We start from the raw sequence: 255,560 nt of genomic DNA, 5'->3' as shown, positions 1-255,560 counted from the left end.
AGCCCCTATAAATACATTTGAAATTGCCCACCCTGTAGCCCAAGACCATCACCCCTAAAACATCATAGATACATCACAGAAGGAGGTGGTCTCCAGCAGAAATTTGAGAGTGGTTTTAGACCACAGCGCCACCTGTGTCCCTGTACCTCTCCTGCAATGCCACATTATTAACCTTAAAGGTGGGGCCTGGGTTATGCTTCACACACGCCTGGGTAAACTTGTGGTGTTTTGTGTTTGTTTTGGCTCTTAGCCCGATATGTACTGGAGAAGGTTCCCCCCCCTTTTAATGTTTTCTGGCGAAAATAATAATCACAATCCAACTCTTCATAAGAAGCGCAGTTTTTTTCGAAGGGGGGAAGCTAGTTCTCATCCTTTATGCTTAGCTGGAAGGTAAGCGGAAAGGCAGGCATTGGTTGGATTCGGGCGGGGTGTGTGTGTGAGAGAGCCTTTTGCTCTGCCATCACATCAGCTCCACCCGACGTGGTGGGCGCATGCAATAGAAGTGTGGGGCTGGCAAGGGGAAAGGGGTCTCAGGAAGGCAGGAAGATGGGCATTTTGCCTGCAGAGAATGAACAGGTTTTGCATTTTGACCTTGTTTGGTTTGTTTCCATGTATCCGGGCATGCAGGAAACCGACTTGAGAGGGCAGGAAGTGAAGCCATGACTACCCCAGATTGCTCTTGGCTGTGTACACTGACCCAGTGACCTAGACCTGCTCCCCGCCAGCCTTCCTCTTGTGAGGGAGGAAACGTGGTTCTTGGAAAGTCAGTTGAAGACTTGGCGTGAGGGGGCAGGACAGAAAATTGGTTGAAAATAAGAGGAGGTGGATTGTCTAATATGGCCAAAGATAGGAATGGTAGTGGCTTCTTTCCTGGGCCTCTAGAAACGCCCCCTTGTCAGGGGTGCCAACTTGAATAAAATATTTGGGGCGGGGCAGGTAAGCCCTGCCCCACATAATCACAAGATGCATTGAGCACAGACCATAGGAACCAATTCCTAGGGGCTGAGGAGTCTTCGACCCCCCCCAATAAAATATTTGAGCCCCCCAAGTTAATGGCCATTGCCATTCAGAGAGAGAGAGCCATGTCATGTGATCAATTATGTGGGGTGGGGTTTCCCCCCCAATATTTTATTCAAGTTGGCACCCCAGACACACACCATTTGAATGACAATGCCCATTAACTTTGGGGGGCCTGGTTCCCTCAAATATTTTATTGGGGGGGTACTGAAGAGACCACAGCCCCTAGGAGTTGGCTTCTCTGCCCAAACCTTCCAAGTGTCCCTGTTTTCCAGGGACATCCCCGATTTAGAGAAGCCGTCCCGGTTTCTGATTTTATCCCAGAATGTCCCGCTTTTAGGACATCCCTATTTTCATATATACATACACACATTTTTATTAATTTTTTAAACATATCCGTTCCAACAGTCATACAACGTAACTTCTCATCTCATACAATATTTTTGACTTCCGTCAACTCCTCTGATGATTTTCCGTTTTTATCACTTATTCTGCATTTCTTACTTTCTGTATTACATATAATTAACTAATAGTTCTCTTCATAGTCTTTTTTGCAATATTTCAGCTAATCCACCTTACAAAACTTCTTGCAGTCCTACTAGCGTAATCTGTTCATCACAGTTACTTTTCAAATAGTTCATATATTTACTCCAGTCTTCTAAGAATCTCTGATCCCGCCGGTTTAGAATCCTTCCTGTTAACTTATCTCATTCTGCGTAGTCCATCAACTTCAGCCTCCATTTTTCCCTATTTTCATGGTAGAAATGTCGGCGGGTATGGACTTCTGCTTCATTGACTATGCAAAAGCCTTTGACTGTGTCGACCACAGCAAACTATGGCAAGTTCTTAAAGAAATGGGAGTGCCTGATCACCTCATCTGTCTCCTGAGAAATCTCTATGTGGGACAAGAAGCTACAGTTAGAACTGGATATGGAACAACTGATTGGTTCAAAATTGGGAAAGGAGTACGACAAGGCTGTATATTGTCTCCCTGGTTATTTAACTTATATGCAGAATTCATCATGCGAAAGGCTGGGCTGGATGAATCCCTAGCCGGAATTAAGATTGCTGGAAGAAATATCAACAACCTCAGATATGCAGATGACACAGCCTTGATGGCAGAAAGTGAGGAGGAATTAAAGAACCTTTTATTGAGGGTGAAAGAGGAGAGTGCAAAATATGGTCTGAAGCTCAACATCAAAAAAACGAAGATCATGGCCACTGGTCCCATCACCTCCTGGCAAATAGAAGGGGAAGAAATGGAGGCAGTGAGAGATTTTACTTTCTTGGGCTCCATGATCACTGCAGATGGTGACAGCAGCCATGAAATTAAGAGACGCCTGCTTCTTGGGAGGAAAGCAATGACCAACCTAGACAGCATCTTAAAAAGTAGAGACATCACCTTGCCAACAAAGGTCCGTATAGTTAAAGCTATGGTTTTCCCAGTAGTGATTTATGGAAGTGAGAGCTGGACCATAAAGAAGGCTGATCGCCGAAGAACTGATGCTTTTGAATTATGGTGCTGGAGGAGACTCTTGAGAGTCCCATGGACTGAAAGATCAAACCTATCCATTCTGAAGGAAATCAGCCCTGAGTGCTCACTGGAAGGACAGATCCTGAAGCTGAGGCTCCAATACTTTGGCCACCTCATGAGAAGAGAAGACTCCATGGAAAAGACCCTGATGTTGGGGAAGATTGAGGGCACAAGGAGAAGGGGATGACAGAGGACGAGATGGTTGGATAGTGTTCTCGAAGTTACCAGCATGAGTTTGACCAAACTGCGGGAGGCAGTGGAAGACAGGAGTGCCTGGCGTGCTCTGGTCCATGGGGTCACGAAGAGTCGGACACGACTAAACGACTAAACAAATGGAATGGGACGTCCCCATTTTCAGGAGGAAAATGTCGGAGGGTATGGAATGGGACGTCCCCATTTCCCCACCGCCCTCTGTTATTAGCAGGGAGCGCGGAGGGAGATGGGAGCCTCCCGCCTGCCCCGACGCCGTCTCGGCAGCAGAGGGCTCCCCCGAGCCGGCCTAGGAGGCCCTCGCTGCCCGAGCCGGGATGGCGCTGCGCCGTCGAGGGCGCTCGATCGGAGGCGCTGCGAGCCCCGCGAGCGGGAGTCCGCCCTAGGCGGGCAGCGGGTGTCTGCAGGGCGCGCCTCCCTCCGGGCCCAGGGCGGCACCAGGAGGGATGGCGCTGGTACAGCTGTTCGCGGGGGCCGGGCTTCGAGGCGGAGCCGGGCGGAGGGCGCAGGAGCCCGGCTGCGCTGCCCCGCCACGGCCACCTCGGCGGGAGGGCAGCGTCGCGCCGCCCGCCCGCCCGTCCTCCCGCCCCATCGCCCGGGAGTGGGAGCCGGCTGCCCTCGGAAGGTGCTGCCCGGCTGGGATGGCCGGCTTGAAGGGGCACTGCGCGCTTGGCACGGGGAGGAGCCAGGCTTTCCTATGGGCACTAGTGGGTGGCACTGCATGAGTTAGAAGAGAAGATCCACGTGCTGGCGCAGGCTCTGGTTGGCACCAGCGGTGAGCAGCTGCATGTGTGGGCTGGTGCCAAGGCATCCCAAGGCAGCCTTGCCGTGGTGGTGATGATGCCCTCCTTGCTGGACATCGCGGACTGACGGCAGAGAGTGGAGAGCTTGGGGGGGGAGAGGGCCAGGCAGCCCTGCGGGCACCTGGCTTGCCATGGCCTGGCGCCGCCTTGCCATCTTGCTTGGGCTTTGCTTGGCCAGCTGCCTTTGGCGCCCTGCTCGGGGCTGCGGCCCAGGCAGGGGCCCGGTGGGGCGCAAGCAGTCTAGCCGCAAGAACCTGACCCCGCTGCAGTACAAGCAGTTTGTCCCCAACGTGGCGGAGCAGACCCTGGGCGCCAGCGGGAAGGCAGAGGGCAAAATCGGACGCCGCTCGGAGCGCTTCAAGGACCTGGTGCCCAATTACAACCCGGACATCATCTTCAAGGACGAAGAGAACACAGGGGCAGACCGGCTGATGACTGAGGTGGGTGCTGCTGGTTGGTTGGTCAAAGGTGGAGCCCAGATCTCTGAGGGCCTTTGACAGATCCAGGGCTTAATTTGACACAGGTCTCGGCCTAATATATTTGAAGCAATAATAAAATAAAAGCACAGTGTCTGTAAATATATGCTGACCACCTTTCCACTCTCTACTAACTAGAATAAGACTTAACACATCACTGCAATATCCACATTAGAGGATATGGTTTCTCATCAGGTTTCATTATCTCTTTCTATGAGTATTAACCACTGGTCTCTCCTATAATTCCCATGTAGGAATTGAAGCTGGGCTTAAGCTCAAATAATCAAACACCAATAGCTACCTGTAGACTAGCCTTTTTCTAGGTAACCTCTAGTTTTAAGATAAACTAGTTCTGCTGTTCTCTGTTTCATCCAGAGAGCGAGAGAGATAGAGATTTTCCTCCTGGGCAGAGGCAGGTCTGAGTTGTAACCTGCTGTTTTCAGGCTACACTACTTGGTTCAGAGGGGATCCTCAACAAACTTAATTATTTTGTGCCACCGCCAGGAACTTGGGCTTTGGGACCTTGAAAGGAGAGTGACAGAGCCTATAGGAGCAGGTGGCATTTGCTAACTCACCATGTCTGGGATCAATTGCTAGCAATGAATGTTCACTAGGGAGTTAGTTATTCTTCTTGGGCAATCCGATCTCTGGGAGATTCACCTGCCTCTACTTCCTCAGGCAGGTTTATAGCACTTGGCTAATCTGAAATCTCGCATATCCACTAGTGAAGGAAGGAGAGGAGGACCGAATCCTACCTGTCTCCTCAGCTGTGAATGGTCTCCCCTTCATTCTTTTCGCCCTTTGACAGTATCTGAGGAAAGAACCTTTGAGGCATTCAGATATCAAGCCAGAGATACATTATCACCCTCTGGACTTAGTGCACACCCATAAAACCTACAGCGGCCAGACTGAACTCTTGGTTTTTAGATGGCTTTTTCCCCATTTTCTACCCTGCTGTAAACAACATTCACATGTGTTGCAGAGTATGAGAGAGACTCAGGGGATAAGTCTCAGTGTTGTGCTTTCTTCACACAAGAGAGATGTTCCCTTAAATGCAGATAACTTTTGTGAACACCGTATTCCATGACAGCTGAAATGCGTGGTCTTTAATCTGCAGTACGGAAAACCATCTTATCTCAAGACGTTTGCTACACTTTGCAAGGAATGACGGAATAGCCCAAGGTGTTGTTGTTGTTGGTATTAATTATTACTAATAGCCGTAGCAACTTTTTCATTTCTTAACACACACAGGCTATCCTTTTCTCAGGGTACTTTATAGTTGAAGTTAAGTTTTTAATTCTGCATCTTAACTGCCATCATTTTAATTTTTTTTGGTATGCTGGAAAAGTCTGTGATCTTGAGGGACCTTGAATGATTTTAAATTGAAAAGGGGGCGGGGGGTAAAATGTATAAATTAATTTCAGTGTAGGAAAGAAAATATGGACTGCACATGTTTTCTCCATGGAGACTGACGAATGCATGAAAGAGTCATTCAGTGGTAGATTGATCAAGCGGTGGGGAAGTTAAACTTGAGTGTGTTTAAATCAGGGCATAATACTGAGCGCCTTCTCTATCTCCAGGACCTCATACAGTCCCTGAAACTGGCACAGTGTAGGTACAAAACTGCTTCCAGTTCCTGCTTTAAGTTTCCTGGGATTCAGATGAATTAGTATTGGGCAGTGTGAGTGATAAACCACCGAGACAGGCTGAGAAAAGGAGAGCCTTTTCCTCTTTCTTTCTTTCTTTCTTTCTTTCTTTCTTTCTTTTTTGCAAACCTCCCATTTCAGGCAAAACACAACTTTCAGAGAGTCTGGTCAATTTCTAACTAGGAAAAAAACAACAACCCTGGAGCTGTCTCTCCAATTTCCTAATTGTTTAATATGCCCTGACCTTTGCTTTTGTTTTTTCCCTTGGACATTTCCAACTCCCTCCTCATTGTTTTCCTCTTTGGTTTCCTGATGTCCTTGCAATAAAATAATCCAAACTCATCTCCGCATGTTAACCCGCAAAATCCAGATCAGATAGGTGACGCCACACACAAAGGACATAAGCAAACAGGAGCTGTAAAGTACATACCGTATTTTTTGCACCATAACACTCACTTTTTTCCTCCTAGAAAGTAAGGGGAAATGTCTGTGCGTGTTATGGAGGGAATGCCTACGGGTGGCATGCCTACGGATTTTCCTCCTCTAAAAACTACATGCGTGTTATGGTCGGGTGCGTGTTATAGAGCGAAAAATACGGTAACTAAAAAACTGGATTGTATCCAATGGATTGTACCCAGAGTTGACCCATAGATAGACCTATGAACCTAGTCATGTCCCATCAGTAGCCAATAGGTAGATTGGGCATTGGACAAATGTATGAAGAACAGGGAGTATGCGTCACGAGCAATCTTAGAGAACCTCCATGTTAAGAGGCAGTTAAGAGGCAGTTGGGATGCGGGTGGCACTGTGGGTTAAACCACAGAGCCTAGGACTTGCCGATCAGAAGGTTGGTGGTTTGAATCCCCACGACAGGGTGAGCTCCCGTTGCTCGGTCCCTGCTCCTGCCAACCTAGCAGTTTGAAAGCACATCAAAGTACAAGTAGATAAATAGGTACCGCTCTGGCAGGAAGGTAAACGGCATTTCCGTGCGCTGCTCTGATTCGCCAGAAGCGGCTTAGTCATGCTGGCCACATGATCCGGAAGCTGTACGCCGGCTCCCTCGGCCAATAAAGCGAGATGAGCGCCACAACCCCAGAGTCGGCCACGACTGGACCTAATGGTCAGGGGTCCCTTTACCTTTGGATATCCACTGCCAGGGAGCCAGATCAGAAGAGCATTACAGTGGTACATTAGTTCTCAAACATCATCCATTCTGGAAGTCCGTTCTAAAACCAAAGCGATCCAAATCCAAAACCAAGGCCCGCTTTCCCATAGAAAATAATGCAAAACAGGTTAATCCGTTTCAGACTTTTAAAAACAACCCCTAAAACAGCAATTTAACATGAATTTTAATATCTAACGAGACCGTTGTTTCATAAAATGAAAGCAATAATCAATGTACTATACTATAAAATAAATAAGACAGTATTGTAGGTGATGAAAATTAAAATTAATATTTTTTCTTACCTGCACTGATGATAGTCATTGTATAGATGGGGAGCTTTTATCCATTTCTGCAGTCACACAATCAGTCCGTAGCTGAACTGGGGTCCACACAGTCACAAAAACAAATTAACTGGAAAAGCCTCCAAAACAAAAATGCAAAATAAACAGCAAAAACAGAAGCACCAAATACAATGGTACCTTTTTGGTGTTTGGGAACCAAAGCGTTTGAGAACCAAGGTACCACTGTACTGTCTTTGTGCCTACCTTGTGTAATTTTCTTTGGCTATTTTGAAAAGCAAGGCAGAAGGCATTTTAGTCTGATCCACCAGGACTCTTTGTATATCCTTAGGGGGAAATACTTGTTAAGAGAAGCCACACTGGTAATCTGGTTCTAGTTAGTCTTCGGGCGTTAATGACAATGAAACCTATTGCTCCTGTCTACTCAGCTGTGCTCTGGAAAGTTCAGTAGTGTACACAATAATATTCTCTTTCACTCTGATCCTAGAGGACGTCTTAAATTGGAAAAGTAGAGGTCTGTCTCTTTGCATTTGTGTGAGGTCTCACCAACATCTGAAGTTTCCTTTGGGTCACAGTGAAAACCTTTCTCGTTCCCAGTTCTAACAAATAATCCTGCAAATGTGAACAAGGAAGACCTCCTGAAGTTTTGCACCTTGTCAGTGGCGTAGCGTGGGTTGTCAGCACCCGGGGCAAGGCAAGTAATTTGCGCCCCCTAACCTGTGGATTTGCGCCCCCTAACCCGTGGATTTGCGCCCCCTAACCCTAACCCCCAGATGTTGCGCCCGGTGCGGCCGGCCCCCCCTGCACCCCCCACGCTACGCCACTGCACCTTGTCTGATTTAGGCAGGACAGACCTGCAGAACCTGCTGCCTTTGAAGCCAAATGCAACATGCCAATTGGTGCCACAGTTTTTTGCTGCCTGCCTCGGACTCCAAAGTCTCTGAGTGATGTTTGTGCCTTGAGCATTTGACAGTCCACAGTATGCAGCTGGTGAGCTGCATTTGACTCGGTCCAAAGATGTGCAGATCTGTTGTTGTTGCTTAGTCGTTTAGTCGTGTCCGACTCTTTGTGACCCCATGGACCAGAGCATGCCAGGCACTCCTGTCTTCCACTGCCTCCCACACCTTGGTCAGACTCATGCTGGTAGCTTCGAGAACACTGTCCAACCATCTCATCCTCTGTCATCCCCTTCTCCTTGTGCCCTCCATCTTTTCCAATATCAGGGTCTTTTCCAGGGAGTCTTCTCTTCTCATGAGGTGGCCAAGGTATTGGAGTCTCAGCTTCACGATCTGTCCTTCCAGTGAGCACTCAGGGCTGATTTCCTTAAGAATGGATAGGTTTGATCTTCTTTCAGTCCATGGGACTCTCAAGAGTCTCCTCCAACACCATAATTCAAAAGCATCAATTCTTCAGCGATCAGCCTTCTTTATGGTCCAGCTCTCACTTCCATAGATCACTATTGGGAAAACCGTAGCTTTAACTATACGGACCTTTGTTGGCAAGGTGATGTCTCTGCTTTTTAAGATGCGGTCTAGGTTTGTCGTTGCTTTTCTCCCAAGAAGCAGGCGTCTTTTAATTGGTATATAACTTGTTTGACCCAATAGCTTGGAGAGCTGTGAATGGAATTGCTTTTGTTTTCATGTTTTGCAGAACTATATTCCTAGTTAAATGCCCCCACCTTAAATTGAGCATACAAAGATATGACAGAGCCTCAGATGGAAGATTGGGGCAGAGGGATAGAAACAGTGGGGATTGAAATATATATATCACATTTTCAAGTTAGGATGGGTGTTTACTACATCAGTGTAGCCTAAGACATTGGGAACTTGGGAACAGGGCAGTTGTGTGCTGCAAATTGTGTTAAGACAAATTGTGTTAAGGCACAATTGTGCAGTACCATTTCACCAGCAGACATAACCTGGCAGAAACATCATGTCTGCATCCTGCAGGTGTAAATTGCATACTGTTCCCCGTACTATTTCCCTGCAAAGGTCCTATTTATTGTCTATCAATTTTGTCAGGGCATCAGCGGAGGGAGGGGAGAATGGGACAATGACATTTCGCCTTTTTGTGAATAGAAAGCTGACTTCATTCCAGTTTCCTGCTGCTGAGTCACAACATGCCATCCAAAGGCAGGGTGGGTGAGGGTTGGCAGCCAGCATTTAACGTTTAATAGCTATGGGGGTGTTGAGAGAACAAAGGGAAGAATTGCAGGAAGGTTGGCCGGATCCTCTGGGGCACTGAGGACTGCCCTAAATGGAGACAGGAAGCTGGACAGCGTGGGCTTTAGCTCCATTGCAAATATTCCAGAGGGCGCTTCCATTATGGAGGTATTTTGTTCATGCTCAGGAGCTGACGGTCATATCTGGGGCTGACCAGGTCAGATTGGACAGAAATCCTGGTTTGTTTTGACCTTCTGAAAATATTGCATTTCTCGTCTCACTGACCCAGGTTGTCAGTAGCTCTCAGCTCTTTGAGAACCTCTCTCCCATGGTTGCCTGCTGCAATCTGGATGGGGGGAGTCACTCAGAGGAGGAGGATCCTGTAGTCCATTGGCCATGCTGCCTGGGGCTGACATAGTTCAGCAACACCTAGAGCAGGGATAGGCAACCAAAGGCCCGGGGACCGGATCCAGCCCAATCGCCTTCTAAATCCGGCCCGCGGATGGTCCGAGAATCTGCATGTTTTTCACATGAGTAGAATGTGTGCTTTTCTTTAAAATGCATCTCTGGGTTATTTGTGGGGCATAGGAATTCATTCATTATTATTTTTCAAAATATAGTCCGGCCCATTTTCTCTCTCACACACACACCCCCGCAAAATATAGTCCGGCCCACCACATGGTCTGAGGGATAGTGGACCAGCCCATGGCTGAAAAAGGTTCCTGACCCCTGACTTAGAGGGTGTTCGGGCAGCGAGCAGGGCTAAAGGGCATCACGATTCCTTTCTGATGTGATACCATGATGGTTTTACAGTTGGGACATAAAGCAGGGATCACTGATGTTATATATCAGACATGTCCAGTGCGTCGATTGTGATTGACGGCTAGATCCTGCGATGAATTCTGGTCGATCGCCACCCACCCTCCACTGGAGGTGTTAGGAGGGGATGTTTTGACGTTGCACGTCCGCCCACCCCTACCCTGCTGGCACGCGCGCGGCGCACCCTCCCTGCATCCACCCCCACCATGTCAGGGAAGCAGCCGGCGTAGGGAGAAATGGGCGACATGCACCCTCCCTCCTTGCACCCATCCATGTCACCTCGGGGGAAGCAGCCAGCGCCCACCCGCCCTGCACCCATCCCTGGGTGGTAGATCACTGCCAGTTTTTATATTGGATCATGGATCACAGTCAACTTGAAGTTGGACATGCCTGATATACAGTGGTACCTCGGGTTAAGTACTTAATTTGTTCCGGAGGTCCGTACTTAGCCTGAAACTGTTCTTAACCTGAAGCACCACTTTAGCTAATGGGGCCTGCTGCTGCTGCTGCGCCACCGGAGCATGATTTCTGTTCTCATCCTGAAGCAAAGTTATTAACCTGAAGCACTATTTCTGGGTTAGCGGAGTCTGTAACATGAAGCGTATGTAACCTGAAGCATATGTAACTCGAGGTACCACTGTATATGAATCTATAGCAGGGGTGGGAGACTTCAGACCCAGGGACCAGATGCATCTCCCCCCTGCCTTTGTTTCTGCTCCATGGGACTCTCCTCATCCCCTATCCCCAGCCACGGACCCTCGCCTCAGGCTCCACCCACCCAGCTCAGTTTTGCACCCCTTCTTGAGTGATTATGTCTGGCTGGAATGTGTCCCTGAAGTCCAATAGTGCATTTTGCTTCCCGGGATAGAGGACAGCGAAGGGTGTTTGTATCACAGAATCTTTGAATTGTAGAGACCCCAGGGGTCACCTAAATCCAACCCCCTCCAACGCAGAAATCTCAGCTAAAGCATCTGTGGCCGTCCAACCTCTGCTTAAAAACACCCAAGGAAGGAGAGCCCACAACTGGGAGACCATTCCACTGCTGAACAGCTCTTCCTGTCAGAAAGTTCTTCCTGATGTTCAGTCAGAATCTTCTCCTTTCTTGTGATTTGAAGCCATTGGATCGCGTCCTACCCTCCAGAGCAGGAGAAAATGAGCTTGTTCCATCTTGCATGTGACAGCCCTTGAGACATTTGAGACAGTCTCCTCTCAGGCTCCTCTATTCCAGGCTAAACATACCCAGCTCCTTCAACTGTTCCTCATAAGGCTTGGCTTCTAGAGCCTTGTGGAAAATGCTCTCCTGTACAAAAGGTACTTCTTACATTCCTTTTTTTTTAAAGAAGATATTTATTAAGATTTTCCATTTTATACAAACCAAGAAAAAAAAGGGAAAAAAATTAAAATTAAAAAATTAAAAACACATAAATTTCATGTCTTATTTTTCAATAACATATTTCCTTGACCTCCTCATACCTCCCCTTCTTGTATTCCAGTTCAAATTGTTCATCCAACAAATCCTTATCTTATAGCATTACAGCCTTATTTTCTATCCATCTTCTTAAATTATTGTAACTTATACTTTTACTTATATACAAAAAAACAACTATTTTTTCATATTCTTTTGTACCATTACAGCTGATAACCCCTTAATTTCAATCCAACATCACTCAGTATTCCTTAATATTACAGTATTTTTGCAAATAGTCTTTAAATTTCTTCCATTCTTCTTCTGCCGATTCTTCTCCCTGGTCACGGATTCTGCCAGTCAATTCTGCCAGTCCCATAAAGTCAATCAATTTCGTCTGCCATTCTTCCAGAGTGGGTAGATCTTGCGTCTTCCAATACTTCTTACATTCCTTACTCTGTTTTCTCTGACCTCTGCTTCCTCCCCTCAACATGTGGCCCCTGGGAGGTTGCCCAGGGGAGAATTTGGCCCTCAGGCTGAAAAAGACTCCCTGGCCCTGTGTTATAGCCTTACTACCAGTGGTATGGAGACATGCTTTCACTTGCCAGAGCAAAGCTCCAGTAAATGCATTATTAAAAAAAAAAACCCTGCTCCAATAAATAGGGACAGTGGCAAATTAAGGAAATGGTAGCAGAATCAATCTGGGGAAGAGGCAAAGCAGATTTGCAACCCTGAAACCCTCCTTCTCGATGACTTAAGAAGAGGATCAATTTTTAATCTGTTTGTACCATCCCTGGCTTCAATAATTTGATCCCAGTGAACAAATGCAAACAAGACAACTCTACCAAACATGCAAGTGAGTCTTCAGCCTCATGTTGAGACTCCCAGCCTTGCCCTTGTGATATGAAAATAATTTCAAGGCTACTTCAAACTGCTACTTACATGGGTTTTTTGTAAAAGGAGTTTCTCTTTCCACCTAGACTTGTGCTGGCTCTCATGCTTTCAAACCTGCTTTTTGAAAGTGAGAGATAAGATCTGTGGAACTATTTAAAATCCCCTCTCCCCTGCTCACTCAATTATGTGTATTCAGGGGAGTTAGGTGATCCTAAAGCAATTAGTAGGGGGGGAAATCTCACCGAAGAAAAGATCGCCAAGTAAAAGTTACAGGAAGAGAGCTTTCTGTGCTGTTGATATTCCATTTTAGGACCCTGTCCTGAACCTTTAGCTTCTTCTCTGTGTTTGTTGATCTCCAATTCTGTGAACCACCCTGAGACCCCTGGGTATAGGGTGGTATATAAATTCAATCAATCAATCCATTTAAAAATTGCTTTTATTTTCAGGAATGTAGAACATTACACCCATTTCCTGACATGTTTGCTGAAATTGTCTCTACTTTACACTATTTTGGGTAACGAATGCAAAAAGCACAGAGATGTCTTAACAAGCACTCCACAATTGTGTTTTTAATTATAGTGGTATCTCGGGTTAAGAACTTAATTCATTCTGGAGGTCCGTTCTTAACCCGAAACTGTTCTTAACCTGAAGCACCACTTTAGCTAATGGCTCCTCCTGCTGCCGCTGCGCCGCCATTTCTGTCCTCATCCTGAAGCAAAGTTCTTAACCCAAGGTAATATTTCTGGGTTAGCGGAGTCTGTAACCTGAAGCGTCTGTAACCTGAAGCGTATGTAACCCGAGGTACCACTGTATTCAGTAAGGCTCCGTGTGATCTGGGGTGTGTGTGGTACTTAATTTTGAGGAGAGTAATGAATTTGGATTCTGCATGAATTCAGTGGGGCTATTTTTACTACATATTGGGGGAGTGTATGTGACGCTTTGGAGAATCCTTTACACTGTAAGAAACGCTGGGTTTTCTTGGTTGCCCCAAAATAACTTTGGGCTGGGCCCGTCAAGGACAGCGGTGAAACCCGTTAAGGGGTTAATTATTACATTCGGGTTTATTGAACTAAGTCAGGGGCAGACCCACTGAAATGGGTGTTATGCCCATTACCGTATTTTTTGCTCTATAAGACGCACCAGACCACAAGACGCACCTAGTTTTTGGAGGAGGAAAACAAGAAAAAATATATTCTGAATCTCAGAAGCCAGAACAACAAGAGGGATCGCTGCGCAGCGAAAGCAGCAATCCCTCTTGCTGTTCTGGCTTCTGGGATAGCTGCGCAGCCTGCATTCACTCCATAAGACGCACACACATTTCCCCTTACTTTTTAGGAGGGAAAAAGTGAGTCTTATAGAGCAAAAAATACGGTAATTTTAAGGGTCCTATTCTTATTGGGCGAAGGCCCTTCTGCTCTGTACATTGAAAGCAGTCTCATACCACCTCAAACAGTCAACGTTCCTCCCGCAAAAATTCTGGGAACTGTAGTTTGATAAAGGTGCCAAGAGTTGTTAGGAAACTCCTATTCATTTCCCAGAGTAGTTTAACAATCAATCCCTTTTCCTAGGGGACTCTGAGAAGTGTAGGTTTGTTCAGGCAATAGTGTTCTCGGCACTCTTAACAAACTTACAGTGCCCAGGACTCTTTGATGGAAGTCATTACTATTTAAAGTGGCATGTTGGTGCTTTAAATTTAGGTAAAAGGTAAAGGACCCCTGGATGGTTAAGTCCTGTCAAAGGTGACTATGGGGTGGCGGCGCTCATCTTGCTTTCAGGCCAAGGGAGCCGGCGTTTGTCCACAGACAACTTTCCGGGTTACGTGGCCAGCATGGCTGAACCACTTCTGGCGCAATGGGACACTGTGACAGAAACCAAAGCGCACGGAAATGCCGTTTACCTTCCCGCCGGAGCGGTACCTATTTATCTACTTGCACTGGCGTGCTTTCGAACTGCTGGGTTGGCAGGAGCTGAGACAGAGCAACAGGAGCTCACCCCATTGCGAGGATTCGAACCATGGTCCTTCTGATCGGCAAGCCCAAGAGGCTCAGCGGTTTAGACCACAGCGCCACAGGGTGAAGCCTTAGTTGGATTCAGCTCATGATGCACATGGATTTAGTTTTTTGTAGTTCCCTCAGGTTTCCCACCACCAAGTGTCTGGCTTCCCAGAGCTGCGTGAATGGCTTGCATAAGGGAATAATAGAATTGTAAAGTTAGAAGGAATCCCTAGGGTCATTCAGTCCCAGTCCTCTGCATTGCAGGAATCTTTTACCCAACATGGGATTCGAACCCATGACCCAGAGTTTTAAGAGTCTCGTCTCTTCCAACTGAGCTGTTGTACATCCAGACCTACATTGGCTCCCAGTATGTTTCCGAGCACAATTCAAAGTGTTGGTGCTGACCTTTAAAGCCCTAAACGGCCTCGGTCCTGTATATCTGAAGGAGCGTCTCCACCTCCACCGTTCTGCCCAGACACTGAGGTCCAGTGCCGAGGGCCTTCTGGCGGTTCCCTCCCTGCGAGAAGTGAGGTTACAGGGAACCAGGCAAAGGCCTCCTCGGTGGTGGCGCCCACCCTGTGGAACGCCCTCCCACCAGGTGTCAAATAAACAACTATCTGACGACTTTTAGAAGACATCTGAAGGCAGCCCTGTTCAGGGAGGTTTTTAATTTTTGATGCATTATTGTATTTTAATATTGTGTTGGAAGCCGCCCAGAGTGGCTGGGGAAACCCAGCCAGATGTGCGGTGTATAAATAATAAATTATTATTATTAGTAGTAGTATTATTTATCCCTTGTTACGTGGATTCTGTTTGGGTTGAGATCCTGAAAACAGATTTAAAAGCCGGCTAATAGATTTTGGGGCTGAACCTTCTGTGATTTGCATTTGTATGTAAAATGTACAAGAGGGCAGGTGTCTCCGATAGCCTCCAGCGATCAAGCCAGCTTGGATAATTTTTGGCTGGGGAATGAGTCTGTTCCGTGATGAGGCCCATGAATGTGAGTGGGCAGGGAGACGATTTTTTTTTTTAATCAAATGGCCTTCCAGCATGTCTCCAAGCTTCATAGTTCCTTGCAGCTCACAGTCAGCAGAGACAAACCAGCCGCTTGGTCTGGACGCCTTCTGCTCTGTTCGCTGGGTGCTGAAGGAACCCCAGTGGGAGTAGCAGGGGGAGGATTGGTCAACCCGGCAAGGTCCCATCTATGACACGTCCTACGGTGCCCTTTCCCCCCCCCCACTGCACTGACACCAGCGCAGGGAGTGTGGAGCAGCTGAAAGAGTCCTTTGTGGCAAAGTTGATGATTTTGCTGTTATTACCCGAGGAGCTTGAATTCTCGCTGCGTTGAGTAATTCTGGGCCTGGAAAACAGCTATTGTCCTCCGGCCCAGGAGCCGATGGAAAGTGTCGCACATTCCTCTTTGGGCTTCGAGCGTGCTCCTTTCACTATAGATAAGGCTTATATTTCCCTTTCATTAAACGCCATCTCTCTCTTTTCTGCACCACCCTACTAGAACAGTGCTCACATCTCCATCGCCTGGCTCTTTCTAAGAAGAGATTGTGCCATTTGGCCAGACGTTTACCTTGTCTGTGTGTGGAAGAAATCGGTTTGCCAGCCATGGGGGTGGGGGGCAGAGAGCTTATGGGGCAGAGGCAGTGAGCTGCATACAATCTACCCATCGGTTGCCTTGAAAAGGAGTTAAAATTTCTGGCTGGCACAGCTTTTATCATCTTCCCATAGAGCTTTATCTGGCTTTCAAACCTTTGTTTCAAATTGTTGTAATTTTGCATCATGAGAAAATCAGGGAGTTGCATTTTTAACACCTTCCTTCCTTCCTTCCTTCCTTCTTTCTTCATCTGTGCCTTATAGTCTAACAACAACAACAATAAAAATTTTATTATTTGCACCCAGCCCATCTGACTGGGTTCCCCAGCCACTCTGGGCGACTTCTTATATAAAAACATAATAAAACATTACACTTTAAAAAGCTTCCCTTTGCACATTAGAAAACGTCTACCCTGTTATAGGGCTACTCCTGCTGTAACTGCATCTTAATGCTGATCACAGGATCTCTATATGAACAAGTTATTTTATATGTCGCCAAACTGCACCGCAAAAATTATCCTCATATAAGCAGATTTGGCTATTTTTTTAAGTCACAGGAATTGTGTGCGCGCGTGCATGTGTGTAACTGCATCGCACGCAACAGATGAAACCGTTCATTTTATTTGTATGCTGCTTTTCCATGCGCACAAAAAATCAGGTTCAGAGTGGCTTTCAACAAAGAAACAGGGACGTATCTCAAGGAAACGCTACGAAAGCAATCTCGTAATCATAGCAAAACAGCTGTGAATATAATTATATACCAAAAAACTATATTCCAATGCCATAAATATAACAAGATTATTTAAACAAAAGCACACAATAGGAAAAATAGGAAAGGAGCTTCGCTGTTTCACCTGAGAAACTCCCCTCCCTGAACATTGCTCACAGTGCCTGTCCTGCAACAGTTTCTTATAAAGCTTCCAAGGGCAAAGGGTGGGTTAGCTGGCAACACTCCTCCCATGATTTTGGGGCTGAATTTATGGCAGTGTGATGACAAACCTAGACAGCATCTTAAAAAGCAGAGACATCACCAACAAAGGTCCGTATAGTCAAAGCTATGGTTTTCCCAGTAGTGATGTATGGAAGTGAGAGCTGGACCATCAGGAAGGCTGATCGCTGAAGAATTGATGCTTTTGAATTATGGTGCTGGAGGAGACTCTTGAGAGTCCCATGGACTGCAAGAAGATCAAACCTCTCCATTCTGAAGGAAATCAGTCCTGAGTGCTCACTGGAAGGACAGATCCTGAAGCTGAGGCTCCAATACTTTGGCCACCTCATGAGAAGAGAAGACTCCCTGGAAAAGACCCTGATGTTGGGAAAGATGGAGGGCACAAGGAGAAGGGGACGACAGAGGATGAGATGGTTGGACAGTGTTCTCGAAGCCAGCAGCATGAGTTTGACCAAACTGCGGGAGGCGGTGGAGGACAGGGGTGCCTGGCGTGCTCTGGTCCATGGGGTCACGAGGAGTCGGACACAACTAAACAACAACAACGACCAGTTCCACCCCACTGAGCTGCGAGCATAGGGCACTGCAAGAGTGTGACCTAGTGAATTGAACAGAATGGAAAGTGAGAGGCCCGGGGGGGCAGCGCAATTTTGGCCTTGCACAGGGCGCTTCTGAAATTTGAAAGACCAAAGTCTGCCCCTGGTTGCATGATGAGCTGTGAATGGCACATGGCCCTTCTGCACATGATGCAGTGGGGAAACCCAGGAGTGCAAAACAAGTGTGCACAGAACAGGAAGCCACAGTCAGCCACAGCACCCTCACAAGTGCTTCTTGCATGTATTCCCCCCCAATGAAGATATGTACCTAAGATGTTTCAAGTATGCACACACTGGTCATTTTATAAACAATGTATGAAATTTGAGGTAGGAAAATAATTTGAAGTAGAAATGATACGCACTTGGAAAAGAAAATTAAGGAACCAGGGGACTGAGGGGGAGGGAAGTCATGGGATTCAGAGAATCCCATTTTATGGAGTTGATATTGCTTTTATGTATATTTTTCTCTGTTTGTGGTTGTTGTGGTGGTTGTTGTTTGTTTTCTATTTTTTATTTTTGTTGAAAATTTAATAAAAGTATTGTGTGTGTGTGTGTGCGCACGCGCAAAATATAACTTGTAAAATAGCCCATAAGTGTTTTATACCTGTAAAATATTTAGGGCTGTATATTAGGGTTGCCATTTTTCAAAGAATAAGAACTAGGACACCCCAAAAGTTATTGAGGGTTTTTTTTTTGTTTTTTTTTTAGAAAACCCCCCAAGTTATTGAGCTGCTTCTTTTGTTCTTTTGGAAAAAATGTGAATTTTTGGTTGATCCAAAGCGCCACCTTTTGGAAATCCCCACCCCACCCCCGGACGTCAATTCCACCTTTGAAATCCCAGTAATGTCCAGGAAAATCCAGATGTGTAGCAGCCCTACTGTATGTACTTGGCAATGGGAGGAGAGGGGAGAGACCTGGCAGAACAGTCACTTTAAAAATCTGAATCCTGTGTCCTACATTTTCAAAAGCGGCAAGGCCAACCATAAATTATGCAGATTTGCATCTGGTTGCACATTTAGCTCAATTCCAGTTTTGTAGATCACGGGTTAGTGGTACTTCAGCATCGCCCTCCTGGAAACTGCGATCTTTTTATTTTATTTTTACAGTTCACCTTCTGCCTTTGTTTTGACGATTCACTGATTTTAGAGTTCTTGTTGTTGTTGTTCGTGTTGTCTTTTAAATGCAATTAATAGTTGGGGCTCTTGCAGCTCTACAAATTCTACGATCCTATGACCTCCGCTTCCACTCTCCTGCTGTGCTGCCAACACAAAATCCATAAAATGGAAGGCTCAATCCATTTCCATTCAAAGGAAAAATGGACAAGTGCTTTTCCAGTTCCACTTCCATCACCCTGACCCTCCCCTCCCTCCCAAACTGGGAATGTTGGCACTGGTTGTTCCTGTTTCATCAAGGCTACACCCTGTCCGTGATACGATGATAGCACTCTATTTGCACTGGTAGCACAAATGAAAGCGATAAAAACGTTCTTGTTTTTGTTCCAATCCCTTGGAAAACTAACTGTTATGGCTTCACCTTAGGAACTGAGATAGGCGCTCACGCATTGTCCTTGTGTGACACAACTTATCTCCACGCATTTCCATTTTTTTCTAGTCCCAGCAGGGGGCGCTGTAATAACTGGACCAAGGATGTGGTTGGAACAACAGGGGATGCCTGTGGTTCTTTCATCGCAGGAGATAACTGTGCAAAGTGATGGCAAGAAAAAGGATGCAATCATCCAGATATCTTTTCTCTCCCAATTCCCAGAAGCAGCTTCTTCTTCTTCTTCTTTGGCGATCACTCGTAGCTGAGTAAGATTGTCTTCCATAAACACAGTTTTAACAATGAGTCCGTAAGTGACTGTGGAGGCCAATTCTGGATCCACATGTCCTTCCACAGTGGGGACATTGGTTTCCAGGCGGGAGTTGATCACGGTGTGGATTTGCCAAGCGTGCCTTCCTCTTAACATGTTTCTCCCTTTTGTCCTGAGTTCGAATGTCTTCAAGGCTCATGACACCTTTAGTAAAGGCTGTTCTCCAACTGGAGTGCTCGCAGGCCAGTGTTTCCCAGTTGTCAGTGTTTATACTACATTTTTTTTTAGATTTGCCTTGAGACTGTCTTTAAACCTCTTTTGTTGTCCACCAGCATTACGCTTTCCATTTTTAAGTTCGGAATAGAGTAGTTGCTCTGGAAGACGATCATCAGGCATCTGCACAACGCAACCAGTCCAACGAAGTTGATGTTGAAGAATCATTGCTTCAACACTGGTGATCTTTGCTTCTTCCAGTACCCTGTCTTCCTAGTTTGCCTGTCTTCCCAAGCGATGTGTAAACAAATTTGGCGACACCATTGATGGAATCTTTTGAGGAGCTGGAGATGGCGTTTATCAACACCACGCTAGTCTCTTGCGGCAAAAGCAATAGTCTTTCGGCACCTTTATTAAAGGCATTTTTAAAAAAACATGTTTATGGTATGAACTTCATGCATCCAACGAAGATGATTCTACTCTATGAAAGCCATGTTAGTTTTTAAGATGCCACAAGCGTCTTAGGGATTTCGTTTGAAACAGGCTGTTAAAGAGCAAGGTCCTGGTTCAATTTAGGCCTACAGGGGGAGCTGTTGGAAGAAGTGGCCGGAGGAACAAAGAAAAGCAAGCAGGGTTTTGCTCGGGTCCCAAAATTTCTATATCTGCCCACTCTTCACCCTGCACAGACTAAAGCAGGTTAATTAAAAACCAGAGAGCAAATCAGAATGTGTTTTTCTCAGGGCAGCTAGTAACAAACAACTGCTTTTTTCCACATGGCTGCTCCAGGAAGGAGGTAGGCTAATCTCAAAGAGTTAATGGTTAATTCTCAGTGGCCAGGATCCAGCCCACTGGCTCCCTCACCCCCTGCTTTAAAAAGCTTGCTTTCCTAGGTTGTTTTTATAAACTGACCTCGCCGCAATCGGAGGGTGGAGGGGAAAGTGTATTAAAGCTGCTTAGAAAATATTTCCAAGAAAATAAACAAATGCTTACAGAGCAGAATTGTGTTTGTTCTAAAGCAAAACCTTATTGGGCTCCTGAAAACTTTCTGCAATTGCATTTTTGATTGCAAGGTGCTTCTCTGATTATTTTGCTCTCCTCCTTGTCAGATACGGCATTTGATAATTAGATTTAGCAGAGAAAAGGCTTGAAAGGTGAGAAGGTGGCTATTCTGGAACTGGTACCTTCTTGCCTTCCTTAGTTATTTTGATTTCCAACTGCAAAAGCTTGTTGCAGCTAACAGCTTCCAGCTATCATGTGCTCCCCCTTCAGAGGGTGGATCTACACACAAGGAAAAACAACAGTGCCATAAATAAGTCATAAATTAAATGTTATAACCAAAGGAAAAAAACTCCATTTAAAATCGCATAGAAAAGTTTTTTGCTCTACAGCGCCACCTGGTGTTGCATATTTATAACGCATTTAAAATGCTGTTTTTGACTGATGTCCAGAGTCTCTCCCTTAGAGCATTTTCCCCGCCCATGTACAAAGCATGAATGTTCAGTGTTCCCTCCACCTCTGCTTCCTGCAGCGTTGCAAGGACCGGGTGAACGCCTTGGCCATTGCGGTGATGAACATGTGGCCGGGAACGAGGCTGCGAGTGACGGAGGGCTGGGACGAAGACGGGCACCACCTGCCCAACTCCTTGCACTACGAAGGCCGGGCGCTGGACATCACAACATCCGACCGCGACAGGGAGAAATACGGCATGCTGGCCCGCTTAGCAGTGGAGGCTGGTTTCGACTGGGTTTACTACGAGTCCAAGGCGCACATTCACGTGTCTGTGAGAGCAGGTAAACAGGAGGAAGGAGCTCAAGTTGGGGTTCCCAGTTCTGGAAAAAGGGTGGCGGAGGAGGATCCTATTAGTGAGATTTGCACAAGAGGCCATGAATGTGAGGGTTATGGGATGCCTCTCCCGTTTTGGGAGAGGGCAGGTATCACACGCACCGTTTAAGGAACGGGAGCAAGACCAAACTTTGGGACATTTTTGCTACCTTAGTGTTGCTTTTTTGTTTGTTTTAAAAATTTACCGTATTTTTCGCTCCATAAGATGCACCAGACCATAAGGCGCACCTAGTTTTGGGAGGAGGAAAACAAGAAAAAATTATTCTGAATCCCAGAAGCCAGAACAGCAAGAGGGATCTGGCTTCTGGGATACCGTGTGGCTGTTCTGGCTTCTGGGATAACTGCGCCAAGCCTCTTCAGGGCAGAGGGATGAAGGCTCCCCCTGCCCGAAGAGGCTGCGCAGGGCTAAGGTAGAAGCCAGGACGGTGTGTCACTGAAGGGGCGCTGCACAGTTCTCCCTCTCTGAGAGGGAGAACTGCGCAGTGCCCCTTCAGCGAAGCTGGAGAAGGAACAGAAGGAGACCCTTCTGTTCCTCCTCTGGCTTCCAGGACAGGCGTGTCACTGCGAAGGGGGAGGAGGAACAGAAGGAGTCCCTTCTGTTCCTCCTCCGGCTTCACAGGACAGGTGCTGCACAGAGAGGGAGAGCTGTGCAGCGCCCCTTCAGCGAAGTGGGAGGAGGAACAGAAGGGGCTCCGTTCCTCCTCCCGCTTCGCTGAAGGGGCGCTACACAGCTCTCCCTCTCTGCGCAGCGCCATTCGCTTCATAAGACGCTCTCACATTTCCCCTTACTTTTTAGGAGGAAAAAAGTGCGTCTTATGGAGCAAAAAATACGGTACTTACAGTGGTACCTCTGGTTGTGAACAGGATCCATTCTGGAGGCCCGTTTGCAACATGAAAAGAGCACAACCTGCAGTGGTGCGTCTGTGCATGCACGGGTTGCGATTTGGTGCTTATGCGCGTGACATCATTTTGCGCTTGTGCACATGCGCAAGCAGCAAAACCCCGAAGTAACCCTTTCTGGTACTTCCGGGTCACTGCAGGACGTAACCTGAAAAAACATATCATGAAGCAAACGTAACATGTGGTATGACTGTATTTGGTTTATCAACTTAAAATATATCAAACATAAATCATAAAGACAAGATTCCAAGGAATCTCCTGGACTTCCATCCTCCCCTATGTGGGTCCTATTATTAATCAATTCCTCCCGCATCTTTTATGATAATCTGAACCGTTTACCTCTTCCATTATGTCCAGAATTCAACCTTAAACTACAAGTGATATTCCAATCCTACTAACAATTTTAACTCTTTCCAATGGTCTTTAAAATGAGTTAAAAATTTCCCCCATTCCTTGTAAAAAAAATTGGTCTTCCTGATTTCTGACTCTTCCGGTCATTTTAGCCATTTCAGCATAGTCCATTAACTTCATCTGCCATTCTTCTCTGGTAGGAACTTTGTCTTCTTTCCATCTCTGGGCCAGTAACATCCGTGCGTGGTTATGTACGTGGTTGCGTACATAAATAGTCTTTTCTGCTCCTTTGGGTTTTCGGCACCTAGAACTCCAAAAGGAAGGCTTCAGGCTTTTTAACAAAGAAGGCTTCAAGCTTTTTAATTAAGTACTTAACCAGAGGTACCACTGTAATAATAATAATAATAATAATAATAATAATAATAATAATAATAAATAATAATAATAATAATAAATATTTTTTTTTAATTTCCTGCAACGTCATTCATGCTGCCCGCTTCACAAGCTTCCAAGGCTGTCCGATGGTAGGGCTGGCCTTGAGCAGGAGACAGAACTCCTTGCATTCCATGTATGGTCAATAAATGCCACAGGAGCATACCTTCCAACATTTCTCCGATGAAAACAGGGACGTTCTATTCAACAACAACCATAATTTTATTATTTATTCCCCGCCCATTTGACTGGGTTGCCCCAGTCACTCTGGGTGGCTCCCAACATATATAAAATCACAATAAAACTATACAAGGCTGCCTTCAGATGTCTTCTAAAGGCTGTATAGTTGCTGATCTCCTTGGCTTGGGGGTTGCATAACTCCATACCCTCCAACATTCCTCCAATGAAAATAGGGACGTCCTAAGGAAAAGCGGGATCGCTTCTGTACATGTGGGTCTGTCCCTGGAAAATAGGGACTCTTGAAGGGTCTGACGGAACCAGGGGGACACTTCCCTTCCCATCTGCAGCTAGAGAAGGGGCTGTGAGACAAAAGGCCGGGAACCCAATGCCACAGCACTTCTAATGACATCTCTACCCGCATCATTCAGCCCGGACACTGAGGTTCAGCTCCGAGGGCCTTCTGGTGGTTCCCTCACTGCGAGAAGTGAGGTTACAGGGAACCAGGCAAAGGGCCTTCTTGGTGGCTGTGCCCACCCTGTGGAACGCCCTCCCATCAGATGCCAAGGAAATAAACAACTGTCTGACTTTTAGAAGACACCTGAAGGCAGGCCTGTTTAGGGAAGTTTTAAATGTTTGATGTTTTATCACATTATTATTAAATTTTTATTTATACCCCACCTGTCCCAGTTCAAAAACCGGGCTCAGGGCGGCTAACAACAAATTTAAAACACTTAATTATAAAAGCAGCATGAAATACAGTATAAAAACATGAATAGCAATAAAATTCAAAAAGCACTTAGATAATCCCCAGGGCTAGCTGGCTGAATTGGTCCTACTTGGGCCAGCGAGGAGGCCAGGGGAGAATTAGCTGTGGGGTCTCAGAGTGGGTGATCTTCATAAAAGGGGAGGGGGAGGGAAGAGAAGGGAAGGGAAGGGATATAAAAGATCAGGCTGAATTCAAATTAAAGGCCAGGCGGAATAGCTATTATTATTATTATTATTATTATTATTATTATTATTATTCTGTTGGAAGCCACCCAGAGTGGCTGGGGAAACCCATCCAAATGGGTGGGGTATAAATAAACTATTATTACTTATTATCTCCTTCTGCTCCCTCAGATAACTCCATGGCTATCCGTGCCGGGGGCTGTTTTCCTGGCGACGCAGCGGTGACCTTGTGGAACGGCGAGAAGAGAGGCCTCTCGGATCTCCGGCGGGGCGACTACGTGCTCAGCGTCGATCAGAGTGGACAGGTGACCCCCAGCGAGGTTTTGCTGTTCCTCGACCGGGACCAGCACCGGTGGACCACCTTCGTGGCTATCGAGACGGACGGCCCCGTCCGCCGGCTCCTCCTCACGCCCTCGCACCTCGTGTTTGCCGCGCGGGACCCGGCCAACAACACGGCGGACTTCTCTCCGGTGTTTGCCAGCCGGGTGCGCGTGGGGGACTCTGTGCTGGCGCACCGGGCGGGCGGGCGCCAGCTGCACCCCGCTCGGGTGGTCCGCGTGTGGCGGCAAGAGGGCGTCGGGGTGTACGCCCCTTTGACTTTGCACGGCACCATTCTGGTGAACGGGGTGCTGGCTTCCTGCTACGCCGTCCTCGAAAGCCACCAATGGGCCCATCGGGCCTTCGCCCCACTAAGGTTGGCTCACCGCCTCCTCTCGCTGCTGCCTCTCGCAGGCGAAGCCAGGAACTGCAGCGCCCAGGAGACGGGCATGCATTGGTATTCACAGTTCCTGTACCGGCTGGCATGGGGCGCGCTGGGCCAGGACACTCTTCACCCATAGAGAGACTCCAGCCTGCTGGGCAGATTTAAGCTCATCAAGCCATAAGACAAAGGATAAGGAGTTTGTGCTCCAGCTTGGCCCCGTGCCTTATTGCCCATGATTCCTTAGATCAGTGGTTTTCAACCGGTGTGCCGTGGCACCCTGGGGTGCCTTGAACGATGGTCAGGGGTGCTGTGGGCAACACTGACCTCTGTCCCTCTTTCCTTCCCTCCCTCCTCTGATGCCCTCTTGTATCTCTGCCTCTCAAAGGCCTGCACAGCTGTTTATTGCTGCAGCAGCCCTGACTACAAGCACCGCAGGCGAGTGGTGTCTCTGGGGCTGGCCAGGGGGTGCTTTCTAGGCCCCTGTGGGGCAGTGTGAGGAGGCACCTCTCTTTGGGGTGGGGAGGGGGGTAGCTCAGAGACCAAGGGCAGTGGCGGCAGCTGCCCAGAGGACGCCCAAGGAGACGGGAGAGGAGAGGAGGCCGAGGGAAGACTTCACAAGAGAGGGTCTCAAAAATGGGTGAGAGGCTGCCAGCTCCGCAGGCCAGGGGTGACCTAACTGGGTTCCTGAGCCCCACAGAGGTGCCGCAGGAAGAATGTAGTTGCTCAAGGGAGCCGTGGACCCAAAAAGGTTGAAAACCTCCGATGCCTCCTGAAACTACTTGCAGCGAAAGAGAGGGAAAGGGTTTGTCGGCAGCGTAGGATTTGGAATGCCCGACTTGAATGCGCCTGTCGTGGGCTGCATTCAGAAGGCCCTGGGCTTTACCCAGACGCGTCTGTGGAACTTGCAAACATCGAAAGGCACTCTCCGTCCCTCCTCCTCCTCCTCCTCCTAAATTTAGCACAAAGCCAGCAAGCCCCACTATCTGGTTTTTAGTGGGTGGTGTGGATTTCCCTCGTTCCAGATGGTTGTCCCGATCTCTGCTTGACATTGGCATAAAACGAGATGTTGCTCTTCAGCCGCTCCACAAAGATGAGTGGGGCCAGGGTGGGGGGAGGCGCAAACGAGAGATCTCATGCCAAGGAGGTCTGGGAGAATGACTTGGGTCTGTGCCCTTGCCCTTACCCCCTCTCCCCCCACCTCCAGAGGTGCACTGCAGTATTCAGAAGACATACAAAATAACTGAGGGGGTTCCATTGGCTGCCCCTAATTCTAGAGGTGCGTCCGCAATGATGTAGTCTTCAGACAGCGTGGGACAATTAGCCCGAGGGTCCTATTTGTGGGTGCTTTGAAACTTGGCGTGCACAGGGTCACTTTAACCTGGCATCCTTGACTTAACCTAAGTCACAACACTGGATTCAATGGGAAGGGAGGTGGAGTGGTTCAAAATGGAAGACTCCAGTTTCTCACAGAGAAAGGGCTGCCTTCTTATTCTGTAGGCTGGGGCTACTAGCTGGTTCTGTGACGATGGGGAGCCACGGCCCCCTCATTCCCTTCCTTTCTCTGCCACCTGGACCTCATGCGAAGCTCACCCCCCCCCCCACATCACCCCCTCTCTGTGCATTTGTGGTGTGGGGGCCAATCTTAACACTTAACTGCTGAAACTTTAAAGTCCATTCCTTCACACTTACGAAGCCTGTTGTAACCCTTAGCTGCCGCTTCAGAGTTTTTATTTTTATATTTATAAAGTAGTAATTTAAGTGTGGTCTGTTGCCGCCTCTTGTCTTGTGATGCGTATTAATTTGACGTTTTGTCAGGAAGAGGGTTGCAAATGGTGGGGTTATTTTTGTAAGCTGTGTTTTAACGTCTCCTTCCCCCACCCCCCTTTTTTTACGATAGTATTTTTATGTGTGCTTTACTAAAGATAATTCCTCTGACTCCTCTCACAATATAATTTTTTTTGGGGGGGGGAGCTCCTGGCTTGGGTAGGAAGCCACTTCTGTTCCTCCATGGATTAGGGGGTGCCCCGGGCCCTGGCAACCCATGCTACGCCACTGGGATTCCATACATTGTTCCAAATCCAGTTGCTTCCTGTGGATGGGAGAGCTCAAAAGTGCATGTGCAGACAGAGCTTGCTCAGTGCAGCTGACAAGTGACTTGCACCTACACCATTTTCAGTTCACGAATCCATGGTCCTCACGGAGAAGAATGGGGCACTCTGTGTATGTAATAATAATAATAATAATAATAATAATAATAATAATAATAATAATATATTTATACCCCCACCCATTTGGCTGGGTTTCCCCAGCCACTCTGGGCGGTTCCCAACAGAATATTTAAAACATGATACAACATCAAACATTAAAAACTTCCTGATACAGGGCTGCCTATAAACACCAAGCAATTCGTGATGTGGCAACTAAGGGCTACAGGCTCCCAACCCTGGAGGAGGGGACAGGCTGAAGCAGCAACAGGGCATTGCAGTGTGATGGATGGCGCTTGCATGCACACAAGGAAACAGTACGCATTTAGACTGCAGACCAGGATCCATAGAGAAGCACATTTGTGCATGCAAATTATTATTATTATTATTATTATTATTATTATTATTATTATTATACCCCCACCATCTGACTCAGTTGCTCCAACCACTCTGAGCAGCTTCCAACATATATAAAAACAAAATAAAAATAATAATTTATTATTTCTACCCTGCCCTTCTGGCTGGATTTCCCCAGCCACTCTGGGCGGCTCCCAACAGAACACTAAAAACAGAATAAAACTTCAAACATTAAAAACTTCCCTAAACAGGGTTGCTGTCTTCTAAAAGTCAGATAGTTGTTGTTTTCCTTGACATCTGATGGGTGTTCCACAGGGCGGGCGCCACCACCAAGAAGGCCCTTTGCCTAGTTCCCTGTAGATGCACTTCTCGCAGGGAGGGAACCACCAGAAGGCCCTCGGAGCTGGACCTCAATGTCTGGGCTGAACGATGGGGGTGGAGACGCTCTTTCAGGTATACTGGGCCGAGGCCGTTTAGCGCTTAAAAGGTCAGCACTCGCCCCATGCGGTCACTGGAGCTCATGTAGGACTGCGGATCAGGGTGCCTTTGAACTGTCTGCATTTGTGTGTGATAAAGTCCCCTGTCTCTCACCGGGCCTGTCTGAAGGGCCTTCGCTCCTTAGGGTGCATCCTCTGTCCTTAACCTGGCGGCAGTAAAAGGTAAAGGGACCCCTGACCATTAGGTCCAGTCGTGGCCAACTCTGGGGTTGCGGTGATCATCTCGCTTTATTGGCCAAGGGAGCTGGCGTACAGGTCATGTGGCCAGCATGACTGAGCCGCTTCTGGCGAACCAGAGCAGCGCACGGAAACGCCGTTTACCTTCCCGCCGGAGCGGTACCTATTGATCTACTTGCACTTTGACGTGCTTTCGAACTGCTAGGTTGGCAGGAGCAGGGACCGAGCAACAGGTCGTGGGGATTCGAACCGCCGACCTTCTGATAGGCAAGTTCTAGGCTCTGTGGTTTAACCCACAGCACCACCCGCGTCCCATCTGGCGGCAGTAATGAGGCCATAACTCAGGTCCGCTCCTGAGGTCTCACGTTCAGCCCCTGCTGCTGCCAGCGGGGAGAAGACCAAGGACTGAGAGCTCTGCCTGGCATTCTGGAGAATCGCTAACTGGTCACTGTATGTGGTGGGCACTCGCCCATCTTCCTGTGTTGTAGCCACGCCATCTTGCTGAAGAGCAGCAGCCTGCCTCGTTGGCACCGCTAGTCACGCCTGGGAGGGTGCCCTGTCACCTCCCGCCGGGAGGTTTGACTTCGTGCCACCATTTCGTACCCTCCTGATCCTGTTTCGCATTCCTGCCTCTGGCATTTGTATAATGAAGGTCAAGAGCGAGCCGGGAGCTGAGAGAGGCAACTGTTTACACTGGGCTGTGTGGGCGTGAAGTCTGGCTGCCTCAATGTCCTCTATTGCTCTGTCTAGCTCCACTTTCCTCTCCTCCGCAGAACCCCCCTCGCTGCTGTACGCCTGTGTGGGGTCAGTGTGGCTTCCTTAGCAGGTGTGTTTGACCCGGCAGTGGGAGATGCAGGGCTTTCGGACGACAACGTTTGAGCCCGGGAGAATCTGATTTTCACTGTCAAACTTCATTCACCTCCCGTAGCTCAGCTGGGTAGAGCGTGATGCCCATCATGGCAAGGTTGCAAGTTTGATTCCCATATGGAGCAGCTGCATATTCCTACATCGGAGGCAGTTGGATGAAACTCAGGTTCCCTTCCAACTCTACAATTCTATGGGAATTCGGTGCATTTTTATCCTAGGGGACAATTTCCCAACACATACTAGCATCATTGCTCATCTCATGCAGGTACAGTATATGTAATACAGTGGTACCTTGGTTCTCAAACTTAATCTGCTCCGGAAGTCCGTTCCAAAACCAAAGCGTTCCAAAACCAAGGCACACTTTCCCATAGAAAGTAAAGCACAACAGATTAATCCTCTCCAGACTTTTAAAAACAACCCCTAAAACAGCAATTTATCATGAATTTTACTATCTAATGAGTCCATGGATCCATAAAACAAATGTACTGTACTGTAAAATAAAGAAGACCGTATTGTAGATGATGAAAATTAAAATTATTATTTTTTTCTTACCTGCACTGATGATAGTCATTGTTTGGATAGAGGGCTTTTATCCATTTCTGCAGTCACACAATCAATCCGTAGCTGAACTGGGGTCCACAGTCACAGAAACAAATTAACCGAAAAAGCCTCTGAAACAAAAACGCAAAATAAATAGCAAAAACAAAAGCACCAAACTTAATCTGTTCCGGAAGTCCATTCGACTTCTGAAATGTTCAAAAACCAAAGCGCAGCTTCTGATTGGTGCAGGTGCCCCAGAAACAATAGCCAGCAGCCATATCGGACCTTCGGCTTCCGAAAAAATTTGGAAACCGGAACACTTACTTCTGGGTTTTCGGCGTTTGAGAACCAAGGCGTTTGAGAACCAAGGTACCACTGTTACCATTTTTTTTAAATTGGCTACAGGTTGATCACCACCAAAAATGCAGTTGGCCTATTCATTTTATGGTTGCAACAAAAGAGCCCCCTTCATGACTTAGTCTTGCTCTTTTCCTCTCTGCCTGGAGACAGACGAGGTGCCTGAGGATGCCCAACCAGTGGCGTAGCGTGGGGGTGCAGGGGGGGCCGGCCGCACCGGGCGCAACATCTGGGGGGGGGCGCTCGCACTCGCAGCTCTCTGCCCCTACCTGGCTCGAGTGCTAAAATCCACGGGTTAGGGGGCGCAAATTACTTGCCTTGCCCCAGGTGCTGACAACCCACGCTACGCCACTGTGCCCAACTTGCCATTTCGTCAAAATCAGCACCACCTTCCATATGCCTCGGGTTGAAATGGGTTAAGGGTGAGTGGGCAAGATTCCCAGGGAAGGAAGAAAAACATTTAATTGTCATCATTTTTTTTCTATAGGACTTTCCCACAGACAGGGTGCCAAAGAGTTAATTATCCTCATTATCAATAAACCGCTGAATGTTTGTGTCACCAGCCACACCTGTGACAACTCCCAGAACAACCAGCATCTGGGAGGAAAACCCTCTTAGCAGAAATCTTTGAAATCTTTGAAAGCAATCTACGTGCAAAGCTTTGGCTAATATGCTATGTCCAGCTTCTGAGGCAGCAGCAGGCCAGGGAACAGCAGGTGCGGACATAATTCTGCAAAATTCTGTTCGGCATCACCCATTCATTGTGTGTTGGGTAACACACAGCCCAAGGGTGGGATGAAAGCGAAGTCTTGTGGCCCCTTGAAAGTTTAACAAATTGTAACACAACCTTTTGTGTTCGCTACATCAGGTGCGCCCATTGTAATCCTCAGTTATGTGCGCACACGCACAAAGTTGTAAAGGGAGGAGTTAAAATTGTGGGATGAGAGGGAAACGAAATGCAAACCGATAATTCCATTAGCCAGAAAGCATGCGTAATAAACACAGTGAGCCCTTGCATTATAATAATACATAATAAAGCTACCGTACGTTTCCGTATGTAAGACTAGGTTTTTTTTTAAAAAATTTGTGCTTAAAAGTGGGGGGTCGTCTTATACATGGATAGTGCATAGGGTGGATGTTTGATTGGTTGCTGCCCTGGCTGTCAGCGGCTATTGGGCATGTTATTGGTTGCTGCGTCAATGGCTGGTGTTGATTGGCTGATGCTGCGGCAATTGGGCGGGCGAGGGGACAGCCGAAAGGCTATTTTTGGGTGCATTGTGGTGAGCCATTTTCTTAAATTTGAGTCCCCCAAAATAGGGGGCGTCTTTTACATGGGGGGCGTCTTATAGATGGAAAAGTACGGTACTTAGTTAACTTACGTAGTGGGAAAGTAAACCATTTTTTACTCAGGCCAGAGTACCAGAGCAGTCCACCGCTGATTTTAAAATGGTCATGCTTCAATAAAGGAATTTCAAAAGGAGGTTGCAACATGAAACCGACGAATTACAATTCATCAAGAAGTTCAACTCTATTCATTTGGGTCTGAATAGAGATGATAGTTTCCTTTCCTACTACAGAAGTTTATTGAGTCAATAAAACAACCACTGTATTGTATAGGACCGCTGCTTATTTTTCATTCATTCCAGTTCTAATTGAATTATCGCCATCTTTACTTGGTGCATTTCATTTCCCTCTGACCCCGCTGCTCAAAACTCCTTCTCTTACAACTGTGTATATGTATGTATAGATTGTGTGTGTGTGTGTGTGTGTGTGTGTGTGTGTGTGTGTGCATGCATATAGCTTACGTCGTGAGATTTGTTAGCCTTTCAAGGCGCCACAAAACTCTCTATTCTTGCGACAACAGATTTAACACAGCTGCTCCTCTGGAAATCGCCACTAGTATGGATCAACATAGGGTAAGGTTACCAGATTTCTTTCAAAGAATCCGGGGACACTTTTTTAAAAAAAAAAGAGGGGGAAAATTATTTTTAAAAAACTATTTTTTATAAAGAAAGAAGTAATATCTTCTCTTCTGTGGTCTCCTCTGTTGCGCGGCCTTCCTGTGGGCCTCTTGGAGCGCTAGCCACCATGGAGTAGGCTCAGGCTAGCCACGTGTCCTTGCCCTCCCAGTGCTCTCTACCTCTCCTCAGCGGCAGTGGCGCAGCAAGGTCAGGCTCCCCTCTTTTTTCTCCTTCCTCTTTCTCTCTCTTCCTTCTCCTCCTCTCCTCCTCCTCACTGCGTCAGCTCCGGGGTTTTTACTGGCCCCGGAGTGCCTCTGGGCAGTTGGCCGGGTGGCTGGGTGCTCTCGCTCCCGGCTCAATTTGGGTTGCGGGAAGGGGGTCAGCAGTTCCCCCAGTTGACGCTGGGCGTCCCCGGTTCCCCTGCGGCAGCGGCAGCAGCAGCCTGGAGCCAGCCTGGTAGCGCAGTTGGCTCTGGCTGGCTTCAGGAGCTGCTCTCTGCTGTGGCGCCCGCCATTTTGCCTCGCCAGAACTCCCCATATGATGTGTCTTGTGCCGTTGAACCAATCACGCAACATTCATTCCCTACTAATAAATCTACAACACTTAAAATACAAACTAAATGAAATCCAGGGACAGATTTGTAAATCCAGGGACTGTCCCCGGGAAATGGGGATGTCTGGTAACCACAACATAGGGTAACGGTGACAGCATGAGATTCATGTTAAAAGTTTGATTTATTTGCACACCATTTCTGGCATGCGTTATAAGCTAAACTAAGCAAAACAAATGCTTCAACCCGGGGTCGTTGGTTTTTTTAAACTGTCATGCCATTGACAGCTTCATGGCTGCGTCTGATCCACATTATTATCCTAAGTAACATGCACGTCGCCTTTGCTTCAAAGCAAGATGAAATGCCGTAGTTAGTGTGTGTGTGCATTATCTTGAAAAATGGGTGGGCACCAGTCCTTCGGCGACCCTCTCAGCCACATCAGAACACCAAACAAAGCCATAACCCTGAAAGGAGTTTATTTATTTGGAGAATGTTGCACCCACAGCCCTGTCTGCGGAGAGAGCAGTGGGAGGGAAATGGCTTTATCCATCCCTTAAAGGCACAGTGTGGGGGGTGATATTGTGAAGCAGCTGGCTTGGCTTCCTTTGTATTGCCTTGAAGGCTTTAGGAATTGCCGGTACACAGGATGTGAGATTAGAAAAGTGGCGATAACGTGGGGTACATACGAATGCCCTCACCTGTTCCCTTAATCTCCAGTGACTCTCCCGCCTATACAACTTGCTTTTCCTCCTCCAAAATAATCACCAGATTGGATCGGAACTGCGAAACTTCCAGCCCCCATACCTTGTAGGAAAAGCCATTGGATTATTATAGATCAGGGGTCAGCAAACTTTTTCAGCCGTGGGTCGGTCCACCGTCCCTCAGACCTTTGGGGGGGGGGCGGACTATATTTTTTTTTGGGGGGGGAATAAACAAATTCGTATGTCCCACAAATAACCCAGAGATGCGTTTTAAATAAAAGCACACATTCTACTCATGTAAAAACACCAGGCAGGCCCCACAAATAACCCAGAGATGCGTTTTAAATAAAAGGACACATTCTACTCATGTAAAAACACACTGATTCCTGGACCGTCCATGGGCCGGATTGAGAAGGCGATTGGGCCACATCCGGACCCCAGGCCTTAGGTTGCCTACCCCTTTTATAGATCAATCCCTCCTGCGGAAAAGTAATGGGAGGGGAATAAAGGCTTTTATCAAACACAAATAAAATTATGAAGACTGAATGCTTTTAGGCACTTTTTGAGCACAGTGGAACGGCGATTAGGTTTCAGCTTCAATGCCCCTACGTTTTCTTTCCTCTGTGCAATCCGATTCCAAACACGCTTGCTTAGAAGTGTGATCTACTGGGTCCAGCAGAACACACTTCCTGGCTCATTGTGCTCAAGACTAGCTGGAACTCTTCAAAACATTCTCTTGGTTAGTTCTGAGGTTCTCCGTCTGCCATAATGAGCCTGCAGGAAGATATTTGGCATCTCTCAGACAGATATTTCTGCCCCCCTCCTCCTCGCAAACAATACAATCTGAAGACACTACTTGCAAAACAATCCAGGCTATTTAAGGCGATGGAAATTATTGGCCTTAAATGTGTCTGTTTTGGTCGGCGGCCCCCCCTGTAGCAACAACAAGAAAGCAAGGCCAGTACACAGCCAGCTCAAAAATGGTGCATCTCATATTTTGTGGACCTGCTGCAAGACCATGCACTGAACCAATGGGTGCCCTACTGCTTCTGGTTCGGTTGGTATGCAGATAGATGCTCACTTGGGGACAAGACCGAGGCTAAAATCCTAGATACGCGTCCTTCCTTGGCTATTCAGTTCCACTCCACACTGCAGGACCAATTGCTCAGCAATTATTCATAGGTTGGATTGCAAAATTTGAAGGGAGGGGCCAATCACATAAAAAGGGAAGCTGGCTCTTAATTTTATGGAATTGATTTGCTTTTGCTTTGTCGTTTGAACTTGCCAATACACCTGCCAAGGGAAAGGAAGGACAGAGGAGCTCATAGTTTCTGCAGGCATCTCACAGTCCTGACTGGACTACAGGAAAGAGCCAAAATGATACAAAGAGAGGAGGAGTGGATAACATATTCTGTCCGTCTCGTGCTGGGATAATCCTACAGCTTTTCTGTCCTGTTGTGACCTGAAAACCAATAAAGGTTTGATTTTTTAAAAAAAGTTTTGACAAAGAAGAGGAGGGTGTGTGTGTGTCAAGATAAGTTTATAGTTTGAGAACTTTGGATAGACGAGGCAGAGGCTGTAATATTGATGTGGAACTTGACACACTGCAAAGTGTCTCACTACTGCCACATCTTATGCACCACAATGAGCAACGGATCAAAAGAAATCGAATGTGGAAATCTGCTGGCCAAAACATAGGTAGGCCATGATATTGTACAGTTCTAAGCCCCATTGGCCTTAATGGAAGAATAAAGCACATACCTTCTTTTTCCACTGAAATCACTGCTTAACACTGATGTGATTGTGGCTACTAGATTTTGTTTGTTAGGAAAAACGGGATAAAACATGTAATCTTTAAGCTGCGTGGTTTCAGCCGCCCTCTAGTGCCCCAGCCCAAGAATGCATGGAAACAGCTTCTGGTCTTAGTTCTTCTTAACAAAAAAATCAGAATGATCAGAAATTAAACTTGCCATTACAACTTCACAGATTTTGATAAGGGCATCAATGAGTGTAACTACAGATCTGGGAAAGGCTAGGAGTGACCTAGCTTTAAAAACTTGAGCATCCCAAAAGCCATGATGAACATGTATTGTTACCCTTGTGATGAAGGGCTGTATAATTAATTAATAATTAACAAACAAACAAATTCCCACCATCCCTGACCCACTGGCAAAGCTTAGGAGGGGAGCAGGGAGCTCAGCAAACCCAATCCTGTTTTATAGGCTCGCATTCTAGATACCCAAACAACTGGAACAAGGCATCCCTAGGAGAAACAAAAGGAACACGGGTGGCGCTGTGGTCTAAACCACTGAGCCTCTTGGGCTTGCCAATCAGAAGGTCGGCGGTTCTAATCCCCGTGATGGGGTGAACTCCCGTTGCTCGGTCCCTGCTCCTTCCAACCTAGCAGTTCAAAAGCACACCAAAAAGTGCAAGTAGATAAATAGGTACAACTCCGGCGGGAAGGTAAATGGCGTTTCCGGGCGCTGCTCTGGTTCACCAGAAGTGGCTTAGTCATGCTGGCCACATGACCCGGAAAAACTGTCTGAGGACAAATACCAGCTCCCTAGGCCTGTAAAGCGAGATGAGCGCCGCAACCCCAGAGTAGTCTGCGACTGGACTTAACTGTCAGGGGTCCTTTACTTTTACCTTTTTAGGAGAAACAAGGAAGCATGCAAATAATTTGGATTGTTGGGTGAAGATAGAGAGGGGCTCTGTCTATATGACAGAGCACACACCCTATAAAGGTAAATGCGGCGCTCATCTTGCTTTATTGGCTGAGGGAGCTCAGCGCTTCTGGCGAACCAGAGCAGCACACGGAAACGCCGTTTACCTTCCCGCTGGAGCGGTACCTATTTATCTACTTGCCCTTTGACGTGCTTTCGAACTGCTAGGTTGGCAGGAGCAGGGACCGAGCAACGGGAGCTCACCCTGTTGCGGGGATTCGAACCGCTGACCTTCTGATCGGCGAGTCCTAGGCTCTGTGGTTTAACCCACAGCGCCACCTGCATCCTATCACAAACCCTATGCTTGTAAACAAAGACCCCAGGTTCAGAGTCCTGGGAGGAACGCTGCAAATCAGTGCCCACAATACTGAGCTAGACAGACTAATAATGGTTTGAATTGGTACAAAGGCAGTATCTTTTCCATAAGCATAGACTTTGGAAATGGCATCATCTGCATTGTTATAATAGCAATTGGTGTACCAAAGTCAAATGCCAGAATGCTACTTGCCACAGAAGAGCAAAGCTGTCTGTGGAGTCCAAAAGAAACGGTTTATTTCCAATGTATTGCTTAGGGGATTCCAGAGTCACTGTTTTCAGGTAGGATTCAATCACACACAGGCTGCCCAGATCTAGGGCACTTCCAGAAGACCAGTTTATGGCGCCTTCATCCCGATTTGTTTGCTGGGAAATCTGACGACTAGGTTGGCTATTTCAGGAGCGTTCTGTCAAATTTATTTGGGACGAGAGATGAAATGGCGTTGCGTCAAAACAAGCCTTCTCACACACACTTTTTGGAGTGCATTTTTGGGTCGCTTTCCTTACTGCAAAAAGGAAAGCGGGCCTGTTGAACGAGGCTTCCCAACAGACCATAAAAGCGCAAAACTTGACTTTGACTGAATCCCACCGGAAAACAGCAACAGTCTATAAGCAGGTGGCGCTGTGGTCTAAACCACACATAGGGCTTGCCGATCAGAAGGTCGGCAGTTCGAATCCCCGTGACAGGGTGAGCTCCCGTTGTTCGGTCCCAGCTTCTGCCCATCTAGCAGTTCGAAAGCACGTCAAGTGCAAGTAGATAAATAGGTACCACTCCGGTGGGAAGGTAAACGGCGTTTCCATAAGCTGCTCTGGTTCGCCAGAAGCGGCTTAGTCATGCTGGCCAAATGAACCGGAAGCTGTGGACATATGCTGGCTCCCCTGGCCTATAGAGCAAGATGAGCACTGCAACCCCAGAGTCGTCTGCGACTGGACCTAACGGTCAGGGATACCTTTACCATTACTAAGCGCCCATAGCTGTTTGTCTGTCCTGCACCACCCTACGTTAGCCTGCTTCAGCCCACAGAGGCAATGAAGGATGCTTTTTTCTCCAGTACAGTGGTACCTCGGGTTACATACGCTTCAGATTACATACGCTTCAGAGTACAGACTCCGCTAACCCAGAAATAGTGCTTCAGGTTAAGAACTTTGCTTCAGGATGAGAACAGAAATTGTGCCCCGGCAGCGCGACGGCAGCTGGAGGCCCCATTAGCTAAAGTGGTGCTTCAGGTTAAGAACAGCTTCAGGTTAAGAACGGACCTCCGGAACGAATTAAGTACTTAACCCGAGGTACCACTGCATTGGAGGGGTGAGGATTCAGTTGTCAGTTTGATAAAATCCTTTCTACAAAAACAGTTCTATTTGATGTGAGACGTTGGTGTTGCATATTATAGCATAAGGTTGGGGGGGTGGGAAGAGAGGTTGGGGGAGGGAGAGAACGGGTGTCGTTTTATGATCTGTAAACAGACGATGTATATATACTTTTGTAACCCAAGAATTTTTGTAATAAAAACATTTTTTAAAAAAGATAAAAGGCGGACAAATAAGTCCCAGCAAACGAAGAATGGATACAAAAACTTAAGGAATATGCAGAAATGGTGAAACTTACCAGGAGAATAAGAAATCAAGATGACAAACTTTTGATAAAAGAATGGAAATGGCTTATTGAATACAGTGGTACAGTGGTTAAATACTTAATTCGTCCGGAGGTCTGTTCTTAACCTGAAACTGTTCTTAACCTGAAGCACCACTTTAGCTAATGGCACCTCCTGCTGCGCCGCCGGCACTCGATTTCTGTTCTCATCCTGAAGCAAAGTTCTTAACCCGAGGTAATATTTCTGGGTTAGCGGAGTCTGTAACCTGAAGCGTATGTAACCTGAAGCGTATGTAACCTGAGGTACCACTGTATTTACAGATAAACTGTAAACAGATAAACACATTGGCACGACTATTGTAATAACCTGCAGTTTCATAAGAGTATATATTTAAAGAAGACGAATTAATGAGAAAATTAGGTTCATTTGCAGAAGATACTAAAAGGAATTCAAGGAACCACAGAAAGATGGGGGAAGGAAGCCAAGTTGTGAAATGTCAAAATGATGGTAAAATTTAATGGGTTGTATAAAATTAGTAAAATGTATAAACTTTAAAAATTAAAATTAAAAAACAAAAAGAGAGGTGAATAAGCCATGGCTCGTCCATCACAACCATTCTCAAAGGAGGAATGAATGGATGAGGGGGAGGAAAGTTCTCATTTCTCTTTTTTTTATAAAAAAAAATTTTTTTATTTGATTTTACAAGTAAAAATTTATAACAGTCCAAATACATATCCATATATAGAGATTACTCTGAATCTTGAGACTTCCCCCCATCCCCTCAATGGGTCCTATTGTGAACATTTACAACTGCATATCATTCCATAACCTATATTTTGTATCCCTCCATATTATCCAAAGTATTTGTTACCTCACAAGCAGTGCTTTTTTCTGGGGTTACGCATACCCTTAAACATTTTGTGAATCTTTGTACTTTTGTCCATTTACTGTATTTTTTCTCCACCAATTCGAACTATAAAATGGTGATTTTCTTGAGTCAAAATGAGACTACCCCTAAGCATTTTTTAATTAATTTGGGGGGGGAAGCACCGATTACAAGTAAACTTAAAATCCTGCTAATGTTTTCATCTGCTGAGGGGGAGGAAAGTTCTCTATTGCAATCCCCTCCCTCATCCCTCCTTCTCTCCAGCCCCTCGCTGCTCAGCGTTATTGAAATCCGACTGAGCTCGAGGCCATTTACTCCCAAGTAAACACGCTGAGGAACCGCGCAAAGTAAGAACATCTGAAGGCAGCCCTGTTTAGGGAAGCTTTTAATGTTTGATGTATTACGGTATTTTAATATATATATATATTTGTTTAAATAGTTTTTATTAAGTTTCTTACAAATATAACACACACTACAACAAAAAACAAAAACAAAATCACAAATATAAACAAAAAAGAAAATAAAAAAACCATAACAACAAACACCTAAACAACACAAATTAATTAGTTATTTAAACTTCTAACCTCAGAAACATGTTTTGGACTTCCTCTGAACCCTCCCATCTGAATTTCCTCGTATTTAAATGTAGCAGTTTTCTAATAGCATTATTAAAACACAATATTCCAATTAAAGTAAAATTTCTTAACTTTTCTTAAGGTTCTAGATCTCATTGATTTAACTAACCCTTAATTTAGTCCTAGGCCTATTTGGTACTTTCAAGTACTTTCTAATTTTTAATGTTACAGTATTGATTCAAATAGTCTTTAAATTTCTTCCATATTTTTTTCCATATTTTAATATTTTCTGGGAAGCCGCCCAGAGTGGCTGGGGTAGCCCAGCCAGGGTATAAATAACAAATTATTATTATTATTATTATTATTATTATTATTATTATTAGGGAAGGGTCCGCTAAGCGCCCGGCTGGTTTCCCGCCCGGCGGAGCGCCTCACTTGCGCGTCGGGAAACGCCCCCCGCATCCTCCCCCGCGCCTCGCCTCCCCCCCCTCGCCGTTTTTCATGAATGGAAGGGGAACAACTCCGCAGCGCGCACGCGCCCTCTTCCCCGGGGCCAATGAGGAGCGGCGGCTGTAGGCCAGTGTTGTGGTCACGTGGGCGTTTGTAGTTGCGGCGGCGGCGGCGCCCGCGGCTCTACTCTCCGGCGGGCTCTTTCATCGCGCGGCCCGCCCGCCTTGCGGCACCCCACGCCCTCCCTCCCCACGCCCTGCGCCGGGCCATGCCGCTGGTGCGCTATCGGAAGGTCGTGATCCTTGGATACCGCTCTGTGGGTGAGGAAGTGGTCCAGATCGAGGAAGAGATGGGTGCCACCCGGGGAGGAGAGGGGGGCACGTGGCCGGGGGGTGGGTGCTCGGGAGGTGGCAAGGATTGGGGGGGCGTCTCCTCGCGTAGCGGGGGGCGGAGAGGTGCTTGCACGAGGGTCTGGCCGCGGAGGCTTGGAACAATCGAAGGGCGCGTGGGGAAGGGCGGGCAGGATCACGGGTGGGTGCTAAGAAGGGGTCGCGCGGAGTGGGGGTCCCGGGGGGGGGCTGGTCTGGAAGCATGCCATGGGTGGGGTGTGGGGGTGGCCGGAAAGCGTGGCAGGAGGAGGAAGCGGGTCTGGTGCGTGTGGCGAGGACGCTGCACGTGGTGCGCCCGGAGCAGCCCTTGCCATCCGGAGCGCGGGTGGGGAAGGCGGCGAGGATTGGGAGCAGCTGGGATAAATGACTTTTTAAAATATATTTGGGAAGGCTTTGGTTTTAGAGGGATGCGAGAGGACCGGGGAGGGGGGGATCGGCATCTCCAGGTGAGAAAGCGGAGAGGCGCTTCTGCGCCTTTCTAGCAGGAGGTGCGCGCGTGGAAGGGAGGATTTCGGCAGGTGTGTCCGCGCCAGGAACACCTGCCCGAGATTCCCTCCTTTCTCTACAGCTCTCTCTTAAAGGGGGGGAGGGGGAGAGCCCTGCCTTGGTCTAGGACTAGTCAGGTAGGTCTGATTATATGGGCGACTTTGCTGGGGTCTTCGGAAATGTAGGTAGGGGTGATTTGGGAAATGAGAAGAATAGGAACACCACCTGCATCCTGATCTTCATGCTTAAAATATCGGGAAGGGGCAGGCACCAAAATAGTAGAACTTGAATATTGACAGGATCAGGCCAAATGGAAAACGGGGCAGTGTGGGGATTGGTGCCCTTTGATTCTCTGAGCAGCCGGTGTTTGGGGATGGGCTGCCCTGCTCTCTGTGTTGTGGGTTTCCTGTCTAAGAGCTTCCTGGGCTTGAAGTTTGTACATCCTGAGACAGAAACATTTCTCCCTTTGCTGGTTGCACAGAATATTTGTTGCAAAGTGCCATAAATCTCTGCCAAGTGTGTGTGTGAGGAGGGAATTGTGTGCATGTGTGTTTTTTTTTTCTTTTTCAGGGGAAATCACAATGCTATTACAAGCTCCCTGCCCCAAACGTCAAATCTTAGCATGTCCTATCAAATACTTGTTTAGGTATAAGTTGCTGGGAGAATTTGTGCAGATCTGCAGTGACGGAGTTACAATTCTGCATGCATTTGCATCCAAGAGTAACACCCCCCCTTTTTCCCCCTAGTCACCTATTTATAGTGAACTGGAGCCCTCCTTGCCTGTCCAGAAAAGCTTTAGCGGCTCCTGAGTCCAGAAAACTTGTAGCTTCTGAACAGCTTATTGCCTGACCTTTCCTAGTTTCTCCTTGGGGAGTTATTTGCACATGCACATTTCCCTGCTCATCTGACCTCTTCCCTGAACACAAATGCAAGAGGTCACTTGGGGTCTGTTTTCTATTAATCCACATGCAGTGGGAGGAAATGACCAGAGGTCAGAGGTCATAATGGAAGGCTGGGTGGTGAAATGGCTTGTTTTCTTATATTAAGCCTTCGGCAGCCTTTTCTTCCTTGGAGTTGGGTGGGTAATATAATCTCGATGTGCCTGTGCGTGAGAATTTGCTTTTAAGGCTAGAGGTCCTTTCTGCGACAGAAGGGGTTAATACATTTCTAGTTGGCGTGGACCCTGTGTGCGTAATGTTTGGGTTGTTGATCCTCCTACTACAACCATCTGTGCCTTGTTTGAACAGGTCAAGCTGTAGCAAGAGTTCTGCTTTGCTGGTGTGGGGCTGTTGCAAAACAAAATGTTCCATGTTTGGTATGGGTAAATGCAGCCATATTTAATTGCACACCTCTGCTCTCTTGCAGCGTTGAACATCAATTGCCTTGGGACTGTCTTGTTGCTTGTCCTTGCAAACAAATGGTATTTAGGGGAGTGTCCGGCCATGTCATTCCCCTGAATGAGGTTAAGACAATGACTTCACATTTCAATTTACTTTTGTTTCTTGGTCGTGCTGCCCCCTTTCTTCTGTGTTTAGAGCCCATATTAAAAAGAATAAAGAGCCTCTCTTTGCTTCACAGATAAATTAGAGATGTCAGAAGGCTCTAGTAAGTTGGACTGGAAGAACCCTGGGTATCAGGTTGCCCAAGCTCATAAACATTCAAGGAATTTGAAATATTTCTTTCAACACAGCAAGGAGAATTTTAAGAATCCGTATTGCCATCTTCCCAACCTAGTGCCCTCTAGATGTTTTGGGCTACAACTTTCATTAGTGGGAACCAGTAAAGCCATGTGAGCTGGGGTTGATGTGAGTTGTAGTCTGGGGACACAAGGTTGGGGGAGGCTGTTCTAGTGCATTAGACTCAGATCTAAGGCACCTGGCTAAGCTAGTCTGCAGTAGAGAATTGCAACAGAGCAGCATCTTTAAACTAGCTTGTTGTTGTTTAGTCGTTTAGTCGTGTCCGACTCTTCGTGACCCCATGGACCAGAGCACACCAGGCACTCCTGTCTTCCACTGCCTCCCGCAGTTTAGTCAAACTCATGCTGGTAGCTTCGAGAACACTGTCCAACCATCTCATCCTCTGTCCCCTTCTCCTTGTGCCCTCCATCTTTCCCAACATCAGGGTCTTTCCCAGGGAGTCTTCTCTTCTCATGAGGTGGCCCAAAGTATTGGAGCCTCAGCTTCAGGATCTGTCCTTCCAGTGAGCACTCAGGGCTGATTTCCTTAAGAATGGATAGGGTTGATCTTCTTGCAGTCCATGGGACTCTCAAGAGTCTCCTCCAACACCATAATTCAAAAGCATCAATTCTTTGGTGATCAGCCTTCTTTATGGTCCAGCTCTCACTTCCATACATCACTACTGGGAAAACCATAGCTTTAACTATACAGACCTTTGTTAAACTAGCTACATGCTGTATAAATCCCTTCCCTTGTGGCTGAACTAAAAAGGATGCTGACTCAGCTACAAGATCTTGGAGGAGTGTGGGAGGGCAAGAGTTAACAACAAGATGTACAGGCTAAACAGATTCATAAATTGTTCTGTGCACACTTATGTTCAAAGATGTGAACGTGAGCCCAGATCCTTTCATGTGGGAAGTGCGGGAGCAATATGCTAAATGCTGTTAATACACCCCGGAGCTGCATCGTGGAGACAAATCTTTGCAGATCTTCTTGTTTTCTTCTGGCGCTTCCTCCATGGTCCACCAGGTGGGATGCAACATCTCTGGCTAGTTCACTAAATCCTTATGTACTTGGGCACAGCCCTTTCTTTTGTCACCAAGAGGAAGAAAGAGCAAAGACCTCTTCCTCTTGCCCATCATTCTGCCCGGACACTTGAGGTCCAGCGCTGAGGGCCTTCTGGTGGTTCCCTCCCTGTGAGAAGTGAGGTTACAGGGAACCAGGCAGACGGCCTTCTCGGTAGTGGCACCTGCCCTGTGGAACGCCCTCCCACCAGATGTCAAAGAGAACAACTACTACCAGACTTTTAGAAGACATCTGAAGGCAGCCCTGTTTAGGGAAGCTTTTAATGTTTAATAGGTTATTGTATTTTAATATTGTGTTGGAAGCCGCCCAAAGTGACTGGGAAAACCCAGCCAGATGGGCGGGGTATAAATATATTATTATTATTATTATTATTATTATTATTATTATTACGTTTCCCCCACTTCTGCTCATCCCATCTTCTGCTCCAGATGACCTCTTGGGCTTGTGGGCTTCCCCCAAGGCATGAGATGAGGCCCACTCTGCATGTACCAGCAGATGTCTAAGCTGCTGGCTCTTCTGTTTTCCTCCAGACGACTTGGCGACACACAAACAGCCTTGGGGAACCAGCTTTGTAGCCTAATTAGGCACAACATTTCAGCCCATGAGCCAGTCTCCTTGCATTCAGAGACGTGTGTGTGTTGCCAAACTCAATTTACGCTGAGGAGGAGCCCATAGCTGATACACGGCTATCCAGATATTGATCCGCAATACTAAATGCTGTATTTGCTTGATGGCGTTAAATAAAACAACATTGCCTGAACTGACCCCAAAACAACGACTTACAAATTGGTACTGGCTAAAAGCTGCTGACATATTGATTGCTTTTCACTGTACAGGGGGTGGGGAACCCCTTTCTCATCTCAGTTGGATTAATACTGCAGGATTTGAGACACGGTACATATATCTAAGACTGTAGTCCTGTGCTCATTTATCTGAAAGTAATGGGACTTACTTCGGCAAAAGCTTATATACATTGAGCTGTAAATTTAGTAGATGAATTTGTTTAAGAGGGAATCAACAAGATGATTGATATTAAGCAAGGTAAAGGTAAAGGGACCCCTGACCATTAGGTCCAGTCGTGGCCGACTCTGGGGTTGCGGCGCTCAGCTCGCTTTATTGGCCAAGGGAGCCGGCGTACAGCTTCTGGGTCATGTGGCCAGCATGACTAAGCCGCTTCTGGCGAACCAGAGCAGCACACGGAAACGCCGTTTACCTTCCCCCCGGAGCGGTACCTATTTATCTACTTGCACTTTGATGCGCTTTCGAACTGCTAGGTTGGCAGGAGCAGGGACCGAGCATCAGGAGCTCACCCTGTCGCGGGGATTCGAACTGCCGACCTTCTGATCAGCAAGTCCTAGGCTCTGTGGTTTAACCCACAGTGCCACTTGCGTCCCAATTAAGCAATGAGTATGTTTTAAATTTCTTGACTGAATAACCGAGTGATGTAATCAATTTGTTAAAATTAAAAATTAAAAGCACGAAATACCACAACTGAGGATTAACCATCGAGAGTTTTATGGTGCCTTAAACACAAGGGTTTGTTGTATCAGGTCATTTTGTGTAAGAAAGTCCACAAGTGGACTTGTTGTATCTGTATGTACAGTTTGTAAAGGATAAGTAAAAACAGGGAAGTTTCACAACACTTTTATTGAATGTGTGAAGTTTATAATTGGCTGGCAGGTATTAAGAATATATGCGGGCATGCCCATCTATACACATGCCCCAGTATGAAGAAAATTGTAAACAGAGGGTCCCAAAAGGCATGAAATGTAAGAGCTACAATTTGTGACAAGTATATTCAAAGATAGTGTTTTCCCCTAAAAGCCCTCCACTCTGCAAATTCACATCAGATCTTCAAATCAACTGAATGTGTTAGTGTTTTCTGTATATCAAATAGTACCATGAAGACAACTTTCATTATTTACTTCCCCCCTTTGAAGATCTGTCACCAGGCTAAAAATTCACATTTGCAATTTTTTAGGTTTCCGTGAACCAATTCCCCCTGCCTCTTTTGAGTTCCTCCAGATTATTCTAGAGCTCTCAACCATTTGTCCATTGCCCACCTTGAGTTATCGCAGGGGCGATAGTGGTTTAAAACTAAATTACTTTGCTCTATCACTGTGTTTCACCTCACCCCAGTACTTAAGCATGGGAATTTCCTTGACAGGTGGGGTGATCTTAAACTGGGAATCAGTGTAATTTGGGGGGGACCTGCTGGAGGTGTTTGTTTTCTTCTGAATGCTGAGTTTATCGGCTGCTGAGATCCAAAGAGCACACCTGAGGCAAGACTTTCTTTTCTCATCTTTCCTCTTCAGGTAAAACATCCCTTGCACACCAGTTCATTGATGGGGAGTTTCTGGAGTGTTACGACCCTACCGTGGAAAGCAGTAAGTGTTTCTGGGTATATCTGGGCTCTTGTTTGTTATAGTCAAGCAGTGAGCAAGATAGAGGGAAGTTTTGATCATGTTTTCTTTGACCCATGGGCAGAGCAATAGAGCCCTATTTCTGTACCAAGCGAAGCAAAAACAGACTGTTTTGGGTTTCAGGTGATGCTAAAAGTCAAATAGCTCTTGTGCATAGCTGGGATGTTGTGTGGAAAGCTCAAGTGTTTTCTCCCCAGTGATAAACGGATTCAGTAGCACCTCTCCTCACTTCCTGCCAGGCCGCAAACCCTCCCTCATCGCAAGAGTCCTTTCCTGTTTTCGAAGGGGGCTGCCACTCACACCCACTTCATACAGCGGAACATTTTTTAGGTTATCTGAAGGCCAATTTCCCCCATAAATCTGCCTTGTCCACTTCCGGTTTGCCCTGTGTGGTGATCACTCCTGGGGAATTACTTTTTTTGGGGGGGAGGGGGGAGATTTATCTACCCAAAACATTTCCCTGAGTTGGTATGGCGTCAGATGTTTTTAGCGATAATTGTCTGTTGGGGTTTGTGCATGTATTGGAGCTTGCCACTTTTGTTCCTTTGTAACTGCCTGGGCTTGGTAGCTGACAATTATTATTTGTACAAGCCAGTGGGAAAATAGTAAATGTGCCCCTGAGCACATGCAGAATGCCTTTCCATTCCTACTGAGCAAATGCACCTCCTGCGAATTCTGGTGCTGTCCTGCAAATAATCAGGTTAATCTAACTCTGCCTGGGATCTGGATATAAGCTGTCATGACACACACGAAAAACATCTTTGCCCGTAGTATGTGGACGGGCTGTTTTGTAGAACCACTTTGCCTGCTTCTACTAAGCAGTGACTGGAGCCAAAAGTTTCAGGGGTCCTTTTGCAGCCAGCTTCTTCGGCAGCTGCTTTGGGGGAAGCTAATTTACTCCAGGCAGATGCTCCAAAAAACATAATGGCTATGATCAAAACAATCCATATCTGCACCTGGGCTTTTGTGGCTGTTCATTTCTGCTTTAGCTGTGCAACATACGCACACACTCTCTCCTTGCCAATTTACTCTTTAAATCCAGAATGCAGCAGCTAGACTGGTGATGGGAGCGGCCGCCAAGACCATTTAACACTACATTTAACCTACACTGGCTCCCAGTACGTTTCCCAGCACAGTTCAAAGTGTTGGTGTTGACTTTTAAAGCCCCAAACAGCCTTGGTCCAGTATACCTGAAGGAGCATCTCCACCCCCATCGTTCTGCCCGGACACTGAGGTCCAGCTCCGAGGGCCTTCTGGCGGTTCCCTCGCTACAAGAAGTGAGGTTACAGGGAACGATGCAGAGGGCCTTCTTAGTAGTGGCACCCACCCTGTGGAACGCCCTCCCACCAGATGTCAAAGAGAAAAATAACTACCAAACTTTTAGAAGACATCTGAAGGCAGCCCTGTTTAGGGAAGCTTTTAATGTTTGATAGGTTATTGTATTTTAGTGTTTTGTTGGAAGCCGCCCAGAGTGGCTGGGGAAACCCAGCCAGATGGGCGGGGTATAAATAATAAATTATTATTATCATCATCATCATCATCATCATCATCATCATCATCTCCCTTGTGCGTCTCTCCCACACCCAAGTTTTTTTTAAACACTTTCACGACGTGCAGAAAAGCCATAACAGACGAGCCCTGCATGTGCACATAGCAATATTTTCAAGGCCTCTGCTCCTTGAGAGTTTTCCCAATATCTGTTTTGCGAGAAGACGCCGCGAAAGCAATCACTTTGCTGTTGCTTCCTCAGCTCAGGTGAAACAGCATTGGCTTGACAGCCAGGCAGTGATGGGGACACAAGGGACAGATTATAGTGGCTGGCCGAGGACTAAACTGGCAGGGGGAGAAAGGGCGGATAAAAATAGCTTGAGCACAGAACTTTGGGGTGGAGCCAAGGATGTGGCTTAGTTTGGGGAGGGGTGCAGCAGGCACAACGTTGCTGTAAATTGCCTTCTTCCCTCGCTTCCCACTTTAGCTTACAACAAAATGTTGATGCTGGGAAAGGATGAATTCCATCTGCAACTAGTGGACACTGCCGGGCAGGTAAGAGAGGTTGTCTTTGTTTGTCTATTGATATTTCACTGCTCTCCCGCAGCACTGTGGCCTATGGGATTAATTGCTTGCTTTGACACACGGTCCCGAAAGGCCCATAGTGCAGGGAGGTATCTTGAGAAAATTCATCTGAACTTTGCCAGAGATCCATTATCTGGGCAGGAGTCACGTCCTGAAGCATGGTCCACACACATGTGCATTCATGGTCCACACACGTGTGCATTCATGGGCTTCAAAACGGGCCGATTGCTGAACTGGGTTGTCTTCAGATTCACGAAACGTATCGAAATTGAAGAGCCTCTTCCTCTCTGTTTTGTTTCTGTCCAGGATGAATACACGATCTTGCCTCACTCATTTACCATTGGCATTCATGGCTACGTGTTGGTGTATTCCGTTACATCTCTCAAGAGGTAAGAAGGCCAAGAGTTTGGTGTGTTGATGGAGGCTGCTCTGAACCTTGTTGGTTGGTTGACCTTAGGGCTGGGCGATATCTGGTTTTCAGTAGGGTGGTACCTCGGGTTACATACGCTTCAGGTTACATACGCTTCAGGTTACAGACTCCACCAACCTAGAAATAGTACCTCGGGTTAAGAACTTTGCTTCAGGATGAGAACAGAAATCGTGCTCTGGTGGCGCGGCGGCAGCAGGAGGCCCCGTTAGCTAAAGTGGTGCTTCAGGTTAAGAACAGTTTCAGCTTAAGAACAGACCTCCGGAACGAATTAAGTACTTAACCCGAGGTACCACTGTATTGCAATACAGCTAAACATCATGATACAGTGGTACCTCGGGTTTCAAACACATCAGGTTACAAACACTTTGGGTTACAAACTCCCCTAACCCAGAAGTAGTACCTCGGGTTACAAACTTTGCCCCAGGATGAGAACGGCAATCACGCACCAGCGGCAGGCCCCATTAGCGAAAGCACACCTCAGGTTAAGAACGGTTTTGGGTTAAGAATGGACCTCCGGAACGAATTAAGTTCGTAACCTGAGGTACCACTGTATACCCATATATCACAATATTGGCTGGTTTCACGGGTTTTTCCTGCATTGTGTTTTTTGCCGGCGCCTGCTCTTGTGATTCGCTGCCCCCTGCAGGAGGCAGGTGGAGAGCTGAGTCGGCAGAGTTAATGGGCTGCAGGAATTGTCTGGCTACACGGTTTTTCCCACATTGTGGTTTTTGCATAGCACATGCGCACACACACACACACACACACACACACACATCATGATTCACGATACAGTCATACCTTGGAAGTCAAACAGAATCCATTCCAGAAGTCCATTCGACTTCCAAAACGTTCGGAAGCCGAAGCGCGGCTTCTGATTGGCTGCAGGAAGCTCCTGCAACCAATCGGAAGCCACAGAAGCCCCATCAGACGTTCGGCTTCCAAAGAACGTTCACAAACCGCAACACTCGCTTCTGGGTTTGCGGCGTTCAGGAGCCAAAACGTTCGACTTGCAAGGCGTTCGGGATCCAAGGTACGACTATATTGCCTGGTCAAAAATTATGAAACCAGTTTCACGCTATGGACTTAAAACCAGTTATGGATGATATATCGATATATCACCCAGCCCTGGTTGATGGTACAGAGCCTTGCTGCCTTGCAAATCTATTCAAATGATTTGAGAGAAGGTCCTGTAATAGCCTTAATTTTTCTCTTCCCAATTCCAGTTTTCCACGTTTCCATAACCCTTTCCAAATGCTCCACAACTGAAGGCCTCTGTTCTATTTCTGTTCTAAATGGAACCATTCAGATTAATGCTATTTTTTCACATATTCCAGTCAATTGTTGGAGATAAGCACTTGAATGGGGGACAAGATCAGCCATGCTGAGCTTTCTACTTCCGTGAAAATCAGTAGGACCACATTCAGAAATACAGTTCCCAGAGTGGTTTCATCATAGTCAATCCTTCTTCACAGGCAACTCTGGGAATTGTAGCTCTGTGAAAGGAAAGGGGTACCATAGTGCTTTAAATGCCTGTCGTGAATATGGTCTGTATAGCTTAACCTGAGTGACACTGTCTTGTGATCGAGAAGTGATGTCCTATCATTCTTCCTCTTTTCTCTCTTCTCAGTTTTCAAGTGGTAAAGTCTTTACACAGCAAGTTATATGAAAGCAGAGGGAAGACAAGGTAAATATTAATTTGGTGGCGTGCGGGCAGGAAAGAGCACAATTGGAAAGAATTCTAGAATGGAAGTAAACGCTCTTGCGAGCCTTCTTGTGAGGAATCCTATTCGGAATAAGGAATTTCCCTTAAAAAAAGGGAAACGTGTGTTTTTCTATGGAATGTTTGGGAGGAAATAAGACGGTAAATAACAAACTAAATATTGATGTATGTAATTTTTATTTCTTAATTATATTTTGTGGTAGTATGGTTGTATTATTTTTTGTAACATAAAATCATTCAATAAAAAATATTTTATTTTATTTTTTAAAAAAGGGAAACGTTGACAGCTATGAGGTGTGGGCATGTGCTTGGCATGTGCCACCAAAAGTCAGTCACATATGTAGGTCTGTGAGGGTTCTCCTTTCAGCACCCTTCACAAACTACAGCTCCCAGAAATCTTTGAGGGAAGACATGGCTGTTTAAAGTGGTATCATAGCTCTTTTACTGCATAGTGTGGGTGGTGTTACAATAATATGTGCTGTTTTTCTCGAAATTATTTCTATGGTTTAATAGAGTTTATACAGTCGTACCTTGGAAGTTGAACGGAATCCGTTCCAGAAGTCCGTTCGACTTCCAAAACGTTCGGAAACCAAAGCACAGCTTCTGATTGGCTGCAGGAAGCTCCTGCAGCCAATCGGAAGCCCCGTCAGACGTTCGGGTTCCAAAGAACGTTCGCAAACCAGAACACTCATTTCCGGGTTTGCGGCATTCAGGAGCCAAAACGTCCGAGTACCAAGGTGTTTGGGATCCAAGGTACGACTGTATATGTATATAGTTTTACTTCTAACCTTCTTTAATTGTTTTTTAATGCTTGCTTTTTCTTTTAGCCACCAGTCTGATCAAAGTTCAGGGACTATGGGAGTTGAGGTCCAACCATAGCTGTCAACTTTTCCCTTTTCCTGTGAGGAATCCTATTCGGAATAAGGGAATTTCCCTTAAAAAAGGGAAAACGTTGACAGCTATGGGTCCAATGGACGGCCACAGCTTCTCCACCTCTCCTCTAAGCCCAGGCTTTCCCAAACTCGGGTCGCCAGCTGTTTTTGGACTACAGGTCCCATCAGCCTGAACGGTCATCATTGCTAGCTAGGGATGATGGGAGTTGTAGTCCAAAAACAGCTGGAGACCCAAGTTTGGGAGACCCTTCTCTTAAACGACACACAGTGACGTGGTACAAATTGTCTCATGGAACCATAGAGTTGCAAGGGACCCCAAGGGGGTCATTGGGTGCGACCCCCTGAAATACAGGAATAATTTCTGATTGAGTTCTGCAAGGAGAGGAGCAGCTCACATCAGAAATGCATGCCTGTGATGGGATGTTGAGCTGCTTGTGCGTAAAGTTCCTAGTCCCTCAGTGTTTGGCTAAGTCCACAAACCACTGTCTGTAACGGAGCTCCATAAGCATGGCTCCGTCAGTCGCTGGCAGAATCCGACAGTGGGCGTTTACGGAATTTCTTCCAGCATAACAGCTCCTTAACGGAAACACGTCTTCTGGACTCTCTACGTGACAATTTCCGGCGAGGAGTGGGTGTCCCTATAGGAGGTCCTGAAACCTCCTCGCTGTTCTCGCTGGAATTGTCTCTGAGCCATTCTTCTGACTCGCTTTCCCTTGGAGCTCTTTCTCGCCCCCTGCTGGTTCCCTCCTCCGCTGATAAGTCTCTCTCAACCTCTGGGAGGCCTTGCACCACCGGTTCTTCCGATGACAGTTCCCTGACAATGCCCTTACAAGAGAAGTGCCACAGTTCTTGTCTTGGCAGCTCCTATGCAAGAGCATCCTTTGAGGCAGGAGCTGGTAACATGCTGAACCCCTGGCTGTTGGAAGTGCGTTGGTGAGTGGCTTTGGGTTTGAGCCCTCTAATTTTCCTAAGAATGTCCCTTTCTTTTTCGGCAGGATGCCGGTAGTGCTTGTTGGCAATAAAGCTGATCTGTCTCTAGAAAGGTAAGAGCTTTGCCATCTCTCGCCTGAGAACCAGGGTGGATAAAAATCAATTATTTTTTAAAAATAAAAATAAAAAAGCAGGGTTTTGGGGTTTTTTTTAATCGGATTTTTTTTTAATTTAAAACGGATTTTTTTTTATTTAAATTGGATTTTTTAAATAAAATGCTTTTGGAGGAAAAATCTTTCTAAAGATAGTTTTCTGTTTAAGTTTACATTATAGTCCAAAGGCTATTCATCAGGAAATAAGGATTTGTTTTGAGTTTTTCATGTGTGCTAAAACACACACCAGTTAACAAACATGGATACATATGCTATAACGTTATTGTCTTAGTTAAATAAATTGTTATTAAGGAAATGATTATTTTTCTCCTTCCAGTAAAGTATAGCAGAAAAGTTGTCCAAATAGAAATAATAATTTCATAATTGCCTGTCTTTGTACAGTGGTACCTCGGGTTGCATACGCTTCAGGTTACATACGCTTCAGAGTACAGACTCCGCTAACCCAGAAATAGTGCTTCAGGTTAAGAACTTTGCTTCAGGATGAGAACAGAAATTGTGCTCCGGTGGCGCGGCAGCAGCAGGAGGCCCCATTAGCTAAAGTGGTGCTTCAGGTTAAGAACAGTTTCAGGTTAAGTACGGACCTCTGGAACGAATTAAGTACTTAACCCGAGGTACCACTGTATTTCTAATAGTATAACCAAATCAGTGATTTTTGATAGAACTGTAAAAACTACTCTGAAAATTTATTATTCCAAAAATGAAACCTTCCTCTGGTTGTAAATATTAAGATTATACCAGCAAGAATGAGTCTTTTTGTAAAAAATAATAATGATTTAAATCAAGTCTTACCGACTAGTGATTTAAATTGATTTGATTTAAATCAAATCCACCCTGCTGAGAACATACAGCCTGAGCCTTAATGATGGGATGTGGTTGCTTCCGTCTGTCTCTTTTCAAACACCGGGCATAAAAGCAGCCATATTGGGATTGGGGAGGTTAATTTTTTTGTGATTAAATTTTTGATCTCTTAGAACAAATGCTGTTCCTTTATGTCTCTCACTAGGATCACATTCAGCTTCCCTTAATTGAAGATCATTTCTATTATCATTCCTTGATGATGATAATAATGGGAGGGTTGTTTTTTTGGGGGGGTTGTTTTCATGTATTCTCTCACACTAGGTATGCTTGCGCACGCCTTGCCACAGTATAAATGGTGCATTGTGCGAGCCGACCCCTATCTCCTTGCTGGGCTCCAATCTTGCCATATTCCAAACATTCATAACATTCCAAAGTAGAATTCTGCCTTGAATAGGCCCCTGTTGTAAGCGCCAAAGGAATCTGTTGGTTCCTGATTCTAGGGATCAGGGTCATGCGTTTCTGAAATGTAAAACATTTCTACATCAAAACGGGACTCTTGAGATTGACATGGGGGAAAATTCAGCATTTTGGTTTTGTGTGTGTGTGTGTTTGTGTGTGTGTGTGTGTGTTTTAAAAGGAGGTTTCTAGTCCTTGTGGAGGCAATAAAAGTTTTCGAAACACATCAGTGTTAGTCAAAAGCATTGAATGTAGATGAGAACTTAGCAGGGATGGGAACAAGTTTATTCTTTCGCCCTCTAAAAACAAAATAAAGGTAAAGGGACCCCGACCATTAGGTCCAGTCGTGGCCGACTCTGGGGTTGCGGCTCTCATCTCGCTCTATTGGCCGAGGGAGCTGGCGTACAGCTTCCGGGTCATGTGGCCAGCATGACTAAGCTGCTTCTGGCAAACGAGAGCAGCGCACGGAAACACCGTTTACCTTCCCGCCAGAGCAGTACCTATTTATCTACTTGCACTTTGACGTGCTTTCAAACTGCTAGGTTGGCAGGAGCAGGGACAGAGCAACGGGAGCTCACCCCGTTGCGGGGATTCGAACCGCCGACCTTCTGATCGGCAAGTCCTAGGCTCTGTGGTTTAACCCACAGCGCCACCCACGTTCCTAAAACAAAATATTGCAACCCAAATAATGTCCTAAATAATTCTGTACTTGTCCAAATATTTCCTATAACGCACCCATACCTTTTTCAGGCATGCAAAGTAATAATAATAGGAATAATAATAACTTTATTATTTATACCTCACTCTTCTGGCTGTGTTTCCCCAGCCACTCTGGGCAGCATACAGCACTGTCCGATTTATTTTGATTAATTTTACCCAGCTGCTTAGCTGGTCCCAGATCTTCAGCATCAGGTGTCTCAAATGACAACCTGTAGTGGTGAACTGATGTCTCCCCTGCTTTCATCTCCTCCCCTTTGTGTGTGTGTTTTAGCCGTCAGGTGAAGACTGATGAAGGCCGGAAGCTTGCTGATTCTTGGGGCGCCGTGTTCTTGGAATCCTCGGCGAAAGAAAACCAGGTACGATACCTGTTTGTTGTACTCTTGCACTGAGAGGCAAAGAGAGGTACCGAGTGTGACTTTCTGATGTCCACAGAAACCTCTCCTTCTTCTTCCAGCGGTTTGAGCATTGCCATGACTTTGTTTTTGATGTGGAATGAGCAGGCGGCCTCTGTTTCAGCTTCCAGAATTTCAGAGCCCCTGAATCTAGGAATGGGCAGTTTCCTCGCTTATTCTTTACTGCCTGCGGGTGGCCCTGCGATCTAAACCACTGAGCCTTTTGGGCTTGCCGATCAGAAGGTCGGCGGTTCAAATCCCCACGACGATGTGAGCTCCCATTGCTCTGTCCCAGCTCCTGCCAACCTAGCAGTTCGAAAGCACGCCAGTACAAGTAGATAAATAGGTACCACTGCGGCGGGAAGGTAAATGGCGTTTCCGTACGCTCTGGTTTCCGTCATGGTGTTCTGTTGCGCCCAAAGCGTTTTAGTTATGCTGGCCACATGACCCGGAAAGCTGTCGGTGGACAAGCGCCGGTTCCCTCGGCCTGAAAGTGAGATGAGCGCCGCAACCCCATAGTCACCTTTGACTGGTCTTAACCGGAGGTCCTTTAAGTTTACTGCCTGTCATAAGATAATTGCAAAGGTAGGCGCAGGTGTAATCTCAAGTGCTTCCAGTTGCAGAAGGGAGACTTGCCCCTGGCCCAGGCACCTCACCAAAGAACAGATAAAACAGGAATAAAGACCTTGTCCAAACCCACCCACCCACCATGTTGCTGGACTCCCATAATCCATGACCGTGCCGGCTGGGGCTCATTGGAGTGGAGCAACATCCACAGGTTTGCCATCCCTGCAAACCTCAGAAGGATCCTCACCATCCTCAAAATGTCAGGGACTGGACTGAGGAGGAATGGTGGGTTTTCTGAACCTTCCCAAGGGCAGGAGGACAGTATTGATTTAGAATAGCGGCTTGCAGAAGGGCATAGTCCAGAGGGGGAAAGCTGGGAAATACTGGGTGAGGAGCAGCTAGAAGAGCACTAGGAGAGAGACAGCTGGCAGATTCAGTGTCCTTGGACTGCATTCCTGAAGCCCCCCCTTCCACTAATAATAATAATAATAATAATAAATTATTTATACCCCGCCTGTCAGGGAACTGCCATTGGAACTAGAGGAGGAGGAGGCGAGGCTCCACAGCGATGCTGGAGAGGGGCCAAGCAGGGAGAGAGGCAGGTCTCCGGCTGGGGAAGAAAATCAGCGCAACACCAGGGATAGAGGGGGGCCGATGGGGGAAGCAGAGAGCAGGCTCCAGGACTCTTCACTGGACACCAGCGGGGAGAGGACAGGTCCTCCGCTACCCACGCCCTCCCTGCGCAGAAGACTTCCGCGCAGGGAGAGTAGGAGGAGACTGGGCGTCAAACAACTTTTATGTTGGAAAAGGTTTAAGAAACGCCCACTGACGGATTCTGCCAGCGACTGAACAGCCACGGAGTGGATGGCTGTCCAGCGAGAAATGGTTTAACCAGCCAACCTAGCCCAGAGTGGCGGCTATTTACGCACAAGCAACCCCTAAGGCCATTACACCGCCCATCTGGCTGGGTTTCCCCAGCCACTGTTGGCAGCTCCCAACAGAATATTAAAAACACGATAAAACATCCCTAAACTCCCCTAAACAGGGCTGCCTTCATTTGTCTTCTGAAAGTCGGATAGTTGTTTATTTCCTTGACTTCTGAGGGAACGGCGTTCCACAGGGTGGGTGCCACCACCGAGAAGGCCCTCTGCCTGGTTCCATGTAACCTCACTTCTCGCAGGGAGGGCACCACCAGAAGGCCCTTGGAACTGGACCTCAGTGTCCGGGCTGAACAATGGGGGCGGAGACGCTCCTTCAGGTATTCTGGGATTTCCCGTCATAGGAGTGACATAGATTAATGGGGATGGAGAGGGTGAGCCTTTACTGGGAGCAACGCCGTTTTTTAGCGTGATTATTAAAGAACTTATCTGGTAAGAATGCTCCTTTTGTTTGGCCTGCTTAATTCCTGCCACCGGGGGAGGCATCTGATTCCCCGAAGCCTGACAAACGCAGCAGCGTTCCCCTTCCGCTCTTGGGTAACCCAGGTGCGTTTTGCCTTTCTGTGCCTCGCAGATGACCCAAGGTGTCTTCACCAGGATCATTGAGGAAATTGATCGTGTGGACAACTCCTACGGCGAACAGCGCGGCTGCACCCTGATGTGACGATGCTCCTTTTCCCTGCCGGAAGCTGTTCTGCTGGTGGGAGGGGGGGTGTCGAGAGAGTCAGGCCAACTCAGGGCAGGCATCGCAGCTCCTGAGAGGCCCTGAAGAGCAGGTCTGGAATAGCTTACGGGTAATCCACACACAAACACAGTATACCTCATTGCCCGTCCTCTATACAAGACGGCTACGTTTTGCACATTTGTTTGCTGGAAGCAATCTGTGTATGTATATGTGTATATGTATATATATAGATATAGATATATAGATATGTATTGCCAAATGTTTACAGAACCGGGAGGGTGTGGGAGCACAACAGGATCTATTTATGTTTTTTGACGGAGGAGCTCTTCTGTATATTTATAACCGTTTAATTAATAGGCGCACAAGTTTACACACATAGGTGTCTGGTCACTATTCAACATAAAGGAAAGGCAGCTGAATGTAAGTTTTTCTCAGTGGGATCCATTGAGAGGGGCCGGTTCTCTGGTCTGTAGTTCTCCTTCCGTGGCAGCTGTGAACTCCTGTCCCGGGAATGCAGTTGTGTTTTTCAGCCGTGCCTCTTCCAAGTCGTTGCCTTATTTTTGGCGGGGTGAGATTTCGGGCTGCAGACTGGATCCAAAAGTGGATTATTTTCCTCAGCTTCCGTTGGAGCTCTGGGAGGCGTGAAGTGGCCATTAAGTCAACAAGGCCCACGAAACTTTAATATTATTATTATAATAATATATCTATCTATATATGCAACTAAAAGCAAAGTTCTTTAGGGGCCAGATGGAAGGGGAAAACCTCTGAGCACCTATTCAGATACTATTGCATGTACTTTCAAGCAAGAGAAAGCCCCCTAGCTTAGTATAATGAACAGAGGTAAAAACACGAGAGGTTGTTCTGAACCCTTAAAATGTCCCACGCCTTGCTTGCAACTGTGTATACCTTTCAGCGGTTCTCTAAAGCAACCCAAATGCTCTTGTTGGGAAGATCTTCTGTTAACACTGATGAGTGAGATGCAATGATTTTGTGTCCTGTTACTGGACGGGAAAGCTCTCGGGCCTGACGCGTATTGTGATTCCCAAGGAGGAAATGCAAACTGAGAATGTCCCAGCTGGGGAGAAAGGATTTGGCTGGATGCACCTCCATAAAATACTGCAGGGCTTATAGGACCATGCGGACATGTTTTCTCCAAAGTTGCCCGTGTCTGCTTTCCCTGAGCAGCCTTTAGCCTGGGTTCAGGCATCACAGGGCAACCCTGAATGTAGTGAGATGTTAGTAGTTTTGTTTCTTTTAAGGAGGCTCTTAAATGAGTTCCGTTCCGTGGGATCTAAGAAATTGGCTGCCCTCCTCCTCCATCCTCTAGACCGAGCACAAACAGCGTAGCTGTGACTCTCCTCTGGTGCCTTTTGCTCTGCTTATTTGTTGACAGGATCAAGCAGGAAGCAGTTGGGCACAGAACTTGAAGTAGGCTAGGAACTGAAGGGGACACAAACCATAGCCTCTTGCCATAACCACCCAGAAACGCAAAGGCATTGCTGGGTCAGCAGAGACTCTGGGAATGACCTTTTTCTCATGGGTGGGACGTCTGTGGGGCCCTCTAGAAGCTGGACTCTGATTCCCATTGGTCTCAGCCAGTATGGCCAGTGGTCTGGGGTGAGGGAAGGGGTAAAAAGTTAGCGACCCTGTCTCTATAGTTGAAGCACAATATACTGTGGTTGAGGGGAAATGGAGGAAACTTTGCAAGTATCTCGGGCATAGTGGGGCCGGGCGCATATTCTTGGTTTATCGTAGTGTCTGCAGCAGAGAAGCTTAAACTTTTGAGGAGCTGTTCCCTGCCAATGGCCACCTCCTGATGGGATCTGAACTCGGGACCTCGAGTGTGAAGTCCAGCATTTGCAGGATTGTTTTTTGTAAAATATTATTAAATGCTGGTGCATGTTCTTCTTCCTGAGATGCGTTATTTTCAGGAGAAAATCGGATAGGGGGTTATTTCTCCATTATGGTGCTTCAGTTACCAGAAATGCGAGTGTGTGGCCTCCGATTCTGACGAAGCCACTAGAATGTTCCTCGTGGGGCAGAGTCTATGCAGGGTCTGGCTTTATGGAAGGGGACTCGGAAGGCGACAGAACATTGCTTGGCACACTGTTAACGTGATTAGCTCTCCTATAAAACAGCGTTGAATAGTTTGGCAAGTGTAACTGTTGTGTTTAGAGCCTCAATGTTGGGTACAGCGAGTTTGCATTTCATAAGTCTCCTCTTTCCACCCAGTGCTCTGATCTGGTTCCCTTGTTTCATTGCCCTCTTTGGGAAATAATTTGGGGACCTTGAATTCTTCAGCCTTTTTAGCGGGGTCTACTCAGTGGCTGCTCCCCTTCTTTCGGCACACCATTGCTGCATACAATTCCGCGCTGCCAGTCCTTTCCTTCCGGATTTTGCTATATGGACCCGAAATTCCTTCATTTCAAATACATCCCTTGAGGTCATCTCCCTAGATTAAGAGTGCCTATCACTGTTAGTCAGGAGGATGGGATGTGTACAACTTGGTACTCATCTCTCTGATCTTGCCTCTCTACCTTTTCATAAGAGCCGTAGATGGTGTGGGAATCTTGATGCATGCCATTATTCTAGGCAGAAGTCTAGAAGTCTCCCAGATGCTGCTGGACTACAATTCCCATCAGCCTTGGCTATGGACAGCAATGGCTGGGGCTGATGGGAGCTGGAGTTGCAGCATCTGAAAGGCCCCTGGTTCCCCAGCTGAAGAAGCTATTGCTGAGTTTCACCCTGTGAATGAGTCTGTGCACACTTATGCGGCTGAATGCAAAAAGCTCCAGCTGCCCATTTAGGACGAGGGTGATCTTTCAGCAGGGGAAGAGGACAGGAGATAGGAAGGGTTATTAAAAGCCCTTTCTCCCCTTCGCACCCCTGACGGCCTGAAAGGGGAGGGGGGCACAGAATCCCTTGCCTGGGACTTAAAGATGCATTCAAAGCCATTTGTAACTACGCTCCTCTGTCGCCAGAATCCGCTCCGTGGCTTTCCTTCACCTCCATGAGGACTAGAGACGGAAACTGCGTATGCCTCTGTTTGAGGGCTGTATCCCAGCAAGCTGTTTCTGCATTTGAAGCAGCCATATTCTGCGCAAAGTGGCCATGTGGCTTTAACAGCTTGCTGGACTTTCTCTCTGGGTGTTTTTGGCTTTTTTAACAAGCCATGGGGCCAAGCCATCGTCGCCACCCCCCCACCGCTTTCTAAAGCGCTCTGGTTTGCTGTACACCGGGAACAGAGGTGCCTTTCTAAGCTTCATCCATATCTCTCTCTCTCTCTCTCTCTCTCTCTCTCTCTCTCTCTCTCTCTCTCTCTTTCTCTTTCCCTCCTTTGTATTTGGCATGTTCTCTAATGCTGCCAAGCGTAGAGCTAATTTGCTTCTAATTGCATCAATTATGTTATTAGCAACACAGCAGTAATATTGAGATCCTGCCATCCTGAGTTTTGGCCTGGGTTGACGGAAAACATAAACAGCCTTAATTCCCCTTGAAACTCTTCTGGGGCCCTGCCTTCCTTCCTTCCTGGGCCCCTTAAAGCCATCAGCAGAGAGCTTCACAGAAAGCAGAGTGAAATTTCTCCAGCTGGTAGTGCCTTTAAGCTGGCATCCTCGCTGAGCTCTGCCAACCCCGCCAAGCCAGGAGGAATGGCAGGATTCCCCCTGGGTCCTATCTTCCCCTCTGCCTTCCAGGTCCTCCAGGGGCAAACCCTGGCGCTCTCTTGACTGTGTACCCAGCTGCAATCTATGGAGCCATAGCAATGGCTGTTTCCTGCCTTTGGGACTGGAGAGAGACGCCCCCAAGCCATATCGCTGCCAGTGGCTTTGAGTGTCTTCCCAACCACTGTTGCACCAAGGAATTGAACCCTGGGGGAACGGAACACGCAGAAAGAAGGTGCTTTAGTCACTAAGTGACTCCTCTGGAGATTATCCAACTATCTTGGATGCAAAAGGGGCAGGGGGTACTGGAGGCTTAGCCCTGGCTTATTAGGGGTGTTTGTGAGGTGCATCCTTTGTCTTCCTCCCGTATCAGTTGTGTCCTTGAATTCACCCAGAGGGAGAAGAGGAAAGTGTTGGCAGCAAGGGAGCGAGGGGAACCAGCCCATCACCTCTCCTAGAGACCCCATGTTGTGGGGCTGCCCTAGTCCATCTCCCTCTCCTAGAGACCCCATGTTGTGGGGCAGTTTTCCTCCGCACCATAGCCTGCCTGCCGTACAAAGAAAGTCTAATCCCATGGCTCTCAAGAAACGGAATTCAGAGAGTAGGGCTCGGTTGTAAGTAGCAAACTTGCGTCCCCATCAAAGCTGGGACAGAGATTCTGGAGGGAAAGGCCGGGTTTAAGAAAGGAAATAGTGTGTCTCCTGGGGAAACTTAAAATTATTTTGCAAGGGGCTGGCTTGGGAAAGGGGAGGTGTTTTGTAATCCAGCGAGAGAACTTGTTGTGCCTTTGTCTTACGCTAAAACATGGGGAGACAGAGGCTTAGTACCTCCACAAAGCTCTGCTGTCTGCTATGATCCCCTTGAACATCCACCACCCATGTTTCTATTGTGTATTCGAGGGATGCGGCTGTTGTGGTGATGGGTACCGGCCCTTCATAGCAAGCATCCAATAAAGGACCCGTCCACCTAACAAGGAAAACTCATGTTCCAAAGGTGATCTCCACGCTGCCCACTGCTTAACTTCATCGCCTGCCTGGCCCCCAGTTTGATCTGCCGTTCCTCTATGTAAAAGTGCTTTGTAAATAAGTGAAAATAAAATCAGGATGCGGGTGGGTGGGTGGGAGGGAGGGAGGGAGGGAGAGAGAAGGTAAACTTGCCTGGTCTTGTATATAAGCATTCAGACGGTTGCTGGAAGCCATCAGTTAAAAAAAAAAAAAAGCACAAATTGTTATTCGTCAGAGAAATCGCAGGGCAGCTGATCCTGCCTCTCCACAGACCATTTGTAAAAGCTTCAGCTAGAGAATGCATGTGTTGTTTCCCCTCCCCTCCCTGAGCATACGCACAAGCAATCTCTCTTATATGATGCACACTTTAAAATATAGGATGGGGTTCACCTAAGGAGCAGCATCAGCACAAGCCTTGTACGAGGGCGTGAGCTTGTGCAACAGGACTTTCCCCTCCCCTGGCATCTTCCAATATTGACTGGGGGGCGGTTCAGGAGAGGGCCCTCCCCCCACAAAAAATGGGGCCCCCCCTGGATAATTCCATCTGGCAAGGTTAGTGTTTGTGCTGATGAGACATTCGCCATTGTGGGGTGTTGAGTTCCACCCACGGTGTAAAACTACTTTTCAGAAATGTAAAGTAGGGGATCCATTTAGTGTTTTGCATGTGTGTGTGTTTCCCCAGCTCCGAATTTCGGTTTCCCGTGGCCTCTTGTTTTTTTATTATTTAAAAAAAGGGGGGGGGGCAACAGAATCGTAGGCCTTTCTGCTATTGGATGAAAAGCTGCCCTGAAAAGGCCCTCTGAATTTAAGTCTCCAGTCACTGTAGATTGTAAAAAGATGAAGAAAAAGATGGTCTTCTGCTGGTTAAAGATCCGGCCATTAATGCTATGCATCTCACATTGGAACGCTCTACTTAGTATGTTTCTCTCCAGTATTTATTGTTTAAACCAGTATGTCATTACAACAATTATACTATAAATAAAAGAAGACAAAAACCATGTTATCAGCAGTCTCAGTCTCTCCCTCTCCCTGTATTTGTGTTTAAACCCCTAGCATCCACAAAACAATACACATTTTTTTCTCCTGGTTTTATAAGAGGTGGACTATAATCAATAAAAAATCCGGTATAGTAACATCTTAACATCTCACTCTAAAATAAACTTAGCAAATGTTTTCTGCAACCTCTGAACAACCGCAAGCCTGACTGTAACAAATTTGTGTTGGCTAGGCAGCACGCAGCATTGCAAATACTTCTATTAGGCTTCGGAATATAAAGAACAATAAAATAACTAGTGACAGCATTTTTACCCTACAGGCGCCAGAGGTAAACAGATGCTGTTCTACCAGTATAGTTTGATATCTCAGCAGCAAGAATGCCTTGCGAAAAGGACCGTCTCTTAGAAAGTACAAACAGGGGGAGAATAATGAGTTCTGAATTGTCCCTAGATCTTTTTGAGAATATGCACATGGGTACGGGCCAAAGCAAAAGCCTACTCCTTTGCACCTTGTGGGATTCAATCTTAACACCAACATTTGCTTTTTGCGATTATGCCCTGCTGTTCTGCTGATGCACAACTTCAGCTGCTCCCAGCAATTCTTGGGAAGCCAATTTGAAGGAAGTCCTGAATTGGTTGTAATGTTTCAGGTACAGAGCCCCGGCCGCTAGCCGAAAAGGACGCAGGGCAAAGCGCTACGTATGGACACACACGCGGAGCGGTTTGCGCTTATGCGTGAAGCAACAAACCCAGAAGTAACCTGTTCCAGTACTTCCGGGTTTGCCGCAGACATTTGCTGGAATGGACGCTAGATGAGGCGGATGTTCGTGGACGTATTGCTGTAGTGATTAGGCCAAAATTTGGATCAGAGACCCACAGTAGTATATAATGCTCCTTAGGAAAACATTGGGTACTAATAAATATTTGTCCAATACAAAACATGTCCATAGTAAACTTAGTTTTTTTTTAAACTACTGGCTTGTATTCCCAGCCTTATAGGGAAAGTTTTGACACCTTCACAAACAATATTTTGCAATGCTCATCACATCCTGGCAGATCCCCATTGAACCCATTTCACAGATATGGAACTGAGGCTGCAAAGGTTGTGCAGCCTCACAAGATGCAATGGGCCCTCGTCAGAATCCGAACTTTGAATCCTGCTCTGCAAAAGATAGATTCCCATTGCAAAACCTCCAATGGTGGACCTGAGCAAAGAATTGGGACCCTGTGCATGTGTTTACTTCCAAGTATACCAACTTAAATAAAACCGGAGCACATATTTGTTACGAAAGCTCCCCCCTTCTCTGAAAAACACAACAAGACCCCACTTGTGTGGAATGTTCTTTTCCACAACTACATGACTATCATTTGTGAACTTGAAAGATAAAATGGCAGTGACATCTAAAGAACCCAACAGACTGTTTGCAGATTCATACTGTTGTCCCCGTTCTGAAAAGTGATACTTTACTGAGGGGAGTGCAGTGAGCTTAGTGTGTGAGCTGTCGGATCTCTGGTTCATGTAATCTTAGCCATGCACTCCCTTGATGACTTTGAGTGAACATTTCTTTCAGCCTCAGCCCTACCTATGTGAGAATCCCTGAGATAATTTGTAAAATGCTTTGTGCCCCCAAATGGTGTATTGACAAAAGTTAAGAAATCTGGCAATTTCCAGGCAGAATCTTATAACAGGTCATGCATGCTCTCTGCCTGCCTCATGTTGGGCAGGCAATTAAGAACATGTGAGTTCAGTCAAAGCAGTCTGAAAATAAAGGGATGCCCTCTAGTGGTTGAATTCTGTAGTTTCATGGTTTTGCATATCTTTCCTGCGAGAGCTGAGTTTAGGAATTCGGCCTTGAATGTTTTAATATACGGTACCTCCAGCTTTTCCCCAGTAGTGATGTATGGAAGTGAGAGCTGGACCATAAAGAAGGCTGATCGCCGAAGAATTGATGCTTTTGAATTATGGTGCTGGAGGAGACTCTTGAGAGTCCCATGGACTGCAAGAAGATCAAACCTCTCCATTCTGAAGGAAATCAGCCCTGAGTGCTCACTGGAAGGACAGATCCTGAAGCTGAGGCTCCAATACTTCGGCCACCTCATAAGAAGAGAAGACTCCCTGGAAAAGACCCTGATGTTGGGAAAGATGGAGGGCACAAGGAGAAGGGGACGACAGAGGACGAGATGGTTGGACAGCGTTCTCAAAGCAACCAGAATGAGTTTGACCAAGCTGCGGGAAGCAGTAGAAGACAGGAGTGCCTGGCGCGCTCTGGTCCATGGGGTTACGAAGAGTCGGACACGACTAAACAACAACAACAAACCTCCAGCTTGCCTGACCTAGTGAGTCCCCTGGATCTCTGTGTGACTTCTTCCCCAATACACATGCATTTTAATCAGACTGCAAAGCTAGAAGGACGTCATCCTTTTATCATCCTTGTTCCAAGGGCAAACAGAGAACCACCGTATCGGGTGGCTAAGAACTGTGCCCAAGGCAATGCAAGATAGGAGGTCAGACCATGGAATTGGACCTAGAACTCTGGCACATATAAACCCACTAAAAAGTGAAAGTGATGGGGGGGATGGCTTTGTGGGTGAGCCCCTGTTTGCATATACTGTGGGGTTTTGTTTTCTAGATAAATCTTAAGCTCTTGCAGATACGTAGTTTGTGGGGGTTTTCCTGTTGTATTTTGCTGCTGTGTTTAGTTTGCTAATTTGTGTTTTGATAGATGGACCCCTGTCGCTTTTGTTCTTGGTTCTATATTTGTAAGCCACTTGGAGCAACTGCCACGGGGTGGGGGAAAGCAGCATATAAATGTTAATAATAACAACACCGTATTTTCCTGTGTATAAGATGATGTTTTTTTGCTAAAAAAAAAAATTCAAGCAAAATTTTGGGGTTGTATTATATATGGATAGTGAATGTAGCAGGGGGGCAGGCGGGTGATCGGTGTCAGCGAGTGGGCGATCAGCAGCTGTGGCAAGAGGGTGATCAGTGGTGGTAATCTTCCCCCCCCCAAAAAATGTATAGGGGTCGCCTTATACATTGGGTCATCTTATACACAGAAAAATACAGTGGTGGTAATGGTAATAATAATAATAATAATAATAATAATAATAATAATAATAATAATAATAATAATAAACAACTCACCCTGTATAGACTTACCCTACACAGCTACTTTAAAACTGCACTCTTGTTTTTTTTTTATAATATATTTATTAAAGTTTAGGAATTTATATAAAACAGAAAAAACAGAACAATAAAAACAAAAACAATAAAAATACATACAATCCAAAAAAAAAAAAAAGAACACACATACAAAACAAGTATATTTTCCATCCCTTATATTCATAAAACTTACTTTCCCGACCTCCTCATGCCTCCCCTTTCTGTATTCCATTCTCTAATTAAGTCAATTCAGCAAATCCTTTCCCTAATTTCTATATACTTTTTAACCTTTCTTTTCTTAACCACATAACCATTACAGCTTTTAACTCCTTAATTTCTGAATCAACATCGTTCTAGCCTTCAATAATTTTGCAATGTTTCTTAAGATAGTCCTTAAATTTCTTCCAATCTTCTTCCGCCATCTCTTTTCCCTGGTCTCGAATTCTGCCGGTCATTTCTGCCAGTCCCATATAGTCTATCACTTTCATCTGCCATTCTTCCAAGGTGGGTAGATCTTGTGTCTTCCAATACTTTGCGATGAGTATTCTTGCTGCTGTTGTAGCATACATAAAAAATGTTCTGTCCTTCTTTGTAAAACTGCACTCTTGTACAGTGGTACCCTGGTTTAGGTACGAACTTAATTCGTTCTGGGAGTCCGTTCTTAAACCAAAACCATTCTTAAACTGAGGTGCGCTTTCCCTAATGAGGCCTCCCACCGCCGGTGCCCTTCCACTGTTTGGCTTCCGTTCTTAGACCAAGGTAAAGTTCTCAAACCGGGACACTATTTCCGGTTTTGCGGAGTTTGTAAACCGAATTGTTCTTATACTGGATCATTCTTAAACCGGACTGTTCTTAAACCGGGGTACCACTGTACACACTTACCTAGGAGTAAGCCTGTGATGGGATGTTGAGCTGCTTGTGCGTAAAGTTCCTAGTCCCTCAGTGTTTGGCTAAGTCCACAAACCACTGTCTGTAACGGAGCGCCATAAGCATGGCTCCGTCAGTCGCTGGCAGAATCCGACAGTGGGCGTTTACGGAATTTCTTCCAGCATAACAGCTCCTTAACGGAAACACGTCTTCTGGACTCTCTACGTGACAATTTCCGGCGAGGAGTGGGTGTCCCTATAGGAGGTCCTGAAACCTCCTCGCTGTTCTCGCTGGAATTGTCTCTGAGCCATTCTTCTGACTCGCTTTCCCTTGGAGCTCTTTCTCGCCCCCTGCTGGTTCCCTCCTCCGCTGATAAGTCTCTCTCAACCTCTGGGAGCCCCTCCACCACCTGTTCTTCCGATGACAGTTCCCTGACAAAGCCCCATCAGATTCTGAGGAGACACGGTCATGCAGTATGTCTTTCATCACTGGCAAAATGAGGGAAGAACATGGTAATGTCATGGTAAGACCTGCTCCTAGCATCTAGGATTGCGATCTCTGCAATTGGGACGGGTGTTAAATGGGGTTAAAGAAGAGTGAGAGTCAATTAGGGAGAGAAATTTTGGTGCGGTGCTTGGAAGAGGAGAAGAGAAGAGGCGGTGAAAAACTGGAGAGGAAGTGGTCTGGCAAAGAAGGAAAAGGAGAGAAGGGAACAAACCAATTAAGAGTAGGCAGCAGAAAGTAAAGTGAGCTCCGACCAGCCGAGAAGACGAGGCAGAAGCTGCTACCCAAACAGCAGCCATTATCAGACATCATAACCTACCTCAGGGGTTCCCAAACTGTGGCCTCAAGCTTCATTCAGCCGGTCTTTGGATTTGCGACTGAACACGGCAGATGGCACATCCATTGCATTAAATACTCTCATTGATTTTTGATTGCCTTTTGATTGTTTGTTTCTTATATATTGCCTGGCACTTATAAAATATATAAGAAATGAAAGAAGCCATCAAAACGCAATTAAAGATTGTGCAGCAGCTAGCATAGCACGTTACAATCGCTACCAGAGGCAGAGAAATCATTAAGTGGTCCACAAAGACCCTCAGCAATTTTCAAGAAGTCCGTGGGAAAAAGAGGTCTGAGAAACCACTGACTTACTTCACATCATTGACCCAATTAGCCAAGCAATTCTCTGGGCCCAGTGACCGGTAATTGATTTAGGGTTGGGACATTATTTATTAATAGTTACAGTTGCTCATTTATTGGGCGAGACTAGTTGTTCTCTAATTTTATGAGATGCTTTGATGCCCTTTGACTCTTTAAGTGATTGGTCAAGATCCGTCTTGCCTCTTTCCCGATAGCAAGAGCCTTGAACTGTTTACTTTCCCTTCCCACTTCCTATAAACCCTTCGTCTCCATCTGCTAGGGCAGGGGTCAGGAACCTTTTTTAGCCGTGGGCCGGTCCACCATCCCTCAGACCATGTGGTGGGCCAGACTATATTTTGAAAAAAATAAATGAACGAATTCCTATGCCCCACAAATAACCCAGAGGTGCATTTTAAATAAAAGCACACATTCTACTCATGTAAAAACACCAGGCAGGCCCCACAAATAACCCAGAGATGCATTTTAAATAAAAGGACACATTCTACTCATGTAAAAACACGCCGATTCCCAGACCGTCCCTGGGCCGGATTGAGAAGGCAATTGGGCCACATCTGGCCCACAGGCCTTAGGTTGCCTACCCCTGTGCTAGGGTCTCAGGACAAACCTGGGCACCTGAACCACAGAGATATTTGGGCCCCAAATCTGACCCACATCAGGCAGCCTTTTAGACAGGGACACGGTTCAGCTCAGAGACATGCCTCTAGTGCTTTTAGTGCTCTTATCTCCTTCGCATGTGGTCCCTATAATGCAGGCATAGGCAAACACAACCCTCCAGATGTTTCGAGACTACAATTCCCATCATCCCTGACCACTGGTCCTGTTAGCTAGGGATGATGGGAGTTGTAGTCCCAAAACATCTGGAGGGCTGAGTTTCCCTATGCCTGCTATAATGGATAGGATATCCAGTGTTGGTGGTTATTATTATTTTTTCTTCTTAAAAATAATTTTATTAGGATTTATAAAGAGAAAAACAAAGCTTAATATCAGTTTTTTTGTGCAAAGTGAAAACATTGATCTAAATACAGTAAGAACATAGAAAAAAAGACAGAAAAAGAAAAGCAGGAAAAATAGAATAGAATAGTTCTTTAAAAATATCTATTTCGGATTGGAGAGGTAGAATGGTAGTCACTATGTGACATTCTGAATGTGTATGTTTATGTCCTTTCCCAGTTCTAAAATTTAAATAATTGAAAATTTAAATATCTCTCTCTGTGGGGTTTTTTTGGTGTTCCTTTTGCGGTGAGCATGTCCAAACTGATTTTTTTTTATCATGACAACCAAGTACAAGATTTGTCCTAAATCCATAAAAATAAAAAAATCTTGTTAAAAATATTCAAAATTAAAAGCTTCCTATTAATATGGGGGAGATTCCCCTTTCCCCTCCTAGTATAAATACCGCAGCTGGTTCTAGCAGCTGTACCCCACCCAATGGCACTATTTGTATGTGGAATCATCCACGTCACAACTTTTCGGCTGCAGCTCTGCAGGAATGGCAGATGCAGCCTTCGCTAATCCCTTCCCTCCGAGAGCACAGGACCAAAAGAGAAAACTCATCCCATTTGTTAATCCCGCTGTCCGTCTGCTGGCTTGCTCAGGGGGGACTAGCTCTGCACATACAAATCCAAGCACGATGGGTACCCTTTTGCCTTCCTGACCTACCTGCACTTCATCCAAGTGGCAGACGACACCTGCTTGCCCTGGCTGCTCATCCCTATGGGCTGACAAACCCACATCAGATCAAGTCCCTGCCAGGTTTCTAGACGAAGCCACTGGGAGCTCCTCCACCAAAGGGATTACAACCATGTTCTCTGTACACAATTCATCATCAAATTCAGCTGCTGTAAAGTCTTGAATGACCATGCATGTGCTTCCATGTACTTGCCCCTCCCTGCCATCGCGTTTCAATCAAGCCCTACATTTTATCTGAGGCTTGGATTGGGACAGGGACAAAATGAAACTGCCTTGAACTCTTGGTGTTGTTGTAGTTTCCACGCCTGTATGTTATATGGCTTTATGGGCCTTATATATGTACTGCCAGAGCACTTCCTCTTCTTTAAATGTACAGGGGTATATCCGGCCTGCAAGTGAGTGAAGTTCCGTGAGGATAGTCTATCTGGAATGTTTCTTCACTGACGTACGATTTATTTAGCACATTTTTATGGTCCTCCCTCCCTTCTATCGTGGAATAATAATAATGATAATAATTTTTTATTTATATCCTGCCCTCCCCAGCCGAAGCTGGGCTCAGGGCAGCTAACAACAATAAAATAATACAACATTCGAAAATCATTTCATTATAAAATTAATTCAAATCAAATTGATGGCAACCATTGGGCTAGAGTTCTGTGAAGATTGCCAAAGGAGGGAGTCAGGCTGTGCCCTGGCCAAAGGCTTGGTGGAACAGCTCTGTCTTGCAGGCCCTGTGGAAAGATGTCAGGTCCCGCAGGGCCCTAGTCTCTTGTGGCAGAGCGTTCCACCAGATTGGAGCCGCGGCCGAGAAAGCCCTGGCTCTAGTTGAGGCCAGCCTAACCTCTCTGTGGCCTGGGACCTCCAAGATGTTTTTGTTTGCAGACCGTAAGGTCCTCCGTGGGGCGCACCAGGAGAGGCGGTCCCGTAGGTACGAGGGTCCTAGGCCGTATAGGGCTTTAAAGGTTAAAACCAGCACCTTAAACCGGATCCTGTACTCCACCGGGAGCCAGTGCAGCTGGAATAGCACCGGGTGAATGTGATCTCGCAGTGAGGACCCTGTAAGGAGTCTCGCTGCAGCATTCTGCACCCGTTGGAGTTTCTGGGTCAGTCTCAAGGGCAGCAGTACAGTGGAACTTTGGTTCTCGAACGGCTTAGTTGCAGAACAAATCGGCTGCCGAACGCCGCAAACCCAGAAGTAATTTTTCTGGTTTGTGAACGTTTTCCGGAAGCCGAATGTCCGACACGGCTTCCGCTTGAGTGCAGGAAGCTCCTCCAGCCAATTGGAAGCTGCGCTTTGGTTTTTGAACGGTTTCAGGAGTTGAACGGACTCCCGGAATGGATTAAGTTCGAGAACCAAGGTTCCACCGTACAAGGTGTCTTTGGCAGTCTCCCTCCAAGCACTTAGCAGGCCCAGAGCAGTTTAGCTTCAGCAAGGTTGCTGCGGCAAGTGCCTTCAGACCACAAAATATCAGGTAATGAGGACATGTCCATCTGAAACCCCTGGCTATTGCAAGGACCGTGTGCTCTTTCAGTCCCAATCAATTTCATTTCCTTCCAAGTGTGAAAAGTCACCAACCACTTGTTCCGTTTCATAACTGACTAAATTTTAGCCACTAATATAATAAAAAGGTAAAGGGACCCCGGACCATTAGGTCCAGTCGTGGCCGACCCTGGGGTTGCGGCGCTCATCTCGCTTTATTGGCCGAGGGAGCCGGCATACAGCTTCCGGGTCATGTGGGCAGCATGACTAAGCTGCTTCTGGCGAACCAGAGCAGCGCACGGAAACGCCGTTTACCTTCCCACTGGACCGGTACCTATTTATCTACTTGTACTTTTACGTGCTTTCGAACTGCTAGGTTGGCAGGACGCTAATATAATACTCGGATGCATATGCAGAGCAGGGGAAAAGAAGCTTGCTCCATCCTCAATGTAACAACCTTTTCGATATTTGAAGATGGCTATCATGTTCCCTCTAAGTCTCCTCTTCTGCAGGCTAAACATACCCAACTCCCTCACCCGTTCCTCAAAAGGCTTGGCTTCCAGACCCTTGATCATCTTGGTCGCCCTCCTCTGCACACGTTCCAGCTTGTCAACATCCTTCTAAAATTGTGGCGCTCAGAATTGGACACAGAACTCCAGGTGTGATCTGACCAAGACAGAATAGAGCCGAACTATTACTTTCCTTGATCTGGACACTATACTACTGTTGATGCAGCCTAGAATAGTATTGGCTTTTTTTGCTGCTGCGTCACACTATTGACTCATGTTAAACTTGTGGTCTACTATGACCCCTAGATCCTTTTCACGTGTTCCTCATCTTATATTTGTGCAGCTGGTTCTTCCTGCCTAAGTGTAGAACCTTACATTTGTCCCTGTTGAAATTCATTTTGTTTGGGCCCAGTTCTCGGATCTGTTAAGGTCATCTTGAACCCCAATTTGGTCTTCTGTGGCATTAGCTACTCTTCCCAGTTTTGTGTCATCTGCAAATTTGATGAGCGTTCCCTCAATTCCTTTGTTCAAGTTGTTTATAAAGACGCTGAACAACAACGGGCCCTAGACAGAACCCTGTGGCACGCCACTTGTCACTTTTTCTCAGGATGACAGGGAACCATTAATGAGTACTCTTTGGGTTCGGTCAGTCAACCAGCTACAAATCCACCTTAGAAGTACCTCATCCAGTCCACATTTCCCAACTTCTCTGCAACAATATCATGGGGGACTTTGTCAACAGCTTTACTAAACTCAAGATACACTGCATCCACAGCATTCCCCTGATCCACCAAGTTTGTAACTTTGTCAAAAAAAAAGAGAGAAATGGTTAATGGTTTTTAAAAAAAGGTATATTCCGTCTTTCCCCTCCACAAAGGAGTTGCCCAAAACAGATTGTTGGCTAAGAAGAAAACCCAAAGCAGCTTACAAAAATAATAACAAACACAACAACAACTGCAATCCAACCATTAAAACACAAACTACTGAACTAAAAATAATTGTTACTTTCAGCATCTTTCCCTTTAGCTCAGGTGTGGAGAACCTTTGCCTCTCCAGAAGTTGCTGAGCTACAACTCCCATCACTCCTGGTCATTTACTATGCTTGCTGGGACTGATGGAAGTTTTAGTTGCACACGTCTACTTTGGATCTTCCCTCAGCTAAATCTGTCTGTCTCCTTCAATCTGTCTTTCTGTGCAGACAGTAGTGTCTATAGGCCTAGTCAAACAAGTATTCCACCCTCCTCTCAGGGGATCAATAACAGGCTGCTATCTAATTCTCCCAAAGCATTATGGCAGAGGAGCTGAACCATTTGCCACTGGTGGGAAGGTGCAACCACAAATGTGAATTTTAAGATGGGCAAGTTGTTTCTACACTGTTTCTTCCATTTAAGGAAACAAGGATGTAGTCAAACCAGGCAAAAACACTTGGGCCAGTGAGGGATGTGGTCTGGGGAGAGGGTATGTGGCCTGAGCAGTGTCCCAGAGGCCAGATGAAAAAGGCCTGGTGGGTTGCATTTGGCCTGAGGTTCCTTATCCTTGCATTATGGGAACCAAGCAGATCCAAAAGTTTCCAGGGATGAACCATATGAACTGGCTATGTGTCCTGGGGGAGGGGGAGCCGTGAGTCCACAAACCCCTTAAATCAGGCAGTTAGTAGGCGATGACAATGGCTTACTAGCCATGCCACCAGCCACACAAGATCACCAGAATCCTGCCCTTTGCAGAGAGGCAAATCCAACGTGTTTCCTTTAAACGATGTGTTGGGCCCCAAACTATCTGGGACGACCCTAAGGTTGACCTAGAAACGATGAAGTCCGGAGCAAAACCAGAGGCAGGATCTGCCCAGATGCTGAGGTCCTCTAACAACACAAAGGTGGGAGTTTTGGGGAATCCACTGAGCCAGAATGGCACACAGATAGCATCCCCAGCTGGCCTGTCCCCAGAAACACACCACACAAGCCAGCCACTGTTGACACCCATTATCAATATTCTGCCTATTCTCTTTATCGGGCAGTTCCAAAAGAGAATGCCGTTTCTGTATTTTGAGAGGCGGGGGCTTTTTGTAGGAGGGCTCTTATTAACGCAAAAAAGATGGAATTTGTGGCTGTACCTTTTTAGTTGTTGAGAGTCTTGGGATATGAAATATCCTAAAGAGCTCCCTAAAAACATCTCGTGACATTGACATAAAACGCAGGAAAATGCTCAGATGTTCAGAATAGCAAGTGAAAGGAAGATCAGTACATTTTGGGGGACTTTAATAAAATATTGGGGGGCCCAGGGAAGCTCCACTTCATATAATAATTGATCACATGACACAGCACACACTTACCATTTCAATGACAATGCCCATCAACTTTGGGGGGCTGTCCCCCTCAAATATTTTACGGGCTCCTATGTTAGGGGAGATCCAGTTAACATCGAAAGCATCCCGCCTGCGCTAGCCTGCTACTTCACACCGGGAGAGTAAACCCAGACAAACTCACCTGCTTCAACAGCGGCAGCGACGAAAAAACCCGAAATGGAAACTATATACAGTACATATATATTTAGATAGAGAACACTTTCCAAATGCGAATCCAAGGGATTATATAACCAGCTGCGCCAGTTTGTCGCATCTGTGCGATCGTGCAGGGAGAAAAACGGGCAGGAAGGAATGCAAAGCGCTGCACGGGTTAGGGAGGTCGGGGAAGAAAATAAAAATTGCTTTCCTCCCGGAACAGGGAACGCGGGACGCGAGATGTTCCAGGTCAACCTGACACTTCGAATCAGCTTCACAGCCCAGGGAAGACCTTGCGGGGCAACCGGGGGTCAAAGCTGAGAAGGTGTGTATTAACCGATTCTGGTGGGTCATTTTGCAAGATTCCCAACAGGTCCGCTGGAATCGTGTTTCGGGGATCCGGGCGCGGGGTGGCGGTGGGGGAAAAGAGAGATCGGGGAGCTCGGTGCCGCTGGGGGGCGCAGCGGGACCTCACTTGAGCAAAGGTTACAGCGCGAGTCCCGGAGGCATGTGCCCGGGCGCGGGAGCGAGCGCCCCCTTCAGAGACCCACAAGAACCCTCCACCGCTCGCGCGCCCCGCTGAGAAAAGTGCTGTGCTGCCTTTTTTATTATTTTATTTTAAGGTATTTATTTTTATTATTTGCTTCCCGGTGACCCCCATGCCGTGCAACGAGCGGAATCGCGGCTTCCTCTCCCCTTGCAAGGATTGCACCTGTCCCGCGATCCCTTGCACCCTCGCGGAGGGTGGGGTAGGAAGAGCCCTCTGAACCCGTCCCACGTGCTTCTCGCAGCCACCCGGCCCGGGCACGGGAGGGTTAAAGCCGGCGAAGTGATCCGCAGCCGAGCGTGCGCTGAGGCTCCGTACGGGCGCATCTCTCACTTCCCCAAAAGCCATTGCTGCGTGCCCTTCCGCCATCGGGTTCCTAACACAAAATAAGTGCCCGCTCCCTCCTTTTTTTTCCCCTTTCCCTTCCTCCCTTCTTCCGTCCCCCCCGCCGTCTCGAGGCAAAGGCGAAGGGGGGGCTTCAGACCGGATCTCGCCCAGGATCCCCTCTGCCTTTTCCGAGGGGGAGAAGAGGCGTCCGGAGAGAAGGAAGGGGGACAAGTCCCTGACTCCGGGATCCCACCCTCCCCTCGCGCAGAAAGAGGAGGAGGGAGGGGGAGGTTAAGCAAACCCGGAGCTGGCCCAGCAGGACCTACTTTCCTCTCTGAAAATGGCTGCCTCGGTGAACACTTTCTGTTCCATTCCTTGAAGCCCTTCGTTGTGGGTGGGTGCGGGGGGGGCGGAAGCCGAGCGGGGGGGTTAGAGACCAGCCAGCGATGCTGCTTCGGAGCCCCCTCCTCCTCTGAAGCTGAGGATTAGGGTGCAAGCGGGGGGGGGAGAAGGGGAGAAGTTTAGCGGGGGGAAGAGAAAAGAAAGGAAGAGGAGAGAGCGAAACAGGAAAAGAAAGAGAGGAGGCCTGGAACAGAAGGTAGGGAGGAGGCTAACAGCGGGAGGGTTGAGGTGGTGGTGGTGGGGGGAGAGAGACGAGAAGACCCCTCCCCAGCCGAAACAAGGGTGTGTTGGTTGCAAGCCACCCTTCCGAGGGAGGCTGCGGCCGGGCGTGTTTAAGCTCTGTTCCGTGTAGCAAATAATAAGAAACGAGGATGGTGAGCTGAGGCTCCGGGTTAGTTTTAGTTGCGTGTGTCTTGCCGGGAAAGAGAATCTGCGCGGCGGGGGAGAGGCGAGGAAAAGTATGAACGTTCCATCGGGAGGGAAACTCTGAACGTTCTATTTCAGCCCCCCCCTCCACTCTCCTCCATTCGCTCTCTTTCTCCCTCCCCCCACCCCCCGGGAGCCCTCAACGTTCCATCCGGCCTAGAAGTGAGTGTTCGAAACGTTCTGTTCGGGGCGCCTGCTGCTAAGAGCAAGGGGGTAAGCGGGAGGGTGCAAGGGGCGGGCAGGCGGTGGGGGGGGGGGACGGGGGACCCCGAGAGAGAATCCCGGAGGCAGAAGTGAGCGAGGGGACGCGCCGGCAGAAAGGCCTTCTCCGTCGGATGCGGCTGCTTGAAGATCAAAGGCAAAACCGGAGCTCCCTTTGTGTGTCGTCCTAGGGATCTTGCTGCTTCGCTCTTCCCTTTGGGCTGATTTTGGAACCCTGAACTGCCGTGGTGGAAGGAAGCAAAGCTCACCCGTCCCCTACTCTCCGAAAGGGGCTGGGCGGTCTCTTTTTTCCTGAGTGGAGAGAGCCTCGGATATTGGAACTAGCATCGTTCCCAAACCTTTTTGTTTTGTTTTGTTTTGCTTGTTTTATCCCCCCTTCGCTCTCCGGGTGGCTGTAAATAAAAGTCCAGCAGAAATATATATCTATATATAGTTTTTTTTGTTTTGTTTTTTTAAAGGAAGGGAACAAATGCAAACCCTTCCTTTTCCTCCCTTCGTGATTTTTTGGATAATGATTTCTGCTATATCTTGCCGATGGATTTTGCCGGGTGAGGATTTCTGGATCGCCTTGTAGAAGAGAGGTAGGTGAGGACTCCCCATTTTCCTAGATCTAGAAAAAGGCAAGCGAAAGACAAGCTCTAATCTCCTGGCCTTTTTTGAATGTCAAATGTACTGAGGGTGCATTTATGTCGGAATTTTATGTGGCATTCTGGTGCATGAGAAATTCTGTTGTGTAAAAGCAGTTGGGGAAGGGAAGGTGGTGGAGGGCCGCTGGTAGCAAGCCTACTGAATATATCCCCCCCCCCCCCACCCAAGAGCCTAGGCCTCTGTGTTTCTTTCGCCTTTATAAATTAGCGATTGGGAAGGGGGAAATGGTTTTCACATCCTTCCTGTTGGGAAGAACAGAGCTGCCTTAATTTTGGGTCAAAGGAGGACGTATTCGTTTCTTTCCTTTGCCCTAAGAAACACAAGTATCTATTGGTATGTTTTGCACAATGATGGAATCCGCAGGGAACTGTATTTGTTTGGGACCAAATCTGACTTCTCTTCTTGTATTGTGCTAAAGGGGGATGGAGGGGGGGGAAGTGTTTGTTAACAACTCATTAGAGCTTTGTCGTTATTACCACCCTCCCTTTGCCAGCTTTCCTTCCCAAGCGTCCCCCCCCCACTTACATTCAGTTTCACTTGGGATTAAAAGGCAGCTTTAATTTGGTAGATTGCAAGGAGAGACAACGTCACATTACAAATAGGTGTTTCTCTCAACAGGACTGTTGCATTGTGAGGTTTCTCGAAAATGGAGGGCATTCTAAGGCCCCAGTCTGATTGCAAATGTTTCTTACACCAACACCCCCCTTTTAAAATGTAGGGGGCTTCTTTCTTTTGAATTAGGTTAGGGTACGGCATTCTCCCTCCTAGAGACAAAGTGGCAAGGCCTACTTTGCCCAGAACGCAGCCTGCATGGGATTATGGAGGAGTCCAGAGGGATTTGCTGAGAGATTGGGGGGGGGGGATGTTGAAGAGGAGAATCGTGTTGGCATATTCTCTCTCTCCCTGCCAGTGTTCTTCTAGGTCTAGGTGATAGCATGTTTGGAGACAAAGCTGGGATTGGGGGTGGGTGGGCATGGGTGGTGCTGGCAATGGCATCGCAAAACAACTCCTTTTTTAAGATGCTGAGATCCCTATATGCAGTTGGCTGCTGTTGAGGAGCAATTGCAGAATTTCCTGTTCTGTTATAAGGGGGCCTGGGGAGGGTGGCAGAGTCTGGCCGGTGAGTTTTGTCCCTCGGTGAAATACAGACACCTTCCTTCACCCTCTGGCTGTCAGAGAGGGGACTTTGTGGGCCACACCTGTTGCACACACTCTAAACCAGTTGCCTCTCCGAAGAAGAGCAGAACTTCTCATTTTCTTGACAGTGGGGAGAGACAGAGAGCAGCTGAACGGCAACTGGCTTTGCGGAGGGCAATGATACATGTGTGGCCCCTTTCATGCACAGGTGGGCAACCTCAGGCCCTTCAGAGGCTGCTGAGACTGCAGCTCCCGTTTCCACTCCTGACCATGGGCCTTGCTGTCTGGCTCCGATGGGTTTGGGGAGTCCAGCAACATCTGGAGGGATGCCTCTCCCCCGCTCTGGTTTAATAAGACATTCCACATCAAAGGGCAAAGCTCACCTGCAGTGTGCTGCACGATCCAGATGGTGGTTTAAAATCCTGTTACTTACATTATTTACTTACATAAATATATATATATATTCAGCGAAGACAGTGCTCCTACCCGGGATTGCTGGATCTTTGATCTTGCTGCACATATCTTGTTGCAGCAAACTCTGCAAAGGGTGTGTTTTTGCAGCTGTGGGAGATTTGCAGTTGTCACTAATGTTTGGCTACCCAAATAATTACAGTACTTTCTTATTGTGTGAGGTTGCCTCAAATGGTGATAATAGAACCAGAACTTCTTGCAACAAGAAGGACTTCTGTGTTTGCATCAGTCGCACCTGGGACTTCCGAAATGAACTCTGCACACGCTTTAACCCTTATTGCTTGAGAAGCTCTTTATATCATTTGATTTCCTTGTGTAACTGCTGAGTTGTAAGGATAATTGCAAGAAGAGATAAGAGATGGATTTGCCCCTGTTACCTCAGTGTCAGCCACCAGCTTTCATTGAGGATCAAAAACAGCCGTAACCAAAGTGTCCAGTAAGACTCCTTGCCCTAAAATAGAAATATTTTTGAATTTCTCAAGAAACCAGGAACTCCTACCTTATTTTTGTGACTACAGGCCTTGCCTCAATCCAGACCTGTTAAAGCTGTATGTATGCGTGTACACTAAAATCTAGGGTCCCCAAGGTCAGCTGTTGAGGCAGAAGGTTTGAGCTGAAGCCTAAAGATCTTGTTGGTAGATGGTCACTGTTCTGTTAACCAGGCAAGAACTGATGAGCAGGCTCCTAGTATCTCGACCTTACTGGGCCAATCCAGATGTTTCAGATTGCCTGGCAGTAGCATTTCCACCTGTGCCTGTTGAGAGCTCCGAAGGCTAAGCGTTTGCAGATCTAGGTGGCTTGCTATGCCAGGTCTTACTTTCTGGTTCAAGCCCTGGGATCCCTGATTCATAGATCCCACCATGAGGGTTTTGTCTTTGTTCCAGGCCTCATCTGCTGGGTCTTTCAAACTTGGCCACTGCAAACACCTGTTGCCCCATTATAGAATTTTGCACAGATTACACCAACCGTATATCCTCCCCCCCCCCTTTAATGGGTTTTTAATTTATTTTGCTTTCCCCATTTTGTAAGTTTTGGCGGTGAGCGAGGGTGGTTTGCTTCTTCATCTTAATTTATTTCCGTGAGCCTATGGAATGGATTGCCCTTTTCATTTTATTTATTTAATTTTTTCACAGATGAGGCGGAGGTAGATATGACAAGGGACAAGAGCTGCTTGGCAAGGCTAAATAGGAAATTTGAATCGACACCCAGTGCTTTGTCCAGTGATGTGTTTTGCCTTTTTTTGGTCGGCAAAAGTGTACCATAGAAAGGGCTAGAGAGAACAAATGGATTTGGCTTGAGATTTGAGGAGATTCTAAATTCTGTTTTAGCACTTATTTTTCGGTGTGGTGGCTAAATGGATTTGAGGGGAAGTTTTGGCCCCTCCAGTCAAAGTCCTAGCTTACATGGCCAGGGGTTGGGGATGATGCGAGTTACAGTTCAACAATTACAGTACTGGAAGGCCACAGGTTCCCCACCAATGGGCTATGTCAGTGCTAAAACCAGGTAATAGTTGTGGCTTCTCATCTCTCCCTTTCCTATGGGGAGATGTGAAGACAGGGGATTTCAGTTTTGTGTTGAAGATCTTGTCACCACGGTGTCACAGTTTCTAGTTTTCTGTAGTGATGGGGGCGAGGGGGGGGAGCTGTGAGGTTTATACTAGCTGAAGTATGGAGCGTAGACGTGTTGGTGTCTAACTTTATTTGTAAAATGCCACAAATAAATAAATAAGCCAGGCTCCAATTGGCTTCTTAAACACGGGTTACAGTTGCCAGAATGGAATACTGAGTTGCCATTTTTTGACCCCGATGGCTCGAACGTCGTATTTTTCAATAATGACTTTTTGGTTCCTGAAATTTTCTGATGGGGCAGATGAAATATAATGGACAGAATTCTACAGGGTGTGCTGCTAGTGTGTGAAAACGGTCAAGATCCAAGGACTCCCCCAGGCACGCACCTCCGGGTGAGGGAGACCTTCCTGGTGCCCAGGCATCTTTGCTTGGTCGCAAGTGGCCGATAAAGCAATTTAATTTTTTTTAAATGTATTTGTGTGGAGGCAAAAGCATAGGGCTTGGCACCTCAAGTGATGCTCGGACAAAAAGAGAGTTCCTTAAGTGGGGTGCCACCACTGTAGAGGCCATTTCTCTGATTACCACTCACCTCAAGAGGTTAGCTGTCCAGAGAAAAGCCTTTGGAGACAAATCTTGGGCAAGTTTTGTGTGGGAGTTGGCATTGTGTGTGAGCACTTTAAAAAACAACAATGTTTGCTTGTGATTTAACTCTAGATTTGATGCCCTAATCTGAACATCAAGGATCAGGAGTTGCACAGTCTTTGGTCTTCTTTAAACCACCCGGCTGGATTTCCAGACCAGTTTTTGTAGCGGAGTCTTTTGAGAAGCAGCAGGAGTATAATGCAGGAGGTTTTTGAACCTTTTTGAGTCCCTTGACCAACTACATTCTTTCTGTGGTACCCCTGTGGGGCTCAGGAGCCCCAGTCACCCCTTGCTCGCGGAGCCAGCAGCCCCTCACCCATTTTTGAACACCCTCCCATGTGGAGTGTTCCCTCAGCCTCTTCTCCTCTCTCCTGGCCAGCCCCAGAGGCACCATTCGCCTGCGGTGCTTGTAGCCAGGGCTGCTGCTGCAAAAAACAGCTGTGTAGGCCTTTGGGAGGCAGAGATACAAGAGGGCATCAGAGGAGGGAGGGGGGAAAAGAGGGACAGAGGCCAGTGTTGCCTGTGACACCCCTGACCATCATTCAAGGCACCCCAGGGTTACAGCACACTGGTTGAAAACCCCTGGTGTAATGTAAAGCAAGTGCATGGTTGAGTCTTGTGGGCTGTAGTTTGTGTATAGACTTGCGGTGCAGGGGACTCTCAGCATAGAGATTTCTGAGTACAGTGGTACCTCGGATTACATATGCTTCAGGTTACAGACGCTTCAGGTTACAGACTCCGCTAACCCAGAAATAGTACCTCGGGTTAAGAACTTTGCTTCAGGATGAGAACAGAAATTGTGTTTGGGCGGCGCAGCGGCAGCTGGAGGCCCCATTAGCTAAAGTGATGCTTCAGGTTAAGAACAGTTTCAGGTTAAGAACGGACCTCCGGAACGAATTAAGTACTTAACCCGAGGTACCACTGCACCAGAACTGAACAGAGCTCAACAGTCCTTCCACACAAAGTTCCATTTTTGCTTATCCCAAGCTTTCTTAATTTCATTGGTCTAATATAGGTGTCTGTTTGGTCATATTTTTTTTTCAATAGTTAAACAACTGGGAGTTGGAAATCGTTGGCGATCTATTGCATGTCATTCTGTAGCTATTGCATGTCATCAATCTTACTGTTTGCCCGTTCCTGACACAAAGGCGTATGTGGCTGAGGCAGAGGTTTCTTCTTTTCCTCGTAGGCCTGAAAGACGTGACTTGCTTTTTAGCACTGTAATTTTTATTATCCTCCAGTCATAGATATGAATCCTAGATGCCCTTTGACATGGTGGCTCTGAGAACCATCACTGTGCCATACCCAATATCCCCATTTTTATTCAAAGTCAATAAAAACTCCTGTCCTATTGTGAGGCTATATGAAAATACTTAATACTCTGTCCCGCTGAAAGGGACATACATAAGTCCATTAAAAGATACATTTTCAGTCACATGCAGCGTTCAAAATTTGCCAGGCGTCTTTTGCACCTGGCTATCGGTGGCACTGTGGGTTAAACCATAGAGCCTAGGACTTGCCGATCAGAAGGTCGGCGGTTCGAATCCCCGCGACGGGGTGAGCTCCCGTTGCTCGGTCCCTGCTCCTGCCAACCTAGCAGTTCGAAAGCACGTCAAAGTGCAAGTAGATAAATAGGTACCACTCCGGCGGGAAGGTAAACGGCGTTTCCGTGTGCTCGCCAGAAGCGGCTTAGTCATGCTGGCCACATGACCCGGAAGCTGTACACCGGCTCCCTCGGCCAATAAAGCGAGATGAGCACCGCAACCCCAGAGTTGGTCACGACTGGACCTAATGGTCAGGGGTCCCTTTACCTTTACTATCGGCCACATGTGACCAAGAAGATGCCCAGGTGCCAGGATGCCATCGAACGCCTCTACCATCTGGAGGTGCATGTCTGGGGATCCTTGGATCTTGACTGTTTTCACACACTAGCAGTACATTCTGTAGAATTCTATTCATTATATTGTATCTGCACAATCGGAATGAATTTCAGGAACCAAAAAGTCCTATTGAAAAATACGACTTTTGAACCGTCTGGCCCCAAAATGGCAACTAGGTAAGGCATCCCGTTTTAGCGACTGTAACCCTTGTTTAAGGAGCCATTTGGCACCTAGCTTATATACCGTATTTTTCGCTCCATAGGACGCACCGGCCCATAGGACGCATCAAGTTTTTTGGGGGGGAAATAAAGGAAAAAAATTTTATTTCCCCCCCAGGCGTTTGTGGTGCCGGCAGCGGGGAGAAGCGCTCTTCTCCCCGCAGCCCGCCTTCAGACCAGATCCGGGGACAGCGGGAAGACGCGCTGCGCCTCCCAGCTGTCCCCGGAGCTTGCGGGGCAGGCAGCGGGGAGAAGCGCTCTTCTCCCTGCCGCCCGCCCTCAGACCGGGTCCAGGGACAGCGGGGAGACGCGCTGCGCCTCCCCGCTGTCCCCGGAGCTTTTGGGCAGGCAGCGGGGAGAAGCGCTCTTCTCCCCGCAGCCCGCCTTCAGACCAGATCCGGGGACAGCGGGAAGACGCGCTGCACCTCCCAGCTGTCCCTGGAGCTTGTGGGGTAGGCAGCGGGGAGAAGCGCTCTTCTCCCTGCCGCCCGCCTTCAGACCAGGTCCGGGGACAGCAGGAAGACGCGCTGCGCCTCCCCACTGTCCCCGGAGCTTGCGGGGCAGGCAGCGGGGAGAAGCGCTCTTCTCCCTGCCGCCCGCCCTCAGACCAGGTCCAGGGACAGCGGGGAGATGCGCTGCGCCTCCCCGCTGTCCCCGGAGCTTTTGGGCAGGCAGCGGGGAGAAGCGCTCTTCTCCCCGCAGCCCGCCTTCAGACCAGATCCGGGGACAGCGGGAAGACGCGCTGCACCTCCCAGCTGTCCCTGGAGCTTGTGGGGTAGGCAGCGGGGAGAAGCGCTCTTCTCCCTGCCGCCCACCTTCAGACCAGGTCCGGGGACAGCAGGAAGACGCGCTGCGCCTCCCCACTGTCCCCGGAGCTTGCGAGGCAGGCAGCGGGGAGAAGCGCTCTTCTCCCCGCCGCCCGCCTTGAGATCAGGTCCGGGGACAGCAGGAAGACGCGCTGCGCCTCCCCGCTATCCCCGGAGCTTGTGGGGCAGGCAGCGGGGAGAAGCGCTCTTCTCCCTGCCGCCCGCCCTCAGACCAGGTCCGGAGACAGCGGGGAGACGCGCTGCGCCTCCCCGCTGTCCCCGGAGCTTGTGGGGCAGGCAGCGGGGAGAAGCGCTCTTCTCCCCGCCGCCCGCCTTGAGATCATGTCCGGGGACAGCGGGAAGACGCGCTGCACCTCCCCACTGTCCCTGGAGCTTGCGGGGCAGGCAGCAGGGAGAAGCGCTCTTCTCCCCGCCGCCCGCCTTCAGATCAGGTCCGGGGACAGCGGGGAGACGCGCTGCGCCTCCCCACTGTCCCCGGAGCTTGCGGGGCTGGCGGCGGGGTCTCCCCTCTCACTCTGCAGGCTTCAGCGAAAGCCTGCATTCGCCCTATAGGACGCACACACATTTCCCCTTCATTTTTGGAGGGGAAAAAGTGCGTCCTATAGAGCGAAAAATACGGTATCTGAGTTTCTAACACTGGTTGTGTGTTAAGATCAACCCAACATCTACGGTATGAAACAGATAAGGTGTTAAACATTGCAAATTGGCAAACTGCGTGCTTGAACAAGCCCTGTTTTAATCCTTAAAGCAAGTTGTGATCTATAAAGGCCGCTTCACATGTTGCATAAATGGTTTTCGTGTAGTTGGTCCACAACATACGTAGTTATGTTGTCACAGAAGATTGCTGAAACTCTTTGATCAGCGCCTTGATAATGCAATCCTGTGTGCTTCTGCTTGCAGGTATTTCTCATTGCATTCAGTTTACAGTTGCAGCCTGAGTGCATTTGCTACTGTGTTGGCAAAAGTTGGCATGCAGAAAGAACCAAGGCATATATAGATAGTTTTATTTGTATGCTCAAATGTTTAAATCTATGTTCAAACCTTTGCTCATGGTGGCTTGCGGCATGAGAATAAAAATCACCTAATTACAAACGTAACAAAATTATTAAAAATCAATAAATAAAACATGAAAAGTACATAGCCAAATGAAACAATTTCCACATAAATCATAATAAGATCTAAAATAAAGATACAAAGATTAGTATCAATTACAGCAGCAACAACACCCCAGCCTAAGAGTCTGTTCCGCAACCTCAGATTTTGTAGCTGGAGTCAGTCCGGGCCCCGGTTTCCCAGGCCAGGTGGGGAAAGGCCTGCAAGGCGGGGAGCAGGTCTTCCAGGACTCGCAGCCAAGATAAGTTTACTTGTTACTAGCGGTGTTGAAGCTGTTGGTCAGTTAGATTAATTTATTTAAGAGCTTCGGATCGGTCAAAAAGTTACCCCTAATTAATCATCCATCAGATGATTAGAAATGGTTTAATTATTTTTAATGCAAGGACTTCACCAAAATGTAAGGAGGGAACACTTCTTCTTTTAAAGATGGTTTGTGATGTGGTACGTCAACATGTTTGCGTCATCCATAAGATGATGGAAAAATTATTTTTTCCCCCAGGACGAGTTTATATTTATTCAAGGATACGAAGGTGTGTTTTATTAAGAAGCATCTATTTCAATCAGCTAAAGACTTCCTATAAGCTATTTTAGGCTATGGGTCAAACAGACCTGGAAGTTTTGTGCAAAAGACAGCTGCTGAATTGCAGTTTACAGTCTAAGAAGCGAGGCAGGTCCAGCCTGTGGGGGGGGGGGGCAAAACAGGCATTTTTTCTCTTTTTTCCCCTTCCACTAAACTTGGCAAGGGGAAGGCTGGATCTTTGGGGTTGAGGTTCCGAGGAGGGGCAGGCTTTGTGCATCCTTCTTCTCTTCCCTGGGCTTTGGGGAAGTTTTCCTCCGTGTCATTCCCACATGGGTCAGAGTTAAGCTTCCCCCTTTGGAAAATGTCGCTGTCTGCCTTCTTTTAATGGAAGATCTGAACCTGGATTTTGGGAACAAGTCTTAAGTAATTTTGAAAAGCATCATCCTATATAAGCCCCCTCCCCAAGGTTGCCTTACACCCGATCTGACCATCTAACCCAGCAGTGCATACTCTGACTGACAGCAGCACTTCAAGATCTCAGGCACGTGGTCCTTCGCAGTGAATGCTTTCTTTATCTTTTCAGCAAGGGATGCCCAAGGATTGACTCTGGGCAATGCAAGTCCTCTATCATTGAGTCATGATCCCTCCTCTGTTTGTTAGCAAAACACCCTGCTAGAAATTTCGTTGCTAGCTTCTGCGCCAACAATGGCCTTTGGAAGTCAGACTGTGCCCACAGGCCACATTCACACCATCTATTTAAAGTGCTGTGGTATCACCTTATAAACAGTCGCTGCTTCCCCCAAAGAATTCTGGGAGCTGTAGTTTGTTAAGGGTGCTGAGAGTCGTCGGCAGACCCCCGTTTCCCATCAAAAAGAGTTCCCATAGTTCCTTGGGAAGAGGGGATTGATGGTTAAACCACCCTGGGAATTGTAGCTCTAGGAGGAGAATAGGGGGTCTCCTAACATCTCTGAGCACCTTTAACAAACTACAGCTCCCAGAATTCTTTGGGGAAGAATTGCAATGATAAAGATGAGTGTGTTACCAAATATGTTGTTTTTGTTTCAGACAATTCCGATAATCAAAGGGGCAGCAATATTTAAAGAGTGGCAAAGAGTAATTTCAAGGTGTATCTGGCAGGGTAAGAAGCCGAGAATAAAATTCAAGTTATTGAGTGATGCGAAAGATAGAGGAGGCTTCGCCCTGCCAGACCTGAAATTATATTAGGAACATTTAAAGTGGTATCATAGCACTTTAAATGTGTAGTGCTAATGTGCTCATTGTTTTCTGGTGGTTCTAAGAGATGCTTTGATTCAAGCAATGAATGTATGGTGTAGGGCAGTCTATTATTATTATTATTATTATTATTATTATTATTATTATTATTAATGATTAATATACCACCCTATACCCAGAGGTTTCAGGGCGGTTCACAGAAAAGATCAACATAAAAACCACAATATATATAATCAAAATAAAAACAACAACCCAATAACAGCCCCCCACCAGTGGCGTAGCGTGGGTTGTCAGCACCCGGGGCAAGGCAAGTAATTTGCACCCCCTAACCCGTGGATTTGCACCCCCTACCCTGTGGATTTGCGCCCCCTAACCCTAACCCCCAGATGTTGCGCCCGGTGCGGCCGGCCCCCCCTGCACCCCCCACGCTACGCTATTGCACGCTATTGCCCCCCACTACTGTTGTCGGGTGATCGCTCCCTGCACCCTTGTGGTGTAAGCTCTCTCTAAGTCTTTTGGATGTGCTCTGCTGTTCTTGGAGATGTTAGTAGACAAGATGGCGATTCAGGTAGGTAGAGCTTTAAATTTTATAGGCTGAATTCGGTATCTTATATTCTGCCCCAAAGAATATAGTAAGGATATATAGATATAGCAAGGATGAGGAGTCTGTTGCATTCCAGGTATTGTGGACTACAAATCCCATCATCTCAGCCATGCTTGGCTGATGGGAGGTGGAATGCAGCATCTAGAAAACCACACAAGTCCTCCGTTTCTGAGCTATAGAGAGACGCTGCACTGATTTTTAAATACAGTCGTACCTTGGTTCTTGAACATAATGCGTTCTGGGAGTCCACTCAACTCCTGAAACCATTCAAAAACCAAAGTGTGTCTACCGATTGGCTGCAGGAGCATCCGGATTTTCAGTTTCTGAAAACCATTCAAAAACCGGAAACTTCACTTCTGTGTTTTGATCGTTCGGGAGCCGATTTGTTTGGGAGCCCTGGCGTTTGAGATCCAAGGTACTACCGTAAAGGAATCAAAGGTATACGTATTACATTGAGGCTGAAGTCCTCACACATTACCTGGGAGGAAGCTCCCTGGACGCAGTGGGAGTTGCTTCCAAATCAACCTGTATGGGATTGTGCTGTGTGTAGCTCAACCTTGAGAGAGTGAAGAAAACTTGAATTCAAGAAGACTTTTTGATGTTTTATGGAACCTTTGATTCCGGAACAGAACCCGGTCCTGGTTCCCGTTAACTTCCTCTGCTCCAGCTTTCCGTGTCCTTGAACGGGTTGTGATCCCAAAGAGAATCCGGTTTTCTGCCATCCGATGGAAGGACGGACATTGCTAGCGGAGGAGTTTCTGGGCAGAAGTGAGCAATAGTCTTTCGTTCTTCAGGCAAAGCAATGAGATGTCTTAGCAGCAGGGTTGCCATATTTTGAAGAGCGAAAAAAAGAGGATGTTGCGATGACTCTCATTTTAAATCCCCCTACTATATGTAGGCTGTAGAAGCTGTGATATATTGCTGAGGGTGGGGGGGCAGGAGAAGAGAAGAGGAAAGCAAGTCTTCAACCACCAGTTATGTCTATGTCTCATCCAGGAAGTATAGCCAGAAGCATTTTGTCAAATTAAAAAAAAACCACCCAGGCAGAAATTTTACCCCTGAAAAAGAGGACGTGTCCTGGGAAAAGAGGACACATGGCAAGCCTGGTTCGCTGAAATTTAGGATCTCTCTTTTCTGTTATACCGTTAAACACTGAAGAGAATGTGAATGAGTCAATAAAGGCAGTGATCTTCATTCCTTTCCGACCTGGGATCCACCATTAACCCCAAGTGCCAATATTCACAATACAGTGGTACCTCGGGTTACATACTTAATTCGTTCTGGAGGTCCGTTCTTAACCTGAAGCACCACTTTAGCTAATGGGGCCTCCTGCTGCCGCTGCACCGCTGGAGCACGATTTCTGTTCTCATCCTGAAGCAAAGTTATTAACCCAAAGTACTATTTCTGGGTTAGCGGAGTCTGTAACCTGAAGCATATGTGACCTGAGGTACCACTGTATGGTTAACCATGTGCCAGTGTTTTGCCCCATGTGTCTATCTTTAGGTCTCGTTCCCCCCCCCCCCCCCATTTTCTCTTGAATTTGAAAAAGCATAAGGCGTTATTGGCGTGGTCCACTTTTGTGTGGAGTGTTCCTCAGATTGTGGGTCATAACCACCAGCTGAAGCCCAATGGCTTGGCTCCTGTACACAAGGGGGAGATCCTTTGCTTATAAAAAAATGTAGCATTCCCTAACCTGGTTCCCTCTTTGGGTTTCAGAGGTTGACTGGTGCGTGGGGCAGTTCTGGACACCTGTCCTTCTGCCTGCTGAGCATACCAGGAGGGGCGGGTGAGTTTGCCTCCTGATACGCCACTAATGTGAGCCCAGCTGCACAATGCCACAGATTCCAGGTTTCTCCAGCTGCAGTGATGAGTTTTAGTGCAACATCTTTGGGGTTGGGTCCAAATTGGGGAAGTCTAGGATAATGCATCCACCTGCACACCCGCTTGCTAGTTTGCTAGGGCTCAGAAGTCTCACAATGCAAGTGAGAATACCTTGTGCGAATTCACAAGGTGAAACTGAGAAATCCACCTTGACAGGGAGAGCAACATATTCTAGATTAATGGAGGGCAGCTCTCGGGCTTGGGGCAGGGGAAAAGATGGATGCCTTGTTAAAGGGTGAAAAGACTTCTCTCCAGGGAAGGGGACTTCCATCTGCAGGAGACAGGAGTTCCGCAGACGCTATGGCAACAGGTTCAAGCCACCAGGGAGCAGACATCTTCTGAAGGGGAGGCCAGAAAGTGAGGAGCGCTGTCAGTTGGAAGTGGTGCAATTTGGTCAGGAGAAAGAGGAGACAGGCCTTGCCTCTTCTCCCCTGGAAGTGGGGTGGCCTAGCTGGAAGCAAATGAAGGTTTTGGAGTCTCCCTCGTTCTTGGACTGAAAAGTAAAGATTTGGAGAGAGCCACCCTCTTCCCTCCAGAATGACTTTAAGCAGGAGCTCCTAAATGCATATTCCATAGTGAGCCCCTTTGGGTGTCTTGTCCTAACTCGGCAATAGGCCACCCCCAAAGCAGAGGAATGGGAGGCTTAGCTGAGGAGGAGCACCCAGAGTCCTGAACCTTAGGCCTGGCCCTTCCTCTAATCGCCTTTGCTTAACTTCTGGCCCCAAATGCCACTTTTGGATTTGTCGCGTGGCCTCCTTTTTTGGTGGGTGGTTCCGGGTGCAGTCCCTGGTTCTCCTGGGAGCTTGTTGTCTTGTGGCTACTTTCATGCGTCCCTATTTTCTCTTTTGAACCTGGCAGATTATAGAGAGGCCTTTTCTCAGACATCTTACTAGATGTTTGCTGTTGCCACAGCTGCTTTCTGCCCCTCTGAATGTTTTGAGTGAGGTCAGTCTGTGTAAATGCCAGTGGACCTCTTCCTGCTTTACATGATGATGATGACAATGACGACGATATTTCTATGCCACCCATCTGACTGGGTTCCCCCAGCCACCCTGGGCGGCTCCCAACAGAATATTAAGAACACAACAAAACATCAAACATTAAAAACTTCCCTATACAGGGCTGCCTTCACATGTCTCTTAAAAGACATATGTTTATTTCCTTGACATCTGATGGGGTTGCATGGGTTGGGTGCCACTACTGAGAAGGCCCTAGGCCTGGTTCCCTGCAACGTCGCTTCTTGCCATGAGGGAACCACCAGAAGTCCAGGGGAGTCCTGTCCCAGATAATTCTGTGATGACTTATTCCACTTATGGAGTGAGTAAAGTACAGTGGTACCTCGGGTTAAGTACTTAATTCGTTCTGGAGGTCCGTTCTTAACCTGAAGCACCACTTTAGCTAATGGGGCCTCCTGCTGCCGCCATGCCACCGGAGCATGATTTCTGTTCTCATCCTGAAGCAAAGTTCTTAACCCGAGGTAATATTTCTGGGTTAGTGGAGTCTGTAACCTGAAGCGTCTGTAACCTGAAGCGTATGTAACCCGAGGTACCACTGTATTCAGTAAGGCTCCGTGTGATCTGGGGTGTGTGTGGTACTTAATTTTGAGGAGAGTAATGAATTTGGATTCTGCATGAATTCAGTGGGGCTATTTTTACTACATATTGGGGGAGTGTATGTGACGCTTTGGAGAATCCTTTACACTGTAAGAAACGCTGGGTTTTCTTGGTTGCCCCAAAATAACTTTGGGCTGGGCCCGTCAAGGACAGCGGTGAAACCCGTTAAGGGTTTTGCCAAGGAATCAGGTGGGATCTTCCTCACGGGAGGCCTCAAATGTCACATGGTTGCAATAATTTAGAAGGCCATTTCTATATGGAATTGCAGAATCATATCTGAAGGCCGTTGGCAACCAAAGAGATGCAAGTGTGCCCACCAGTGCCCCCTTCACACACGCCCCTCCCCCCCCCGCAAATATATTTTGATTGGATAAGATTCTTGTTGCTTACAGAGTTTGGATTTGGTAAATCCAGAGGTTCTGTCTGTCACTGTTCATCGGAAGAGACTAGGTACTGAAAAACCTGAATTAATGGAGCGTTTCTGTGTCACTGTATTGATGTGCGATCAGATTCCCCACCCCCCTTTAAAGTGCTCCGTGTGACCTTTAATATTGCCAGCATTTGCACAGACTGCTCTTCGCTTTTGCTTCCTGTGTTTCCGTGGGGCGAGAACTCTGGTTTGTTGGTTTGTTTTTAAAAACGGGGGTGGGTGGTTTTGCAGTTACTTTTAGTACTGTTGCTGTGAAAGGGGCGACTTTCTGGTTTGGGAAATTGAATCTTGGCTTTGTTTTGGATTTATTCAATGCCGCTGTAGTGAAATTTTGGCGTGACGGCCACAGGATTGAAAAGAGATGCAAAATCTCTGCTCCCTTAAAACCCCATAGCCTTCAAAACCCACTTGCACAGGTGGTGATCTAGACATGTATTTACATCGCTCGAGGTTTCTGTATCTTCTGTGTTGGTTGTGCAACATGGAGCAATTGCACCTTTGTACAAGGGGCTTGTGAGATCTAGTTTTATGGTCATAGCTTTTGAATTAATGAGCGGGGGAGGGAAGCATTTCCATGTCAACAAGGCCAGGCCTCTCATCACTAGACCTTAAAATTTATTTTCTTTTCTGCTTGGGCTGGAAGAAAGCTAAACACTGGAATTACAAAGTTGTTAAATTCCTGTTAACATTTGACAGTAAAGAGATAAAATACCCTGTGCGCCATAGAGCTGGGTGTTTTTGCTAGGATAATGCTTATTACAGTTTAATTTTAGACGCCTTTTTGCAGAGGCTTCAAGGAGTCGAAGTGTGTTAAGAAATTGGGAAGCAAATTGTCGAAGTATTTAGAGCCTGACATCATTTTCAGTTAACTGGAGATGTTAACCATCGTTAGGGTGTCTCAAATCTTAAAACGCCATCCTGTGATATTGGGGTGGAGGTGTTTTATTTTTCCAGTGTATTTGAAATAAAGCTGCTGTTAAATTAATCAAATATATTCAAATTGGGCTGGGGCGGGGGGGGGGGGAGAGAGAGGTGCTCTAGCAATATTGTTAGAGGTTCCAAAGGGATGGAATATCCTTTGATATATGTGATTTGTACCCACTGCCTTTTGTGTTTTACAGCAAGCCCCACTGCCCCAATTACGGGGGGGGGGGGGAGAGTTCACTGCGCCACAATTTCCCCAGTGTAACTTAGAATAGTCTGAGGATTTCCTACAGCTCCGGACCCCGATGCTCTTTGGTTAGGCAGAAGCCATTTTACCTATTTCCATTTGTTGGAAAAATGAGAGAGTTCTTGGAAATGGGAGTTTGGGGGCGGGGTAGAGAGAAGCAGGCTTGCTTGTTTTTACGTTACCTGAGCTTAATTTGGGGGGGGGGGAGATAGTTGCATTTATTACAATCTGGAGAAAGTTGTTTTCCCCATTTTATTCCTAATGTTGGCCCTCTTTGATGCATAGGGAAGTTTAGCAGTGTGCAAGCAGAAATTCTTAGGATGCTATTGATCTGTCCTCCTCCTCTCATGGCTCTTGCACAGCCTCTTCTGCCTGCCTCCATCCCTCCCAGAGCCCCAGTGCTTGCCTCCAAGAGCCATTGATTCAGGAAGAGGAGTAGATTTTACAAAACAAGTGCATGTAAATGCAGATTCTGTGTCTTGAGTGCAGAACCTGGTGTGTGTCAACATGTGAAGTTTTCCTTTCTTTCATTTGTTGGGCTTTCAGTCTCGTCTTAAATGCATTTGTTGTTTTCCCATGTTTAACAGTTTTTAATGATCTTATGCGTACAGTCGTACCTTGGTTCTTGAACGGAATCCGTTCTGGAAGTTCGTTTGACTTCCGAAAATGTTCAAAAACCAAGGCGCGGCTTCCGATTGGCTGCAGGAGCTTCCTGCACTCAAGCGGAAGCTGCGTCGGATGTTGGGCTTCCGAAAAAGTTCGCAAACTGGAACACTTCTGAGTTTGCGGCGTTCGAGATCCAAGGTACAACTGTACATCGCTTTGAGATGGTGGTTTGGAAGGTGGTTAATAAATTGATAGTAACAGTAAATAATGGGGCTTGACCACAACATGGCTTATGTGGCACTGTTTAAACCCTAGTGAGAGGCTAAGAGGAAAACAGGGCTGGGGAGAAGGAAGTTTCCTGAACTGTTTTCCTTCTTGCCTAGGTCTCTTGGATACAGGATGGATGATCAGAAGCCACCTGGTGAGGACAAAGAATCTGACACACCAGGTAGGTGCCCCAGTTTGGCGTCTGTTGATGAGTAGTTTGCCTCCACAAGAGGTTCAGATTCTGTGGTCACGAGAGAGGAGAGATCTCCACCCACATACACTAAGTAAAAGAATGTGTTTTATCACACATCCCTCTCCTTCCTGTCTTTCCCCCTAACCTTACACAGTGGTACCTCAGTTCTTGAACGTCTCCGTTGACTAATATTTTGGTTTTCGAGTGCCGTAAACCTGGAAATAAATGCTTCGGTTTTCAAACACTTTTCGGAAGTCAAACATGCCGCGTGGCTTCCGTTTTGAGTTTTCCGTATTGAGTTTTCCGTTTTCGAACTTGAACGGTCTTCCAGAACGGATTACATTTGGAAACAGAGGTACCACTGTACTGCATACAACGCCAATGTCTCACAACAAATGTAATTGATCTGTATAAAACACAACCTGAACAAAAGAGACAATGGAAGTGTATTTGTAAACCATGAAAATCTTGAATAAAAATTACTTAATTTTTTAAAAAAGTCTTTATTCCAGCAAGCATTTTCACCAAAGCCTGGTTTTATAGTTTTCATCCAATTTTTATCTTTTCTGTCTTTTTATTTCTTGATAGATAAATTGTTTAAATGAATGAGAAAAGGTAAAGATAAAGGACCCCTGGGTGGTGCTGTGGTCTAAATCACTGAGCCTCTTGGGCTTGCCGATCGGAAGGTCAGTGGTTCAAATCCCTGCAACAGGGTGAGCCCCCATTGCTCTGCCCCAGCTCCTGCCAACCTAGCAGTTTGAAAGCACACCAGTGCAAGTAGATAATTAGGTACCGCTGTGGCGGGAAGGTAAACGGCGTTTCCGTGCGCTCTGGTTTGCGTCGCGGTGTTCCATTGCACCAGAAGCGGTTTAGTCATGCTGGCCACATGACCCAGAAAGCTGTCTGTGGGCAAACGCCGGCTCCCTCAACCTGAAAGCGAGATGAGTGCCGCAACCCCATAGTCGCCTTTGACTGGACTTAACCGTCCAGGGGTCCTTTACCTTTTTAAAAGAGAAAAGGCCAACTCAAATAATAAAAGAGCTTTTGTCAGAAACCAAGGATTAGCCATTTTCATATTTTTAAGGAAATGTAACACTAAAAAAAAAGGAAGAAGACAAAGAATACAGCTTTCCAGAATTAAACGCACCGGAGTGGTAGTTTTTCTTGCCTTTGCAGTCTAGGGAGGAACTGCAGGTGACAGAGAATATTGGGCTGCCGTTGAACACAGGAGCAGATGTGTAGTTTTGCTGGCTGTGCGCCTTGACATCATGGCAGTGTGCGTTAACCCCGCCTCTGTCGGCCATCATTGACTGCACTCTAGGGAGGCCACGAATCACCCCTTGTAACCACATCGGGACACATTGGAGTAGATGCTATGCATGGGAGAACTCAACATGCGGCCGTCTTTTTGTGTGTGTGGCAAACCAGTGCTTTCGTTTGTTTAGCAACTTGCAAATCTTGTAAACCTGAGAGGTTGACGTTAAAATGACGGATGAGCGTCAGAGCGGAAGACCACCTACATTCTGCTCTCTCCCAAATAGAAATAAAACCAGCATCAACAGAAATATAAATATACGCGTTATGAAATAGTGTTGCGTTTTAAAGTACACGTCATCCATCTGTATCTGTGTAGGCTTGGTAAAGCAAACAAAAAATCAGCAGGAGCCTTAAAAACAGTAGAGTCAATGCGCCTGCCTAATCTCAATTAGGGAGATTTCAGCAGGGAATTCCAGAGTGAGGAAATATGAAATATTGCCTTTGTGCAAGTATGGAAGAAACACTACGTGGCATTTTGCAAAAGTGCCAGCTCTGCAGGTTGAAGCTGTCAGGTGAACATATTATGGTAAACTGGTCCTGAGCTGGGTCTCATTTCTGTCAGCGGTATCAGTATTGGTGTCAAACTTTTATTTTAGTCACAGACCAGCGTAAAATAAAACATACAGATAAACTGAACACGTAAGACTTAAAACAGGCAAGGGATAAAAACTAGTAGCTGAAAGGTGGTTATATCTAAAGGTAAAGAGACCTCTGACCATTAGGTCCAGGCGTGGCCGACTCTGGGGTTGCGGTGCTCATCTCACTTTATTGGCCGAGGGAGCCGGCGTACAGCTTCCGGGTCATGTGGCCAGCATGACTAAGCCGCTTCTGGCGAACCAGAGCAGCGCACGGAAACACCGTTTACCTTCCCGCCAGAGCAGTACCTATTTATCTACTTGCACTTTGACGTGCTTTCAAACTGCTAGGTTGGCAGGAGCTGGGACTGAGCAACGGGAGCTCACCCCGTTGCAGGGATTCGAACTGCCAACCTTCTGATCGGCAATTCCTAGGCTCTGTGGTTTAACCCACAGCACCACCCGCATCCCATTGTATCATACATAACTTAAAAAGATAGAAACAAGGACAAACGGTTAAAGTGACTTTAAAGGAGGAAGCATGAAGGAGCACGGGTCTTGCATTTTGGGCCTACCATCCTTCGACGAATATCCATAATAGCAGCACAAAATCTAGTAACTGAGTATGTAACATCTGGGTTTTCATCTTGAAGTAGCAGGGAGGCATTAAGTTGTTCTGTGCGACCTGGAAATTTATGTTAGTGTAGGCAAGATGAACTTAGCTCGTATATCTGTATGGTACTGGCAGTGAAAAAAGGCATGTTCCATCGCTTCTCGGCCTTTTGGCTAAGATCAAGCGTAGCATCTATTCCTGTCAGCAATTGTGCTTGATAATGCATATATTCCCCCCTAGACACGTGAAGGTCTGTGGTGGGGTGGGGCGGGACCCAGAAAAATGTGGAGAGAGGGGAGATTTCCTCCCCCCCCAAATCATTTCCCCCCTTGGGCCTTCATCTCTCGTATCACTCCTCTGTGAAGTCCTCAGTTTGGGCAAGGAAAGTGACACGAGCGATGCACTTCCTACCCGGTTGCCCGGCTTTTTACAAAATACTCTCTTTCAGCAGCAGATGGAATTGTGTCCTTGGAGGAGCAGGGCAGCGTGGAAGCTGATCCCTTGAAGCCACCAGAAGAAGGCCCTGCAAAAGAGGCATTGGAAGAAGTAGAAGCGAAAGCAGGGCCACCCCCGACCTGCAGGTGGGAGACCTTCGGCGGTGTTCCCCCCCCCTTCCTTCACTTGGAGCTCTTTTCTTCTGAATGGGGAGGCTCTCGAGGGTTCAAGGTTAACAAACCGTAGTAGGAGAATCCGGGGAAGAATTTGAAGGGGAATCCGGAGCCTTTGCTTGGCATCGGATGGGCACAGAGCATAGCTGTCAACCGTCCCTTATTTGGCGGGAAAGTCCTTTATCCCAGCGCCGTGTCCCGCTGCTGTCCCTTATTGATGATGTCCCTTAAATTTCCCGGGTTTCAAAGGAAGCAGCTCCTCTCCTTCCCTCCCTGCTGGCCAGGGAGGAGGGAGGCTCCAACTGTGTTGCTTGGCTGCCTTGCTCACCCAATAAGGAGTCTAAGAACGATTGGGGGGTGGAGCTTGCATGCCTTGTGCCAATCAAATCGGCCGCGTTGCCTGGGGACTCGCCTTTGCTCAGTGCTTCCCAGCGGAGAGGTGACGGTGGTTTTCCTTGCTGCATCCCCTTTGCTGGGTTGCTGCGCTGTGGGAACCACCGCTTGAGGCTTTGTTTGGCTGCTGGCTGGGCTTTCTGCCTTTGGCTCGGAGGGGCTCAGAAGTTGAACATACCTGTGCTGGGAAAATCCCTTATTTTGGCTGCTGATCCCTTATTTTCGAGGCTGCTGGTCCCTTATTTTCAAATCTGTAAGTTGACAGCTATGGTAGAGAGAGTCCGTCATGGATGCCCAAACGGAATTGGAGGACAGAAGGCCTGGATCCAGATCAAAGTGGCCCCTTGGGATATTTTGGGTGGGACCACTCTTGCGGGTTGGAAGGGGGCAGATTTTCCTTGCAACGGCGAGCACGTTCTCATCTCCTCCTTCCTCCCACCCTCCCAGCTCCCCGCCCAAGCGTTGCGTGTTCTGCAACTGCAGCAAGTGGAGCCTTCACGGGCAGCGAGAGCTGTTGCGCTTCGATCCGGCGCCTGGCTGGGTGGACGAGCTTTCGGAGCCGCAGGAAGGGAAGCAGCCTGGCTCGGCGGAGGCTGGAGGCGACGACCTGACCCTGATTGGCTTTGCGGATGGTGTGGCAGTGCGAGAGGTGTTTGAGCCAACAGGTAAGCCCAGGAGGCGCCGAGGAACCACGGCTGAGAGGAGCCCTAGCCTGGCACCCCTCCACCTTACCCCAGTGCCATTATGCCCTTGCCAAAGCTCCCTTTCCTGATGTCTCTGTGCAGCCTAGAAATCTTTTTTTTTTAAAGAAAATCTTTATTAATTTTCACATGGACATAAATATACATAACATATAATGCAAAAGATGGTACAAATGAATAAAAACAATAAAGTAAAAAAAGTTAGAAAAACAAACATAAACAAATACAATATATTACACTTACATAACAAATTAAAATATGTAACTTCCAATAATTCTCATTATACTGCTTATGTTATCTGCATTCCTTGAACAGATTCATATTACTTTATTTTGTATATAGATATATAATCCACTATTACATTTTGAATAATTCTTGGTTATCAGCATCACTCTATTTCTGCAAGTATATTATTGTTCGTACAGTACATTTTCAAGTATTCTTTATATATTTTCCATTCCCTAAATACCTTTTGGTTTGACATTCCTCTAAGTTTTCCGGTCAGTTTTGCTAGTTGCAGGTATTCTATCATAAGAATTTGCCACTCTGTGATCGTTGGTAAGGTTTCATTTTTCCAATTTCTTGCCACTATTATTCTGGCCGCCGTAACTGCGTACATAAACAATGGTCATATATATATATATTTTATTTCCATTGGTAGTATTCCTAATAGAAAAATTTCTGGGTTTTTTAGAAATGTAAATTTGAATAGATTTTTAATTTCACTGTAAATGTTGTTCCAAAATTCACGGATATCTTAAAAGCTGGTTGGCTTATGATTTAGCAACACATCCCTCTTTTTTTTTAATCAGGAGGGCTCAGGTTAAAGTAAATCAGGAGGGCGGGGAGTGCAGACTTAAAGTTTGCAGAATCTTTTCTTTTTCTTTTTGTACTGGCATGGTAAGAATTTACTTCTGCACAACCACGTTCATTACCCAGGTGAGGGAACGCACCACAGAACCAAGGAAATAAAACGGGTCCAGCACCTGGGAGGGACTGCGTGTTTATTAAAGCTGTTGCAATAGGACAGCCTTGCCAACCAGCTGTTCATGAATGCATGCACACAAACACACACACATGCACATGCAGACACAGACACACACACAAACCAGGTACCTTGCCAACCCGAGATGCCATGCATTTATTAAAGCTATTGCAGTAGGACAGCCTTGCCAACCTGAGATGCACACATGCACACCCACAGCCATGCACAAAACCAGAGAATTAGTAGTGACTTGAGAGCATACACTTGGACTTAAAGAGCAGATTAACTTCTGGATCTAAGCACACAAACTTAGATGTTGGATATGGCAGCCAAGACCATATAGCACTGGTCCTGAAACTCCTACATTGGCTCCCAGTATGTTTCCAGGCACAGTGTTGGCGCTGACCTTTAAAGCCCTAAATGTCCACAGCCCAGTATACCTGAAGGAGCATCTCCACCCCCATCATTCAGCCTGGACACCGAGGTCCAGCTCTGAGGGCCTTCTGGCGGTTCCCTCCCTGCGAGAAGTGAGGTTACAGGGAACCAGGCAAAGGGCCTTCTCTGTAGTGGCGGCCACTCTGTGGAACGCCCTCCCATCAGATGTCCAGAAAATAAACAACTATCTGACTTTTAGAAGACATCTGAATGCAGCCCTTTTTAGGGGTGTTTTTAAGGATTGATGTTCTATTGAGTTTTTAATATTCTGTTGGGAGCCGCTCAGAGTGTCTGGGGAAACCCAGCCAGATGGGCGGGAAACAAACAAACAAACAAACACTTTTACTACTACTACTTTTACCGTATTGGCCCGAATATAAGCCACACCCGAATATAAGCCGCACCTTTCAAATTCAAGGGGGGGGGGGAGAGAAAAAGACAATACCTGAATATAAGCCACTCACTTAAAAAATCCACAGGCACTCATACCTGTTCTGTTTCAGCAGCGATATTGTAAAAGCCAATTTCTGTAAGGTGGCAAATTTAAGCCGCACTTTAACTTTTCACGGTCAGAATTTTGGGGGGGGAATAAGGCTTATATTCAGGCCAATACGGTGTTGTTATTATTATTCCTAATTCCCCAGGCTCCTGCGCTTGTGCCTTTGAGGAGGCTTGCTTTGCTGCCCTGTTGACTATTTTTCTCTTCCTGTTTGTGTAGGTCACTTCTGGGCTCATCACTGGTGCGTGGTGTGGTCGGCCGGAGACTTGCGTTCGGAAGGGTCATGGTTGAGCCTCGTGAACAAAGCTGTCATCTCAGGGATTGCACAGGTTTGTCGGGGCTCAGCTGTGCTGGGAGGGTGGGGCATGTTCCTTTCTAGCTCTTGTGTGGGGTGGGCCAGGAATATATGGGGTGCGCTGGGCCAATCCTCCCAGAGCAACGTCCTAGGCAAAGCTCTAGGAACCGCTCTCCTCATGGAGCACAAAATACACCATTAAGAGATACGATAATCCTCTGAAGGGATGCGGGTGGTGCTGTGGTCTAAACCGCTGAGCCTCTTGGACTTGCTGATCAGAAGGTCAGCGGTTTGAATCCCCGCGACGGGGTGAGCTCCCGTTGCTCTGTCCCAGCTCCTGCCAACCTAGCAGTTCAAAAGCAGGCCAGTGCAAGTAGATAAATAGGTACCACTGCGGCAGGAAGGTAAATGGTGTTTCTGTGTGCTCTGGCTTCCATCATAGTGGCCTGTTGCACCAGAAGCGGTTTAGTCATGCTGGCCACATGACCCAGAAAGCTGTCTGTGGACAAACACTGGGTCCCTCGGCCTGAAAGCGAGATGAATGCCGCAACCCCATATTCGCCTTTAACTGGACTTAACCGTCCAGGGATCCTTTACCTTTACCTACCTTATAATCCTACATTGCAGGGGGTTGGACTGGATGACCCTCAGGGTCCCTTCCAACTCTGCAATTCTATGATTCTTTTGAAATACATTTCCTCACCCTCAAGTTACATCCTGATGCAGTCCTTAAATATGTTGGGAATTAGTAACCTGTGGGGTTTCCCCTCCCTTTGTCTGGGGAAAGGACCAGAGACAAATTCTTCGTGCCCTAATTCCTGCTGCAGCAAATCCTATTGAAGGAGCAGAATAGCACCCTGGTCATAAGAAATGGCTGCCACATGCCTGGAATTTCTTGGACGTAGCCAGGATTCGGTTGTCATAAACAGCGTCCGTGCAGAAATGGCTGAGATGTACGGGAAAATCCAGATGTATGGCAACCCATGTCGGGAGTGTCGATTTTGGTGAATTTCCTTAAAAATAGCTCCAAAACTACATTAAAAAAAGGAGATTTTTGCAGAAAAAGCTCAACATCTTTTTTGTCAGGGTTTTTACTTTTTGAAATATGACAACCCTAGCATAAGGGAAGTTAAACTGTAATAGCCATATTTGCTAGAATGGTTGCGACTTGAGAGTGAATACAGTGGTACCTCGGGTTACATACACTTCAGGTTACAGACTCCGCTAACCCAGAAATAGTACCTCGGGTTAAGAACTTTGCTTCAGGATGAGAACAGAAATCGTGCTCCTGCGGCGTGGCAGCAGTGGGAGGCCCCATTAACTAAAGTAGTGCTTCAGGTTAAGAACAGTTTCAGGTTAAGAACGGACCTCCGGAATGAATTAAGTTCTTAACCCGAGGTACCACTGTACTGGAATCCAGTGATTAAAACGCAAAGTTTCATTCAGCGTGTAGCCACCAAGTGGACACTCCTCAACCCTCAAGTATACTTTCGCATGAGGACCAGAGAATTGCACAAAGCCTCTCACCCCTTTTCACCCTCTGACCAACAGAGCACAAACATGCCAAACCTTCCTCCTTTTTTTCTCCCGGAAAACACTCCTGAAACCCGGCTGTGTTGCATTGCATTCACACTAGGTTGGCGAATCCAATTTTCTCCCAGTTTGTGGCTTTCGTTTCATTAGCAGAAGCTTGAGATTTTTTGTTTTCAAGTATTATTCCCCAAAGCCCTTGCCAGTCCCTTTTTTTTGCAGCGACTGAGAGGACCTGGAAGGGAAGCTCTGGGAACAATAAAGAGCTCAGGAATGCTTTCAGGATAATTAGGCTGTGTGTATACACCGGGGCTGGCAGACTTCAGCCTCGCGGGATCCACTTTGTTTGTTTTTTTACTAGAACCCCCAAGACCCACCAGACCCGAGCCTGGTACAAAAGGCATGTACTTAGAATTAAAGAGGATGAGCGTAGGGATTTGGTTATAGTAGCAGAACTGAAGGAAGCTTTCAGTTCTCCTGAGTATTCCCACCTTTCTCCATTTCCTCAGTATAATTTAATGTGGGTGGTATTTTGTTATTAAACAAGTTGAAAATCCTTGCCGGCCTACTGGAAATCAACCAGAGATCTGCCATTAGATCCCTGTCCACTTCCTGTCCACCCCTGGTCTACAGCCTCTTTAGGTTTGCCTTGGACCAGGCTAGCGATCTGACAGCTGGACAAGAAGTTTGTGTTTAAATGAGTTGATGCGACTGGGTACCAGCCCTGCACAAAAGTGAATTCCAGGTTTGGAAACTGCTGTGCAACGCAGGTGAAGGTCGGGTGGGTGCTCAGAAGCGTCCAGGTCCCGCAGGCAATTTGCCAGAGTGAATTAAGCAGGTCTCTCGATCTTAAGGGTGGCGCTGTGGGTTAAACCACAGAGCCTAGGACTTGCCGATCAGAAGGTCGGCGGTTCGAATCCCTGCAACGGGGTGAGCTCCCGTTGCTCAGTCCCTGCTCCTGCCAACCTAGCAGTTCGAAAGCACATCAAAGTGCAAGTAGATAAATAGGTACCGCTCCGGCAGGAAGGTAAACGGCATTTCTGTGTGCTGCTCTGGTTTGCCAGAAGCGGCTTAGTCATGCTGGCCACATGACCCGGAAGCTGTACGCTGGCTCCCTCGGCCAGTAAAGCGAGATGAGCGCCACAACCCCAGAGTCGGCCATGACTGGACCTAATGGTCAGGGGTCCCTTTACCCTTTGCCTTTACTTCGATCTTAAAGGTGGCTGTTCCTCAGCCGTAGTCTGAACAATTAATGGTTCCTGTCTTTGGTGGCAGCTGTATCTCAGCTCTGGGTATTCTGACCTATCTAAGGCTCCCATTCTCTGCAGGAAGAGAAGTTCTCCCCACCCCCTCTTTCTGAATCTGTGTTTATTTTATATCCTTTATCGGAAAATTAAAAAAGTACAAAAGTACAAGTGCATAGAGTAAGATGAGATGCAGAGAAGAACAAGAATTAGTACCCATGAAGAAAACAAAACAACAGCACCAAAAAAAAAAAAAAAAAAAAAAAAGATACGGCCTGGCTTTCAATTTGAACTTAGCCTGGTCTTTTATTCCCCTTCCTTCCCTTCCCCTCCCCTTTTATGAAGATCCCACAGCTAATTCTCCCCTGGTCTCCTCGCTGGCCCAAATAGGACTAATTTAGCCAGCTAGCCCTGGTGACCATTTAATGTTTATTGGGTGGACTTCCCCCCAAATCGATTTTTGAATTCTGAATTTATTGTTATTCACATTTCATACTGTCATATATGCTGTTTTTAGTTGCATCAATTAAGTGTTTTAAATTTGCTGTTAGCCGCCCTGAGCCCAGTTTTCTGAACCGGGAAGAGCGGGGTATAAATAAAAAAATATTTATTTATTATATTTATTACAAAAAGGGGGAAGGGATGTTATTGTAGTTAACCAGGCCTTGTTAGGGTATTTATGAAAAATGAAGCTCTTTTTGAACCCGCGACATCGTCTTCTTCCTTCCAGAAATGTGAACACTGTAAGAGACGGGGTGCTACCATTCCGTGCCATGCAGAGGGGTGCCAGCGCCACTATCACTTCCCCTGCGCGGCGACTAGTGGCTGCTTCCAGTCTATGAAGAGCTTGAAGCTCCTCTGTCCTGAGCACCTGGACCAGGCAGTACAGATGGGTAAGTGTTGGCGGTGTGGCTTTCTGGAATGGGATCCTGCTTTAGCCCAGTGATTCTGTGAGCAGCATGGTACTTAAACAGAAGCGTTTTTTTGTTTTTGCTTTTTAAAATGCTTTATTGAAATTAGAGAAAAGTAACATTTAACAAAATTATCCATAGAAAAAATAAAAAATATTAGTGTATCATGTTCTTCTTAAGATTCCAAGGACTTCCAGTCAGTTTTTCCCCTTCCTCCCTCCCCTGTAACCCCTCCCCCCCAAATTGTTCTCTCTTCAAATCTTTAACCATGTGCACAGATTATTCATTCTAATTTGGACGCTTGGGTTGGCTTCCCCCTGTGCTATCTAATTCCTATAACTTGTCCATTTATTTTTTAAAAATTGACATTTGTTTTCCCATGTATCTTCTGTCATTACCTGTTCAAATATATCAGATTGTATCTATTCAAAAACGTAGTCATTCCATTTTTCCATTGTCCATTTATCCTTTTCTTTCCATCCTGATGCAATAACGAGCATACCAGCTAAGATCATTTTATACCAATCTTGCTCTTTTCTTTCTATTTTACTGTTCCCCAGTATTCCTGAGATAAGCATTTCTCTATTGACTTCTATCTCAACCTGAAATACATTGGAAATAACCTTTATAATCTTTTGCCAATATTCCTTTACACAAATACACTCCCACCACATAGGTGCATATTCCCCTAACTCTTGACCGCACTTAAACAGAAGTGATCTTCAGTAGGTAGAGCAGCTGGGACCTGGAGCCTGGGGTTCTGAGCTGTTATTTCTGGATTTGCAGGGTCAAGAAAAGGGAGGCCCCTGTGTGTGTGTGTGTGTGTGTGTGTGTGTGTGTGTGTCTCAAACTTAGCTTTCTCTCCAGCTCTCGTTGGACTACAACTCCCATCATCCCTAGCTGCAGTGAGGCTCCTCACGGGGTCTCTGCCATGGGAGCATATTCACCCAGTGTTTTTCCAGCTGCACTAGCTCCCAGTGGAGTACAGGGTCAGATTTAAGGTGCTGGTTTTGACCTTCAAGGCCCTTCACGGCCTAGGACCCTCGTACCTACGGGACCCCCTCTCCCGGTATGTCCCACGGAGAGCCTCAAGGTTCATAAATAGCAACACCCTAGTGGTTCTGGGCCCTAAGGGAGTTATATTGGCTTCAACCAGAGGCAGGGCCTTTTCAACACTAGCTCCGGTCTGGTGGAACGCTCTGCCTCATGAGACCAGGGCCCTGCAGGATCTGATTTCTTTTCGCAGGACCTGTAAGACAGAGTTGTTCCGCCTGGCCTTTGGCTTGGAGCCAGTTTGATTCCCTCCCCCTCTTTCTTTTTTCTTTTCTTTTCTCCTCCTGTGATGAGGCTGCATTTTAATATTTTATTGTTTCAATATTTTAATGTTGTATTTTAATCTTGTTTTTAAGTTGTATTCATTCAACTTGTTTTTATTTTTGCTTGTTAGCCGCCCTGAGCCCGGCCTTGGCTGGGGAGGGTGGGGTATAAATAAAAATTATTATTATTATTAGCTAACAGGTCAGGGATGATGGGAGTTGTAGTCCAACAATGGGGACCTAACTTTGAGAAAAACGCTGGTGTTTATGTTTGCTGCTGCTGGACTCTGGGCCAATGGGGGAGATGGTTTGGTGGATTTTGTCCCAGAGTACCCTTCTTCCCTCCTTGCAGAGGACTCTCGCTGCATGGTGTGTGACGCCCCCGGGGAGTTGCGCGACCTACTCTTCTGCACTAGCTGTGGCCTGCACTACCACGGCGCATGCTTGGAGATCACAGTGACGCCACGCAAGCGCTCGGGCTGGCAATGTCACGAATGCAAAGTTTGCCAAACCTGCAGGTGAGTGTGAATAAGCCCCTCAGAGGTGGGGATGGGAGGGGGGACCCACGTTGAGCACCCCAGAAAGGCCTGTTGCCAGGGATGCCTCGATTCACTGGTCGCCTGTGGCGTCTCTCCTTTGCAGGCTGTCTGGGGAGGACAGCAGGATGCTCGTGTGTGAAGCTTGCGAGAAATGCTACCACACCTATTGCTTGAAGCCAGCCATCGAGAGCCTTCCCACCGACTCCTGGAAGTGCAAAGTAAGTCCCTGCGCGCGCACCTGAGCTGAAAAACTTAAAACTCAAATGTTGAGGTAACCCAAGTTGCCCTTTGCAAAAAGAGAGTGAGTTCTGCAATCTCTTCAGTATTAAGGAAATGGGCATATACAGTGGTACCTCAGGTTACATACGCTTCAGGTTACAGACTCCACTAACCCAGAAATAGTACCTCAGCTTAAGAACTTTGCTTCAGGATGAGAACAGAAATCGTGCAGCAGCGGCAGCGGGAGGCCCCATTAGCTAAAGTGGTGCTTCAGGTTAAGAACAGTTTCAGGTTAAGAACAGACCTCCAAAACGAATTAAGTTCTTAACCTGAGGTACCGCTATATTTGCTTTACAGTCATACCTCATGTTACACGTGCTTCATGTTACGTTTTTCAGGTTGTGTCCCGCGGCGACCCGGAAGTACCAGAAAGAGTTGCTTCCGGGTTTCGCTGCTCGCGCGTGCGCAGTAGCCCTAAATTGCGCTTTGCGCATGCACACAAGCCCCAAATCACGCTGCGCACCTGCGCAGATACGGCGTTTCAGATTGCGGGCTTTTCATGTTGCGAATAGGCCTCTGGAACAGATCCCGTTCGCAACCAGAGGTACCACTGTACTCTGTTTCCAACAGACATGGGGTGAGGGGAAGTTGCCAACCGAAGGCCAGTTGAAATGCTATTCGGCCTTCCCTCTGTTTTTGAGGCATCCGTTACCTAGGGACTTGCCTTTTTCCTTTTAAAAAATGGTGGCATGTTTTCATGGCAGTAGATTCTGTACTGAGGCGACGCTTGGAACAGAATGCCCATAGCCCTGCCTGCCCGCAAGGAATCGTCCACCACTTGCTTTCACAGAGATACAGTGGTACCTTGGGTTACATGCGCTTCAGGTTACATACGCTTCAGGTTACAGACTCCGCTAATCCAGAAATATTACCTCGGGTTAAGAACTTTGCTTCAGGATGAGAACAGAAATTGTGCGGCAGCGGGAGGCCCCATTAGCTAAAGTGGTGCTTCAGGTTAAGAACAGTTTCAGGTTAAGAACAGACCTTCGGAACGAATTAAATACTTAACCCGAGGTACCTTGTACAGTGGTACCTTGTTTCTCGAACTTAATCCATTCCGGGAGTCAGTTTGACTCCCGAAACTGTTCGAAAACCAAGGCGTGGCTTCCAGTCTGCAGGAGCTTCCTGCACTCAAGCAGAAGCTGCGTGGGACATTCAGCTTCCAAAAATCATTTGCAAACCGGAACACTTCCGGGTTTGCAGCATTCGAGTGCCGATTTGTTAGGGAGCCAAGCCATTCGAGTACAGTGGTACCTCGGGTTACATACGCTTCAGGTTACAGACTCCGCTAAACCAGAAATAGTGCTTCAGGTTAAGAACTTTGCTTCAGGATAAGAACAGAAATTGTGCTCCGGTTGTGCGGCTTCAGGAGACCCCATTAGCTAAAGTGGTGCTTCAGGTTAAGAACAGTTTCAGGTTAAGAACAGACCTCCGCAACAAATTAAGTACTTAACTCGAGGTACCACTGTGCCAAGGTACCACTGTATTCCGGAAGAAGTCGAATGCCAGCCTCGGGCATTTCTTTCCCCATTTCTTCTGTGTTCCTCACTAGTTATGGCAGCCACAATTCAACATTAGCCTTCAGAAAACTAAACAAAACCTTGGTGATTTTCTCTGAACCAACCTAATATTTTTTATACCACTGTGACCAAGTCCAGGGCCTCTTAGTTTCTATGAATTGTTAGCATTCAGCACATACAAACAAAATAAAAACAATTGCTAACAGTAGAACCCTATGTAGATTTGCTCAGATACAAGTCCCACATTGCCCCCGAGACGGCTAACCTGTGGCCCTGCAGATGTTTAGGATTCCAACTCCTATCAGACTTAGGCAGTCTGGTCAGGGATGATGAGCATTGTATTCCAGCAACATCTGGAGGTGCACAGCTTAACCACCCCTGCTTTATCTGCTTTAAACCCATATCATGCTCTGGTAAGGCTATGAGGAGACTGGTAGCACCCCATTCCTGTTTTTTAAATAACCACAGTTATTCAGTTGCGTCTGAAAAGGACAAACCGTGGTTAACGTTAACCACGATTGATTGAAACGAGCTAGGATCAAACCATCTGGCATCACAGATTGTAGTTTCAACTAACCACAGTTACTGTAGCGGTAAACTCTGGTTATTTCAAACCACCCAGCCCTGCGTCTCACCCCCGCTCTTTCCAGCTTTTCCAGTTTAGTGTCTGCAGTCTTGGGGCAAGCAGGTAAGATTTGGGCAGTGTCGGAAAGACCCTCGGCTGCCTTTCCCCTCTCCTGAGTGCCCATCTCTCTTCCTCTTCCTCCAGAGCTGCCGTGTTTGTTCTGACTGTGGCTTCCGCCCTTCTGCCCTGGATCCCAGCAGCCAGTGGTATGAGAACTACTCTCTCTGTGAAGGATGTCAAGAGCAACGTCGCAAGAGTGCAAGTAGCACAGAGGCCGTACAGCACAGCCAGGAGTAAGTAGCTTAGGTTGGGGAAATAATAATGGGTGTCCCAGCTCACAGTGTAGGCTGGGGTATCCCCTGAAATCGCTGATGTTAAGTATGACTGTAGTAGGTAGATAAAGGTAAACGGACCCCTGGCCATTAGGTCCAGTCGTGGCCGACTCTGGGGTTGCGGCACTCATCTCGCTTTATTGGCCGAGGGAGCCGGCGTACAGCTTCCGGGTCACGTGGCCAGCATGACTAAGCCGCTTCTGGCGAACTGTAGTAGGTAGATAAAGGTAAAGGGACCCCTGGCCATTAGGTCCAGTCGTGGCCGACTCTGGGGTTGCGGCACTCATCTCGCTTTATTGGCCGAGGGAGCCGGCGTACAGCTTCCGGGTCACGTGGCCAGCATGACTAAGCCGCTTCTGGCGAACCAGAGCAGCGCACGGAAACGCCGTTTACCTTCCCGCCGGAGTGGTACCTATTGATCTACTTGCACTTTGACGTGCTTTTGAACTGCTAGGTTGGCAGGAGCAGGGACTGAGCAACGGGAGCTCACCCCGTCACGGTGATTCGAACCACCGACCATCTGATCGGCAAGTCCTAGGCTGTGTGGTTTAACCCACAGCGCCACCCGAGTCCCTCTGACTGTAGTGGGACTCAGTGGCAAATGGGAGGTCTCAGGCTCGCACATTGCCTCTGCCCCAAAACCCATCAGGGGGCCTCCCACCCCTGCAATTTTCACAATTGCCTACCTCTCAGGGTTGTTGTAGAGATTATTGAACACTTCTTAAATTCTAAGGATAGCAACTTCTGGTCTCAACTGGCCTTTTTCTTTTCAACGAACCAGGCAAACTGCCCCAGCCAGCAGCAGCAGCAGCAGCCTCGTCACAACAGATAAGCCAGTGTCCCCCAAACCACTGGAGGAAGCCTGTGCAGCCAGCAAGGAGCAAGCGGAAAGCAGCTGCAGCAGCCCGGTCAGTTTGCACCAAGAAGAGCAGGTGCCTTTGGGTTGTGATGAGAAACCGACTGGTGAGTTGATCTTTGCTTACACACACACATCCTTGCATTTTGTTAGAAGATTGTGGGCTTTTGTTTTTGCCAAATAATCAACAGCGGATACTGTCTTAGGGGAGAAATAATCTGTGCATACCTTCCATAACTTGTAGCTCAACTTGTGAGCTATCTTGTCCACACTTTTATCATGAATGCCAGTTGCATTTTACAGCTGTTGGCAAGTGCCTTAAAACAACAGAGAGTCTTGTGGCAACTTAAAATAGAGTTGGAATCAGGCTTGTGGGATCCAATTTCTTTTTATTAGGACCCTAATAGATAGAATCATAATCATAATCATAAATAACAACAACAAAATATTTATATGCAACCTATCTGAAAGGGTTGCGCCAGCCGCTCCGGGTGGCTCCCAACAAAAATAATAATAAAAACATGATAAAACATCAAACAGTAAAAACTTCCCTAAACAGGGCTGCCTTCAGATGTCTTCTAAAAGTCACATAGTTGCTTATTTCCTTGACATCTAATGGGAGGGCGTTCCACAGGGCGGACGCCGCTACCGAGAAGGCCCTCTGCCTGGTTCCCTGTAACCTCACATCTCGCAATAAGCGAACCGCCAAGAGGCCTTCAGAGCTGGATCTCAGCATCCGGACTGGATGATGGGGGTGGAGACGCACCTTCAGCCATCCAGCAGCCAGAGCCTGGTGGAAATGAAGGAATGAGAGAATTCTGAGCCGAGGATTTGGTTTGAGCACCAGAACCGAGCTAGCTGTCGTTTTGTGTACAAATCTGCTCCCAGTTATTGCAAGTGTTCTTAGTTTCTGCAGTGGAACTAAAAGGGGGGGGTGAGGGTACGTCGTGGAGCGGATTTGAACTTGTTTGCAAGGACCGTTTGAACGAGCTGTCCCCTTGTGTCCTTTCCAGAAGCAGACAAGCCGTTAGAGCTGTCCGATGTTGATCCGGAAGCCCCTGCAGGGCAGGAGCAGATGGAAGTAGAGACGCCATTAGAGCCTGAGAAGGCCCCCTCTCCGCCACCCCCTCCCCCAGTGCCACCAGGTGAGCTAAAATAGTGTTGCCGTATTTCAAACAGTGGAAATCCGGACAGAAAAGTTGTTGAGCTATTTTTTTTTTTTTTTGGCAAAGTTGTTGAGCTTTGAGGGGTGGGACACAGTTGTTGAGCTTCTTTTGGTTTTGCCCTAAGCTGTGCTTTTTGGGCGAAAACACAAAGGAAAATAGAAGCTATTTTTGAGCAAAAAATGGTAAAAAAAACCGGCACTGCCGACGTGGATTTTCCTGGACGCTCATCCGATTTCCACCCGGACACTGTTGCCGATTGCGGTATTCCGGATTTGTCCAGGAAATACCAGACATATGGCAACCCTAGCTAAAGGGCCATAGCCATAAAGCAGGTTATGTATCAAGTCTTGTCTGTATGCGCGCACATTCTTCTTGTTGTACCTCAACATTGTGTTGTCGAAGTCAGCAGTGTAGATATTGCTGCACCCCACAGTCCAGTTGTACAACATTGAGCCGTATGTGTTAGGACTGGTGCTTAATTCTTTTTTTAAAAAAAATTCAATTTCTTTTAAAATACAATCAGAACAAATCTCACATATCGATTGGCTTCCCATCCATTCTTCCATGGTGTTCCTTTAGTCCCATATAAAGCTGCCATGTTACTTACATTTTATCCATTATATAGTTAATTCTAAATTATTAAACTACAAATTTTCATCTGGTGCCATAATTCAAATCCTTTTTAACATAACCAAATTGTGGTTTTAACATAACCACGATTAAAAATAAAAATAATAATAATCACAAAATACTTTCATTCTTCAAGAATTATTTTTCCCATTTTGTTCTCTTAATTCTCACAGTTTGTGTAGCTATCTAAACATGTTCATCATCTTCACAAACCAGGGACTTTTTTATCTTTCCATTTTTGCACATCGACTATTCTTGCCATCGCCACAGCGCACATGAACAGATTAAACAGTTCCTCCGAAAGCTCTAGTCCAGTTAATACCTAACAGAAAGGCCTCAGGTTTCTTTGGAATAATCACTTTAAATGTTTTTTCTAAAAAACTTATTACAGTCATACCTTGGAAGTCGAATGGAAGTCCATTCGACTTCCAAAATGTTCGGAAACAAAAGCACGGCTTCTGATTGGCTGCAGGAATAGTTTGCAAACCGGAACAGTCACTTCCGGGTTTGCGGTGTTTGGGAGCCAAAACATTAGAGAACTAAGCTGTTTGAAAACCAAGGTACGACGGTATAAATCATTTCCCAATAGCCTTTTGCCTTTCTTTTTTTAATATATCTTTATTAATTTAAAATAAATACATTTATGAAAAAAGATGTACATACAAGTACTGTAAACAAACATACAATCAAACAAACAACCAAACAAATAACAAAAATGAAACAAACCACCACACTATAAGATATAAGAAGATTAATATAATTATCATCATATGTACTCCTGGTATTGAACACAATTATAAAATTTATAGAAAAGAAAGTTAAAACTGACTTCCAATTAATCTCATTCATTAATTTCTAAGGCGAAAGGACTGGTGCACGATTCTGATCTTGTTGGTCTCTGCTTAGTCTGAGGAACGCTGCTTCCCTTTTCCTATGTCTGGGAATGGCTCTTTCCTGCCAAAAGCTTACATGTCTCCCCTCCTGCTCCCTCACTCTCCCCTTCCAGATCCAGCCTCACCTGCCCACCCCGAGGAGCCCCCGCTCGGTGCCAAAGAGCATCCTGCTTTTGAGTTGCTGCCCGCAAAGCCAGAACCCGCAGAGAGCCATACTGAGGCGGCACCCCCAGCCCCGGAAGGGCAGGCCTCTTCAGCGAGCCCTCGGCCTGGCTCGCTCAAAGCTGCTTCCCCCCAAGCCGCCGAGGAAGGAGAAGCCCACGAGGAGCCCATGGACACGGGGGTCGAGGGCCTGGCGCCGGACAGCCCCGCCGGTGGCCGAGTACAGCCTAGCCAAGAGGACGAAGAGGAGGAGGAGGAAGAAGAGGACGAGGAGGCCGGAGGGGCAGCTCCGGCGCCCAAGATGGAGCTGGAGGAGAGATTATCCCCTCCGCTGAGCGAGGCAGAGGCTCCGGACGAGGACGGGCCTGCTGCGTTGGGGCCTGAGCCCCCCGAGGAGACCCTCGGCTTTGCCCGCGAACCCAAGCGCTCCCCTTCGCCCGTGGAGGCGGAGTTGCTGGGGGGCACCCCGATGGAGGCCTACGGGGCTGGCCACCCGCAGGAGGGAGGGGCGAGCGGGGAGGAGGAGGCTGGGCCGGCGCCGGCGCCCTTGAGGCCCCACCACTTGGTGAAGTCGGATATCGTGAACGAGATCTCGAACCTGAGCCAAGGCGACGCCAGCAGCTTCCCGGGCTCGGAGCTCCAGTTCGCCTCGCCCTACCACGAAGGCGGCGGCTCCATGTCCCTGGAGATGGCCGGCCTGACCTCCACAGACGTCAGCCTCCAGAGGGACGACGGGGCCTCCTTGCCACCGGGCGAGATGGACGACTCCTTGCCTTTTGACATGAAAGGGGAGTGTGAGAAGGGGCGGCGGCGGAGCTCCCCGGCCCGCTCCCGCGTAAAACAGGTAACCCGAAGGCCCGTTGTCTCCTTCCTTCCTTCCCCTCTGAGTAGCCCCCCCGTCCCTGTCAGAGGTGGGGAGTACCAGAGCAAATGGGCGGCCATGTTGTTTGAATGTTCCCCGGTGTGTGCATCTATGTTCCCCCCTCTCTCTGTCATTTTATTTTTGACCCTCTCTCTCACTCTGTTTCCTTCTGGTCGTAGGGTCGCAGCAGCAGTTTTCCCGGGAGGAGACGGCCTCGGGGAGGGTCCCACACAGGCCGAGGGCGGGGCCGATCACGGTTGAAATCCACCACTTCTTCCATCGAGACATTGGCGGTAGGGGCAGCTTTAGCAGGCAGGAGAACGCTGGGGGAGCGGGAGGGGAGGGGCTCGAGTGGTTTGCCCTCCTCCCCAGGGCAAGAGAAGCCATAGCGGCGGTACGTAGGGAGGTTGGCCTCTAGGGCTGGGCGATAGATCGGTATCATCATCCAAATCCAGTTTGAAGTCCATATTGAGACATCATTTTCATCCTTTTAGACCTGGCGATATATCACGAATCGCGATGTGTGTTAGGGCTGGGTGATAATAGTGTTCAAAACTGGTTTGAAGTCCATGTTGTGATACTGGTTTCATAATTTTTGACCTGGCAGTGTATTGTGAATTTCGCGTGTGCGTTTGTGTGCTATTAAAAATCACGATGTGGGAAAAACCATGAAGCCAGCCATAGCTCCATCCTTATTTCAGACATTGTGATATATCAGTATATCACAATGTTTAGCTGGCGATATATTGCAGTGTCGAAAACCAGGCCCTGCTGTTCGCCTCTGCATAGGTCCATCCTTATTTCAGATATTGTGATACAGCGATATATCACAATTGTTTAGCTGGTGATATATTGCAATGCTGGAAACCAGATATCGCCCAGTCCTATTGGCCTCCCCAAAGGCGGCGTTTCAGGCAGCGGATAGCCCCCCCCCCCCCAGTTTGGATAGATGTGTGGTTCTGGTCTCAAGACGAGAGCACCCCCTTTCCTGCAGCTCCCAGTTAGTGCACCTTGGCTGGGGCCGTATCCTTATCCATAGTGCTTGGAGGCAGTGGGTCCGACCTTCCCCTCCCTTTCATTTGAATGGATTGTCGAATCGTTCCCTCACGACGTAGGCTTGCCATATTCTATCAGTGATGGGGCTTCTCTCCCTTTAAGTGCTTCAAAGCGGGGCATTGTTCAGCAGATGTAGTTTTCCCTCTTGCCGCGACGCTGAGAAGCTGCACCTGTGGAATCTCTGCCTTCCTCTGTGCTCTTAAAAGGGTAGGAATTCTGTCCCTTTTGGAGCATGGTCGACCTACCAGGAATTATTAGCCAGTGGGGATATTTGTGGGTGGTGGGGCATATAAACGGGAGGGCTGGGGGATATACACAGAATCTGGCAAGGGGACTGTAGGCCTTCTTCCCTGCAGCACGGGCAGCGACTCAAGGGTGTAGCTGGTAGGCTGAGGAGACTGTAGCTTTGTGCGTCTGCATTTCCTCCTCTTGTGTGTCGGGAGCAGCGAAAGACGGCAGTTTCACCTCGTCCCTTTGCTCCCTTCCCTTCCAAGCTCGCTGATATCGACAGCTCCCCGAGCAAGGAGGATGACGACGACGACGATGACACGATGCAGAACACGGTTGTGCTCTTCTCCAACACGGACAAGTTTGTGCTGATGCAGGTGAGCACAGACACGAGGGCGGCAAACGTCTGACGGTTTTCTGATTGCACCAATTTCAAGGGATGTGAGCGGCAAGTTTCTCCTGGAGCGGCTAGTCAGGGCTTGCAAAGAGCGTAGACTTGGGACTGTCCCGCAGACAGGTGCATCTGTTGACTGGTTCCTAGCCGCCCCAAGAGGATAACAGTTTGCCTTTCTAGCTGAAACTCTGGCTCCTTCTAATAAGAAGCCCCACAGACAGCTGTAGCTCAAGGATGGGGCACACTGGCTGTTGTTGAACTACAACACCCATCACCCCAAATGTTTGGTTGGAGTCAAGCGAGATCTGGGGGTTGCCCAGCCCTGCTGTAGCTGGTAGCACCCAGCTGAAGTCAACAATGGGGTACATCTTTGAAACCTAGATTTCACCTAGTATGGATAGGCCTTGAACTTGCTTATTGCTGAAGTCCTGTGGCTCAGGTGTGTTACGCCTTTTGCCAAGATTCCTTTTGGTGGATAGCTGGCCTCCCCATTTCCCTGTTTCAATGCTGCGGACAATAAGCTTTATTCCTTTTGCCCCGGCTGGGAGCTTGCAAATTCATTAAAATTATTCAGTCACTTTAAAAGAAAAGGAAAGCTAAGAGTGTTTATAAAGTATCGGTTAGCAGCCTTAGATTACTTCTTTTAGGGAGGGGGGCGAATTGTGGTTGCATGTTACTTTGCATCTGTAGAACGGTTGGAATATCTATATTAAAAAATGGAGGTTGTTTCTCTGGGGCATTGCAAGGCCTCTTTTAACCTGCCTCTCCCTCCTTGACAGGATATGTGTGTGGTGTGTGGTAGCTTTGGCCGTGGTGCTGAGGGCCACCTCCTGGCGTGCTCCCAGTGCTCTCAATGTTACCATCCTTACTGCGTCAACAGCAAGGTAAGGCCTGCTCTGTGTGAGGGAGCACCCCCTCTCCCCATTATTATTTTTAAAATAATGATTCCTCTCTTAAAGGACCCATGGCTTCTCACCGTGCTCAATTCTTGAGCTAAATATGTCCCGTGTTGCCTGATAATCTGATAATCTAATCTAATAGAGTGTGACACTCCTAATTTAGATGTTAGTGGAATTTGGCGGGGCAGAGCCATCTAAGAGGGTTGGCTTTTGTTTCTTTCCTATGAAGTAGTTGTGGGTGGCTGGGGCTCATGGAATATGTGTGCATAGGGACAACAGTCTTGCAGGTATGGGTCTAGGAAGAAAGCTGAACCTTCAACTGTCCTGATCTATGAAGGCCCTGTTTGCTCTCCTGGGATCTGAAGTGCATGGAATCTGTAAAGTTTGGTTCCTGACAAGGAAACGGCAAGCTCTTACAGGTTAATTTACACAGGAGGAGGAGTTGTCGTTTTGCCCTATTCTCAGCAATATCAACAACAAAAGGGATGCGGATGGCGCTGTGGTCTAAACCACTGAGCCTCTTGGGCTGCCGATCAGAAGGTCGACAGTTCAAATCCCCACGACGGGGTGAGCTCCCGTTGCTCTGTCTCAGCTCCTGCCAACCTAGCAGTTCAAAAGCACACCAGTGCAAGTAGATAGATAGGTACCACTGCGGTGGGAAGGTAAACAGCGTTTCCGTGTGCTCTGGCTTCCGTCACAGTTCTCCGTGCGCCAGAAGCAGTTTAGTCATGCTGGCCACATGACCTGGAAAGCTGTCTGCGGACAAACGCCGGCTCCCTGGGCCTGAAAGCGAGATGAGCTCCTCAACCCCATAGTCGCCTTTGACTGGACTCAACCGTCCAGCGGTCCTTTACCTTTACCCTATTCTCAGCAACCTTGCCCAGGTAGCAGGCCTGAGAGTGACACTCACGTAGGGGAGGCAGCTGTTCTAAAGAGCCATAGAGGAATCAGGCTTGACGAAGAAGGGTTGTGCACACAACCACAGCTCTCCTCGCATCTCCGTAAGCACTCAGGGCTCCCCCCTTTTTTTAAACATCTTTGTTCCTTCTTCCCCCTTTTTAAAAAAGATTACCAAGGTGATGCTGCTAAAGGGCTGGCGCTGCGTGGAATGCATTGTGTGCGAGGTTTGTGGCAAAGCGTCGGACCCGTCCCGCCTGCTGCTCTGCGATGATTGTGACATCAGCTACCACACCTATTGCCTGGACCCGCCTCTCAACACCGTGCCCAAGGGCGGCTGGAAGTGTAAATGGTGAGAGAGACGACATAAGACTGCTTTCAAGGGGCAGCGCCCTGTGTGCGGCAAACAAAATCAAGAGAGCTTGGCTCTCTTGTTTTCTACTTCTCATGTCAGAATGAATTCAATTCCCTGTATTTTGGCCATGCTGTTTTTGCTGCAGTTAAACAAATAACAGAAAAGAAGAGGCTCGCCACTGCCGTTTTGGTTTTGAACTCTGATGGTGTATCTAACAAATAATAATCTGACTGAAGGAATTACTGGAACGTGCAGTGCTTTTTTCCTGCGGGGACGCATACCCCTGAACATTTTGTGAATCTAATTTTGGCCTCTTTGAGGGGCGGTATTTCAGTATGAGTAGGAAAATGAGAGTACCCCTAAACGTTTTTTTTTAAGAAAAAAAGCGCTGGGAATGTGACTTATGCTAAGCATAGGTTCTTTGAACAATTTTATATTGTAAGATGTTACACAGCAGATGTGACCTATTGATTTCTTTTTTATATAAACATCTGAAATATTTATTAAACACATTTCACAAAATTTTACAACAATATACAGTGGTACCTTGGGTTACATACGCTTCAGGTTACAGACTCCGCTAACCCAGAAATAGTACCTCAGGTTAAGAACTTTGCTTCAGGATGAGAACACAAATCGCGCAGAGGCGGTGCGGCAGCAGCTGGAAGCCCCATTAGCTAAAGTGGTGCTTCAGGTTAAGAACAGTTTCAGGTTAAGAACAGTTTCAGGTTAAGAACAGACCTCCAGAACAAATTAAGTACTTAACCCAAGCTACCACTGTTCTATATTACAATTTATATCTCGTCCCATATAATTTTTATTTTTTTTAAAAAAAAGAATACACTGGTTTTGTATTGGCTGCACTCGGTTGCAGTTCATGTGCTGGCACCTATACGTAGATCCCTAAATGGCATAGAGCCAAGATATTGGAAGGATGGCCTCTTTCCGAATGATCCTGCCCATAGATTGAGATCATCTTCTGAGGCCCTGCTGCATTCCTCACTGCTAAAAGGTTCGGTTGTGGGAACGCGAGACGCGGCCTTTTCTGTGCTTGCACCCAGGCTATGGAAATCCCTCCCAAAGGTGGTTAGGCTGGCCCTATCCCGGAAGACTTGCAAGCAGGCAGCAAAAAGACACTTTTTATCCTGCTTTGTTTTTAATCATTTTTGGTGTGAGGTTGAAGGTTTAAAACCCCGCTCTTCTTGGTCTTTCAATCCTCTGTTTTACTTTTGTTATCGTTTAAACTAGCTTTGTCCTATTTTCTGCCTCGGTGGTGTTGGTGTCCTTGTTAGAATCGAAAGGTCGTGCAGAAACGTATTATTTAATAAATCAAAAGCAGGTTGTGCTCTTCTGTTTCCTGCTTGGCAGGGGGTTGGACTCGATGGCCCTTGTGGTCTCTTCCAACTCTATGATTCTATGATTCTTGCTCAAGGTAGAGTTGAATGTACAGTGGTACCTCGGGTTACATACGCTTCAGGTTACAGAAATACCGTAGTACCTCAGGGTTAAGAACTTTGCTTCAGGATGAGAACAGAAATCGTGCTCTGGTGGTGCAGCGGCAGCAGGAGGCCCCATAAGCTAAAGTGGTGCTTCAGGTTAAGAACAGTTTCAGGTTAAGAATGGGCCTCCGGAATGAGTTAAGTACTTAACCCGAGGTACCACTGTATGTGATTATAGGTCACATTCAAGTTGAGTAATTCTGGCCTGCCGTTCCTAGGGCATCTGCGTTGTTTTTGGTTCGGGGCAGGGGGATAGATTGGATCGCAGAATTGGTGTTGATTCCTTGCCCCCACCCCTCTTCGACAGGTGCGTATGCTGCGTGCAGTGTGGAGCAGTCTCTCCTGGCTTCCACTGCGAATGGCAGAACAACTACACCCACTGTGCCCCCTGCGCCAGCCTTGTCACCTGCCCCATCTGCCATGTGAAGTATGTGGAGGACGACCTCTTGATCCAGTGCCAGCACTGCGAGAGGTAAGCCCCCGTTTTCCTTAACCCACCTGGTATTTCACTATTGGCCGTTGTAATCTTCACGTCAACAGATGCAGGCAACGTTGGATCCCGCCTGTAAGTGGCTGACTCTCCCTGTACATTTCCATCTTGCGGGGGGAGAGGGAGGGCAAGGTTTTGAGATGTCGGAGAATTCCCTTCCCCATACTTACCGTATTTTTCGCCCCATAGGACGCACCGGCCCATAGGACGCATCAAGTTTTTTTGGGGGGAAATAAAGAAAAAAAAATTTATTTTCCCCCCAGGCGCTTGTGGTGCCGGCAGCGGGGAGAAGCGCTCTTATCCCCGCAGCCCCCCTTCAGACCAGGTCCGGGGACAGCGGGAAGACGCGCTGCGCCTCCCAGCTGTCCCCGGAGCTTGCGGGGCAGGCAGCGGGGAGAAGCGATCTTCTCCCCGCCGCCCGCCTTCAGACCAGGTCCGGGGACAGCGGGCAGACGCGCTGCGCCTCCCAGCTGTCCCCGGAGCTTGTGGGGCAGGCAGCGGGGAGAAGCACTCTTCTCCCCGCCGCCCGCCTTCAGACCAGGTCCGGGGACAGCGGGGAGACACGCTGCGCCTCCCCACTGTCCCCAGAGCTTGCAGGGCTGGCGGCGGGGTCTCCCCGCCGTCAGCCTCCAAACCACTTTGGGAGACAGCGGGATGGCGGCGTTCCGCCTCCCTCTGTCCCCCGACCTTGTGGGGCTGGCGCTGGGGCTCTCCCCTCTCACTCTCCAGGCTTCAGCGAAAGCCTGCATTCGCCCCATAGGACGCACACACATTTCCCCTTCATTTTTGGAGGGGAAAAAGTGCGTCCTATAGGGCGAAAAATACGGTAATCTGCAAACTCTTTCCATATGTGCGTTGAAACCCTTTTGTGTGCTTCCCAGGTGGATGCATGCCGTGTGCGACAACCTATTCACGGAGGAAGAAGTCGAACAGGCAGCAGATGAAGGATTTGACTGTACCTCCTGCCAGCCCTATGTGGTCAAGCCTGTTGGTGAGTACCAGACAGGTGTGAGACCTGCGAACCAAATTCATTTCAGAAAGATGCATCAGCAACTGCCAAGTCTCCAGTGCAACGGCAAGGCTCATTGCAGAAGCCTGCCCTGGTGTTATTTCCTCGCAGTTTTGAGTGCCAGGGTTTCAGACAGTGATCTTTTTATGCTTCCTACTGGGGCTGGGCAATATATCAGTCTATTGCCCCAAACCAGTTTGAAGTCCGTATTATGATACCGGTTTTCATAGCTTTTGACCTGGCAACATATTGTGAATCCCGATGTGTGTTAGGGCTGGGCAATATATCGTCCAAAACCGGTTTCCCGTCCATATCGTGATATTGGTTCATAATTCTTGACCTGGCAACAGAACACGAATCATGCGCTGTGTGCTCCATGCAAAAATCACCATGCGGGGGAAAAGCATGAAGCCTTCCAGCACTGTGGTCTAAACTACTGAGCCTCTTGGGCTTGCCGATCAGAAGGTCGGTGGTTCGAATCCCCGCGACGGGGTGAGCTCCCGTTGGTCTGTCCCTGCTCCTGCCAACCTAGCAGTTTGAAAGCATGTCAAAGTGCAAGTAGATAAATAGGTACCACTGCAGCGGGAAGGTAAATGGCGTTTCCATGCGCTCTGGCTTCTGTCACGGTGTTCCGTTGCACCGGAAGCAGTTTAGTCATTCTGGCCACATTACCCGGAAAGCTGTCTGTGGACAAACGCCTGCTCCCTCAGCCTGAAAGTGAAATGAGCGCCGCAACCCCATAGTCGCCTTTGACTGGACTTAACCGTCCAGGGGTCTTTTACCTACATAGTACTACCCTAAACATTGTGATAATTCAGTACATCACAATGTTTAGTTGGTGATATATCACAATGATGAAAACCAGGTATCACCCAGCCCTACTTCCCACAATTCCTTCAGCATAGTGTTGCTGCAAGGCATTGTGGGAAGCTGCCGCTCCTAGCTGCTGCCACCTAGTGCTCATTAGTGTGCAGCCACTTCTGCTGTCCACCCTTACAGCTCTCAGATGACTAAAGCCATCAAGGGGCCCACTAACCCACCAAGGACACTGTGCCAACGGGACCCTCAAATCCTGAGCTGGCTCAGGGGAGGATTTCATGATGTTCAAAATTTGAGAGGGCAGCTTAGGTCTACTTCCTTTCTGCATCACTATGCATAATAATAATAATACAGGTTGAGTATTCCTGTGGTTCTATATCCTGAACTACACCACCCACACGGAAGAGGGATGTGTTGGAATACTTGATTTGCAGGTGTTCAGGAAATCTTTACGGGGAAAACACTTAAGGGTGCATAAAGACCCAAAACATCCCCGTAATCACTGAATGGCAAGGAATGTCGAGAAGGAATAAAATGGACGACAGAGTGTGGGTTGAGGGAATAGAATGGAGAAGCTCGAAGAGGAGGACCATGAAACATAGATATATACAAAGGGAACATAGAACCATCTCTGTGTTTGGATAGGCTGCTTCCTAGTTTAGCAGTTTCCCAGCGTCATGGAAAAGAGAGCTGCCCTAGACAGCAGTTGAGGAAGCCAAGAATTGGATGTGGAATAGTGTAACCCGGGGTTGTCAACCTGGTCTCTACCGCCCATTAGTGGGTGTTTCAGGATTCTAGGTGGGCAGTAGGGGGTTCTACGGCACAAGCTGAATCTTCCTTCCATCGAGCACTGGTGGACAGTAAGGAAATTTGACTACCCCTTGTATAACTTGCCCTCCCAATGTTGGTGTGCAAGAGATTCTCATTGTCAGTTAATGGTAGCTGCTTCTTTTGAAATGGAAATCGGAACAAGTAGATAAGCCATTGCTGCATGAGGACTGCAGCAATATATTTTGGGGTGGGTGGGTGTGAAACAGTGGAAGATACGTGGGGCAAAGGGGCTGAGGATGGCAGTCAGCTGGACGTGGTAGAGAGGTTTGTGGATATTATGGCGCAATGTAATACCACTGAGATTGCTTGGGGTTGGGTGTAGAAAAGATATGGCTGTGTTTCAGGCGCATGGGGAATGCAGGTGAAGGAGCAGATTAAGGGTAAAAGGTTGAGTGAATAAATGATGCACTTTTGGGGGGGGTTATCCTATTATTATTATTTTCAATTTTATACATTTCAATAATTTTACAATCATTTCAGCATTTCAAAGCTCGACTTCCTTCCCCCTCTTTCTGCAGTTCCTTAAATAAATTTCCAACATTTTCTGAATATCCAAATTAACTTAATTTTCTCGTTTATCAATCTACTTTAAGTAGATACTCTTATAAAGAAAGAATTATGCGTCCTAAATGTTGTGGGAAGTACACACAGACACAAAATACTGAATACATACCCTTTCTAACTTCCCTTTTTGGGGGTCTCTCTCTCTATCTCTATTTAAAGTTCCGGTCCCCCCTCCAGAAATTATTCCAGTGAAGATCAAGGAGCCGGGTAAGTTTCTTTCTCATTTGTGCTCTATAATCTCAGGCACTGCACCCAGATACCGTGCTGATCTTATTTCTGAGCCTGGAATAAATGTAGGATCGGGTCCTTCTGAATTACTGCTGTCAACTGTGGGGGGTGTGTCAAAAAAGAAAAAGGGGGTGTATGTAGTGGATGAAAGGAGGGGAAGAAATCAATGCTCAGGCTGGTTCTCTACAAAGATGCACGGTGGCACCAGGCTGGTTTGGCCCTGCCTGCCAAGTTTCACCCTCTCCCCCACAGAGCCCCAGTATTTTCGCTTTGAAGGCGTCTGGCTGACAGAGACGGGCATGGCGGTGTTGCGGAACTTGTCCTTGTCGCCACTGCACAAGCGCCGGCCGCGCAAGACCCCAACGACGCCAACGACGCCACGGCCACTGGGTGCGCTCAATGGCGAAGGTGTGCTGGATGGGGTTGACCCCTTGGGCCCCGAAGAGAAAAAGGAGGGCGACGTGGAGGGAGACGAGATCCTGAAAGCTGAAGGTTTGTTCCATCCCCACCACCTTCAAGGGAGTGTGGGGTAAAGTATTGTGGAGGGAAGTTCTTAATTGTTTGGTACTTTAGTCTGCCCAGAATGGCTGGGGCAACGCAGTGTGAGGCTTCAGGGAATTGGCTTACTCCCCCTTGGCAGTAGATAAGCAGAACAAAGGAAAATGAGTCTTCTTACCAGTTAGAATCTTTAATAACCCCAGCAAGAGACAACAGAACGCAACTCTCTACCATGGCAGTGCTCCCAGTTAAGGTCACTCCCCTCTCCGTCCCTATTAATCTACGTCACTCCTACGTCTTGTAACCTGAGTTTGTACCCTCTGTGCTTTCTGTTCTGCCACTTTCTCAGCCCTCCTTGACCTTGGGGAGAGTGGATGAATGCTTTCCAGAGACAGTGAATCTGTTAGCTCTCTCTCTCTCCCCCATTGTTTCTTCTGGTAGCTGTTCCCCATCCAGTATTTCCCAGCTTCTGCCTTCTGAACTATGCCCCTCTGCAAACCACTGTTCCAAATCTATACCGTCCTCCTGCTCCTGGGAAGATGCAGGATTAGGATCAAGAGGAGGGGGTGACTCCCACCATTCTCCCTCAGTGCAGCGCTCCTCAGCACGGTCCCTGACACCCCGTCAGATGAGCGGCAAGCAAGCAAACAACAAAACCAAATATTGTTAATATTAATATTAAAGCTCCAGTATACCTATACTGCGAGGGACGCGGGTGGGGCTGTGGGTTAAACCACAGAGCCTAGGACTTGCTGATCAGAAGGTCGGCGGTTCGAATCCCCGCAACGTGGTGAGCTCCCGTTCCTCAGTCCCAGCTCCTGCCAACCTAGCAGTTCAAAAGCACGTCAAAGTGCAAGTAGATAAATAGGTACCGCTCCGTCGGGAAGGCAAATGGTGTTTCCATGCGCTGCTTTGGTTCGCCAGAAGCGGCTTAGTCATGCTGGCCACATGACCCGGAAGCTGTATGCCGGCTCCTTCGGCCAATAAAGCAAGATGAGCGCCACAACCCCAGAGTCGGCCACGACTGGACCTAATGGTCAAGGGTCCCTTTACCTTTTATACCTATACTGCAGTACTGATTTGGATGACAATATAGTCAGTACTGCCAACCCTGGCTGGTGATACAAGTTAGAATGCGGTTGTCTGGGGGCTTGGGCTCTAAGGTACTTCCTCGCGCAATGAAGAACGGGTGCTCTCCAAACTGGTGGTTTTGGGGAGGTGGAATCTGGGTCTTATTACTGAGCCACAGTTCCTCCTCTTCCAAACTTGGTAAAAAAAAACCCAACACGCTAGATCAACGACTGCTTGTATTAGTCTGTACAAATCTCTTGAGAGTGAATATGTTTATAGCTTGGTCATAATCTGGGAGACAGCACATGTGTCCTGTTCTAGACATTGACTAGTGTGGGAAAGTTGTTGTTGTGATGGAGCGTATATGATGCAGAAGTCTAGGTGATGGTCATTAATTGTGGGGTAGAAGCAGATTTGGGGTGCCTTTGTAGATCAAGTTGTCTGAAGTCCCGTATTACAAGAAACTGATAGCCCAGAAGTGTTGCTTTTACGGACCTGGGAACTATTTGGGGAGGAATACAGGGGAGAGACACTATCCGGTAACCTTCCACAAACTGTTCCTGGTGTTGGCAAGTTTTTTTTGTGTGTGTGTGTACATGTGCAAATGTATGTGAGAGTTCAGTTAGGTGCCTGTGCACAGCACACAAAGGCGCATGCGTGATGCAACAGAAAGGAGGACTGGTGCTCGTGCGGAATCATATTCCATGGGGAAAATTATACTGAGGTTCCTTTTGCTAAGGAATATTGCATTAGCGCATATTCTCATTCCCTGTCCACCTGCAGTCAGCGTCGAACACATGGAGTGTGAGATCAAATTGGAAGCCCCTGCTACCCCGGAAAGGGAAGCCGCAGCCGAGGCCGATTTGGCGAAGGGTCTTCTGGAAGACTCTGAGGAGGTCAAGAAGCGGAAGCGGAAGCCATATCGCCCAGGTGAGTGTTGTGTGCCTGGGCCAGGCCTTCGGAGGAGAAATGGTCCCTTCTCGTCTTGTTGACTCGTCTCTCCTCTGCCCTGGGACAGGTATCGGAGGGTTCATGGTGCGGCAGCGGAAATCCCACACCCGCTTGAAAAAGGGCTCGGCCGCCTTGGCAGAAGCCTCTCGCGAGTCAACAGGTGCTGAGGGACATCCAGAGGAGGGTAAGGGCATTGCTTGTATATTTTGTTCTCCCGTATTTGTTGCTTGGGTTGGTATGGGATGTTGTTTCCTATCCTTAGTATCTTAACAATGGGATATGTCTTTGAAAACAAAACTCTTGCATTTTCATGTATTTCTCAGTCCACAGGCTGAGAATCCCACATCCAAAATTTTACTATTGAAATGAGGTGCTTTTTGCATCTATTTAGTTAGCTGCACCAAGTTTTCAAACATGGAGCTTTTTAGCAAGAGGCTAGGGCAGAAATACTTGGGACACGGGTGGCACTGTGGGTTAAACCACAGAGCCTAGGATTTGCCGATCAGAAGGTCGGCGGTTCAAATCCCCGCGACGGGGTGAGCTCCTGTTCCTCGGTCCCTGCTCCTGCCAACCTAGCAGTTCGAAAGCACGTCATAGTGCAAGTAGATAAATAGGTACCACTCCGGTGGGAAGGTAAACGGCGTTTCTGTGTGCTGCTCTGGTTCGCCAGAAGCGGCTTAGTCATGCTGGCCACATGACCCGGAAGCTGTACGCCGGCTCCCTTGGCCAATAAAGCGAGATGAGCGCCGCAACCCCAGAGTTGGCCACGACTGGACCTAATGGTCAGGGGTCCCTTTACCTAGGGCAAAAATAAAATGCTAGGGAAGACAGCGTTTTGGCAGCCTCGGGTGTAATGGGAACATTAGCCCCCGAAGCCCCATGCAGCTCATTGTCCTTCTCTGAAGCCCCATTCTCTAACCAAGTTCTGTCTCCTCCTTCTTCTCCTCCTCTCTATGTTCTGAACCTAAAAGAGGGATGGGGATTCTGGTGCCTTCTAGATGTTGCTGGATTCCATCTCTGATGAGCCCCACCCATCAGTGGTCAGGCATGATGGGGGTTGTAGTCTTATTTTTTAAAAAAAAAATTATTAGTTTTATATAAAGATTGCACATACAAAACAAAAACCAGAAAAAGAAACAGGTTCTTTCAGACCTCCCTCCATGGGTTCCGTTTCTAAATTTTATTCCCGCCTCTTTTACTGTAGTCTGTCTATTGTATATCTATCATATCCAGAGTTCATGTTACTTTACAAGTGTCATCATATTCCTGTCAGTGATTTCAACTGCTTACAGTGGTCTCTCGGATATGTTAAAAAGTTATTCCAGTCTTTCAGAAATACTTGGTCTTCCTGGTTTCTGATCTTTCCTGTCAGTCTTGCCATTTCAGCGTATTCCATCAGCTTGGTCTGTCATTCTTCTGTGGTCAGTACTTTTTTCTTCTTTCCATCTCTAGGCTAAAAGCATCCTTGCTGCTTTCATTGCATACATAAACAGTCTTTTCTTTTCCTTTTTTAAATAAATCTTTATTAAAATAAAAACATACAATGAAGGTAGGTATAACAAAGTTAAGTACAAAAAAACCCCATGACGACATAAAAACAAGAAAAAAATTGAAAAAAGAAAAGAGAAACAAAGATTTATACATCATGTTCATCAAATACATTTTTATTTGACAGTCTTTTCTTTTCTTATGGTAGTTCCACACCTATACTTCCTAACAAAAAAGCCTCTGGTTTTTTGAGAAAAGTTATCTTAAACCTTTTTTTTCCAATTGTATATTATTTCCCAGAATGCTTTTAGCACCCTACATGACCATCACATACGATAGAAAGCACCTTCTTTCTTTTTACATTTCCAACACACATTTGAACTGGTTCTGCACATTTTTGCTGCTTTACTAGGTGTCAAATACCAACAGCACATCATTTTCATAGAATTTTCTTTCAACGGGCAGCAGGCTGTCAGTTTCAAATCCGATGGGGGTGGTGGTCTAGCCCAGTCTGGAGGGGGCTGCAGGTTCCCCACCGCAGCCGTAAAAGTAGCCTGAGATCCTGCTGGTTCGCTCCCTGCTCCCACCCTTGCTTATCTGAAATTAAAAAGACGCTCATATCTGCTCAAACTTGCCTCCACGCCAGGGGCTCAACCCAACCCACCTGCTGAAGTCCCCGCGGAGGGCATCGCTGAGCAGGGGGTGGTTGAGGGTGACGAGAAGAAGAAACGGCGAGGCAGGAAGAAGAGCAAGCTGGAGGACATGTTCCCTGCCTACCTTCAGGTAAGGGGGACATGCAGGTTGATTGGTTACCTTCGTGGACTGGAGGAGAAAACGCTTCTCTCTTAAGTGCGGCCGGGTGCCGTTTTGCTTCTCGGTTTCATTCGGAAGCTCTGCTGTCCAAACTGGGAAGGGGAGGAAGTTCTGGACAGTTGTGCGGTGAGATGTTTGGCTGCAGACTGAAGGGTCGCAAAAGCAGAGTAGAATAATAGAATCTTCAGAGTTGGGTGGGACCTCCCGGGTCATCTAGTCCAGCCCCCTGCAATGCAGGAATCTCGGCTAAAGCATCCAGGACAGATGGCCGTCCAACCTCTGCTTAAAAACTTCCAAGGAGAGTCCGCGGCCTCCCAAAGTAGACCGTTCCACTGTCAGACAGCTCTTACTCTTATTAGAGTTGCTGAATAATAATTATATAAGTGAGGTACAGGCTGCAGTGAGGTACAGATCCCTAACCCAAAATGTATAATATTGATTGATTGAATTCATATACAGTGGTACCTCTAGTTATGAACTTAATTCCTTCCGGAGGTCCGTACCGCCCTATACCAGGAGGCCTCAGGGTGGTTCACAGAACAAATATAAAATATGCAACCAGAATACAGTCATACCTCGGGTTACAGACGCTTCGGGTTGTGCGATTTTCGGGTTGCGTACCACGCCGAACCCAGAAGTACCGGAATGGGTTACTTCCGGGTTTCGGCGCATGCGCAAAAGTGCTACATCGCGCTATGCACAGAAGCGCCAAATCGCAACCTGCGCAGACGTGGCGCTGCGGGTTGTGAACGTGCTTCCCGCACGGATCACGTTCACAACCCGAGTGTCCACTGTATATATATCATCAAAATAAAAACAGCAACCCAATGACAGTATAGTGTAATTTGGCTGTAGAATCTTGTCTTTTGGCAATTTATCTTTAAAAGACTGCTATGGAGAATGAGGCTAGCAACACCTTGCCATTTGTGTGAGTTGCTGCTACTGCTAATCAATAATACTGTGTCAAGCCTACAGATACAATTTCATTCTTGCAGTTCAGTCCCAAGGCTGGGTGTGGGGGGTGGGTCTGGCAAGCACAGAATTTCCTCCAAAGGGAATAGAGGGAGAAGAAATAGGATTTAATTTTGCCTAATACAGTGGAACCTTGGTTCTCGACTTTAATCCGTCCCGGGAGTCCGTTCGACTCCCGAAACCGTTTGAAAACCAAGGCGCGGCTTCCGATTGGCTGCGTCGGCTTCCCAAAACCGTTTGCAAACCGGAACACTTCTGGGTTTGTGGCATTGGGGAGCCAATATGTTCTAGAGCTAAGCCGTTCAAGAACCAAGGTACCACTGTATGAGCAAATAGCGTTTGGGTGTGTGCTTTTGTTCATTTTGGGCCAGACGGGTTGGAGGTTAGCTTTCCAGGGAGGCCCAGTTTTTTTACTCAGAAAATCCCATCTCATTCTTTTCTTTCTGTTCCTTCTCCCACCTCTTTTGACAGGAAGCCTTTTTTGGAAAGGCCCTCCTAGACCTGAGCAGAAAGGCACTCCTGGCAGCTGGCGGTGTGGGTGGGGATGGAACTGCCCACCCTCCCGTTGGCCAGGGGGCTCCCAGGCCCAAGGTGGATTGCAGCATGCTTCAGAAAGGGCCGGTGGACGGGAAAGACCCTTCGGTTCAGCCCAAAGGTATGAGCTGTGCTTATTTGACTTGTCAGTGGCTTGAAACGTAATGGTCTCCAAGTGCAAGGACAGAACATTTAGAGACATAAGCTGAAATAACTTACCAGACGCTCCTGAGATTCAAAAGAAGCAGGAGCAATTAAAAAAAAGCCAACATTCTGCTACCTGAGCTTCAGCTCAGCCAAGTTACACAGCTTTGTGTAACCTAAGAGGTGAGGAACTGGATTCAGTACCCAGGCTTTACCCTCAAAAAGCAGATCTCTAGTTGATTGCAGTAGATTTATTAGAATAGAGTTAGCTTTTTTTATTTTTGCTGTATCACACTGTTGACTATAGAAAGCTTGAGGTCCACCAAGACCCCTAGATCCTTTTCACAGGTACTGCTAGTAAACCAGGTATCCTCCATCCTATATTTGTGCATCTTGTTCTTCCTGCCTAAGTGCAGGACCTTACCTTTGCCCCTCACCGGTTGGAGAGCAGTCAAAACTTTCCTGTGGCACTTCACAATAACCAAACAACAGACAAGGCTTGATCCCAGATTGATGGGTGTCTAGCCACATACGCCTCAATCGTTTGCCCCGGCGTCAGATTAAAGCGTTCAGCAAATCCATTGGTCTGCTGGCAGTAAGCAGAAGATGCTCGCTTCCAGCTGCCCACCACATCTTTGGGGTCAGCTTGGCCACGAGTCCTAGACTTTGGTTTGACAAAAAACCCTCTTCTTCCAGGGGATGAATGTGTTGACAGCAGGGAGGCAGTAGCCCCGGAAAACAACTTGAAAACTGCTGATGCCAAGACAGAAAATACCGGTGAGTTTGAGTTTTTCATAGGAGCGTAAAAAGCTGGGGGGGGTATGCTTCTGCCTTATGAGGGGGCTGTGCTAGGTTGCTAGGAAGAACACAAAGCAGCTCCTTTTAGCGCATTTAGTCCTGTGTTAATCTGCACAGTGTAATGCAATTGTGGTTTAGGTAACAGTAAAGGACCCCTGGACGGTTAAGTCCAGTCAAAGGTGACTATGTCAAAGGTGGGGGTGCGGGTGGTGCTGTGATCTAAACCACTGAGCCTCTTGGACTTGCCAGTCAGAAGGTTGGCGGATCTAATCCCCATGGCGGAGTGATCTCCTGTTGCTCTGCCCTAGCTCCTGCCAACCTAGCAGTTCGAAAGCAGGCCAGTGCAAGTAGATAAATAGGTACCACTGCGACGGGAAGGTAAACGGCATTTCCATGTGTTCTGCCTTCCGTCATGGTGTCTCGTTGCACCAGAAGCGGTTTAGTCATGCTGGCCACATGACCCGGAAAGCTGTCTGTGGACAAACGGCGGCTCCCTTGGCCTGAAAGCAAGATGAGCGCTGCAACCCCATAGTTGCCTTTGACTGGACTTAACCGTCCAGGGGTCCTTTACCTTTTTTACCTTTAGTTGTAATTTGCTTTGCTAAAATCTCAAAAGTCAACCAGAGCGGGGTTAAGTCTTGTCTCCCCGAACCCTGATAATGCTCTGGGTTTTTAGGTCTTGTGTATGGGAGGTGAATAAATTTTGTGGCTGTGTGTAAACGAGCTCATATTTTAATTGGCATGTTCAAAACCCTATGATTTCCATTGTCTAAATCCAGTTGTGGCAAACTGACCGTAGAAGGTGCCAGGGAGGGACTTTTCCTTGTTCTGAAGTGACAACTTCCTTGCACTTTTGAGAATCTCGAGTTGCCCTGTGTTGGGTCAAACATGTTGGTCCACCTGTCTCAGTATGGTGTACCCCAGATTCTATTGGACCTCTTACTTCTAACGGCACGCTCCAGGTCTCCCCCACCAAACCCATTTGCCTTGTCCAAAACTGGGTTGGGGAATTGCTGTTAATGCCCTGGGAAGTAAGTACTGCTTTAAAATGCTGCTAAAATAAACCTTAAAATGAAAACCGGAAATGTGATGCAAGTTTTAAAACATACCAATGAACTGCACCCCCAAATCCACGATATCCAGTAAAATAAATTTGCATGTATTTCCAATGTTGACGTAATTTTATAATAATTGGAATTACGTAGCGTGCTCTGGTGTTCTCCTCCCTTCTTCTTTTGATTCCGTCGGGAAGGCAACACACAGCAAAAGGAGTCACTTAGGGAAGCACCGGCCATATCATGTTGCCAGCTGCCCAACCTCATTGGGAGGAATTTTCCGCTGATGCAAAAAGGAGCAGAGATCAGTCGAGAGAGCCCCGTGTCAGAGCACCTGATTCTTGCCATTGCTAATGGTCCCTCCCTTTTTGAAATAATTTTTATTTGATTCTACCAATACAAATTAATTACAACACCAAATACACATCCATAAAATGAGATTTCTCTGAATCTCGAGACTTCCCACCCCATGGGTTCTATTGTCAACATTCCCAACTGCATATTATTTCATTGTCTATGTTTTGTACCTATCCATATTGTCCATGGTGTTTGTTACAAGTGAGATTAAAACCCTGCTAACGTTTTCAACTGCTCACAGTGATCTCCTAAATAAATTATAAACTTTTCCCATTCTTTTTTGAATTTCTTGCCTTCTTGGTCTCTGAGTTTCCCGGTCAGTTTTGCCATTTCACCAAACAGCTTAGTTTGCCTTTCCTATCTGGTAGGGACATTTCCTTCTTTCCATCTCTGGGCTAGTAGCCTCCGTGCTGCTGTTGTCGCATACATAGTCTTTTCTGTTCCTTTGGAATGTCGGTACCTATAATTCCTAATAGAAAGGCTTCTGGTTTTTTTACTTGCAACGTCAGAAGGGAGTGCCTTGCTTCCTTGGCCTATGTCAGCTGCCACGGTAATGATGCCAAGCTGCAAGCGAGGTGGGAGCAAAGTTACCTGGGTTTCTTCCCATATTGCTGCAAGTGTAGCGAGGCGGGTTTATCTCCCTGCTTCCAGCGGAGGAGATGATCCTTCCCGATGCGTTTTGGGGAGCACAGTCACCTTCCCTGTCCCTGCGTTGATGGGCTTGGCGGCGGTCTTCTTGTTTTTGCTCCTGCAGGCACAGAAGAGCAGATGGTGCCCAAGACCTCTCCAGACCCTACAGGTGCCGAGAACCCAGCCACACCCCCGGGGGAGGGGGTGCTCAGCTCCGACCTTGACAAAATCCCCACTGAAGGTCAGGCGGGCCCTTTGAATAGACCCTTCTGCCCCCCATCTCCCTGCCAAGGATCTACCCCTCCGTGGAGAGCAAGGGAGAGGCCGGGAAACCCCGGCTTCCTCTCCGCTCTAGAATGGGGGGTAGATGCTAGCGGCTACGAAAAGGAAGCGCGGTCGCTGCTCCATAACCGGCGCACCTCTCTCTCTATTTTAACCACCCCTGCTTGCAATTCAGCCTGCCCTTACTGGAGACCGACGGGTTCTGCCACCCAGCTGAGGTGGTTGCTCTCTTGGACGGGCTTTTGCCGCCTGTCATTCCACTGTGGCTTTCCCGCCCCCTTTTCCCAATAGAGCTGCCCAAAATGGAGAGCAAGGACGTCCAGCAGCTCTTCAAAGACGTCCTGGGGTCTGCGGAGCGAGAGCAGCAACAGCAGCAGCAGCAGCTCAACTGCATTGGGGCGGAAGCTGAGGCCGGAGGCCTTCGGGACCCGAGCCGCTCGCAGCTGGGCCAGAGGCCTTTCCTGCAAGGTGAGCTTCCATGCCCAGGTTGGTGGGCCACAAGTCACATTTTCCTCTCTGTCTCTCCCGCCCCCTTCAGATGTTTTGCTTAATGTTACTTTTATGTTCCGGGACGCGGGTGGCGCTGTGGGTTAAACCACAGAGCCGAGGACTTGCCAATCAGAAGGTCGGCGGTTCGAATCCCCGTAACGGGGTGAGCTCCCGTTGCTCGGTCCCTGCTCCTGCCAACCTAGCAGTTCGAAAGCACGTCAAACTGCAAGTAGATAAATAGGTACCGCTCCAGCGGGAAGGTAAACGGCGTTTCCGTGTGCTGCTCTGATTTGCCACAAGCGGCTTAGTCATGCTGTACGCTGGCTCCCTCGGCCAGTAAAGCAAGATGAGCGCCGCAACCCCAGAGTCGGTCATGACTGGACCTAATGGTCAGGGGGCCATTTACCTTTACCTTTACTTTTATGTTGCTTAGTATTGAAAAATATCCAAGCCGCATACAAATATAAAAGAAATATCACAGAAGTGGCGATGCAACATAAAAACCAGCTCAGCTTTCTTTCTATCTGCTCTGTATATTGTGACGGGTGGCGCTGTGGTCTAAACCACTGAGCCTTTGGGGCTTGCCAGTCAGAAGGTTAGCAGTTCGAATCCCTGCGATGGAGTGAGCTCCTGTTGCTCTGTCCCAGCTCCTGCCAACCTAGCAGTTCAAAAGCACGCCAGTGCAAGGAGATAAATAGGTACCCCTGTGGCGGGAAGGTAAACGGCATTTCTGTGCTCTCTGGTTTCCATCACGGTGTTCCGTTGCACCAGAAGCGGTTTAGTCATGCTCGCCACATGACCCGGAAAGCTGTCTGCGGACAAACGCTGGCTCTCTCAGCCTAAAAAGCAAGATGAGCGCCGTAACCCCATAGTCGCCTTTGACTGGACTTAACTGTCCAGGGGTCCTTTACCTGTTTACCTTACATTGTGATGTCCAAAACTATTGGTGTTTTAGTTTCACTTTTGGACTTAGGCAGCCGTTATACTCAGACCTTTTCAATAATATCACCCAGCCGTAGCTATAGTACATTGCTAGGGCTGGTAGATGGAAGGAAGTTATTTCAACTTGGCTAGTAAATAAGAAGTGGGTATTTGCATGTGGTATATAAGAATTTTATTCAAGTAACCAGGCAAGGCAAGTTTTTGGGTGGTTTGAGTGGTGGTGGTTTTGTTGCTACATCATAAGTGTTCAAATGGGTTGTTTGTTTTTTGCGGGCTTTTTAGAACTTCAGCCACTTCAGCCCAAAGCACCTGCACTTTGTGTGCTTGTAAGCCTTCGTTTTTTGTGAAAGGGCTGCGGCTCGGTGGTAGATTGTGAGCCTTTTGTACCGACAGTTCCAGGTTTGATCCCCGGCGGGACTGGCAACACGCCCTGCGTGAAACTGCTGCTGGACAGAAAGCAGTGTGTCTTTGGGGTTGTGGGTGTTTTGGTGCGCTGCCAAAATAAGCTTGAAACAAGCCTTGAAGCACGGCCTTGAAACGCATCCTTGAGGCACGCTTGGCAACATCTGCTTAGCAACCAGAATTCTGGCCGGCCACAGGTGTCCTTATCAGGGCTAGTCTGGAGGAGGAGAGATGCAGTAGTGTGAGAGGCAGTCAGTGATGGTCCGTGAGCCTGTCTCTCTGGCCGGATACCTGAAGGGAGCAGAGATCTGTATATCGCTCTGCTTCTTATTTTATACGTAGACCCATTGCGCTATATGCAACTTGTAAATAGTAAAAGACTTTAGAGGAGAATTGGGAAGGTGAGGGTGTTATTCCTGTCTTGGGAATTTACCGGACTCTGCTGCTGCGAAGATGCAGGGAGACTTTCTGAGTCGCTTCTGCTGAGACGAAGAAAGGAACCCGTCGAGAGTTTGCAGCTCGCACCCTAACAGTGGGGAGGAGAAGCGCCTCTTGATTCCAGCTCTGTGATCCATCTCTTCTTGTTTCTAGGTGGCGCCGGGGTCTCCCTTGGGCCCCTTCAACCCGCTGTGCCGATGGAGACCTACTCAGGGGTTTGCCAGTCCCCATTTCTTGATAGCAGGTAGGTCACCCGCACTGGCGTCTTCTCTCTTAGACCACCGGCGGTGGAGCCTTCTGGATGTTGCTGGGCTCCAACTCATTCTTGATCTTGTTTGTGATGGCTGGGGTGGTGGTGGAAGTTGGGCTCCAACCGCACCTGGAAGGATTCCCCCCACCCCTTGGGTTTAGGCACTGCTCCTATTCCATTCAAAGGGACGTGGGTGGCGTTGTGGGTTAAACCACAGCGCCTAGGGCTTTCCAATCAGAAGGTCGGCGGTTCGAATCCCTGCGACGGGGTGAGCTCCCGTTCCTCGGTCCCTGCTCCTGCCAACCTAGCAGTTTGAAAGCACGTCAAAGTGCAAGTAGATAAATAGGTACCGCTCTGGCGGGAAGGTAAACGGCGTTTCCGTGCGCTGCTCTGGTTCGCCAGAAGCGGCTTAGTCATGCTGGCCACATGACCCGGAAGCTGTACGCCGGCTCCTTCGGCTAACAAAGCAAGATCAGCGCTGCAACCCCAGAGTCGTTCATGACTGGACCCAATGGTCAGGGGTCCCTTTACCCTTTACCTTTACCTATTCCGGTATCCCTAAATCTTTTATCCAACATGCCTTGTGTTTCTCTCCTTCCTCCCCCCTCGCCCATGTAGGGAGAGGAGTGGCTTCTTTAGCCCAGAGCAGTGTGAGCCAGAGAGCCCTTGGGCCAGCAGCTCTGCGGCGTCCACCCCCACCACGCCCACCACGGAGGGGGAGAGCGACGGGCTGTCGTACAACCAGCGGAGCTTGCAGCGATGGGAGAAAGATGAAGAGCTGGGAGAGCTCTCCACCATCTCGCCCGTCCTCTATGCCAACATGAACTTCCCCAACCTCAAACAAGACTACCCAGGTGGGTGGCTCTTTCTTTTCCTCTCTCTCTCTCTCTCTCTCTCTCTCTCTCTCTCTCTCTCCTCCCTGTTTAGATAAGTTTTTAATGACTGATGTTATCATGCATTTTCAATCTTTTGTTGGAAGCCGACCAGAGTGGGTGGGGAAACCCAGCCAGATGGGCAGAGTATAAATAATAAATTATTATATTATTATTATCCTGCCCACTTTCTCTCCTGTGGCATAACAACAACAACTTATTAGAGTGGTACCTCGGGTTACATACGCTTCAGGTTACACACGCTTCAGGTTACAGACTCCACTAACTCAGAAATATTACCTTAGGTTAAGAACTTTGCTTCAGGATGAGAACAGAAATCGTGCAGTGGCGGCGCAGTGGCAGCAGGAGGCCCCATTAGCTAAAGTGGTGCTTCAGGTTAAGAACAGTTTCAGGTTAAGAACGGACCTGCGGAAGGAATTAAGTTCTTAACCTGAGGTACCACTGTATTTATACCCCGCCCATCTGACTGAGTTTTCCCAGCCACTCTAGGTGGCTCCCAACATAACATTAATAATAATAATAATAATAATAATAATAATAATAATAATAATAATAATAATATAAAGCGCTAGAATATCAAATATTAAAAACTTCCCTAAACAGAGCTGCCTTCAGATGTCTGCTAAAAGTCAAATAGTTGTTTATTTCATTGACATCTGATGGGAGGGCGTTCCACAGGGTAGGTACCACGCCTGAGAAGGCCCACTGCCTGGTTCCTTGTACAGTGGTACCTCGGGTTACATACGCTTCAGGTTACATACACTTCAGGTTACAGACTCCGCTAACCCAGAAATATTGCTTCAGGTTAAGAACTTTGATTCAGGATGAGAACAGAAATTGTGCTCCAGCGGCGCGGCAGCAGGAGGAGGCCCCATTAGCTAAAGTGGTGCTTCAGGTTAAGAACAGTTTCAGGTTAAGTACGGATCTCCGGAACAAATTAAGTACTTAACCCGAGGTACCACTGTAACTTCGCTTCTCGCAGTGAGGGAACCGCCAGAAGGCCCTCGGAGCTGGACTTCAGTGTCCAGGCTTGAATGATAGGGCCGTTCAGGGCTTTAAAGGTCAGCATCTTGGCGGCCGCTCCCAGTCACCAGTCTAGCTGCCTAGTGGCCTGTCTTCCTGCCTCTCCCTCAGTAGAAGTCTGTGATGCTCTAAAGAAGACGCTTAGCCAGCGAGAGCGGTGGTATGTTCTGCGGCTCTGCATAATAATGATTATGATGCTATTATTTAATATGCTGCCCATCTGACTGGGTTTCCCCAGTCACTGTGGGCAGCTTCCAGCACATACAAAAACGTAACAAAATTTCCCGATACACTTCCCTAAACAGGGCTGTCTTCAGATGTCTTCTAAAAGTCAGATAGTTGTTTATTTCCTTGACATGTGAAGGGAGGGCGTTCTGCAGGGAGGGCGCCACGGCTGAGAAGGCCCTCTCGGTTCCCTGTAGCTTCATGTCTCGCAGTGAGGGAACCGCCAGAAGGCCATCGGAGCTGGACCTCACTGTCCGGAGTTGATGATGGATTTGCACAGATTTGCATGTGGGTCTCAAACGATCTTGAAACCACACTGGCCTTTCTAGAAGCTTCTGTCTGTCACTTTGCCTTCTTTCCCTCAGCTTTATATCAAACCGGTGTTCAAAATCTCTGGACTTGGAAGGTCTTGGGCCTGCGTGTAAGCCTTCTTCTCTCTCTTCCTTTTCCCCCATCCCTCCACAGATTGGTCCAGCCGTTGCAAGCAGATCATGAAGCTCTGGAGAAAGGTGCCGGCCCCAGACAAAGCCCCATACTTGGTAAGTGGCCCGTGAATACAGGATTCAGTTTAATTTCAAGGGGATGGCCTCCTGTTTGTAAGAAGAATTAAATTAATTCGCACTCTGCAAATTACTCTGCAAGTCACAGTCCTTGGCCTGAAAGCAAGATGAGCGCCGAAACCCCATAGTCGCCTTTGACTGGACTTAACCGTCCAGGGGTCCTTTACCTTTTTTAAAGTTATTTTTATCTTATACATTGGTACCTCGGGTTACAAACGCTTCAGGTTACAAACACCACTAACCCAGAAGTAGTACCTCGGGTTGAGAACTTTACCTCAGGATGAGAACCGAAATCGCATGGCAGCAGCAGGAGGCTCCATTAGCAAAAGTGCGCCTCAGGTTAAGAACGGTTTCGGGTTAAGAACGGACCTCCGGAACGAATTAAGTTCGTAACCTGAGGTATCACTCTATGTAAAATCAAAGTGAAATGATGACACTTTTTAAAAAAAAAGTGGCCAATTATGTGATTTAGGAAAGGAGCATTCATCCAACCTTGGGTGGGGGTGTTTTTCCTGCCATCCTTTCTCATTTTGGGTTTTTCTCTGCAGCAAAAGGCCAAAGATAACCGGGCAGCCCATCGCATCAACAAGGTGCAGAAGGTAAGCCAAGGGCAGTGGCGTAATCAGTAGATAGGGTAGCATGGGCTGAGCAGGAAAACCCAATGGGGAAGCTGTGCCAGAACCACCGTGTAATTGTCTGTGGAACTAGTTCCTGCGCCAAGAAAAATCTAAATTATTTGTGTGGCCTTCGTGTGTAGGATTCTTATGTGATAGGTTTTCTTGTTAATCAGTTCAGAAGCCTTGGTAGCAGAGAGACAGGAGTTAGAAATACATATGTGAGATTTTTTGTCTTTAAGGCCCCCCCCCCAAGATTCTTTGCATTGCTGCAACAGACTAGCACAGGTACTTTTCTGGAACCTCTGTAAAGAGGGCAGAAACTCTAGGTCCTCTCTGAGGTTCCTTTGGGTGCATCTCAGATGCTTTCCCTCCTGTCCCTGAGAGCAGAATATGTCCCATGACCTGGGTTTCCCCCCGTTTCTTCCCTTTTCACCATGTGTGTGAGAAGGTGTCACCAAATGGGTGTCTTGTGTGCTTGGGTGTTGACGGCGCCCTTTTGACGCTCCGCCTCTTCCTCTGTCTTTCGCAGCAAGCCGAGAGCCAGATCAACAAGCAGACCAAAGTCGAGGTGCTGCGCAGGCCAGACCGGCCGGCCCTACACTTGCGCATCCCGCCCCAGCAGGGGGCGCTGCCCACCGCGGCCCCCCAGCCGCCTCCTCCGCTGCCCCCTCCTCCTCCCGCCGCCTCTGTGCCAGGGCAGCCGCTCTACGTCAGCAACGCCGCAGCTCTGCCCAGCGGGTCCGGCGGCGTCGAGTCGCCCAGCGAGCTCTTCCTCAAGCTCCCCTCTTCTGCCACCAGTGCCCAGCCCCCCGCTCCAGTGCCTTTGCACGAGCCCTACGGCGTGGCCTGCCCCCCGCCAGATTCAGGTTTCCCCTCTCCCTCCTCAGTGGGCCAGAGCCCGACAGTGCCTGCTGGCTTTGCTTCGTCCTCGTCTTCCTCCTCCTCCTCTTCCTCCGGACAGTCTCCGCTCCTACCAAACCCTCGCCCGGCCCCGCAGCCCGGGGACTTCCAGCCCACCCCTCCGGGGACCCCGAGGCACCAGCCCTCCACACCAGACCACTTCCTCAAGCCCCGCTGCCCCACCGGGTCCTTGGAGAACCTATCAGTGCCCGGGAGCCCTCAGCGGGCCGCCCTGCTACTCTCACCTCCGCCTTTTGGGGATCTGAAGAAAGGGTTGGACATCAAGAAGGAAGAGGCCGGGCCGGGGATCTGCTCCCCCAGCTATGGCTGCAGCTACGGCGACTCGCCGTCCGGTGCGCACCACCTGGCCGAAATGAAGGCTCCGGATGTTTTCAAGGCCCCGCTCACTCCCCGCCAGTCTCAGGTCGAGCCGCAGAGCCCGGGCTTGGGGCACCGGCCTCCCGACGCCCACCCTCTGGCCGCGTCTCCCCCCAGCCAGGCTGACCTCTACCGCCAGTCGCCGTACCCGGACCCCTACGCTCAGCCTCCCCTGACGCCGAGGCCTCAGCCCCCGCCCCCGGAAAGCTGCTGTGCCCTGCCACCCCGCTCCTTGCCCTCCGACCCTTTCTCCCGCGTCCCCGCTAGCCCCCAGTCCCAGTCCAGCTCCCAGTCTCCCCTCACGCCCCGGCCGCTCTCCAATGAAGCCTTCTGCCAGTCCCCGGTGACCCCCCGCTTCCAGTCCCCGGACCCCTACTCCCGCCCCCCTTCGCGGCCGCAGTCACGGGACCCCTTCGCACCCCTGCACAAACCCCCTCGCCCCCAGATGCCGGAGGCCGGCTTCAAGCCCATGCCCGGCTCCCATAATACCCTTGCCTCCGGGGGCTTCCCAGCAGGGCCGCCCTCCTCCGAAGCCCCCCCTAAGCCTGGCCCGCAGCCCCAATTTGCTCGCTCCCCTGGTGCAAGCGTCTTCCCGAGCACTCAGGCCCAGCAGATGCGCTTCACCTTCCCGCCCAGCGAACCGCTCAAGAGTTCCCCTTCCCACGGCATTAACAGCCATTTTGCCCCCGGCAAGCCCCAGAGCACCAGCTACGTCTCCTCACCGGGGTTCCACCAAGCTGGCAGCCCCCTCGGCCCTGGCAAGGGCACCGCGGACTCCTACAATGTCTCTCCGCTGCGCCCGCCCTCAGCTCTGCCCCAGCCGCAGCCGCCGCCTCAACAAGATGGCTCCTTGGCCTACCTGCCGCGGACAGGCCTGGTGCCTGCAGGCGACAAGAGGGAAGAGGGAGCGGTCGGAGCTGCCAACCGGGAGCTGCAGGAATTGCCAGCCAGCCAGGAGGGGACGATGGGCAGCAATGCCACCCAGACTGAGATGGAGAAAGTTCGGCAGGTAAGCAGGGCTGCTACTTGGCTTCAGGTACGATATGATAATCTTTATTGTCATCGTCCCATACAGAACAACGAAATTGAAAACAATCTACAGCAGACATTCAAAAACCAACAAGCCTGCTATCCTAGCTATCCCAGCCTGGTTAGCCCCTTAAAAACTCTGATACCCCATAACTGAAAATGGGAGAATCTGGTGCTTAGAATGATAGAGGAGACAAAACAGGGTTTTGTTTTGTTTTTAAAATTATATTATAATAGCAAATGTAAGAGGAACAAACAAACAAAGGATAAGTTTAGAAGAAAGTTACTATTAAGTTAATTTGGAGATGGTATTTAATACTGGTAAGATTAAATCAACTAAACCAGGAATATTTGGTGTTATGTTGGAAGGGATGCCAAGAAACCGGACAAGGATTTTTTATTTAAAATTTACGTTTAAAATTGGTGGGCATCTTATACACGGATAGTGCGTTGGGGGGACGTGTGATTGGTATCTCAACAGCTCTGGGCTGTCTCCCCCCATTTTCTGAATTTGGAGTCCCCCAACTTATACATGTGGTGGTGGGGGGCGTGTAAATAAGCACAATTTTTTTTGCAAAGGGTGTTTAAGGAGATAACAGAAATCAGAAAAAAAAGCTGACTGAAAGTCCAGGGGTAGCATTATTGTCAATTTACGATGGGGTTGAAGGTTCACAGGCCAGGAAGAACTTGCTCATAAATTTATCTACAGCTGCACGAGTTATAGCTAGGAAGTGGAAGGGGCAAGGGAAATAGAAAATGCAAGAGTGGTATAAAGGGGTGCGGGGTATAGCTATTAATGGTAAATTAACATGTGCTATTAAGGCAAGATGGGGAATATGCGGGAGAAATTATTTTGAGGAGATGCGGAAGGTATTTGTAGAATCTGTGCTGTTGAAACGAAAAGGGGTCAAACCATCGCAAGAGGTGTTGAAATTTTGGGAGGCTGGATAGTTACGATGGAATGGTGTCTCGTGGGCAGGGGTGCAAGTTTTTATTTATTTATTATTATTACTTTATCAAAATAAAAAAGTAATAATAAAAGGGAAAGAGAGAGAAAATGACATAAAACACAGTCAGCTTACATTAAGAACACAATGACCACCAATGCATCCATCTTAAATTAAACAGGTAAGTTGGCGTAAGCCCTTCAAATGTCCAAATAGGTTATTTCCTGTAATGGAATAGGGTACTTGGCCTTTAAGCTCAAGTGAAACCCTCCCATAGAATAAGTAGAAGTTTGGGAGCGAGATGGGGAGGTCATGGGAGAGGCAGGCCCTTGCCTTGTTAGCATCCTTTTCTCTAGGGGGGCAGGCCTGATCCTGGAGCAGAAGCTGGCCCAAGGCCTGAATCCTGAGAACATTTTGATGTCTTGTGATATCATTTCATAAAGCAGCCGACCCTTGAATGCAGGCCAGTGTTGCCCTCATATTGCAGATTACAGGAACTAAGGCTGAGAGAGAGGCCAGTCTTAACTACAGTGACCTTACTCAGTTTTTAGCTAAGAGTAAGGTTCAAACCAGGGAGTGCCCAGCTCCAGTTTGGATGCTATGCCATGCTAATCCTCCAATGGGTTGTCAGCCACAAATTCACTAGGTTCTGCCCCTAAACCCTAATGACGGCAATGATCCGAATTTGGTTATGGTATACAGTATATTTCATTCATTGCATCTTAAATGATGATGATGACCTAGTGACACAGAGTTCTTTGTGAAAACAGCTGAGCTTCACATTACATCAGCACATTCAAGCCCGTTTGTAGGATCGTCAAACGCCATCGATTTGACACTCTTTTATCAGAGTCTCCCACACTTTCCCCAGCCATTCTGGTTTTGAAGGCGTCTCCTTACATTTCCAGCAATGAGCAAAAACCATTCTAGCTCATTCATGACCACCCAATGTTTCTTTCTAAGAGCTAAGGGTGCAGACCTAATCCCACTTAACACGGGAGTAAAGCTCCTTGAAGTCAGTAGGAATGAACTCTTGAGTAGCCAGGGTTCTGATTGCACAGTAAATCTGGAGTAACGTTTAAGAAGGCCCAGAAATGCATTAACATTCGTAAGGGGTGATATTGCTTGAAGTTGCACAATCATTTTTTGCAAAACATGTGATGAGCGTTTGGTAACATGGCAACCACATGTGGAAGCAGCCTGCTTTTTTTGGCTTTTTTTTTTTTTGCACTGTATCAACAGTTACTACGTCCAGCTTCTGAAATCTTAAGTTCAGAGGTATTAAGTGCCATCGCATTGCCATTTTCATACCATTCTCTCTCAATGTTGAGCTCGCAGTAAATTGAATTCCTGGTCCCTAAATAATACCTCAGAGGGATGCGGGTGGCGCTGCGGTGTAAACCACTGAGCCTAGGACTTGCCGATCGGAAGGTCGGTGGTTTGAATCCCTGCGGCGGGGTGAGCTCCCGTTGCTCGGTCCCGGCTCCTGCCAACCTAGCAGTTCAAAAGCATACCAGTGCAAGTAGATAAATAGGTACCGCTCCGGCGGGAAGGTAAACAGCATTTCCGTGCGGTGCTCTGGTTTCGCCAGAAGCGGCTTAGTCATGTTGGCCACATGACCCGGAAGCTGTACACCGGCTCCCTTGGCCAATAAAGCGAGGTGAGCGCCGCAACCCCAGAGTCATTTGCGACTGGACTTAACTGTCAGGGGTCCCTTTACCTTTAAATAATACCTCACACCTGCAGCACTATTGCATATTAAAGCAGAACATATTTTAGAAAAGATCTGCATACATAATCAGTTTTTAGGAATATGTTGGATTCCTGAGAAGTGGATGTTTTCTGACTTGTGTGATTGACTAAATTGTTTACGTAAATATTTTCATAAACCAAAAAACTGAATACAGAACTCTGGCCCTTTAACCACCTGCACACTGCAGGCCAGACTGGCTATATATTACAATTTGATTTACTTGCACCCTGTTTGGCTTATAGATCCTGCTCCTTCCAATTAATCCTTGCTTGCCTAGCCTGTGCTTACTTTCCTTTGTGGCGCCACACTTTGGGCTGCCTTGAAGTACAATCCGGCTGCCCCTTTTGAGACCCTCAGACTAACAGCCCGCTCCCTGTCTCTCCGGTTACCTCCCATCAGCGGCAGAGACTCCGCGAGTTCCTCATCCGCCAGCAGATCCAGAGGAACAACTTGAGGCAAGAGAAGGAAAGTGCAGCCGCAGCCGCCAACAACGCCCAGGCGTCGTGGAACCCGGAGGGTGGCGGGCAGGCCTTTGAGCAGATGAACCGGAGCATGACTCCTTATCCAACAGTGCAGGTAACGCGTGAGGCCGGGGCATATTATGGGTTTCTGAGAGAGGCCCTCTACCTCCCCACCCCACCCCCCGGAAAAAAACTATGCTGTCAAAAAAGCAACTGACATCCACATGGGTCTGTCTTCCCCTCTCCCTTTTCCCAGGACAAAGGAATGCTTGGCAGCCTGGGGGGCACCCCAGCGGGGAGCAAACTTCCCAGTGGGGTGATGGGGCAAGGGCCCTACGTGCAGGACGAGCGACTTGCCCGCCCCCCTCCATCAGCGACCCCTTCTACCATGGATATCAATGGCAGGTGAGTCGCGTGGTGCCATTTAGGAGACCAGACTCCAGGGGCTGGATAACCAAGGGCAGGTTCTCTGTTGGCGTGCGATCCTCCCATTGAGACCTTGCTCTGACCTGTTTTACAGTGGTACCTCTGGTTACGTACTTAATTCGTTCCGGAGGTCCATTCTTAACCTGAAACTGTTCTTAACCTGAAGCACCACTTTAGCTAATGGGGCCTCCTGCTGCCGCCGTGCTGCCGGAGCACGAGTTCTGTTCTCATCCTGAAGCAAAGTTCTTAACCCGAGGTACTATTTCTGGGTTAGCGGAGTCTGTAACCTGAAGCGTATGTAACCCGAGTTACCACTGTACTGCATTCACCTGAGGCAGATTAGATTCCCATGCTTTGCTGGGAAACAAAGGCTGCCTGTAGGAGGAATTCCTCTGGAGCGTGCGTACCGTTGATGAACAAAACGTGACAGGCCCCTGCCCCAGAGAGCTTACAGTGTTGGCCGTGAAAGAAGGGAAAGATGACAAAGGGCTACCCTAAAAGATCAGAACTTCCCCAGAGCAGAGTAGGCCAGGTGGTTGACAGCAGCTCAGGGAACTTCACTAAAGGTTACAAGCGATAGCTCGGTCAGTTGAGCATCTTAATCTCAGGGTTATGGGTTCGAGTTCCACATTGGGTAAGAAGATTCCTCATCGCAAGGGGTGACCAACTTTTCAGTTATTTGATTCCGTGTGCCTGACAGGCTGTTGTCTTGGAGGCGGGAGGTGCAATTGCAGGCCATGTGGCCTTACTTCAGTAGGCAAATGTGGTTTGTTTGGGAAGGTTGTCCCCATTGTGGTTTTCAAGCAGCATGGAAAGTGGCCTTCTGTCAGAAGTGATTATGAGGCACCTCTACCTGATAGTCCCCACTTGTGTCCCGTAGCTGACATTTCTCTCTCTCTCTCTCTTTCTCTCTCTCTCTCTCTCTCTCTATTTGTTCCTTCCTCTTCCAGGTCTTCAGTGGCTGCCGCGCAGCCATTTTATCCCCGCGGTGTCTTCCAAGCCCCGTCTCCACAGCAGCAGATGTGGCAGCAGCAGCAACAGCAGCAGCAAGCTGTGTCCATGCGTCTCTCTGTCCCTTCGCGCTTCCCCCAGCCCCCCACCCAAGACTTGAGCCGGCAAGCCCTAGCAGGCCTAGCCCCACGCCTGCCAGGCCCCGGAGAACAGATTCAAGCCTCGACCGGCGCTCTGGGAGCCCAGTTCATTGAGCTGAGGCACAACATCCAGAAGGGAGTGCTTGGGAGCGGCGCAGGGCCCACCTTTGTCCAGCAGAACCCACAGGCTCGAACCAGATTCTTCATACCTGGGAATGACGGTGCCAGCCAGGCTTTGAAATCTCCCGTTATGCCCATGCAGGCTCCTGTCCTGGGAAGCCAAGGCCTGCAAGCCCAGAAGATGTCTGTCCCTATATCATCCTCTCCTCAGCAGGGGGCAGAGATGAGCAACAACCACCATCCCCATGCCAAGGCTGTGTCCCAGTTGATCCTGCCCCCTGGAAACTTGGAGATGCAACACATCCCGCCCCGACCACTCTCCTCATCCGGCCCTAAAGATGTGCCCATTACCTCAGCTGCCACTGACGCTGCCCCAGCTGCTGGCAGGAATCAGCTAGGCCTGGCTGGCAGGCAGCTGCCCTGTGAGGTGCCAGTGGAGCCGGACTTAGACGACGACTTTGATTCCCACAAAGACCTGGAGGACGATGACGACTTGGCCAACTTGAGCCTGGACCCGGACGTCGCCAAAGGCGACGACGACCTGGGGAACCTGGATAACTTGGAAACCAATGACCCGCACCTCGACGACCTGCTGAACGGAGACGAGTTTGACTTGTTGGCCTACACCGACCCGGAACTGGACACCGGGGACAAGAAGGACATCTTCAACGAGCACCTGCGGTTGGTGGAGTCGGCCAACGAGAAGGCCGAGCGGGAAGATCTGCTCAAGAAGGAGCCCTCGGCCGGACCCTACCTCAAGGAAACGCCCTCGGCCGGCGTTGGGAAGCCGGGTGAGCCAAGGAAGCCATCGTTGCCCAGAGATGAGGTGCCCAAGGCGAAAGAAGGGCTCGGCCTGCTCCACGTTCCCTGCCCATCCTCTGCCTCAGGGGTGCCACCGCCCTCCCCCATCCTTTCAACGCTCAAGGCCCACAGCGACGTGCTTGATAGTAAGCTGGTCAGCCTGCCGGCCGATATCAAACCCAAGATAGAGGAAGGCTGCCTGAAGCCGTCGCCTTGCCAGTTCAACACCGGCGCCCCGGAGAAGCTTCCTATCAAGTCTGAAGGGGCCGAGAAAATGGCAGCTGCCTTGGCGGTCAACATCAAGCCCGGCCAGGGCCTCATGAGCCCCGGCGGAGTCCGGCTGGGCATGACGTCGTTCCACGGCAACAGCCTCACTTCCATCTCCGACAAGGTCCTCTACGGTGCCCCCGGCCGGCCGCCGCTGGTCCCCATGCAGATGGCCAACGCCGGCAACTCCATCCTGGAGAAGTTTGAGCTGGACGGAGGACCCCTGAGCCTGGCCAACTCTCAGCAGCACTCTCCTGCTGATGACCTCGACAAGATGGAGAGCTCCCTGGTGGCCAGCGAGCTGCCTCTGTTGATCGAAGACCTGCTGGAGCACGAGAAGAAGGAGCTGCAGAAGAAGCAGCAGATGTCAGCCCAGATGCCTGGGGGCTCCCAGCAGCACCTCCAGGCTCACACCATGTTGGCTCACTCGGCTCCCCCTCCCCAGTCTCACGACGGGCAGTTGGTGAGCTCCCAGCAGCAGCTGCAGTTGGGCATGGTGGCCAGGCAGCAAGGGATGGTGGCCAACCAGCAGCTGATGCAGCAGCAGCAGCAGCAGCAGCAGCGACTGGCTGGTCCCCAGCAAAGTCAAGTCCTGGCCCCGCATATGGGGGTGGCTCAGAACCAGGCTCATATGCTTGCCGCCCAACATAGCATCCAGGCGGCGCATGGCCAGCAGAACCAACAGCAGGTCTTGGCCCAGAAGCCCATGCCGGGGGTCCAGCAGCAACAGCAACAGATGATGGGGCTCAAGCCGCAGCAAGTCGTGATGCAACAACAACAACAACAGCAGCAGCAGCAATTGGCTAACAGCTTCTTCCCAGATACAGGTAGGAGTTACGAGACGGCTTTTGTTCACCAGCCTCTTGATTTTACCAGCGCGGTGTGAGTTTTTATGGATGGGATTGAGTGGAGCTTAAAACAAAGGTTTAGGATTTGGTACTTCATTGACTGGACGGGTCTGTCTGGAAAGGAGGACTCTAGATCAGGCCTAGGCAAACTCGGCCCTCCAGATGTTTTGGGACTACAGCTCCCGTCATCCCTAGCTAACAGGACCAGTGGTCAGGGATGATGGGAGTTGTACAGTGGTACCTCAGGTTAAGAACTTAATTCGTTCTGGAGGTCTGTTCTTAACCTGAAACTGTTCTTAACCTGAGGTACCACTTTAGCTAATGGGGCCTCCCGCTGCTGCCGCCGCACCGCCATTGCACGATTTCTGTTCTCATCCTGAGGTAAAGTTCTTAACGCAAGGTACTATTTCTGGGTTAGCGGAGTCTGTAACCTGAAGCGTCTGGAACCCGAGGTACCACTGTAGTCCCAAAACATCTGGATGGTCGAGTTTGCCTATGCCTGCTCTAGATATATAATGAAATAAAAAGGATGTTTAAAATAACCTTTGTAAAAAAAAAACCACACACACACAAAACAAAACCCTAGAAGCTTTTCTTTTGGGAATTATAGGGACAGAACTACCTAAAATTTTAAGAAACTTATTCATGTATGCTGCTACAGCGGCAAGAATGTTACCCGCCCCAAAATGGAAAGAAGCAGAGGTCCCAGCAAAGGAAGAATGGGTACAAAAACTTATGGAATATGCAGAAATGGTGAAACTTACTGGAAGAATAAGAAATCAAGATAACATTTTTAAAAAATAAAAGAATGGAAATGGTTTATTGAATATTTACAGATAAATTATAAACAGATAAAAACATTGCTAGGATTATTGTAATAAGCTGCAGTTTCATAAGTGTATATATTTAAAGAAGGTGAATAAATGAGTAAATTAAGTTAATTTGGATATGCAGAAGATATTAAAAACAAATTTAAGGAACCGCAGAAAGAGGGAGAAAGAAGTCAAGTTTTGAAATGTCAAAATGATTGTAAAATTAGTGAAATGTATAAACTTGAAAAGTACAAAATAAAAATACGTAAAATGGAAAGAAGGACTCCGGGAGATGGAGGCTGAGCAGTTTGCACCTCCCACAGATGCACCAGCTGTTGACCTGAAGCAGTGTTTCCCAGGCTTGCTCCTCCTGCTGTATTCGGACTACAGTTCTCATCATCCCTGACCACTGGTGTTGCTAGCTAGGGATGATGGGAGTTGTAGTCCCCCCAAAAATCTGGAGGCCTAAGTTTGGGAAACACTGACTTAAAAAGGATCTGCGCAGCCATGAACACGTTGGCTCGCTGGTAGCCTTCCTCCTGGTTGTGCCTTGGCCCCACATTCTAGGAGATTATGGTTTCAAGGGGCCAGCTGTGTGCTGGCAGATCTCACGCAGCAAACGAATGAGGCTCGGTTGTGAAGCGGCCATGTCTGGCCTGATCACTTCTTGATCTCCTCCCCTCCCACAGATCTGGATAAATTTGCTACCGAGGACATCATGGACCCCATCGCCAAGGCCAAGATGGTGGCTCTGAAGGGTATCAAAAAAGTCATGGCGCAGGGCACCATTGGAGTGGCTCCGAGCATGAATCGGTAAGTACCCAGGGCAGGAGGCCCAGGAGCCTGGATAATGTGTAGTTCGCTTTTTCTTTCGTTTAGCTCAGAGGGCCTTGCTCTGGGAGACTCTGGATTTAAGGTTTTCTGGAGTCTGCTTCTCAGGCCAACACCGGCTCCCTTCATTCTGTTCCCCTTCCTCCCCCAGGCAACAAGTCTCCTTGCTGGCTCAGAGGTTGTCCGGAGCGTCGTCTTCATCTGAAATGCAGAACCACATCCTGCCTGGCTCTGGAGGACAGGTGAGCAGAGATTTGGCAGGCCCTCTTCAGTTTCCCCACACTTTTTTAACGGATGGGTTTGGGGTGTGCTGGCTCTTTTGGTTGTGGGATCAGGGGGGGAACTGTGGCAGGTACCACTGCAGATATTCTGATTCTTTCAAATCCCTTGCAGGAACGGAGCAATGACCCAGCACAAGCTCGACCAAACCCACCCACTTTTGCACAAGGTGTCATCAGTGAGTAGTTGGCAGAAACCAGTCCTGAAAGGGCTGTGGTGTTGCTTTTCCTTGGGTAATGCTCCTGCCCACCTGGGCTTTTTGCATACATAGCCTCATAAGCCATCTATTCCAGATTGCTTAGATCTGGATTAAGGACTTCCTCCTGCTTCCAATCACAATTCCTAAACTGGTAGCGTTTTGCTGACAGCAGAGGGTGAACTCTGTTCTCTTTGTTAGTGCTTTTTAACCACCTGGCAGCTTTGGATAATAACAAAGAACAGATAAGTTGTGTGTGTTGTTGAACGTGCAAGAAAGTACAGTGGAACCTCGGTTTTCGAACATAATGAGTTCCGGAAGACCGTTCGACTTCTGAAACGTCCGAAAACTGAAAGCAGAATCGTCAGTACAATAGGGAAACTCAAAATGGAAGCCACGTGGCATGTTCGGCTTCCGAAAATTGTTCAAAAAACAAAGCAGTTACTTCCGGGTTTTCGGCGTTCAGGTTCTGAAACGTTCATCAACGGAGACGTTCAAGAACCGAGGTTCCACTGTGGTTGCATTGCAACGGAGAGGCTCTGAGCTGCAGCAGATGCAAGCTCCCATGTTGCAGGCAGGATAGATTGCATTCCAGGGGCGCATGGGTTGTTGTAGTCATGCATGGTGAAGAATCACTGGCGAGGCTGGTTCTGTGATTGGGTGAAAGGTTGCAGGAATGAAGATGTGCCTTTTGTGGCTCCAGCACAAAATTGGGGATGTCAGTGGAGGTTATTGGGGGTTTTTTGTTTTGATTATGTATTTTGTGCTTTTATATTGTGCTTTTATCTTGCAAACCACCCTGAGACCTGAGAGTATAGGGCGGCATACAGATTTAGTAAAAAATAATAACAATTTATCCATGGGATGCAAGTTCTGCAGAATCTCAGAGTCTGAGGACTGGAGGGCCTTGCATAGCCTTTGTGGGCTAGTACAGAATTTATTAAGTGCCAGAGGCAAGGCGTTTCAACTTTCCCCCTATGTCTGCCAAAGTATATGGCCTGACCTGTCTTGCATGTCTCCAGCTTCCAAAAACCAGTGTTTCTCATCCCCCCCCACTCCCCCCCAGATGAAGCTGATCAGCGCCAGTACGAAGACTGGCTCCTCCATACGCAGCAACTCCTCCAGATGCAGCTGAAGGTGCTGGAGGAGCAGATAGGGGTGCACCGCAAGTCCCGCAAGGCCCTGTGCGCCAAGCAGCGGACGGCGAAAAAGGCCGGCCGGGAGTTCCCCGAGGCTGATGCCGAGAAGCTCAAGCTGGTGACGGAGCAGCAGAGCAAGATTCAGAAGCAGTTGGATCAGGTAAAGCACCCAGATTAGCTTGCGTCCGTTTTAAGTCCAAAGGCCACTGCTCTCGGCACGACCGAGAAAACTAAAAAGGGGTCTGTGGAGGACCGGAGGACTCGCGATAGAGGCAAAACGAACCCCACGCCGCAGTGGTTTCCTGCCTCTTCCTGAGTGATGAGATGCTAGGAGGGAGAGAGTCAGGTCTTGCATGAGCACAGGGTGCTGGAGTCGGGGAGGTGCTAAGGAAGAAATGAGGGTGGCCAAGGGTAGCGTCAGCAAATCAGGACGCGGGTGGCGCTGTGGTCTAAACCACTGAGCCTCTTGGGCTTGCCAATCGGAAGGTTGGCTGTTCGAATCTCCGCAACGGGGTAAGCTCCAGTTGCTCTGTCCCAGCTCCTGCCAGCCTAGCAGTTTGAAAGCACACCAGTGCAAGTAGACAAATAGGTACCCCTGTGGCGGGAAGGTAAACAGCATTTCCGTGCGCTCTGGCTTCCGTCACAGTGTCCCGTTGTGCCAGAAGTGGTTTAGTCATGCTGGCCACATGACCTGGAAAGCTGTCTGTGGGCAAACGCCAGCTCCCTCGGCCTGAAAGAGAGATGAGCGCCACACCCCATAGTCGCTTTAACTGTCCCAGGGTCTTTCACCTTTTACCAGCATTCCATGACACCTGGTAGGGATGGAATATTCACCTGGGCAAGGGGTGGGTGGGAGAGATTGGAGGAGTCTATCTGCTCTGTGCACGTTTCTGTGCATTTTATGCTTCGGCAGAAATGTCGGGTCTTAAGAAGCATCCAAGTATCCTCAGCTGTCCAAATTCCTTTTTTAAAAAAAAAAAAAACCTTGGGGAAGAGCTGTAGGTCCGTGGAAGAACGTCTGCTCCCCCTGCAGGAAGGTTCCAGATTCTACCCCCAACATCTCCATGTGGGACTGTGTGAGACTCCTGCCTGAATGGGGAGCCCCTGCCTGCCAGTCAGTGTAGAGAATATTTGGCCAGTGGTCTAATTCAGGCGGGGGAAAGCAGATTCCCACGTTCCTGTGAGTTTCCAATTCTTATAAAACATGCTTTTGCTGCCTGAACTATAGGGCTGGGCTGGTTTTCAGCATCACGATATATCGCCAGCTAAAGATCTCAGTACAGTGGAGCCTCAGGTTACGTTACCTTCGGGTATCGTAACTTTCAGGTTGCGAGCACGGCAAACCCAGAAGTGTATATTGCCGCGTGCGCAGAAGCGGTGCCTCTATATGCAGACTTTTCGTGGTACGTACGTACCCCCGGAATGAATTTTCATATCTGGAGGGTCCACTGTATATCACAGTGTCCGATAAAAGGATGGAGACATTGACGGGCTTCACATTTTCTCCTGCATTGTGATTTTTGCATGGCGCACGCACACATACACACACACACCATAATTTGTGATATATTGCCAAGTCAGAAATTATGAAACTGATACCATAATCTGGACTTCAAACCGGTTTCGGGCGGTACAGTGGCACCTCGGGTAGCTGTTCTTAACCTGAAGCACCACTTTAGCTAATGGGGCCTCCTGCTGCTTCCGCGCCACCGGAGCACGATTTCTGTTCTCATCCTGAAGCAAAGTTCTTAACCCGAGATACTATTTCTGGGTTAGCGGCGTCTGTAACCTGAAGCGTACATATATAACCCGAAGCATATGTACCCTGAGGTACCACTGTATTGTTATAATAAAAAAAATGGCTCCCTTTCCCATATGGGGTGTTCCGGAGCCCGTATAGAGTCCTTAAGTGGGTTTCCTAATGGTAGGAGAAAACAGGTGCACCCCTCCTTGTTGTTTGCTGCGCTTACGTTGCCTCTGCTACCTCTTTCTCTCTGACAGGTTCGGAAGCAGCAGAAGGAACACACCAACCTCATGGCTGAGTACCGCAACAAGCAGCAGCAGCACCAGCAGCAAAGCTCCGCCGTCTTGGCCCTCAGCCCCTCGCAAAGCCCCCGCCTGATGGCCAAGCTCCCTGGCCAGCTCCTCTCCGCGCACGGCCTCCAGCCAGGGCCGCAGGGCCTAGCAGGCCAGGCCGGCTTGCGCCTCCCTCAGGCCGCCGCCATGGCTGTGCAGCAGGGCTTGCCCTTTATGGGAGGGCAGCAGCAGCAGCAGCAGCAGCAGCCATCGGGCGCTTCGGCCCCCAACAGCTTCTTCTCCAACAACCGCCTGTTGCAGGAGCGGCAGATGCAGCAGCAGCGGCTGCAGCTGGCGCAGAAGCTGCAGCAGCAGCAGCAGCAGCAGAACCTCATAGGGCAAGTGTCCATGCAGCAGCAGCAGCAGCAAAGCCACATGGGACAAATGGCGATGCAGCAGCAGCAAAGCCTTATGGGGCAGATCTCGGTGCAGCAGCAGCAGCAGCAGCAAAGCACGATGGGTCAGGTGGGCTTGATGAGCCAGCCCCCGCCTCCGCCACCCACGCCCCAGCCGAGCCAGAATCTGCTCCCCAAGCAGCAAGGACTGCTGGGAAACCAGGCGGGAGTCCTGGTCCAGCAGCTCTCTCCGCAGCAGCAGCAGCAGCAGCAGCAAGCCATGCTGGGACACTCAATGCTGCAGCATCAGGGCGTGATGGGGCACCCGGCTTCCCAGAGGCAAATGTTGTTGGCCCCACAGCAGCAGCAGCAGGGGCAGCAGCACCGAGTGCCTCAGCAGCTGGTGCAGCAGGCGCAGGGCATGATGGGGCATCGGCTGCTTTTGTCACAGCAGCAGCAGCAGCAGCAGCAGCCAGGGCTCCTTGGGCAGCAGCAGAGGACGTTGCTGAGCCAGCAACAGCACCAGCCCCTCCTGGGCCAGGGGCCGGCTTCCCAGCAGGGCGCCCTGAGCCAGGGGCCGGGCGTGGGCGCCGAACCTCTCCAGCACTTTGCGCAGCACGGGTCTCTGAACCAGCAGCTGCACTCCTCGACTCAGGGAATGCAGCCAGCCCAGCAGCAGCAGCAGCAGCAGCAGGGGTTGGCTGTCAAGGAGCAGCAAGGAGGGCCAGAAGGCAGCACGGCCATGCTGCCTCCCGAAGGGGCGGACGGTGCATTGCAACAGCAGCTAAGACCCCACATGGTGGGCCCAGAGATGGGAGGGCAGCTGCAGATGAGCACTCAAGAGCAGCAGCAGCAGCAGCAGCAGCAGCAGCAGCAGCAGCAGCAGCAGGGGCTTAGCGGCCATGGGACTCCTCTTCCGGAGCAGCCGTCTCAGCTGATGCTCCAGCAGCACGGGGAGCAGCAGAAGCAGTCAGCTGAGCTGGGCCAAGCCCAGCACTTGCTCTTGGGCCCCCAGCAGCAGAACATGCTGGGCTCCCTGCAGCTACGGATGCAGCAGCAGCAGCAGCAGCAGCAAAACAGCCACTTGCAGCAGCAGCAAAGCAGCCACCTGCAGCAGCAGCAGCAGCAGCAGCAACAACAGAACAACCTCCTCCAGCAGCCATTGCGTTCTCACCTGCCTATAGACGGCATTCTGCAGCAAGAGCTGTCACAACAGCAGCAGCAGCAGCAGCAGCAGCAGCAGCAGCACCATCGAGATGCAACTCAGGGCCCCCACTTGCTCAACCAGCAGATGGAGCAGCAAGGCCAAGTGCAAAGGATGATGGGACAGAACCTGGAGCAGCCTTCCAAAGGTTTGCCGGGACAGCACCACCTCCAGCAGCAGCAGCAGCAGCAACAACGCCTTCAGAGCCCAGCCGGGCCCTCGAAAACACCAGGGCTGATGATGCAGCAGCAGCAGCAACAACAACAACAAAGCATGATGCTGCAGCAGTCCTCCCCACAAGGCCAAAGCATCCTGTCCAGCCCTGTGATGGGCCAGATCCGTGCCCAGCTGCAGGGCGTCATCTCCAAAAACCCTCAGCTGCGGAACCTGACTCCGCAGCAGCAGCAGCAGCTGCAGGCCCTGCTAATGCAGAGGCACCAGCAGAACCTGCTGCAGCAGCAGCAGCAGCAGAACCAGGTGCTGCGGCAAGCCAGTCCCTACCCGGGGCAGGCGGCCCCCGAGCAAGGCCAGCAAGCTGCTCAGCACCTCTCCCTGCCGGGCGCTGCGGGGCAGCAGCCGCAGAGGCAGCCGCCCCTGGCGGTCTTCCAGATTCGTCCGGACCAGGGTTTCGGTGCCTCGGTGGAGCAGCAGCAGCAGAGGGTCCCGGTGAGCCAGCAATCCGCTGTCTGTCCCCAGCAGCAGGGGATGGTGCGGCTCCCCACCCCTCAGGCTCCCTCTGTCCCCTTGAGTGTTGCCGGCATGGCATCTGGGCAGCAGACGCCACTGCAGCCACAGCAGCATCCGAGCCCTCCAGAGCCAAAGAGACCGTCTCCTTTGCTCTTGGCTAAAAGCCCTGAGCAGCAGCCGCCGCCGCCGCCGCAGCAGCAGACTCCCACTCAGAGGCACCAGCCTGCTACTCCCAGCTCCCTGCTGCTCTCCACCCCAACACCCCCGAGCGCGGGAGAAGTGACTCCCGGGACTTGCAGCCTCCGAGACCCCGAGTGCCCCACCACCAAAGAGGCCACAGAGACCGGCACGGCCAATGGGCAGGCAGTGGAAGCTGCTTCTCCCTTGGCGGGAAGGGTGCCCCCGCCGGCAGGAGACCTTCCCCTTGTTTGCATCAAACAGGAGCCCAAGGAGGAAGCCTCGCAGTGCGCCCTGATGAGTGGAACGCAGCCCGTCAAGCGGGAGGCGAACGGGGACCCTGTCTTGGCCCCTGCTGCCACCGTTCCAGCAACCACCAACAGCCTCACCCGCACCGAAGCCGGGCACCTCTTGCTGCAGAAGCTGCTGCGGGCCAAGAACGTCACTCTTGCGACGCAGCGCTCAGGCGATGTCAACGGGCACGTGGATGGCAAGATCGCCGGGGCGGAGGGCCGGTTGCAGCCGGTACCAGATGTGCGAGAGGTAAGAGTGCAGGGAAGGAGGAGGAACGGCGGGCAGGGACGTCAGAGGGGGCGTTGGGTTGGATTTCACTTAGGAGGCGGAGCATTCGGAAATAAATCTAATAATAATAACAACTACTACTACTACTACTACAACAATTTTTTTATTTATACCCCGCCCATTGGCCTGGGTTTCCCCAGCCACTCTGGGCAGCTCCCAACAGAATATTATTAATAATTTTTAAAAAATGATCGAACATTAAAAACTTCCCTAAACAGGGCTGCCTTCAGATGTCTTCTAAAAGTCAGATAGTTGTTATTTCCTTGATATCTGATGGGAAGGTGTTCCACAGGGCGGGCGCCACTACCGAGAAGGCCCTCTGCCTGGTTCCCTGTAAACTCACTTCTCGCAGCGAGGGAACCGCCAGAAGGCCCTCGGAACTGGACCTCAGTGTCCGGGCAAAACGATGGGGTTGGAGACACTCCTTCAGGTATACAGGGCCAAGGCCTTTTAGGGCTTTAAAGGTCAGCACCAACACTTTGAATTGAGCTCAGAAACGTACTGGGAGCCAGTGTAGGTCTTTCAGGGCCTACATTGCCATCAGTCTGGTATGGTCCATAATTTCTCCCCCTCACTGTGTGTATAGAGTGGATCAGCTCGGATTTGGAGGTGGATCTCTACTGGGAGCATTAGGAAGGGGATCTTGGATAACTCCAGGCACGGTAGGCGTCAGATCCCAGGCAGCAATGCAGAAATTCACTTTTCCTCTTGTCTTTTTTTCTCTCCTCTACCTTTTTGGGGTGTTCCCTGCAGGACGCGCTGGCAGCCAAGAAGCCTCCGCCGCCGAAGCCCAAGCGGTCCCAGAAAGCTGGGGAGCGAGTCGCCAACTCTCGCAAGAAGCTGCGCAAAGAGGACGGAGTGAAATCCAACGAGGCCCTGATGAAACAGCTCAAGCAGGTACTCTGCGCTATGCAGCTGCTGCGGGAGGGCTTGGTAGCCTTTAAAAAAATAAAATAAAATAACTGATTTATTGGTATTTATTCATAGATACAGTGGTACCTTGGTTCTCAAACTTAATCCGTTCCAGAAGTCTGTTCCAAAACCAAAGCGTTCCAAAACCAAGGCGTGCTTTCCCATATAAAGTAATGCAAAACGAATTAATCTGTTCCAGACTTTTAAAAACAACCCCTAAAACAGCAATTTAACATGAATTTTACTGTCTAACGAGACCATTGATCCATAAAATGAAAGCAATAATCAATGTACTGTACTATAAAGAAGACAGTATTGTAGATGATAAAAATTAAAATTAATTTTTTCTCTTACCTGCACTGATGATAGTCATTGTTTGGATGGGGGGGGGCTTTTATCCATTTCCGCAGTCACACAATCAATCAATCAGTAGCTGAAATGGATTCCACACAGTCACAAAAACAAATTAACCGAAAAAGCCTCAAAAACAAAAACGCAAATTAAATAGCAAAAACAAAAGCGCCAAACTTAATCCGTTCTGGAGGTCTGTTTGACTTCCGAAATGTTCGAAAACCAAGGCGCAGCTTCTGATTGGTGTAGACGCCCCGGAAACAATAGCCGACAGCCACATCGGATGTTCGGCTTTCAAAAAACGTTCGAAAACCGGAACACTTCTGGGTTTTCGGAGTTTGAGAGCCAAGGCGTTTGGGAACCAAGGTACCGCTGTATACGAAAATACCTGCCCATTACAAAGTGTCTTTTTGTAATATTCTAAGGTGAGACAGCTACTTCAGTCTATAAAAAAGAGCAAAGTTGGAAAGAAGAAGAAAAACAAGAAAAGGATAGACCTAAAAAAAAAGAGAAGGGGAAAGAAAGGAAAAACTACAGAAGGAAAAGAGGAGAAGGGATTCTGGGAGGGCCATGTAGTCATTTATTAACCCCCTCCTGACTTTTTTCTGGGGTGCCCCTCTGGTTCTGCTGGAAAGAAAGGCAAGAGCGAGGGAGGGAGGGTTTTGACTCAGGATTAGGATTAGAATTGAATCCAAGATGGCCAGAAAGAAGAAAATAAGCGAAGAGGACCTCGTAGAAGCAAAATATCCTTTTGGTCCGGTGGGGGGGGGGGACGGGGGACCTCAGCCCTGTAAGATGTTGCTGGTCTTGGGGCTTTCATCACCTCCAGCTAGCATGCAGTCAGGGATGATGGAAGATGTATTCTAACACCATCTGAAGGGCAAGAGGCTCGCTCCCCCAGCCCTGTTTCATTTCTTACATTACATTTCATCTCACTTTATATTTGCATAATGCCTTTATGTATTACTCTACACAAGGCGATTTACATGCTGAAGAAATGACAAAAGAGGCAGCAGATACCACACATCTGATAACAATCTGGTCTGATACAAAAAAAAAGGCCGCAATAAAAACATCACTTTAAGGGGGAAATGTATAATTTATCTTTAAAACCATTGTATAACAGCTAAATCTCTTAATAGGATTGGAATAACACTTGTAGTTTAATGGTGAATTTTTGGACAGAATGGAGATGTAAAAGATTTGGATTATCATAAAAGACGCAGGAGGAAATGATTAACAACAGAACCCACAAAGGGAAGGAGAGAAGTCAAAGAGATTCTTTGGAATCTTGTTTTTATGTTGTATGTTGGATATGTGATTATAAAACTTCAATCTGAAAACCAAATAAATTTATAAAAACAAGCGTAACTTTAAAATAAGCAACTTTTATCAAATGAAGCACTATTCAATAATCTGTTAGAATATAATGGCAGACAGCAAAATTAAATACCAGCTGTTTTAATAAGCAGTTTACACTTAACGGTGGCAATGAAGAATTGCTAAGCTATAATCAATAAAAATGATGGCCAGCCACAACGCATAAAATGTACAAAAAACACGTAAAAGGATCCAATTGAGAAACAAGGACACACAACTTATAAAATTATTTTTTAAAAATATATGTATATATATTTCTTCTTGCATGCATGGAGAGACAGGGCAGATCTGCCAAAATTCGTGTTCAATTAAAAGAGGTGTGGGGAAAGGAGACAACAGGGCTAGACAGATAGTCAAAGCTGGGGGGGAAATATGGGAGAATTGTTCGTTGAAAATGTTGTCTATAAGAATAAGAGAAAATTATTAGACATTAGTTTGGAGATGTTGTTTAACAGCAGTCAGATTAAATCAAATAATCAAGGAATATTTGGTTGGAGGGGATGCCAGGAAACTGGGAATTATATTCACATGTGGTGGGGGTGTAAATATGTACAATTTTTTGGGCAAAGAGTTTTAAGGAGATAACAGGAATCACTGGATTAAAGCTGACCGAAAGTCCAGAGGTAGCATTATTATCAATTTACGATGGGGTGGGAGGTTTGCAGGCTATGAAGAAGGACTTGCTCACAAATTTATTGACAGCTGCATGAATTATTATAGCTAGGAAATGGAAGGGGCAAGCAGAATATAAAACGGAAGAATGGTATAAAGAGGTGTGGGATATAGCTATTAATGATCAGTTAACATGTGCCATTAAGGTAAGATGGGGAATATACAGGAGAAATGATTTTGAGGAGATATGGAAGGTGTTAGTAGAATTTGTACTGTTAAAACCGAAAGGGGTCACTCCATCGCAATTTTGGGAGGTTGGATAGTTACAATGGAATGATCTCGGTGGTGGGGTGCACATGTTTATTCTTATTTGTTTATGATTATTGCTTTGTCAAAATAAAATAAAAAGGGGGGGAGAACTCTTCCTCCCCTCTCTGCGAGGGAAGCGGTTTGTGCGTGTCTACTGGGCATGACCGGTGCAGCCAGATCTCTCTGGATCCCCTTGGGCCGGGGTCCGTAGGAGAAGACTTCTCTTGCACAGGGATGTGCCGGTGCGTGAAACTGCCAACTGCCTTGACCCAGTTCTGTCTCTCCCGCCGCCTCTCAGGAGCTCTCCTTGCTGCCTCTGATGGAGCCTGTCATCACAGCCAACTTCAACCTCTTCCCCCCCTTTGGGAGCAGCCCGGTCAACGGCAAGAGCCAGCTGAAGGGCTCCTTTGGTAACGCCGCCTTGGACAGCATTCCGGACTATTACTCCCAGCTGCTCACCAAGGTAAGGACCGCCAGCCCCTGATCTCGTTTCGGCACACTTGGCAGGAGGTAGGGCTGCCTCGCCCTGGATGGGAAGCCTCCCTGGGTGTCACCTCGAGCCGCCTTGTGCCAGTGCTTCCCTTCCCCGAAGGAAACGCGAGAGCTGGAAGAAAAGCACCTGTTAAAAGTGTGGTGTTTACTGTAACAATGTCATAGTGAATACCAGCACCTCTTTTCCAGAAGAAAAGCACTACTACTAGTAGTAGTAGTAGTAGTAGCACAGTAGTACCTCTGGATGCGAACGGGATCCATTCCAGAGCCCTGTTCGCATCCTGAAGCGAACGCAACCCGCGTCTGCGCATACGCGGGTTGCGATTCGCTACTTCCGCACATGTGTGTGGCGTCATTTTGAGCGCATGCGCAAGCGGCGAAACCCAGAAGTAACGTGCTCCGTTACTTCCGGGTCGCTGCAGAGCGTAACCTGAAAACGCTCACTCTGAAGCGTATTCAACCCAAGTAAGACTGTAATAGTAGTAGTAAATAAATAATTAAAATTAAAATTAAAATAATAATTTATTATTTATACCCCACCCATCTGGCTGGGTTTCCCCAGACCCTCTGGGCAGCTCCCAACAGAATATTAATAATAATTTTTTAAAAACGAGCAAACATTAAAAACTTCCCTAAACGGGGCAGCCTTCAGATATCTTCTAAAAGTCAGATAGTTGTTTATTTTCTTGACAACTGATGGGAGGGCATTCCACAGGGCGGGCGCCACTCCCGAGAAGGCCCTCCTCCTAGTTCCCTGTAACCTCACATCTCGCAGTGAGGGAACCACCAGAAGGCCCTCGGCACTGGATCTCAGTGTCTGGGATGAACAATGGGGGTGGAGATGCTCCTTCAGGTATACTGGACCGAGGCTGTTTAGGGCTTTAAAGGTCAGCACCAACACTTTGAATTGTGCTTGGAATCATACTGGGAGCCAACGTAGGTCTTTCAGGACTGGTGTTATGTGGTCACGGTGGTCACTCCCAGCGACCCATCTAGCTGGTTGTACCCCACCCCCTGTTCAGTGCTTGAGAATTTCCAGGGTGACTGACAGAAGAGACAAGAACAACCAGAAATAATAAAACAGCTTAACGGCAATGATTACAGAGCCAAGGAAGGCAAGCTAATAAAACCACACTATGTAAAACTAGGTCGACTGCAGTTAAAAAGGTCTGGGGAATTAAAAATGTCTCCACGTCAAAGTAGGGGCCAGGCAGGCCTTCCCGGGGAGAGCACTCTTTGTCCATATAAGCCAAGTTGTTGAACAACTCTGGAAGCTGTGCTGACAGGCAGCCTATAAACCTTTTAGATATATTTAATGGTTTGTATAATTCACACTGTTTATAGGCTGCCCCATGACAAAAAGTTGTTAGGCTCCAGGCAAAAACGTTCCTTTCTAACCAGGACTTTGGTTGATCTGATTTACATCCTATGCCCTTTTAAAATGTGGTGTTTTTTTGTGGGGGCTATTGAGTTGTTCTTTTTATTTTTATTAGGCATTTTGTGGTTTTATATCTTGATTTTATTCTGTGAACTGCTCTGAGACCCCCAGGTATAGGGCGGTATATAAATTAAGTTAATAAGAATAATCCGGGCGGCTCCCCCCTCAAAAAAAGAAGCTGTTTATGGAAATACGGGTTTTGGCGAGGTGACCTAAAGCGCCTCGGGTTTGGGGGTGCGGTGGGGGCTCTGCTGGATACAGACTCCTCTGATCTCTTTCTAGAACAATATGAGCAACCCACCAACCCCACCTTCTTCGCTGCCTCCCACACCGCCCCCCTCGGTGCAGCAGAAGCTGGTGAACGGGGTCCTGTCTTCCGAGGAGCTGACAGAGCAGCCCAAGGAGCCGGTGCTGCCCCATGAGCATGAAGGGCAAAAGGGTAAGTTAGCCCCATGGCTGAGGAGAAGAGGTGCTCCCGGGTTCCGGAATGTTCCGAGAGAACCTCTGGCGCTCTTCAGCATCCTCGGAGCGCATATGCATGTAGGGCCCTGCTCTGATTTTGGATGGGGGGGGGGAGGCCCAGGTGGGCTGCTCCGAGCTTCCCAGTGGAAGTTAAAAGAAACCGGTGAGGCCAAAATGATTTGGGTTGAATTCATGATACATTCGTACCTCGGAAGTCGGAACGGAATCCGTTCCGGAAGTGTTTTTGAGTTCCGAAAACATTCGGAAACCAAAGCGCGGCTTCTGATTGGCTGCAGGAAGCGCCTGCAGCCAACCAGAAGCCCCGTTGGATGTCTGGGTTCCAAAGAACGTTCGCAAACCAGAACACTCACTTCCAAAATGTTTGAGAACTAAGTTGTTTGAAAACCAAGGTACGACTGTATTGATGGCTGCTGCCTTGTGGGCTACTAAGAGAGCGGCATTCATTGGTGCAGAGACTCTAAAGGGATGTTGTTGTTAAAGTCACATTTAAAACTACTTAATGGTGGCTGCTGAGTCTTTTATACGTTTTAGGTGTTCAATATGTCTGGATTACCCATGTTTTATGTATTTTTTTTCTCTTTTATGATTTTATTGTCTAATTTATGCCAATAGAGGCTGAATGAATATAGGATATAGCTTTTAATGATAATGACATGTGTTATTAAGGGAAGGCGGGGAATATTCAGGAGAAATGATTTTGAGGAGATATGGAAGGTGTTTGTACAACCTGTACTGTTAAAATGGAAAGGGGTCAAACCATCACAAGAGTTGTTGAAATTTTGGGAGGCTGGATAGTTACAATGGAATGGTCTCGAGGAACGGGGGCGCACATTTTTATTCTTATTTATTTATTCTTATTAATTAGTTTAATTTTTTTTAAAAAAACAAGGCTGAATGAATGAACTCTAAAGGGGTAGTGGAAAGAGCGTGTGGCAGCCAGCCACCAAAGCTGTTCCAGCTGCCAAGCTTGGGCTTGAAATGGATTTGAATTTGGATCAAGATAAAATTCGTCCAATTCAGTCATATCTGGAATTGCACATCCGCCCACTTGAGGGCCTTGTCCAAAATGGGGAAATTTGCAGCCAGTCGATGCTTACTTGCATCCATGTGGGTCCATGTTCAGGCATGGACATGTGGCTGCCTCCGTTAAGGGGTCTGGGATTGCTTCTCCTCGTAGCAAGAGACAGATTATCTCCCAGAACCAGCCAGTCCTCTGCTTGGCTGGTCTAATGTTAAGCAGCCTAAGAAGGCAAGCATTAAGCTTGGCCTGCGATAGGCTGCAACCCTCCGAACCTCTTGCCCACAGCACAAGGCTGCAACAAGCTGGAATTGATCCGGCGAAGCCATGATTAGAATTCCACCCCCCTCCCTATAGCATCCTGACATGTTAAACCTTGAGTTTTCTGCCTCACGTTTGCAGACGCTCCCCCTGTGGAAGTGAAAAGCTTGGATCTCCTCGCAGCTCTGCCCACACCGCCACACAACCAGACCGAGGATGTCAGGTAAGGATGGAGCTGGAGGATGGAACCAACTTGACCACGGGGCATCCTGAACCTCTGCTTCATGGGGTTTTCCCCCCAAATGGAAGCTATAGCATTAACTGTCGCATTTGGGAGAGGAGAAGCTTTTCCTCTCTGAGATCTAGCTTGGGTGAAGTTTTGTCGGGAAGTATGGAAGACTGATAATCTACTTCACCTGCGTTGCGTCACCTGCCTGGAGGGCACAAACTCCCCTCAACCTCAACATGGATGTTGGGAATTGGGTTTTTTATTAATTTTCACAAAATTAAAGGTAAAGGTACTCCTACCCGTACGGGCCAGTCGTGACCGACTCTAGGGTTGTGCGCTCATCTCACTCGAGGCCGGGAGCTGGCGCCGTCCAAAGACACTTCCGGGTCACGTGGCCAGCGTGACGAAGCTGCACTGGTGAGCCAGCACCAGCGCCGCACACGGAAACGCCGTTTACCTTCCCGCTATAAAGCGGTACCTATTTATCTACTTGCACTTAGGGGTGCTTTCGAACTGCTAGGTGGGCAGGAGCTGGGACCGAACGACGGGAGCTCACCCCACCGCGGGGATTCAAACCGCCGACCTTACGATCAGCAAGTCCTAGGCACTGAGGTTTTACCCACAGCGCCACCCGCTGGCCCTTTCACAAAATTACAAACAAAACAAAACACACAAACAAACAAACAAAAATCATAACATTATTAAAATTACACTTATTAACATTGTTAAGTGACTTCCTCGCTTCCCCTTGGTTGAATTTCCATGCATATCCTTATAACGGCTTTCCAAGTCCTAATTCTTATAAACCTAACTTAGTTCAGGATGTTGGGAATTGTTGACCGCCATGTTTAACTTTTGAGCACTTACTGAAGACTTTTTCAAAATTTCAGTAGGCTTTTTAATAACTCTCCGATTTAATAGTTTTAACTCACTTTTAGTTTTTATTGCATTGGAGTCTTTTGTACACCACTTAAGAGACAGCTGTGGTTAAGCAGTATACAAAGGGTTGAAATAAACAAAAATCAGACAAAAATGGTAGGCTTAGAAACAGTAGTCCAAAGAAGTAAAGTTGGTCAGTGGTCCTTGTTTGCTCTGGGAGAAGCAGGAGGGGGAGGAGGAGGATCATCATTACAGTGGTACCTCTAGTTATGAACTTAATTTGTTCCGGAGGTCCGTTTTTAACCTGAAACTGTTCTTAACTAGAGGTGTGCTTTCGCTAATGGGGCCTCTTGTTGCCGCTCCGCCGCCGGCACACGATTACCGTTCTCACCCTGGGGCAAAGTTCTCGACTCGAGGTAACTCTTCCAGGTTAGCGGAGTTGGGGCGTTTGTAACTCGAGGTACCACTGTGTTCTTAATCTATAATCTCACATCATCCCTAGGACCCAGTGGTCAGGGATGATGGGAATTGTAGTCCCAAAACAGCTGAAGACCCAAGTTTAGGAAACCCTGATCTATACCCTTGCATCTCATCTTCCTGGAATCGTGAGGATGGCTGGGGAACCTGTGGCCCTGGAGATGCATGACCAGTGGTCAAGGATGATGGGAACTGTAGTCTGGTGGCATTTGGAGGGCCACAGGTCCCCCACCCCACCCCTGACCTAGGGTGTGGTTCAGGCTGGGTTACCGCAGTCCCACCTTGTGTCAGAAGCCATGGCAACGGTGGCCGCACCGTTTTGAGGTCCTGCCCGATTTCCTTCCAGGATGGAGAGCGACGAGGAGAGCGACTCCCCAGACAGCATCGTCCCAGCCTCGTCCCCCGAGAGTGTCCTGAGCGAAGAGGTGCCACGCTTTCCCCTGCTGTCGGGAGCCAAGCCGGAGGTGGAAGAGAGACCCCTCTCTCCAGTCATCCCCATCATCCCAAAGGCCAGCATCCCAGGTTTGTGGGGGACAGAGAAGATGCTCAAGGGAATGGGCTGCCGCAGCATCTAAACTCTGCCGCTGTCTTTGGAGGTCAGATGAAGAACTTTATCCCGAAAGGCATGGACCACACGGCGAAACCACTAAACTGCCCCCCCCCCCCAGATTCGGCACTTGCCTTATCATCACTAGATTTTACCCCCCTTAAATCTAAAGAATTAATTTCCTTCCTATTCACAGCAGACCGGCTAGTTATTGCCCAGCGATGGAAGGAAACCTCTAATATGCCAATAGAGGCTTGGGTTAATAATAATCTGGAGGTTTGCTTTCTCACATACCAGTGGCGACTAATCAAAGGCATCTCCAAAAAAGATACCTTTGACACGATTTGGCCTCCTTTTCTTCACTTTTATTGAAGAAGGACAGGATTTTTCAATGTCATCATTATCACAGAGGTGTCTGGGGGGAGGGTATATTGATTGAAAATGTCTAGTAAACCAGACCAGTAGTTGAGCTCCTATTGAGGATATTCGGCAAGGCAACATGACAGCGATGTGGGATGAAAGATTAGAGTGATCATTCTGTGATATTACGGCAGTGGACACAGCTGTATTGTAACTTTTGAATAAATGTTTGGGAAAAAACTGCTGCTGTTGTCTTAGGGAGAAGGTGCCCATAACTTTAGGTCAGGGAGAAGGAACCTGAGAGCAACATTCCTTTTTGGGCAGCCTTCCGGGGGCTGGATGCAGAAGTTGGGCAAAGCAGCCGGTGTAACTTTGTACAACAGACCCGAGTCCAGGCAGGGAAATAAGGAACACTGTTCCAATGCAAGGGCACCCTGCAGCCAGGCAAAAGAGGATGGAGACGAGTCCCGGAAAAATGTGTTCTGCCCTCGGGCCCGAGATTCCCCACCCCTGCTTTTTAGGGGTTGGACTACTTGATCTCTGAGGTCCCTTCTATGATTCTAGGCTCTCCAACAGCAGTAGTTCTTCTCGGGTACTGTTGGCAACAGACATCTTGATTCTAAGAGGCAAACGGGTGTGGTTTGAGTGCTGGGTAGCTCTGTGCTTTCTAAGGTGATAAAGGGACCCCTGACCATTAGGTCCAGTCGTGGCCGACTCTGGGGTTGTGGCACTCATCTCACTTTACTGGCTGAGGGAGCCAGCGTACAGCTTCTGGGTCACGTGGCCAGCATGACTAAGCCGCTTCTGGCAAACCAAAGCAGCGCATGGAAACGCCATTTACCTTCCCGCTGGAGCGGTACCTATTTATCTACTTGCACTTTGACGTGCTTTTGAACTGCTAGGTGGGCAGGAGCAGGGACCGAGCAACGGGAGCTCACCCTGTCGCGGGGATTTGCACCGCCGACCTTCTGATCGGCAAGCCCTAGGCTCTGTGGTTTAACCCAGAGCGCCACCCGCGTCCTTTTCTAAGGTGATACAAAGTGCTAATTATGTGTTTGTGTGTGTGTGTGTTTGACTCTTGCCCTTGTCTCCCCCTTGCCTCCCGCTTCTCAGCTTTCCCAGATGCCAAGCCTTACGGGACCTTGGAGCAAGCGGGAAAGGGGACTCCAGGCACGTCCTGGGAGAAAGCCAAGGGCAGCGAGGTCTCTGTCATGCTCACTGTCTCTGCAGCTGCCGCCAAGGTAGGGAGCCACCACAGAAAAGCCCCCGACCCAAGGGCGGGACTTCACAATTGTTTCTGGGGCGATAAATATTCTGGCGTGGTGGTGCCTTTTACCACATCTTGTTTCGCATAGGGCAGGGCTAATGTCTAGATGGGAGGAAGAGACTTGAAATTTTTGTGCGCAGGCAAACCTAGCCAGACTTTTAATTTTATTAGGTGTACTGCTGTTTTTTATCGATATGTTGATAATTCGAGGGTTTTTTATGTGCTGAATGTCTTGTGCTGCTGCTTTAAAAATGAATATTTAATGTGAATGGCTTGGAGGTTCTTTTAATTAAGCAGCAAATCTTGCTAAATAAAAATAAATTTCTGGAGGGCCATAAGACGCACTTTTTTTCCTCCTAAAAAGTCAGGGGAAATGTCTGTGTGTCTTATGGAGCGGATGGTACTGCGCAGAGAGGGAGAGCTGCGCAGCGGCCCTTCAGCGAAGCGGGAGGAGGAACGGAGCCCCTTCCATTTCTCCTCCCACTTCACTGGAGAGGCGTTGTGCAGAGAGGGAGAGATTTCCCCCCCCCCCCCCCTTGTTTTCCTCCTCTAAAAACTTGGTGTGTCTTATAGAGTGAAAAATACGGTAAGTTGTTTGGACGCAAAGGCAGAGCTGGGATAAACTGTGTTGCTTGGTTTCCCAGCAGTCAGAGCCAAGCAGTAAATTTCTCCCCAGTTTTCAACACTGGCATTGAATTTGCACACGTTACCTGGCGAGTGCAGCACATGTGTGCACGCCAGCAGTCCCCACCAGACCGCATGCAAAAGATCTGCAACTTTCCTTCTTGCATCCCCTTCCCCCTCAGACAATATGCTGATACACAATTCAGGTTTTCAGCTGTGAGTTGCTGAGGAGAGATTGAGTGATACACTAACAGCATGAGACTTACAGCCAGAAGCAAAACATAGGAATGTGATAGACTGCATTGTGATAAACCATTGGTCTGCCTAGCTCAGCACTGTCTACACCAGTGTTTCCAAAACTTGGCCCTCCAGCTGTTTTTGGACTACAACTCCCATCATCCCTGACTACTGGTACTTGGGGGTGATGGGAGTTGTAGTCCAAAAACAGCTAGAGGGCTGGCAGTGGCTCCCAGACTGCAGATGCTCACAGTCCTAACCAGAGATGCCGGGGATTGACTTTGGGATTGACGCTTAAGGGAAGGCTTGACTGAATCTTTCTCAGTCTGCTGTCTGGGATGCTGAAGCAATGGTGTGCAGCGGTGGTTGTGCAAAATGAGGCTTGTGAGTAGGTGAGCTTACCCCGCAAAGGTTTCGGGCGGCTCGGCTGCCCGCCGCTCCTTCCTGACTCTTCCCATGTTCCCCCAGAACCTGAACGGTGTCATGGTGGCAGTGGCAGAGCTGTTGAGCATGAAGATCCCCAGTTCTTACGAAGTGCTGTTTCCGGACAGCCCCATGCGGGCTGCTGCCAGCGAGCCCAGAAAAGTCGATGCTGACTCGCAGGGTAAGTAGCCGAACTTCAGGAGATCGTGGACGCATATGTGCACTCGAGGTTTCTGTGCCCCTGGCTGTAAGTACCTGTTTCAAAGGTCCCCCCCCTTTTCCCTTAGGCAAAGAGAAGCCAGCGGCTCCCAAGGGCCCCGAAGGAGGGCCAGAATGGCTGAAGCAGTTTGATGCAATGCTGCCTGGCTACAGTCTCAAGAACGAGCTGGACATCTTGACGCTGCTCAAACAGGTGGGAAAGGGTCGGGGTGGGAGCTTTCCCAGAATGCTTTTCTCCCTATGCACTTGGCAGGTTTGACCACTGGATGATGATGATGATGAATTAAATTTGTATACTGCCCTGTACCTGCAGGTCTCAGGGCGGATCATAGCATAAAACCACAATATGAAAACACAAAATACATTACCAGAACAGAAACAACCCAATAACCCCGTTCTTGCTCAGGGGGATTAGCTGGAGGTCTTGGCACAACGCGCCTTCCGGTGTCATTTCTCTTCATCTTCTCCTCCCTCCTTTTAAATTCTGTCTCATTCTGCATTTTTTCCAATACCACCTCTCTCTCTCTCTCTCTTTTTAATCTTCCTTTAGCTTTGGGAAGGTGTAGTAACTGGGCCCTAGATTCCTACCTGCCCCAGTACCCCATAGGTGTCTTGGAAAGTGGAAGAGAAAGAAATTGGGGGTGGGGGTGGGGCGGGAGAAGAGGACTACAGTGGTACCTTGGCTTACATACGCTTCAGGTTACAGACTCTTCTAACCCCGAAATAGTACCTTGGGATAAGAACTTTGCTTCAGGATGAGAACGGAAAACGCGCAGCAGCAGCAGTGGGAGCCCCATTAGCTAAAGTGGTACCTCAGGTTAAAAACAGTTTCAGGTTAAGAATGGACCTCCAGAACGAATTAAGTTCTTAACCCGAGGTACCACTGTACATCAGAATACAGTGGTACCTCTGGTTACGTACTTAATTCTATTCCATTATAGATAGCAAGCCACTTGAGATGGTTCTGGGCAGAGTTTTAGAGAGAAGCTTATGCACAGACCGATCAGCCGTGCAAACTGAGGCTACCTGGGGGAGTCACTTCACCACTTCTTGAGGGCTTCCAAGTGGCAGATCAAAGTGCTTGCTTGGTGTGTATATATTGCTTGCTGCTTTGAATAAAATCTTTAATCTTCTCACTCACTTGTGTTTTGTATTACAGTCGTCCCTTGGTTTTCGAACAGCCTAGTTCTCGGATGCTTTGGCTCCCGAATGATTGAAACCCAGAAGTGTGTGTTCTGGTTTTCGAACATTCTTTTGGAAGCCAAACGTCCGATGGGGCTTCCGCAGCTTCCGATTGGCTGCGGGAGCTTCCTGCAGCCATTCGGAAGCCGCCCTTTGGTTTTCGAACACTTTGGAAGTCAGTTCGACTTCCAAGGTACGGCTGTACTTCTGAATCTCATTTTAAAAGAACCACCTTGCATTTGGCACAACACAGGCCTACTGGTTTGCAGCCTGAGACCACCGCCTCTCAAAATGCTTTTTCCTTTCTCTCTTCCAGGAGAGTCCCACCCCAGAAAAGGCCGCCCAGCACTGCTACATCAACAACGTTGCCAACCTGGATGTGCGGCAGCTGCTGACCCTTCCCGAGGAACCCTCTCCGCCCCTCTCCCCCTTCGCGCCCTCCCCACCCAGCCCCCCCAGGGTCCCCGAGCCGGTCCCCGAGCCCGAAGCGCCGCCCTTGCCCGCTCCGTCCCCTCCGCCGCCCCCGCCCTCTTCCCCCAAGGAAGAAGCCCCCCAGTCCCCGCCCAAAGCCAAGCCCCGCTCGCGGCCCCTGGAAGACGGCGAGGAGAACAAGCCGCGCCTGAAGAAGTGGAAGGGGGTGCGCTGGAAACGGCTGCGCTTCCTCATCACCATCCAGAAGGGCGGCGCCAAGCGGGACGGGGACCGGGAGATCGCGGACTTCGTTGAGCGCCTGGCCGCCACCCTGCGCCCCGACAAAGTGCCGCAGGACTTGCGGAAGTGCTGCTTCTGCCACGAGGAGGGCGACGGCGCCACCGACGGGCCGGCGCGCCTGCTCAACCTGGACCTGGACCTTTGGGTGCACCTCAACTGCGCCCTGTGGTCCACGGAGGTCTACGAGACCCAGGGAGGGGCGCTCATCAACGTGGAGGTGGCGCTGCACCGGGGCCTGCTCACCAAGTGCACCCTCTGCCAGAAGACGGGTGCCACCAACAGCTGCAACCGCATCCGCTGCCCCAACGTCTACCACTTCGCCTGCGCCATCCGGGCCAAGTGCATGTTCTTCAAGGACAAGACCATGCTCTGCCCCATGCACAAGCTCAAGGGCCCCTGCGACCAGGAGCTGAGCACCTTCACCGTCTTCCGGCGCGTCTACATCGAGCGCGACGAGGTCAAGCAGATCGCCAGCATCATCCAGCGAGGCGAGCGCCTCCACATGTTCCGGGTGGGGGGCCTTGTCTTCCACGCCATCGGGCAGCTGCTGCCCCACCAGATGGCCGACTTCCACAGCGTCACGGCGCTCTACCCGGTGGGCTACGAGGCCACCCGCATCTACTGGAGCCTGCGCACCAACAACCGGCGCTGCTGCTACCGTTGCACCATCTGCGAGAACAACGGCCGGCCGGAGTTTGTGGTGCAAGTCATGGAGCAGGGCTTGGAGGACTTGGTCTTCACGGACTCCTCGCCGCAGGGTAGGGGTCCGCTCAGTCCTCTTGCTGTCAAGAGCAACCGCCAGGTCCGTTTCTCCGGAAAGATAGCTAGAATTCTGGATGCCGGGCTGAAGTGAGCTTCTGGTGCGCCGGGGATGCCATTCCTCTGTCCAGAAATGCGTTGCGCAAACAGTGTTGGCTTTGCGTCCATCAGCCTCCTCGCGATGCATCTTTCCTGCTTTGTCAAGCTTCAGGGTTTAGAAACTAGAGAGCAGTTCATTGTGTAAATAACTACAGGTAGGATAGTGGGCAAAAGGAAGCAGAGCAGTATACCCCATCTGCAGAAACTGCCACCTCCAAATTTTAATTTTTGATGACATGCAGGATCCAGCGAGGTCCAAATGCCCTCTCTCTTGTTAAATTCAAGGTGAAAAAGTATGTTTAGAAATAAGCCTTTTCTCCCCCCAATCTGCATCCTGTATCTCAAAAATCCATAGCACGTGACACACAGGCTGCGTCTTAAATATTTTTCACCCAAACTCCAAAATCAGGCAGTCAAACCTAAAACACAACAGACTTTTATAATACCAACATTTTACAGGTAGATCCGTTGGCCAGAGAGGGAGGTGTTACGCAGCTATAGACTCACACAGCCTGAAATGTAGCGAGGTGGGAATTGCCCCTCCTCACTCCAGACGCCACTGTCCTGCAGCACTGTAACTTATTGCCACGGCGCTGTCAGGCATTAGATCTTTATTGTCAAAAGCACCAAGTTAGGAAAAGACATGTCCATCAGCCCTGTGTCTCTCAGGTATTCTAAGTGTGCACCCAATGAGGCAGCTGCCGCAACAGAGAGACCCCGCCCCGAACTTCAGCATATGTATCTTCCCCACCTGAGATGTGCACAAGCAGGCAGAGACTATGCCTGTGTGTAACCTGTATCTGCTCCTCCCTCTTCAGTCTTCTTCTGGTCCTGGGAGCCAGTGGAGCCAGAGAGGTTCTCCCCCAGATCAATGATTCCTTCTTCCATCAGTCTCCAACCACCCTTCTTCTGATGCCCACTCATCAATGCCCAGCCAGTCCTATTATTATTATTATTATTATTATTATTATTATTATTATTATTATTATTATTAGTGAAATACGCTACATAAACGAGCATGCCCACTTTTTAAAAATGGCATATTAAAAGATGATTCATTTTTCATATTCACTGGAGCCATGTATCAGAGCACAAGCTTAAAGGTCCAGGCTTCCTTCACTGGGACCTCCAGGAAGAACTGGGGAACGGATCCTGCCTGAAACCATGGAGAGCCACTGCAATTCAGGGTAGACAGTGCTGAGCTAGATGGAGCAATGATCTGACACAGTATAAGGAAGCTTCCCATGGGCATATGAGTTTCTAGGAATTGAAGGTGGAGAGAGTGCTGTTGTACTCTGTTCCTGCTTGTAGGCTTTCTCGACAGCCATTGGGTTGGCTGCTATGAGAATGGAATGTTGGACCAGATTGGCTTTTTGTCTGACCTATCTTACATTACAACAGAATATCTTACAACAGAAGACCAGGGCAGCATAAAGTGGTGTAGAGCCAGTGGAGGAAAATACAGAGAAACCTTGCGGCAGGCCCACCATCAGCCAAGTGCCCAGGAATTTAGGCTGCCGGCAAACAAGGAACAGTTACCAGATGTTGCCATGTATTCTGCGTTTTGCATAGTTTCTTGAAGTCACTTGGAAGTCGCAGGGTTAGATGACTGCAGTAAGGCAAGAGGTTTTGATAAGTTTGCAGCCCGGGTTGCCCGCAAACCAGATAGGTTGCCCATCTTCCCGGGCAGGTTTTTAAAATTATCCTTCTTTGCTCTTCTTTGGTTACAGCGGTATGGAACCGAATCATCGAACCGGTGGCCTTGATGCGCAAGGAAGCGGACATGCTGCGGCTCTTCCCCGAATATCTCAAGGGAGAAGAGCTCTTTGGCTTGACGGTGCATGCTGTGCTGCGAATCGCGGAGTCTGTATGTATCAAACACGAGGAACCGGAACCCTGGTGTTTTGGTGGTGGTGGAGGTAGTAGGGTGGGGAAGGGGCTTCCCATGAGTTGGCTTCCAGGGGGGTGGGGGAGGTTAAATCCAAGTTACACATCTGTCCACAGAACTGCTGGTCTGCACCTCTTGAACCTAAAGCTGCGATGAGCTCTGGTATTAGTTGTGCCGACCTTGCTGTACAGCAGCGTTTCCCAAACTTGGGTCTCAAGCTGCTTTTGGACTACAACTCCCATCATCCCTACCTAGCAAGACCAACTGCCAGGGATGATGGGAATTGTAGTCCGAAAACAGCCAGAGACCCAAATTTGGGAAACGCTGCTGTAGTCTCCTTTTTTTTATATATATATATATATATATATATATATATATATATATATATATATATATAACTGGTTGAATTTTTTAATGCATTTGAATGGATTTGCACTAGGAACCCCGTAAATGTTCTAGTTACAGGTAAGTAGCCGTGTTGGTTTGCTGTAGTCGAAACAAAACAAAAAAAATTCCTTCCAGTAGCACCTTAGAGGCCAACTATTCCCACCACCCTTCTGAGTAATACCCCTCCCCACCCTCTCACTATATATAAGAAGGGTCTGGTGACTTCTGTTTCAGTGTATCTGAAGAAGTGTGCATGCACACGAAAGCTCACACCAGTAACAAACTTAGTTGGTCTCTAAGGTGCTACTGGAGGGAATTTTTTAAAATTTTGTTTCCCCTTAAATGTGTTTGGGTTTGGTTTTTCTTTCAGGGCGGGGTGGACTGGGCTGTGTCAGCACCGTGTTCTGGGTGGTGAAGGTGTGCCTGTAACATGAGGATTTGAGAAATGGGTCCCTTTTCTTCCCAGCTGCCTGGTGTTGAGAGCTGCCAGAACTACATGTTCCGCTATGGGCGCCACCCACTCATGGAGCTTCCACTCATGATCAACCCCACTGGCTGCGCCCGGTCGGAGCCCAAAATCCTCACGCACTACAAACGGTGAGCCAAACGGACCCCAGACATCACTTGCTGGGTGGACAACACAGGCCTCTCTTGAGACAGCAGCACAAAGCTAAATAAATTTATTATTTATTGAATTTATATACCAACCTATACCCAGAGGTCTTAGGGCGGTTCGCAGCATAAAATCAAAATATAAAACCACAAAATACAGAATCAAAATAAAAGCAACAACCCAACAACACCCCTCCCACAATAAAACCACATTTTATTTTTTTATTTTTTTTATAAATATTTATTCAATTTTCCAATTTTATACAAACACAAAAAGAAAAAGAAAAAGAAAAATATTAAAAACAAATCAATTTCAATATCAATTTTTCAATAGCATGTTTCTTTGACTTCCTCATACCTCCCCTTCTTGTTTTCTAGTTCAAATTGTTAATCCAGCAAATCCTAATCTCTTAACATTCCTTTTAACTAACACCTTTTTTTCCAATCAACTTTTTAAATTTTATAACTTAAACAATACTAATCCCAGTTCTATTTATCATAACAGCTAGAGACCACATAAGTTCAATCCAGCATCTTTCAAAGTTCATTAATTTTGCAATATTTCTGTAAATAGTCCTTAAATTTCTTCCAATCCTCTTCTGCCGACTCTTCTCCCTGGTCGCGGATTCTGCCAGTCATTTCTGCCAGTCCCATACAGTCAATCAACTTCATCTGCCATTCTTCCAGAGTGGGTAGATCTTGCGTCTTCCAGTGGTTTGCTATAAGTATTCTTGCTGCCGTTGTAGCATACATAAAGAAAGTTCTGTCCTTCTTTGGCACCAAATGGCCGACTATGCCCAAGAGAAAAGCCTCTGGTTTCTTCAAGAAGGTATACTTAAATACCTTTTTCATTTCATTATAAATCATTTCCCAGAAAGCCTTAATCTTTGGGCACGAATAAAACCACATTTTAAAAGGGCATAGGATGTCAATCGGATCGACCAAAGGCCTGGTTAAAAAGGAACATTTTTGCCTGGCACCTAAAGGTGTATAATGCAGGCACCAGGCGAACTTTCCTGGGGAGAGAATTCCACAGACAGGGGGCCACTGCAGAGAAGGCCCGTCCTTGTGTTGCCACTCTCTGGACCTCTTGAGGAGGAGGCACACATAGAAGGGCCTCAGAAGATGATCTCAGGGTCCGGATAGGTTCATATGGAAAGAGGGGGTCCTTGAGGTATTGCGGTCCTGAGCCATTTAAGGCTTTATAGGTCAAAACCAGCACTTTGAATTGGGCCCGTAAACTCAAACCGTCTTGCTCTGGTGAATTCTGCACCAGCTGAAGTTTCCAGACCGTCTTCAGAAACAGCCCTACGTATAACGCATTGCAGTAATCTAGCCTTGAGGTTATCGGAGCATAGACAGCAGCACTTAGGCCATCCCTGTCCAGATAGGGGCATAGCTGGGCCACCAGCTGAAGCTGATGGAAGGCACTGTGCACCACTGAGGCCACCTGAGCCTCGAGCGACAGCAAAGGATTCCTGACATCCAGTTAAGAACGGATGGGGTTATGTGAAAGGGATTTGAGACTTTGGTTAGCTGCTTACTTCCTTTGCAGCGGGTTTGACGTTGACCTCTTTTCTCCTTCCCTGCCCCATGCCTTTCGAAGGCCCCACACTCTGAACAGCACCAGCATGTCCAAGGCCTACCAGAGCACGTTCACGGGCGAAACCAACACGCCATACAGCAAGCAGTTTGTGCACTCCAAGTCCTCCCAGTACCGCCGCCTCAAGACGGAATGGAAGAACAACGTCTATCTGGCCCGCTCCCGCATCCAAGGGCTCGGACTCTACGCTGCCAAGGATCTAGAGAAGCACACGATGGTCATTGAGTACATTGGCACCATCATCCGCAATGAGGTGGCCAACCGGCGAGAGAAGATCTACGAGGAGCAGGTGGGGGAAGAAGCGAGGCCTTGGGTGGAGAGAGATGCAGGTGGAAACGTCCTGACCTCTAGCCAGTGGCTGGGGTTCCTTCCTTGGGGGGACTGGAAGAGGGACTGAGTTTGAAATGCCCTTCTGGTTTGTTCCAGAGCTGTGCTCCTTGACAGTAGCAAGGAATTGGGTATCATAGAACTGTACAGTGGTACCTCGGGTTACAGACGCTTCAGGTTACAGATATTTCAGGTTACAGACACCGCTAACCCAGAAATAGTACCTCGGGTTCAGAACTTTACCTCAGGATGAGAACAGAAATCGCGCGGCGGCAGTGCAGTGGGAGGCCTCATTAGCTAAAGTGGTACCTCAGGTTAAGAACAGTTTCAGGTTAAGAACAGACCTCCGGAACAAATTAAGTTCTTAACCTGAGGTACTGTATAGAGTTGGAAATGATCCCAAAGTGTCGTCTAGTCATCTAGGGAAGGGCTTTATGTGGGTGGATTGTGTGTATCCAGAGAATAGCAGGCATGGGTGGTGCTGTGGTCAAAACCACTAAGCCTCTTGGGCTTGCCGATCGGAAGGTCAATGATTCGAATCCCTGCGATGGGGTGAGCTCCTGTTGCTCTGTCCCAGCTCCTGCCAACCTAGCAGTTCGAAAGCACACCAGTGCAAGTAGATAAATAGGTACCACTGTGGTGGGAAGGTAAACAGCATTTCTGTGCGCTCTGGCTTTCGTCACTGTTCCCCGTTGGCGCCAGAAGCAGTTTGGTGATGCTGGCCACATGACCCAGAAAGCTGTCTGTGGACAGATGCCATTTCCCTTGGCCTGAAAGCGAAATGAGCGCCACAACCCCATAGTTGCCTTTGACTGGACTTAATCGTCCAGGGGTCCTTTACCTTTTACCTACCAGGGAATACTAGACTGAGATCTGAGAGATCTTCCACCTTGTGGTGGTTCTCTTCTAGAATTGTTTGTCCATTTGTTCAATGGGGGAAGGTGGTAACTATAAACAGCTCAGTCTTATTTCAGGTCTTCATTGCTTTTGCATGTGTTTTACTCACCAGTTTTACTTCTGTCCCCTTTCCATGTTCATTGACTTAAAAAAAAATCTTTGAAAAATGAGGACAAAATAAGTTTCTTATTTCTTAACTTATTTTCTCCCAAAGTATGTATTCTAATACATTCTTTGAGACAACAGTGATGTTGAGGAACTTTGAATACCAGTGGGTAACTGAAGTTCAGACCTTCTTCACCTTAGCCTTGGAGGTGCAGATAGGGCCAGTTCGTATCTGGAATTCGCAGTTATCAAATTCCTCAAGCATCCCTAGTCCCAGCTTACCTTACAGGGTCATTCTGAAAGTGCACAGGACAGAGAAGTTGCTGATTTAGCCTCTTCTTCCATTGGCTTTTGGTTTGTTTGTTTTTTAAGATTTCCACATCACAGTGCTACAGTTAGAGGTGAAACAACACATGGCAAATTTGTCTCTTCGGTGCAACTCTGAAATGTACATAGCCTAGCATGTGACACACACATACACGCTTGACATGCTGAAATACAGAGCACAACAGCAAGCTAAAATAAACCATTAGCTTGTACCTAGCAAGCTAAAACAAGCTAAAACCATTCGCTTGTACCCAGCTGAGAGCAAAGGCATGAAGCACTGGTTTCTGAACACACAATATAATCAATCTCTCTCTCTCCATTTCCCCTCTTGTCCAGAACCGAGGGATCTACATGTTCCGTATCAACAATGAGCACGTCATTGATGCCACACTGACAGGTGGCCCTGCCAGGTGAGTGAAGCTCTGCCATGGCAGTTCATTGCATCCAAAGCTCTTGTTAGTCCATCACAGACTTCGATGTTCAGGGTGGGTTGATTTTTAATTGGCAGTGATTTAAGTCGTACTGCAATTCATAGCGTTTTCTGAATAAACACGCATAGTTATTAGCTGTCGAAGCAAAATACACTCGTTGACAACTAACCAGAGGCTTTTTCCCAAATGGGAAACCTGGGCCCTCCAATTCCCATTGACTTCATCCAGTAGAGGGTGCTGGCAGGTGTGGTTCAGCAACATTTAGAGGGGCCAAATAGTTGCAGACATCAATTGGAGTTTGTTTAAAACAAGATCATTTCAAAGGGAAGGGTGGGCAAAACATTCCAATACTCTACTGGCTGGGGGAAAGGTAGAAGGACAGTTCAATTGTAGCTTCTTTTAGCCTTTCTGTTTTCCCTCCCACCCATTCCCATGAACTTCAGTGGCACAGGATTTACTACACTAGCTCCACTGGAATAGCTCCAGGCACTTTTAACTGGGACAGCTCAGTCGATAAGAGCATGAGACTCTTAACCTCAGGGTTGTGGCAAAAGGATTCCTGCATTACAGGGGGTTGAACTAGATGACCCTTGTGGTCCCTTCTACAATTCTATGAATCTGTGGGATAGCTCCAGGCACAATTTGAGCGGCATTTCAGGAAAACGGAAGGGGTTTATGATCCTGGAGATCTGTAGCCTCCAAAACGCCTCTTTCCCAACTCTGCTGCTCGTGGGACAGTTTTCTGGGGAGGCCTCTGGGGCCAACTTCCTTCTCCATAGCACCCTTTAGTCCCGCAGGGCTGAGCAGAACATTATTCCCTCAGCAGATCTTAAAGAAACAGCGCACCATCAACTTGTTATCACTGAGTTCTCTCAGGACCTGATGATCGATAAGGTAGTTTGGAAGAAAGAAAAGTGTCTTGCCCAAAGCTGAAAAATTGTGGAACTTGGCTAGGGAACATGGGAGACAGCAGGCAGGCTAAGAGGGGATGCAAACCGCCACAGTATAGGAGAGGAGCCTTGAATGATGGTCAGTGGGTTCCGCGGGCAACACTGGCCCCTGTCCCTCTTTCCTTCTCTCCCTCCTCTGATGCCCTCTTGCATCTCTGCCTCCCAAAGGCTTGCACTGCTGTTTGTTGCAGCAGCAGCCCTGGCTACAAGCTCCGCAGGCGAATGGTGCCTCTGGCGCTGGCCAGGGGGTGCTGGTTGCCAGGAACTGAGGCAGCCTCAGAGAGTAAGCAAGCAATCAAGCAGGCATAGGAGACCAGCCCACCAGCCCTTGCTGTTGGGAATGGACAGACAAGTCACTGGTCATTGTTATTATTATTATTATTATTAATTATTATTATTATTATTATTATTATTATTATTATTATTATTATTATTTATGGGTTTCCCAAGCCACTCTGGGCGGCTTCCAACAAAACACTAAAATACAATAACCTATTAAACATTAAAAGCTTCCCTAAACAGAGCTGCCTTCAGATGTCTTCTAAAAGTCTGGTAGTTATTTTTCTCTTTGACATCTGGTGGGAGGGCGTTCCACAGGGCGGGTGCCACTACCGAGAAGGCCCTCTGCCTGGTTCCCTGTAACTTGGCTTGTGGGGCAGTGTAAGGAAGCACCTCTCTTTGGGACGGGGGGCGGGGAAGCAGCTCAGAGACTAGGGGCGGCGGCGGCAGCCACTGACCAGAGGAATCCCTAGGAGAGGAGGCTGAGGGAACACTCCACAAGGGAGGGTGTTTGGAAAAGGGTTAAGAGGCCGCCAGTTCTGCCAGCAGGGCTTAACACAAGGGCTTCTGAGCCCCACAGGGGTGCTGCAGAAAGAATGTAGCTGATCAAGGGAGCCGTGGACTCAAAAAGGTTGAGAACCTCTGCTGTAGGGTATTTTTCAGCCAGGGCTACAGCTTCCCAGCCCTTCTTTCACCTAATGAATACTTAGTTCTGTCGAAGATTAGGAATAGAATTGTGCTGTCGTCGTCCTGGCCGGCTCAGCTCCCCCAAATTCCAGATGAAAAGTTGGGTTCCTAAAGGGCCTAAGCCTGTGGTGATGGCACAGGGTGCTGTGGGGTTAAGGGTCCTGGCGCATGATGCCTATCTCCCCCTCTTCTGCTGCCCCCACTCAGGTACATCAATCACTCCTGCGCACCCAACTGTGTGGCTGAGGTGGTGACTTTTGACAAGGAGGACAAGATCATAATCATTTCGAGTCGCCGGATACCTAAGGGAGAGGAGGTGAGAATTGAATTGTGGTGGGTTGGGGAAAGGGGTGATAGTGGAGCAAGGCCCGGTGTAGGCGAAGAAAATACCTGTGGGGAAACACGATGCTGCGCCCATGCTTTTGTCCTTGGAGCGTTCTTTGAGCCCATTTGCTATTAGATGCTTCTATCATGGGACTTGCCGTGGCGTGCCCACGGATCTCCCAGCCAAGCAGTGACCCAAAAGTGCTTAATGTGCCCTCAGACCAAGCCTTGGAGACCAGGGAAACTTGCCTAAACTCCTTCTGGGTTAATGCATAGAAAGCATTGCCCTTGCAAACTAGCACACCTTACTTAAGCTTGAAAAGAGGGGGCAAGAACCGGCACGCAGTTTGGATGGCCTCTCCTTCAATGCCTGTGTGTGCTGCATGGCCTTCCTTTTACGTTTTACATGCCTGACGCGGGTGGCGCTGTGAGTTAAACCACAGAGCCTAGGACTTGCTGATCAGAAGGTCGGCGGTTCGAATCCCCGCAACGGGGTGAGCTCCCATCGCTCGGTCCCTGCTCCTGCCAACCTAGCAGTTCGAAAGCACGTCAAAGTGTAAGTAGATAAATAGGTACCGCTGCGGCGGGAAGGTAAATTGTGTTTCCATGTGCTGCTCTGGTTCGCCAGAAGTGGCTTGGTCATGCTGGCCACATGACCCGGAAGCTGTACGCTGGCTCCCTTGGCCAGTAAAGCGAGATGAGCGCCACAACCCCAGAGTCGTCCGCGACTGGACCTAATGGTCAGGGGTCCCTTTACCTTTATGTAGCTGTTACATCTCCCTGCCGGGGTGGTCGTGAGACACTGCGCGACAGCAGCAGCAACTAGGCAAGAGCCCGCCAGCTTTTTCCTCTCACAGGCTAAAAGAGTAGTCCGTGGGTCTCACCATAGAAACATATTGTGTAGGCACATCCTTGCATTTTCTAATCTGTGCCAGCATTGGGCTGACTCTGGTTCACTGTCTTCGACAAGTGTGTGCATTGTGAGCTACAAAAGGCCAAATCCTGTTGCTGTAGGCTAGCGAGCCTGCACAAACCTAGGGAAATTAGTGTAGTCCGGTGAATAGTGTGTTAGACTACGAATTCAAGCCTCTATTCAACTTTGGATACTGGCAGATCCTTGCGTTTGTGCTGTATCTGTAATATGAGAATTGTATACCTCGTTCACACAGTGTTTTTTGTGTGGAAGAGTACATCTCCCCAACTGTTCTGGTTGGGTGAAGGGATGCAGAGATATCCTAAAGTGCCCATGGCTGGAAATGTTCCTGTTAGGTTGACAGAAGCAGCCTGAGCAACTGGGTAGGGCAGACCCCCCCCTTGTTCTTTAATGTTGAGCAAGGGATTACATCTCAGTGATAGACCCCATGCTTTGCATAGAGAAGGTTCAATCCCTGGTGTCTCCAGTTATAAAAGCATCACCAGGTGATGGAAAGACAATTTGCTGGAGAGCCATGGCCTGCCAGCCCAGCTTCTTAAGTTACACGTAGGGCTGCCTCTGAAGACCGTTCGGAAGCTTCAGCCGGTGCAGAATTCAGCAGCCACATTGCTCACTGGGACAAGATGGTTTGAGCATATCGCACTGATCCTGGACCGATTACACTGGCTGCCAATTAGCTTCAGCTGATTTTGACCTATAAAGGACAGCAATACCTCAAGGACTGCCTCTTTCCATATAAACCATCCCAGACTCTCTGTTCATCATCTGAGGCCCTTCATTGCCACCTCCATGAGGTCCGGAGAGTGGCAACACGAGAAAGGGCCTTTTCTGTAGTGGCTCCGTTTGTGGAATGCTCTCTCCAGGGAGGTTTGCATGGCGCCTTCATTATATATTTTTAGGTGCCAGGCAAAAACATTCCTCTTCAACCAGACCTTGGGCTGATCAATATCCTAAAACCTTTTAAATGCATGGGGGGTATTGTTTTGTTGTTTTGGCTTAGAACCAGAACTTCTTGTTCTGGTTTATTTATTTATTATCTTGTATTTCATTCCGTGAACCGCCCTGGGATGAAGGGCGGAAAATAAATTTTTTAAATAATAGTAATAAGTTCCACCTTAACTAAGGCATAGAAGTCATATGAAAAGGAAGGAGAGTCCAAACTCCACTTCCTCCCTTTCTTGCTGCCATCTTGATGAGAAGATAAAAACAGTGTAGAGATTTTGTTCAACTCCAGTCACTTGTTGCAAACCATCGCGGGAATGCGCCAAATGGATGGCGGTGACGTATTTTACGTTAAAAGTGCCTCAAGGGTTAATCCTCGGTTCTCTTCCGATGTCCTCCTCTCCCTCAGCTGACCTACGACTACCAGTTTGATTTTGAAGACGATCAGCACAAAATCCCGTGCCATTGCGGAGCCTGGAACTGCAGGAAATGGATGAACTAAACCCCAAGGAGGCTCTTCGGACAAAGCAAAGGGGGAGACCCCGACTGCTCGGCACAAGAGGCTCTGCACAGAGAGGAGGTGCTGCTGCTGTACCAGCTCTCCCAAACCTCCTTCGGCGCAGGGAAATCACCCGGGGGGGGGGGGCAAAACGAGGCATGTTTGGAAGCCACCAACATGCTGGTGGGGCAGCTGGGGCCCAAGGCAAGAGAGGGGTGATGTCAGCATATCTGCCACTGCTTGCCAGTCTTGGCTATGGTATTATCATCAAGCTGGCTGCTTTCGGCTGTCAAGGCTCAGCGGCCTCCTCTTCCAGACAAGGCGACCTGCTTCTCCCCAGCAGAAAGGAGCAGCCAACTAAGCAGCCCCATCTGGGGCGGGGAACTGACAAACTGGCAACTCAGGGTTTTCTTTTAGTTTTACTTTTGCTTTTTAAAAAAAATAAAAATAAATTCTTCCGAGGCCGAAATGGGGAGCGCCCTTCCGCCCCCCGTGCACCTGTAAATAACGGGCTTCAGAAATACTATACTGGGAGGAGACTGGGGCATTCTTTCTAGCAGAGCTGGGGGAAAGCAGGGCTGCAGCATGGCAATTGGATCCCCGGGGAAGAATTTGTAATTCCCTCCCCCCACCCCCTTGTGTGTGTGTGTGTGTGTTTCTTTAAGGAATTTTTGTGTGCGAGAGAGATTTCTTCTTTTTTTAAAAGTCTACTATCTATTGCTTGCTAATCTACCAAGGTAAACAAGAGGCTTCAAAGAGACTCATTAGCTTGACAATCCACCTTCCAGAGCCCACTGCCCCCGCCCCCCAGCTCTGGATTTTGTATACATTTAGATGTCGGATTTGAAAGGGGGAGGGGAGAGAGAGTGTGTGTAAATAACGTGCTTTTTTTTTTTTTTTTTGGAGAGAGAAAAAAGTACTTTTTTCCCAGCGGAAAGCAGGTGTCGGCTTGCAGAAGCTGGAAACAGGCCCTTCCTCTGCCCCACCCTGGCCATCCTCTGTGCGCGAGGAGCATTCGCACTTGAACCTACCTCATTTGAAGTGTTAGACTTTGCTATTTTCTGTTTTCTAATGTGAGCCCCTCGCTGTGCCACCCTTCTGCTTTTTGAGCCCTCTTCCCTAAGTACGGAGAGCCACAGCTCCCCTGGCAGACATGGGAATGCATTTCCAGGAGGAGGTGGGAAACTTTTTTATTATCTGGGGTCGTTCCTCTTTTCCCCCCACCCAAAAAACCCACAAACCAAAAACCGTACCCAGTCGCCTGACACCCTTCCGGACTGAATTGCTGAACCGAGCGCTGTCTGCTTTCCTCCCCCCAGCAACCAAGAAGGGGGCAGGGGACTCCACAAGGCTTGAATGTGCCAACGTGATGGAGAACGCAAGATCTCCTGGCCCAGTGATGCCAATCTCAGCACATCTCTCCTGTAGAGCCCAACCCATTTTGCCGACGAGGGAAGGGGGGGGGGAGAGTGCTTGACGAGAGAGCCGATGGCTAAGGGGGCCCAGCTGTGATATTTGGGGTTGGGGGAAGAGTTGGCCAAACCTGTTGCCCTAGACACCCCCAGTTCCCACTAGTTTCCCATGATCAACTTGCTGCTCTGAAGACTCTCTTATGTTTGTGTGTGTGTGCTTGTGTGCGTGAGAGAGAGCGAGAGAGATGTTGGCACATTGCAGAGTTTGGGATTATTTATCTATTTATATATATTGTGTATATATTTGAACTAGCATGGGGAGGAATGCTCTGGCTGCCGGGTTTTCCTCGACTGCCGGGTGGGTTTTCACAGGCCACCCCATTTCCCCTCCACTGGGCAGGAAGGAACTAGAGGGGAGAACGTGTTTATGGACAAAACGTAGGGTGGGAAGGGGAACATGTAAAGAGCCCGTTTTTTATGCTTTCTCTATGTGTATATAGATGACTATTTTTCCTTTTCCTTTTTAAAGAAGAAATGAATTTATAACCAGTATCTTGAGAGCCATCTGCCTAGCGCCATCTTCCCCCCTCCCCCCCCCAGCGTAGGGAGATTCTGTATTAATAGAAGGCAAAATGTGGGCATTATACAGGGGAGACACACACACACACACACACACACACAAAACCCGGGGGAAAAGAGAAACCCACACACAGGGTCTCCCTGCTGTTGAAATGACTTTGCAAGACAGCTGTACCCTTGAACCTAAGTTGGTATTGTGGGGAGGGGGTGAGAGTTGCAGGGTCTTTACTGATAAGGCTCTCTCGACTTAACTTTGTACAGTTGAGGCCTTTTAACGCACAATTGCACCATTTCCCCTCTCCCCACCCCCAAACAAACACTATAACACACCTCTCTTTCTCCAAATGCCTGTAAGAGTGGCATTGAGTGATTAACCAAGGCCACATCTCATATTCTCTCGCCTGATCCAGCAGACAAGGCAGAGGGAGAACGTGGCAATAAGACTTAACTTTCATAGCGGGGGCAAGGTGGGGCACGTAAAATCAGGGTTTGTGTGTAAGAATGTCTTTTTTTGAACTTGTTGGCAAGGTGAGAACCATGTTCTTGAGTGAAAAAGCTGCTTCTGCTAACCGTTCAAAGCTATGACGGTTTAAAACAGTGGGGGCCTGGGGTAGGGAAATTTCAAATATTAAAAGTAGTAATTAAAATTGTATATAAGATGGCATTTGTGTAGAGAAGGGGGGGGGGAGTTTTTATCAGTAACAAAACCACTGGACATTGTTTGAAAATAAAGGTTTGAGTTAAAGCCAGTATGCATTTTTTTTGTCTCTTCGGATTTGTTTTGTGTGTCATTTCCATTAATTTGGAAGGCTGTAAAGATGTAAAAAAAAATAAATTTTAAAAATTGCTACAAAGGTTTAAAAGCTTGAGAGAGATTTTAAAAAAATGATAAAGTGACTGAATATAATAGATTGTCAAGATTTTTTTGGATGACGGTTAAGAGTTTAAGATAACCCTGTAGATTTTAGCTGATGAAGAAAGACTATACAGTTTTTAATTTTTATATAAACTATAACCCGGTCTTGAAGCTAAAACTTTTTTAAAGTTCTCTGCCTGTATAATCGCATTTGACGCCTTGTCCCATACTTCTGTTTACAGTTGCACATATTATATATATTAAGTTTTAACCCTTTTATGAACCCAAAATAATCACTTTTTTAAAAAATAAAGTGTGGACTTTGTGAGGAATTATATTTTGTGTTTTGGGGTTTCATTACTTTGTGTGCGTGATTTCTGTGTAGCAAAGTTGTCCGTGATGAGAACAAAGGGTTGAAAACAAAACATAAATAGTCCTTTAAAAAAATAAATAAAAGCAAACACGAAAACACCCTTGTACGTGGCATGTTTTCTACCAGGTGGTAGCTTTGAAATGTTTCTAATTTACCTTCAAAGTTGCGAAAGAACTGGCTCCCACTTTTGCTTCTCTCTAAGGTTTTTTAAAGGAAGAAATAAAACCCTAAAATGCATTTAAAGTAATTGGGTCTTGGTTTAAATTTGACTGTGCTTGTATGTGATGGAGTGACAGTCTCATGTCAGTCAGTTGTCAGGATGTACCAAGTCCACATTCTCAGTAGATGGGTAAGAGATCTCGGTGAGTCCAACCATAAGAGTCCTCCTACACACGTGATATCTAAGCTTTGCAGCTTCTGTGTGTACCTGTGTCCCCTCTCCCCATGCTTTTCTGTTCTGCCATTAATCTTGTGACCACAGGTGTGGCTCAGGGTATTTTGGGGAGTGGGAACCATCTTAAAAGCAAGTTTTGTTAATGCGTTATTGATATTGCCTATCCTCCAAAATCCTGCCTATGTTTGACCTCCTGAAACTAAAACCATTATCTGGGCCGCTGGCTGTAGGATATATGGAAACATGTAAACCTTTGGGGTTACTCAAAACTAAACTAGGGCTCATTTGACTATGAGGAAGGTGTGTGTGTGTATAAAGAATTAGCATTGCTGCAACTATATGGTGTGCATACTCCAGCTGCAGCCTTCTGGGTAGCAGAAAATAGGCAGCTTGGTGCAGTTTCACCAGCCACACAATACTCCCCATTCTTCACAAGAAAAATCTAGCAAGGCAGAGCCATTAATGCAATGATTTTGTCGTCACTTGGAAGGAAATCTATAGTCCACCCCGGGGGTTAGCAACCTTTTGCAGCCATGGGCCGGTCCACCGTCCCTCAGACCATGTGGTGGGCCAGACTATATTTGGGGGGGGAGGGGGGGAATGAACGAATTCCTATGCCCCACAAATAACCCAGAGATGCATTTTAAATAAAAGGGCACATTCTACTCATGTAAAAACACGCCGATTCCCGGACCATCCATGGGCTGGATTGAGAAGGCGATTGGGCCGCATCTGGCCCCCGGGCCTTAGGTTGCCTATCCCTGGTCCATCCCAATACAGTGGTACCTCGGGTTAAGCACATAATTCGTTCCGGAGGTCCGCTCTTAACCTGAAACAGTTATTAACCTGAAGCACCACTTTAGCTAATGGGGCCTCCTGCTGCTGCCGCGCCGCCGGAGCACGATTTCTGTTCTCATCCTGAGGTAAAATTCTTAACCCGAGGTACTATTTCTGGGTTAGCGGAGTCTGTAACCTGAAGCTTATGTAACCTGAAGCGTATGTAACCCGAGGTACCGCTGTACTAGCATCTGTCCACTGCTGGGGGAAGAATGTTTTTAGAAATTAAATGCAAGTTGTTAACAGGCCCCCTTTTCAGATGTTAACATTCACTACCATGTACCGTGTACATCAAGTTGTCTTGGTTGGGTTCAACCCCTTGTTGAATGCAACAATACTGTGCCAGCGACTCAACAGCTCCCTGAGTGGGGGGGGGGGCAGTCATAAAAGGAAAATTTGGCAAGGCTAAAAGACAGGCTTTCTGTATTTGAAATCCACATTGCCTGGATTGTTGCCTATCTGGACCACCCTCGTTTGAGAACGGGTAGCTTTTAACTTGGATCTGTGGTTCTGATCAACCACAGTATTTTTGCGTTCAAACAGAAAGGTCGGTCTCCCCCAGCCCTGGAGGCACGCTGGGAAAACAGATGGCACTGGAGGCCTGCACTGTGCTATGCAGGCATCCAGCCTCTCCGATAAGAGATTAGGTGGACAGAAGCAGAATGGAACATTGACAAAAGCTGTATTTTTAATTGACTGCTGCACCACTAGCACGGTCTTGCATTTCTCCTTTATAACCAGAAGGATTAGAAACCGCTTTTGAAAACAGAAGCCAGGTTATGTGGTGGACTCAAGGATTAGCACTTGAGTGGTAATGAACCAAAAAAAGGGAACCATGGAGCAGAATCATGAACTACAGTCATCGCAGCATGACAGTTCACTTCTTTCATAAGAGTTCCCAGGCCCTCCCGCCCTGAAAACAACAACCCCATAAACACTTTGGTGTGACAGAATTCTATAAAAACAGAAAAGGTTTACACAGAACAGCTGTATCTCCCAGAAGCTCATCTCAGGCACCCATTACAAACAGCTCAAGTAGAAGTCTTGCAGGGGACGTCCTGGAGATTTCATGCCCTCCTAAGGATTCAGTCTTTTCCACCAGAAGAGGTGCCGGTCTAATTGTAGACTAGCCGCATGGAGAATGGGTTCTATCCCGTAGCAAGAAGCAAAACTCAATACTGCTTAGCTCTGTGGACAGCTGACGCTCTCCCTGGTAGCCCACCCCACAAGTTAATGCGTGGTTCTCTAGAGCTTCAGATGATGTGACTGCAGCATTGCCATCAGGATTTTGCAGTTAAGAGCTGTTTCTTTTGGGAAGAGTCAATATTCCGACTGCTTTCAGTACTTGTTGATACCAAAGATGCGCACGCCATGGAACAGGGGTAGTTTGGGCAAGAGGACGCTCAGCAAGGAGCTAGTGTTGATTATGAAGTGCACAGGGTCATATTTGGTATAAAAGCTGGTCAAGATGTAGCTAAAGGGAAATAAACATGCTGTTTTTAGCTGCATGAAAAGAGTTAAAGCTTTGCTGCTTAAGTAAAAGACAAAGCAGTGCAAACGAAGCCATTCCTGGTACTTACAGGACAATTGGTGAGATGCTTAGGAATTTGCGAGAGGATGTCCACTGTGTGCCATAGTCAATCTGCTCCCAGTGTGTGAGGAGGCGATCCTTGCCCTGGTCTGGTGTTTCAAAGGGGGTTCCTTTCACTGTGTGTAGGAGCCAATACATTGCCTGGTGGGGAGCGGGGTGGAAAATATGTGAATTAAGATTGTGGCCTTTCTTCTCTCTCCCTAGGACAGCAGGAAAGAGGACATCAGCTCAGATTCTTGTGCAGCTCAGATTAAAAGGAATAGTCGAGGAATTTCCATACAGTGGTACCTTGGTTTAAGAACAGCTTAGTTTATGAACAACTCGGATTAAGAATGCTGCAAACCCAGAAGTAGGTGTTTTGGTTTGTCAACTTTGCCTTGGAAGCAGAACATGTTTTGCTTCCTGTTGAGTGTGTTCCATTTGTAAATTGAGTCCCCCGCTGCTATGGGAAAGCACGCCTTGGTTTAAGAATGCTTTGGTTTAAGAACAGACTTCTGGAACGGATTAAGTTCGTAAACCAAAGTACCACTGTATTGGTATTGGTCCAAGCATAAGCCGCATCCTTAAAATGAGATCACTTCAATGATGCAACAGCACAATAACAGGTCACACTCTGAGTTTTATACAAGCCAGCTTTGGAGGGTGAAAGCGAGGCCTATATTCAGGCCTATATGGAAGACGTTTTGACGTACAATGACGACAAGTTTTACTGCATAGATATCCCATGATCTGTGATAACAATCAAGACTTGTGGAAAAGAGAAATGGCGCATACAATCCTTAGGATGTGTAGCAGGGATAGGGAATATCTTTTCAGCCTGAAGGCTGTCAGGGACTGCGTTGCAGGGGTGTGGAGACGACAACACGCAAAATGGGCAGGGAAGCCTTGGTTGTAATTCTTACCTTTGTACAACAAGCTAGTTTCTACACACACACATTCATTTCTTACCCCGATCCAAACAAGCAAGGATCCCTATCAGAATGCAAACACACATTCCACCCAGGCAATAGCAGTCAAGAAGGGCGTGAAGCAGAGTCACTGAAGGGTGTGTCTGGGAAGGTGTTATAACACAGAGAGTCCCCAGAGTTTGAGGTCCACCACCACCAACCCAGAGAATGCATTAAAGGCTCAGGTGCAAAAAAAATAGCCTTAAAGAACTTAAGTTCACAAGTTGATAAAAAGTTATAACCTACCAAGTTATGGATGACATTGGTCAGGGTCCAAACCACAGGAACGCTAAAGAAGGGGATGCTGAGAAGAATGATGTGGAGGAGAACCACCGAGATGCTATAAGCCAGCCAAATGCCTTTGCTGTTCATCACTCGGGTGTTGGGGTTCACCTCACTGTGGGCCACGCCAACATTCATGCTGAAGAGGAAAAACAATATGCTGGATGCAGAGATACTGTACAGTGGTACCGCTGGTTACATACACTTCAGGTTACATACGCTTCAGGTTACAGACTCCGCTAACCCAGAAATAGTACCTCGGGTTAAGAACTTTGCTTCAGGATGAGAACAGAAATTGTGCTCCGGCAGCGTGGCGGCAGCAGGAGGCCCCATTAGCTAAAGTGCTGCTTCAGGTTAAGAACAGTTTCAGGTTAAGAACGGACCTCCGGAACGAATTAAGTATGTAACCAGAGGTACCACTGTACATTATATATTATTTCATTTGAATCTGTAAAATAGAAAATGCAGAAATACACACACAGAGAGTTGTTTCACGTACCACATTGCCATCAACTACAAAAAAGTGTTTCTTTCAAGCCTAATTTTGGGGAGCCGGAGAGAAAAGAAGCTAAGGAAAGCCTCTTTGGGCGCTTGCTAGCCCACAGGTGCCACACTGGCAGCCATGGCGTAAAACAGTAGGGCATTTTATGCTTATTCCTATTTCCTGCTTCTTCCGTTTTTTAGCAGCCGAGGAAACTGCCTCATTAGTCCTGTGGCTTGCTGGGCAAGGCAAGAAGGTCCCTGGTCCTGCCCCAGACACCTCCAAGAAGGGCCCCACCCCTGTCTGGATCCTTGACTACCATAGCCTCGGCCCTGTATACCTGAAGGAGCATCTTCACACACATCCATCATTCAGCCCAGACAAGGAGGTCCACCTCTGAGGAGCTCCTGGCAGTTCCCTCACTGCGAGAAGCAAGGTTACAGGGAACCAACAAGAGAGCCTTCTAGGGAGTGGCACCCCAGCTCCTGCCAACCTAGCAGTTCAAAAACATGCCAGTGCAAGTAAATAAATAGATTCCACTGCAGTGGGAAGATAAACGGCATTTTTGTGCGCTCTGGCTTTTGTGACGGTGTTCCGTTGCATCAGAAGTGGTTTAGTCATGCTGGCCACATGACCTGGAAAGCTGTGTGCCGGCTCCCTGGGCCTGAAAAGCGAGATGAGCGGCACAACCCCATAGTCACCTTTCACTGGACTTAACCTTCCAGGGGTCCTTTACTTTTTTACCTTCCTACGGAAGGCCCTATAAATCACTATACAGTGGTACCTCCGGTTAAGTACTTAATTCATTCCGGAGGTTTGTTCTTAACCTGAAACTGTTCTTCACCTGAAGCACCACTTTAGCTAGGGGCCTCCCGCTGCCGCTACACGATTTCTGTTCTCATCCTGAAGCAAAGTTCTTAACCCGAGGTACTATTTCTGGGTTAGCGGAGTCTGTAACCTGAAGCGTATGTAACCCGAGGTACCACTGTACAACCTTTAGAAGACATCTGTATGAGGAAGTTCTTAATGTTTGATGTTTTATTATGTTTCTGTATATGCTGGACCAGAGTGGCTGGGGCGACTCAGTCAGATGGGCTGGGTACAAATAAATAAAATAAAATAATAATAATTTATTTATACCCCGCCCATCTGGCTTGGTCCCCCCAGCCACTCTGGGCGGCTTCCAACAAAACACTAAAATACAATAATAATTAGTGCAGGGCCGACATCAAGCTCACGTGGGCCGGTGCTCCGACTCAGGACAAGGTGGTTCAATGCGAAGCCCTCGTTTATCACCAGGAAGGACACCCAGGAATTAGAGAAACCGCCTGCCCCACGACCCACAACGGAGACCTATAGGAGACCTACGCGGCTGGTTCCGCGGCGGCGTCTCTTCTTAGCGCGCGAGGGACAAGGCGAGGCACCCGAAAGCGGCGCTTCTTCCGGCTTCTGCTTCCGCAGGCAGGCGGTCTCTAGGAAACGATTCCTCGTCCCCGCCCCCCACGGCTAATCAGCCAATAGGGCAGGCGCTCCGGCCCCTCCCCATTGGCTATTCCCTGCCGCCGCTCTTCGCCTCTCTCCCCGTTTCCCGGTTTAAAAAAAAACCACACACGAGCCAATGAGCGAGGCGGATGTTAGGGAAGCGTCAAAGTTCAAGGGAAAGCGAGGCCCGGATTGGGCGGCAGGGCCTGAGCGGGCACGCACGGTTTGCCGTCGGGGCGCGAGGGAGGAGGCCGCTGAGGGAGGGGAAAAGCGAAGGGAAGATGGCGGCGGAAACAGTGGAGCTGCACAAGTTGAAGGTACCGAGGCCGGGTCTGAGCGGGTGGGGCGGACTCCTCATACTCTGAGGGAACAGCGCTTGGCCTCCTTCTCCTCCTTCGCCTCACTCCAGGCTGGCGGCAGCGGCAACACTGAGGGGAAAATCCTGAGGGAGCTGCCTTTCCCCCCCTCAGGCGCCGTGTGGGGTTTTGCGCCGTCAGACCAACCGGGCCGCCGAGTTCTCGCGAGAGCGGGAAAAGAGTCGCGGCGGTTCCCGTCGCGCCGCGCTCCCCTCACAGGCCGGCTGGACCTGCGGGCATCGCGCCCACCTGCAGGAAGGGGCAGCGCTCTCCTCGCCCACGTTGGTTGGTGGTAGCTGCGTAGCCCGAGCTGAACGCCCTGGTGGATCAGGCGAGGGGATCTGTCTAGCCCAGGATCCTGTTCTCACACAACTACCAGCCAAGATGCCTGTGGGATATAGGAGCGCGAGAGAAAACTCTCCCCTCCCGTGCTTTCCAGCAATGGTGGTCGGAAGCATTGCTGCCTCAGATTGTGGAGTAAAGAAGCAAACTCTTCGGTCTCCCCCCAAAAAATTTTTTTGAGAGTGCCTGGAGGGATAGATAGATATAAACATACAGTGGTACCTCGGGTTACATACGCTTGAGGTAACATGCGCTTCAGGTTACAGACTCCGCTAACCCAGAAATAGTACCTCGGGTTAAGAACTTTGCTTCAGGATGAGAACAGAAATCGTGCTCCGGCGGCACAGCAGCAACAGGAGGCCCCATTAGCTAAAGTGGTGCTTCAGGTTAAGAACAGTTTCAGGTTAAGAATGGACCTCCGGAACAAATTAAGTACTTAACCTGAGGTACCACTGTATACCACACACACACAAGTATACATAGATAGATAGATAGATAGATACACACACACACACACTTATATACATACACACATAAATATATAGACATATATACACACACACAAACAAACAAACATGTATATATATGCACACATATATACAGGATGCGGGTGGCATTGTGGTCTAAACCACTGAGCCTTGGGTTTGCCGATCAAAAGGTTGGCAGTCCGAATCCCCGCGACAGGGTGAGCTCCCGTTGCCCTGTCCCAGCTCCTGCCAACCTAGCATTTCAAAAGCACACCAAAAAGTGCAAGTAGATAAATAGGTACCGCTGCGGCGGGTGATGGCGTTTCCATGCACTGCTCTGGTGTCAGTGTTCCGTTGCACCAGAAGTGGCTTAGTCATGCTGGCCACATGACCCGGAAAAACTGTGCGGAGCGGACAAACGCTGCCTCCCTCGGCCTGTAAAGCAAGATGAGCACTGCAACTCAGAGTCGTGCACAATTGGACTTAACCGTCAGGGGTCCCTTTACCTTTTACCTCGGTTTTTGAATGTCTCCGTTGACGAACATTCGGTTTTCGAATGCCATAAACCCAGAAGTAAATGCTTCAGTTTTTGAACATGCCTCGGAAGTTGAACATGCCACGCGGCTTCCGCTGAGGCCTGCCTGTTGGCTGTTGAGTTTTCAGTTTTCGAACGTTTCAGAACTCAAACAGCTGGGGACCTGGGTGCCCGAGCACCCACAAAATTCCCCATGAAGGGGGCTGGGCACCCTCAAATTTTGGTGCTAGGGCCATGCACGCTGTATGGCACCCACAGTCACAGGACCAAACTGGCACTCCAGATGGCCATTGCCATTCACATGGTGCGTGTGACCCCCATTATAATTGATTATGCGGGACTTACTTGCCCCGCCCCCAAATATTTTATTCAAGTTGGCACCTCTGCTGTGGAGGTAGAGCATATCTATAATGGCTAGTAGCCATTGATAGTCGTCTCCTCCCCGGATTTGTGTAATCTTTCAGTAAAATTTGGAAGCATATCATTGTTGATTTACTTCAGTTAGTAAGTCATTTGGAATGAATAGTTCTCAAAGTGGCTGATAGCTAATTCTTAACAATTCAGTACAAAGCAGTGCTCTCTCATTTTAGTAGTGGAGGATGTTATGTTAACCTAGTAAACCATTGAGCCTCTTGGGCTTGCCAGTTGGAAAGTTGCGGGTTCAAATCTCCATGACGGAGTGAGTTCCTGTTGCTCTGTCCCAGCTCCTGCCAGCCTAGCATTTTGAAAGCACATGAGTGCAAGTAGATAAACAGATACCACTGCGCCAGGAAGGTAAACTGCATTTCCGTGCACTCTGGTTTCTGTCACGGTGTTCCGTTGCACCAGAATCAGTTTAGGCATGCTGGCCACATGACCCGGAAAGCTGTCTGTGGACAAATGCCGGTTCCCTCAGGCTGAAAGCGAGATGAGTGCTGCAAAGCCCATAGTCACCATTGACAAGACAAGCGGTCCTTTACCTTACCTGCCTTCCATAGGTTATTGGACGACAGCTCCTCTGTCATCCCTGACCACTAGCCATGCTTGCTGGGGCTAATGGAAGTTGTAACCCAGCAACATTTGAAGGGGTACCAGGCGAGGGTCTATGTTAACTCCTCTTCCCCAGCTCTCGGGTGGCGAGTCTAGCAGGAAATGGCCCTGTCCCAATAGCACCCCAAATAAGAAACTGGGGGGAGGAAGTCAGCCACAAGCAGGTATTTGTATAAAAATGTGTGTTCCTGTGAAATTACGTAATGAAAGTTGAATGTGTTTGAATGAAAGTCTCAACCTGGACCAGTAGAACACTTCATTTTACAAATGATCTTTTAAAAGCCTATTTCTTCTCTTGTCCTTTAGTTACTCAGTGAAGCATGAGCCTCTCTAGGATTAAGGCTGCAAACCTTTGCCCACTTATATAGGAATCAGTACAACCTGAATATAGTGGAACTTGCTTTGATAAATCCACTTTATACAATTCAGTCCTATTTCCCTCTCAGTTTGCATGCTGAACTTTCTGTCATTGCTGCCCCTGGTTCTGGGCAACCAGTATTGCCCTCCCACTTTCTAGGTGGATGCTTCCTGCCACAAAATGCTTGTGTAAAGTTGCAGAGATAAATGTGGGGAACCAGGAACTTCACAGTATGGAATAAATGTTTCCCCTTGTATGCTTGTTATTATCCGTTCAAAGCATCCCCACCTCAGCCAGAAAAGTTCCCAGGGCAGCTTATATAAGATCATGCTTATATACTTCCCATGTTTATATACTTCATAAATTATTGAAGCAATCTGAAAACCTTGTGGCCCCTTGGTAGGCCCTTATGAGCACCATGACTCCTGGTGATGGCAGCTGGGGTGTGGAAGGTAGGCACACAGCCCAAAAGGATGTAATAACACAGTAAAACTACAAATTTATAGAAGATGTGGTGGAGCAGCATAGAATTGTGATGGTTGCCACCAGTAATGTTACTCTTGCACAAAGTTGGAGCAGTCGGAGGTGCAGTGGGTAACTTAGTGAGATCTCATTTTCCCAGGAACAAAATATTACTATGTGCATTTAGAGAGAAGTCTTCCTTGAGGAAAACTAGTCTCATGAATAAAGTTCTAAGGTGTCTAGGCCAATTAAAGCTTAACTTCATAAGTCAACTTTATTAACTATTGTGAGACTGAGAGTCTTCTATTTTTGGTCTTGTTTTTACTGCAGATTCCTACAGACTTTCTTTACAAATGTTATAAAATGAGTGTTGAAAAAAATCTAAATAAACCCTGTGTCCTTATTAAAATACACAGCCGTAGCTTGTTCAAATCCTTTCACCACTTAATATCTATCCATGATGATTATTGCATTTTTGTACATGTTTCCTTCCTAATCTGTAGGAAGCCACACTTTCTTTATTAAGGCAAAGTCTCTTCTACTTTACAGCTAGCTGAGCTGAAGCAGGAATGTTTAGCCCGAGGTCTGGAGGCAAAAGGAAACAAGCAGGATCTCATCAATAGACTTCAGGCCTATCTTGAGCAGCATGGTAGGTTCCTACACTGCATTCTTTCTACACTCTACCAAGATCCTTCTAACAAGATAGAGCAGAGTCCAGCAGAGGTTACCTTAAATATTTAAACGAATGTGTTGCTTTTTGGATGTTCATTGTGAAACTGTTTACAGTCAAAGGTTCCCTGTACTTCAGTTTATTAATTGCTCTTCATATAAAGTTCTGAAATGATGAAGCAAGACATAGGCCACTTTCTAATGTCATGCTAAACCATGGTTTAATGTTAAGTGAACAAGCCTCTGGCTCAAGTGCTCGCCTCTCTGTTTCTGCCATGGCCAAGAGGAGGAGTTGGAAGTTTTTGCTTACATTTTTCATTAATTGCGTTTTTGCATTTTGTTCAATCTCATGGATGCGTTTTTGGCAGGACCCTCACAGTTCCCTTCAGAATCTTTGCCAGTGACAGATACAAGGAAAAGAAACATGAGCTGGCGTGGTGTAGTGGTTAACAGCGGTAGTCTCGTAATCTGGGGAACCGGGTTCACGTCTCTGCTCCTCCACATGCAGCTGCTGGGTGACCTTGGGCTAGTGACATTTCTTTGAAGTCTCTCAGCCCCACTCAACTCACAGAGTGTTTGTTGTGGGGGAGGAAGGGAAAGGAGAATGTTAGCTGCTTTGAGACTCCTTCGGGTAGTGATAAAGCGGGATATCAAATCCAAACTCTTCTTCTTCTTCCCTCTAGTACCAGCAGTGGTCAGGAGAAATGTTTCTAGAACTAAGAGAGACGGGTTCAAACCCCCCACCCCAACTACGTGTTCACAGGTTTTATTTTCAGTAAAAGGCACAACTGACATGGATAAATACTCATACTGTTGAAGACACTGTTTTAGAACAGAAACCTTTTGGAATGTAAGGATAAAGTGCATGTCTGCAAAGGAAGCAACTACTAATATAAGACGCTTTATCATGGTGGTCAATAACATTGCATTGAAAGCAGAAAAGGGGGATTTGAATTCTGCTCCAGGCAGACACTGGAATCCACTCTAGCCCAAAGTACACTACTGCTGTTGTATGCCACACAGGTCTATCCACTAATTTCCTGGTGGCCTGGGCAGCACAGCCACAATGCTGGGCTTGTGACCGTCTACTAGTCCAGGTAGGAAACTTCTGTGATTCATTTCAGAGCTCAACCTCCTGGCTCCTCAGTCTTGTTTCCTGCCAAGCTCAGCAGATGTCCTCTGTCTTCTTAGACCTTAACATTTGTCTTGGCTTTTTTCTTTTCTTTTTTCCAGCATTCGGACCCACTAATTACCCTGTTGGTATCTTTTCATCCAACATCAATGAGTGATGAGGCCCAATCATACGCCATAGCTAAATAGCTTAAGGCCTTAGATTCAGCATATTCCTGCTCCTAGGCAAGTGATGGCCCACTCAACTAGAGCTACAGCCACCATAGTGGTCTGGCAACTAATGTCAACATTAGAGGGCAGTCCCCTCTGCTGTTACCAGACATTATAAAGGGGATGCCTGCACTTCTGCAGAAGCAGCCCTTTGGAAGGTGTGTCCTTCAGATAATAGCTAGACCATAGGGAGTGGATTCAATATCTGCTCAAAGGAACACATGCTCTGGTAGGTCCCAGCATAGTGGCATTGTAGTCCAGGCTGCCAGGAAAATGTAACTTTGGTCACTTACTATGATATGGGCCTTTTCTGGCAACAGGGTTCACCCTATATGCCGCTGCTCTCTCAAGAGGTGGTCATATAAATTGTTATCAGAGTAGTTTAGTATATGCTTATTACTATTATTATTATACATAATACCAGCTATGTTCAATACACTGTACACAATTAAATTAAGAAATTCTACCCTGAAGTTGTACAGTCTAGAACAACAATTATAAACAATACAACAAAAATCAGTAGTTTAGAACGCATAGTTCACAAGCCATTAAAATTGAAGTTCTTTCCAATGACATTGTTAGGTTTCCCAGTTGTGTTGCAGATCCTACAGTTTTTAGAGCTTGACCAGAAGGGAAAACTGAGGAGCTAGGAGGAGCACTGAAACAAATCATGTTTCTTGCCTGAGCTGGCAGAGGAACACAAACCTAGAATAGTGACTATGTAACCTTCTGCTAGAAAAGACCTGTATCATAGTAAGTCACTAACATTACATTTGATACCCAAAAATCATTTCGAAAAGTAGAAAGGCAATGGAAAAAGCTAGCCTGGCAAGAGAAAATTAGAACCCTGGTGTCCCTTTTTCTTAGCAACCAGAGACATGGAAGTTTTCAGAGGCAGCAAGTTGTTTCCAGAAAATGGAAGTCAGCAAAATGGAAACAAAAAGGAATTTAAATTTGCGCATATTACAGTCACAAAAATGCAAGTATAATACAACAGATCCAAGAAAATAATTTGAGGAACATATTACTGAAAATATTAATGCCAGCAATTAAAAACAGGAGACTAGTTAGGAAGGCAGTTGGATCACTAGAGGACCAAGGAATTAAAGTTTTATTAAAGGATAAGGTGGCCGCTGAAAAACTGACAAATTATGTAGCTGATGAAGATGTGGAACAGAGACCCAAGCCTAACACGACCCGTTGAATTTGTATTCCGTAGGTAAAACCATGCTCAAGATAGCTTACAGCAAGACAACTTACATAAATACAAACATAACAAAAGTAGTCAAATAAAACACATCAAAAAGTTCACAACCATAATTGCACAATTTCCACATAGCTCATTATAAGATCTAAAAATTAAAATACAAATAATTAATATTAACAACAGCAACAACAAAAACCCAGCAACTCACCCCACCCTGCCAAACAATACCCCCCAGAAATCCATTCAGAAGCCTCAGCTTTTGTAGCTGTAGTTGGTCAGGAACCTGCTGTCCCAAGCCAGGTGGAAAAGACTAACAGGGCAGGGAGCAGGTCTTCCAGGACTCACAGCCAAGATGTTTGAAGTCTTTTAAAATCACCCTCTATATAAGAGAACTGAAAAACATTGAAAGTAACCACCATTTGTTTTTTTTTTTAAAAAAGGCATTTCAGAGTGGTTAACTTAAATGTTTGTTCTGATAAATTGGTGGGAAGTGTTTGAAGACAGAGGTCCCCTGGCTGTGCCGGGACGATATGGGATTAGGGGGCCAACTCCCATCTCTTGTGGGGCGCAGTTAGTGCCAGTGCCTTCTGTCAAGAGTTTGGGTGTAATCCTCGACGCCTCCCTTTCTATGGAGGTGCAGGTTGCAGCTACAACAAAGGTGGCATTTTTCCATCTTCACCGTGCTAAGCAGTTGGTCCCTTACCTCTCTCGCCCTGATCTCGCCACTGTGATCCATGCGATGGTCACCTCCAGGCTTCATTATTGTAACTCACTCTATGCGAGGCTGCCCTTGAAATTGACGCAGAAACCTAGCGGGTGCAAAATGCCGTGGTGAGACTCCTTATGGGGTCTTCACCGTGGGATCACATTCATCCACTGCTATACCAGCTACACTGGCTCCCAGGGGAGTACAGGATCAGGTTTAAGGTGCTGGTTTTAACCTTTAAAGCCCTATACGGCCTAGGACCCTCGTACCTATGGGACCGCCTCTCCTGATACGCCCCACGGAGGGCCTTATGGTCTGCAAATAATAACACCTTGGAGATCCCAGGCCTCAGAGAGATTAGGCTGGCCTCAACCAGGGCCAGGGCCTTTTCGGCCTTGGCCCCGACCTGGTGGAATGCTCTGCCACAAGAGATCAGGGCCCTGCGGGATTTGACATCTTTCCGCAGGGCCTGCAAGACCGAGTTCCGCCAGGCCTTTGGTCAGGACTCAGCCTGACTATCCTTTTCTTTTTGTATAAGAACTAATATGAAAGAGGCCTCCCAGGATTCTCACAGGCCCATCCATTTAAAATCAGTGTAAACAGTTGAGCTGATGAGCACTTACTGTTCCCAACCAGAGCCCTGCGGAAAGCCATCTAATTACACCTTAATTTGATTTGACCTGTTTTTAGGAGGTAATTTAATTATTGTTTGATTTTATACTAATGTTATACAGTGGACGCTCAGGCTGCAAATGTGATCCGTGCAGGATGCACGTTCGCAACCCGCAGCGGCACATCTGCGCACGCGCAGGTTGCGATTCGGCACTTCTGCACATGCGCAAAGTGCGATTTAGCGTTTCTGCGCATGTGTGACTGCCGAAACCCGGAAGTAACCCATTCCGGTACTTCCAGGTTTCAGTGGTCCGTAACCTGAAGAAACACAACCTGAAGCGTCTGTAACCCTAGGTATGACTGTATATCTGATGGTAGCCACCCTGAGCCTGACTTTGGTCGGGGAGGGTGGGATATAAATAAAAGTTTTTATTTATTTATTTATTTATTTGTTGTTGTTGTTGTTGTTGTTGTTGTTATTTGGTCACTTCACTGCTCACCCCTAATTCCAGGTCATTTATGAACAAATTAAAAAGCACCAATCCCAACACAGATCCTTGGGGGATCCCACTTCTTATACTCCATTGTGAGAGCTAGCTTTTCCATTCTAGGAATAGTATTGAAAGGGATAAAAAAAAAAAGTATTCATGCAAATCTGTGGTGGAGCCACACAGGTATGGTCTCCACTTCTCAAAAAAGATACTGTAGAACTAGAAGAGTAGTAGAAAAGGACAATGAAGAAGAAGAAGAAGAGGAGGAGGAGGAGGAGTTTGGATTTGATATCCCGCTTTATCACTACCCGAAGGAGTCTCCAAGCGGCTAACATTCTCCTTTCCCTTCCTCCCCCACAACAAGCACTCTGTGAGGTGAGTGGGGCTGAGAGACTTCAGAGAAGTGTGACTAGCCCAAGGTCACCCAGCAGCTGCATGTGGAGGAGCGGAGACACGAACCCGGTTCACCAGATTACAAGTCTACCGCTCTTAACCACTACAGCACACTGGCTCTTAACCACTACAGCACAATGAAAATTATCAGGGAGCTGGTGTAACTCCCCTATGTGGAAAGGCTATAATGTTCAGGGCTGTTTCATTTAGAATAATGAGTAAGGGGAGACAAGACAGAGGGATATAAAATTATGTATGGTGTAAAGCAGGGGTGGGCAAATCCCAAGAGACTGCGATCTACTCACAGAGTTATAAACTGGCAGTGATCTACCTCCTTTTGGTGGGTTCAGGTCAAAGTTGTTCAGCTCTTTTTAGGAAGGAAATACTTGTTTTTTGGGGTTCAGGTCAAAGTTGTTCAGCTTTTTTTAGGGAGTAGGAAAGCCTCATTTTTGGGGGGGTGCAGGGCAAAAATGTTGAGCCAGTGATCTACCAGTGATCTACCTCAGACATCCAGTGATCTACCGGTAGATCATGATCTACCTGTTGGACGTGCCTGGTGTAAAGAAATTGGATGGATAAAAACTTTTCTCCCTCGATATATCTGAATCATAGAACTGTAGAGTTGGGAGCTCAAATGTCATCTAGTCAAACTCTCACAGTGCAGGAATTTCTGTTAGATCGTACATAACATATCCTTTTCACATGTACAGTGGTACCTCTGGATGCGAACGGGATCCGTTCCGGAGCCCCATTCGCATCCTGAGTAAAACGTAAGGCGCGACTGCACGGGTCGCGTTTTGCCACTTCCGCGCATGCATGTGGCATCATTTTGAGTGTCTGCGCATGCGCAAGCGGTGAAACCCGGAAGTAACGCACTCCGTTACGTCTGGGTCGCTGCGGAGCGTAACTTGAAAATGCTCAACCTGAAGCACATTTAACCCGAGGTATGACTGTACTAGAATCATAAAATCATAGACTTGTAGAGTTGGATTGCACCATGAGGGTCATATAGTCCAACCCCTTGCAATGCAGGAGTCTTTTGCCCAACATGGGGCTCGAACCCACAACCGGCTGAGCTATCCCAGCAAAACTACTGGCAATCCACGTATCCCCTATCTTATATTTATGCAGCTGGATATTCCTGCCTAAGTGTAGAAATTTACATTTGTTCCTATTGAAATTACTTTGGTTAGTTTTGGCCCAGTTCTCCAATCTGTTAAGGTCATCTTGAATCTTAATTCTGTCTTCAGTGGCATTGGCTACCCCTCCCAGTTTCATGTCTTCTGCAAATTTGATGAGCATCCCCTCAAAACCTTCATCCAGGTCGTTTAGAAATATGTTGAACAACAACATCCAATGAGGGTGAATGGTGGGAAATTCAAGACAAAAGGAAATACACCTTTGCACATGCCAGCACATTTTCAGTTCACGACACAGCTGGTATCCTGCCTCTGTCCCTTTCCTCCACACTCTCAGCTCCATAATACCTCTAGTCGGTGCTTTTTTTTCTGGGTGGACGCAGGGGGATACGTACCCCTAAACATTTTGTGAATCTAAGTTTGGCCTCGTTGAGGGGCAGTATTTCAATATGAGTAGGAAAATGAGAGTACCCCAAACATTTTTTTTTAGAAAAAAAGTGCTGCCTCTAGTGCTATACAATGCTTTATAGAAGGCATGTCCAACTCCCAAGAGACTGTGATCTACTCCCAGTATAAAAAAACTGGCAGTGATTACCCATTGTCATTGGAGGGAGGAGGAGCGTGGGTGGGGTGGGTGGATTGCCCAGAGCTATTGAACTTTTTTTAGGAGGGAAGTGCCCAGAGTTGTTTCTGGGGGGAGGATTGCACAGAGTTTTTAAGCTCCCCCCCCCCAACTTTTTGCACATGATAAGGTTCCCGCGATCTACCAGGATCAGCCAGGGATCTACCGGTAGATCATGCTCTACTGGTTGGACATCCCTGCTTTATAGTAATCCAGATGGGAAACTCTCAGAACATGGATCATCACTATGGCTAGGCAAACTTTGTCCATGAACAGTTGCAGCGGGCAAACTAGCCAAAGCTGCCAAAAGACCCTGTGAGCCACTGAGACCACCTGGGCCACAAGTGACAATGCTAGATCAAGGAATATCCCCAAGCTGCGTTACTGCTTTTTCAAGGAGTGTGTAGCCTCATCCAGAACAGAATAATCACCAGTGTCGCTTGTGTTTGCCATTCATTTTCTGATGCCTTTCCATAGAGTGTCACTTTGTCTCTCCTTGTGGAGGTGGTGAGACACTACTAGTCTAGGAGAGAAAATTCGAGTGCAGATGAGTGCAGCCTCACACCCTTCTTCTCTTCTGCCTTGCAGCCTGAATTAAAGATTGGTTTACAGCGTGTTCCTTCAATGAGAATCACTTCTAAATTTACTTTTTTAGGATTGCAATGGAGTGGAGAACCTCCAACCTCCTATGGGATGAAGTTTGACCTGTAAGGCCATTTCCCCCAAACTCTGCCCACTGATGATGTCAGCTAGGGCAGGGCTTCTTGCGTGTTCAGTGAAAGCAAGCAGACCTGAGTTTATTCTTCATCGCTGTGCAATGCAGGCATCAGCTGTAAGAGGGACTTCTCTGTCACACAGCGATAAAGAAACAGGCACTTGTTTTGCAGTACTGTACTTTACTGTACCCTAATACACCAGTGTGGTGTAGTGGTTAAACCCAGTGGACTCGTAATCTGATGAACTGGGTTCGATTCCCCGCTGCTCCACATGCAGCTGCTGGGTGACCTTGGGCTAGTCACTCTTCTCTGAAGTCTCGCAGCCTCACTCACTTCACATAGTGTTTGTTGTGGGGGAGGAAGGGAAAGGAGATTGTTAGCCGCTTTGAGACTCCTTAGGGTAGTGATAAAGCGGGATATCAAATCCAAACTCTTCTTCTAACTTTGAGGTTGTTTTGGTTATTTTAATTTAATAATATGAAACTAAAATAGAAGCTTTTGTCTTGATGGAGACTACTAAGATCTTTGTACACACAACATGTAAAATATACTTTAGTAATTTTTCATTTCCCCTTGATTTCTTGTAGCTGAGGAGGAGGCAAATGAAGAGGATGTCTTAGGAGAAGAAACAGAGGTAAATTATAGTTCAGTGTAAGACAGTTATTTAATTATGTAGTTCATGTAACGTATTATGTTCCATCCTGATCTTGGCTGCTCTTTATCTTTTTGTTTTTGGTAATAGGATGCATAGCGATAAGGATCCATGTCACAAGTGTATTTGAACTGTTCATCATTTGAACTAGTTTAATTGAAAGCTCTTTTGGGTAAATGTCTTTAGTAGGCAATTGTTTATAAAATATATAATTAGGAATATATCCAGCACTGATGTTAAATGATGCTCATGATTAGGAAGCCATAGAGAATATATTGATTGTAGAATTGGAGATGTGCAACTGTGTTCATTTGAGATTTTTGAATGAAGTGTCTGGTAACCAGCTACAAATCTTTAATAAAATAAGTACTTTTTGTCACTTGTAGATCTAGAACTAGAAGGGTGACATGTAAGGTCTTTTGCATCCACTACAGTTTTCTGAGGTGGAAGAGAGGAGCTTGTTTTCAAGTGATTTTGCTGAGATGGTTTATATGTGAAGAGCGAGCAAGGCTGTTGCAGGGCGGAGGGGGTTTGCTGAAATGCTCAGTGATTCTAAGTAATGTATATTCTGTGCTACAGTTTCCTGTACTGCAAATGTACACATTAAACGGTGGTTGAGTTTGAATTTATCATTCTTCATACAACTGTTTTTACTATTTGTGGTTACTAAAATATTGCTTTGCTAAGAAATTAGTTTTTAACAAGATGCATAAAATGGGAAACCTGGGTTTGTATTTTATTAACTTTAAGGTTAACTGAAGTTATAAAACAGTCAAGGAATTGAATGTTTGTTTATTACCACTGTGTCCCAGTATTAGTGTGGGAGTGCACACTGAAATTACTCAGGGTTTCTTTCATGATTACAAAGCTTGTATTTAATTAAGGTTGCAAAAAACTGAATCCAGCCTGCCAATAGTCTGAAAGAGAATGAATTTTAAGTAGTATTTCTAAGTTCAAGCAACACTGAGTGAATAACATTTCTGATTCCAGTTCTAGATTAGTTTTTTGTTTTGTTTTGTCTTGTTTTTAGAATGTAGACTGTTTAGTGAGTTATTTGTGAATCTTTTTTTAAAAAAAACAACAACCCATAAAGTGCAATGTAATCTTGCGTGTCCCAGTTGCTTCACAAAAATTCAAATTATTTGGACGATCAGGCTTATATATACAGTAAACATGATTGCTGTTCATGCTGACATAAAATACTGTACATCTGGATAACTGGACATTTTTCAGCATTGGGGCTTTGGAACACATTTGTGCTCAGAAACATTGATGGTTTACATCAGTCCAATAAATAAACTATGATGCCCATAACATAATTTGGACTTCACCCAAAGAGTATTACATTCAGTTCTGAATTTAGCTGTCTAAAAGGCATAAGAACCACCCCCTAACTATTTACACAAATAAGTACAGTTGCACTTGTAACTTTTACAATTGTGCTCCACTGATGCGCAAAATGGTCGCGGCCTGTATGTAAATTTGCCCGCAAGCCTTTGCAAGGTTGAGATTCTATTCATGTTTAAGGTCCCATTGAACTCTGGTTCCTATGTCCAATAAGATTTGCATCGTATCAGATGGTTATCTGCAGTTCTCATTAACATCTTTTGTGAGGCTTATATTCATTTTGTTCTCTAGGTTTACCTCTCTCCTTGTTGACTGTTTATGTTGCAGGAGGAAGAACAGAAGCCCACAGATGCTCCTATCAAAGAGGAAGTAGCTATTGAGAAATCAACTGAAGTGTAATTATCTGCCCTTCATAAGCTAGAACGTATTGGTCAAACATTAATGTCTTTGTTTACCTTCAGTATTTGTGTGCCACCTGACCACTGAGACTTTGTCATTGTATGAATCTGTAACTCTATAGATGAATGGATGACTAGTGGTGGCTAGGGATTACATGTTGAATGGCTTTTTTGGAAATCACAAACCAGAAGGCTAGCTAAAAGTTAAAATTAAATATAGACCCGTTTGGAGTTGACAAAGTCCCATATTCTTTTATAGAACATCCAAGTTATTGGACATCTTTGCATGTAGGGATTTACTCTATCATCCTTGAGCCAAATGTCTAGGGCAATCCAACCTCAAAATCTCTAAAGGCTATATATATTTTGAACTTAATAAAGAAGTAAGAATTTTTCACCAATATAATAAAAATGTTGCACCATGGAAAGCTACATTTTGTAACCCAAGTAGTTTTACCATATCTCTCCCCCCACCCCGGCAGTACCTCCCTAGTCTCTTGTCAGTATATTGTCTTTCTCTCTCTCTCTCTCTCTCTCTCTCTCAACCTCTCAACAGAGAATCTCACATTCGGTTCTTGTTAGCCTTTGTAGGTGTAAGAAGAATTGTTAGAGCCATCTTGGCGTTAGTAAAGACAAAGCAAAAGTACACAGTTTAGCTTGCAAAGCTCATTCTCATTCCACATCAAGGAATAGGCAAGTTGTAAAAAAGAAAAGGGCCACCTGTGTCAACGACATGCTTTAAAGGCTAAAATAGAGAAGCAAATTGCCCATTTGTCCCTTGTGCCATTCATCAGCTAAACATTTGAAGGGGTATGCAGCCTACTCCTGACCCTCATGCACACAAACTGTGCAGGGAAAAGAGGTCAAGGAGGGTGAACTACTACCGCCCCTAGCAATTACGCTGCATCTCCTAACGGGTTGCCTCACATTTTGAGATGCGTGGTTTTAAGATAGATAAAATATAGCAGGCCTGTGTGTTTTATGAGCAGATCCCATATCCTTGCTCTTCTAGCTGCTTTCAGCTTCCTTATCAGACTGAACCAGATGCACAAGGATTTCTTGATATAGTAATTGCATGCAGTGGCCTGAATTACCTGAGGGCACAGTTTTCACATTCGCTAGGTGTATTTCTTTATTAATTGTTTGGAATATTTTCACTTTGCTCTTCATCCCCATAGCGCTCTCAAGGCAGCTTACAGGAAAAAGATAATAAAACAACTTATTGAACCAGCAAAATCCTTTGTAACAAAAGTATTTTGTTCTCAATTATTAGAAGGTAATTAGAATAAAGTACTCTCATTGTCCCAATTCATATTTAGACCTTTTTCTGGCTAATTCTTCCAGCTGTAGAAATTAGGTACATTTTTATCAGATGGCAAAATAGAGCTGAGGAGAAGACAAGTGATTGTTTGGGAGAATAAGGTGCTGCTACCATAATTTGCATTATGGCGTTCCCTGCTCTGTTTTATGTATACGTTGTGCCTTTCTTGGCAGCAAAGTCATTGGAATGTAGAAGCACTGAATTCAGTGGGGCTCACCCACAGATAACAGGTTAGGATTGTAGTCTTAGTAGCTTGAATATTTTATGCCAGTGGCATAATGTGAAAGGGTGAGTACAGTTCTAAGGGAATAAGTTCTTAGTTCAAGTTATGGCTGTATTCATGGTGCAATGAGAAAAAATTATCTGGATCATTGCCTTCATTTTCTGTGCAAATATATGTGAAAATTCCCATTGAATGAAAATTACAAGCTTGAGTTTCTAACCATCATTCCCATAGATACCAGTAAGGTGTTGCTATCTGCTCTATATTTATTGGGATTTTTTATTTGAATGACTGTTGTTGCAGTATATTCGTACATAACCCTGATCTACTAGCAATTAGTAGCTACCAAAAAAGCATACAATTTGACCAAATCCTATGCTGTACAGCTGAATTTTCAGTTTGGAGACCACAATTATGTGAATTTTAGTGTAGTGGCTGTTCCTAGGCAGCAGGGGGTGCCCTTTCTCCGCATCACAAACAGAAGGCAGCAAACAGTGCTGCAGGGGTAACAAGTCCCTGGTTCCTGTTCTGAATTGCTTCCTGTGAAAAAGTCATTAAACCATTACTACCTTTCAAGGCATAAAATAGAAAAACTGTCCAGGAATCCTGAACAAAAGCCATCCATTTCTCTAAATGGGAGACCTTAATGAGTCAGGCTATGACCCACTGTTTTATGGGAGCTGTTTGGAGGAGGAGGATGCTGTTTCATTTAGCCTGGGAACTTCCGAACTTTGCATCTTCTTCCTTTGTTTTCTTTTGCAAACCTCAACCCTGTTTTCAGAGCATAAACTTCCAAGCACGCCCACTCCATTATATTTTTGTTTGAGTTGTTTACTGGCTCCCATTGCACATTGTTAAAGAAGTGTGTGTTTGAAATGGAGCTATAGCTGACCTGGCCAAAAGTCAACCATAGCTGTCCCATGAACTACAACACAGCAGTCCCTTTGTGAATATGTGGTCATAAAAGAATAAAGATCTGACGGCATATAGCATAAGCTTGAGGTTTCTGGTTGGGGTTGACTGTTCATCGTAAGTGGTTTATACCGGTTATACTATGCGAATGATTACATGCCAAATAGGACCTCATTTATCTAACTGGTGTAGAACGCATCCAACTATTTGAATATGTAATTCAAACTTCAGATAAAGAATCCAGTTTACATTGGCATGTGAGAGAGACAGTGAGTCTGGAGTTCTGTAATGTCTCTTGGTTCGTCATCTTCATACTTTGCCTATTCCCTTTATTCTTCCTATCCTTTCAAGTTGAATGACATCTGTTTCATACAGAGTTGAAGATAATTTCATTCTTTTCAAGGTTGTACAGATAATTGGGGTTTAAACAGAGGCTAAATATGAGGATTGTCACTATACAAGCAGAAAGTGACTACCAAGCTCCACATTTGTTCCATTGGTTCTGCACCTTGCTAGAGCAGAGATGGAACCCATGAGTTGGTTAAAGGTTTGCCCTTATCAAGACAGCATACTTTCCTTTACACAGTCAAATTCTTTCTTTTGTACCCCCGGTTCTCTTTATAATATATATCCATGCATACATTAATTGACTCATGGAGTACTATGTGAACTGCAGACTCGGTTCAGTTTCAGCTGTTACTGTTGCCTGTCTCTTCCTGGTTGGAAACTATATAGTCTGTAAGCAATCACGTTTCTTGTTGGTTTCTGAGCATGTACAAAATTTAAATTAACAAACTGGCTGACCATCCACCAGGCCATTAGGCACACAGATCCCATTTAGTGATTTCATCTTTTATTCCATCTTCAAATCTAATTTTTTACAATGTATTTTGTATCATTTTCCTGTTACTTAGGTCTCATTCAATATATATGTATGTTTCTACATATATTTTACAAATTCCAAAATAACTTGTTACCATATCAGTTAATGCAATATGCAACTTTCCCTAATCTTACCTTCAATTGATACTACATTTTCCAGGGTTTCTTTGCCAATGTAATTACCTACTAAATCCCTACATTTATCTTAAAGAAAATATTGTTTATGACCACATAAAATTAATTCTGAGGAAGTTTGGATTTCATAATCAATTATCTCTTATTCCACCACCCCACCCATTTTAAAAAAAATTTTAATCAGTACCACCAGATGCTGATTTTTAATGTCTCCTTATCCTGGTATTGCCAGTATTTCACTGAATTGTGTCAATATAGCTTCCTATTTTTTAAAGCAGTATATTATTGAAGTAGAACACCTCTTATTAAAATAGTGTTTACTGAGCATTTTTCAAATATAAATTATTGTTACACTGACAACAGCTTTAGGGAAGACAGGACAGACTTCTGGAGCTCAAGCAGAAACTGCAGTCAAATGTCCTTCAAGAACCACTTGCAGGAAATAGTTCAGGCTTGGCTACAGATTAAATTGTTGAAAATAGACACAGTTGATATGTTATTTATGCTTCAGTCTGTCAATTTATCTTCTTCTAGAGGTGCAGAGAAGAAGGTGGTGAAAATTGCCTCAGAAATTCCACAAACGGAGGTAAGGTTTTCTCTTTTTTCAGTTATTTTCATCTGAGTTTAACAACTAGGCTCCCACATTTGGAAATAGTGTTCTGTCTCCACCATAATTTTAGCACATGTAGCTCAGATTCGGCCAGTGTTTTATAGCGTATATTACTGAGTTTTTCTGTTTCTAGTCTGCTGTTGGTCTGCTATTACCAGGTTGTTCACCTTTCTCTCTCCTCTGCTTTTGGGCACTAGAAAGAGATATTGGGAGCATCTGCTTCCCATTGTAAACAAACCACAGTTCTCACAAAGCATCGTTTAAACAAAACACAGTTCCTGGAGTTCAGCCATCATGGAGAACGTTGGCTTGTTTACTGTTGAAAGATGGGGAACGGGGACTGCTTGAGCCATTTTACATAGCAGGAAGCAATATCCCCCCCCCCATTTCCTCTGAACTGCTTCTGTATAATAAAGTCATAGGTACATTCACATTAACACTAAGCCATATATCAGTGCTATGTAGTTGAGCCCAAGTATGTTTCTCTCCTTCCCCTGCTTTTACATGACAAGGAGGAGGACTTCAGCAAAGTTTAGCTTTACTTTTAAAGAACCTGGCTTAATATTACATTTGAACCAGCGATTCTTATTTGAAACAGACTCTTGTCAGTTCTTAACCAGCTTCAGACCATAGGCTATGAAGTTGGTTTGTTCAACTAACTGTTTAGCTTAAACCAGGGTTCTTGGTTCAAATGTAATGTTAAAAAGTGAAATAAACTCTGCTGAAGTCATCTTTCTGGCCATGAAGGAAGAGGAAAGGGTTGAGGGAAACGTGTAAACATTACACCATGCTTGGGTTTATACAGGCTAAGCCATGGTCTAGCACAGCAGTAGCCAACACTGTGCCTGCCAGAAATTGTGAACTGCAACTCTGATCAATCCTGGCACTATATTGGCTACCCCTTGTGCTACGCTATCAGAGAGTTGGAAGGAGGGACTTTGATCACTGCAGATGGTGACAGCAGTCACGAAATTAAAAGACACCTGCTTCTTGGGAGAAAAGCAATGACAAACCTAGACAGCATCTTAAAAAGCAGAGACATCGCCAACAAAGGTCCGTATAGTTAAAGCTATGGTTTTCCCAGTAGTGATGTATGGAAGTGAGACCTGGACCATAAAGAAGGCTGATCGCCGAAGAATTGATGCTTTTGAATTATGGTGCTGGAGGAGACTTTTGAGAGTCCCGTGGACTGCAAGAAGATCAAACCTATCCATTCTTAAGGAAATCAGCCCTGAGTGCTCACTGGAAGGACAGAGGCTCCAGTACTTTGGCCACCTCATGAGAAGAAAAGACTCCCTGGAAAAGACCCTGATGTTGGGAAAGATGGAGGGCACAAGGAGAAGGGGGTGACAGAGGACGAGATGGTTGGACAGTGTTCTCGAAGCTACCAGCATGAGTTTGACCAAACTGCGGGAGGCAGTGGAAGACAGGAGTGCCTGGCATGCTCTGATCCATGGGGTCACGAAGAGTCGGGTACGACTAAACGACTAAACAACAAGTCTAATCTCCTGCCAATGCAGGAATCCCCTACTATTGCATCACTGATAAGCAGCTTTCCCCACTTCTGCCTAAAAACTGAAAAGGTTAGCTTTGGATTCAGTAGTTGTAGTTTGTACTGTGTCTTATTAGCCTTAATTCTCCTATGCCACATATATCCGTTGCAGTAGTCTCTATTAGCTTTATGATGTGTAGCTCTATTGCAATTAGTAAATGAATGCAGCCTGTGTTATCTTTTGGCTTGCATTGGCAAGAGAGATCACTAGACCAGTTTTGGAGAACTGATTACTTATTATTTGGCAGTGTGAGATGAAATGTATTTGCTATGCCTCCATATCTGCCCTTCAAATTGTTCTCTTCTCATTCTGTGGCTCTTTCTCCACACTTGCGTTAGGAACCGCTTCCAACATTAAAGGAGATATGGACACGTCTGTAATTCTGTCTCTTATACAGAATTTGGCCTTCTTCCAAGGGAGCAAAGGGTTCTGTGGATAAACCTGGCATACACTTTCTCTCTTACATCTGTTTGGCTTCCTTAATCCTTTATTTTCATCACTTTCCACTGCGCTCTCTCTAACTGAGGAAGCTGATATGAAAACACAAGTCTGTCTCCCTGCTGTTCAACTGTCACCTTCAAGATCTAATCTGCCTGTAAGCTGACCACAGCAATTGAGGACTGATGTCACAAATCATGGATCATTACTTTGGTGGGCCAAGTAACCAGAAACAATAAATAGAAAATTATCTGAAATGGAGCTGGTACTGAAAGAGTGACGTCTTCTAAACTTTGTGGGAAGCCTTCATCAAGGGATCATTAAATTATTCTACTTGCGTCTTCTCTTGCTCCCTCTGCTTTCGATTTGCAAGTCTGCCAAACTCCATTCTTTCTCAAATCCCTTGATGTTTCATGAAACTTTTAAACTTTATAATGTAAATACCTTCCAGACTCAATTGACGTACCTAATGTATCATGACCTTCTCAGAGCAACAGGGTTTTATTTTCAGCACTGTCATTAAGGGTGCTGCACTTGAACTGCTTTCAGGTCACATAAGAAAGTGAGATTCTTCTCAACTTGTAGAAAACCTCACTTTAGTGAACAAGTTTACTGTTTGCAAGAATTAGCAATGGGTTGTGCTGTCCAATGAAGGGTCCGTGCGTTTCTTAGGTTGACAGTAGGTCGTACCATGAAGTGTTTTAATTTGATTGTCATAGATATGTTGCTGCATCTATGAAGCTTTTAGCCATTAGGAATGAAGCTATCTTCTATTCATGCAGAAATACTTTATATGTTGGGCTTTCTGCATGTTTCATACAGTTATTGTAAGTAACTGTATTTCTATGTCTGATCATCTTTCATTTACGCCACAAACGAACGTACGTTGAATCATGTGTTCCATGCAAAATTATTTATTTGTGAAAAGTAGCCTTTTTATGAGCCTATGACAGCAAATGTTCTTGGACTCCTGCCATGTTCTGTAAAACAATTTTGCTTTTCATTTGTAAGAGAGATTTTATCTTAACTTCTGATGAAGTTCTGTTTTGCATGTTTCCGGATCAGCTGTGATCTGTTTGAGCTGTCACTTGCTTTCTGCAGCTAGGTAGGGAAATAAGTTGCTGATTTTGTATTCATGCCGGGGCTGCTATTCCTGTGACTTCTGGGCAGAGCTTTTTCTGGTTGAAATGTGCAACATTATTGCCAACATCTATTTCAGCTGCCCTGGTTGTGTATGTGTCTGAAGCAGGTACACGTTTCCCTTCATAGTAGCTAAGATAGGAGTAGCCAATACAGCGCTCTTCTGATGCTGCTCAACTCCTATCAGCCCCAGCCAGCATGGCCAATTTAATGGATGATGGTAGTTGTAATCCTGCAGCATCTGTGACACACCACATTGGCGACCTCTGAGCTAAACGTTCTTCTAAATACTGATGGCTGTAGCAATGGGCATGAGGTTACATACCATATATTGTGTTGGCTAATGAGAAACCGGGCTTCTGAACAGAAGCATGCTTACTGGAACAGCCATTTGCACTATTCTGTCTCTCTCTTGTTAAGGGATTGGCGCTTGGTAGTTTAAAATTTCGCCTACCTCAATATGCTCTTAGCAACAAAGATGGATCATTTCATATCTACCAACAGAAACACAGGTTTGCTGGGTGTTTACCACTTACTCTGTGTCCATATTGTCAGAGTTGTCGTAACCTGTGGCTCATTAAAACACGTTGATTGTTGCATCAGGAGAAACAGTCACAGATTCTCAAGCAGAGATAGGAAATAGAAGTTGATAGTCTCAGTGTTTGGATGGACCTGGTGGTGTCTCACCACAACAATTGCCCTGCTTCCATAGCATATTTTCTTCCAAATCTTGGAATAAGCAGAAAAGTTTAATAGATAGGTGCAGGTGGGAATATACTTATGTGTACTCATAAATCTGGAAAAAAATGCATTGTTTTTCTATATTGCCTACCATATTTGTATTTCTTTATCTTCTACTTTAGAGAATGCAGAAACGGGCAGAGAGATTCAATGTACCTGTGAGTTTGGAGAGTAAGAAGGCTGCACGAGCAGCTCGGTAAGTCTTTATTTATTGTCATTATTTGTTTTCTGTGACTGCTTTTTAACCATTGCGCAGATCAAAGTTTATTATAGATGCATTGTGCAACGGATATGTTCTAGTTGTCTGCAGTGACTACCTTTGGAATTTGAGTTGTGGGTAACCAAAAATGGCTTCATTGCTTTGTAGAGATGCTTGCTTGAACCCTGAAAACTTTGCATGGCTTAAATAGAATTTCACAGTTGTCCTCATACTTCCATAGCCTATCCAGAGTATTAAATCTTAGTCTTTATTCTAAGAGAAACTGTTTCATAGACTAAGTAACAATGGAAGATAGAAAGGGAATGGGGAAATATCCAAGATAATATTTTAGAAAAACAAAAACAGGGCGTAGTAGACTTCTCTCATAATGTCCTTTTCCAGGTAGAAGTCTGTCTCCCCCCAGAAGATCTCAAAATTACCATAAAATCTATGAACAGCTGGTTGTATGGTCAGTTCTTTTCACATGCTTTGAAATGTTAAGACAATCCTGAAATCAGACAAGTTATTATCATAAATTAAGTAATATCCCATGTTTTCACTTCTGTGCTGCTATTCATGAGCAACACAAATGGTCGTGAAAGGGATTAAAAAATGAGGAAAATACCATACACAGGTGTGTTTAACCTTACCATCTGCTGATAAGATACCTTGCTCTTCATATCAAGAAAAGTACATTGAAGACTTTTGAAAGATCCAGAGCTTTAAACATCCGATTATTAAATAATGTGTAAGGGCATGTAATATGCTACAACGAAGAATAACCTACAATTTCCCTTTTGGACCATCTGTTCTGCTTGATTGGTGATTATCTTGTGAACAAGGCAGAAATGCTATGTAGATCCAACTTCGATTGCTGATCTGATTCAATCTAGTAGTCTAGGTATGTCATGGCAGATTTACAAGGTAATTCGCAACTTAACTTGTATTAAAATTGTTTTCTAATATATGTCATGGTTTAGAGACCCGAAACCTCAGAGTCCCTAACCAGGGTTTCTCTCTTCTCCACAGGTTTGGTATGCCTGCAGCTTCAACTAAAGGTATGTGATTCTTGAAGCGGTATCTCATATTTTTGCCTTCCTTTGAATGATTGTGACCATTTTTCTTCCAACCATGCTGTAAAAACAGGGTTGAAAATGAAGTTTCATTGTCTTTGTACCCTTACAAATACATTAGCAACATGGTTCCAGCCATGGTTATTCACTGGATTTTTAATCTCCTTGCAAGATCCTCTTGCTGATAAATTAATATAACTTAATCTTTTTTATGGAATTACATAGTAAATCCCAGAATAACCTCGATTTGGAAATACCATGTTTTTACTAAACCACTGGAAATCCAACCCGTGGCATCATTATGAACTAAATGCAATGGATTCTGCAGGACTCTGAAGGGCCAAAGCAAGGACCAAAAGCTGTAGATGCAAGTAACAAAATTATTATTTGTCCCAGTGCTTAACTCTGGATTAACAATTAGAATGTATGTTTGTATTTCTGTTGGAGGATAAATCATTTTAGAATTAAGGTGGTAACACATAGTACCAGCATGGACTTTCTAGAGAGTTGGTGTAGGCCACAGAACAGGGCAGACCCCTGATGGAGTAACTGGCAGATACTAAAAGTCCCACTGAGCTCAGTGAGGCTTGTACTTTGGTACCTGGATATAGGATTGCAATCTTAAGAAAGTTCACAGAGAGAAAGTTTCCTTCCCATCACATTTTGTTAAGGTGGGGCTCCCCAAGCTTCCTTGAGAAGCTTTTCGGAGATTGCAGGAAAGAGGAGAGAACAGGAAACATTTATTCTGCTAATGCCCTATTAATTTTGGAATCTAAGCCATTATATATTCTAATAAAAATTTCCACTTCAAGCATATTTTGAGTCCCTTTTGGCTTTAAGACCACTACTTTGATTCTAACCACTTTTTAAATTTACTATTTAGGCAATCGGAAGAAAGCTTGATTCAAATATGATAATTTAAAATGGTTTTTGTTCCCTATTTCAGGTCTTGTGACAGAAAGTAAGACTACAGTAAGTAGCTACTTTGCTTACACTTATAGCTGGCTTGGTTTTACAATGGTACTTCATTCATTAAAACTTGCTAGTGAATCTACCCGGGGGGGAAACGGACAGACAAAAACAGTATCTGAAAACTATGCTCTTTAGTGAGTGGGCGCCTCAAGACAAGCATATAATTTTTATTTGGATCCAGTTCTTTGAAATATTTTGCTTTCTTTTTTCACTTTTTGTGGTTCTTTGGTGCCTAATGGAGTAGAAGATGAGATGCATATTGTATGTCTATTGTGTTCTTTATTCCATTGCTAGAAGTAATTCTATCGTATTAGGAAATCAGGCATATTAATTGGTTTTCTTCCACGTACAACTTCAGATTCTGTTCTAGTTCAAAGGTACTAAACCAGGCAAGAAGCCTTGCTGGTTTCGTGCCCCCCCCCCCCCGTTTTTCCTTCTCCTTGGCTTCCCCATATTCATTCTGCCACAAAGTCCATATCCAACAGATCTGTCCATTCTTTTTTGGTCCGTCAGATGAAAAACTGATTCATTCTCTGGTTGCCTCCTCCATTAACTACTGCTAATTTGTTCTATTTGACCTTGCTTTGTCACATCTCACTGTATCTAGAAAGCTGTTGCCCAAATTCATTTCTTCACTTCTCTTTTTATTAAGTTATATGACACATCTACTCAAATCCCTTCAATCACTTCCTTCCCCCCCCCCCATTCTGCACCAATGCCTTGCCATTGCCATCAAACGTAACAGATTTGCCTCATCTTGTGTTTCTTCTGGCACATCTTTGCTTATGACCTTCGTTGACAACAGTCAGTTCTTGAAAAGTCTTTAATTTCCTTCACGTGTCTCTTCACTTTCTCCCTTACCTCTATGCCTGTAAGTTGCTCCTTCCCACTGCCACCTCTCCACCACTACCTTCCCTCCCCTTCAAGCTTCTTTCCTCTGTGAAGCTTTTGGCTTAACCCTATAGTTGTCACTTCCAGCCAAAATGATGTCTAAGTGTGGGCATTTGTTCATATTCATCCTCCGATAAGACATGTCTCTTCTGTTGTCAAAATTTAGATTGTCAATTCTTTGAGATAGGAGCCTGACTCCTTTTGACTTATTAATCTACAACACGGCTACACTTTTAGAACGTGTTGCTTATGTTACTTTGCAAAGCACTCTGTGCACTACTGATAATAGTATTAAGAACAAATGGCTAGTTGCCCTTCTAATTTAGGCAGTGTTTCTTGAGGATCATTCTAGTAGAACAAATGCTAGTTTCAGTCTTCTGTTCTGCTGCTTACTTGGGAAGTACTTTGACAATATGATGAAGCAGATTCCCACCTAAAGATTCCAGGGTCCCCCATAGTATAAATCTTTGCAATATATGCTCATTTAGCAACAATTAGATATTCCTCATAAAGGATGCTATGTTGCTTGAAATAGCTTTAAGGGAACTGGGCAAAACTTCCCTAATGTAAATTTCTTGGCCAAATTAGGACTGAAACAGAATGTAGAGAACTTTTTTAAAAAAATAGTTTTATCACACCCAAAAAAGAAAAGTCTATTTCAGTTATTTTTGAAACGGGCAATCAAGCAGGGGTGCAGATTGGCCTCCTTTAAAGTTGGCAACCGCAGACTTGCAACTTTATCTGCAGGGCTGCCACTACACCCCATAGCAATTTGCTAAGAGAGGAGAATGACACTGCTGCCTGTCATGTCCTTAAAAGTGCTGTTGTAGCACTTTAAAAGAATTGATCTGCAAAGCAGTGCCCAGCAAGATTCATTCTTGCCTCCCAGTGAGAACTTTGCCAAGAGAAAGAGACGGATCCCAATTTTACAGAGAATTTCTTGCTCCCCAATATGTCACTGGGGGGTGGGACGGGACACAACGCAAGCTGCTAAAACATTCAGCTCATGCCAAGTGCTTCTTAATTCTGAATGTAATTAGACATGGCATCTTCTCAAATCTGAGATGGTGCCGAAATTTGGTGAAAATATATATTTTCTCTTTGATACTTTCCTGTGTTTATCTTTAAGAGTTGAATGGTATATACATGTTGCTATAGCGTTCAAAATGCAAATCAGATCCCAAAAAAATCACAATACGTTAAACATGATTTATTGAAGATACACAAAACACAATTGACTTGGCCACAACAGATGTGATGGCTCCATTTTTACTGTTGTCAACACATTTTAAAATAGAAGAATCAGTCTTCTTTAAAATCCCTCTACTAAAACACTAGCACAAATCCTTCTTAGAAGCAGTTTGCAGTAAAATTCTGAACTTCTGGATGCCATCTTCTTATTCTCCTTCCCTCCATAATTGGTAAGAGGGGTTGCTGCAGTATAGAAAGAGGATTTTTATTAGGGTTAAGCAAATCCATCAATACAAACACTAAATTTCAGATCTCTTCCATTTTCCTTGGCATAAGTGCATATTGTCTTTAGGATTCCTTAATCTAAGAATATGAGTGGAGATTATATTAAACTGTTTCCTGTGACTTTTCTAGGTAAATATAGACAAATTAAAGGAAAGGGCTCAGAGATTTGGCTTGAATGTCTCCACAGCCTCCAAAAAGGTAAGGTTCCAGGGCAAGCACTACTAGAGCAATAAATATTTGAAAAATTGAAAAGCTGCAGCATATATATCACTTAATCCTGTAATCCTACTTGTTTTATCTTACTTGCTTTGATGAAACTTCCTGGTCGATCAAGGATCTTAATCTCCCCTATCATCAGACTATCTCGAAGCCCAATTTATAGAATTAAAGGGTTTGTGTTAAGAGATCATGCAGCAGTGCTTTATTGCTGAATTAGGAACATATGGCTTTCTAATTTTTTTTTTTTTTTTAAGCATAGGTTTCTTACTAATTTTGGGGTAATATTACTTGGGACCAGTCCTTTTAGAACAGAATAATTGAAATGTTCACTTGTGTCTTGGTCCCCCGCCCCACTACCCTGGCTAAGGAATGAGGCTGCCCACAGTGTTGCAGAAAGCTTTCCAATTTAGATTTCACCCAAATGTCTGGACTGTACCACTTCAGATTGCTGGAGGGTTTCTACAGACAGAAAGCTAATGCAACAAGGAGAAGGCTAAGCTAGAACCCTTCTCACTACTATCTAATTTTTTGTGTGGAAAGCTTATTTAACTTATTTTAATTTCCGCATCTGGGAATATTCAGTCATATGATTCCCAGCTCCTGCAGTGCACCCCAAGCAGCTTTAGCACATAGTGAGAACTAAGCTCTAGTTCTGTGTGGTTCTGGGTTCTATCTGCCACCGAGTTCAGGACCCAGCATTCCCAATATTGACTTGGGTTCATTATGCTTCCAATAAAAGAAGCATAATGTCTGAAAAAAGTTAGCATCAGTTCAATGGTGGCCAGAAATCCTTCAGCAGAAATTGTTAGAACAGGTGATGTTGCTAAAATCTTTCCCAAATAATTTTCTGCGTTACAGATGAGAGACATGAGGAAAGGGGGGGGCGTATCTAGATCTGGAAACTGATATTAGGCTGGGCTGTTACTCTCTGTGGGCCTGAAAGCTGCTGACAATTCTCCAGTTCAGTACCACCATAGAAGAAAACAGGATTTGGGAATGGGGGGGAGGGGAGAGAGAATGCTGTATATTGATTATTTCAGACTTGGAAATATTCTTCTGGAAAAAGCCTCGTAAATGAGGAAGGCTGTCATTTTGTCTTAACCCCTTACCAGATAAACTATTCCATCCCTCGTGGGATTTGCACATTTAATGCATTCCGTTCTGCAGTAAGGCACTAAACCTGGCACCAGGGGGTTAAACCATGTAGAAAATAACTGGAGGTGGAGGCCATTTTCCTCCCCACCCTCTGCTCTGGGGGAAGGGTGAAATCATGCAAGTGCATTAAAGCTGGAATATGTGGAGGGGCAGGTCAGGGTGAGAGGCTGCTCAAACATCATTAACCCTGTCACCAGGAGTGCACATTTTTCAGGAAGAATATATGCTTTGTCAGCATTTATGGCCAAGTTTCCTTTTGAGCGGAATTGTTTAGATGACGATTCATAAGAATTGTACGCTCTCTCTAAAGAGCTTCGCACAACTATTCCCTGTTCAGTACTTGACAAAATAAAAGTGCTAAATATTAATTTGAATGCTCTTAAAGAATACAAACGAAGCTAGCTTCATCAGAGAATTGATCCTCTTTATACACGGGGAGAAAATACCAATAGGAGAATGGCATATCCAAGGTCAGAAATTGATTGCTAAGTTCGGTCTGGAAATCTATGTTTCTGTGCATCTGTATTCTTTAAACACTAACATTTTGTCTCCAGTTCTGGTTTTCCTTGCATATATGAGACAGAGTGACAAGCAATAACATTATGATGATTTGTCTTGAGATTTGTTGTGATCTTCTATTAGGAAGTAGAGTTCAGAGCCTTAGAAGTGTTTTCTCTCTCTGAAGAGCACTCGTGAATTCTATTGAGGAATATTGTTGCTTGCTTCAATTAGCCACTGGTATTGTGTTTCCCACCTGGGTGTTCTTTATAGCTTTTCATTACAGAGTAGCCTGGTTGCATGGGTCTTTGCAGATTTTTAACACCACGCATTGCAGCAAAAACTTTACAGTAAACCATTGTCTCTGGAGCCACATTTCATTTCCCATTCAAATTGGTTTTGAACAAGAGAGGTGGGGGAAGAGGAATATAGCCAAGGGCAATTTCAAGCCTGCTGGGATCAGGGGAGCAAACCTAGATCTGAGTAAGAGGCTCTCCATCTAATCTGTAGCTTTGAACCCACTGCCACTGTAGAATCTATTCTGTTAAAAACATCTCTTCCTAAAAGATAACAAAGCTCCTACTAGTACAGTAGAATAGAGGTGGTGACTGTCGCTGTCTAGTATAATAGATGTGGCAGGTGCTCGCTTGTTTTTTCTGTCAGCACGGAGCCATCAAATTAATTTTTAAAATAAATCAAGAAAGCATTTTCCTCTCCAGAACTAATCACACCCCCTCCCCATGCTCTCAAGGGAAGCCTCCTTTTAAAATTTACCCTCTGACCTGAGGCTGCTATCCCTTGATTTCTGCAAGTTACACTTAAACTGCTCCCTTCCCTTGTAAATTTCCCCTCTGTAGCAGCTGCTCCCTGTACCACTCTGAACCTCTGGCTTCCCAGTGGGAGAGCTGATAGCTGCAGGCTTCAGTGCTGCAGAAGGCTGAGCGGGTTGCTTGCATCGTAACGCAAAAGCGCATTCTCAGAGGGCTTGCTTTTTCTTTTTATGCATGAAACAAGGTTGTAGGTATCCAGCAGAGAGAGTATTACCACAAAACAGAAGCTTGGGGCTCTTTCAGAGAGCCTTTGGCTTAGCTTAAATGTTCCTTTCTGCATTGCATTATTTGGTGCCATTCCCAGTCGGAACAGATGACTAAAATAATTTGTGCTTCACATTAGCTAATGTAAGGGTCTTGTTCTGTTTTACAAGTAGCTAATTAACCTGCAGCCTGTCAGAGGTTTGAGCTAGGGAGGTAAAGTACCAGCACGTCAAAGTCACACTGCAAATGGAGCAAAAATTGCAAGGATCAAACACATTAGCACCAGCTTCTCCCAACTCTCAAATGTGGGTTTTATGTCGAAAAGAAACAAAAGACTCAGTGCTCTACTTGAAACTTTGAGGCCTCTGCTTAAACCCAAAAAGTTAATAATGCTAGGAAAACAAGTAGGAATCTCTTTAGAAATGCAGTAATACTCAAATTTGTCATAACTGGACCTATTGTACAATCATATGATACCACTTAATAAACCAGCTGCAAAGTGTATTGCATTTTTACACCTGTGATGTGACAGAGCTTATGGTTAACATTCAGAAATTTGAGTCTTTCTCCATTCATTTTTGTCAATAAATTACCATACGTATCCTACATGGATTAAAAAAAATATATCCTACATGGATTGCTTTGTTCTTTTTCCTGTTTGTAATGGGAAAAGGGCAATGCTTTTTTAAACTTGGCATGTGTAGAAGATTGATGAAAGTTGTAGTTTGATTGCAAATGAGTAGTAGCACATAGATTGACAAAGTAAGTGTTAGCCAGTAAAAGTTTAAAAGTGAATTTTGGTCAAACTTAATGTAGCTTAATTCTTTTTAGTGAAGGCTTATTATACAGGCAGAAGGGAACAGTTTGTGTTTTCTAAAATGGGCTTAGCAAAGCTCATTTTTCATAATGTGGTTTTGGGAAGGCAAATAGGGTGGCAGTTTTGTGCATATATAATGAGAAAGCAGTTGGCTTAACTGTTTCCACTTTCAAAAAGTTCAGAGCAGTATGCTGAGGAAGGATTCTTTTCCTGGATTGTTCTTTTCCTTGCAATATTTTCAAATACATCCCACCAGTTCCCATATGGAAAAATATTAACCAATAGGAAACAAGAGCAGGGGAAAAGTGCTGCAAAAGATCTGATGACCATTTAAGTTAATCTTCTCCTAATGTAGGGTTCTATAACTATTAACTGAAATCCATGCTACCAATTAATACCCTTTTCCTCAAAGTCCTATACTTCAAGCAGAGAACACAGCAGCAGCACTCTTTCCAAAATTGTTAGTAATATTTACTATTGTATTATGAATTGATCTTGTTCGCACATAACTCTAAGCCAAGCTTTGGTTTAGTGTAAACAAGCAAACGTGTGGGGTCCTGGATTGGAGATTGCAGCCACTTGGCTCCTTTTCCAGTCATTTTGCTGCTGCGCTGAGGTAAGCCATTGGACAGACCTTGACTACAGATCATAGTTTATCCGGATAGGGCTAAACCACAAGCCTGGGTTCAGATGAGGAGCTAAGTCAAAGCCACATCTTAACATTTCAGTAGCAGAGTGTTCCGAAGAGTTTAAGGCAGTTGCAACTTCTTCTCCACGAGCCTTTTTGTTTGTGCTAGACCATGGTTTGGCTTAGTGTTATGTGGGAACCAGACCGTTTTATCTCACTCGTCCCTTAGAAAGCTGAAAATGGCTAACATGGGACATGGCACCTTATCCAAACACTGATCAGGTTCCAGGCTGCTAAGCTTCAGCCATGCTATGGTTCTGAGTAGTCCTATAGCATTCAAAGCAGGTCTTGATCTAGTAACACACTACTGCAGAAGATAGCAGAAAAATTAATTGCAACATTTGCTTCTTAAGCTCAAACAAGCTGAAAAGGAAATATTTATCCTGAAAAGGAGCTATGTTGCTATAGAACCATACTGATTTTGTGGTCTGGGAGCTTTCTGAACGTTAGACAAGATTTTTGTTACAATATAAGAGCATCAGGATCCAGCCATTTTATTACTTCGAAAGGATGAGATATCTTGGTTTTCTTGGGAGCAAACCAGGCTCTGTCCAAGGTGGTTACATGGTTGGAAGGCTTTGCCAGCAACTTCATAGTCATTCTCTGTTGCTCTTACATTTCCCCTTAGGTTTACAAGCTGCACATGGTTTCCTCATACAATGTTACCCCTGTTCCCATATATCCTGAGAAATATTCCATACCTTTTTGCAGGTTTCAACTCAAACTCTTATTTCCTTTTTCACTTTTGTCTGTGCAGTTTCTGTAAAAATGTAATATTTATTGGTTTTCAAATCTGGACCAGTTCCCATCTTCCTTGACCATTGACCCTACTGATTTGGGCTGATGGGAGTTGGAGTTTAACAACATCCAAAAGGTCACAGGTTAGCCACCCTGTCTAGTGCACTTGTCTTCACAATGGAACATGGTTCTGAGTAAACATGTATAAGCTTGTGCTGTCAGGTTACACAAATGGGTTGAACCCTGACTAAAATGGGTCACGCAAGTGGCAGCACTACCATTCTTCCCCTCCGCCTTTGTGGTGGTGGTGTTTATAACTTTGGGGGGGGGGGGAGAAGGAGAAAAACAGTGTTTTAAAAGGAAGAGGGAATGGATAAGGAAGAGAAAAAAGGGGAAAGGCAGTAAATTAAAACAAAAAAAGGGAAAGGGGGCACCTTCACGATGGGGCTAAAGGTTCAAAGATTGAAAGATTTCTGGTCTGATTTCTTCTTGATGTGCTCTCCTTTGAAGCTATCATTTGTCCGCTACACAACATTACGATAACTAGAGCATTCAGTGCCAATTTACTGCAGGAAACCACCTCCCACTTCAGCTGCCTTTTGCCCCTGAATGTAGTTTACTGCAGGCAGCACCTTTGGGGACAAATAGCAGCCAAGGAGGGGGTGATTTCCAGCAAGAAACTGGTCCAGGTGCTCAGTCCAGATTATGAGCATGTTCAGGACTGCAACCCCACAGTTCCTTATTCTTCAAAATAAAAATGGCTGTTCAGGCACCATTTTTAAAAAGTATGAATTTTGGTACATCTAGCTTGGCCCTCGGCTTGCCAATGTGTGTAGATTTTCTTTTACAAATCCAAGGGGAGGGAGAGGCTGCGTAAGGTCTCCATTCAAGAGGCTTTATATTAGAACCTAATTCATATATGAAAGAGATTGTATCTAGAATTTGGGTTTGCGTTTTGTCTCTTTGGAGACATTCCACTGGAAAGAATCATAATATGAGGCACACTGGTTCAAAGCTAATGCTGTATTCAGAATTGCTTCTGAGCCTCCAGTTCTAACTCACTAGGTAATAAGCCCCAGTCAACACATCGGGCCTTACTTCTGAGTAAACATGTATAAGCGGATGTTGTCATTCTCACTGAAATGGCATTTTTATTAGTATTTTTAGATTGGCTTGCATATATGCCATATATGAACCTGACTTCCAAATGCAAAGTATGAATCTGTTCTAAAGTAAAGCATCTACAGTATATGTATATCCAGTGTAGTGGGTTGCCCTTGATATGCTCCCCCCTCCCTGCCGCCTTGAAATGATGTCACTGTGCTCCAAGTTGAGTAGTCATGAATGTAGGCCTGTTGATTTTAGAATAATGGGAAGTGACAAGGTGAAGAATAGTGCTGGCAGTCATGGACATTTCAACACAGGGATGCTGAAAGCAAGGCCACTCCTCCCCCACACTCTGGGTTGTTTATAAGAAGAGTCCAGTGGCTTGTGCCAGGCTACACTGATCACATAGGTTGTATAGTTTGCAGGTCCTAATATAGGATGGGTGTCTTCTGTCTCTCAATATATAGTCTAACCATTTCACTCAACAATCTATTAGGCATGGCTGAAAAAGTAGGCAGGTCTTTACTCTCATAAAATACATTATTTCACAATTGCAGCCTCAATTTTTGAAGGCATTGTATTTCCTAGAAATATGTTAACCAGAGTGATACTGTCTCTCAGGTTTCCCAAATACAGCCTTTCCTAAACTCAAGCTTAGCTTCAATAAAAATGATTACATATTCAGAGTTAAAGCCCTTTAAGGCTCTAAGCAAATTAAACCAGTTAGAAATAGTCAAGCTGGATAAATGTCCAATAAATGTTTTGCAACTTCTGTCAGAAGCTGACCCTTCACCCTGACCCCCATTCCCTTGTTCCTATTTTTCTGTTATTCCTTGTATCTAGTCCACATTCTGTGTCTCTTTTTTAAATGAAATTCTGGATCTGACCCTGTGATCCACCTACATTTGGTTGAAGCTAGTTCTGGAACAGGTAGTATTGATGTCTGTTCATTGCACTCATACCTACCGCTCTCTAATAAAATTTCTGCACTCTAGTATGTTGAAGTGATAATTTATTGCCTCTGTTACTCTTACCTCTTCCTTTCCTTCCTTCCCTCTTTCTGTCTCCCCTCTACCCTAGATGAAATTTTGATTGTAATCTTTATGGCACCAGGACTTTGTTGTTCTAAGCATCCATAGCTTCAGTATTGAGTGGTTCTTATGACTGAAGTAGGGAAATGAAGTATTGTCACTTTTTTCCACACAAAAGTGACTCAAAACGACTTACAGAAACGTTAAAAATAATAGCAAAAACAACCTAAAATTCTCCCCAATCATATATATAAATTCCATGGTTGGAACACATTCAAAATGTCCCTATAGGAATCAGTGGAAATCATCAATGCATTATGCAAATGCTTGCCTAACAAACGATTTCCTGCAAATGCATTATGTTTGGATAGCAAGACCTGTGTGTATAGTAATTTAATGAATTAGTCAAGCATTCCAAACCCAAATCACACCATCACTAATGTCACCAGTTTTAATCAACTTTCTGATAATAAGCATGATTTTGTGTCCTGTGATGTGTTGCACAGTCTTCACTTGAGTGAATGAAGTTTTGGAGAACAATAGACAACAACACTAGTGATACTACTCTGCAAAGGGTCACTTGTCTTGGCTTTCCTGGCAGGTGCTTTTCTGAGCAACCTTCAGCTTGAAGGTAGGGCCATGTCTTCTAACAATGTAGTTGGAAGTCATATCTGGCTATATAACTCTGTGGCTGATGCCAAACCAACCAGTGTTCTCCAGTTCATGTCTCTGAGGCAAGCTTTGAATGCAGTTGTAGCAGATACCAAGAAGAAATCCAAGCCCATATACATGGGAGAGAAAACAATGAACAAACAGTGTCAGCTATTTTGTGCCTACAAAAAACCTTTCTGTTCCAATCAACCTCTCAGTCATTCCCATCTAGTTAGCAGTAGCAGTCTAAGTATGACCAATACTGATTTTTCAGCACAACCCTATGCTCAGTTATCCTGTATGAGACTCATCCCATGAGATTTGGAAGGGGTCCATGACAGACTGTTGGGATCTGGAGAGTGGGAAAAGGGTATTTTGTGGAATTTTTGCAAGATCCCCAGGGAGAGCAGTTGTACACCATCAGCTGTTGGTAAACCAGGTCCTCCTCTAAATACCAAGATATGTTTTCAGCCTTTTTTTATTATCTCAAAACACACACACACACACACACACACTAGGGACCACGCTCCTCATCTTGGAGCCAAAGATGGTCAATCACCACCTTCCAAAGTAATTTTTTTTTGCACTTCATTCTAGCATGCCTCAGACTCAATTATTATCTGATATCCATTCATCTGAAGAGGCTTATTAAATGTCCCAGTCAAACCAGGGCATCATAGTTTCCTTTGCTTCACCTACAGCAGGGATAGGGAACCTGCCCCTCCCTGTTTGTTCAACTACAACCCCAGCAAGCATGGACAATGGTTTGAGATGGTGGGAGTTGAAGTCCAACAATATCTGGGGTGCCACAGGTTTCTCATCCCTGAGCTACAGTGAAGAACAATTGCATTTTCCAAACTCTTCATTTTCATCTCATCTCCACTCCCAGAGTCTTTATAAAGATCCTATTGGCACAGAACCAAAGGAATGAATATCTAGCCATATCTGGACAGTCTTCTAGTCTGATCATCCTCTAAATCCTAGTGCTGTCAAGACATGGCCAGGATGATGTATACTCTGCAAGAACACAGTTTCATCATCAACAAAATGAAGAACACTTTGATTCTATCTTGCAGATAGCCAAGTCACCGTAAGCTTTTTAACAACGAAGTTATGGTTGAGACCTCAGTCTCATCTGCAGTCTCTAGATTTTTGGGATTGATTATCTGCATGTATTTCAGACATTTCTTCTAGGATACCCACTGCAAATAACCAACAACCTCAACCCGGAGACTACTCAGATAGTGGGTATCGTCGACTCATCTGAGCCAGGAGATTCCTATTCAGGAGTCCATCCAAGTGCTCTTGACAACATATCCCAGTCTGAAAATTTGAGGTGCACACTGCAAAGGTGTACAGCACCAAGACCTGTGGTCTCCAGAAACAATTTAATTGAACATCAGTTCCCTAGAACTTTGGGCAATCATACTGGCACTGCAGCATTTCTTCCATCTTCTACCAGGACATTAGGTATTCATCAAGACAGACAATGCAGTAGCAAATGCCTATCAGCACATTTTCAAAACTCCTTCTTAAGGAAACCACCTCCCTGTTAATTCTATACAGAGAAATGTCTTCAGTTCATCAAGACAGAACATCTTTGGCTTGGCTGCCAAAGCTAGATACTGCAAAGTGGTCTCTAGGCCAATTAGTGTTTCACAAATGATTGCTCAGAAAAGCCATCATGAAACTGTTCGCTGGTTCCTCAAAATCAGCTGCCTAGATTCACATCAAGTTTCTTGATGTGGGAGAATATGCAGTTGTGGACATCCTATCAGCAGACTAGTCCAGAAAGTGTTATATGCTTCACAGATTCTACCTCTCATTTCACAAGTACAGTGGTACCTCGGGTTACATATGCTTCAGGTTACATAAGCTTCAGGTTACAGACTCCACTAACCCAGAAATAGTACCTCGGGTTGCAACAAAGAGTTGCTTCAGGATGAGTACAGAAGTCGTGCTCTGGCGGCGCAGCAGCAGCAGGAGGCCCCATTAGCTAAAGTGGTGCTTCAGGTTAAGAACAGTTTCAGGTTAAGAACAGACCTCCAAACGAATTAAGCACTTAACCCGAGGTACCACTGTACTTAGGAAGATTAAGGACCTGCAGGCTATGGTGCTACTGATTCCAGCAAAGTGACTAAGACACTTGTAATTCTCCAGTGTAGTGAAGCTGTTGCCAAAGGACCCATGGATTCCTACCAGCCAGCAGGCATCTCCTACATCAGTGCCCCATTCTTCATTAAGATACGGAATTCCAGGTTATATAGAAATTGAGCGAATCTTCCAACTCACTAAGTTATGCATCTAGGTGAGAAACACCTTGTTTGTATCAAGACATTCCTTCACCATTAAACTTCATAAGCTTATTTGGAGAACCTTTGTCCTGGTGTCTACAATCAAATAAGAGTCTAGACACTGCAGGATCTAGGGAAATCTTGAACTGCCCCAAGACAATCTTAAGCATCTGAAACTTGGGTTTGAACATAGTCTCTGCCCCCCTCCCCAAGTTATCACCCAGTACGTTAGTTCATTTTACCCTTCTCAGTTCTTCTGCAGTATGCTAGAGTTCTCAGCATTTTCTTGAAAGCCTTAATCAGATTGAGCTTTGAACCATTCACTGCCGTTTCAATCAAAATTTGACTCTGAAAATCATTTTTCTCATGGTGTATCTGAGCTGGGAACCTTCTCTTTAAATAAGGATCTGTATATTTCTCATTAGGATAAAATGGTATTGTGGCCTGGTAGAAGGGCCTATCACCATACTCCGCTGTCCTTCTTCCCTCAAGAAGAAAATAAATTCATTGGTTAGTACAGAATTTCTGTTTATTACAAAGAGCAGACTCTTGTAGACCTGGGGAGAGTTATTTTTTATTTGAAACCTTAATAAATATACCAGTTTAAAATCCTGTTTCACGTCTGATATACTATCCAAATCTTTGTAGATTGTTTTTCTGTTAAACCTTGTAACCAGACCTTTTTCAGCTGGAATGTGTCGGAGCACAGTTCTGGCACCTCTTATATGGACACAATTGCAGGCCAGCATTCCCCCTGCCCATTTATTGCCTTCATGTACTGCTGAGAAGCCCGAAACAAACATTTCAAATCAAAAAGGAAGCAGGCCAGTGTATCCAAGTCTGCTTTTTAAATTTTTTTTATCTTTGACACCACCCAGCTCCTGGCTGCAATTGGTCAAGCCTACGGGGCAGGGCCAATTCATATTTCCTTTTCTTCAGTCCGTCTTTCATGGAGACGTTTTAAGCTTTCCAGCCAGGGCTCTACCATTGCACACACATGCGTTTGCGCAAGGGCCCATCTGTTGAATCTAAGAAAACAAGGGAGGCAGGGGTGCATTTATTTGACAGTGTTTTGAATGTTCTTCCATTGTTAACAGTTGGAGGTTTTTCATTTTGAACTCCCAATGATTTTCCTAACTACATTTTCGTCCATTAGACTTTGCGATCTCTTTGATTCCGGAAGCTGTATTATTCTTGCTGGTATATTCTAGAATAACTTCATTTGACATCTTTAACATATATTGCCAGGAATAAAGCAAGTATATTTCTGCAGATAAGCTTTCAAAGACCTTAGCAATTAACTCAGTCCAGATATTGCAAACATTGAACGCCTTCCTTTTCAGCCACTCAAAATAGCACTCTCTCCAGATGTGTGGTCCAAATACCTGTGAGTGATTTCTCAGCATATTAAAGCTGTGTCTCCCATCAAGCCTATCTAGGAGAAAGTAACTTTGGGGGGGGGGGGGAGACCAAAATGCAAAAATATAAAATGGATCCTTCTGTGTTTCAAAGAGGTTTGAATGGTGCTTGCTTCTTAGCTATGTATTTCCAATAGTCCTGGTGATATCATTGTTCAGTGTTTAGGATTATACTATTATTAATGTTTATATCATTCCCCCCACTTACAATACATGATATTTTAAAAATAAATGATGAGAGAGTTGTGAAGGGTCAGCAGGGCTCCTGATCTTTCCTTTCTCCACGGTGCCATTTGAAAAGGATTTTGAGTCCCTAACAAACCTTTAGGGAGTAGTGGAAGGGTTGCTTAAAACGAAAACAATGGCAAGGGGTATTCGGCGACCTCACTCTGTCCAGTCATCTGGTTCTTCATTTGTCCCTGCTGTGAAACAGAACTTATCTTTTGTCTGTAACACAAATACATCTTTTTCCCCCACCCCCCTTTCCTTTCTATTATAGTTCAATCAATGATGTCATTATGTGTGCCATTCAGAAACTGTTGAACCACTTGGCTGCAGGAATTTGGAGGAGCAACTGGGGGAGAATGGAGAACTGTGCTCTCACTCCCAGTCTTCAAGGGTCTATTCTGATTTTAACAAAAAAAACCCTGAAGTCACATTTCTTTTTTTAACTCCTGTTCACTATGAAAAACAAAAGTAATCTAAAGTAAGGGGAATGCATACATGAGGTCACTGCAAGCCAACCGCAATGCTTTTCTTTGGCATGAATAATCAAGCCTTTTAAGAGTTCTAATTTACACCACAAACATTTTCCAGGGATTTATAATAGTGCTTTCTTGCTCAATAAAAATGCCAGCATCTCTGGAATTTGTGCCATTGTTCATAATTTTCCTTCTGTACCTCATTAAACTGTTTCAGTTTGATTAAACAGTTGTCTAGTGCTGATGGGGAAAGGAGGCACCCATGTAGCTCAGGACCTGGAGATCTACTTTCTATATGTTGCTGTGGCATCAGTTTAAAACCCCATAACATATTTTGATTATTAGCACAGGTTTCATTATTAGTAAAACTAAGTAGCATCCCTCATCTGTTTCAGTGTAGAGGCATGTGTTGATAATTAGTAATAAAATCCATTCAAGATAAAAGTAGCTTTTTCAGATCTTTGGCTGAGATCCAAAGATCCTGCTGGATGTGACAGGCATTTCTGCTTATGTGTGGGGTGTAGCCAATCTCCCCCTTTTTGCAGCTTCCTGAAATACTGTTCTAGAGGGTTCTCTAACCTTCTGCGCTAGTTGGGGTGTGTGCAAAGGGCTGCAGACGGTGGGAGGTATTGAATACCTTCCATTCTTGCAGTGGAATCCAAGTCTTTGAAAGCTGTCCTAGAACTTCTTTTATTTTATAAAATATACAGTAATATATTGTTAATTCATAAAGCAGCTAAATATAAACTAAAACCTTTTAATAATACTCTGTAGGAATCTGATCCAAAGCTCATAAAATCAGCAGTCTCCAGAATCTTATGGAGATTCTTTTTGTTGTTCTATCCATGCACATGATACTTTATAAAGAATGAGAGGCTCGTGCCCCAAGGGACTTAACATTTTAGAAACAAAAGAAGGGGAGAAAAATTGAGTAATGGGGGTAAGCAGAGGAAGAATATGTGGTATTTCAGATTATGCACATTTAGTCTTAGTTACACTAGGTTATTGGGAAAATACAGTTTCTGTTCTCACTTTTGAGATGTTCTTCTACAGCTCCTCAGAGAAACACATTTGGTATCAATACAGATCAGGCTTGAAGCTTTGAATTGTGAGGTCTTTCTTCTGAAGTTGGTGTTATGTTTAATTGCTCGGTCCAGTATACCTGAAGGAGCGTCTCCACCTCCATCGTTCTGCCCGGACACTGAGGTCCAGCGCCAAGGGCCTTCTGGCGGTTCCCTCACTGCGAGAAGCAAAGCTACAGGGAACCAGGCAGAGGGCCTTCTCGGTAGTGGCACCCGCCCTGTGGAACGCCCTCCCACCAGATGTCAAAGAGAAAAATAACTACCAAACTTTTAGAAGACATCTGAAGGCAGCCCTGTTTAGAGAAGCTTTTAATGTTTAATAGGTTATTGTATTTTAGTGTTTTGTTGGAAACCACCCAGAGTGGCTGGGGAAACCCAGCCAGATGGGCAGGGTATAAATAATATATTATTATTATTATTATTATTATTATTATTATTATTATTATTATTATTATTACTACTACTACTACTACTACTACTACTACTACTACCTTTATTCCAGAATTGCAGATATTGTTATCTTGGTTAGTCCTCTGTATATCGAAAACCATTACCTTCTAGTTGGTGGGCTGTGCACAGGAACAAACCTTGGTTATAGCTTGTGGTTAGTGAGGAGATAACGTCATCACAAGTCCTAGTTGTCTCACACGTAAGTTAAGCTTAGCCTGGTGTAGCAGCAAAAAGGACTTCTCTCCGGGAGTCCGCATACTTCTACGGTCCCAGTAACCCAATGTTTGGCTTAGCTTGTCATGAAAACCAGCCCTACTCTTTCTCTTCTGTGCATAGCTGATGCTGGCTTGTTTGGTGAGCTCTATAAATTGCTGTAATAAAAGGTTTACTGAGAATTTTATGATTGGTAATACTCTTCTTAAACTGAGATATGAAATATTTAGTGAGAGATTTTATAATAGCTTTTTAACCCAATATGTTGTGAACTTCTCAAAAAGTGGGCTTGCAGTAAGCAAAATTCTACAGTCATAAGGATATTCTTATATTATTAGCTGTTCGCTTATCATTAAGCAGACTATATAGAGCAAGGCTACAATCCAATATCCACTACCTGGGAGTAAGCTCTATTGAACTTGGGGGAACTTATTTCTTTGCAGTCCACTGAACAGCAGTGAGACAATGCGATAAACAGCTTGCTAACCCCAAATTAATTTTATTTGAAAGATGCCCTGATTTTCCACTAATGGTCAGGAGATCATTAATGTAAGACTACTTACATTAAAAAATAAAAAATACATGAGAAAAATAAAACTGAGCAAAATCCGCTAGTCATGACAGAGAAGTAGAAATAGCTTGTTGTGCTCTGTTTGCACTCCAACCATTGACAGTGAGATTTTGACAGTAAGGAAGTACAATTCGACATCTGGAATAAGGGAGAAAAGTCTTCTGCATATTATTTTTGAGGACAGTAAATATGGGTTTTTCAGCACCACTTACTGAAACTTCTGTTTAACTGTGTTGTTTAAAAAGCTGTAGCTCTAGTCCATTTCTAATCACTGACAACACTTAGTAGTCCTCAGTTCATACATTTTCATCTAAAACCTTATCCAGTCAATTCCCATTACCCTGGATGAGATCTGGGAATCAGTTGTGAATATGTAACCAGTTGTGATTCTGTATATGCATTGGCTATGTACACAAAAGTCTGCTCCCACACATAATTTCCTTCGCTGGGTCAGGCTAATTGTGGACATGTACATAGAATGCAATAGGTGAAGCTACCTAACTATATCCTTTGAACACTGTTAAATGCGTGATCTGATCCTCTGAGGAGGGAGAAGTTTTATAAGTTTCTTCTGGAGAAAGGCTAGTGTTTGTGGTAGTTGAATGTATCCATCATTACCTGGAATATTTTTGAATCTTGAAAAGGCTACATTATGTTATTAAAAAGCTCACAAAAGCCTTTCACTTTTTCACTCTGCACCTGAGATGTGTCTCTTTCAGTCTGCCATGTGGCATTCCTTATATGTATGCTTCATCCTCTGACGTCTAGGTCAAAGAATGCTTTTCAACTTCAGAATTAAACTGGGAGTTGCAGGTGTGCTCTTAACACATGGCTGTGACTTTTTTTGTTCCTCACTCCCCTGCTGATCCCGTTTGGAGCAAGCATAAACTTTTATCTGTGAAGGCCCCTGGTATTTTGACACAGAGAGCTTTCAGAACTGCTGGCTCTCAGAACTTTGCCCTTTAACAAATTCAACACCTCAAACAATTCTGATCTCTTAAGCTTTCTCTCTTCCCCGGCTTGTATTTATTCTTTAAGCAGAAAGAGTCAAGTAAAGAAGAAACAGTCCTGGTGGATCTGCACTGCCTTTCATTTCCTTTTTTATTTATTTTTTGCTATGATGCCAACGCTGACCTGTATATTTGATGTAGAGATCTGTGTAACTTGAAAATTTGTGTCAACTAAATCCAAAAGATGATACAGTTGTGCAAAGGTGCATTGACAGTGAAACTTAATTCTTTTTCTATCGGATTAGATACATTATCAGATTTTGTTACTGACTCTGCTTTTGTTTTATTAGTTTTATCATCTTGTAGTCTTCAAAATAGGGGTGTGATGACCCTGCAGTGGATATAGAGTTGAATATTGATTATCATCTTTGCCTTGACATCTTGCATTATGTGTTACTTAGCATCATGGTGTGGTAGACTACAGTAGTTTGCCCTTTCTTTGTATCAAATTGTAGGACGAGCCTGCCAGCTGTCTGTTGTATAGAAACATAAACATAACCTTATTTAACACTAGTTCACATCTGTAGGTTCATTTCTAAACAACACTTTTGGGGCTCTGAAAAGAGCTTGTTTCAGTGTCATCACATCCTTCTACAACTACATCAAGTTCTTGGTGAAACATGACTTATTAGAGGATGGGAAGAACTGCTCAGTGTTTGACTTTCTCTTGGGCTTTGAGATTAAAGAGCTGTGTTGATTTGACTGACTAGTCCTGAAAGGGGGGAGATTAATCACATATTCTTTGGGCCTTTTGTGAGAAGCAGAGTGGGAAGGTAAGTGGTACTGGAGTCTATAAAACTAACTGTGCCTCTGCCATTGATCACAGTGCATGTGTAATGTGTAACTGAGCAAGTTTAATACTTGGCAAAATATCATTCTAGGGCTGTAAAAGGGAGAGTGGTGTCACAATATGATTATATTGAAACTTTTCAGTTTCCTGTTGTTTCATTGCCCCTACTATTTGCTGCTGAGCGTCATTCGCGTAGTTGATGCACACAGACACAGAATAGAGTCCACTAGGGAAAAGAGCAAGAAGATATAAATATGTTGGGATGAATTTCAAAAAGGTGGTGGGTGACAGCTGTGCATCCCAGGATTAGAGTGTTTTGAAGGACAAAACTATCAGTTGCTGTCATTCACCCTCTGGGTATGAAATTGGAAGCCAGCTACTCATGAGTGTTTCATAACCTTTACCTTTTGGAGGTCAAGGCCATGTCATCATTAATCTACCATCGCCTGAAAGCCTGGAGGCTCTGCTTTTCATCCTGCCATCCGTCATGCTGCAGTGGAGATACAGGAGTGGTGACCAGAAGGGTTCATTTTTATATAAATGCCCTCCCACCGGCTTGTAAAATGCAATTCATGATAATGTCATGCTTATTTTTTTATTTTTTTTAAAGGGACACCTGAAGAAATTAACAGGCCACAGGTTTAAAACAAAAAAAGGATAGTTCTCTCTCTCTCTCCCCCCCCCCCCCCGTTCCCTGCTATCACATATGCTTGCAGAGTACACAATTGATCTATTGAACCTGTTTTCATAGTGTTGACTTGACCAGCTGGTATGAAGGGCTGAAAAAAACCATGATTTATCCCTCTGTAGCTATTTACCATAGACATGCAGATAAATACACAGTGTATTCCTAAACCTTAGACTCTGGAAGTTTAGAGAGGAACATAATGAGTGGGGAAAGTGTATAGCATCTGAATTCAGAACTGCCTGTTATTAAATATACGATACCAAGCCTCATAGATCACTTACAGGCATGCTGTATTTGTATTGCTCCTGTCTTCAATTGTATCCTAGAACTCAATTCTGGTATGCGAGAGGGTTCATCTGAAAAATTCTGCATTGCTTCCTCCTGTGGACCTTTTCTTAATTGAAAGCATCCTGTCATTTGTTGCCTGATATCTTTCGGTTGTGTACTTCCTCAAGGTAACTTACTATATTTTCATATTCAGACATTGTCGTAGAGATGAGGCTAGGAAAACTCGATTGCTTTGTAGTTTGCTGTATGAGTCTGTCCAGCTGCATTAGTCAACTTGCGGAGGCCTTTCCCTAGCACTGCTTCATTTTTTTTAATCCTCCTTTCACTTCAAAGGAACATAAAGACTCATCCCTTTGTATATTGAAAAGAGATAAATAGTTAAAAGCGCCTGCACTATGATCCAAAAAAAAAATAAAAAATTGCACTTCACAAAGAGGGATCCTCTTAAAGCTAACGACGAAAAGAATTCTTGCATAGTGTCCTAGGACGCTGTGAGAGCCAGAAATGTAGCTCTTTATTTTAAGAAAGATTACCCAAAGATGCAATGAAGGCAAATCCCTCAATTGATATTAGCCAAGCAGATTGAAAGATGTACCTGCATGCTTAGAATGTTGATTAGTATCAAGGAGGGTGTGATGGAGACTGATTGCTCTGTATTTGCCTTCACCTAACTCTGAATTGTATAGTACTGGTAAAAGCCAGGTATTGGCATCTAAGGATACTTTGATCTAGGTAAAAGGTAAAGGTACCCCTGCCCGTACGGGCCAGTCTTGACAGACTCTCGGGTTGTGCGCTCATCTCACTCTATAGGCCGGGAGCCAGCGCTGTCCGCAGACACTTCTGGGTCACGTGGCCAGCATGACGAAGCTGCTCCAGCGAACCGGCACCAGAGCAGCACACAGAACGCCATTTATCTTCCCGCTAGAAAGCGGTACCTATTTATCTACTTGCACTTAATTGTGCTTTCGAACTGCTAGGTGGGCAGGAGCTGGGACCAAACGATGGGAGCTCACCCCGCCGCGGGGATTCGAACCGCCAACCATGCGATCGGCAAGTCCTAGGCGCTGAGGTTTTACCCACAGCGCCACCCGCGTCCCGATACTTTGATCTGGCACAGTACAATATATTTTAGGCTCTTTTGGTGCAGCGATTGAAGCTTTTTAACTATGGAAAGTTGTTATACAAATAAAACGAGGTCTGTATGATGTATGTAAGCCATACTTTTGCTTACTATGTTGTGTGAACCATGCCTAAGGAGGCTTGCAACAAATGTAACAAAAATTGTCAAGGGATAAATAAAACACATCAAAAAGTATTCAAACAAATCTGACATTAAATCATGTTCTAAAAATATAGATACAAAAAATTAATATCAATAGCAGCAACAACCATCCCCGCCCCAAAAAAACAATTCCCCAACCTAAGAGTCTCTTCAGCAGCCTCAGCTTCTGTAGGATGTAATTCAAACTAGAATATTTCATCAGTGCAAGAATTCAAGGTCCTCACCACACATTGCGCTCCAATATTTCAAAATCTGGCTCTAACAAATGAGTGGTCCTCCTGAACCTGAACATTCAGAGGTTTACCTGCTCTCTGGACAAGTCATTCTTACCAAGGTGAATCAATAGGCCTAGGGCATCACAGAGCAGCTTATTTTCATTTTGGAATGAAAGAGGCATACAGTAAGTGTGGGTTGACTCCTTCTATTGCCCAAGAAGTCAAGGAGCCATGCAATCTGGTATTGTAGTCTTCACCCCACTTGGTTCTCTGCCTTCACCCAAGACAGAGCCTCATCTTACTTCAGCATTTGTACTTGCCTTCCAGCTAGTCTTTATTTCAAATTTCAACTTATTTCATTCTCTTTGTCGTCTTCCTCTTTTCATTCATAGAGATTTAAAATTTGTTATTTGTCTTTTCTGCTTACTCTTTTCCTGTCTCCCTTCCTTATGGGTTAATTGGGAAGACACTGCTTTCTCAACAAAATGGCACCATTTTGTTCACATGGTCAGACCCACTAAATCTGAGACAATGACCTGCAGCTGCTTAACAACCTCGCAGTAGTGCATGCATCTCCAGGGGGAAAGCCCTATTCCTCCACACGTATATCCCAGCCTTGCCAACATCTGCTGCCATCACAAAATCTGTGAAAACCTCCTGCCTGAATTTGTCCTTTCTAACTACTGTTGCCATAAGGACTTAAGAGAGTAAACAACTGCAGAACCCCAAAGACACCAACCATCCTTCCATCTCAGGTGATGAGGGAAATGGGGCAGCCAGGGCACCATAGAAACAGGGTCCTCCTGTTAGGTGCCATCTTGGAAAAGAATTATCTCCACAATTGCAGACTATCTGTGCCAGAGAGTGAGTCTCCCAAGCAACCAGCTAAACAAAGGCCTTCATAAACAAAAGACATCCAACATTCATCAGATGAATCTGACCCGGGCTCACCTGTATATCACCTGCAGACCTTGAGTGAAATCCCAGCCTCTTGCAGAATGTTGCCTTCTAAGGCCCCCATCACAGATAACACATCTGCTACTCCCATTGCTACTGTTCCTGCTGATAGACAAAGGGATCTGGAGCATCAGGGTCACCTGGAGAGAAATGGGAGTGAGTTGCCCAATTAACAGCCCGCACCAGAGTTTTTCATAATGATGAGCTTTATTTTGCCTTTAAAAACACCCTAACCCATTCTGAAAGAAGCTACAAGAGATTGGGCTTCTGAGGACACTCATTAGATCATGAAGCTTCTGAGGATCCAGAGTGCTGCCTTTTGTTCCTCTTAGATATTTGCAAAGATAGGAGCTCCTCATTCCCAGAAGTAAGTTCTGATGGTGGCTGTTTAATGGGAAGGTGCTTAGCTGACTGACTGGCTATTCTGACAGCCAATAAAAGGTACTTTGTGATAAAAATCAAGTTAATAAATGCTACTCTCATGAATGTATACAATATTTTAATTTTTGTTTCCATATTTATTTGGATAGTTTTCTAGCCCACTTTCTCCCGAAAAAATGGAAGTGCCCAGAACAGCTACCTAGGCAAAGAATAAAAGAATGCAATATTTGAATAAAACATTTATTAAAAATAAAAAAGGCAGTACTGTAGTAAAAAAACTAAACATATATCCAAAGGCTATCAAGACTAAGATTCCCCACCTGCTATTAAGCTGCCTCCTTGGTTGATACTTTATTTGCCCATTTGGGATACACTAATTGTTTATTGCACAAGCTACAACTCTTTGAAGGCAAAACCACTGTCAAATATCCCTTCCATAAATATAGCCCAGGCATCCCCAACCTGCGGCCCTCCACATGTTTTGGCCTACAGCTCCCATGATCCCTAGCTAACAGGACCAGTGGTCAGGGATGATGGGAATTGTAGTCCAAAACATCTGGAGGGCCAAAGGTTGGGGATGCCTGATGCCTATCTAGCTTGTGCCCCATACTTGATTTTTTACTCTATGCACCTGTATATCCTATTTTCACTCTTACTCACCCAGCACATGGATTCAACATCTGTATTCTAGTCATTTGGATATAATTACGCCAGAACCACAAACAAGTACTGCTGAGCCTTTTTAAGGAGATGCCATTTCAGTAAAGGAGAGCAGCGGATCTTTATGCTAGATCATGGGTAGGCAAACTAAGGCCCAGGGGCCGGATCTGGCCCAGTCGCCTTCTAAATCAGCATACGGTCCAGGAATCAGCATGTTTTTACATAAGTAGAATGTGTCCTTTTATTTAAAATGCATCTCTGGGTTATTTGTATGGCATAGGAATTCATTCATCCCCCCCCCAAATATAGTCCGGCCCCCCACAAGGTCTGAGGGACAGTGGACCGGCCCCCTGCTGAAAAAGTTTGCTGACCCCTGTGCTAGATAAACAAAGGGGTGAAGATCCAATGGAGCCCCCGCCCTAGCAAAGCTGCAGTAGAAGTATCGTCCAGCCATTGGCCTAATGTGGGTTTTCCTTTTTTATGCAATGGAAACCACACCTAAAATATAAGAGGCAACTTTTTCTCTTCTGCCCCACCCCACTTCTAGATGACCAAAATCCAGTAAGTCAGATCCTTCTTGGGGCCACCCAAAGAGTATCCCTGCCTTTATCTGCTGCTTTAAAGGGCTTGAAAGCATCTGTCTCTGCTCTGCACCAACACCTGTTCTCAGTCACTCTCCACTCCCACAAAACGATCCAGTGGCATGGCAAAACAGCTGGAGGTCCTGCTTAGCCGCTGGTTCTTAATAGCAACAGTGAAGGAAAGCAGAACTTCGAATCATAGAATTGTAGATTTGGAAAGGACCCCGAGGATCAACTATTCCAACCCTCTGCATTGCAGGAAAATGCAGCTGGCCCTTACGAAGATTGAATCCGCAACCTTGGCGCTATCAGCACCACACTCACTCTCACCAACTGAGCTAATCTGGTTTTCCTAAACAGCCAAGTTATATACCCTGCAGCTTCTCTCTCCAGTGGCTGTCCACAAAACTCGCCACAGAAAGATGTGTGAAAGTGCAGTGGAGCAATCCGTTTCATTTGTATTTGAAACCAGAGTTTTTTGTTTCAGTTCCTGCCTGTGCTCCCCCCAAGTATATGTTTTTCTCCAAGTAATGCAAGTTCTGTGCTTATTTTACAAATGGTGTGTATTTGTGTGCACACAAAATTTTGCATCGTTTTGCTTACAAGTCTGTATGTAGTAAAACATTTTGGAACTTTTCAGGAAGAGCGGAATAATAAGGAGAGAAAGGTGTGGAGATAGTTATAGAGAAGTAGGAGTCATGGGACAAGCATAGGAGATGTGTGCAGATAACACCCCCCCCCTTCAAAAAAAAACCCAGGCCTGTGGCCAATGAAATCCTTTGTCTACCTCCTCCGTTTACTTAGCTTTTTGTCTGTGTTTTCTAAGCATTTCTTCTCAGGCAAAAGAGCGAGAACTCTTTTTAAAAAAATGATTCTGTGAGTTGACTGTATTTTTTTCTGATGCGGAGCTTCTTAATCCATGTACCTTGCAGTAAAATATTCATGCAACTTCAAACATTGCGATTGCACAGGGTTTTGTTTTGTTTTGCTATTTACAAAGATTTCATTTTTTAAAGTGTGAAGTATCTTGGGATGCCTGGCTGTGTACTAGATTTCAGATTTGAGAATCCTACCTGAATAAAATAAACTAAAAATACTTTACATGAGAAACCTTTTGCCCCTTGGATCCTTCTCTAGTGAAATAAGAAAACCTGGAAATCACCAGCTTCAAGAAATTTATCTGTCACTTCACAGGAAAGGTCAGCTTCCACCCCCCACTTCACATACACAAATGCCCATGTGCATATTTGAGCCTGCCCCAGGGCTCTAGCAGAGCTTGATAGATGCTGAGATAGCAGTGTTTTGATAGAGGTAATTTTCCTCAGATGGGTTTCAGCACCCCATGAATCAAAACCTGTCAGAGAGGAGCTAAAGATGGAGTGAAGTTTATTGTAAGCGTGTTTGCATCTGACACTGGTGTGCTAGGGGGTCAAGTGAGTGAGATCATTAGAACCGTGTTGATTTAGTGGAATTGTTACACACTTTCCCTTCAGGCAATGAGTGGGGGGGGAGTGATTATAGGGAGTTACTGGAAAAATAAATAAAAACCTCAGTTCACTATAGTCTCTTACATACTCCACAACATCCGTTCATCCATTTAAAGTTGCTGTTTGGCTATTCCCCCTCCCACCCTGCCCCACCCCCTGGTCAAATTGCCTTTAGGGCACAGAGATACTGACTTGCTTACTATCAATGATTTAAGTAGGGAATGTAGTTTTTCCATGGTTAGCTGAGCCAGCTGCATTGGAATATGCATAAATTGCAGGCTGCAGTTACTACTAAGAACTTCCGCTGTCTTCACTAACTGGAAGATGGTAAGACGGATGCAGAAGACTGTGTGCCCTGGTATGCTTTGATATTAAGAGGGCGTAATCAAGCCATATATTTTGCAGGTAAAATCCACATTGCACTAATCCACAGGCTTGTTTTACATGCAGGTTAATCTTAGGCAATAGTAGTGTATAACATATGGGTGGCTATGCATATATCTTTTTTTATTTACATAGGAAAGGAAGCCACTGCAGATATCATCTGACCAATTCTTGTGCCCTTAGGAAAAAAAATGACATCTTTGCTGCTGTTCACAAACATTAATGCACAATTTAAAATAACCCTTGGGAATACCATTAAGTGCTGGCTATATTTTATGCTGTTCCAAGTGTCCTGTTTTCCCCAGCATTATCTTATTTTTGACATGTTCATTTTTCATATGAGATTTGTAAATTTATATGCTAACACTCAAAAGAAGAAAAAATATTGAAAACAGAAAAATTCATCTTAAAGTAGCATATTTATATAAGGTAACTGAACAATGATGAGCGCGAATGTTACTGGTTCTCTGGTTTCGTCAGCTCATAGTACAATTTAGATATTTAAGCTTCACAACAGCTGTACTATAAAAAGTTGGTGCTCTGTCTTTGTTAAACCAATCTTTCAAGGTGTTTACAATCCATTGGGGGGGGGCGGATCTCAGGAACTCCTGCGTTTCTGGTACCTCTGTGTGTATGGCATGCAAGAAGGTACAACAGCTCAGAATTCACACCCATCTCTCTGTGCTACATATGAGGAATACTCATCATCCTCCTTTTGTTAGCTATACCAAATATTGTGTATCTGGGCTCATCAGGATCACTTGACAATTTGGGTTCAAAGACTGGCAGCCACTTTGTTACCCCAAGTCATCTTTGAGGCTGAATCCAAAAAACCTAGAACAAGTCTAGATTCTGTTATTTCAACATCATTATTATTATTATTATTATTATTATTATTATTATTATTATTATTATTGCTGCATTCTAACTGCTGGTGTGAGTGCCAGCCAGGCTACTGTGTCATGTTTGTGAAGGTCATGTAATAACATTTAATATAAAATCATTGTATCATATTTATAATGGCCTTCATTTGTCAGGAAAAGAAGGTTTAGTAGATGTGTTGGAGTGGAAAATTCATTGTGAAAAGTATCCTGTGGCCAGAGAAATGGCAAACCTGCAAAGTTAGACAGTAACTGTTACGAAGTGTTACAAATGCGCAGAAAGCGTATCTGCATGCTGTTACGGTGACAACTGCCCCTGAGAAACTTCTGCATTTTTAATTAAACATTTCAGTTGTTCCTGTTGCCACAACAGATGAAGTTGTCATAATTAATAAAGCTGAGCCTGGTTGCTATGGTGTCATTGATGTAAGGGATTGACATAATGAAGGCAGTCCCACCACTCGCTGAGGAGGTGTTGAGCGCCATTACTGTGACAAAAGTTGCCTGCTGCACCAGTGATGTCATTGGGCTTGCTTTGTGAATTGAGTGATATTTTGTTTCGCATTTGTTTTAACAGTGCTGCTTGTCATGGCTTGACCGATTAATATCAATTAATCAAAGCTGAACAAATCATCCTTATTTGTACAGATGTAATGTGGAGGAAAGGGAGGCTTTATATAGTCATAGGAAGAGTTCTATCCTGGTTTTTTTTATTCTCACAAGTCATTTTAATACAATCCAGCTTGAAAGCAAGGTTCAAAGTGCTTAATGGATGTGGGAAGCTGTGCATTCAGCTAGGAGTTCATAGAGACCAGCAATGCAGTTAAAGGTTTTAGCTTGTTTCATTTCTCATTTCCACCATTCTGCTGATTCTTGCATCCTCAAGCATGATGGTTGTGAAAGCCTATCATTACCCCAATGCCTCTCATGGCCAGCACTGCTGGATAATCAAATAGGGCAGAGGGGAGGTTGTAAATGTGTTGTGTGAGCAGGTGAGGAGAATTACAGGAATAGAGGAAGGTAATTGGACAGTCTTTTGCTGCTGAAAATAGCGCAAGAGAACTCCCATGGCAAATGGATGAGGTGGCGGTTCTTAAAAGGTAATGATGGCTTGATTATTACTGTAGACCAAGGCCACCAGCATGGTTAAAGGTTAAAAGAGTAAAAAAGCCTCAGGCTTATGGAAAATCAACAGAAGAGATCTGAAGTACCTGCATAAGCCAACATTTATTTCATAATTGAAATGGAATTTATGAAGATAAGCTCAGTGCCGTACAGGCCAACTTAATGAAAATGTTTCCATTAGAATGGGAGGAAAATGAATTAAAAGATGACCTTTTAAGAAAGGGGGAAATTAAAATGGTGGAGAAGATGCATTTTATATATGTAGCTAGCTTTTATATTTCGTATACCGTACTGCAAAATATATGTTCTTAAGTCTTGTGCAGTAGTACCTAAAGAATGAATATCTGCCATGTGTTTGGATCACTTAATCAAATGACCTTCTATTCACATTAACAAGATAACAATATCCTAAAGCATATTTAACAAGCTGCCTCAGTGATGACTGTGAACTACTATAATGAGAACAGCCTTAAATTGCATGTTGTGTTTTCTTAATGTTCTGTAGATCAGAACTTCGTTAGATAGCAAAGCAGATTCTGGGTTTTCTGTCCTTCAGCTTGTGTGTAACAATTCCACTAAATCAACACTGTTCTAATGATCTCACTCACTTGACCCCCTAACACACCAGTGTCAGATGCAAAAAAAAATGCTTGAATACTCCAGATTATCTATATCTACATACAGAACACTAAACCATGGTTTATTTAACATCAAGTCAATGATCCCCAGAAACCTGAGCAAAGAATTGGGCTCATGTGCTTTCCTTTCCTTTGCACAAGGGGTTATTGAGCTGATTTGCTCAGCTGAACATTGTGTGCAAACTGGAATCTCTGGTAAGTTCATTACCCCAAGCCAAGATTCTTTGAAAGCAAAACTAAATTCACATCTTACACACATTTAACTTGTATGCATTCAGCTTTATGCACTTGGCAAAAAAAGTAAGGAAAAAAATGGGTGGAAAGGGGTGGGTGTCTGAGAAAAGAGACTTTGACAACCCCTCCCGCCATTGTGTTTTGACTATACAGTATGAGATTTTGGCTTTAAGCGCGATTCTTGGAACATCGCCCCCTGTAAGCTGCTGGCTTACTGTACAGCAGAAACAGGAGTAGGGAGGGGAGAACATGAGCTTTGCTCAGAGTTCTGGAGGCTCACTCATGTAAGCACTGAACCATGGTTTAGCATAACGCGTGAAGCAAAAATACTGTGACCTGATTCACACATCATGGTAAGCCAAACTGGCTTACTGGGGTCATTCAAACATGTGACTGCTTAGTTCCTCCCCTGTCTTTTATACCGCCAACCTGCACTGAGCTAAGCCAGGGTTTGGCTGAACATGTCATTATAATGCAGGCTTACTATTAAGCTCTCTGCTTGCTAACCACGTGCTATATCTAAGATTTGTCCTTTGAAGTTTTTCAAATAAACAAACAAATATGGCTAGGAAAGAGAAACAGCTAGCACATAGAGTGTTGCATAGTGGTTTTCAAGGTGGAAGAATACATTTGAAGCTATTCCAGATGCCAGTCCCAGTTTATGATGACTAAGATTTACAGTGTCACAACAGCAGAAGTGCAGTGATGAGCATCAGGAGAGAGGAAGAAAGAGAAGTATCTGAAGTAAGAGTAAATGCTCCCTGAAAAATTATTTACATGGCTGTTTTAGTTCTGTATGTAGTACGTAATAAGGATATGTCATAGAAGCACAATCTTTGGGCAAGCATGAGACTAGAAAATTAAAATATAAGGACATCTAGCTTGTTCAGAGACCTGGCCTCCTGTTCCATGAACTTCATAAAGACACATAATTCTCCATCCAGAGAAGGGTTTCAACTATTATCGGAATAACAGTTAGTTCTGAAAACTATGTTCTTCTGTAAATTCCCTTCCAGCAAATGGTTCTATGAAAGAAGCAGAATCACCAACTAGAATGATTTTGTTGGGTGATACAGACAACTTAACGTTTTCTCCCTTCTTTTTTGTATAGACGGAAGATGATGAAAAGCTCAAAAAAAGAAAGGAGAGGTTTGGTATTGTAACAAGCTCGGCTGGGGCAGCAACCACAGAAGATGCAGAGGTAACTTGTCAAACCAAAGCTGATGAGGGGCATGCTCTATTATTATAATGGTGTGGGTAGAAGCTGAGGACAATTTGTGATGAATTGTGAAAGAATGCCAAACACTCCACAAGATGGCACTGTGTCTCTTTTATCCTGTTCTCTGCCCCCACCCCCATGGTCCCACTAAACTATCCTAGGTGGTCATATAATACTTCAGATACTCCATCAATGGGCGACCTCAGAAATTGCTTCTTTTCCACTTCAAAGATAATACATCAGGTCATTACTGTGCTTTGCGCGGGGAGGGGGGGTATTTTCGGGGGGGGGAATAATCTATATTGCTTCAGATTTTTCTGTCACTATCTCGATGAGAAAGAGGAGCCTATAAGCTTATAGTTGCTAACTTTATCCTCATAACAACCCCTATGAATTGTCCAAGACCACCCAGTTAGTTGGAACTGGAATCTGGGTCGTCAGGTCCAAACCCAGCTTTCTATCCAAATTGGTGATTTTCAATTTGATGTGAAACAAATACCATGCTGGGTGTATGGAACATTATCTACCTGCCTCTTTATACCACTAAAAAAAAACCTGCCTACTGAAATCAATGGCAAGGAGAATGGTCTAAATAAACGTCCAGCAAAAGCGAGATTTTGATGTTGTAGATTTTAGAAGCTTGAACCCCGCACTTGGCTTCTTTCTTTTTGCACCATGCTGTAAGTTTATTCACCTCACGAAAATATCACAGAAGGGTACTGAAGGAATCCAATGTTGCTTTATAATAGCAGTTTGTTTATTTATATTGTACAATAACAGTTTCATTTTATAATAAATTTGTTAGTCTTTAAGGTGCCACAAGACCAACTGATTCTGCTGCAAGTGACTGACATAGCTATGTCTCTGTAGAAAATGTTTTTGTTTCCTGTTGAAACCTAGGGGTTTCCCCCGGACATTTCATAGTTATTCTAACACTTTGGTAGTTCTTTCCTCATGTCACATTTTGCAAATTCTTTGTGGCAAGAATCTGTCGTCTTATGTGTCTTTTGATCCCTTCTTTGAACTCTTTGCCTAATTTTAATCTTCCTACTCTAGCATGACAATTCTTTGTTTCTGTAAATCTATATTCATGTTAATTGTGATTGGTATTGAGCCATAATGCCCTTCACAAGGGGTCTTATTTTGCCTATGGAATGGAAGCAGTATTTGGGTCCCTGATTTCTCCTCCTTTGAGGAATCCTGAATATTCTATGCAGGAAGTTTATTTTCTTTGGCATCTTGTATGGGGCTCAGATATGGCTTGGTGCTTTTTGTTTTTGCCAGATGCTATGCAAGCATTGCGCTGCAAAATGAAGTAGCAGCTGTAGAATGATCCCCCTGTTCAATTTGAGCGAAGGGGGTGGCTGGGCTCTGGTCTGAGGGATTCCATGCTTTTCCGTTAGGTCACTTAGAGAGTGTGCCTGAAACAAAAAGGTCTTTTTCTAGTATTGTATATGCTGAATGGCACCTTTCCCCTGGAGATTCTTGATTAGGACTTCTGCTACCCCCTAGGCTATTTATCCTGGTAAAAATTAAGATTTATATGCCCCTGGTGTATTAACTTGGAGGCATATCTCAGAGACGCATGAGTATATTTAATGCATTTGACTGTGTCCCTCTCGCCTTCCTCATGAATAGAAGAGTGTTAACCCTTTGGCCTTTTACATTTCCCACCTCCCCATTGCCTGGAAGGCTTTCCAGGCCTGTAAAGTGGTCATTGTTCCAAGCATAGCTCTCTTGTATAACCCAGCAAGATGAAGCAACCACCAGGCCACTGTATCTCATGCTTTTACAGCTTAATTTCTGACTCTGGTTGGAGGCCCTGTTGCAATTGCAGTGCCCCTTGTGAAATTTGATATGAAAAATGCTTTCTTAAACCAACACTGTGACACTTCTTATAGACTTTCTACCTTTCCTTCTGCCAAAACACATGCTCAGCATTGCCATTCCCCTTGTTCTTGATTTTCTCTCTCTTTAATCCCTATTTGCAGGCAAAGAAGAGAAAAAGAGCAGAACGTTTTGGCATCGTCTGATGATCCTTCCTCTTAGCCTTTACTTGTTTGGGATGTATCTTTTATACATTCTTGTTCTTCGTCCCTAATGAGGAATATAATTTTCTCCCCCACACAAATCTTGGCTTTGTATTTTAAAACGAGCTCTTCATTTGGGCTTTCCCCTCACCCCTCCCTGGCAGACTTGTAAAAGAAACAAATTTCAGAGCCTAGAATAAAAGTGTTCTGTTTGTGTATGTAACAATTTGAATTCTCTGGCAAATTCTCTCGTTAGCCACTTGTAACCAAACTATGCCTCCAACTTGCTTCCTCTCTGTACAGATGAAAGGAGCTGCACAAAATAAAGGGATTTGCAAAATATGAGGAATATTAATATTTTTGTCACATTATTGAACTCCAGTTGAAGTAGTACGTAAATCCAGAGCTGTCTGAACCTTCCCTGTAATTTTACAAAGCTGTTCATTGTCTCTTTATTTCAATTCTCACATTGCCCATGGCTCAGAAATAGTCTTCCTCTTCTATGTCTACTGTTTAGTAAAATAACTCAAAAAGTTCATCTGTCTCACCTGACTGACCCCAATCTGAAACTGTTTTTATACTTAAAAGTATTTATCTCCTTGGGTTCTGCTAAAAGTTCTCTAACATTAGGTCTTAAGAAGTCATATGATGTCAGCCTTACATCTATATGGGTCCTATATTGTCAGCTGAAGCATTGGTCCTTTTTTTAATGCCTTGTGCAGCTATTATGTATTCTAAATGATGTTTTTAGCCGATATAATGGGATGAATTGTATCAGACTGTGACTGGCTGCAGTATAGAGCATCCCAGGATGCAGAAAGTGAAAAACTTTACCATGAGTTTCTGAAAGTTCATTTACTGCAAATGCTGATAATTTCCTTCTCTGAAAGTAGCATCAAAAAGCTCTAAGATTATAGCTGTGGAAAGAATTGTTGTAAAATGTAATGTTCAAGTTCAGTGTTTTTACACTACTTTCATTTCCCAGGTGGATTTTCAAATTGCACTGTTTTTTGTTTCTCTTTTGAGTCAAAATGCTTCTAGTTGCAATTTAATAAAGATAACAAATTGGAGAAAGCCTCTGTCCTATCACATTGTTGCATCTCATTTTCTTCCAAATAACTTATTCATGCTTGTTTCAGAAGTGCAGGGCTATCTCACCAAAAATATACCTCTGTCCAAGTGATTCCATCTTTATTCCTGTTTTATTTCGTATAGCCAAAACCCCTTTTTACAGGTATATTTCATATTTTATATAGGGAAGAAGTTACTAGACTTTTTCTATGTACTAAAGGTATCCTTTCCTGTTTGTGTCTGGATTTATATACTGTTATTGGGTTGGCTTTTGGAATGAATGTTGTTCCATTTGTGCTCTGAGTATGTGTGGTTGGGGGGGGGTGTTTTATCCTAATTTTTCATTCAAAGGTGAATGGCTTTTTTTTGTATCCAACACACAACTCCTTTCTTTTGTGTATAATACAGATTAAAGAATGCATTTAAAAGCCATTAGCTGACTCTTGTTGATTTTATACTGAATTCATTAAATGTTGCGTGTTTTATTTGTGCTTTTCCAGTGTGCTTGTGCTTTCATTATTCATGCTATCTCTGAGCAATTTTCTGGTGATCTGGTCCTGAGGTCGTATAGTATCAGTTCAACACCCTAATTTCTCAAAATGAATATTGTGATTTTATTTTATATGTTTAATTTTGTAATATGTGTTTTCTACTCATAAACTTTTGGCATTTGGTGACTTGGTTGAAATGTTTTGTAGCTTATGATGAAACCAGAACTGCATTGCATTCCTGGTTTCATAATAAAACTGCTTCTTTACGGCAATGCTTATATCTTGCTCTTTGAGGGATCAGAGCATAACTGAATGTACCTTTTGTGTTTACATCTACTGGCATGCAAGTTTACAAAACTGCAGCTAAGGGAACATGTAATGGTCTTGCTTAATTAGTTCTCAGTGTGGAGTTTTAACTGTAGAAAATGCATAATTCTGATGATTTGTTTTCAATACCACACTGAGTTTCAGTTAATCATAGGATTTCTCTCATATATTCTGGTTATTTCTGTTTATCCAACTTGCACCAAATGAAAGAAGAGAGAAGGGGTTCACAAGTTCTCCCCTTCTGAAAGCAGTACTATAGCAACCAAGGTAACATCATTTGGGGTTTTTTCTAAAATATGTATACATATCGCTAAGAAATTATGTGTTTAAGTTTATGAACAGCTTGTAGTTATTAGCCATAATAAATTTTGTTGATGTTTAGGGTGCCACGAGATTCTTAGGTTTTGCTGCAAGAAACTAACATGGCTACCCATCTGGAAATAGTTACTAGTTAAGTTCCTAAAGAAAGGTGCAGATAATATTTATATAATTGTACGGTCTTATCTAGCAAAGCTTAATTGTTGTGGTTGGGATGGATCTTGTCCTTGCTATATAGTTTGCAGAGAAATAAATCTCAAAGAGGCATTTATCTTTGTGCATCCACCTTCATATTTATTCTTAGCTCAACAAAAACAAAACTAGGGCCCGGAGTGATCACATCTTATTTTTTCTTTTTCACATTAATTCATTCAAATAATTACTCCCTCCTAGTTCTGTACTCAGTTGCTAATTTCCACTCCACACAAGGGTGCTGTAAGAACTGAAGGAGGGGTGCTATTGACTCTTAACTATTCATTAACCACTCTGGTGGTAGAGTATAAAAGGATACTTATGGCATTAATCTACATTAATTAATTTTGGGTATGCACTCCTAATAATTTGTCTAAGGGACATACACCAGTTTTGAGGCAAAGAAGGCAATGGCTCCGATTCTCACACTGAATTGGCTTTGGTGTGCAGTATTCATATTGTCTGCTTTGTGTTTCAGAGAAGTATTAAAATGCCTGTAAATCGTGGCAGCAGCTGCTAGAAAACAAACATCCTGTTTTGGTCAGGTATCGCCAAATGGAAAGCTAGTTGCCTACATGAACTCAAACGCTTCAGCCTAGATCAAATTCTAGTAACTGCTACGATCTTGCCACACATTTAAGGATAGTGTTGCTATTGTAACAGTTCATTATTCCGTAAGTTTCATTCTTGTTCATTAAAAACAAATAGGAAAGCTAAGTCCTGGGAATTAAATGCAGGCCTCTCTGTCCAGCCCTTGGGACTCTCTGCAATCTGCACCCTATTTTCCAATGCGACACCCATCAGTGGCCTTGATGCATACCGTCTTCAACTGTTCTTGCCTGGCAGGAAGTTATTCTTGAACTGACTATGCACCCTTACTTGTCTGAATAGATGGGGGTGTAGAAACCTCTGACTTTTGCATGGCTGGAATGTAGTCTACTGTACAAAGGGAAGAGCTGTGTCCCTTGCTGTACCCATCTTATTTGCCCCTAGCTCTGTCCATAAATAGTGTGCTGCCTCGAGAAGGTTGCTCAGGAGGGACTGTGGCCCTTGTGCTGCGAAAGCTTCTCCACTCTGCTGATTTAAAGAGTTTTTGTCCCACTCTCCAGCCAAAAATAGCTCCCAGACCAGTTTATGAATATCAATATTAAGACAGTCCCGGGGCTGATGCTTACAATCTGAAAGAATGTAAAAGGAAAATTGGGAGAGAGAAAGAAAAAAGCAAACTCATGCACTAGTTCTTTAGTTACACAGTTCTTATAACAACCAGCTGGAACAGAAAACAGTATAAGGAGATGATGAGCCAAAAATTACTTCTCTCTCAGCTGGGCCAATTTAATGGCTCTGCTTCTCACCTCTTCCTCTATCTACTCTGTTCCATCTTTGGGCGGAATTGCTTTTGTCAGGTGGCAGTTGATGGAGGGAAGAACATAATAGCTGCTTCTAATCCAGTGGTTAGGGTTCTGCTAACACAGGCTTCCTCAAACTCTGCCCTCCAGATGTTTTTGGCCTACAACTCCCATGATCCCTAGCTAGCAGGACCAGTGGTCTGGGATGATGGGAATTGTAGTCTCAAAACAGCTGGAGGGCCGACTTTGAGGAAGCATGTGCTAACATTTGTTAATTCTGCTGTAACTGCTGCTTCTAAATCAGTGCTGTAACTGTTTCTCCTGTTTCTTCTGCTGTAACTGTTTCTCCGTTACAGGACATAGATGAATGAATATACAAGCATCTTTTTCTATCCAATTATTATACTGAACCAAAGGCCCATTGGTGGCAGTTCTTTTCTTTAATTGAGAACGAAATAGGTGGTATTCAGCTAAGTTTTACTCAGAGTAGAGCAATACAGTGGTACCTCGGGTTACATACGCTTCAGGTTACATACGCTTCAAGACTCCGCTAACCCAGAAATATTACCTCGGATTAAGAACTTTGCTTTAGGATGAGAACAGAAATCGTGCAGCGGCGGCACAGCAGCAGCAGGAGGCCCCATTAGCTAAAGTGGTGCTTCAGGTTAAGAACAGTTTCAGGTTAAGAACGGACCTCCAGAACGAATTAAGTACTTAACCCAAGGTACGAATGTAGTTATGTTCATTAATTTCAAAGTTAGGTCCATTAATTTCAGTGGATCTACTCTGAGTAAAATTTAGTTGAAACAGAACAGCTGCAGTCCAGGTTAACTATTGGAAATAAAAGATAAATGTAAATATACACAGAAAACACAAGCAGCTGATTTAAAGGATGGTTTGATATCTTATTATCAGTCCATCTACACTTTGCCCATACCCCCCATTTCAGTGCTTTAAATAAAAATACTTTTTGGAATACGTTGCTTATCAGTCATATCTACTGTCCTATAATAATAGTATAGTCATAACTCCTGTTCCCCACCTCCTTTACTTACCTAGCAACCTTCTGTACCCTTCAAGGGTAACTGTCCCTCCGTATTTATTCTCCCTGCCTTGTGCCCCACTCCTGCATTGGGAGAAGGGTTTTATTAGAGAGGACACTATCTTTTCGAGGGTATGCACTGCCCCTTCTTCAGCAAAGGGGTGGGTGGGGGTGAAATCATTCTAATCAAACTGTGTTTAAAACACTACCTAATTTATTTTTCCTCTCTAAGCTGGGGGCTGCTCGTGACTAATTTGAGCTGAATAGGCAGATAGAAAAAGCATCAGGCATACAATGAGCGGCAGAAAGTGTGGGAAAACTAGCGAAAGAAAGGGATGGCCGAGCCTTGCAGCGTGAGAGCTAAGGAAGGCCGTGTAGCACCCAAATTCAGCATGAAGTCACTTTTCAACAGTAGACGCTTGGGCTCTAAATGCAAGTAGGACTATAGGTCAGGGAGGGGGAAAATGGAAATTTGTGTTAAGTTTGCGCAATGTAAACGGGAGAAGGGATCTTGTGTGTGCGTGCGTGCGTGCATCCCTTCACAAAGAAATACAAACACATGTTCTTCCCAATTGCAATGTTCTCTTCTCCCCAGTGGCCTCTTGCCCCTGAGCCCTCTGTGGGTGGGTTTCAAAATCTTTCTCCTGTTTAAATTCAGGAAAATAAGAAAACAAAGGGAGAGGGGGAGCCTGGAAGTGTGTGCCAGTGAGGAGTTAATAAAGAGAAATGTGTCGTCCTCCCTGCCCCCAGTCCCGCTGCTCTTTTAAATATTTATAGAGACACAGCGAAATTTTATTTCTAGAGGCGGGGAAATCAAGTGACCTCTCACCTGAAGCTCTGACCTCTTGAAACTCAGATTATTTCCCCTCTGCCAGGGGAGGAGTTAGAGAGGATTGGTCAGTTTCATGCCAGCTGTGAGATGAACTGCTTCCTTGTGCTCTGAGTTGTCATTTCTCTTTAATGTCGGCCACTTTCCACATTGCCTCTACTGATCCCAAGAAGCAGAAGGGTTGCTGTAGTTTAAAATGGTCTGGTTATTTCCACATCAAATTTCTCCTGGAATAGGCACTGGTCTTGTTAATTACACCATGCTTGCATCTCTACCGATGCATTTAACAAATTGGGGTAAATAGTAGAAGTACTCTATAGAAGCAATGTCATTTGGTTTTACTACACCTGGCAGCATATCATTTAAGGTGTCCAGAAGATGCATTATGCGATCTATCTGTGATAGAAAGGCCTTTGGTTTTGAGTAGCTGACACATACAAGTTTTCGGGGTATCAATATCAAATTCCATCCTTTTCCCTGGACCAAGGTTTGCCAGGCAACTGAGTTACCCTATAATATGTCACAATCAATGTTGTGGATCATATCTTCTCTAATATCTATACTTCCAGATGTTTTCCTTCCAGGGTTCAGGGGTGTTACTTCTATTGCTTTATTTGTTTCGATTCCCTGCTCCGGGATTTATTCCTCAGATATTGACTGGATCTCTGTTGTGTTTGGTCCCACTTTGCTTTCCTCTTTGTTTGTGGGGCAAGTTTGTTTGGGCCGGTTGTGGATGTTGTTGGAATCAATTTATACATTTTCTGCCACTGTTTTTTTCTAACACAATGGTGGGGTAAATAATGTTTTTGTATTATCACTTATTAACAAGGTGATAAGGGGATGTCATCCACAAATGTACGTTAGCTTTGGGAATGAATATTAGACAACAGAGGAAAATATCCAGCGCTCTGCAAGAATTAAGGCAGAGTTCATAAGTGTGCTGGATATGACCATATATGTTACTTTTGAGAGTTGGAAGAGGTCCTGAGGGCCAACTAGTCCAACCTCATACATTGCAGGGATCTCAAGTAGATCATGCAAGTGATACAAGTCTCACCCTGAAGTCAACCAAACACTGGTTAGTACACATAATCATGCCTACCATGAGAACACAATGAGGGCCATTTTGCAGCCTGTGTGCATTCCTTAGCAGCTGCCCAGCAGAGCTACTTCAAATTATCAAGAGATGACTGGCTCCCATTGTGGTGGAGGGACCTCTGGAACATTTGAAGACCCCCTGTGGCCAGCTGACTGCACATTTTGAGGATAACGTCCCTCGACTTCAGAGTGACGTTGACTCTGCAGTTGTTGCAGTTCCAGCCAGGTCCTAAGCTGAATCCCTGGCGTCTCCACCTCCATCATTCTGCCCGGACACTGAGGTCCAGCGCCGAGGGCCTTCTGGCGGTTCCCTCGCTGCGAGAAGCCAAGTTGCAGGGAACCAGGCAGAGGGCCTTCTTGGTAGTGGCACCCGCCCTGTGGAACGCCCTCCCACCAGATGTCAAAGAGAAAAATAACTACCAAACTTTTAGAAGACATCTGAAGGCAGCCCTGTTTAGGGAAGCTTTTAATGTTTAATAGGTCATTGTATTTTAGTGTTTTGTTGGAAGCCGCCCAGAGTGGCTGGGGAAACCCAGCCAGATGGGCGGGGTATAAATAATAATAATTATTATTATTTTCATCATCATCATCATCATCATCTCCAGTTTTAAAAAGGATCAGCTAGCAGAACCTAAATTGTGGACCACAAATTCAGGTGCTTCTGTGCTGCTGTTTGAAGGCATTTATTAAATTTATATACCGCCCTTCCTCCCAAAGGAGTCCAGGACATACCTCGAATGGGAAGCAGATGGCTTCAGAGACACCCCCCTCTTTTCTGTGCGTGCTTCCTGTCCACATTATCTCCCATGAGCAAGTCAGGTGGAAGCCAGTCATGCTTTCTTGCTCCGTGTTTTAATTACTGTGGGCATTTGTACGAGGGCAGACTTGTTATGCGGCAGCAAAGAGGAAGGCTAGAAAGCCTATATTATGTCATAGCTGGCACAAGATTTGGCCCTGGTTTGTGGGTGGCCGTCAGTACGAAGCATAGCCATCACTATCACTGTTCTCATTTGTCCAGTCTTTCCTCAGATTGTGCTCCTATCTATCCCCCATATCCATACAGACACTCTCTCCCTTTAAATTAGGTCAGCTAGTCACCAAGCAGAAGCAGGTGATACAGACATGACCAGAACAATAGCAATTGCTCATTAAACTTTCAACATCTCCCTTCACAACAAACATGCACACCCAAGCAGAAACTTTTCGGTCCTGATAGTCTTGCTATCACCACAATAGATGCTTTCCTCCAAGTGAGGGGCATAAAATAAGTTCCAGAGGCATGATTGTTTGCATAAGTTCAGGTCCTATCTGGAAAGCCACTCTTGGCTATATTACTTTCTTCTGAGGAAGGTGTTGCATTGTGGAAAGCATGATGGGAAGACAGCACCTAGTGTTGACGATTTGTACTGGGAGTAGCAGGATTGGTGCTTAAAGTTATAGGCAGATGCAATCCATCCATTTGGATGGAGCAGAATATATGCATCTAAAGAATGTGTATAAAACATCTCGGAATTAAGAAATAATTTTTCCTGGCCAAACTGTCAGAGCAGCCTCACCTCCAGTGTGTTCCCCAGTGTGCTTAAACCCATATCCAACCCCTAAAAGTGGCAATGGGTCCAAGCACGGCAGAAGTTGGTTCTTGGGAATATTTCAGGGGAAAATGGCACTGGCTTGATATATAGAGAGCATCAAGTTTCAGTCAGTAGGTTTTCCAAACCTTTCATTTATTTGCTACTAAACAAGACATCATGTCATGAGACTTAACCTATATGTTTTCAATCTGAGCTAAAAGTTGCGCTGTTGCTGTTGGCACTCTTATATTCCTGAGTAGTGTGTATTTGTTTTTTGAGTCAAGTATTTTCTGATTTACTTCCAACATTCACCTTCATCAAGAAACCTGCCCCTCCAAGTTCTGCCCATCATTTTAGAGGAGTCTTTTTTGTGCATTTGATTTTAGCTGCAGTGTTTCATGATACTAGAGGGGGGGGAAATTAAATCCCCCCTCTTTTCTCTTGCTGAAGGTTGTGAATGCTGTGTTGCAGTTTCCCCCTATCTTTATTATGTGAAAGTCTCTGGATACTTGTCTTCATTTCCCCAAGACTCCCAAGATTTGTGCAGTGTCATAAAACCATGAGTTTTAATTTTCTAGCTGCTAAACTAGTTTCATTCTGCCCCTTCTCAGATTTAATTTTTGCTTCTGTAGCTTTCTTGCAGACCAGATAACGTTTTTATAGCATCTCTTCCAACCTTGCTTGCTGAGATACCACGACCTATTTTATCTAAGTTGCCTCCTCTTGCTCTAAATGATCAAGGATCTTGTCAAACCATTTCTGCAGGGCTGCAGAGTTTCCCCCTAAAATATCTTATGGGACCTAATTTCTCCACCAGTCTGACACTGCAAATGCACATGATCAGTCTATTATTCAGTTGATTGTGAGTATCTCAGTTATTTTAAAAGGTTGTTCTCTCTCTCTTCAACTGTAGCTTATCTTTGTGTTATCCAGTCTTTCCCAATTTCATTTTTCTGAGCCATATTAGAAATGTACCTTTCCACAGCATTATTACACCTTTTATACCTCTCTGGTTTGCTTAGTGGGTCCCCCCCCCCATTTTAGTGTAAAAAGTATCATCATTAAATGATAGAAAGCACAAGTAGACCCTCAGATGTCTCTGTCACCCAGTTTAACATTCTTGTTCAGCTTTCCACATTTTTCTCAGTACAGCTCACTTCTCTGCATTTTCAGTAAGCTGGATTCCATCTAATCTATCAGTGGGTTAGTGGCATCCTTTGCCTGGTGCTCCTGATTCAGTTTCAGATAAATGCCTTTTCTTTCATTCAGCTGAGGTTGCGGTATTTCCTGGTTAATTTTAAACTTTTAATATTTATATTCCACCTTTCCTTTAAGGAGTTTGTGGTGGCATGCATGGTTTTTCCTCCTCCTCTCCATTTTATTCTCACAACAACCCAGAATAATATACTATGAAAACTTAAGTAAACACCAGCCAGCAAGGAATATCATTCCCAGCAGGCCCTGACCTTGCTTTCCTATCCTGCTTAACTGATCTGAGCTTTGGACATCCGTATCCTGTTCATGTCCCTACTTGTAAAGGCCCCAGAGAATATTGAGGCTAGTCAAACAGAAACAGCCATTTTCAGAATGATTTATTATGCATTTATTTATTAAATTTATATTCTGCTCTTCTTCCCAAAAGAGCCTTAGATGGTTGGTATGTTCATTGTTAGCCACAAACATTAATTTACTATTAATATACAGTACAATTAATAAGAGGAAGTGAAATACAAAACTATGAAATACTGTGACTGGTTAATGTATAAAATATTGGCCTAATTTATTGATCCTGCTTTCCTTGGTTACATGC

The 255,560-nt window shown here is 46.3% G+C and overlaps 5 protein-coding genes and 1 long non-coding RNA gene across 22 annotated transcripts; 4 read left to right on the top strand and 2 right to left on the bottom strand.

Annotated features, from left to right (window-relative positions):
* The first annotated feature begins 2,895 nt into the window (after positions 1 to 2,895).
* On the top strand, positions 2,896 to 26,885 carry DHH (desert hedgehog signaling molecule). The gene is made up of 3 exons (XM_083598884.1): positions 2,896 to 4,004; positions 21,123 to 21,384; positions 24,419 to 26,885. Exons 1-3 carry the CDS (start codon positions 3,696 to 3,698, stop codon positions 25,084 to 25,086), a joined length of 1,239 nt encoding a protein of 412 aa, XP_083455010.1. The 5' UTR covers positions 2,896 to 3,695; the 3' UTR covers positions 25,087 to 26,885.
* A 12,949-nt stretch (positions 26,886 to 39,834) lies between these two features.
* RHEBL1 (RHEB like 1) lies at positions 39,835 to 56,646 on the top strand. Of its 2 annotated transcripts, none has more exons than XM_083599045.1 (8): positions 39,835 to 40,022; positions 45,655 to 45,726; positions 47,738 to 47,805; positions 48,142 to 48,224; positions 49,893 to 49,949; positions 51,874 to 51,921; positions 54,227 to 54,311; positions 56,427 to 56,646. In XM_083599045.1, exons 1-8 carry the CDS (start codon positions 39,971 to 39,973, stop codon positions 56,514 to 56,516), a joined length of 555 nt encoding a protein of 184 aa, XP_083455171.1. In that variant the 5' UTR covers positions 39,835 to 39,970; the 3' UTR covers positions 56,517 to 56,646. The 2 variants fall into 2 exon arrangements, with proteins under 2 accessions (XP_083455171.1, XP_083455172.1); XM_083599046.1 differs by lacking the exon at positions 39,835 to 40,022 and adding an exon at positions 45,065 to 45,108.
* A 16,948-nt stretch (positions 56,647 to 73,594) lies between these two features.
* Positions 73,595 to 183,621, top strand: KMT2D (lysine methyltransferase 2D). 15 transcript variants are annotated; one of them, XM_083598452.1, is made up of 56 exons: positions 74,847 to 75,042; positions 75,665 to 76,075; positions 92,440 to 92,504; positions 95,470 to 95,602; positions 96,470 to 96,687; positions 98,862 to 98,971; positions 102,442 to 102,604; positions 104,291 to 104,456; positions 104,581 to 104,695; positions 107,046 to 107,194; positions 108,015 to 108,196; positions 109,103 to 109,234; positions 110,892 to 111,784; positions 111,982 to 112,095; positions 113,353 to 113,463; positions 114,260 to 114,364; positions 115,447 to 115,628; positions 117,438 to 117,602; positions 118,502 to 118,611; positions 121,003 to 121,050; positions 121,324 to 121,563; positions 123,424 to 123,570; positions 123,659 to 123,775; positions 125,726 to 125,862; positions 127,336 to 127,519; positions 128,239 to 128,319; positions 130,507 to 130,623; positions 130,956 to 131,132; positions 133,089 to 133,179; positions 133,804 to 134,039; positions 135,792 to 135,865; positions 136,435 to 136,485; positions 137,033 to 138,790; positions 141,910 to 142,086; positions 142,228 to 142,376; positions 143,348 to 145,503; positions 147,026 to 147,149; positions 147,319 to 147,409; positions 147,561 to 147,624; positions 148,709 to 148,941; positions 150,783 to 153,803; positions 154,596 to 154,739; positions 157,705 to 157,869; positions 159,619 to 159,775; positions 161,240 to 161,321; positions 163,030 to 163,205; positions 164,704 to 164,831; positions 166,187 to 166,322; positions 166,429 to 166,553; positions 167,859 to 169,011; positions 170,842 to 170,978; positions 171,853 to 171,983; positions 173,605 to 173,890; positions 175,594 to 175,667; positions 177,812 to 177,920; positions 180,214 to 183,621. In XM_083598452.1, the coding sequence occupies exons 3-56, from the start codon at positions 92,456 to 92,458 to the stop codon at positions 180,304 to 180,306; spliced, it is 15,666 nt and encodes a 5,221-aa protein (XP_083454578.1). In that variant the 5' UTR covers positions 74,847 to 75,042; positions 75,665 to 76,075; positions 92,440 to 92,455; the 3' UTR covers positions 180,307 to 183,621. The 15 variants fall into 15 exon arrangements, with proteins under 15 accessions (XP_083454573.1, XP_083454582.1, XP_083454572.1 ...); XM_083598451.1 differs by having other exon boundaries at positions 74,847 to 76,075; positions 150,783 to 151,199; positions 152,037 to 153,803; XM_083598447.1 differs by lacking the exons at positions 74,847 to 75,042; positions 75,665 to 76,075 and adding an exon at positions 73,595 to 73,895 and having other exon boundaries at positions 95,473 to 95,602.
* A 1,798-nt stretch (positions 183,622 to 185,419) lies between these two features.
* Positions 185,420 to 189,544, bottom strand: ORMDL2 (ORMDL sphingolipid biosynthesis regulator 2). Its single transcript, XM_083599049.1, has 4 exons — positions 189,424 to 189,544; positions 187,539 to 187,713; positions 186,335 to 186,486; positions 185,420 to 186,228 (listed from the first exon to the last, which is right to left on the bottom strand). The coding sequence occupies exons 2-4, from the start codon at positions 187,710 to 187,712 to the stop codon at positions 186,093 to 186,095; spliced, it is 462 nt and encodes a 153-aa protein (XP_083455175.1). The 5' UTR covers position 187,713; positions 189,424 to 189,544; the 3' UTR covers positions 185,420 to 186,092.
* Positions 189,545 to 189,686: 142 nt separating this feature from the next.
* SARNP (SAP domain containing ribonucleoprotein) lies at positions 189,687 to 246,548 on the top strand (the record flags this gene model as incomplete). 2 transcript variants are annotated; one of them, XM_083598992.1, is made up of 11 exons in its annotated part: positions 189,687 to 189,854; positions 193,636 to 193,735; positions 201,570 to 201,616; positions 203,309 to 203,376; positions 207,387 to 207,438; positions 211,457 to 211,530; positions 212,563 to 212,591; positions 213,553 to 213,578; positions 216,075 to 216,143; positions 243,325 to 243,414; positions 245,424 to 246,548. In XM_083598992.1, the coding sequence occupies 11 exons, from the start codon at positions 189,687 to 189,689 to the stop codon at positions 245,463 to 245,465; spliced, it is 765 nt and encodes a 254-aa protein (XP_083455118.1). In that variant the 3' UTR covers positions 245,466 to 246,548. The 2 variants fall into 2 exon arrangements, with proteins under 2 accessions (XP_083455118.1, XP_083455119.1); XM_083598993.1 differs by lacking the exon at positions 216,075 to 216,143.
* On the bottom strand, positions 213,589 to 233,550 carry LOC310755777. Its single transcript, XR_014544536.1, has 3 exons — positions 229,933 to 233,550; positions 221,058 to 221,116; positions 213,589 to 215,903 (listed from the first exon to the last, which is right to left on the bottom strand). It is a non-coding gene; the product is annotated as an uncharacterized lncRNA (long non-coding RNA).
* Positions 246,549 to 255,560: the final 9,012 nt, after the last annotated feature.

The sequence above is a fragment of the Podarcis filfolensis genome, assembly GCF_964270895.1.
Source record: "Podarcis filfolensis genome assembly, chromosome: 2".
Taxonomy (NCBI): domain Eukaryota; kingdom Metazoa; phylum Chordata; class Lepidosauria; order Squamata; family Lacertidae; genus Podarcis; species Podarcis filfolensis.
The sequence above is the reverse complement of the archived record's forward strand: the minus strand, read 5'-3'. Positions and strand labels throughout refer to the sequence as shown.

Bases quoted from the DNA above. Each gene is read 5' to 3' on its own strand.
- DHH (XM_083598884.1), top strand. From the start codon at position 3,696: ATGGCCTGGCGCCGCCTTGCCATCTTGCTTGGGCTTTGCTTGGCCAGC. The intron at 4,005-21,122 runs GTGGGTGCTGCT...TGCTTCCTGCAG, and splicing joins CAGACCGGCTGATGACTGAG to CGTTGCAAGGACCGGGTGAA. The intron at 21,385-24,418 runs GTAAACAGGAGG...CTGCTCCCTCAG, and splicing joins TCACGTGTCTGTGAGAGCAG to ATAACTCCATGGCTATCCGT.
- RHEBL1 (XM_083599045.1), top strand. From the start codon at position 39,971: ATGCCGCTGGTGCGCTATCGGAAGGTCGTGATCCTTGGATACCGCTCT. The intron at 40,023-45,654 runs GTGAGGAAGTGG...TTTCCTCTTCAG, and splicing joins CCTTGGATACCGCTCTGTGG to GTAAAACATCCCTTGCACAC. The intron at 45,727-47,737 runs GTAAGTGTTTCT...TTCCCACTTTAG, and splicing joins CGACCCTACCGTGGAAAGCA to CTTACAACAAAATGTTGATG.
- KMT2D (XM_083598456.1), top strand. From the start codon at position 92,456: ATGGATGATCAGAAGCCACCTGGTGAGGACAAAGAATCTGACACACCA. The intron at 98,972-102,441 runs GTTTGTCGGGGC...TCTTCCTTCCAG, and splicing joins TCATCTCAGGGATTGCACAG to AAATGTGAACACTGTAAGAG. The intron at 148,942-150,782 runs GTAAAGCACCCA...TCTCTCTGACAG, and splicing joins TTCAGAAGCAGTTGGATCAG to GTTCGGAAGCAGCAGAAGGA.
- ORMDL2 (XM_083599049.1), bottom strand. From the start codon at position 187,712: ATGAATGTTGGCGTGGCCCACAGTGAGGTGAACCCCAACACCCGAGTG. The intron at 186,487-187,538 runs GTAGGTTATAAC...GCTCCCCACCAG, and splicing joins CCAATGTCATCCATAACTTG to GCAATGTATTGGCTCCTACA. The intron at 186,229-186,334 runs GTAAGTACCAGG...ATTTCCCTTTAG, and splicing joins AGCATCTCACCAATTGTCCT to CTACATCTTGACCAGCTTTT.